The sequence below is a fragment of the Limanda limanda genome, chromosome 10 (assembly GCF_963576545.1).
Source record: "Limanda limanda chromosome 10, fLimLim1.1, whole genome shotgun sequence".
NCBI lineage: Eukaryota > Metazoa > Chordata > Actinopteri > Pleuronectiformes > Pleuronectidae > Limanda > Limanda limanda.
Window position 1 is genome coordinate 18,079,238 of NC_083645.1, and position 282,358 is coordinate 18,361,595.

General features: G+C 42.5%; 14 protein-coding genes and 2 long non-coding RNA genes across 33 annotated transcripts in view; 6 read left to right on the forward strand and 10 right to left on the reverse strand.

Annotated features, from left to right (window-relative positions):
• The window catches only part of lnx2b (ligand of numb-protein X 2b), a 15,673-nt gene extending 13,789 nt beyond the window's left edge, over nt 1–1,884 (forward strand). For all 6 annotated transcript variants that reach the window (XM_061079305.1, XM_061079306.1, XM_061079309.1 and 3 more), the window contains exons 9-10: nt 37–195; nt 277–1,884. In XM_061079305.1, coding sequence (XP_060935288.1) covers nt 37–195; nt 277–412 — 295 coding nt within the window. In that variant the 3' untranslated portion in view covers nt 413–1,884. The remainder of the gene's footprint in view (nt 1–36; nt 196–276) is intronic.
• Nucleotides 1,885–3,530: 1,646 nt separating this feature from the next.
• On the reverse strand, nt 3,531–10,265 carry chic1 (cysteine-rich hydrophobic domain 1). The gene is made up of 6 exons (XM_061079333.1): nt 10,102–10,265; nt 7,620–7,674; nt 6,489–6,644; nt 6,056–6,112; nt 5,544–5,603; nt 3,531–4,969 (listed from the first exon to the last, which is right to left on the reverse strand). The coding sequence occupies exons 1-6, from the start codon at nt 10,224–10,226 to the stop codon at nt 4,919–4,921; spliced, it is 504 nt and encodes a 167-aa protein (XP_060935316.1). The 5' UTR covers nt 10,227–10,265; the 3' UTR covers nt 3,531–4,918.
• Nucleotides 10,266–11,796: 1,531 nt separating this feature from the next.
• cdx4 (caudal type homeobox 4) lies at nt 11,797–15,017 on the reverse strand. The gene is made up of 3 exons (XM_061079185.1): nt 14,585–15,017; nt 12,947–13,092; nt 11,797–12,027 (listed from the first exon to the last, which is right to left on the reverse strand). Exons 1-3 carry the CDS (start codon nt 15,015–15,017, stop codon nt 11,797–11,799), a joined length of 810 nt encoding a protein of 269 aa, XP_060935168.1.
• A 9,801-nt stretch (nt 15,018–24,818) lies between these two features.
• kdrl (kinase insert domain receptor like) lies at nt 24,819–67,550 on the reverse strand. Its single transcript, XM_061079303.1, has 30 exons — nt 67,054–67,550; nt 60,422–60,512; nt 59,242–59,459; nt 57,433–57,557; nt 55,764–55,923; nt 55,526–55,662; nt 55,263–55,434; nt 55,045–55,171; nt 54,090–54,259; nt 52,732–52,888; nt 50,779–50,893; nt 48,265–48,373; nt 46,897–47,181; nt 46,550–46,696; nt 46,247–46,375; nt 45,156–45,262; nt 44,621–44,750; nt 43,953–44,057; nt 41,957–42,070; nt 41,657–41,745; nt 41,360–41,513; nt 40,504–40,601; nt 39,728–39,850; nt 39,336–39,447; nt 36,272–36,371; nt 33,868–33,973; nt 32,165–32,289; nt 30,684–30,762; nt 29,824–29,927; nt 24,819–27,572 (listed from the first exon to the last, which is right to left on the reverse strand). The coding sequence occupies exons 1-30, from the start codon at nt 67,112–67,114 to the stop codon at nt 27,374–27,376; spliced, it is 3,948 nt and encodes a 1,315-aa protein (XP_060935286.1). The 5' UTR covers nt 67,115–67,550; the 3' UTR covers nt 24,819–27,373.
• Nucleotides 67,551–71,927: 4,377 nt separating this feature from the next.
• On the forward strand, nt 71,928–82,477 carry tex11 (testis expressed 11). Its single transcript, XM_061079401.1, has 29 exons — nt 71,928–71,955; nt 73,271–73,383; nt 73,668–73,752; nt 73,907–73,986; nt 74,070–74,150; nt 74,244–74,363; nt 74,586–74,666; nt 74,776–74,861; nt 74,943–75,000; nt 75,092–75,187; nt 75,303–75,384; nt 76,088–76,166; nt 76,308–76,459; nt 76,548–76,633; nt 77,040–77,177; nt 77,340–77,442; nt 77,534–77,658; nt 78,121–78,206; nt 79,005–79,058; nt 79,160–79,200; nt 79,308–79,385; nt 79,560–79,630; nt 80,132–80,245; nt 80,464–80,536; nt 80,732–80,881; nt 80,968–81,076; nt 81,191–81,311; nt 81,882–82,049; nt 82,167–82,477. Exons 1-29 carry the CDS (start codon nt 71,928–71,930, stop codon nt 82,233–82,235), a joined length of 2,727 nt encoding a protein of 908 aa, XP_060935384.1. The 3' UTR covers nt 82,236–82,477.
• Nucleotides 82,478–82,555: 78 nt separating this feature from the next.
• On the reverse strand, nt 82,556–158,202 carry dlg3 (discs, large homolog 3 (Drosophila)). Of its 10 annotated transcripts, XM_061079405.1 has the most exons (24): nt 158,163–158,202; nt 156,614–156,745; nt 149,141–149,226; nt 144,678–144,800; nt 113,643–113,696; nt 113,085–113,135; nt 111,703–111,827; nt 111,123–111,292; nt 110,659–110,795; nt 109,199–109,343; nt 107,897–108,059; nt 100,755–100,911; nt 100,060–100,162; nt 92,594–92,708; nt 90,077–90,253; nt 89,904–89,979; nt 89,200–89,302; nt 87,634–87,675; nt 87,096–87,146; nt 86,894–86,995; nt 86,634–86,806; nt 86,364–86,473; nt 86,188–86,279; nt 82,556–85,758 (listed from the first exon to the last, which is right to left on the reverse strand). In XM_061079405.1, exons 1-24 carry the CDS (start codon nt 158,200–158,202, stop codon nt 85,652–85,654), a joined length of 2,634 nt encoding a protein of 877 aa, XP_060935388.1. In that variant the 3' UTR covers nt 82,556–85,651. The 10 variants fall into 10 exon arrangements, with proteins under 10 accessions (XP_060935388.1, XP_060935386.1, XP_060935385.1 ...); XM_061079403.1 differs by lacking the exons at nt 144,678–144,800; nt 149,141–149,226; nt 156,614–156,745; nt 158,163–158,202 and adding exons at nt 107,011–107,136; nt 137,560–137,928 and having other exon boundaries at nt 89,200–89,299; XM_061079402.1 differs by lacking the exons at nt 144,678–144,800; nt 149,141–149,226; nt 156,614–156,745; nt 158,163–158,202 and adding exons at nt 107,011–107,136; nt 137,560–137,928.
• Nucleotides 158,203–160,100: 1,898 nt separating this feature from the next.
• On the reverse strand, nt 160,101–167,604 carry gdpd2 (glycerophosphodiester phosphodiesterase domain containing 2). Its single transcript, XM_061079186.1, is given in 15 exon segments — nt 160,101–160,174; nt 161,060–161,088; nt 161,181–161,263; nt 161,359–161,506; nt 162,117–162,265; nt 162,510–162,716; nt 162,813–162,972; nt 163,857–164,005; nt 164,321–164,463; nt 165,364–165,454; nt 165,551–165,649; nt 165,754–165,813; nt 166,000–166,093; nt 166,283–166,386; nt 167,518–167,604. Coding segments are annotated over 15 exon segments (1,677 nt in total).
• Nucleotides 167,605–173,647: 6,043 nt separating this feature from the next.
• pdzd11 (PDZ domain containing 11) lies at nt 173,648–178,616 on the forward strand. Its single transcript, XM_061079415.1, has 6 exons — nt 173,648–173,699; nt 174,177–174,284; nt 175,509–175,649; nt 175,780–175,878; nt 176,181–176,241; nt 177,438–178,616. The coding sequence occupies exons 2-6, from the start codon at nt 174,192–174,194 to the stop codon at nt 177,470–177,472; spliced, it is 429 nt and encodes a 142-aa protein (XP_060935398.1). The 5' UTR covers nt 173,648–173,699; nt 174,177–174,191; the 3' UTR covers nt 177,473–178,616.
• A 653-nt stretch (nt 178,617–179,269) lies between these two features.
• Nucleotides 179,270–183,733, reverse strand: stard14 (START domain containing 14). Of its 2 annotated transcripts, XM_061079412.1 has the most exons (7): nt 183,659–183,733; nt 183,337–183,539; nt 183,099–183,246; nt 182,239–182,342; nt 181,915–182,032; nt 181,768–181,820; nt 179,270–180,636 (listed from the first exon to the last, which is right to left on the reverse strand). In XM_061079412.1, coding segments are annotated over exons 1-7 (834 nt in total). In that variant the 5' UTR covers nt 183,660–183,733; the 3' UTR covers nt 179,270–180,429. The 2 variants fall into 2 exon arrangements, with proteins under 2 accessions (XP_060935395.1, XP_060935397.1); XM_061079414.1 differs by having other exon boundaries at nt 183,337–183,733.
• Nucleotides 183,734–185,582: 1,849 nt separating this feature from the next.
• On the reverse strand, nt 185,583–194,083 carry rab41 (RAB41, member RAS oncogene family). 2 transcript variants are annotated; one of them, XM_061080273.1, is made up of 8 exons: nt 193,902–194,083; nt 192,709–192,767; nt 191,144–191,197; nt 190,149–190,254; nt 189,725–189,836; nt 189,201–189,294; nt 187,824–187,890; nt 185,583–187,593 (listed from the first exon to the last, which is right to left on the reverse strand). In XM_061080273.1, the coding sequence occupies exons 1-8, from the start codon at nt 193,978–193,980 to the stop codon at nt 187,529–187,531; spliced, it is 636 nt and encodes a 211-aa protein (XP_060936256.1). In that variant the 5' UTR covers nt 193,981–194,083; the 3' UTR covers nt 185,583–187,528. The 2 variants fall into 2 exon arrangements, with proteins under 2 accessions (XP_060936256.1, XP_060936255.1); XM_061080272.1 differs by lacking the exon at nt 190,149–190,254 and adding an exon at nt 190,733–190,838 and having other exon boundaries at nt 193,902–194,080.
• Nucleotides 194,084–194,953: 870 nt separating this feature from the next.
• Nucleotides 194,954–195,832, reverse strand: LOC133012297 (uncharacterized). Its single transcript, XR_009680802.1, has 2 exons — nt 195,802–195,832; nt 194,954–195,370 (listed from the first exon to the last, which is right to left on the reverse strand). It is a non-coding gene; the product is annotated as an uncharacterized LOC133012297 (long non-coding RNA).
• Nucleotides 195,833–195,909: 77 nt separating this feature from the next.
• arr3b (arrestin 3b, retinal (X-arrestin)) lies at nt 195,910–200,617 on the reverse strand. Its single transcript, XM_061080270.1, has 15 exons — nt 200,276–200,617; nt 199,815–199,847; nt 198,641–198,671; nt 198,425–198,485; nt 198,285–198,329; nt 198,000–198,193; nt 197,792–197,851; nt 197,613–197,689; nt 197,351–197,486; nt 197,174–197,258; nt 196,936–197,008; nt 196,570–196,707; nt 196,333–196,410; nt 196,211–196,234; nt 195,910–196,128 (listed from the first exon to the last, which is right to left on the reverse strand). The coding sequence occupies exons 2-15, from the start codon at nt 199,820–199,822 to the stop codon at nt 196,017–196,019; spliced, it is 1,122 nt and encodes a 373-aa protein (XP_060936253.1). The 5' UTR covers nt 199,823–199,847; nt 200,276–200,617; the 3' UTR covers nt 195,910–196,016.
• Nucleotides 200,618–206,499: 5,882 nt separating this feature from the next.
• Nucleotides 206,500–223,195, forward strand: inppl1b (inositol polyphosphate phosphatase-like 1b). The gene is made up of 27 exons (XM_061080274.1): nt 206,500–206,775; nt 208,040–208,103; nt 210,457–210,595; nt 210,692–210,812; nt 211,318–211,458; nt 211,627–211,714; nt 211,831–211,908; nt 212,169–212,306; nt 212,473–212,587; nt 212,680–212,780; nt 212,866–212,968; nt 213,068–213,264; nt 214,143–214,260; nt 214,422–214,518; nt 214,634–214,772; nt 214,903–215,002; nt 215,181–215,269; nt 216,299–216,380; nt 216,792–216,881; nt 216,982–217,095; nt 217,170–217,258; nt 217,356–217,443; nt 218,305–218,457; nt 218,867–218,948; nt 219,441–220,236; nt 220,323–220,438; nt 221,633–223,195. Exons 1-27 carry the CDS (start codon nt 206,639–206,641, stop codon nt 221,724–221,726), a joined length of 3,669 nt encoding a protein of 1,222 aa, XP_060936257.1. The 5' UTR covers nt 206,500–206,638; the 3' UTR covers nt 221,727–223,195.
• LOC133012296 (uncharacterized) lies at nt 213,898–226,310 on the reverse strand. 2 transcript variants are annotated; one of them, XR_009680800.1, is made up of 4 exons: nt 225,976–226,310; nt 221,843–221,931; nt 216,828–217,044; nt 213,898–215,242 (listed from the first exon to the last, which is right to left on the reverse strand). It is a non-coding gene; the product is annotated as an uncharacterized LOC133012296 (long non-coding RNA). The 2 variants fall into 2 exon arrangements; XR_009680801.1 differs by having other exon boundaries at nt 221,656–221,931.
• On the forward strand, nt 226,118–229,815 carry p2ry4 (pyrimidinergic receptor P2Y4). Its single transcript, XM_061080271.1, has 2 exons — nt 226,118–226,316; nt 227,221–229,815. The coding sequence occupies exon 2, from the start codon at nt 227,257–227,259 to the stop codon at nt 228,325–228,327; it is 1,071 nt and encodes a 356-aa protein (XP_060936254.1). The 5' UTR covers nt 226,118–226,316; nt 227,221–227,256; the 3' UTR covers nt 228,328–229,815.
• Nucleotides 229,816–249,874: 20,059 nt separating this feature from the next.
• On the forward strand, nt 249,875–250,768 carry sox3 (SRY-box transcription factor 3). The gene has a single exon (XM_061079725.1). It carries the CDS (start codon nt 249,875–249,877, stop codon nt 250,766–250,768), a length of 894 nt encoding a protein of 297 aa, XP_060935708.1.
• The last annotated feature ends 31,590 nt before the right edge of the window (nt 250,769–282,358 follow it).

Consider the following 282,358-nt stretch of genomic DNA (forward strand, 5'->3'; position numbering starts at 1 on the left):
AAAAAGTTCATTCTGACCGTGTCCTCATTGTCTCAGTCACATGCACTGGTGCCGGGACATCGTCCTGCAGAAGACCAACAACGAGAGCTGGGGCTTCAGTATCGTCGGGGGGTACGAGGAGAGCCACGGCCAGCAGCCTTTCTTCATCAAAACCATTGTGCCTGGTACACCTGCTCAGTTTGACGGGCGCCTCAAGTAAGTTCACCCCAGTTTGACTCCAGTATGATCTGCTCCCGTGTCCTTTCATCGCTCTGACTGGCCTGTGGTTCTCCCCAGGTGCGGTGATGAGATTGTGGCGGTGAACGGATCCACGACGGTGGGAATGAACAACTCGTCTCTCATCCCCATGCTCAAGCTGCAGAAGAACAAAGTCACGCTGACTGTGGTGTCGTGGCCCGGGAGTCTAGTGTAGAACACACACACACAAGCACGTTCACTCTCTAATCCTTTCTCTCTCTCTCTCACACACACACACACACACACACACTCTGCCCTGTTCAGCTGCATTCTTGACTGGGCCACTCATTGACTCTTCCATATGTAACTCACTGTTTGGTTACGTTCTTGTTCGGGCTTTTGATTAGTCGTGTAACACGTGTGTACATACGAGCCGTCCTGTGTGCAGGTGCCTGTTTGTGTCAGTGTCTGGAGAACTCGCAGGGCAGTTGAATCAGGGTGCAAAGATGATGACAATCAGTGAAGTACTAAAAAAGGCTACGGACGAACTGGAAGGATTGTTGCTCTTTTTTCCAGACGCCGGTTTTACCCTCTTTAGAAGCTTTATCTATATTTTAGCTGAAATACGTTGGATGATGTTATCGTTTAGTGGTGACTTGATTCAAGTGATTCACATAAACAGAATCCAAAGATGAAATGTAGATCTGACAGAACATGTAGAAAGTTATGTATAGATGAATAGTAGGTGACTATATATAAAAGAAAATGGCTGCTGAGTGTAAAGTCAGATGCCAAAGACAGGAAAAATTCCTCCTCTCTTTTAACTGGTGCATCACTAGTGTGATTTTTATCAACTTTATTTTTATTTGCACTTTCAAAACGTGCAGCAGAACAATTCAGCCATGTTGAAAACGTAAGAATGCATTATAAAAACAAACATGTAGATTATTTTAGAGGTAAATAAAAGAACTACACTCACATTTGGTGTGAGACTGACACTGGCTTGATTCCAATGGGAACATTCTGTTGAAATATCGGAGGTTCGGTCTTATTCAAGCTATAAAAGTGATCAGTTTAAACGTACTCTCCTGTAAAAGTCACTTGAAACCTGCGTGGACCATTTTACCAGAGCTGCATGGGTGGGAAACAGCTTGGGTCCAAGTTTATTTCCTGTTAGTTCTTATTTTAGCAACAGGAAATAAACCAGGACACATTATAATAGTTGTTTTAAACTGTGAGTGGGTCTAAAGAAGCGAATAAACCTGTGATGAATTTTTGGTATTGATGCATAAACAAGAGAACTTTTTGTCATTTGTTCCATGTCCCTGTATGAGTGCTCTGTATTTGAAATGCCTCCAACTGATGACAAGTGGGTGCCTTGTCGACACTGAAGGACAAACCAGAACGTATACCTGCCTTAAATTGCCGCCCTACCAAAATGTGTTTGCTCATTCTTTTCCTGTCATGATAAAGTGTATTTACCTTGAAGATGAATTTGAAGATGAATGGCCTGGTCCAGATGAATTTAATCTTTGTGTCAACACATTCCCAGTGGCCTTTTCTTGTATCTTAACTGGTGCGAGATTTATAGAATAATCCAGAATATCACAACAGAATTAGTTTTTGAATCAGAGTGACTCTGAAATATTAAGTGTCTGCGTTGGCCTGTCCAATGTTACATTATGTTCAATAAAATCATAATAATAACCGTGCGATTCTTCTGTTTATACAATCAATCAATCAATTCAACTTTAATTATATAGCACATAAATAACTAAATGTATTTACGGCTGTTTGAATATTAGAAAATTAGAATAGAGTATCAACATACTTTTTAATAGGAAAATAAATTATATTCAAAGAAATTATAAAACCTTAAAATGATTAACACTACATAACAGCCAAACTAAATAGTTGGATTGTCAATTTACGTATATATTTTATTGTCGCTGTGCCACATTCCACTGAAATATAAAACATCCATAGTAAACTGCAGGATGAGTGCAAACGGTGCTTTACCTCAGTCAGAAATGTACAATAAACTGTACAGTGACCCCTGGTGGACACAAACTGCAAAATAAAGAAGTGACCCAGGCTCCAACTGACCAATTTGAGACTCATACTGAAAAAAACTAATTTTAGACTGAGAAAAGTTTTTAAAAAAGGCGCAAACACGAGTTTTAAAAATGTCTGAACTTCATCTTTGGACAAAGAAAGTGTTCAACATAAAACTTAAGTGGTTCTGAGCAATGATTGAGTACGAATCGAGTGTGTGAATGTAGATTGAGCCATTCACATATGTGAATATCTTCATGTTTAAACACACAGACCAGTACAACTATCTACACATTGCAGAACGTACATAGGAAAGTCAAACAGAGACAGACAATCAACATAGTGACGAGTAGCCAGAGGTGGAAGTGTTCAAGCCATACAATGATGAACAAATACTCTGGTGCAGGTTTAAGTCTTGCTTAACTCTTCAGGATCTCACTGGATGTAAATGAGAAGGTCCAACGAGACAAATACCTGAGTGTCCTTTACTCTGTAATTATACATCAAATTTTATAAGCTGATCATGTTCCTTGTATGTAAAATCAAAATGACTACTAACCACAGTAGTGAGATACCTGTAAAAATGTCTTATATTGAATAGAGAGGAAGTACCATAAACTGGAAATGCTCAAATAAATTACAAGTACTTATATCTTTTTACATTATCACTTGAATACATTCAAATTCACTATAAAATATTTTGGGGCTGTAATCCTTAATTACATTAAGGAATAAACTGCTGGTTTAATCACATTTTTGGTTGAACAGCCCTTCAATTAAAGAGGCTATCCTACATCAAGTGAAACTGGGGCAGTAACTGGAGTTTAAAACGTTAGAACATTGGTGGAGTAAATGACTGCAGTAAAATCCTCTGAACAGGGACAGACTGTGAATGAGAGAACAAAAAACACAAAGGACCATAAAACGGGCCCCAGTTAAACCCACCACCTCCGTATTCGGGGGTTGTGGTGAGATACAGTAGACACACAGTTCAGTATTTTCTAGACTGTGACCACTGATGCGCAACATTAGAAATCAGCAGCAGATTACGCTAACTGCACTCCTGACTTTTACAAATGTGTCGGGTAATTGCACGCTGTCTAGTTAAATTTAACGATGCAACACCTTGTTAAACATGACAAATAGCTACATTTCTGGTGGTGGGGCCGCGAGCTGCAGGAGCGGAGCGGCAGCAGAGGTCAATAATGATCCGGGTTTACTAAGGCGACACATTTACTTAGCGTGACAGCAAATAACAAACTTTTCAAGTGGAAAAAGGATGCAACAGCAAGGACAAATCAAAATTGACAATTTATTTTTCTCTCTCCATATGGGTCAAGTCATCATGATAAACATTTACATGGATTTGTAACAGGGACAACACTGGGTTAAGGGATTTGAAATGTCCTTGGTATAAGAGAACAGATTTCCACCTGCACGTCTCTGTGTTTCACCAACGAATCCAGAGGCACTCTAATACGACGCAATACAGCAATGTCTCCACTAACAGTCAGGAAAATAATACTAACACTGGACAGAGTGACTGGAACAAAGGAACCATCTGCTCAAAACACCATGTACTGTTGATGCATGTGCTTCTCACACATTAGGAGGACCAAACACGGCACAGGGAGAAGTACAAAACTATAAAAACTCAATGCAATGTCGGGTTAAAACTGAAAAAATAAACGAGTTAAAATATTTTTCTTTCTTCTGCACGTCAGGGAGCTGCTGATGCTTCTCAAGCTTTAAGAGATGATGAGTCATCGAATGACATCTTCATTGGCAAAAAACCACACAGGAACAAGCGCAGCTCTTGTTATTGGATTATTCAGGATTAGTTATAATCTCATATCCTGACTTTCTGCTGCGTTCAAGTGCAATAATCAGTCCTAACTCTGGCATCACTGTAACTATATGGCTTACAAGGTAAACAGGTCCATAAAAACTAGAAAGGTACATAGACATCTTTCATTCATCAAAACTATGGTACAACAATATATTGGCAAAAAAACTAAGTAGCTAAGTATCTTTATGTAAACAATGGAATACCACTGAATGTACAGCTTCTCCTAACGTTGTATATACAGATCAAGTTATTCTACGAGCTAGTTCCCATATACAGAGAATTACATGTCAAGAAAACACTGGGTGATGACGTACACCGCACGTCAGGCAATCTCAACCCATCCCATCTACTTGCAAAGAACTGGATTCAAAGAGAGGAAACCCAACGAACAGCGTTTGAATCTACAGACTTGAATTATCCGATACCTTCCTCCTCCTGTTACACGTTCAAAGAATTCTACATAAGGCAAGGATAGTCAAGGAAGGTGGAGGCATCACATTCTTTGCAAGGGATTACTGATATAACAGATGGGATACAGGCTGATGGTTATTTGGGGTAAATGCACTTTTTTGAAAAGTTTCGCATGTTTTGTCACGTGTAACAAAAAAATAAACTGACATCTGAGTGCAACAGAAGGGGACAAATCTAGTTCTGTCGGGAAAATGTGCAAAATCTGCTCTAAAGCAAAGTGACAGTGTTGCAAACGCACAAGGTACTGGGAGATGTACGGGTCGCCACTTGGAACACCAGTGCAGACCCTGACCTCCGACATACTGTATATACAAGGCACTAAGGATGAGATTCAAGGGCCACACGTCCAGTCGGATAACAGCCGCCTCAGTCCGGTCGGAATATAGGATATTTGGGTAAGAATTCTATAAGAATCACCTACAGAGGGAGAAAAGGAAAGATGTCAAAATACAACTGTGTTAACTACAGAAGACTATTATTCAATTTAGAGAACATTGGCTGATAATCTGGTATTAATCGCTCAGACTAAAGCTGCTTGCTTTCAGACAAGCACAACACATGCACATTTTCCTGAAATCTTCTGAAAGGCTGTATGTGAGAATGTAAATGTCAGTCTGTTGCGCCGGAATTTTTATAGAACTTTTCCTTTCAGTCCCCAAGTAAAATGTCCAACTGAACACATGTCATGTGAGAAGCAGCAGGAAAATGTGCAGAAAATGTACTATGAGCCCAGAGATGTTTTGATGACATTTCTGCAAAGACACGGACACACACACCAAAAACACAACGAAGATGTCAACAGGATTCAAAACACACACTTTGCTCAGTAGTAAAATAAATGTGGATTTCTCATTATTTTAATTTCATGTAAAATAAATAACTATAATCCACAAATTAATCAGTAATGAAATAATCACCAGGTGAAGCCCTAAACTGTCAAGTTATGTAATTTGCAGTAATGTATGTCCGATTTTTGTGACAGTGTACTTACATATTCCATCATGTTACTGCTTTCACATTTTCTTTTACTGAGTTTCCAGTGCAGACCCAGCTGATGAGATAAGACACAGGCACATGAATGAACATCTCACACACAAACACACAATCACACACAAACACACAATCACACACACAAACAGTCAAAGGAAAATCTGTCTGAAATCTCCCCTTCAGTGTCAGGGGAATTTAGGAGCAGGGGCTGTCTGGTCTCACCGAGGTCAAACGGTGGCCAGACACCCTGAAGAGTTTCCTTTATGCCTGTGCACAGCTACTAGCTGTAATTTGTTGCTGCGAGACAAAACAAAATTAACACCGCATTTTAGAGTTGACCTCAGCGTCCCTCTCAGACCTCGAGCACCAAATCTAAGGCAAACAGCTTTGAGGCTCTCGAGAGTTTTCAAAGACAGACTAATGGTGATGATCCATCATGAAGATACTCCGCCGCACGCTGACAGACAATCACTTTCTCACAGGTGCTTATGTGTAATTTGTTCACTCTCTTACCTTGTGGTATAATCTGTTATTTTCCCACTCTAACAGCTTCTGAATCGACCGTCGTGTCTGTTGGACGAGAGAAACACAAGCAGGATTCTTTACGCGGTCACTTTTTGCACTTAAACATGTTCGAGTAAACAGCCACGGTGTAAGGATTTATGGACTGAAGTCACATTTTACCAGCTTGTAATTTCCACTTTGTAGCCAGTAATTCGGTGTGGTGGGTAAGGCCACCTTTAAAGGACACACCCTTGAGCTGGGCTGGAGCTGTGTGGCGCAATGCATCATTTCTACACAGAGCCACTAATTGAACACGAGTTGTTATTACCCTCTACACTTAGACCAATGCGGCTGAATTGCTACAACAGCCCCTGAGTAATCACTGCTGATGTAAGGGAGAGTTAAAATGTCCGCGTGTCGTCACGGGCGGTGTGGGACTCACTCTCTTGTTGAGGCAGATGACCGGCCATAGACTGCAGCCCACTGTACAGCAGCAGCACAGGCAGCCGCACAGGAGCCACTTCACATTCACGGGCAAGTTCTTCTTCAGACAAGCGTTCACCCTGCTGATGCTGGTTTTAAATTCCTCTGGTGCTACCTAGGAAAAGAAAAAGAGAAACTATGTAATAAACAGTTCCTTTTTTAATCAGAGAATTGAGGCATGAAGCAAACATCTTAGAAGGACAATGGGTAAGATAAGTGTTGTTGTGGTTGTTAGAGATGACATGAAAGATTCCTACTTTCTCAAGAGAAAACCTGAGCGCAGAGATCAAAGGGCTGGAGAAGAGCAACAGGTAGATATTTGCAGATGTTGTCCAGAGATGAGATGAGATCTCTGAATGCAATGGCTCTGACTCGCTAACCGAGCTCTAGTCTGTTCAAGGCAAGGAGGGATTCAAAGGAGAGATAAGCTCAGTGCCTGTGGCAGCGACGGTCAAACAACTTGAATGGATGCTCATTCCACGCTGAGTCTGTACGCCATAAAACAGGGGTCGTAATCTTTTATGACAGGATGCAAAGGTCTCTTTGCAAACAGCCCAAGACCTCGGAATAAAGCCCAGCAGGGCCTGATCTGCACCCTTCAATCATCATAATTGTGGCCTCATCCATCACGTCACCCTGGGTCACAATACCGAAGGTACTTTTTATGGGCCCACACTTCCCTCAGCCAGCTCTTACCCCTGCAGCCTTTTTGTGTTTCTGTGTCTGACCCAGGAAGCTTTCCGGCGGAGTCTTCATTTCATTATTTTATCACCTGGAGTTGGACCCTTCAAAACACTGGGGTCGCCGTCAACGGAGACCCAAAGACGGCTTACTCATTTACAGAGCTGGACAGCAGCACATTCAGGCTCTTTTCTATGCAGCTGTGGTGCGTTGCTTGAAATGCTTCTCGGTGAGATCAGACCCACTTGGAGAGGTTTGAATGGGGAGGTTTGGGGAAGTTGGGGCTGTTAAAGGCCCAAAAGAACAAAAGAATCACTGTGGGTTGAATTGCTTAATTCTTCCCACTTGGAATTGAACAGCAAAGCAGCCTGCGAGACCGACTAGCAAGGAAACCAAAAAGCAACAGTACCTTTCCCGTGAGAACAGAGGGAAACTCTGTATCAAATCTGTTGCTCAGTCCAAACCTGAGAAGAAGAAGAAATAAACAAATTCAATGAATAAATCAAATACAATCAAATTTAGAAAATGTGTTTTTACTATAACTGTAATGAGAACTAAAGTAATCCACAGCAAGTGCAGAAATATATTGTTTGATGCATGATGAGACTTAACATGCTGTTGAGTGCATTAAATCACATATAACGCATTATTATTTATACTGTAGCTCTTCATGTGAACAGATTAAATCAGTCAAGGGAAGTAAATGTTATCATAATACCAACAAACCATTAAAATAATTAATAATCATCAATATCATCATCTCTTAACATAAAATCCCTTCAAACATCCAATACATTATTTATATCCTAACTATAAATAGGACGATCATCACAGAGCCCTGATCTCCACATTGGGGAGTCAGTCTGGGATCATATGAAGAAACAGAAACTTCTCCAAGATGCTTTAACAAACTACCTAGATAAAAACAATCGGCTTTTACTTTAGAAAACTGGCGCCATTCTAAAGGCAAATGGTGGACGAATCAAATAATGGCTGGATTTACTTTTTATTTTGACCTTTAACTTAATGGTTTGCTAAATATTGTCCATATGCAGATGTGTTCACAGCCTTGTGTGAACCAGAGGAAACATTTCTTTGGGTTAAAAAGATGTAGAAGTTGAAGAATTGGAAACAAGACAGAAGTAAGCTGAGGTGCAGTTTGACCTCTTTCTAGAGTTCTCATTGGACATATTGTTTAAGCTGAATCACCTTCAGCTTCTTTTCCCTTCATAATTATATTTCCTCTTGTATTTAACTTCCCTGAGAACGGTTCATCTTAACGTGACTTGATTAGACAAAGCTCATCAACAACAGAACTCATGTGAGCGGTCACAGATATAAGATCTGCATGCAAGGCTGGCAAACACAGATGACACCTACAGTGTGTAATCGGGTTAATGTTATGATGAAGGTGAGGGGAGATCTGACCATGTTCACATTAACATTTACCGAGAGATTTCAAATGGGAAATCAGCCATCAATTGAGGTCCTAACTATTCACATGTCTAACTTCTAACTTCTGAGACCAACAGTTGCATCTGAAAACTATATAATTAACCAAATAATCCATCTGTTGGTTTCTCTATTGCTATTATTTAGACAATAACACCAAAATCTGGCAAAAATGCCCATCACAACTTTGCAGGATCAAACATGGTGTTTTCAGATCTCTTACTTTGTTTGACTTAAAGTCCAAAACTATAATATCAGTGACAAACAAACGTCCACATCCGCAAAACTATTTAATTTATATTTACTCATGGAAAATAAAAGCATTTGAGAAAACTGGAATCAGACCAAATCTGACCCAGATTCACATTGTCTGCTTCAAAATTGTCTGAAACTTTTGATCGATTATCAAAACAGCTTCAGATTATTTTCCTGACCAATCAGCTGTTCAAGTAATGAGGTGAGGTGAGTGGAGCAGGAAGTTGGAACTATGAGAGTAATTTAATACAAATGTGAAGTAGCGTCAAATAGCAGTAAAAACAAATCTAGAGAATAGTTAAAGGAAGACAGTCAGACTTGTGAGTCATAGACAAGTCTGACTGTCACGTTGCTAGACGACCACTATGTTTGGACTGAAACAATCGATCGATTATCAAAACAGCTTCAGGTTATTTGTCTGGGAATCCACTCACTGACCAATCAGCTGATGAGTAGAGCAGGAAGTTCAAACTATGATATATATGTAATACAAATGTGAAATAGCGTCAAATAGCAGTAAAAACAAATCTAAAGAACAGTTAAAGGAAGTGAATACAGATGTTAACGTAGCGATGATGGTGTAAGAAACACAAACACTCTGCTCTGTGACAACGTGACAGTCAGACTTGTGAGTCATAGACAAGTCTGACTGTCACGTTGCTAGACGACCACTATGTTTGCTCCAAAATGGACTGAAACAATTGATCGATTATCAAAACAGCTTCAGGTTATTTGTCTGGGCATCCACTCACTGACCAATCAGCTGATGAGTGGCGCAGGAAGTTTGAACTATGAGATTTATGTAATACAAACGTTAAATAGCGTCAAATAGCAGTAAAAACAAATCTAAGGAATAGTTAAAGGAAGTGAATACAGATGTTGAGGTAGCGATGATGGTGTTATTAACACTCTGCTCTGTGACAACATGACAGTCAGACGTGTGGCTGTCGGGGCAACACATGTAAAAAACTTGCCTACTAATGACTATCGGTTGCTAGACTGCCATGGTGTCGTGGTTGCCATGGGGACACGGCGTTGTTGGCGTTAGTTTAGCTCGTTGTGATTTTAGCTGTTGTGATTTGCGTTAGCTCGCATGCTAGCATCGGGCTAACGACAACCAAGTGTCTGTCTGCCCCCCCCCCCCCCCACCGGGGACAGACAGACACTCGCCCCCCCCCGCTTACACTGTGATGTGTCCGGCCCCTCGCATCACCACGGGCTCCGGACAGTGTCCGGACAGCGGCTCCTCGCTCGCTACGCGCTCGTCCTCCTCGTCTTCCAGCTCGTAAATGGTATCAAAGTCCGCCATGTTGGGCAGTGACGTCTGCGTGACGTCTGCGATCCGGGGACGCGCACGGTGGCCGGAGCGGGAGCGCGCAGGAGCGGGCGGAGCAGAGCGAGCGTTCACGAGAAGCCGAGTAGAGAATAAAATTAAAACTTCATCAATGTGAGGAATCAGGAGGGATAAGGGACACATTTACCTTTTACATGATATTTATACATTTAAATGCTGCACTTGGAATTTGTTTTAAATGATAAAGTTATGGACTAAACTAGTAGAAGTCCTTAGAAAGCTGCTGACGACAGGTCACCTGATGACGTTAACCTTAAAAGGAGCTTATATTTAATTTGTTCACTTGAATTCTTCATCTGCTTTAATGAAATTATGGGTCAAACTAAAACAAACATTAGATCACTACTTGTGCTGTTAGTTTTCAGGTGGTCTCTTTAAAACTATTGAATATAATGACTATATTAAACTAACTACTTCATGGACTTCTTTACAGTTTGCTGGTTTTAAATTGTGCAAAGTCTGGCAACAAACCACTGAGTGTGATGCGAAGTACTTTCCTCATTTTGCAGCTATAGCCACAGTATGATTCTTCTTTGAACTTTGGATAAAGAGACATATATCTTAAGAGTTCACTTTGAGTAATTCCAATCAGAAAAGTAGACACATTGGATTAATAAGAGAGCCTCTTCTAACTTTGTTGGAGAATAATTTAGCTGCAGATCTAGATTTATTCCCACACACAAAGGTGCCTTTGGTGTTTTTTTAAATTCCATTTCCCCAGGTGTATATCAATATGAAAATGGAATTAACCAATCAGAAAAAGTACCTAAAAATAATAAGGCTGCATCTAAAAGAAATCAGGCTGATGCCTTATTATTTTGAGATGCTTTACTCGTCTTGCACAGTTGCATGTGTATTGGTTTCAGTATCAACCAATGAAAAACATTGATTTTAAGCCCTGAGTGGTAGGTATTAAATCCCCTATCGACTTAACATACAAATCAACCTTTACGTAAATGTGACCCAGACTTTGAAGAACTCAAAAATTCTCCAAATGTAAAAATAAATGACAGGTGTAGACCCACTGCAAAAAAAGAAAAGCATTTTATTTACATTTTGAAAGTTGCCATGAAAAGTTCACCTGCTGTTCTCTGCACATGTGGATACAACTGTGCTGATAAACATGTGAATGATTTGTCAGGTCAGAGCAGTTTGTCCAGTGACATGAGCTCCACACAATCCACCTTAAATCTTCCTTTGAAAGGCCCCTCCACTCTCTACTATTTTATTCACAAACACTTCGTCACATACAAAAGAAAAAGCATATTTTATATTTTAATAACTCACAAAACAATTTAAAGCTTTTAAGTTTGAAACAAGTTGGTTTTTTTACGTTTTTTTTCTCAAATCCCCACATTATTAGAACTATTCTATAAAAAGCCATATTTGAAGAACCTCCAGCATTTCGTTGCTATAAATCACGTGTGTTTTCATCCACAGCTTTGTGCGTCAGGAGTTCGGATCAAGTGTCCTGTCAGCGTGTCGGAGTGCTCACTTTGGTATCATGGTCCAGAGGGTGAACTCTTCACAGAGTCACACTCACTTGCTGTATATTCCTGATAGATGGCAAGGTGTTCATCTGAGGGGGGTACAGGGAGCCGTGGATGTCCGTGGGGCTGAGGGACCCCGGCACCGGCAGGGGGCTCACCGAGCCCGGGTCACTGTGCACGGACCCGCCGCTGCCGTCAGACTGACCCAACTTCTTCTTGATCATCTTCCTCTCCTTGGCTCTGCGGTTCTGGAACCAGATTTTCACCTGGAAACACACGAAGACAAAATTCAGTTATTTAAATTAAATTAAATTAAACCCCTTATAATGCTCTTTAGGGAAAAAGATGAACAACAACAGTGCACATTACAGCCTATAAGCTTGGACTATATTTTAAGTCCCGAACTATTATAAACTAAACCCCAAGTCAAAATTGCACAAATAAGATTGAAATTTTAATGGAAACTATTATGCCTTGCTGAATTATTGAGCAGATAAAAACTCATAATCGTATTGATAGAGAAAAGATATATATATAGGCTAACTGCACAGTGAACATTAAATATACATTTTAGCTTAGCATTCTTGTTTAGCCTCCAAGGAACAGAAAATACAACATGATTTATTAAATTAGAATAAAATAACTATCAACAGGTTAACAGGACAAACTACCAAATAACAATAATGACAAAACATCTTGAATAATGAATACAGTTCCCCATTTTCTATCTGCTATTTAATGATGTGTTCCAAAATAATTGATAATATCAAGCCACATTTAGTAAGTGCACTGAAATTATATTTAAACCTGTAATTGTACATTTGTTTGTGGAGATTAAATCATTAAACATAACATTTATTTAAAAAAATAATAACTTTAGACAATTTACCAGGGGCTTAGATAAAGGTAAAAATGTATTTAAGTCCACGAATGTCAACATATAAACGAAATATCTCTGTTATAATGTTGATGTGTGGTTTTTTAGGCCTCACTTTTATAAAGTCACACATGTGAAAGAAGCCTTCGTTGCAATACGGTGTCTCCAATTAAACGCACATATCCTGGGCTGTACAATAATTTGACATATATTTGAAGTATTTATTGCCTCCCTCTGGAATGAAAACGAAGTACTTAGACAGTTGGACATAAGTATGTAGACAGTTGGACAGAAGTATTTAGACATACCTGTCTTTCCGACAGGCCGAGGTTGACAGCCAGCTCAGATTTCCTCCTGATGGTGATGTATCTGTTGAAATGAAACTCCTTCTCCAGCTCCAGCCGCTGATGGTCTGTGTACACTACCCTGTACTTCTCCTTCGTTCTTGTTTTACCTGAAAGAAACAAAATTGAAGCATTAAAAACACAACATGGGGAAAAAAAATTCTCAAGGAAGGCAGCCGAGTGTTTGAACTGGATTTACACACAGGAGGCTGCATGCCAGGACCGGCCTATCTGCGCACTGCATCTTTATTAGCTGCGTCTCTTGCTCCACATCTCTGCTTTATCTGCAGATACGCAAATGGAGCTTTTTGATGTTTCTTTGATGACAGCTGTAGCAGAGTGAATTTCAAACAGCCACGAGTCGGGCCAACTGACAAGTTAGAAAGAAACAAGAGATGCAGCCGATAAGAGAAGAGGCTTTTATTCTGCGTAAAACACCTCCAGACAGCACCGTGGTTATATTGCAACAGTTCGACCTGTTTTACACTTTTATAGGCGTGTGTGAAAGTGTCTGACTAGTTTTTATGTTTGCATGTCAAAAAAACAAATGACTGACAGTGATTCATGTTATCATAAACATGGATAAAACGCGTATTACTACCATAAACTGCAGCCATAATTATTATCAAATGAATTAATGTGGGGGTAAATTAAAGCTGTTTTATTGTGGGGATTGCAATTTCATTTTATTCGTTTTTGAAACTCTAATTTATTATTTTGGCCCACTGTCTGTGATGTTGTACTGAGCAGACCTCCAGTAATTTATTACTCCGCGTTTGAGGCCGTGTAGCTGTGAAAAGCGTCACTCTTTCCGGCAGTATAACTCCTCACAGAGGAAGAGAGGTTGGTGCATATCAAAGTGAAGAGGTGTTGAAAGCAAAGGCCGCCGCCTGGATATGACGGATACCACTCCACACACCAAACAACGTGACAGGGAAGTCGAGCTCACATCTCCAAGAATAATGACATTAACATCACAACTGGGCCTGGCGCCGATTCCTCGCACCTTCTCTCCACCACACGGAGAATATACAGTAGAACTCAGTAGAATGCAGTAGAACTACAGCTGGTCTGCAGGCCATATCAACCATCATGAGAAACCATGAATGGACACATTTGACTGATTCTACTGCTCTGTCTACTGTCTGATCCAATTCGCTTTTATTATTATTTGTCATTAAAAATTTTTAGGCTATTTATTTCGATTATTTCAACTATGTAGCTTAATAAATAGTACCATGTTACTACATTAACATGTTGACACTATAAACCTGAATGGAAACAGCCCGATCAGGCTTTAAGTGTTGTTCTTTCAGACTGCAACGAATTCCTTACCTCTTTCCACTTTTGACATTTTTCCAACTTAATTTTATCCCATTGACGCTCACCTCTACTCTTTAATTTAATTAATTCGATTGTACAATTTATTTAAAGTGACAAGGAAGTGTCTAAATAAAGGGAGCAATAATTATCAACAAGAACTGTGCGTAAAACCCTTTTTACGCACACAAACCAAAAGCTCATCATGCGAGTCTGCGCCGAGTGCATCAGCCCCATTAAATAACATTATTTTGACACAATTGCTTATGGTGTGGAACTCACCTGTAGAAGACGATTGCGCAGTTTTACTCATCCACTGGTACGAATTGCGTCTTTCTCTGTCAGGAGAAAGTTGTGCAACATTAACGTCCGGCGGCGGCGGTAACACCGCAGAACCCGGAGGATGCATGTGACCGTACTCAGAGGAGCAGTAAGGGGACGGTCCGGGAGACGAGTTGTTCATGGGTGTAGGTATTGTGTTAGGGGGTCCCAGACTATACGCGCCCCAGTCTTCTCTCGGGGCCCCATAAGTAGGTCCCCAACTCCCCGCGGACTGTGCGTGCGTTTCCATGTTTGGCACATGATGGTATCCCGTAAAGTCGGGATATTGTGGAGTGGAAACGAAGTTCTGTGGAGGCAGATTGATGCTGGATCTTCTCACTGGGCCTTGGTGATACATGCCGGTTTCTTTATCCAGTAGGTATCCCACATACATGTTTTGAACAGAAAACAATGGAACGAGTGAAAGCAGCAGAGGGGGTGATGAGGCCTGTTTTAAGGCGACATTGTTGCCCTAAAACTCTAAAAAGAAAAATCAATCCTGTGTTTTTTTATAGTCCAGATGGGTTCCTCAAGAGAAATGCAGCGAATAGGTCCAGTCTGTCCTCAGTCTAACATGATGTGTCTCTGTTGACAAGATGGTAAAGGTATACTGAGACCAGCCTGACGTCAGCTCACTCCTCAACTCCTGGAGATATGCATCCAAATGAGAGTGACCGGTGCGGCCGGCCCAGCTGTCCCCTTGCGCCTGTCCTGCAGCGCGTCATCAGCTGACAGTGGGCCTATCCTGAACCTGAGCTCGGTTTCTGCGTGAATAAATTAACACCACAGCCAATCAGCTGCTCAAGCTTCACGGGCCTGCAAAGAGCCCGAGGACACGCGTGCACTAATGCATCCAGCAAAAAGGCCAGTGCGTAATTACGCACAGATACTTTTATTATCTTGGGCTTCATTCACTTTCTTTGGACAATAAATTTAGTTTGAGCATAATGACAGATTATAGTTGGACAGTTTTATCCAGTGACATTAATCCAGTGAGCCACAGACCTGTCACTGTGGGAACCTCCAACCACACTTCACACTGAATCCCAGTTTGATTTAAGATATTCACTTGCAAACGAGGTGCAAAGTATGAGCGACTTTCTTTCTGGGAGCGAGCCGCAGCTTTAGTATTCCGTGTTCACACCTCAAGGTCGCACTTCACAGCTAATTCCGGTTACAAGGAAACTCCGACGACCCCCTCTGTGACAAACAGCGGCCTGCGACACATCACTCACTGCTGTCTCCTGCAATTACACTCGACTTATTTTTCTTTTTCCTCTCTGGTGGGTTTTTTTCATGTCCAACATGTGTCACAGGTCTCAGGGAACGAACCACTCAATTAATCCAAAAACTGAGTTTTAAAAACGCAACTCCACTCAGTATTTTGGTCCATTTGGGCATTTATTCAGCCTTTTCTCACATTTAATCCAAGAAGTTAATTCAGTTGAAGAAATAACAAACTCAAACATAATTTCAATGCTTTTGTTTTTTAAATCTAAACTTAATATGAGGTCCACATGTGTTTCTCAGAATCATCATAAAAGTTCGATGGCATGGTCCACCACCCCCAGGAGCACACACTTATTATTCTTATATATTTTTTTTGTCTGCCTGTATTCTCATATTGTTTCATGTAATTTCCTGATATTCTCCTGGAGAACTCTGCAGGTGTCTGTGTGCTCGTTTAGCAGAGCTGTCTAAATGACTTGACTAAAAGTCCAATGAAAAAAAGTCATAAATGTTCATGGGCGTCTCTGAAGCATCTGTTTATTGACCACAAAATATTTATGAGACAATCTGTGACAGTCCACGGTCAGCCTATGATCTGTTGGGTCCAGAATGACAGCTTGTTTACTTATTTATATATTTATTTATTTATCTATTAATCAATCAATCAATCAATCAATCAATCATTCAATCAAATTTGTTTGTATAGCCCATATTTGCAAATCACAATTTGTCTCACAGGGTTTAACAAGGTGCAACATGCTCTGACCTTTAAATTCTGCCATTTCTCTATTTGTTCTTGCAGGCCTAAGCAGAGACTTTACACTAGAATAGTGTTAAGCCTTCATAATAAATGTGTAAACCTTCTTGTTAACGTACTAGGTTTGTAGGCCTGTGTCAAGGTGTTTATTTATTATTGATGAATTCTGTTCATGTAACGTCTTCATGCAGCACATGACAGTGAGGACACAGGTCAGATCAGGCCTCTTGAGAACTGACTCACCGAATCAACTCTGTAGGAACTTCATGGCCATGTCAATACAGTTGACAACATTTCCTATTGGACTATTTTCTCATCAATGTTCACAGTCAGGTACCACCCCAGTTTATCTCTTTGTTTTTATACATGTGTATTTTATCCTTTTAATTTCTCTTGACCTCTTTATTCTACTCTTTACAATCTATTTTTATTCAGCTTGAGAATTGTTTCAAACTGTTTCAATTGTGTCTCTGTGTTGTTTTATTGTCCCTTGAATCTTACTCTGTGTAATGAAATGGGTTTTATGAATGAAACTGTCTTGTTTTCATACATGTTCACAGACATGACTTTTTCTCCTGTGAAATCTTCTCGACTGAGGATTCCCACTCGCTGCTGCCCCCTTGCGGACGTCTACAAACCTACAGCTGTTGTGATTAAAGTGGTGACTGGTTAAATCTCTGTGTCCACGCGTCAGAGGATTCACCACAAGGGGGCAGCCTCCACCCACACACAACATGTGTACCACGTTACACAGCAGCATTTCAAAATGCCTCATACAGATGGTTGTGTTTCCGATGACAGGAAGTTACTGAAACAATCCCACAAACCACAAAGACTGTAAACTTTTTGATATTTAATGAGACAACAATGAGTCGAACAAACTGTAACATCCTGTCATTAGTAAACGTTGTTATTCACATCATGTTTTATCCTCAACTGCACTTAAAGGTTCAGTGTGTGAGATTTAGGTGAAATGGATCTATTGACTGAACTGGAATAATCCTAGTCATGTTTTAACGAGTGTGTTTCATCTAAATTGTACGAATTGTTGTTTTCTTGAGAATGAAACCTTTATATTTAAATACCATATATTAACATGGGGGGCGGTTCCTCTCTATGGAGGCTGCCATGTTTTTTACAGTAGCCCAAACTGGACAAACTAAACATTTTTGAGTTTTTATGACAATCAAAAGCTCCCACTGGTTCTCTTTCATGTTTGGAAGGGGAGGGTGAGGTGAGAGGTGTTCAGCTGCAACATGAAACTTCTTCACTCTGATTTTGAGCTCTGTGTTTAAGATGATTCTTGTGACACCCTCATGAGCCACATGTCAACAAGAAGCTCGAGGAGAAAATATTTTTGTGTTGGTCTGTATGTCTAATCGCATTCATCTGTTTTGAATCAATGTAAAGTCTTGATTCAGAAGCAGTGATCATGTGTCATCACGGCTTTGGTCATACAATATCTCGCTTATTATGATTCAGTCTATATGACATAATCACTTAAGTCTGTTATTCAACAAAAAGACACTTGGTCCGAAGTTACAGATTAAATAGACAAGACTGTCACAGGAATAAAATCTCAACTGTGGCCTATTTAAAAGTCACATCTTTCATGAGGTTAAGCAACTCAGTGTGTTCATCCATCCATCCATCCATCCGTCCATCCATCCATCCATCCATCCATCCATCCATCCATCCATCCATCCATCCATCCATCCATCCATCCATCCATCCATCCATCCATCCATCCATCCACCCACTCCAGTAGTGAGATCAAACTATATTTTTTATAAAGTCTCTACTATAATACTCAATTCCTCGATTGTGTTCTGAGTATCGAAGTCCATTTTTCACTTCTCAGTCGCCAGCTGATTACATCTGGGTGCTTGTACACAGGGATGGGGTCATGGTTTAATGTTTTAAATTCAGGTGTCTCTCACTGAAGGGATGTGACCTTCCATTAACAAACTGGTCGTGGATTCACTAGATGGCGCAATTGAGTTAGTTATGAGCTGCATTCCCGTCTTCTAACAGATGTGCAGAAATAAATTCCTTAGCTGTTGATCATTAAAACACTGGATTCAACCTAAATATTATATATATTATAATGAAGTGACTGAGATAAAATATACTAAGCACATAGGTAGTTTATTGAAGAAAAGAATGACAGAGTGGCTGTGATACTTTCCAGGCCAATTTGCTGCGTCACACTGAGTGATTCTGGGCTCAGGCTCAACTGAAGTGTAACACCAGTCTGACTGCAAAGCTGTGGACAAATTGCAGCAGCTCTCATAAAGCACCGACCTGGAGCAGCCTCACACATCAGTCAGAAATCACATGTTGGTTATTACTCTGGTTCTCTGGTCTCTGCCGGATCCAGGTCCTGAGGTCATTGACAACTTTATTCTTTACCATCTTTACACAGATGGGACGGACACGTATTCGGTCCCTCTATAAGTTTGGTCCGACATATTACAGCTTCTGTGATCGGTTTGGGAGAGTCACACTTACAATGAGAGGGATCAGAGTTAAGATTCAGCATATTTAAAATCCAACCTTTAGTTTCATCTGCATACTATATTATATAAAATGTACTTCCAGTTTCTGGCTATATACAAATGTGTATAAAAGAAAATGACAGCAATACTCAAATATCCAAAAGTAACATTGGTATTTCCCTGAGCTCAGCACAGGGTCCATGTAGTAAATAAGTGACAGTTGGGGGTGAAGCAGCTCAAGAATTCAGTTTGTTGCGTAACTGCATTGATGTTATTGAAGTGGCTGCAGCGCTCGGCAGGACCAGGACCATCTGCTACTATTTTTAGAGAAGGGGTCTGCATGGCTGGGACACAGGCCACCGATCCTCTGTTTGTCGTCTGTAATGTAAAACACATGGACAGTGATGCAGCAGCCATGTTTCAGGGTTTTGGTCAGAAAATAGATTTTGGCGAGATTGTGAGAAATGTTTACGTTCACAAGCTGTTATTGTTTTGCAGAAGAGTGAAGATGTTTTACATCAAGGGGGTTTCAAGGAATTCAGGCAATTTACGAGGGTGGGGGTGGGGGGGCATCAAAGAAACATAATGAACAAATTCAGCATTTCCAGAGGACGCTCGACTTTTTTAATTTGACCTAAAAAATTTTATGCTCAAAAGATTTTAAACGAAAATTTGATTGACACAGTGATGAAAAGATAATATAAAACAATAAGAAATAAGGCTGTTGACATTTACACTGTCAATCGAGCATCAATCTTTAATTATAATAATTATAAATATTATAGTGCTTGAACTCACAATAATTCAGGGTTATCATCAATAAACACATAGTAATGTAGGACACCTTCCCCTGATGATCATGTTCCCTGTCCTGACCCAGACAGGCAGATGGACGGCCTATTGATGTTGCATGTTTCAGTTAATGTGGAATTTCTTTTTCTGTCTCATAGATCTCTCCTATTGAAAAATATAAAAACATAATTTCTATAACAAAGCAAAAACTATGAAGCTTCAGTGTTGAACTCTTACAGGTACATTTCACCCCAAAAAATATGTTCAGACAAAACAGGTAGATACTGTGTGTATTCAGCACTTCCTTCTTCTGATATTTAAATGTTGCATTGCTGTTCCTGTTGATTGATTGATTATAACATCAATGTTTGGTTACTTCTGTTTGGTCAAGTCAAGTCAGCTGCCCCCTGTGGCAAGTCACTGGTTTGGCTGCATCACAAACATTTCTAAATGATTCCTTTATCAGCTGGAACCCGAATTCCTTTGCAGCTATCGCCTGAGGTGCGGCGCTCAGGCAACCCCCCTCCCCTTCGGTCTGAGCTATTTTATAAATGTCCCATAATGTGGTTGTAGTGCAGCAGAGATCAGACGAGTTCACAGCCACCGGACATCAGCGAAGGTTCGGATGTTCTGATGTCTCACGTTCGGACTCAGAGAAACTCGGCAGCACTGAAGCCAGATGGACATTTCACCGGACGACACACAAATATGCCTGTGAACCCCGACATAACCCCAGCATGTCCACGTTAATTACACCGCTGTGGTCGCTGCATTTTTCCCAGGCCCTCCTGGTGCATGAGCCTTCAATACACCCCTTACCCCCCAGCAGAGAGGTAAACAATGGGGGCAAGTGGGTGAGCTGGTTTCACTGCACTTTTGCCTTTGAATGGGCATTGATGAATCTGAAGGCTCCCGAGGGTTCACGGCTGTCGGAGGTTTGTTGACATTCTCTGGAAAGTATTTAAAGTCGGTAAATTCACACGTACACAGACTCTGAGCTGCTCGTCGACCCTGAACCTCACAGAAGACGATCAGAAGCACCGAGCTTATCTGATACAAGTCTGATCTCTGTTTGTGATTCCTCAACAAACTGGGAGTGAGGGGACGGGTCGGGGACATGCTACGAATAAAGTGAATGCATTTCTACTTTCCTCAAGTGTTACAAGTCACTCTCAGATCAGACTGATACAAACTTTTGGATTGTTTCACAGAAAGTGTTTTAAAAGACTCTTTAAACTTTCTTTGATTGTTGTTGATACACAACACTTTTCGTCGACCAGAATAAAATGAAACATGATTGACGATCTGTGATGTTTCGAGAGCTTTTGATAAACTTTCTCCATAAGTGACACAGGTGCAGTCACAGGATGTTCCACAAGTTGCTCATGAGCTGTTTTTCTCTTCACCAGCAGCACGGTCACAGCAGCTCCACAGCTTTTGTTCAAAATCAATAATTTTGCAAAGTTTTCACACATGAGTAAAATATTTTGGTTGAGATGGATAAACACAGGGAGTAAATAAATAAAGAGTAGTACTGTGCAAGTACTGACAAACGGAACAACTACTACAGTTCACACATTCAGGCCCTTCTCAGGATGATTCAAATCCACTGTTTATTTATGACTAAATATATGCAAAACTAGAATGTCATTTGGTAGATCCCATAAATCCCACAAGGCTGAACAGTCTTCTTGGATCAAATCCAACCAACCAACCAACCAACCAACTAACCAACCAACCAACCAACCAACCAACCAAACAACCAACCAACCAATTAACCATCCAACCAACCATCCAACCATTCAACCAACCGACCAACCAACCAACCAACCAACCAACCAACCAACCAACCAATTTACCATCCAACCAACCAACCAACCAACCCACCAACCAACCAACCAACCAACCAACCAACCAACCAACCAACTAACCATCCAACAACCATCCAACCATTCATCCAACCATCCAACCATTCAACCAACCAACCAACCAACCAACCAACCAACCATCCAACCAACCAACCAACCAACCAACCAACCAACCAACCAACCAACCAATTAACCATCCAACCAACCAACTAACCATCCAACCAACCATCCAAGCAATCATCCAACCAACCAACCAACCAACCAACCAACCAACCATCCATCAGTCAGAACTGACCCGTGAACATTACAGTTACTCAAGTCAGACTTTCAAAGTCTGTTGTTTTTGAACCACAGTGCAGCTGAAGCCCTTCATAGACGTCTTTATTAATGTGTATGTTGTTGACTTGACCCTTCACTCTGCTTGTTAACGGTGGCCTGACGTGAGGAATTCATCAGGGACAGTATCCGGCTCATTGTTCTGTAATGAGAGGCTTGGCTGTGGCTCACCAGTCACCTTCTTGGGCAGGGGTCTGGGAACAGCAGGGATTTGTCCTGCTTTGTCCTCCAATCAGTACATGATAGGACTTCAAGCTACTCATATTCAGTTGAATTCTGGATGACAGACATTCGCTGAATTCACACCTCTTTTTGAATGATTCATGGAGTAATGTGCAGCTCTGGGTAAAAAGGCTGTGGAAACTTTCAAGAGAGGAGGTGTGTGGGGGGGGGGGGTCATAAATGCAACTGTTACTGTAAATGGGTGAAACAAGCAGGCGGCACAGAGGGTGTGGTACTGACCACAAACTGGATGGTAATGAATCACATAGTTTCTCCCACTGTGAGAAGAACTAAGTCCTGACTAACAGCTAGTTAACAATCAGCTATAAACTAACCTCTGAGACTAATATTTAAAGCATTTTTGTTATAACAATAACAATAATAATAAAGATACTTTTAGATGTAACGATATTACTAATTATAATGGTCAGCAATGATAACAGCACTAATAATAATAATAACAATTATTATCATATGAATACACTGTACTTATGTTTAATATGCATGACCCTTTTTTATGTTAAAAAATATAGTTCAGAATTGATTCCTTGTCTGACTGTTTGAGCTATAAAGACTAAAGTGTTATCTTTGATGTCAAGGATATTTGTAATTCATACAGATCTTGAACTCGCTTTTAATTCAGATTTGAATTTATGAATGAATCTTTATACAGAGTTTCTTCAGAGGTGACGTATCAAGGTCAAACCTCCGCCTGAATGGAAAAACACTGTGTGTAGGTGCAGATACACAGGACTGTTTGTTACAGAGCAGAAAAAAAACATGACAGTGAAGAATACCCTTCCCCTCCGACATCCTTCCCTTGTTTGTTTGTGTCTCACATTCTGGAAATAGTCCACATCGGGGGTTGTTGATATGTGTGTGGGTGTAATGTCGGGGACCCAGCTCCCGGTAAACACAGTAAATCTTGTGAGGACACATGGAGACGGTCAAGGGCCCGACCTGTCTCATGGCGTGCGGACCACACCCACTACCAGTAAGCAGAGGCCGTACGCTCCCATAGGAAGCCCGGTGTGTGGCGTCCCCCGGTCGTGACCAGGATGATTAAAAGTTCCTTCCTTCCCCACTTGTTGGACGGGCTTTGTCCCGGTGAACAGACATGCTGCCGACACCGTGTCCTGGCGAGGAAGTGAGTCTCTCAGCGTCCAAGGAGCAGCAGAGGTGCCAAACACCGATGGCACAGTCCAATCTAAACAGACCTGTTCATTTAGGAATGAGAACGATAATCAAGTAAAATTTGAGTGTGTTCCCAACATGCGGGTCGGGACCCTCACAGGGGCTGCAAGATAAAACTGAATGGTCACGAGATGATTTGAAGGAATGAGAGGGATAAAAAACACATTTTCTAAATTATTACAAATTATTAAAATGTTCCAGATTTTATTTAGGTTATATTTACATTTGCTAGTTAGTCAGCAGGATTCTGCAAAAGCTGCTGGAGGGATTGCCATGAAACAAATTAGAAAGAACTCGGATCTAGGGGGTGGATCAAGGATTTTTTTCACTTTCTTTAATGTTGTGAGATTTTCAGCATTTCAGTTGATTTGTCAGAGAGTAATTCATAGCTCTTGATGAAAAAATCTGGTATATGTATGTGACGGATTGACATTTATGGGTGTCTGTAATTTGGTGCAGATACAATAAAAATCTGGATCTACTGAATTTAAATGTGGTTTCATGACTGTTGGGTTATGGCCGAGGTGCCGCTCTAGTCTTTATTGTTAACAACTGGAATTTTTCACCACTTCAAACCTGTGATAAGGGATTGTAAATTGACACTGGTTTAACTTTAACAGTTTTTACTTATATATATATATATTGACAGTATTTATAGTTTTTTTTACTCAAAGACCACATTCGCAAAGCACATGTTCTATCATAGACTGTCAGCACAGCCATCATACATTTGGGAATGTGAACTGGTGGAGCCCAGGGATCAAACCACCGACCTTTTGGTTAGTGGATGACCCTCCGTCTACACTGAGCCACGGCGGCTCCACAGAGAACAAAGAATCACTAACCAGGAACATTGGGGGATCAGTGGTGTGCATCGCAGTTCATTGATTTCAAGTTTGTCATCAGTCACACTCTGAATTTTATTTTATTTGCAACACTTTTTTTTATTGAAGCTGCTTTTGAGTTATGTGTGAACTCACTTGAAATTGCTGGCTGAAGAATATCGGTATACTGTGGTCATTGCCAAGTTAAACAGATAAAACAAAGTAATGGATAGGTTTAATGTTTGGCCTAAATCGAGGTTAAAAATACAATGAATATCTGCCTGAAAATGCAACTTAATCCATCTGATGGCTTTCAAGTCTTTTCACTTCTAATGTGATCCTCAGGGTGGCGCTAGCGAAAAAGTAAGGGGATCCTCAAGGATATTTGGTCACTGGTAGAGCCAAAGTGCAGCGCAGTGCTTTATAACAATATGTATGTTGGTATTTCACACAATTATGCGCCGAGACGTCTGGTAATGTATAAATATATAAATCTTTATTCATTTATTTACTTCATATGCTCAGTTAACAGTGTCAAGGAACATCACTTTCATTCAAACTAACTTGTTAACGCTACATGAACAAAACAGAAGAAGCTACGTTGATGTTTGAGCTGCTGCAGGAATCATTACTCATTGTGATATATATATAAAAAGCAACAAAATCCAAATACTAATAATTTATCTTTGCATTAAGGTTGTTATTGTGAGAGGAGTAACTAAAATAAAAAAGACTGGGTTATAATAAGTGAACATGAAGATGTTAGGCGGGAAATAATACAACAAGTACAGTGAACATTAATTTCCTACTAGGCACTAGAGTTAAGAGTTAAATAAAAATGCACAATAAAAATCAGAAATCTTCATAAAATGTGACCCTCAACACTGTTTCATAATAATATAGCTTTAGAATACAAAAAAAACCATTATACTTGATATAAAGTATCAGTGCATCATCACTTCCTGTCCACAATCTTAAACAAATTGGTTCCACAAATAAAACATCACTCTGGATTCAAAATATCAACTTTACACTGCAGTTCACTAACAAATACTGTTTTTCCTTCAGTCGTCGAAGGCCCTGTGCACACCCGGTATTAACATTAGTCCTGAGAGATATGATCAAAAATAGACAGAATTGACTTTTCCTGTTAACGCCTGGTATAACCAAAAAAAACGTCCTGCTTGTGATCGAAACTTACTCAGCCGCTCCATATTCAAATACTGATGTGTGTCATTTCTTTGAGTCTACAAAGTTTAAAAGTTTAACGATGTGTCAGATGACAATATCTGTGTGTGGACCTGAGTAACAGAGAGAGAGAGTCACGGAGTCACGGAGGGACGGATCAACACCGTGGGAAGATATTCTATGAAGAAATATTTGTCGATTGTGTTAACATTGCGGTGACAAACACATCAGTGCATGGACAGTAAGAGGCGTAAAACCAAGTTTGATTCATTATGAAACTGTTAGAGGAACTCAGCTGAGTAAGCCGTCCTACACATGTGACCCATGAAGCATCTGCCGTCACACAGAGAGAAGAATGTGGCCAAATGTTTCCCAGACCTCCTCCGATTGTGGTTCGTGTGATCGGATCTCAGGATGCATTCAGGACTTATCCGGGTGTGTTCACACCTGAACTCAGTGCTGACCACTTGTGACTGGATCACTCAGGCCGGATGCTAATACCAGGTCATTGAGTACGAGCTAGCCGCTTCTCTACAGGGTGTGTGTGCAGCTACACATGAGCTCGAATGAAGGTTTGGTCCACAGTTTACACACAATACATCGTGTATCACAAATAATCTGCCTGAAATGTTGTTTAAACATGGAGATGAACAGATAATAAAACTGTGGAGAGGAACAGAACTTCACACACATGCAGAGTCTTTGTAGCCTGCCCTGCAAGCTTTAACTAACACTCAGCACAAGAGGAAGGACGGAGAAAACTCACACGTGTGTTTCCTACAGAAGCAGATTCCCTCAGCTTTAATATCAGTTTATACAGCAGCACAAACAGCATGTACGTGTGGAGTTAAAGTTACATGTTGATATCGGGAAGACTGGTCTTATATCTGAATCTAAATGAACACTAAGTGACAGTGTTTACTAAATAAATACACAGTTTATTTCACTAATGCTTTCTAAAGAAACCGTTTCTATTAAGTTTTGTTCTGTTTTTCCAACTGAGTTTATACAAAAGAAATATAAACACATCTGGTTTCCTTCGCTCTTTTTAGTTCAACCAAACAAAAATACTTGAGTTTCTTCAACACCAGATCTGGGGCAAGAGGAATCTGAATATATTGTTAAATCTCAGCTTTACCCTGTTTCTTCCATTAACCTGTGATTTCCTATAACTTAGGAAATCTTCAACCACTACATGACAGAGCAGTCCTCTCCTCTGTCACTGTGTGCCAACCTGAGTTCATTGAGCTGATATATTTATATTTGTACTTTTCACAATTTATCATTATTTAATTTTTCATATTGCTTTTTATTGACTTAGCTAAGATCCTATGAAAAAGTAGCTGCACCTCAAAAAGAGCCTCTTTATTTAACAGATTATTTTCCAGTACGAATTATAAAAAAATATCTAAAAGTCTCAGCTATCATTTCTCCTTTCTTTTCTGGGAGTTATTGTTTAATGTAGTTTGTATAGATCTGTGGTGAAGCTGGAATCATCGCGTTTTGTTTTCACAGTAGATAAAAGAAATACCTGAGCCTGCTTTCAGCTGTTTGACAAATCACAGTGAGCGTGGAACGGACCAGCAGCTTTAGGGTCGGGCTAATGTCTGAATCAACTTCTACAGGTTTTTCTTTTGTTGCACAGCGGAAGCTCCAGAATTTAGAAGATGCAGAAGTAACAGTCGAGTAGATTCATGAGCGGGTTCAGAGCGTCCGTTCTCAGAGGGAAACCTTGTGGGGTTTTCCTCTCAGATTCTGCCGCAAGACAGTCCGGAGATAAGAGTCCAAACAAAGGAGAACAAAGCGATGGCCTTCAGGCTGCAGAGGGGAAGAGCTGGAGGTTAGACAGGTGGGGTGGAGTAGCGCACCACATAGTTGTAGTCGGGCGGTGGGCTGTGACACTCCAGGCCGACGTCCAGGGCTGAGTCGTCCAGCACCGAGTCGTTCATGCCGAAGTCCAGAGAGGGAACAGTGGGGGGGTACTTCTCCTTCTCTGGGTCACACAGGACAGATTCTTTACTCTTACTCACTGCCTTCATCCTGAAAACACAGAGGGGGAAAATAAATATAACTCATTCATGTATATAAAAATATAACCAGTCCATCATTGTGCAACAAGAATGCAACTATTCTTAAGCAAAAAGCCAAATAACAGCTTCTTAAAACAAAATATCATGGACAGGAAAACAATTTGACTCTCTATAATTTATCTTAAATGAAAATAAAAGCTAGAGTACAAATAACCACCTATAAAAAACAAACTTCTATAAGTGGATAATGGACAAATCATCAGACTTGGACAAGCTGTTAGGAGCTGTTTGCAAAAACCCTGAAAATCAAATATGATACAACAGAAACAAAAACTAGGAGTAATGGTTGAAATCCTGAGAAATTATGCTGGATTCAAATCTGCCTCAGAGCATTTTCAAAATTTCTAGTGCGTAGTGTTTTATACATTTTTGCAGCATATTTGAAGTGAGTGACTGGTTAACTACCAGCTGTGACATACTGGGAACAACATCAAGATTCTCTTTCGTGAACGGTTTGTTTTCTTCACGATAACTTGACTTGACTCCTCTCACAATAGAGGCCTGCTTGATATTTGTGATTTAAGAAGTGGCCCCTTGTGAAGCTGTACAATCGCCCAAACCTTTCCTCATTCATGTATGATGTAATCAATCATCCCCAGTTCTTCTGCTTCATTTGATGCTCAGAATATGAGTAATTGCCTCTTATTGTCTATGGAGGTTGCCAAGGGCTTCCCGGGCTTCTCTCTGGAGGCCAAAGGGTCACAGCCCAGCAGGCGGAAGTGATGCCACTGAACTGGAATGCCGTTCTGATGACTGAACTACCTGGTATACTAGGCATCGAAAACACCAAACAATAGTCTAGTGTTGTTTTGCCAATACCAAGCTTGACACAGGGGACGATTGGGAAATGAGCATTGGGAAACAAAATGAGTCAGAGCAAAAAATCCCTTCTACTCAGAAAAAGTCAAATGTGACTTTTAGCTGTTCTTATTTCCTGTGAATGTAAAAATAAATATTGTTGGGGTTTTTCTATGAATTTCTTGATATTTTGCTTTTTTGGAAAACGAAAAATCTACATCCTTGTTTGGGCAACTTCCTCAGCAATAATGTCAGATCCCTGCTGAATTGAAGTTGTATGTGCTATACTAAAATAAGGAGGGCAGGTTAGAGAAGTGGTGAAGCCAGAGGGAGCAACAGGTGGACTTGAGCTGCACAAAAGATCCATAGCTAACAGGGGAGGCCCTCGTCAACCATCCTAAGTTCAAAGGTGGCAGTGATTGAGTGGTTGCCCAGCGAGGAAGTCTTGGCTTCAATCATTCTCTGGATGCCTGGCTTGATTCTTTCTGCACCACTGACGTCCTGATGCCATAAACTGACCTATGATGCGTCCTGGACACCTCAACTTCACGTATTGATCAAACAGACAGTGAGGGTGGGTGTTTTTACATGTGAGGTGAACACATTAATAGTCCTAGTAGTGTCTGCTACTGTGCAGGGTACAGTTAGGACTAGAAGGTTTGAAGTGTAATTGCTGTGTACATGTGTTTGACCGCGTAAATTAACCCTGCCACTGAGCTGCTGTAAACTCAATATGTGGTAAGACTATAATGAGAAAAAGATTTACAGAAATGTGACTCAGATTTGACTTTATCCTTGAATAACACCTTAAGTGAGAACATATTGTCTCAGTTTTAAAAAAAAACTTTTACAGTTCTATATTCTCACCCCGATAGCATCCACATCTTAAAGCCATCAAATGCTCTGCAGGGTTTTGGAGAAACACACCGCCTGCATCGCTCTTTTTGAGATTATGTGTCTTTGTAACTTAGTCTTGGACTGAAGAGGACGGCCATGCGTCATAAGTTAAGTCAGTCTGGGAGGTATCGTATTCAGGGCTCTTCTGGTGGAAACAAAGAGGTTTTAGTGTGCACTTTTAAAACAGCCCAGCCCTCAAGTGACGCAGCCGCTCTGCTTTTGTGCTCAGTCCTTCAGTTTGTCACCTTCAAGCCTTTCCCCTCCCACTTCCCCTTTGTGCGTCTGTCCCTCACGCATGGTTTCTTCAGACAAAGGGGAAAACTGGCTGCTGACTTCTTTTTAAGACAGAAGAAACTTGAGTGTGTGTTGTATGACAGTTATAGCGTCTACATTCCAGCTCAGCAGGGAGGTTTCCATGCAGGTATTTTGCAGTCTCTTCCAGGGTTTTGTTTGTGGTGACCTGCAGGGAATGTGGAGTGTAGTGCTGCGCCGTGTGGTCTACGTACGCAAGAGCCATAATGCTCAGTGGTCGACCAGCCAGCGACTCGAGGCGCTTCAGTGTCTTCATGTTGTCAGATGAGAGGCCCATCCCGCTGTCTGATGAGCCGCCCTGATGATGATGGAAAGACAGAGAAGGGATAATTAAAACAAAATCTTGTATTCTTTATTATCTGAAGTGAACTAAAACAAATATGTGAATGTCAGTAAGTCAGTTATCTTCATTTTCAACAACCAGAGTTACTACATTCTACACTGGTGCACATAAAATAAAATAATTGGTCAAGCATTGTTGTTATTATATTGAGCAAAACATAAAGAACAACATAAAACCAATTCAAGAAACAAGTTAATATAATTGTCAATACAGGTGGTGTGAAGCTTAAACAAGAATCCAGACCGATGAGGGTTGATTCTGTTCGAAATTTGATGAAGACCCATCAGAGGAATCAGATGCAGAAAACATCTGATCAACTATAAATAAGTTATTTATAGTTGCTGGGGAGCAGTGCAGGGAATAATGATTTTAGGACTGAAAAAAACGGCTGAGTGTTTTTGGTGTAACACTGGTAGTAACAATGTCCAGGTAACAAATCACACGGCCAAAAGAAAGCAGATAAAACTGAATCAAATGGAGCCAAGTATTAAGCCTTGTGGGACTCCATGTGACATGACAGCTGTGAAATTACTTAACCAATAAACCACGTATATGAAAACTTTAACTCTGATATCATCTCATACAATTGAGCCAAATATATGATTTATGATCTGACATGGAGTTTTAAATCAAATGTCTGTTACCTAACTCCCTTGTTTTGGGAACAGTGGAGGTGAATATTGTGTGTGTGTCTCTGGTGTAATAACTCACCTCATGGTTCTCATTTGTCCCGTCCTCCATGGTAACCTGGTCAAACGTTTTCACACTAGCGGGACGGATCTTGATGTTCCTGGAAAAAAATATTTCCAGTGTTAAGTGTCTAAAATATCTTGAAATGATCTGTTTCTGTTCAGAGAATCATTCGATTATGCTGGAGCAAAACGGCAAAGTTCTGCAAAAACAAAGAAACCACAGGAACTTAATCACTTAGATCAACAATGTGAAGAGTCCGTGACATTGTACATTGAAAACACATATTGTTTACTTTGCATTTCAACACTCGGAGGCTAAAACTACTGCTTAATTTAGTTTAAGAGGTAACTGTCATTACTGCTTTTCAACACTTCCTCAATAAACACTTGGAGGACTTGTGAAAACCCACAGCTTTGAAAAATATTGTTTTAAGTGCACATAAATCTTAGAGCTGACTCTATGGTTTTTGGGGAAATTCCTCAAAGGAGCCACAATATTGAAAGCGCTGTGACCATTGAGTTACCCGGAGTATATTTCTTATCATGTGCCAATCAGGCCGCCCATTGTGCTCAGGTCAGGCCAACATGTTCTCCTTGTAGAGCTCAGCCTGAGCCCTGCAGGAACAATAATTGTTTTGGATATTATTCAGTGAAAGGCAGAGAAGATAATTTAGGGCATTTCCTTCGCAAAACAGACTGAGAGCTGTATCGGATAAGTTTACATGTCTTTCAGATTAGGTGATTTATTTGGAAATGTATTATCTTGAACTCAGCTGCACAATTGCAACCAACAAGACTGAGGGTCCACAGCCATGCTAGCTGCTCGCTGGTGCTGTACTTAGACACAGAGGTGCTTTGAGCTAAATGCTAACATGCTCTTACTGACACATTTTGAGGTGACAGTGAGCATAGTTGAAAAGTTATAGGTTGGCCAAAGTGATAAGACACGTGATAAGAACTAACTAAAATTACATCTTAGAAAAAATGTGTTATGTGTTTTCCTTAACTTTTTAGTTTCTTTTCCAATCTAACATGGAGGAGGCCTTGTCTAAAACTTATACTGTAATCAGCCGCTAGGGGTGATTCAGACGATTTGGCTTCCCTTTTGGAGAGCTGTCTTGTCATCCATCATTTTATACAGTCTATTATCTGCATGAAATCCAACTAGTGGATGTTGATCTTTAATCTTTTTAGTGAAAACTTGTAACAGGAGAAGCCTGCGAATCACCAAGTCATTAGGATTCATTATCTGGGAACCTCTGGTATCTGGAGCAAATGTCAAGACAATACATCAGCTAGTTGTGAGATTATTTCAGTCTGGAGCAGAATGATGGACGAAGACACACAACTGACGTTTCCATCCATTGAGCCCCGTTGCTAGTGTGGCTAAAAACATGACTCAGCCCGGGAAGAGGAGACAAAATAATATCCTCTCTTCGTGTTCACAGGAATTTCAGGCGTCTGTTATGTAAACTTCAGAAAAATAATCCATGTTCTCACCAGCTGCTCCCTGAGTCACAGTGGGAGCTGGGTCGCGTGGGTGTCTCCTCTGATGCCGCCGTGGTGGAGGGGTCTCCCATCTTACCCAGCAGGGCTGTGTTGATGGGTATATAGTGCTTCCCCTCCTAAATCAACCAAACACAGACAGAACATCTCAGACCACAGCCTCATACTTACATGATGCAAATTAAAGAGAGACAAGGGGTTTAACTGAAGCAGAGTGATGCTGCGTGCATGATATATAAACACACGTCCCCAGGCTGTGGCGAGCAGCCAAAGAAACTAAGGTCACACAGAGTAAACCTATGGTGATGGTGTGAGAGTCTGTCACACTGTAACTTTAGCCTTAGTAATGAGAGTCAAAGCCCTCAACTGTTCCAGTCTGGACTTTTTCTTATGCAGGGAACTGTTACAGACTCATTTGTAAAAGAGCATGTGTTCCACTTTCTTTAATTTCCTGCATCGACCTCAGTAACACCCTATTTTTCTTTCATCAAAAATCAGTCCTGCTGCTTTAATAGTCAGTCCCTGGTTAGGTTACACTGTATCAGGCCATTAATCATTTTCAGATCACATTTGAAGGTTCGACTTGATCCAAAACAGACAATCAAAACCCTTTGACATTCATTAGAAAAAAGATATTAAGATATCAATTATTAATTGTTCAAAATGTGAGGCCTAGTTTGATAATGCCCTAAAGCAGCTTCGGATCAGCTGTAAATCATGTTCCCGGAGGAGGTGATATATTAATGTTTTATTCATTCATTATTATTCAAGATGCAAACAGTATATAATAATCGTGATCCATTACAACTGACCAATACAATATGGATAAATCCACAAAACATAAAATAGGTCCAATGGTTTTCAGTCATTTTAATCTTATCTTATTTATCTGAAAGGGACTCAGGGACAGTAAAGTTTAAATCTGACCCAGTACAAAACGTGGTCAACAAACAGAGAGAACTCACTGGCAGCAGTAAGATTCAACACCATTTGACAAGCAGCTGGAGTTAAAAAGAGTAGCAACACGTGAACCATGTGTTCAGAGTGAATCTGCTTGGATCCACTCCTGTCACACACACACGACCCAAGAAATGAAAGTGATTTAATGTTGAAATGTTTATGTGCATATGTACATGTAAATATTTCCTTGCAGTGTAATGTTTGCATTAAACAAAAATGCTGTGATTTTCCTCATATGGATATTTGTAGTTATAAGTGACGAATACCTCTTAAGCCGTCTGACAGCCTCGTAAAATCAGCAAACTCACAACAACATAATTCATCCCAGACAATGTTATCTCGCGTCACATGAATTATTACATGGTGTTTCCATGTGTTTTGAAGTTTGGTCCCTATTGTGAAGTTTTGCCATAGGAGAAGCAGCCAAGAGTATTTCTTCCCCTTTGGATCTTCTCCAGGCTGCAGGACTTGTGGTCACTCTGCAGAACTAGAAACTAATATTACGAACACTGTAGTAGAATGTGAGGGTTTAAAGTTAAAATTATGTTTCAATACTTTAAGTAAGAGAGAATGTTTCCACTATAAACCTTTTGTTTGATTTCACACCAGAGCTCAACAGCTGATGATAATAAACTCTACATTCCAGCCATTTTTGACACAGACCTATGATACTGATGGACCGTTGACCATGAAAGTTAAGCAATGCATAATATTTGAGTAATAACATTTAATCCTACCTGCTGCACACTGGCCTGAAGCAGGTCTCCCAGGCTTTCCACCAGCTCAATGAAGGTGGGTCGCCCCTGTGGCTCCCCGTGCCAGCAGTCCAGCATGGTCTGATATCTGCAGGTAGAGAAGACACCACTGAGCAATCGCTGTGATACGTCCCCAGCAAACTGTAAGTTCACTCACCTAATGCCAAGAGCAGCAGATTGTACATTTGGGTTTTGGCGTATTGCAAAATGTAACAAAACTGAGAAGTAGAAACACAGCCAGCTCAGAATTTGTCTTTCCACCTTCAGTAAACAAACCCCTATGAATTGAGCAACCAATGAATCTGTGTGACCTCTAACTCCAGTGTCATCTAGAGTGTTTGCTCATATTCTGGTCTCTATTTTTAGGTGGTCCTGAGACTCTGGGGTTGTATCTGATCCTCACCTGGTCTCGGGCGTGAGGACCAGTGAGAGCAAGCAGCCTCGCTCAGGTCTCTGACAGGCTGTCAGCGTCTCTGCCCATGTGGGAAGACTCAGAGACTTTATGGGAGTTTCCATCCCAGTGGTCTGTCTCATTTTGTGGAGGAATTTGGGAATTTAGCAACAGAGCACCGCGGCAGCTGTTTGAGTTGCGTTCACAGCATCTCACAGATTGGCATCGGGTGGTGATGGAGCCCCATCCTGTTCCTGTTGCCGCACCCACCTCTCTCCCCACAGAAATCTTAAGTTTTATGCAAGTATAGTTTGAGGACTTGAAAAAGCAGATGGTCTGTTGCTTCTGTACCGACCACCACCCTCCTCTCCATCTGCGTGCATTGTCTTCTCAGTGTTGTTAGGCCCCGGCTGAAAGAAGCTGAGCGGCTGCGATTCTCATGTTAATGAGTGTAGAGTACAGTCGCCCAGGTGGTAGCTCTCCTTACTGTGACAGGATGTGGAGAGTATGATCACAGCCTTTATGCATATCAGTCAGGGGGGAAGTAGACACATTGTATGACTGTACAATTTAAACCACATTTCCTGCCGGTCCCGTAATGAGAATGAATAGCCTGCCTTTGCATGTTTGGGTCTTAAGGGAGTGTGGTGTTTTTGAGGGGGGGGGATTCTGTACAACTGAGCTACTTTTTTCCGGTTGGGCAAGTGTGGTAGGATGGGAAGTGAGCATCCTTTTTTATTGTCCTCCCACTCACTGAGCAGCATCCGCTACATTCCTGACGAATCTGTGCTGCGGAGCCAGAAATTAATTGCTCAACACTGCCTGCAGCCTCACATGCTTTTCATAATTCATATATTATAACTTTGTGGTCGGGGTCAAGGTGTCAAAACTTGAGCTTAAAGACGTTCGTGATCGACTGCAGACCTCTCGAGGGGCGCAGCAGATCTCATCCCACCGACTCCGAGTGCATTAGTGTGCATCCCCTTTAAACTGATATCAGCGGGTTTTATCTGAGCTTTAAATTAGAGGCAGCCCTCACAGTCCTCGGCAAAATATCCTTTCTGGCGTTCTGTGTTTTCATCAATGGACAGCCTGAACCAAGACGGAAAGTACGAAAGATTCTTGGCACCATCGAGTCTGCATCTACAGATCTTATGCACCGACTGAAACCTAAAGTCTGGATTGGATTTTGTGCATCATTTCCAATCATCATCTCCTTCGCGGAGCTGATAAATTCATTCAGTTAGCTTAACTTGGCACACGTTGCCATAAAACCCTCGACCTTTTTGTTGCCACATCATTATTAAGCAGAAGTGCAGAATTATGCTTTCAAAACAAATAAGATTTGTGAAGTTTGACTATATGATTCATTTTAAATTGAAACCAGACACAACTTATGCACATATGTTAGTGTGAGACTCAGAGAGCGCAGACTGTGATTGCTGGATCTGGATCGGCTGCACACATTACAGAAGAGCCAAAGTATGCCTATTACAAAGTGTAGCTGCATCACATGTCTCCAGTCTGTGACTCTTCTCATTGTGGAAACCTATGGCTCAGTTACAGCAGCAGCGTTGTCCATCAGCAAATGCTCCAGAGCTTAAAGTTTGCCTCTGCTGAGCTAATCAGTAGCAACTGTTTCTTCTTGGACCATTTCAGAGTAGGGTTACCCCCGTGATTCTTATCAGCCACCTCTGACCTTCGGATTCTACCAAAGAGAAACAATGCCCTCTCTCAGGTGTATATCGATAGGGGCGGTTTTGACTCGTTGGTTTTACTTTCTTGGCCTTCATAAGGAGAACATGCTGCTGTAGCTGCATCTGGCAGAGAGAAACAAAACCTCTCTTTCTCACTATAGGACAATCCCATAAAAGTATGATCAGTGGAATATGATGAAACTACATCTAACATTTTTGTTTACATATATTTGCTATCCTAAATTGGACAGGTTAGGATCAAATTAAAAGATATTGCTCTGAAATACACTTCACTCACATTTCAGTGGAAGAGTATTCTGGCGCTCTCATCCTTGTCCCGTCTTTCAGTCTGCAGCAAAACTCTTCGTCAATTTGCACGCCAGGGTACGGGGACGCACCTGGTGGAGGAAAAAAGGGGAGAAGTTCATTACAAAGTTGTCTCGTTACTGGTGAGTGTGTGTCTTACATGAAAAAGGAGACAGTTCATGAGTAAACAGGAAGTAGAAATTAAAGTTAAAGAATGAAGAAGACTGGATAATCTGATGATGGTGATAATACGTTGGAATACAAAGTCAGGATGAGAAATAAGAGAAGTCAAGTTTGTTGAACGAAACATCGACACAATGTTATAGTTTCCTTGAGTGAATCGACAACCTACAGGAAACACTACAGTGACTTGGAAAGAAAAAAAGAACAACCTCACTATGTTCACCGTTACACACAATTTACATCTGGAATGTGAATACTGACACACTCAACCCCAACGTGCCCCAAAGATCAATAGCATGAGTGATTTTTGGTTAACTCATGATATAGAGTGAATGTGTAATATTGTTATAGTTGGACTGCTGCATTGATAATCTGTCAAATGTGTCACTCGTCGACCCAAAGGGAAACACCGCTAATTTTATTTACCTTTGAACTAATGTTGGTTGTGAAATTTGAATTTTGAGCCAAAACCCGCTTCATGCTCGGCTCCCTGTGAAAACAAACATTCTCACAGTGAACCAACTCAGATCAAATATCCACTTTTGTTAGTTTTAAGAAAATAAATCCAACTTCTAAGTAATCAACACATTTTTGGAAACTTTTTAAATAATATTTTTGTGTTCTTGGTTGAGTTCCCTCACACAATATCAAATATCGTCTCTGTGGTCCCACTAATACGTCAGGAAACCACATGTTTAGCTTAGTAGTGACCATGAAGAACTCTTAAGAGATAAAGAGAACAAAATAACTATATCTGTGGTATGTGATCTATTAACTAAAGCTTTGATGTGTGTTTTGCAACCTTTTCACTCTAATGAGAAAATACTGCTTATCAGGACCATTTTATTACTTATATAATATAATAATACAATTCCCACACGAATTTGGTTTGCAGTCGATGCAGACACTACCACAATCCCAGCTGGCGCACACACAAGCAGTACTCCAACTGTGGACTGATGATTCTTGACACCATAGATTTTGAACTGTCTTAAAATGTAATAAACGCCTTACAGCTAGCATCATGGAGCATTGAATCCTACTAAGCAATATTTTATATGAAAATGTAACTTTTACAAGTGACACAAAGGTTCTAAATAAAGACTTTACAACCAGCTCTGCTCCAAGTCAAACATGCACCACTACTATGGACTGTCACTTTAATATTTTCAACTGTGCAATCCATTCACTGTACATATTCTGACACATAATATATTTCTTAACACTGTATATACCAGTGTATATGTTCAGTATGTTTTGATATCTAAGTTCATTTTTCACACATGTGTTGTGGAATGTAAAGTGTTCTTGTGTAACTAAAGTGGATATAAACTTTCTCCATCTGTATCTCATGTGCTCAGGGTCCTTATACACATATCTATATACGTACCTCATTATAGTGTGAGTCTAAAGTTATCATACGTGTTTTATGATGAGATAAAAATATTCTGTCATTTGCTTTTCTATATCATGATAAGACAAATCATTTCTGACATATGTATTGATAATAGTGTGTATGTATTGTGAGAGACACTACTGGGACCTGTTTCACTTCTGGCATCAACACTTCACTAACAAGATTTGGATATTGAAACCCACAGACTGGAACTGACACACCTTTGGTTCACGGAGAGCGATCTGAAAAACACACTTCGGTTTCACTTAAAACATCTGACCTCCGACTGGTATCAGATTCCAAAGCTCATTTCTTTGCCATTTTTCTTGGTCATTCTGTATCTTTGTCTCCTGATTTATTCGCCTGAGTCTCGGCCAACACTACCAGATGTGTAAGTGTTTCTTAAATCGAAAAATGTGGTGAGAATATGTCGGGAGTGAAGAGGAGGGTGTAGAGTAGACAGAGCATGAAAAATAAGGATAGAAAAAAAGTTTCATAATGACGTCAGTGTGCTTTACATTTAAAAGCGCATGCGATTCGACACAGTTTTCCCTCGAGCGCAGAGGGGGACAACACTGTATGGCGGCGGTTCAAAAGCAGCACCGTCAAAAAGTACAGCATAGCGATACATCCAGCTTTGCTCCTCTTATGTCTCCCCTGCTTCCCATGGTGACATTTCAACATACAATATTTCATGTTGAGTCTCGCTTTAGAAACGTGTGGTGAGCGCTGTGGCACGGTGCACAGGCAATCACGGACCAACACACAATGCTGACTTAAAGGCTGCAGTGGTTTCACAGCGGGGGGCCCACTTTAACAATGACCTGGCTGCTTGGTTACACTGAGTTTGTGTTGCCAGCTGCAAAGAAACGGATTGCTTAAAAAGGAGGTGTTTTCTCATTTTAATGGCCCATGCCTGTACTTAAAAAAAAACACACAGTCAAACTTCACTAATGCATTGTACACGAGTGGCATGAAAATCATTTTCTCAGGCGGACAATGTACGGCCCGGCCCTTTGTCCCTAAGGCACAATTACACAGTGGTGGAAGACAGTTAGAACACAGTGCATCTGGTGAGGCTGTCGAGCTGGGGGCACGGAGAGTCCACCGAGAAACAGCTCCCTTTACACTCAGCCTCTCAGAGACCAGCGTCTGACTGAGCTGCATGAACAAACTCAATGTGAAGTATATATCAATTATTTTAATTTAAGTAAAATATTTTGTCCAATACAGTGGTTTTTTTTAGATTATATAATCGTTTATTAAATACATTAGTGTATGCTATTTTCAACTTGTGCCTAACACTTGTGTTTGCTGTACAGTTTGTGTTTTGAATATTATAATAAAATAGATTTTTGACTGATGACTTTGATGCAGATCATTTGGGATCTTCTCAGTCGACCTAGAGTGAGCCACCTTTCACATTATCACGGTTCCTTTGCCCCCTTGTATTATGAAACTGAGCCACGACACTTACCCAGAGAGAAGATCTCCCACATGAGAACACCGAAAGACCAAACATCACTCTGGGTTGTGTAGATCTTGTCAAAAATGGCCTCAGGTGCCATCCACTTGAGCGGCAGTCTGGCCTATGAACACAAAAGTAGATAAGAGATCATTTACTGCTTTATCTCACCAATGTACAGTATCTCACTTATTAATCACCTCTAATTATAATGTCAAATTGGTTTAAACTATGTGAGCTGGTCCTGCTTTTGATTCAGCTAAACCTACTTTGGTCTCCACTCTCCAAGGATAGCTGAATTTTCTTTTCTGCTTAGTGAGTCATAGCTTTGTTTCAATTAGAGTATTTTCTCTGCTCTGCTGGAAACATATTCTGTAAGATGCAGTCGATTTGGATAAACTTACATCTCCTTTGCGCACGTAATCAGGGTCTTTGTAGATGTCTCTGGCAAGTCCAAAGTCACAAATCTTCACAACATTGTTCTCTGAAAGCAGAATGTTTCGTGCAGCCAGATCCCGATGGATGCACTAATGGAAAAAAGGAAGAAACAAAATCTCGTTCAGTGAGAAGTTTGCATAAACGAGTTCAAGTTTTCTGCATGCAAGTGACTTCACAAAGGTACGCGGTGTGCTGAGGCATGGCTGCTCGCAGGAGCAACACATGGTCAAGTCATCAGGGTTATTACAATAGAAAATGATGTGTTCCATATCCAGGCTAACAAATGGTCTATAAAAGGTTATTTACAACAATGGCTGCATTCTCTAATCAGTCCCATCCGGTCTCCCCGAAAATTATGAATGGCTTTATATGAATTCGATCTGGACTTCAAAAACACGGGAAGTCAGAGACCAAATGAGTTAGAACAACAAGCAAATCAGTCGTTGTTTTTTTTTAGATTATTTGTTTTGTAGTCATTTGTTCACAATTTAGAAACTTTCAACATGACCTACATGCATGATAACTGTAAAAAATTTCACCACTAATATATTAATGTCAGTGTGCACAAGCTGTCAGAGATCAGTTGTTTAAAAGCAGCACTTAAACATGAATTAGCATTGTAATCATTCACTATGTCAGGTCAAATTTAAATCAAAAAACTATTATCTTAAACATGATCTAAAAATAATTTATAGACTGTTTTTCATTGTAGAGAAGATGATTTGTGGTATGAAGAGAATACCTTGCGTGAGGCCAAGAACTCCATCCCCTTAGCGACTTGGAAACTGTAGCAGATTAAATCTTCCAATGTCAAGACTCTCTTATATAAATCCTCCGATTCTGTGAGAAAAAAAGAAAAGATCGTAAAGCTTTACCAGTGAGAAGCATTTTTCATCGTGGACATATATATATATATATGGCCTTTAAATTTAGGAACATAATCCTACTCATGATTTTAAATGCAATCACAGCACCTGTCCCATCAATCAGATAAGATGAAACAGGGAGAACTCTCATGAGGAAACTGCAGATGTGAAGTACCGGACTACAACACATCAACTTGGAAATTCATCCTGTCACGTATGTGTCTCCACCTACGCACTGTTTTTAAAACATTCTTTGCAGATGTAAGATAAAAAATCTAATTATAATTCCCCCTGTTTTTCAGATGTCAGGTGAAACGTGTGGTTATGGATCCAGTGCGCTGGTCGGGGGTCTGAGAGAGGAACTCACAAGGAGTGCTTCCACTGGCCCACCTGAGTAAACAGCTAATCAAACCAGAAATAACACATGAGAAACGAAATGGTCAACGCGCCAGTCCTGAGCTGGTGTGTTAGAACAGAGAATCTCTCAGGTCAGGACAGGAAATAAACAGACGCCTCCCCCAGGCTCAGTGGGGTGACAGTGGCTCCTGCTGTAGTGATTGTACTGCGGAACAGGAGGAGGAAACGTCCCATCAGAGGGTGGAAAACAATCTGAGGAGGGCTTTCATTCCTTGGCTGGAGGGGTGGAGCAGAGGTGAGGGGAGGGGTGCAGCAACAGGGACAAACAGAGGGGGGCAGGGGGTCGAGGGGAAGTAAGACGTGCTTGGCCTTTACCTTCTTCCTCTTCCTCTGAGTCGCAGTAGCTCTTATCTTCGATGAACCCGGAGCTGGCGGAGCTTCCGGTGCTGGCCACGCTCTCCAGGCGGCGCTTCATCAGCTCGCTCAGCTGGCAGGACGACCCTGATGACACCACCTTACCGTCCTGGCTCTGACCAGCACACATAAATCATGGTAAATGAGAGGAGTCGAAAGGGCGGCTGTAAACCAGTCCCTCCATGCTGACACTATACTGAGCCTGCATCTAAAATGAAGAGAAAGCGAGCGTTCTAAATCACGCAGCTCGTGACTCACCTTGTAGACCAGGAAGTCTTCTCTCTTGCTTCTCAAATAGTTTGACAAGTTGCCGTACCTGCAGAACTCCACGATCATCATCAGTGGTCCTGTTAAGATGAGACATTTCTTATGATTATTCCTTCAGTACGCAATGGTTCACATTAAAGAAAGACAAAAAGGATCGATGAAAATCTAACCCTAAACTGACAGCTTAATAGGAAACAAGCCGGGCAATGTAATGTCCTTTTCTTATGTCTTCTCTTTCTTTTCTATCATTGCATCACTGACTTTTATGACATCCTTGGTAATAAAGCTCACCTCCAGGCTTCGTGCAGGCTCCCAGCAGGTTGACCACGTTCAGGTGATGGCCGATGTGGATCAGGATCTTTAACTCTGACATCAGAGCTTTTCGCTCATTGGACGTCGCTCCTCCTGTAATAATATAAACACAATAGTTGATCAGTGTATCATTGAATATCCTGACAAATAGGATATACATTTTTACAATGAATAAAACGTTATTTTAAGCTCTCACATTTTGTTTAAAAATTAATCCCTCATTTTGACATTTCATTAAAATTATAATAAATAACAATCCATCCATCAGCTGTTCTGTTTATCCTGAAGACTTTTCCAGCTTTATCCAGATTTGTTTTACAATAATACAAACTTTCCAAAGAAAAACTATTTTTAAAAATACCATTTGCTGTGAATCACCCCGTAGTAACTATTTATAGTTCTTTCTCTGTATTCTGTTTCTGTTGCCAGAGGCAATGTTGTTTACAGCAAACTTTTGTAAACAGTTTCTTTTCGCTGCTGGAAACAGATGGGGACTTATGAAACTACTAATGCAGAAGTCCTTAAAAACAGAAAAGTAGAGTCTCAAACCTGGAATTGAATGTGTCCCTTCAGTTTAACAAAAACACAAGTACATGACAAAATCTACAGTGAACCTCCAGATAAGGATCTTTTTCCATCTTGTCTTATAAGTCATCAGAAGAAATTCTTCACAGTGCTAAAGGTTTAAGAGAAAGCAAGTAAAAGAGCCTGAACTATTGTAGCTGGATTACTGGGGAATTTAATTTTGAGAGTTCATTAAATATGATGGAAGAATGATAATATTGCTTTAGGCCGAGTGATACGAAGCATAGTTTGATGGAGGAAATCCTAAAGATAAACGCCAACAAAATTAGAGAAATATAACGCGAAGTGCTCACATTACATAATGAACTATATTATAATGACTTCAACCTGAACTAAGAAAGTCAAGATTTTTTTAGATTGTTTTATGTTGTTCCGACCAATCCGATATTTATGAGCTAGAAGCTAAAGCAGCCAGGGAGTCTCCAGCTAAACCACGGTCAATTTGAGGAGACCTGCTGCTTTCCATTAAGTTTGACCTACGACTAACAACAGCCAAAGTCTGTTACTCTGAGATCTTGTGATTTATGCTGAGACATGATTGATGCCATGACAGTGACCAATACATCTAACCAACAGCCCAATATTTCACCAACTCTGGAACATCATCCTCATACAACCAATCACTGAAAGGTATTCAGTTTGTCTCTCTACGTAGTAGTAAACACACAAAAAATGGAGAAACATTCGCATCGCCACCTGGCAGATGTTTGCTTCCACAAACCAGTCGAGTTCCAGTTTACATCCCTGTCTGTCCAGACTCATAATATAGTGTAGGGAGGACTGTGAAGAAATTCAATAAAAGGCATCAAGTGTAAGTTGTCATTATTAGCGTATGAATTGATGAGTTATGGGCTGTTTCCTGTTTTCACAACTTTTATGGTTTGTTGTGAATATTTGGAAAAACGCCAAGAGCATTGTAAATACTTCTGAAGAGAGGCAATTGTTTCGAAATGTTCGATCCTCTGAAATATGGCAAATACAAAAATAGTCTCTATTTACTCATTGGGTTTCATATCTTACACTTCTGAACTCGTCCTCACCTGCAGATCTTGGACACTGGTCCTAACTGCGAGCTCTGCACACACTCAATCTCTTCATCAAGAACAGGGTTAGAGGTCTTAGCCTTTACCTCTAACTGCACTTTGCAAAGAACACACATTGCACAATTCGCTTTGACCCAATAAACCATACAAACATTAATTGCAGGCACATGTGGTGCAGCAGCGCATGAGTCTGTAACTCGCAGGAGAAATAAACCCCAGTGAATGATGTGACGTTAATGCAGGCCTGTCTGTCGTGTGATGAACCAAAGAGGAGAAGGGGCTGGACAAACTTACGTTTCATCGAAGTATAATAATATAAAATACTATTAAAATATTTGACATCCTACCTTTCAGCATTTTGACAGCCACAGTCTTGCAGGTCGAGAGCTTATCGATGCCGAAGGCAGAAGCCTCCACCACTTTTCCAAAAGCTCCGTGGCCGAGAGTCTTGCCTGGCGAAGGAAGAAAAGTAGGTTGACATTAGAGCTTCCTGTCCCTGGGTCGAAAAATCAAACTGGACTCTGTCAGTCGGGTTATGGGTCTGTAATTAAAACAACATGCTGGGACTGTGATCACCAGGCAGTTTTTTCTGGAGAATTTATGGTTCACTTACGACTGGATGACAGCGCAGGTCACTGATAAGTAATGACCCTACACAGCAGCTGCGGAGACGGGTGACACCTATTCCATGTTCCTTCATTTGGCTATTTATGCCCTCACCTTCAAACACTTTAAAGATGAACTTTTAACCTTATCTTTTTTTCACTGTCTTTCTACTGCTCATTGCTCAGTTCTTTTCTCCATTTTAACATGTTCCTGGTAGTTTGTGCTATTTAAATATGTTTAAACCAGAACTTTTCAAGTTTTTGCACACACACAATATCGTGAGATCATTCCACAGCATGATTCTGGATGCTCCGGTTTTGTTTGAATATTACTTCAACGCCTAACTTTTTCAGCAATAAAACAAATGCATGAGGATGGCAAGCAAATAATAACTACAAAAATAGCTCACCTAGGCGAAGACGGTCACGGGGAAACTCCCATTTGTTGCTGTCGTACTGGAGAAGATCGTTCTGCTCCTCGAGGGGACACTCATCAGGGTCAATAATGATAGATGGACCCATCTTGTAGTGAGCTGGTTGCTGAAGGCGTGCGAGGAAAAACAGAAATATTGTGTTAAAGTTTTTGACAATTAAAAAAACTCTACACACACTTGGAGTCAAGTAACAACCTCACGCAGGCTGCACAGGCATTCGTGTTCATACTTGAAATCAATGAGGGCACAAAAAAATGTTTCCTCACTTTTTTGTGGCACAAGCACATCATGTTCTCCTTTGAGGTTACACGCTACATACAAACACTTCCCAGTTGTCAGGAAATCATAAACACTTGCTAAATTTGTCCTTTCATTAAACTGTATTTCACAAGAAACACTGAGTCAGTCGCTTGCATGAAGTCACTGGAGACGACTTATTTGGCATCAACAACAAGACAAAAAGCTCATCTCTTGTGGATCTGTGGAAAAGACAGATGATCTAAGGCCTCACCTTTCTCAGCTTGCGGATGAAGAGGATAAGCATGAGCCAGAGGAAGGTGGCTGCGGCTCCCGTACACACCAGGATTATTACCTCAACGTTTGCCTTCCCTTCGTCCCCTGGAAAGAGAAGAACTATCGTCAACTATCTGATCTTTTTGGAAAGAAAACAAACTGTGTACTTTTATATCAACAGTGGTTTTTGTGATCAAAAGAAAACAGACGGTTACAACTTAACAAATTGAGAGCCTGGTTCTTCACTAAAGATGCCAAGAATTTGAATCCGCATCATTCTTTGGCTTATTTGACATTGTATACAAGATGGAAGTGGAAACACACTCCGCTGTTTATTTCTGGTTTGTTTGGGACATGACTGCCCCACTTTTTTCCTATAGGGTTTTCTTCCCAACACTATTTTTCCAGCCATCCATGTCAACGATCTGAAAGCTCATATCCCTTGAATATCCCAAAACGTTTTTTCCAGCTCTTATTTCATGCAATCCATAACAAATCAGCCGAAGCAGAACATGCGTACAGCTTGTTGTTGGAATAGACTTGTGGTGAGGATGGATTGATTTCAATAAGCATCTAGACAAAAGTTCAGCTTAATACGCATCTGCACAAAAGTGCATAGACCTGCACATAACTGGTTGCATGACATCTCAGCTACATTCAGCCTCACATGTCGACGTGTAGTTCACTTTACATGTTGAAGATACACACTTTGAGAGACTGGCCTTCTGCACCGTTTATCTCCTGTGTGTTTCCAGTCCCTTGGCTGTTGTAGCAGTCAATCTCTTTGCACTCATTAGTGGACCTCTTAACACTTCACAGAGGTCATGTCCTCGAGGCAAGGACCCTCAGCCAGAGCCTTGATCATAAAACCCAGGAAGGAATTCACTTGGCATTCCTGGCAGCTACAGATTTTCTGTCAGGGTCCGTTATTCATACTGAAGTCAAACTCTGAGCTATTTGTCTCTGTGAGAAGATGTTTTGATTGGACATGAGCACACACCGCTTCACACTGAGAAGCCAGTAACTGCAGCAGGTGGGAGTGTTAATCTTTTCTGATGGTGAGGTAGTTAATATCAGTGGGTGACTTACCGAGCACGGTGACGACTGCACTTGTTTTCGCGACACCCTCGTCATTACTGGCTACACACTCGTACAGACCCTCATCGTCTTTCTTCACCCTTTCGATGGTCAGGACCCCGTCTTCTCCCAGTGATATACCTGCAACATTCAGACTCTCAGTCAAACTGGTGCCACCTACTGTCACTGTGGTGATCAATCAGGTGGAACGTTAATTCAGAGACTTGAGCTTGTTGAAGTTGAAAATTAACAACCTTTGTGTTGTGTTTATATCGAATAAAATCAGCACAATGAACAGAACTAATCTCACGTTACCTGGGCCGTCTTCCACTGGAACACCATTTTTGTACCACATGACGAAGGGTCGGGGAACTCCCAGAGCGAAGCAAGCCAGCATCAGGGTGCTGCTGCTGTTCACATCCTGATTGGTCAGATTTTGACTCAGCCAGGGGCGTTTTCTCGCTGCACAGAAAGAAAACAATACATTTTGATTGGAGATGCTGTTGATCTTTTACTTAGCTTTGACAATGACTCATCAAGTAGTCAGTAGCATGCCCAGTTTTCACACAATGATTACTTGTATATATTTAGCATATGCTTATTACTGATGATAGATAGATAGATACAATGCAATCAGCTTCACACATCCTTCTCTGCCTTACCATCCACAATGAGTGCAGCGTTCTTCAGCTCAATCCTCTCGTGCAGCTTGTATGCCTGGCACTGGTACCCTGCAGTGCTGTTTTTGGACACATTATACAGATGGAGAGCAAGGGAAATGGAGTAGCGGCTGAGCCGGAGACTGGATACATTGGCAGTGACTGTTTGATTCTTGGAGTCCAACCACCGCAGATCTGTGTAAAGGTAGCGAGCTGCCCGACAGGTCAGAGTGACGTCATCGCCTTCGATGGCTTTCCGAGGATCAGTGGTAACCTCCTCCGAGTTATCTAGTAAGACCCGTAGAAAATTAGGATTACAACGTTGTTTACTCTTGTACAATGGGGTCAATGAGAGTTACTAATTATGAATAAATAGCAATTTTTCTGGAACGTTCGGCTGGCTGGACATCCTATTTTTTGAGAAACAAAGCTGCTCGTCACAAGGGCAGGAATGTCAAATTTGCAGTTATTTCCTGTTTCATCACTGTTAATTGGAAGCACGTTGCCGGTCGACAGTGTCACTGATGGTGCTCCTGCACTCATCCAATTGGAGAGAGGCTGAGTCTGGGCCCCAGGGGAACCAGACTTTGCTTGTTTATTCAGATTGCTGGAAAGCATTCTGTGTTCAGTAAGAGAAGACAGCTGTTATTACAATTCTGTCCTCTCTTTTTTTTTGCAACGTTCTATCATTCTCTGTTTCACTCACTTCTGGAAGAGAAAACGACTCCTCTTGGGAATTCTATCTCACTTGGCGATGAAACTTTTGTACCTGGCAACTCCTCAGATAAACTTTCATCTACATTCACCCGCGTCCAAAATCAATAATATACTCTTCACTCCACTTTTAAGTAAATATGATTAAATCAGTTGCAAAGTGAACACCTAATCCCCAGTCTTTTTACATAACTGTCTCAATGGATATTGATTTTTGGGAACATTTGGCAAAGCACAGACGCACATACAAAGTAGAATTTCCTAGTAGAAGTCCCAGAGAGAAAGAGGAATGACCCTGCAGCAGGAATGCAGTTATTCATAGCTGTTTTCAAACGCGTGCCGTTATAGCACTCCATATGGCTCAGGACATGTTTGCCTCTCTTCCGCCCTGAAGCTATTCAGCTACAGTGGAAGATGGTTTCAATTAATGCCCCCCTCTGGTCTCTTTATTGCACAATACAATCTGCACATTCCTTCCCTGCACTTGCAATTCATTACAGCGTGCACCGCTTGTGTAGATCATCTGAAAGAATCCAGTGCACTGTATATTGCGGTATGCAATTACAATAAACTCAGTTAAGTATCTCTGCATGCACTTTGGACTGCAAAGATTTAAATGTTGATGGTTGTGCTGTTGTGCTATGGTGACCCACTTACCATACACATAAAAGGGGATCGTCAGGGTGCTGAAGCCATCCTCATTGGAGGCCTTACAGGAGTACTTTCCTGACACGCTCGCCTCTCCAATCACCAGCACCCCCAAAGTCTAATTGGATCAATACGGCAATTATCATTAATTATCAAAAGAAATTAACATATTATGACAAATAAGTGCTTCATATCACAGTTTTCTCAAATGTGACTTTGCTGTGATTTATCCTCGGGTTGTCAGTTCCTATCAGACTAGCGAGTTGCTGTTAATGAAGGCGAGTGAGAGTCTGATCTGAGCCTCGTCTGTTCTTTACCCTCCAGTGCGTCACATTAATGAAAGGGTACATCTGGAGTTTTAAAACCCACTGAGTCTCCCTCAGACCTGCACTATAGATCTAGCGCCGCGGCTGTATGTCCATTTCCTGGAAAGCACTTCTAATGCCACACTCAATTTTCTCATCATGCCAGTACAACATTTTAATGGCTTAAATAGACTAAATAATAAGTGGAACTTGGGTGAGGGCCAGACTGCATGGGGCTCTGTTTAGTGTTCGTACTGACATCTGTTTTTTGGGGGGGTGAGCTACATCAAAGAGAATGAATGATGTGGGTGTATTGTCTGGGTGTATGCAGGCCAAAACTTCCTGGATTTGTATGTAGGGACCATTGTGTTGACCCTGACACACACAGACGTAGCCATGAGAGGCTTCAGCTTCCATGTATTTATGGTGTTTAGAACACAAACAAGCAGTAAAAACACGAGTTTTAAAAGTATATCATATTGTCCAAATCATGCTGTTATGACATTTGTCAAAACACTGACGGAGTGGCCTTATGGTATTATGTTTCTGCTATTACTCACCGCAATGTAACCCTAGCTCATAAACAGCCACTTAAATGGTTGCACACAGTCCCTGAGAGGTGACCTGACCAGAAGCACTGTGACCTCTGTGCCCAGGTCTTCCCCATGTGTTTTCCTTATATTATGACCCGGGCCGGTCTCCCTCTCTACCGGGTCTTCTGGGGAGCCACTCAGAGGCCCAGCCCCGGCTACGTTCTAATTCACAGGCCAACACGATTTATGTGATGTGACAGAGAGGAATTCACCTCCAACAAATCCCTATTCTTTTAAACTTCTGCTTGTTATCATTGACCCTTAGTCCTAACCCACATAAAGCAACAGCGTTTGGCCACGGGTACTTGAAAACAAGTGCTGCCTCCCTGCTAACTTCAGAGACATATTAGAACTGATGCATAAAAGCCCAATTTACACTTAATTGTTAAGCAAATAGTTGTCATAGAAGATTGATAAATTGTCTAGTTGTTCACCTGAAATACTGTTTAGGTTTAGAGCATCACTGATTCCTCCCCAGTTGTATGCCAAGCCCTAATTTGAGCCAGTCTGCTATAATGGGGTTTATTTAACCTAATCCACTGACTTCTGCAAGATAGTGCAGGTCTGCTCTTCATTATCTTTGGGGTTTTAGTAAACGCCTGCCCATACGCTTGAACATATGCATGCATGGCATGTTTTACGCTTGCAAGGCATAATGTGTTTGCTGTCCTTTCAGAAAAACTGACTGATAGGTTTAACTATGATCCCTCAATACTGAGCACCAATGGAAATTTATTTAATGAATCTTGTTGAATTTATAGTGTAAAATGAATTATTTCGCTGGCATAAACTGTTTTCGTCATCATGTCTTATTTATATAATCCCAATAAGTACATGCTATATTTGCTGAGATGACTCATCTTCACTTGCAATGGCACAACATGGATTCTAGACAGGTTTATTCTCATCCTTTGGCACATGCATGCTTTAAGCTACATAGCCTCTGAACTGTTTATAAAGCTCAACTCTAGAGTCAACAGAAAAGATTAACTGATGTCACAACAAAACAATGTGTCGGCGGCCAAGAACGAAGCTGCAGCTGTTTAATCTACAGGTCTTCTTTGTGTGTTTCACTTCAGTAGGAGGACTCTACTGAAGTGTGTCTGTTAGTTATGAGAGAGCAGAGGTGGCAAGAATGCTCCGTAAGAGATCTTCCTTTTAAGATGTACTGCATCATTTACACGATTTCCTGGATTTTCTTGGATTTTATTCCCAGAACTAATCACGTCCTATTTATTGTGCAGCAATGAAAAACAAAACTGATTTCTTCAAAGCCTTCTCTTGGGTTTTGGTCACAGTTACATAAGTCAAAACCTAATGCAGACAATACAAATCATTTTCAGTGAAGGGAAGAACAGCATCACTGCCAGTAGGAGGAAAATTGTGAGGATTTATGGATTTCAGATGTTGAATCAGACTTCAAGCTCTGGTCTATGGAGATTTCTGCTTGAATCTGATATTGCTCTTGGATGTTTTGTGGATCTCTACACAGCGTCATCACATCTTGATTGTTCACAAGTGAATACTGTTGATTTTGTCACAGCTATTTGTCAACCGCATTTCACAGTGAGAAAAGTATCCTATTAGTGTATCCGCCATTTAAATAGTGAGTGGAAACAACATACCTTGTTTTTTCCTTTAACCAATTCAGGCTTGGCGCTTATGCTCTTAATCCAGTTGTGCGAGTAATTTCCCCTGTTATCAGTGCTGACCGGGATTGGTTCAGTGTAAGAAATGCAACTGCAGGACAGAAAACACACAATACATGTACAAGTGTTAGACTTTGAACAATGCATCTCAAGTGAAAAAAAAGAGACTTTCATGTTGTTTTAAGTGGGAGCCGGGGTGTAACACTAGGAGAGAAAGAGATTGATTTGGGTATAGTCCAGGTCTAGACCAGTTTGTCTGGGTTATAAAACCTAGAGAAAGGATTTGACCCCCCACCCCCAAACCCTTCACCGCCCGCGGTGGGGAACAATCAGCCTGATGAGAGGAGAGGCAGAGGAGGAAACAGCAACAGCGACAGGAAGGGTTGTGCTATGCGTCACATCGTACAGGAACACCCCCCAACATTCTGGCTAGAGTAGATAAGGTTGACCGTAAGACCTTGGTGATCAACAAGGGAGAGAGCTGATAACTTCTTAACCTGGTGATAAAGACAACCCCATACTTCTGCTTCCTAAACGATCAGCCCTATGCCACATCCAACACTGTGAGCTTCCCTCACCTCATCAAACTCCCAAAGATTTAGATAAGATATGATCTTGAAGGGCGACATGTTGGATTTACAGCGACAGGTACTTTGGCGGGTCAGGGCTGTATAAAACAAACATTTTGCACAATTGGCCTCCCACCAGGCTGCAGCGGTTCCTCTGTCTCATTAACTGGCTGCCACTGCCCAGCCACTGTTCCGAGTGCCAGTCCTGATTATCTTAAGGCCGACAGGAAGAGTCGCTTGGACCCAACTAACACTCTGCTTTTATTTATCACAAATCTGCCAAGTACAAGAGGGTTTTTGAGATTATTTATTTAATCAAATAATGGAGGCACTGGTGGTTTAACACTGTGTAAACATAATTTAGACTCTTTCAGCCGACAGTGTTGTTTTTGTTAATGGCTTTGAAGCCTGATAACCCAAGGGTAATGGCCCATTGTTTCCCTCATCTTACAACTTGCAGGTCTCTCTCCTTCAATGACGAGCCAGGGTCTCAGGGAACGTTCATCATGTTTGTGGGTTCACCACCAGTCCGGTATTCATACATGGTCAATCATACACTCAGTCATGTACGGCTTTGTGGCAGCAAGGGGAATCTGAGATTAATATATTTCCCCTATGTTTCCACTTCAGCCCACAGAACCGCTGTCCACAGACGAAAGGGCAGCTCTCAGGGGCCGTGTTTCTTTGATTAATTTGTCATATTCTGGGCTCAAGTCAATTTGGTCAATCTTGATCTGCTTTATAGTGGGATCCCTGGGCTGGAACGGTGGCTCTGGATGCTGCAGCCACTACATCTGCTGTTAAGTCTGTAATGCTTGATTGTCTGTATGTTTGTAATATAAATACAGCTCCAGAACTGTGGTTGTAAGTTTTTTCCCTCCAACATGGACTTGGGATTTGTGCACATTACATTTGCATTAAAACACAGAAGTTCATATTAACAACGGTAGAGACGTTTGCATTTTTTACTGTTTTTCTTTAGCCTCACATGTGAACGAACAAGCATATATTCAATAAGCAGTGGACTTTAGGAGTAAAGTGCAACCTAAATCAAATCTTTAAGTCTTTTAGTGGCATGTTATTGATTTGAATGTATTTTAAGTTTGGTATTCATGACTGATACGGTCCTGCTTCATGTTAACCTTTTTCGAGCATGACAAGAATTTTGGACACAGTTTCCATAAAACAAAGTTCTCCGCCTATGAAACATTTTTACAATGACATTGTGTTTAAAATTAGGAACGTTTTGTCTCTGATACGTTAAAAATGCTTCCTGATTGAAGAAAGTTAACAGATCACGAATGCATGCAATCCAGAGTAAGCATTTCTCTGTTTGGAACATAGCGAGATGGTGACTCACTTTGTAAGTGTAGGATCCGAGCGACATGGCTGCCAGAGCCACGTGACGGTTGGCAGGGGCAACCCATAGGCAGTGCAGGTTAGCTGATGCTTTTTACCAAGCATGTAAGGCTGCACGTCCACAGTGGGAATCTCCGCCTCTGAAATTGTTGGCTTCACTGTGAGAGAGAAGTGCATTGAAAGACAAGCATGTACACACACAAACACACACGCAAACATGGAGAGAGGGAGAGAGGACGACAGAGATAGAGAGCAGGTTAGATCCTCCATCTGCCATCCCAACCCAACCCAGCCCACTGGGGAATCTTATAATGTCTTTATAATGAGGGAGGGCAGTCATGATGGATAACCATGAAACAGTGCCACTGACACCGGTTGTGCTCTAGACACTGTGTACGAGAAGAATGACAGGATGATTGGCTAGCACGGGGCTGTAGGTCAAAGCACGACCGCACCGTGGCCCGTGCCCAGGTCAGGGTATCAACCATGTGCGTCGTAATAAGTAACAGACAAAGGTCCTCGTCCCACCTCTGGAGGTAGCACACATCACACGGCCATTGTCACTGTTCCGAACAGGCAGAACCGTCAATCTACATGCAGTGACATCGCTTGGCAGACCACAAAAATCTGCATCCGATCACACACATACTCATCACATTGAACACAGTCCCAATCTGTAGCATTGTGACAGCTCCAAACAGCTGATGAACATAGTTTAAAATAGCTCCCTAATTGATACCAGCAAAGCCTCTTCACTTTTTTTAATTCCAACAAATCAAGCCAGCAGGAGGCAGATTTTCCAAAAAAAATTGGGACGCTATCGGGATAGCTTGACAATGTTTAAAGAATGCAATGAAAATAATTCTGCGCCCCTGGGTAAGCTTCAAGTAACTGATATACACTAAATCATATATAACCTTGTGTTAGCAATTATAAGCACTCTTTGCAAAGTCATCATTGAATTACATGCTCAGTCCTTGTTTCGTTATATATACACGGTCCAGAACATTATATGAGCTGAACTGTATATACACATAGTGAGGATGCAAATAAATGTTGGGGACTGGGGAGGTCTGAACGGCTGGAGTCTGTAAGCAGAATCGAGCACAGGCCATTTACACACAGCGCAAAGCCCCTTCAAAAGAGCCCCAATAATCAACAACAGCTGCCCCGGCTACGTCAATCCAGCCCTGGAATCAACAAGCCCTCGAATTCCTTTCATACTGGAGCTGCTACCTGCCGTCCAGTGAACTGGACCGAAAGCAGCCAAAGCGCCGGGGACGCCACAGTCCAAAGCCGAGGCACTGCTTCATTTCCTCAGGATGCAGAGTCATTATCAGGTTAATGGCGACAGCTTACCCTCGACTACCAGAGTGTAGCTCAGATTCTTGTACAAGCCCTTTGATTGGCTGCCAAGGCTTATGGTGAAGACCCCAGCATGCTTCTGCTCCACATCCGTGATGAATAAGTTGAAGCCAGACATCTTGTAACAGGTGGAATTCTTCTTGATAAGGACCCCATCCTTATACCTGAAAATTAGAACCACAGAAAGTTATTTTCATTGTGCATGAACAATAATATTCTTTTTATTTATTAGGCACTGCATAATGCTTATTAATCATAAGAAAAGGCTGTAAACGAGCCGTAGTTTTTCTCAAAAACTAGAATAAAATAATGTATCATAGTTTAAGTGTACAGATAAAAACAATACACATTAAATATATTGGCAAGCAAGGCAAGCGCAAGTTACATAAACACTGTGAGAGACCTTAATGGCAGAGATGAGGTGGAATGATTAGACATTATTGCAGGTTTGGTTTGCTTGAAGCCATATCTCTAGTTAATACTGTACCTACAAGTTAGGTCATTATTACTCTAGAGTGTTCCAGTAGTGGGAGGCTCTGACTGAGAAGACCCTGGCACTTTTAGAATTCAGTGTTATAAACTGACTCAGTGTGGGAGGTGTAGGCTCATATAAAACCTTAAAGATGAGGCAAGCATCAACAAAATGTTTATCAAAATTAAATACATTTTAATTTCTTACTGTATTACGATGATAGGTGTTGGCCCGAGAGTCAAATGTTTGTAGGGTCTTAAATTGTTTTTACAATGTTATATACATCACGTATAAACAGGTTTGAATTCATCAAGTATTGTCTCATGACTTTAGTTAATCAGTTTCAATTTGATGGGACTGGCCACTTTCTCATGTTTTTCGAATGACAGATTCACATCTAGAATAATTCCAATATCTCTAAAACCAGACTTTCATAGTGGAGGTGCTGCCACACATTTTTTGTGAACTATAACTCACCATGCTATCAGGTCTGGTGGGGGCAGGGCATTGACCTTGGGTTCAAACACATGCTTCCTTCTACCTTCTTTGACGGTCACTGTACTTGGCCGCTTGAGCTTGTAGGAGACGTTGAGGAACGGATGCTCTGTAACAAAGAAAACCACAGTGAGATTTATATATATACACCCACTTTTCAATACATGATCACATTGTTAATCCATGCAAAGTATGATCACCAAAGATGAGGAGTCTTGCTGTGGTATTCTTGTGTATGATGCGGTCAAGCTCAGCTTTGCAGCGGTACAGCCCTTTATCCTCCATGGTGATGTTTGGCAACACTAAAGCATTGCTCATCGCAAGGACTGAAGCAGGGACGACTTTGGATTTAATCGTATAATGTCGATTATCCTGAAGACAAAGCAAGCACCATAAACGCCATAGCTACAATCTGTGATGATTCTTTTTTTAACACACTATTAATAGTAAATCCTCAACTTACTCTCTTCTTTGGGAAATTCCACGTAAAGTTGATTCTTCCATTAAAGGTGGTCTCACCCGAGCAGTTGAGGAAGAGGGTGTCTCCAACCAAGAGTCTGACATGATCTGGGGTAATTTTTACATTATTAAGAACCTGAGCTGAAAAAAGACAAGAGAAGAGTGTTAAACAGAGAAGTGTCTTCATCAGCAATGGTCTTAAATGTTCACTGAGCAGGTATAAACAGAAAGATAAAACTCACTCAGTCTTTTGGTATAGTACAGTACTTGGAACTCACTACCGTTAACCACGGTTCGACAGGTGAGTGAGCTGTGCGAAGTGTAGGGACCGTAGGGAATCTTGAATCCCACCTTTGGATCCCAAACCATTTCCTTAACAATTGTCTCTGATAATGGTGGGTCCTGCAATCAAGACAAGAAAGCAGAGACGTTTTGTCAGAGCCCACAGATATTTGGTGACCCTCATGATATTCACTGAGGCAGACAGAGCAAAATGTTATGCACTCAACTTGATTTAACATGTAACTCATGCTCTGCTGGGCTCAGCTGGGCACAGACATCTGCGAGAGTGAAGGTCTAATTAGTCTCATTGTTTTGTGGAGTGTAACCTCTGCAATCATGGATGCAATGGAGCACAAAACATTGCAGACTCGGAAGAGGATGTGCGTGCCTTATGCTGTTTGTTCTTATGCCAGAAGTCGGACTGCAAGAGGTAAGGGAAGGAAGGATAGGGAGCAGGAAGTAGGAGTGCCATTGAGTCTCGAATGGCAGGAAGGTCACTTGACCACTATCTGTTCCATCTGAGTGAGATGTGTTTGTCCACAGTAGGCACTGGGACACATATGACAAACTTTACACACATTTGTGGTTGTTATGGCAACTTTTTTAATATGCCACTTGCTTTCATTGACCACAATCAGGTTCTTACGTCCTACAGAGGTGTGTCATCCAGTCGCTAAGAGAGCTCTCTTCTGCTGTCATCTCCCAATAATCCTCATAATTTACCTGTTGTTTCCTGTGACTTGACACGGTGTGTACTGTTTTGCTTCTGCATTTCCTGATGTTTGTCAGAGAAGAGCACCTAAATTTAGTCTAGAGTCTATTCTGAGAAAAACACTCTTGGAACACCTTCCTGCTCTTACAGGAAGTAGACAGGATGACTCCCGTCGTCGCCCCTGAGCTTCGCTCAGACGAGCCACTGTCCCTGTGTCTGTGCTAATGTGATTTAATACACAAGGAGTGTGTGAACCAGTGAGTGGAAACACTTTTTCCAGAAGACAACAAGAAAGGATAACCTATTAATAACAATCTTATGGAGCAAGCCCATGACGCACAGTGTCATTTATCTTAAGGTCCATGTTTAATCATGTCTAAGAAACAAATGCAGAGTTTTACTTTATTAGAAAAAAAAAACATTAGCAGTAGAAATGCAGTGTAAAAAACATTTAGCTGCTTTATCAAAAGCAACTCTCTCTGCAGTTTCATCAATTCCCACAGAGTGAGAAATCTTAAGATGTTTTTAGACATCCACCGAATGTCATTTTCCAGATGTTCTTCGGAGGGGCTGCATGTGAGAATGCAAATGTTCGAGCGTGTTGCTTGTTTCCTGCCAGTCCCCAAGTAAAATTACCACAAAAAGTCGGAGTTAGCGCATGTGACACCCAACACCCAACGAACTGGAAGAAATTAATCTGAGGATGAAAAAGAGCAGCGAACCTCGTAAAGGATGTTGACGAAAATCTCCTCTTAGAAAGGCTACTGGACTTGTATGAAATTTTGTAACTATGACTCTGGGTATTTGGAACAAGAAACCAACAGCAAATCAAATAATACAGTACTGGGCTCAACCCTAATACATACAGTAAAATACAACATTTGCACAGAAGCTGGGTAATGATTGGGAGGTCTTACCCCTATAAGTTTTACAACAGCATCAGGAGAGGACGTCCTGCATGGCACAGTGAGGCTCGTCTCATGCCTGTAGATTGCCAGCATGTAAGGTGACGGATGATTTAGGAAAAAAGGTTTCTCAGAATCTGTGGAACAACCCCCCCCAAAAAATCAGTAAGATTTAAAATACAGGTCAAACAGAAATTGCATTTCTAAGCAGATGTATATTTTATCCCTTAGGATAACTAGTTGTTATATAAGTGTTGTTATGGGAGAGCGAAAAAACACCCAATGCCAGAGAAGTGCAACTAAATCAGGGCAATGTCATCTAACACAGAGATCATATAAATAAATCACTTCATTCAGTTGGAGAAGGGAGCAGGGCACAGATAGGGCAACCAAACTATAGCAATGAGTTCCTACTGGGCAGCCAGCCATCGCAAAACCGCTGTGGGAACTTCTCGGCTACACAAATAGTCTGCGATTGGTGTGAGGTCAAGCAGTAATGGTGTGATAAAGGAACTATTATTTGAATAGAAAGCATGGAAAATGATCTAATAAACAGCTGAGGGGCTTTGAAAAGAAAGTGTTAGACTAAACACCGGCACAGCAGGCTGCCTGGTAGTCAGGCGAAGTGGGAACCACGTTCACAGAGCAGCCAGATTCACTTTGGTCCTCATTGTCTACAACTGTTTTACACCCTTTGGATATTTGGTGCTTGTATTCTTATCTCAACTGAGGCTGACCTGGTCTCCCTATGTTGCTTCGAACCATCTCCATTTGTACGTGAATGGTTCTCACTAGAGCTCATACCCTTATGACCCCAAAATATACATATTCATGATTTCACAAATTATTTCTTGAAAAAGTTAAATAAAAGTTAAGTTATTAATGTGGATATTGCCCCTTTAAGGTGATTTTATTCCCACCACCAAATAAACAAAAAGCTAACAAACAGGGTTGAAAACACAACTTTCTTTTCTATTATAATAGTGCAACTGTGAACGGACGTTTTAGGGGAGACCTATAGGAAAACAGTAGCAGGAGCAGGAAATCGCAGTCAATGACCAGGGCTTCCTGTGCAATCATGCTTCACCCTTCCACCTCCAGAAGAAACCAATCATACCAAAGAAACCACTTCCTCTCTCTGAGAAGAGCAAGTGTGACACTTCAGCCTGAGTTAGTCAGCATCCTGAATTCACTGTAGTCATACACAGTGTGTTCAGTTTCATAATTCAAATAAAAACTTATTCTAACTTTCCTTCCCTTTTTCTCTCTGTTAAACTTTATTCCCTTTCTTTTGTTAAACGTCTTTAACTTTCTCTTCTGTTCTTGCTTCCTTTTTTTCTTGCAGAAGTGGAGGTTTCCCAGCTTTGGTATCTTTCAGAAAATCTCAGGCTGCTCATTGACCATTATATTCTATCAATTAAGTGCTGCTGTTTGAAAGCTCATTTCAACACTATAGCACTGGCACTATTCCCACTGGCGTCAGCAGATGTGTATCACCCTGTGAAAACACCCTTTTTTTCAAATCAGGACTAACATGAATTTCAGGGAAAACAAACACAGTTAAATCATGGATCAAAGAAAAACAATTCAGTTCAAAAAGAAGAATGCTAATTGGTGCACCAGTTTATAGACCAGTTCTTTGTATTTCTAAACAACAGTTTTTCTCTGGAAAATCATTTACATTCACAGGTCTGGGTGGGATAAATAAGGTGCCATAAATGTAACAAAGAGAGCCCGGGTTTCTCTCTTTTTTGGTCTTACTGATGCACTGAAACTGCTTGATAAAGGCTGAGCTGGTTACTTGCACTTTGCAGGTCTCACCTTTGACATAGACGTAGGTCGAGATGACGTGGTCTGAACCATCTTTGGAGTATTTACAGCTGTACTTCCCTGTGTCATCGGCGATCAAACGTGTGACTGTCAGATTGCTGCAGTGCGAATGAGAGTGATGTCCAGGATCACACGCCTCCGTCCGCACCCCCTCTAATGAAATGGATCGCGAGGGATCAGCAAGTGTCCAGTGCAGCGAGCCATGACCTCTAACAAAGGAAACAGAGGGACAACATTTCAGCATTAGGTTTGATGAAAGATGGGGAAAAATGTACAGTTAAATATGTTGAACTTGACACATCAGCTTTATATTACTGTTAATCTGCTCTATGTAAACAAACACTGTGTAAACTGGATCTATTCTGAGGGAAAGCCAGTAATGACCTTTCAAGATCTTAAGTTCAGGGTGGCAGCAGCTGCTTCTCCCCTGGGGACCTTTTGGCTTTATGTTCATTTGCAGTTTATTTTCAGTAATCTCGAGTCATCCGATAACTTGCGCTTTCACATGGGAACGTGTTTTTCCTGAATGACGTGCTCGGCTGACACATTCTTTCCCCGCAGCATCTATTTTAAATCTCTCATTAAAGAGATCCCAGAGGAACATCAAACATGTTTTGCATACCACTGCCTTTGCCTGCAGAATTTTGGGTTAAGCAACCTCCTGCTCTTATCTGGTGAAAAATCCTCTGGCATGGACCAGGCATCTTAGCGCATAGCCTTGTATGGAATCATTGCATTAGATAGACAGCTCCTAAGCATTCTCTGCGGTCCTACAAAATGATGCAAGACTCTCTAAATTCAAATAAAATAAACACTTGGGTCCCACCGCCTCTAAAGGACTGTTAAATGTGGACCACTGCCAAGCATTGTCCCATTTTCTTCGTAGCCACTAACTGCCCTGAGACCCATGCATATACCGTTTATTCCCCCCCCACTAGCCATTCTTACATGTAATGAGACCAGGGTTTCAACTTAATGGCTGGAATGACAGTTCAGGAAAAGAGACCAACTCATCCTATGTGACCAGGGAAGGGCAACATGGAGCCATTTGTCGCTAATTTCTTCATGACAAGATACTTACCTTTGTCACATAAATCATTGAGGTTCATTATTCACTGCCGGCTTTATTGATTGTATTAATATGTTGTATTTGGTTATGCGTGTTACATACCTGCATATGAGGTTCAATGAATCATCTTTACGAAGGATGAGGGGATTCTCAGAGGGAAGAATCTTAGGGGAATGCTCTTTGTCCAAATGCCCTGTTGAATATACACACACACACACACACACACACACACACACACACACACACACACACACACACACACACACACACACACACAAACACACACACACACACACACGCACACACACACACAGAAACATACACACAAACAGACACACGCAGCACTTTGGTTAAACAAATCATCACATTTACAGCATCTCTCCCTTTACACCGTTGTTTGTCACCACAATTGCAATTAACAACAGAATGGAAAACAATGTTGGAAATTCCGATGAATCACTTTAGCACGGAAATGTGGATTCACTTTGTGCTGATCTGCTTCTGCCTCTTATGCAAGTGGCTGTCTGCTGTGAGAGCAATGGGGGTGTTTCCGGTGCTGAGTGAGCAAGTTGCTGAACGGACAGTGAGTGTCCTTGGATGAGCAGAAAGTAAGAAAGAAAGAAAGAAAGAAAGAAAGAAAGAAAGAAAGAAAGAAGAATGGAGGGAGGAAGGGGGAAAAATGGGGAGCCACTTTACCAGAAAGGTCAAAACAGTCGGATTCACCGAAACCATGATTACCATTGCACGCGTTTCCTATAGATCAACTGTTCAACCTCCTTTAGTGGCTGCTCCCTTCCTCTCCTTTGTGTTTTAGTTTTTTTCATTTACCATTGACCTTGCACTCTGAATGCTATTATAAAAGTATCAGGGGGAAATTAAGAGGGGATGTTTGATTTAAAGGTGGCCTCAATTTGGTGTGCAGCCAGCTCTATGTGTTGAGAGGTCCCTCTAACAGCATTCAACATAGGAAGCACTGGGATTCTCCCTCTTCTCCAGGGGGGTGTCACGTCCCATATGTGATTTCCTTCTTTTCACTGGCTTCCCTGAACAACTTGTCACTGTGGTCACAAAACAAATGCATTGAGTCAACGCGGCAAATACTACAGCCTACGGGGAAACCTTTACTTGTTAGCACAGAATCAAGAAAGACAATGAGGTTACACAACAGCGTGGTGCCCAGGCTCTCATGGCGTGCATGCACACGCACATGGAAACCCACGCACATACATGAGTACACCTGCATATAAAAGGCTCAAAAGACACGCACAAAGAAAGAGAGAGTGAGGAAAACACACACAAAGAGTATTTGTCTATTATTCAGAACAGCTGTTGTGCTAAGAATGAGCTGACATTGCCAGTGTTGGCAGTGGCACTCAATATTGACTTCCTCACAAAGTATTATAACATCATTGTTTTATCGTCCAAGGTTGTGCAGCAGGGAAGGGCTGTGGCTCACACACTTTCATGTTGTGATTCCACGTGCCTTATATTACATATAAACGTTGCTGTATATTAAATCAAGAACAACTGAGGCTCCTGATCCAAATAAAACATCACAGTTCACAGATTAAAAACTATCCAAAATCTGTTGTTGCCTTTCTGAAGTCTAAATAGTTATCGTTTTTTTTTTTAATCTCAGAACTGACAGTTACTTCATGTAAGTGCATTGCTGAAATGACTCAAATACAATTTGACCCCTGGGACTATAGTTAAATATAAATGGCAAAAATGCATGTTTATCGTTTTGTTTCTTTGACTTATGTGCTACTACAAATGCTGGTGTCTGCTCGAACAAGTAAACATCCCAAAACATCATCCTGACCTTGAATTGACAGGGAGCTCATCTCTTAAAACGGGCCAATTTTTCTTCTATTCTTCTCAGTAATTCACTACAGATGGATAAGTCCACAGGGTCCCCAGCTAAAAGAGGAAGAAAAAAACCCATCCCACGGCTGTCTCTTTACACCCAAACGTCTCAAAACTTCAACTTGCTCCAGTGTCTGCCCAACGCTGACCTCAGCAAGCATCCCTCCCGACACCCCTAACCCCCTGCAACAGCTGTGTGCCGCATTCCTCCAGCAGATCGCCTGAAAAATGCCAGAAATTGTGCTTATTGTGTTGGTTCAAAGGGGCCTGAAGCTGGTTCTCATTAAGAGCCATTAAAAAGAGGACAGGCATGGAACAAACACAGTGAGGGGGAGAGAGAAGGCCGAGAGACTCTGGTTCAGTTTCTCATTCGACTGATGAGGGGAGCCAGTGAGACAACATTAATCTGATCATTGACACACGGCCAAGGTAACTTAGATTAGACCAGCATCACATTAGCATGTCCTTATTCTCAGTTGCCACTGATGAAGGGAAGGGGCACAGGACGACAGGTCGTATTTTTTGGAAATACTTTTGTGGCGCTGAAGGTTCACAAGCAGCCAGGAAATAAAGACTAAAAACTCCTGCAGCATTGAATCCCAGGACTTATGCTTCACTTTTTACTGAAATGTTTGTGGCTCAGAAAATGCTATTTAAATATTTAGTCTAAAAGAACAGCCAAACGACAAAAACTGTTTTGCAATTAATCAAAGATGAATTTCAGCAATGCAACTGAAATTGTTGACCCTGCTTATCTTTCATCAACCCTCATTACGTTGTTGGAATTTGGTTTATTGTGATGTAACATGGGGGCAGATATTCAAAGCACAGCTATTGTGAGATAAATAACTGATGATGATATGGTAAGAAAAAAAGATTAAGAGTGAGGTGCAATGATACCAAAATTATTGCTATTATATTTCTTATTGTGATCGATTTTTGGGATTATTCTGGAATGATTTGCAGCCCTTTGTTTTGCACTACTGCCAAGTTCACAACAACATTACTGAGCTGAAGGACAAACTGAGGCAAAAGAAAGGACAATTGTGAGTTGGTGTAACTGTTGGCAAGATGTAACCAGCCTGTTGCAACATGCTGCCACATGGCTCATGTTTGATATTGCATAATAAAGACCAAATGCTCGGAATAATGTGCGGAATTCCCTTCTATTTTGCAGAGAATACACCTCATGTCCTCGTTTTTCCCATCCTGTCATTATACAACACAGCTGTCTTGAGTGATTGGGAGTCTGAGTTTCTTGTTTTGGTGCTTCCAAGGTAAAAGAAACAATACAGCATTATGATTCACGTGTTTAACCTTGCCATTTCAGTAAATACATAAAGTGTGGAGAGGAAAGTGATTGTTTGATAAAAGAGTGCAGGGCCACTGGTGGTGAGTCATCTTCGCTGCACTGAAACCATGGCAACAGGAGTTAAACATTTGCGAGATAAGATTTCTGCCCTCATGCGAAAGTATAACAAATGATCTGCTGAGGCTGCAGATAGTCTTATGATGACAAATTACAAATATTTGGCAAAACGATTTACTATGAATGTTAACAGTGTTGTGGTCAAGTCACTTAGCCTTGAGACTCAGTGTTAAGTCCAGGCAACATGGGCACTAATTTCAACATAACTGTCAATTTCTAGAAGCCACACAGACAAAGCAAGCATGTCTTATCTGCAGGAGATTAAAAAGGCATAATGACGGAGGGCAAAGATTAGACTGTTGGGAATATCAACGTTTTCCTAAGACTTGAGTGGCACTCAAAGAGCGCATACCTCCGGCAAGGCTGGTGGGCTACTTTATCACCAGATGTATTGAGATCAGACACATATATCATCTGCATAAAAACTGCTTAAATCTGCACCAAATTTCCCCTGTTAAAAGGTGTTTGAACTTTGCCTGATTTTCATAAAATATCTCTGCATTATTGCTAGAGAAATTCCTAAAATTGTCAAAAATATGCCCTATCTTAAGATGTTAAAGAAAGTAAAAAGAAATCCTGTCGCTTTTTGCATTATCCTTCTGAGAGATAATTACTTTATATTAAAGTTTACTTCAATGACCTCCACAGAATCAGCATCACAAGAGAGGGTCATTCAGGAGTCTTCTTCTTAACACGACTATATTCAAAGGCTGCAATGGTTTCATGGTGTGATAACTCTTAATGCCAGTGACAGGTCATGGTATGTTGCCTTTAGGGTGAAAATTACAAGACAAACAAAGAGACAAATCCACAAGAAACAACAAGGCATGAAAGCACCTGCCTAAGAAAGGCGTAACTGCCGCTGCTCGAGCTGTGCTTCATGTGCTGGCGTATCCTGCCACACAGAGCCCTGCTGAAACCCCTCCACTTTGCCAAGCACAAGGTTAAGACAACAGTTAGGGCGAGTGCCTTTTTTATTAGCCATATATTAGCCTTTGGAGATTTAGAGGCAAAATGCTCCAGACTCCTCTTAAAAAAAAAAGAGCAAAAATACAGGAACATCTGGCCAAGATGGGTGGCCACTGCAGGTTACATAAAGTTGAGTGGGAGCCTACAAACAGGAATCTTCAGCATGAGAGTCCTCAATGTTAAACCCAGAGGATTCACCTTCCATCATGTGTGATTAGGAGTAGTCGGCAGACAGAAGCTCCTTAAAATTGAAATCTCATGCAGGATTCAAAGAAAATATATTGCTAGCTCAGGCTGGATATGCCAAGTATTGACCAGCTGCTGCAATCATCCCATAAGAACAGCTACACAAAGCAATTTGTACAGTTCAATATCCCATTGTGAGGGAGCAACCTTTTTTTAGCTCTGCCGGGGAGACTTCCAATTGAGGTGTGTGCATGTGTATTCTTGAGTGCGTGCATGTGTGTTTTTCTTGTGCTGCATGGACCTAGACGTACTGCCAGTGAGCAATGAGTCCCAACTGCACTTGGCTGACCTCTCATCATTCCCATTTTCCACTTCATCTCAAGTAACAGAGCAGGAAAGATAGTCTGACTCCAAAACAAATTAGACACTGCACAAACTCCCCCTGCTAGAACGACGGCTTCTAAAGGAACACTGTCCTCCATAGAGGAAGAAATCGCTGATTGATACAACGTTGTAGGATGAGACAGAGGAACTCAAACCCTGAGGAGACTTATCCCCATAATAGTTATTATTTCCAGGGTTTGGTCAGTTGCCCTTAAACACCACGAACAAAAGCTACTGTGTGTGACTCTATACTTGGAACACATTCCTTCAATTCTGCTTCATAAATTCACTTGTACAACAGATTCAATTATTTTAACTAAACTATAGCATTATTTATAGTTCACTGAATCATTATGAGAGTATCATATTCCTGGTGATATGTGGAAGGCGTAGTCATTAACCATTACACAAACTATTGAAATAAACCTGCAATGCAAGAATCTAATGCAGAGTCCCTCAGTCTGAGCTGTTACACATCCTTTAATTAAATGTCATAAAGCAAGACAATAGGTCTCTATTCAATTTTGAATCAGGAGGAGCTGCAAGTTAAATATTGACAATTATCAGAGGTCTGATATTTTTGGAGACAAGGCAAGACAAAGACTGAGAATGTCAGTGAAGATATGTCCCTGTAATTCTGATATCAACTTTATTATTACTATGGGACTGTTGTGCCATCGACAGGATGCAACATGAATCTCAGTTCCAGTGCTTATAATGCAGCTTTGAGTCATATTAACAAGATTATACCTGTTGCACCCCTCAGCATAAACAGAGACAGCCTTTTGCCCCATCAATCCATAATGGCTCTACCAGTCTGTAGCTGCTCTGCAGAAACAATACACTCCTTTCCTCTCTGCCATTGTCTTGGGGATGGAGCTTGACATTGCTCAATATGAGCACAAGGAGCTCAGGGAAGAAGTCTTTGCTCAGGTAGCGTGTCGCATTTCCGTGACCTTTACTTGCCAGAACAATTCCAGGCTGCCTCTTGCCCCTGCGTCCGCTTCCTCCTTGTGTCTTTCCCACGCTTTGTGTGTGGACAGTGAAGGAAATCTACTTAAAAACATCGTAGACAAAGCTTCACGGGCTGAACGCGCGTATGAGTGTGTGTGTGAACAGTATTTCCTTTGTTTGGATGGGCTGTTTATCTGGAGATGATGAGGAAGACTTCACTGTGCATGTCAGTGGCACATCAGACCTGGCACAGGGTGGAGGAACATCCACCTTTTAAACACCATCTTGTTTTTGGAGAGACACTGAGACAATGGGGCTGTTTGTGCTGCTAGAACAAAAACATGCATTCTCCTCCCAAAATGTTTAATCCTGCTCACCCACAGATAACAATTGCTGGAATAAACCTGTTTTCAGATTATTAGAGTAAAGGGCTTGTTTGCAATATCTTCAGAATGTCTAAGAAAACAAATAAAAAAATTTCAGCAATAAACAATTAGTCATATATTTGAATAAAAAGTGTGTTTCAATTACCTGCCAGAGGCACATTTTATTAACTTGTTAATGATGACACAATTACAATGGGACCAGACTACCTCTAGTGGCTTAAGTGAGAGCTGCAGGTCCAAAATGTTCACATACAATTTTCCTTAAAGAAGCAAATTTAACTTTATTCTGTCATATTCTGTCATACAAAATATAAAAATTAGGATCAAGAAACGGCGGATTACAATTTCCATTATTAATTGTGTTATTACTAATGATTAAAATAATTTATTCTCTGTAGCCTCAGTATTATTGACTATATCAAATGCAAACAAAAAGAGGTGTGCATTCAGACATTCAGTGAATCCAATGAGTCTTTATGATGTTCAAATTCTGCTCTTTCATGCACAAAACTCTGCCAAGCGGAAGTAACTCATCTGTATAAGCATGAATGACTTCTTACCATTTGAGAGTGATGAGCAGATGATGAAAACGACCAGTTTGAAGCAGTCGGATGAGACCATCGTTCCAACTTTAACCAAAATCCCCCAAACTGTGCGTCTGAATAAAGTAAAGGAGTCGCTAGAGGAGGCACACAGCTCCGACTGACTGATGATAGTTTCTGCTTAAAAAACGAGTAAATCTTAGTGTCTTATTTCCCTCCCTGAAAATGTATTTAAATCCACAGGGTCCTCAGGTGTACGCGATCCTCCCGTGTCCCATCACGCGTTCCGCGGGGGAGCTCTCCGGCGCAGCTGGCTCGTCCGACTCCCGGAGCCGCTGTGAGGAGCCGGCTGTGCCGCCTGAGCTCCGGGCAGGTGCTCCACAATAACACACGATGTTAGCAGAGGGAAAATGAAGCGAGCTTGAAGAACACAAGTTGGATGAGAGGAGTTGTCAGTTCCCAAATGAAGCTAGGATGAATGAGACGTGCGCGCCTGGGACAGTTCTGCTGCGGTTCGCCTGCGTGCAGCAGCGCTTACAGTCCACGGCGCCAGGCACGTTTTATGGAGACACAGAGGAAGGATGCAACGTCACTTTTTGGGGAGGACAAAGTCCCTTCTTCAGGCGAGGAGCAGATCAGCACATGACAAATAACGATTCTGCAGCACTTTGTGCCAGATGAGAGCTGAACACTAAAAACAGTACAGTGATGTTTCCATTAAATATGGAAATATCGAATAAGAGATCACTTCATTGAGAAGGCATAGAACATAATTGTATAAATGGCTGATACACAGCTGCTCTAGTGAATATCAGCTTCACCTGATCTATGGTTGATGAATGTGTCAAATCAAGTTAGATTGTCCCATTTCTAAACCTGCCTGTTTGGAAAGGAATGTGCTGGTGGCAGCTTTCTTTCTGAGACTGTAACAGTGACCATTGATCCACAGTGAGTGGCTGGTGGGCTCAGTCTGTAGAACCCTGAAGCCTTGTCACCGCTGCTGCACAAAGAGCAGTTCACCTGTTCATTCAAAGTTCAGTGAAGCTCGACTCGGTACACAGAACCAAGAACTGGAGAATGAGTTGCTGTTGACGTGATCGACAACATCCCCTATGTTGATGAGTCCTACGGTCGCAACTATTAGATTAGATTAGATTCAACTTTGTTGTCATTGCACAGTACAAGTACTTATACAACGAAATGCAGTTTAGCATCTAACCAGAAGTGCAAAAAAAGGCAGTAAAAGTGCAGAGTATTGTGCATATTAAAGTGAAAATGTAAATAAATAAGATCTGTACAGTAAGAAATATATATATGGAATCTTACAGAGCGTTGGTCACCTGTTTATTGAAAGTGTATTAATATTGAACCTACTAAGTGTCCAAATCACACTGCACTTACTTAACAATACACATGCCAAGTGTGAAGCCAATAAAATGAACGTTTCTTGTGACAGACAGATTTTTGAAACAAGTAGACAGATGGCACAAAGAACGGGAATTGAGCCAAAGTACTTTACAAACAAGACAAAGGAATGAAAATACAACTATGGATAGAATGAAAGAGAAGAGCTAAAAAACTGTGAAAGAGAAAGATGCAATAAAAGACACAATAAAAGTAAATAAGGTAAAAAGACACAATCAGGCTGAAATAAAAGCAAATTTAAAAAGGTGATTGATTTGATTTGAAATTATTAATTTGTAGAACACAAACTAATGTGAGAAGGGAGACTGATCCAGAGCTTAGCAACACGGGACTGAAAGGAGTTAAGACCGAAGTGACCTGAGGGAGAGTATGGTATAATGTGTCTGAATGACAAACTGAAGCTAAATTATAAAGTAGATTATTAACCTACATTTTGTCACACGTGTTGGTTTGCTCTGATCAAATCATTCTAACACGTAACTGAGGTTAAAGGTCACAGCAGTTATCTCGTCACAAAAGGAAAAAAAAGACTAAAGTAAATAATCATCATGATATCCGACTGAATCAATCAGCCCAAGTGTTTAGAATAAATATTTGCTGGATTTATTTTTAACTTCAGAAACAGGATACACTGCTTTTTATATCAATGTAAATAATCCTCCTTTGTGCAGCGGAACCCTGCCGTGTGTGGATGTGCTGCAGACTGTTTTCTTTTATCAGCACAACAATCACTTTGCTGCTCTGGGTCATAGTGGCAAGGGATCGTAAATAAGGACATCCTGTCCTCACCTTTTTCCGCCCACGTCAGGACTGGAAGGCCACCATTTTTTGGGGGACTGGATCTGGAGCGCTGGTGGAAAGGGCCCAACAGCAGTGAAACGCGATGACCCCCACTCATCCATCACTGTGGCAGGAAAAGCACAGAGAATATGGGAAACCATTCATAACATCCCGGTTGTGGGAGTCGTTTTGCTTTCTGGGTTCTCAGAGCAGAGTCACAGCTCAAGAATTCAAAGACTTGCTCTACACACCATCGGTATTTTAGGTCACTGTTTAGAGCCAAGTTTACATGACACAGCTTCTGTGTTTTTACACAAAACCACTCAAGGAGATCTCTGAGTGATGTCCATCTGTGGTGGTTTGAACTAGTGTACGCAAAGAGTTGCACGGTTTATTCCAAAAAAGGGGACATGATCGACTTATGTGTTTTGTCTCAAAGCATGAATTAGACTTTGAACACAGTAAATCCTCCCCTTTCGTTCTCTAAAGATTTCTAAATCCTCTGCCTTGTCTATACAACAACAACGTTCAAATGGGAGTCTTCAGTATAGGAGACGTCCCTCTAGGCCAAGAGGGCAGTAGATAAGTCTCCTGATGAACAATTGGTGGAAGTTACACGCTGAGAGTAAAGGATGGGGGGGTTTAAAGTGTTTTATTTTAGACTCTGGTGTTCAAAACGCACTGCGGGGAACTAACTGGTTGTGCACTATCAGCATGCAGGCTTCCTTCTGCCTCTACAGCAGCCTCTCCTCGGATAAATGAACCAGCATAAATAAAGTCTGTCTTCAGTGGAGGGGGTCTGACCGACAGTAGTCAGAACTAAGTGGAAACAAAGACCCCCATTCATTAATGCAGATCTGGAAGAAAAAAATATAAATTTATGGGGTAAATGTTTGAGGGCGAAGTCTGAATTATAGTCCATAATATTAACAAAACCTTTTGCAGGATAATAGATTTATACATGGTCTGTTTTCAAGCCAAATACGTGACCGGAAGTCTGCACTAGTTCAAAAAACTGAGATACTTCTGGAAACCAATCAATGCATCAAACATACAAGCTGCGGTCACACAACTCAAGATTTGATTTACTCAAGATTGATCACACAAAATTATCTGAAATATTCTTATATAATGCGTTGAATCCAAGAACTAAAGCACAGTAGAAAACTAATAACAAAAAAACTAGCTGTCAGATTTACAAGATCCTGTGTTAGAACAAAAAAATTGGCATATTGTTATTGTTTGATATCTTGGGTTTAGTCATGATGACCAAAGTACTGTACTTTTTGAAAATCGGCTTGTTAGGGTTGAATAAAAAGAGTTATTGGTTTCCAAAAGAAATTGAATGCATGTGGCACATACGTTGAGTGCCACATTTAGGTTCTATTCAACGTTATTCCTCTGCTGTAAGAATTTAACACTAAGGCCTTTACTTGTGTTTGGCTCTGAATTAATGTCAAAAGTGATATTAGCTCCTCTTAAAGAGAAGACACTTAAGTATCATAAAGAGAGTAAAATATCTCATGTTGATGACTTATTTGAACAGAATTGAGAAAAGGTGTAAATACGTTTAGCAATGGCTCTGCTTCTTTCACAGTCTGCTAGTGTGTAACTCTGCCTGCATGTATTGATGTTAAATGGTCAAATGATTGTAGTGAATGGACTTGAAATTAATGTTTCTGCTTTTTTTCTTTTTTGTTTAATTATATTTTCTGTGTGAAACAGGCGTACATACAAGGAACACATAAAAACAGGACTTCAACATGCCATAACCACAATAGTGGCTAGTTAACTTTCAAAACAAATTTAATTCTCAACTTGTATATATATTTTGAATGATTCTATATACATTTTATCTAGTTTTATAAGTTCATTTGTCTTTGTCACATGAGGCTAGCTTAAACAACAAAGAGCTACTAAAAACTTTACTTATGATTATTGTCCCTTCATGCAAACATGACTTATCAAATTGACAATATAAGGTAATACTATTGTAAAAAATAGGATGTGAACAAATATTAAGTTTGAACTTTTCTGTTGTTACCTTCAGAGTTTTCCCTTCGTGGACAGATATCCATCAAACTATGACAAGCTAGCCGGAGAGGCCAGATGAGCTAGCTTAATTTGAAAAAGAAAATGGTTGCGCTTCTACATTGTGTTGTACGGTAAGGTGTTTGGGCGCGAACAAGGATTTGTGGTGAGTTCACTAGCGCATCGTAGACTGTGGAATCTTAAAAAAACAAACATTTTATCTTACATTTAAAACAATACTGCAGTAAGATACAAATTTGATGTTATTATTGAATGGAATTGTTAAAAGTGAAAAACAATGGCATGATGCTTTGAATTCTGTGTTCGATTATTAAAAATGAAGTAGCACTTGTTCATAAATGCAGGTGTGTTTTAAAATTATGTCTGTTCAGAAATGGTCTCTATTCTCCTTGCAGGGTTACACCATTAGCCTCATATATGTTAAATAATAATAATAGTATCTCCTGGCATAAACGGAGATGCAGGTTTTTCAACCGCTGAAAATAATACAACTTTAAACAAGCAACATAACCTTGAGAGTATACATTTTTCAGGTGCACCTGAATGCATCGCTAGGTACGGTACAGAGCAATGATGAGCGCAACTGATCTTTAGGTGGAGACATCGCGACGGCACCTACTTGTAGTAAATATAACATGGAGCCGTTTGTTTCAACCGTGAAATGTAAGTAGCTGCCCAGTCTTTTATCTTTAATAACAAGTATTGACTTTCAGCCATTTTAGGCGAGATACTGACGCCCTGCTAACTAGCTAAGTTAGCTAAAACCAGCTAGTCCTGCTAAAGTTAGCTAACATCAGCTAGCTAGGTCGTCAACAGCTAGCCTGGTTTTCATGGCTACCAGAGATGGCTGTTGTTTGCCCCTCGCAAATCCAAAGATAAAAGTTAATAAAAAGGGGAATTGTTTTACTTTGGAATCCAGCAGTTTTCAGAGTTTGTGGTGGCAGAAGCAATTTATTTAATTTGTGATTGCAAAAAGGCTAAACTGAAAAAAAAATACTGAAACAAAACACTAGGAACAAGAAGAAGACACAGGAAACAGCATAAACCTGTAAAGAGGCAATGACGTCTGACAAAGGGAAGCACAGAGGTGTCTGTGTGTGTGTGTGTGTGTGTGTGTGTGTGTGTGTGTGTCTGTGTGTGTGTGTGTGTGTGTGTGTGTGTGTGTGTGTGTGTGTGTGTGTGTTATACAGTATGGAGGCAGGTTGATTGAACACAGGTGAAAAACATTAGGGAACAGGTGCAGGCAATCACAGGGGGGTGGGGGGGAGACACGACAAAGAGAGGAAGTTAAGACCGGAGACACAGGAGGAGCAAAAACGTCAAAATAAAACAGGACGAATACTTAGAATTAACACAAATCAACACAAGGAAAACACAGGTTAGGGTCAAACTATAGTCCAACAGAATCAGAAACTCTCCATCTCGAGTCATGAAGGCCGTATACAGAATGATAGAACTACACTATAATAATGAGCTGACAAGCCATTTGACACTTCTACCAGTCTGAAATTTCAGGTTGTAATAAAGGTTGTATATCATAATAACCAATAGAATGTTCAAATGATCTGATGAGATAATATTTTTCTAAATTATGAGAATAAACAATTGCTGAATGGGTTAAGTAAGTAAAATATTTCCAATTTTTACCGATACTTATATTCTAATATTTTGGCATTTGGGAGCAAGTTATTTAGAAGAAAATGTGTTTTCCTACTTTTTTAAAATGTATTATCGCTCATCCACTCTTTAGGACAATGCCTCTCGCTGCTGGACAGCATTTAATAGTTAAAAGGAATGTTTACTGTTGATTTCTGAGCTCAAACAGAAGGTAGTGAAGAACTACTTCTATAAATATATATTGTGATGTATGTTCTACAGTGTCAGACATAGCAGAGCTCTTGTGTAGATGGTGTGTTTGGCTGTTGCCTTGTTCATACCCTGTCAACATGTCTTCATGTTTTCTTTTGTTCATACACAGGTCTCGTAGAGAAACTGTTGCACAAACAGCAGACAAGTTACGAAGACGTGATAGAGCAACTTTTCTCTCAAGTGTCTGGCCTAGAGGATTCTACCAAAATACCAGATCCACAGGTGAATACAAGTGTGTAGCCCACAGTCCTGGTCAACAAGCTATGCTATTTCTCCTGTAGAGCAGGATCTACTGCACAGTATGTAATGCTAACAGTATATTACTACTTCTGAGATATTTTTTTCTCTCTTGAAAAGGGACTTAGTGTCATTCATAATTCTAGTTCTACCATCATTAACAGGACCAAGCTTTGCATCAGTCAATCGTTTTAATATATTATACCATTATATGACCTATATGTGGCCAATAAATTGAATAAAAACTGTTCATCTTTCTTATGACACAGTTTGAGGAGTGTGCCATCCACCTGTGGAACTGGGCCGTCACTAAGAATGTGGGAACCACTATAAGTAAAAATCAGAAGGCCAAAGGTAAACCCCTTTCTGTAGAAATACATTTTAATGATGAACAGAACATTTGGAAAATACTCAGATATATTATATGAAATGTTGACACACTGTCAGGATTATAAGCAGGGGTTGCGGTGACTATCTCACAGCACAAATGTTCTCACCATCTTCACAGTGCGCCATGTTGCATGCAGTCTGCTGTACTGCTGTGAGCCTGAGAATCCAACAGAGGGCATCATCCGCAAGCAGATTCTGGTAAGCTGCACTGTGGACGCCCTCTATGAGTGCTCAGGTTTTCAGCAGGACAGGTTTAGTTTGTCAGCGTCCCAACTTTACAGATGGCCAGCAAGACAGGGAGAACGTGGCTGGACTGCAAAAATCCCCAGATGGCAGATCACTTCTTAAGACTTGCTGTCAAGGTGAAGAAGAAAAAACAAACACTCAAACTGAGAGAGCTGAGATGTGTGTCAGTGTGACGTCTTTAGAAGTAACTCAACACACAATATCCTTAGAGCCTGGAGACCCTCTATAGCCAGCTGACAGCCAGAGGTGATGGAGCAGCTGACATCACTTCATCCAAAGGCGATGTGGAAAAGGATCTGCTTGGAATCCTCTCATGCCAGGCAGAGTCGGTGAGCTTTGCCGCATGTGATGTTCAACACCTTCAATGTGAATATTTGTTCGTGTGATATTTGGCATCTGAGAAAGTGCTATTCTGACAGACTTGCAGTGTGAAGTGTGAGACAGCTAAAATGTGAACTGAGAAACAATGAGAGGGCAGAATCTTCTTCTCTGCTAATGGTGTATTGTTTGCTGACAACTAATGAGGAGTTCACATCTCTTCTCCTTCACAGGCCATAAGTCAAGGGAATAACCATGAGGCTGTGGTCTATGTGCAACGCTGCAAAGACATGTTGCTGAGGCTGCCAAAAGATGTAATATCACTGGAACAATGCTACTATACTTTATATATTGTTTTCTAATTCCTTTTATACATATTGTTATTGAAAGTGTGTTAATTATGAATGTATTTTCTAAATCTAGACTACGTACCTCTCCCTCATGTGCTACAACTTTGGAATAGACACATACAATCTGAGAAAGTTTGAGGACAGTGTGTTTTGGTTGAGGTAAATATGATCATTTGTGATAATTAAACTCAGAAAAAAAAGAAAAAAGGCTTTGGATTAATTTTCTGTTTTTCTTTTCAGCCAAAGCTATGAAATTGGGAAAATGAACGTGAAATACGCCCCTGGATCTAAATTTCAGGTAAGATGATGTGGTAAAAAGCTTATTTCAGGCCACGGGTACATTTCAAAATAAAAAATGTTTAAGTGTCTTAAATCTTTCCTCTCAATAGGCCAAAGTGTTACGGCTCCTTGCCACTGTCTACTTTGAGTGGGACTGTCAGCAATTTCAGGAGAAGGCTCTCGATGCTGTCAGCTTAGCCAACAAGGTGGGATATGAGAAATTATTTTCACATTTGAAATTACACATGCGTGATGAAGCATGCAGCTACAATAGAAGAGGCTCAGCTGCTGTGTATCTAATTGCTCTGTGAAATTTGACAGGAACACGTGAGCGCCTGTGGGCTGTACTTAAAGATCAGAATACTCCTGAGATGTAGGTCTTCAGACGATCATATCAGAGGAGGTTAGTTGTAACCACACCTCAGTGGATTATTTACACAGAACTATACTGCTTATTTATACTATAGGTAGGTTCATTTGCTCCAGAATTGCTGCTGTCTGTGGGGATGGAACTACTCCCCCTGCTTTTACAAGTCAGATGAGGTGCTACAGCTCCTCCAACAGAATATGAAGAATGTTTCCTCTTTTATTCACAGTGAATGCCTGTGTTTTTTCAATGTAACTTTGGTGAGTGGGAACGATCTCCCCTAAGTGTGTCTGTTACTGAATGATAGTCGCAGCTTCAATTGCCCAAATCAGGCCCTGCAAGTTCAAAAGTATGTTTAAGAGTAATGCTGAATTATAGATCTGTTAAAAAGACTTGAAAGTCATGAAACACCAGCCTTTTTCTTCAGTATTCGGCGAGAAAACATTTAAAATATGAAGAATTCTAAACTCATTTGTTGCAACAGCAGCGCTTCTAGTTCAGGGAGCTGGGGATCATGAGGAATTCCTACCGTTTAGTTGTGTTTCTGACCAGCGAGTGGGGCTATGCAGTCAGAGTCATAAGATCAGTAGACCTTGTGTTTCTTTGAGTCCAACAGAATTAATCATCACGTGTGCCTGCAGAGGGCACTGTTGCTTAGTAGAAGTTACACAGGATGGCTTAAAGCAAAGTTAAAAGTGCACATTTCAACGCAGATCATATAAAGTAAATATGTTTCCAGGACTGAATGAGACGCTGGAATCTGATGTTTCTCTTGAGGTGTGTCTGAGCACAGTGAATCTGCTCATGTCTGAAGAGAGGTAAAACCCTCTGCATCTCTGCTTGGGCACTCACTTTGTTTTTGTAGAAATGCATGACGATCACTACACCTGCACATTTCATTTTCATTGCATATATCATATATTAGAGAATTCTGAATGATATCTTCTTTGTTCTTGTAGAGAAGTGCTGGCATTTGAGTATTTGAAACAAGTGTGTCAGCGCTTTGAGTCGTCCCCTGACCTGGGAACTGCTCTCGTCTTGAGCATTAAGTTACTGTTGCAGATAGGCAAGGAACTGTTGGGTAAACAGAAGATAGAGGATAGCATCACTGGTAAATTCATTTCACATGATGGATTTTATAGTAATGTACTGTAGCTGTGGATATGACTTTGTGTTAACCATTCTTTACACCCAAACAGGCCACTATACAGGGAAACAGCTGACTCCACAGGCCCTCACAACTCTGCATGTCATCCTGTGGGATAAAGCATCGGAACACTTTGAGGTATAATGACAGACACAGCCTTGTTTATAATTGTTAAGATACATTATAGTGTCTACACATATGTGGAGTTATCACCATTGTGGTTCAGTGATTAGCAATGTTGCCTCATAGCAATAGCCCTGGTGGGCTGCAGTGTGCCCACCTATCTCTGTGGACGTAGCATGCTATTTTCTGTGTGTGGGTTTGCTGTGGGTGATATGGTTTCCTAAAAACACAGAGACATGCATGTCAGGAAAATACTCCTACGCTGATTTTGAACAAGGTATTGACCTCAGAACTAGTGTTAGTCCCTGATTCCTGCACTGAAGCTGCCCACTGTGAATATCATATGATGTGTTTAATACAGAGATTTCATTTCTACACATTGACATATAAAGTATAACTCAATAATTATGTTTATGCTCAGGCCAGGAACTATTCTGAGGCTCTGCAGTGGTATAACTACTCCCTGAGTTTCTTTAAGGCCGGTACAATGGAGCCTAACTTATCCAAACTACAGAGGAACAGAGCTTCTTGCTACCTGCAGCTAAAGCAACTGGAAAAGGTGAGGACATATGAGCCACAACAAAGTCAGGGACACAAGTGATGTTCAGTGGCTGTGACAAGTGACGTGTTCCACAATTCAACAAGTAGCAATTTGTCTGTGTCACCAGCCGCGAGGGCAAGTGCTCCTAGCACGAGATGTGTTCATGTTTGTCTTCCTCAGGCCAAAGACGCAATCAAAGAGGCAGAGAGGTGTGATCCTGACAGCATTTTCACTCAGCTCAGTGTTTACAAGATTGCAGTGCTGGAGAACAATGTGAAGAAAGGTCTCTGCATAACATTACCTCTATGATGCATGTAAAGTAAAAGCATATATGGTCCCAATGTCCAGTTGTTGAGTCTTTTTATGTGCACCAGCTGCAGAGGCACTGAATGCAATGGGACGACTGTCCAGGTGTCCTGTGGCCGACGAGGACAGACTGCTGGTTTCTGAAAATGCAACGTCCAACTTCCTCAGTCTGGCTGCTCAGATTGCTTTAGAGGTACCACTCATTACTCCATTCTGTACACCAGTTGCAAAATGTGTGGCATTGTGAAAAAGGTTGTTGGACCAATATTTCCAGTCTTAATGTATTGTCATGATTTTATTGGACCTCAGAAATCAGTATTTAGTCCTAGTGGCCACTGGTAATTGCAGCTTGGACAGATGCTCACCACAATTGTCTGTGTTTGTGGATGGGACGCCAATGAGGGATCATGTCCTTGTTACTGCACTGACTCTGGTTGTACATGTAAAATAAACACCCAACTGTTTGAAGTTAAGCACCATCAGCAAACATGTTGGGCTGCAACCACAGTTGGTATCATTTGTGAGTTTAACGTTTAGAAATAGATTTTCTATAAATAGAAAATGTGTGGGATGTGTGGTAATTTTATTTTTAGTGTATTGTATACTGTATGATTGGGATGAATATGACATCTGCGCCTTTGTTCCCATGAGACAGAATGAACAGCAGGAAACTGCCATGAAGGCACTGGAGAGTTTGTGTGAAATCTCCAACGATGAAGCTCGGGTTCTGACTGCGCTCAGGTCTGTGAGAACTGAAATATTATCTTAAAAATTTAAATGTAGAGTTTAGTAACAAAACAAACTAGACTGCCTACAGTAGAGAAACCTTCTCCACTAAGGCCCATAGATATAACTCATAAATATGCCGGATTATCAAGATCCATTCTCTGAGATATTGGTGCAAATATCAAAATTGCATCTGTATGTTGTAATATTAAAGATAGTTGTTTTTGAATAATTCTGCTGACAAAGTAACTAACTGACCAACAAACAAACCAACAGACAGGAAGGAAACGGGATGAAGCATAACATCTTTTTATTAAAGTTATCTAAAAGCAATGGAATAAGGAGTAGGAAGCTAGAAGTGAAGGATGTTAAGGGCATGGACCCACATTGACTCAAATCAGTGTGTTTTATGTTTTTTTAATCATAGGGAATGTATTTTGTTCACCTTTCATTGTTATTTTGAACTTGATTCAAATAACATTTGGATTCTTTCTAAGGTAGAAGTAACATGAAGTTTAGTTTTTTAGAACAGAGATATCGACTCATGAATTTCAGATTTCAAAAATAATGTTTCAATGCATTCAGTGTTGCTGTGTTCAGAGTAAACAACACACGATGGTGGAGTTTCACACATGAAGTGACAACATTTAGTAGAGAGCTTATGTGCTGAGAGATGAGTGTGTTAGATTTCCATACACCCTGTGATCCACTGACCTATATTCGCTTGCTTCTCTGGAAGTGTGTCTCTGTGTAAAACAGTTAGTAGGTTAAAAAAGGAGGTCAACACCAGTTTCTCCATTCATCTTTTTATAGGTGTCTGGTTCGACTTGTGCTCTCCACAATAGAACAATCGAGTGATGGGATGAGGTGAGTGGAGGGGTAATGTAGCTAATAATGTACGGTTCTAGCATTACTGATATAACAATTAGTAAAATAAACACTAAACTATCTCCCTTCAGTTCCGGTAGCAATGTGGGTCTGGATGCTCTGCTGCCGTATTTAAAAATGGGTGAGTATACACAAAATGGGTAAATTGCGTTCTTTTTAACAAATGTCTTAATTACAGGATCTTCTTTGCATCACAACCCACAAATGTATTGTTTGTCATCACTGCAGCTCTGCAGAAAGTTTCACACCAGACTCTGTTGACTGTTGAGCAACGCACAGATGAGGCAAACTGGTTCAGGAGGATAGGTGAGGAAGCTTTTCCTGGTCCTTGTCACTTAAGTCTGACATGGTAGGCTATCCCTTAAAATCATGGAGCACCTTCATCGTGTGTGTGTGTGTGTGTGTGTGTGTGTGTGTGTGTGTGTGTGTGTGTGTGTGTGTGTGTGTGTGTGTGTGTGTGTGTGTGTGTCCCTGTCACAGCTTGGAACTTGGCTCTGCAGTGTACGGGCAGCCCTGACAGAATGAGGGATTTCTTTGTGCTCTCTTACCAGGCAAGTACCCTCGCTGCTTTGTCAGGTGAATTAATCAATATCTACAGTACGTGGATTTAGATCAATATCACCTGAACACAGATTTAATGTTGCATTAGAAAGTCAAACATGTCGGTTTAAGATAAAGAATCCCGGTGACTCACAATGATCCCATCCCTACGGTTCCCTCTGTCCTCTGACTTTCTGACCCTAACTTCACAAGAGTACCTCTAATTGCTCATGGATTGTTATGTGTCCATGTGTGGTGGCCCAGGTGGATGTAATTGATTTAAATACATGTATTCATGATTATCAATAATGCTATCCAATTAGAAGCTTCTGCTGATGGTTTGTGAATCGATGTGTCAGAGAAATTGGGATGGAATCTTTTTTTTAAGGGCAAGTCAACAAAAATTGCCATTAAATTAGGAATAAATACAGAAAGACAGTATTTAAAATTATGCCTTTCTATCATGCTCTGGTTCCTTTGTCAAACGTGTGTACATTTACATGAACCTGCAGCTGTCCCAGTTGTGCCCTCCTGATCGAACACTGCTCCTGGGCCAGAAGACGTGTCTGCTAATGGCGGCCGCTGCCTCTCTGGAGCTCTGCAGGAAGTCTCCTCACTCTGACCAGGTGTGCCACCCACTCCCTCTGCTCCCATCTCCCACATTATAGCACCCTCCCCATCCACATGGATGGAAATGTACCAAGCCTAGTGGAGAGGAGAGGTGACTAACCACATTTCTGGTGCTGGCGTAGGTGTTTCATTATAATCCTTTGGAGAGGAACTGAACACTAGATGGCAGTATGGAACCCTGAATGCTTTATCTGTGTGTCTGTTTGGTTGACAGAGTGAGGAGCTCACTCAGGCGCTGGAGCACATTCAGATCTGTTGGGAGATCTGGAAAACCCTGAAAGCAACAGGTACATCATTGAGTAGCTGCATTATCTAAAATTACCATGTTTCGGTTCATTTATTCGTGAACATATACTACTTTTATTCAAATAAAAAGGAAATGATTACAGCTCATTCAGGTTATGAGGAAGCGCATTTTATTCCTTCATTTTTCATAAATGAAGATGGATCTTTTGAAATGTCTTTTCAACATGAACTTGCAGGAAGCTTCTCAGCAGACCCAACAGACACACTGCTGCTGCAGTTTGAATTTGAAGCTCGCGCTAAGCTGAACGACCCCAAGGTTGATACAGTGCTGGAGTCTGTCCTGGAGCTGGAAAATGTTGAAACTAAGCTTCTCGAGAACATTGCAGGTAAAACAAAACAACGCTTTCTGTCGTGCCTAAAGAAACAGAAATATTCTTGAAGATTTATTATGCTGCCATCTTTTTATATGTAGCTTTAGCCATGGAGCCTCCAGCCCACTTCCCTCTGCTGTGTAAGAAGGCCTTGAGGGTTGCTCTCTCTCTGCACAAGAAACAACCACAAGCTGACCTGGCCCGCTGCAGGCATACCCAGCACCACTCTGCACGAAAACACCCAAGACGCTTGGTTAACAATCCATACGGGATTAGAAGGAAAGAATTTCTGATTGTGTAACCGTTTTTGTCTCACCGTCTTAGCAAGTGCGTTCACAGCCTGATCAAGCTGTCCCTCCCGAGCGGTGTGTCAGAGGTGGAGGCCCATGTGCTGGAGGAGGTGTGGGACTATTACGAGGAGGCCCTGTCCATCATTGCAGCCACAGTAAGCCAGTGCCAATCACACACCGCCATCCCTTGGCTCCCACCTCCTGTTCCCTCCAACAGAGCTGCTGCCTGGTGTATAATTAACCCCCTCTCTTCCACTCCATGCCTGCCTGCTGTTCTAGAAGTCTCTTTTTATCAATGGGCTTTCAGCCGCACTTCAATTAGCAGATGCTTCCATTCACCACCCCCTTCCTGCCAATTTGAATGTTAATGTGCTGTACAAATCATCACACTGCCGGTGAGCTGCAGCTCTGAAAGAAGCATCAAATTATTGAGCCATTACACTGCTTCTGAGGCAGCGCAGATTTCCCCTTTCATAGTTATTACGCAAATGGAATTCTTTGGATCAAAGTGAAAGCCCAAGATTAAAGTGTTGTGAAAAACATTAACATTATGCATTAGCAAAGGTTAACATACAGTAGGACATGATTGGATGAAATTTAATAATGTTACCCGCAGGCTTTCACCCACTGAAAACACAGATTTCCTTCCACACTTGGCTCAGGGAAGTCACCCAGGTGGCCTCTGTTAAAAGGCCTTTTGAGCATCTTCCTGCTCTCCTCTGTAGCCCAGCGACTTCCCAGAGATGGAGACTCTGTGGCTGCTGACTCGAGCTTGGAACACGGGGATACTACTGTACAGCCTGGCTCAGTATCCAGAGGCAGAGAAGTGGTGCAGCCTGGCCATGAGCTTCGTCTCCCACCTGGGATCCCTGCAGGAGAGCTACGAGATGCAGGTAGACGCCTGGTGGAGAGGACCAGTGTGGCCGGAACAGTGAAGCATAGCAAGAGCTGGAATTCAGCATCACTGCAGCAAAGACCTTTTTAAGTTACAATTTCTTGTGTGTCCACAGATGTCTGGTCTCTACAGTGAAATCCTGGACAGGTTGGACAAAGCCAAGAAACTCCTCTTAGAGGAATAACCGAGCCGGGACCGGTCAGCCTGGTGTTAACGCCCTGAACTGAGGGAGACGTTTCATTCATTTATTCATTTGTTGGAACTATACATTATTTATGTTGTGGTAAAATGTTCATCATATATTCTACAGTTCTTGCTCTAAACCGGTGTAGTTTGAGGCCATTCCAGTTGCCTAATGGTTGAGACACATTTCTGGTTTGATCACCTTGTTCCTTTGCTCTTCAGTCAATAAAGTTCAGAATTTATAAAAAATCTTTTCTTAAGTCTGTTCTGTTCAGAAGATTAGTCCGTTCAAGCGGAATAACAAGCACATCGGAAATCATAACTGAGTCACATATTTTATTTTCAAACAAATAAACTCTTGTCAAGTCCCAAAATAAAACCCAAACAAAAGTTGCAGGACTGTTCCCTCATGACTAGGACAGGGAAGACCATGAGGCCAAGTGTCCTGATAGGCTGTACCACCTGCAGTGACAGGAAGGAAACTACTGTACAATCAAAGGGTTCATGTTTGCAAGCACTTACTGCACAGATGTGCTAGAACATAAACATCACCCAAAAGTACAAACAAGAACCCTGACCCACCCGCCCAAAAAATAAAAAGCATATATGTCATCATTTCTCTCACCAGAACAAAGACCCTCATCAATTATACACACACAGAGGCATTCAGGTTCCATCTTGTTATATAGCACAACCTCAGTGGAAAGAGTAAAATGAAATCAAGTTCTTTGGGCTTTGACATGGCTGACTGAGGTATGAATACCACACACATTGTTAACAGTCAGCTGTATTTCAACTAAACACCAGAGAGGACCAATTCTAAATTCTAATGATGGATTGATCAATGCTCCTGGTTTCTGTGGTATTGTGTAGGTTTCTGCCTGCGTCGCTTTTTCTTTATTTTACAATATATTTTTTTATCTATACACCCAGACACGTTCCACAAGAAATCACATGTAGACAGGCCCTATCTGAGGGAATCAAATTCCCAACTGACTAGTTAAGTGTTCCAATAGGCATTTGAAGAGAAATACCAACAATACAGCACATTTGTATGGAAATTAAATCTCGAGAGTAGTTCAAACTTTACTTACCTGACATTTGTGGTCTATAAAACATGTTTGTCCCAGTTTTGATTCACACATGCATGAAGCACAGGTGAGGGAGATCTGCTGGGGGCTTATTTACATTGTACAGCTACCACACCCTTTGAAACAGTCTGCAAGCAGTTTATAAATGGCTCTGTTCCCTTCGGTTATTCCCTGAACTCTGGTTTTGACACAGGTAATGACAGCTGGTTTAGCAGTGGTGCCTGGCAGGTGGGCACACCTGTTCAGAAAATGCCTGCAGGTACAGGTGCTCTGTGGGTGGGAGAGAGCAGGGGACCCCAGAGGTCTGAGTAACCACTTTTGTTGGGTCTGGCTCTCTAAAGAGAAAAAAAAAACAAAAAGGAAAAAGAAACTCCGCGTGCACTCTTCAAAAAGCTGCGGAGGAAAGTGAGAACGTTCACAAGATCAGGGGGCCACGGTATTCCTTCTTCGTTCGTGCCCTCTCACATGCACACATTATCATACAGTGCCAAACTCTGCAGGGCGGGGGGAGTGGAGCAGGTCATTTTGATCCTGGTGATGACGTGATACAGCCAACTCAAAAAGTGACCACGCCGACGGCCTTGAACGAGCTCCGCGCCGCGCTGAAAAGACTCTTAACACAACCCAATGACACAGTTCAGTCGAAAACGCCTTTAATTAAGTGACAGTACCTCGAGTACTATGAACTTTCTGTGTCATCGCCCCAAACGAAGCCTTCAGTCGCAGGGGACATGGTATTTGTACGTGGAGATTCCTGAGCCGCTGTAGCTCAGCCCGACGCACTAAGAGCTCAACACAGTGGTTCAGCACCTGCCAACAACAGATCCATGAAGAATTCGTATGTTTATAGATACACAAAGCATGTCGATTTAATCCAACCCAATTTAAGTGTTGTTGATGACAGGGGGACAATCCAAAACAGGTTATATCGACTCTTTAATTGTTAGGACATCCAATACAATTATTGTCTTGTTCTACCCGTTTTAAGGCCACCGTCACGGCGGCAGATAGGACAGTACCATGTGACCATTCAATCAGAAGAGAATCATCTTGGAAGGCAGAGAGTGTAATAGGGTGGTCTGCTGCTCAACGTGAGCTAGGAGGCTCTGGCTGTCCAAACTGTAATCAAATGGCCAAATTTCGTATTTAATTACACAGCAAAAAGGTGGAAATACAGGGGAGGAAAAGGCGCCCAAAGAGGTGAGACTTTGTTTTATCTATTGCACTCAAGTCAGGCCTCCTGGCAGTTGGAGGACACAAAATAAGTCAGGAAAGACGAGAGTAGTCTCCTCTCTCTTCCTTGTCAATTATGTGCAGCCTCCCTCACAGACAACAGGTAGTCACAAAACAGAATTTGTATTTGATGTAAGGCAGTTTGGTGTTTTGCAGAGAGCCCAGTTACACTTCTCTACCCCCATCCTTTACACAGAGCAGCTAAAAACCACAAGCAAAAAATCCCACAAAGAAAGAGAGAAAAAAAAAAAAAAAATCTAACAGCCCTCCAAATTGACATTTCTAGTGAAGTGTAAAATGTGTACGTTTCTTTAATATGTAGTAAAATCTCAGTAAGATTTTGTCATTTATCTTGTGATTTCAGAATATAAATGTAGAGATCCACAACACATGTCTTCCTCTTGATCTGCCTCCCGAGATGTCTTTATCAGCTGCAGCACAGACAAATGGCAGACGACCAAACAGCAAGCTGCTTTGTGATAAATAGATCACCAGTTTGTAGGCTCTTCCACTGTAATTTCCTCAGTCATTATAAACGAGAGATGCCTCCTTGAACAGTACCATCAGCAGGGCTAAATTTGATCCAGTTTAGAAAAACAAAAACAAAATAAACTTAATTGGTCTTCAACTTCTCATCTTTCGCGTCTTTTTAAATGTGATTTTGATGAACATTTACAAAGTGTTCCAACTTGGTATGATTTGTCTCTTTTCCCCTGCAACTTCTTCGAATCCCAACTCCTCGCTCCAGATTTCTGTAAAACATTCTGATCTTCAGTCAGTCCCAGTCCACAAAAGGATTTATTCCTTTTCCCTTTTGTTTTTCGCTAGACAAAATTCCTTTGGAATGGCATTTCCAGTCTTGAATGGATTTGTTGAGAAACTCATGCAGGGGTGTGCACAGTCACAGTAATGGTGATAAGACTTCTTTTTCATTTAGAGAGTAACATAATGATGACACTAAAACTTGATATGAAACATATCTGCAAAAAGGAGGTGAGGACAGGGAAGGGGGGCCTATTTGGGCTCGGGTGGGGTCTCTGGGAGGCAAGGGGGGGAGGCTCTGCACCGACGCAGAGGAGGGACGGCAGGGAGCTCAGAGCTTCTCTGAGGAGGGGATCCAGATGTAGGGACCGGACTGCTCCTCGATGATGAGCTTGATTTTGTTGTAGATCTCCTCTAGTGAGTCACCCTGTACAATAGCTGGACACACAGACACAAAGGGAAACGTAGCATCAGACAGAAAATTGAGCCGCAACAATATTGATAATCAATTTGAAATTATTAATGATGGGGGGGAAAAACTAATGTTGGTGAGTCTGTGTCTTCATTATTGCAAATGTAGTATCTTTATGTTTTGTGTATCACTGATGGTATGAAAGACGTTTAAATGCATTAGCTTGTGATGGAGATTTTTCACCTTTAAATGTTGGTAAATAATGACTACATGGGATCAAACTAATTATAAAGATGATGCCTCTTTTCCAACTAATAGAAGTTATATTATAACTGCCCCAGTACAGAAATTAAGAAGTTGTAAAGATTTGTAAATTAAACTTGTCCAGAGAAAAGTCATCTGCAGCTCTTTCACCATTGATTCATTGTTTTGAGTCAAAGTGCTGTGACACTAACCTGTGAAAAACTCTCCAAAGTCCTGCTCCAGCTTGACTGCCTTGTCAAAGACTTTATTGGCCTGCTCATATGTCTGCCGCTTATTCATTTCCCTGAAAAACACAAATGTTTCGGTTAAATATTAAAGACACACTCACAATAACCGACATCTGGATCACAGAGTGTATCAAACTTACATTAGGGCTTCAATGGATTTTGGTTTGATAAAGATGGCGATCGGATAAAGTTGTGCTTGCTGCAGTCGTTTTATGGCGTTCCCGGACACATCCAAAATGCAGTGCTTCCCCTGCTGGTAGGTTAAATAGGTTTGTTAGAAACAAATGAGACTTTTTTGACAGAACATCATTTACTTTTAATTTAGCAGACACCTTGACAAGCCTCTGGTTACACCACATATACACAAAACCCAATCTGGTAACTCAACACAACAGACAAACTGTGCTTACCCGCTCAGCCACGGTTCTGACGGACAAGATGCTCGTCCCGTAGAGGTTCTCGTTGAACTGGCCGGCCTCGATGAATTTATTATCCTGAATGTCTTTCTCCATTTGCTCCCGCGAGGCCACAAAGTGGTAGTCCTGGCCGTCCATCTCGTTCTCTCGCCTTGGACGAGTCGTATCTGCGGAGGGGAAAGGATCACGTTTACTTCTGGGCAACAGCCGGCTGGAGCTTCACTCTGCAGAGCCGCTGTGTGTTGTCTACTTACGAGGAACACAGGAGCCAAACTTGTGGGGAAACTCGGAGATGAGGTCATCATTTACTCTGTCCTTCATTGGGCCCAAAATGATCACAGGCCTTGTGTAGTGGACTGCGTTGGAGACGGAGAGAGCAAGGGAAAATCATTGTGAAACTAACAATACAGAGTCCTTCTGCTTTTTAAATAAAATGTGTAGTAGGGAGTTACTCACTCTCCTGTCGGATGACTGGCTCATAGGAGAGAATGGTGTCCTCTTGTCCCTCTGTAATACACAGTTAAGAAAATTATTTTTAAATGATCATGGATGATAACTGCTGGCTGGAGGCAAATCCTCCATTTTCTTTTAGATCACAGCGCAGCACTTGATGCAGTGGATCACCAATACTTGAATTGACCGACTGGAAATGTTGTCAGGAATCACCAGTGTGGCTCGAGACTGATTCACGTCCGGATCAATCAATGGCCCAATTCTATCCTCTATATACATATTCCCTCTCTGTGATAGAATCTGTTTGGTCCACTGATACAACCGGTGATACACAGCTCTACACTCCCTTCAGTCCTGACCACTTTCAAAACCTCTGGTAGGGCGCTGCTCTTACCTGTACCTTTATTTATTTTAACCTAAATTACATTTCTTTATTAGAAGGATTTGATAACATCTTAGGAATAACTGCAATCTAATCCATCTACAGTGTAAATGTAAAACAAACTTAAGAGACTAAGAGAGAGAAATGACGGCGACTCACTAGAACTGCTTTCACTGTCACTTGTGTTGGATGTCAGGCATTCTGCAAAAGCACAGGAGAGAAAGTTGCACATTATCTCAATAAAAACCAAACCACAGTTAAATACAAATAAATCATCTTCTTACAGGGTGAAAGTCATTTCCACCAGCCTCAACAGCCAACAGGAAAAAAAGCAGTTTGTTTTTGAACATCCAGGCCATTAAAGAAAAGGGGAATAAAGAAAGCAGAAGTCCTGTCTGGTACAGTAGCCATGCTCTCGCAATATTGGGGAAGTGATTTAAGGTGCAAGCAATAGGAAATTAAGTGTTTCCTGTGACCGTATCCCAAATGACCCACAACTCCCTTACCAGTGTTTCCTATTGCTAGATCCGTGCCTGTGGCAACAGATCTCGTATCAGGGAAAAGACAAAGAAAATATACAGGCGTTACACTGTCCACTGGTGGGGGGGAGGCGGGAGCTGGAGGACTCTGGGGAAGTGGAGGGAAAAGTGTTTCCAACCGGGCAGAGCAACACACTGCTCTGGTGAAAAGTACATCCCAGCTCCTTGTGACCTTATCTGACAAAACTGTGCTAAACAATTATTCTAAAGACCCCAAGGGACGCTGAGGAGAAGTGTAACGTTCACTCACCCTCCCCTGGGAATGCATATTTTATATGTCCTGTGAATCCGAGTAGACGTGTGTGCGTTGTGTGTGTGCACGCACCTAGGTCTGTGTGTGTGTGTTTGTGTGTGTGTCATTGTAGATGTGTGTGGTTTAGCATTCCCAGCTGGGTCTGCAGTGACAAAGCTTTTTTTTGCTCGAAGCTTGGAGGACAGCTGCTTGACACAGTACAACCACACACTTACTCAAACTCTTTGATCCATAAAAGTCATCGCTTAACCCTGGGAAGTCCTAGATGTCCCGACAGGTGAGAGCAGAAAAAAAGAGAAGAGAGCAGACAGGAAGAAGAAGAGGTTAGTGAGAGCTGGGGCAGAGAGGAAGAGGAGTGCTGTGTGCTGCTCGCCAGGCCCACTGACACATGGTGCGATGCTCTACTCATTAAGCCTGAGCCCCACTTTGTTCATAGTAAGCCACGGCCTTTCAATTACACAAGCCCAATCCCATTAAAATGGGATTTTGACCTGTTAAATGTTAAAGCTTTAGTCCAGTTAATGAGATTCTCCTTGTTGAGGGTCAGTGACTGACTGGAGGATTGATCACGACTCATACAAGGAGTAGCATCGCGGTGTTAGAAGGCCTGTATGTTAATACGGCCAAGAACACACATGCGCAGCTGGCGGCGCACACAGCGAAACACTCCTCTGGAGCCCATAGACAGATGCACAGACACACCAGAGAGAAGCCCACACCCCCCTGCCCCCCCCGCTGGATGCCGGCTCTGCATGTGGAGCGTCTCTCTGGGACAGTGAGAAAGGGATGAGAGTGGTGCCATCTCACACACACCATCCCTGGAGGTGAGCGGAAAGATGGAAGTTGAGAGACAGAACTGAAGCATGAAGGGGGGGGAAAGGACGGGAAGAAAACAACACCACCACCCCCCTCGGTCACACAGCTGGTACTCACGTTCAGACTCCACCAACTCCTGCACAATATTCTCCTTGCTCTTGTAAAACGGGAACTTGCGCGAGAGGTTGAAGCTTTTTTTGCGCTTTACTTTGACTGGCTGCTTGTGTGGGTGAGAAGGGGAGGGGAGGGGGGGGCAATGAGAGGGTGAAAACAAAAACAGAATGGGTTTCAATGGAGGTACTCGACGCCCATGCAAAACAAAAAAAAACACAAATGAAATGCCGACAAAACGATACACGTCAAATAATGAAAAATGAGAAGCAGGCAATGTGTGGAAATGGATGGCGTATCACTGTGAAGCCAACAGGCCTCCGTTTACCAGCTTGAAGATTTTACCTTTTTTATATCAAATGAAATCTCCTTGCATAATACAGATAGATAATTAGAGCTAGATTTACACTGCCGCAAATTAAATCTGCCAGATCAGCGTCTGATAAACGTGCTGACATTTTGTAAGTGCACATTTCTTAATATCATTGAGTGCACAAGCTGTGGAGGTTACAGAGACCTCTCATCTCCACGGAGCTCCTGTGTAATCTATACAGTAATACGAGTGCTTTTTGTGCTCGCTCCAGTGAGCAGGTGCTGGTCCCTTTCCCACACTCAGGGGGAAGTAGGCCATCTCCCTGGGAGCCCAGCAGCAGTTCTGAAGACAGCCTCTCTGGCACCAGGGCAGGGAGCAGCTGGCCCGCTACACTTACCCTGTTCGACTCAATCATGCCAGTCCTGGCGTGGAACTTGACTGTTTTTAACCTGGCCCGCTCTTTCTTCTCCACTCTGGGGGTGACAAGAAAGGAAACAGGAAACAGATTTATGCCGGGCATGAATGTGTGCAGTCCTATTAGTTTTGTCTGCAAATGGAGAGCGACTCTACCTTTTCTTGCTTGGAATGACCCCGATCTGCTCACTCTCTCCATGTGGCGTGACCAGTCTCGCCTGCCACCACTCGTCATCAGAAGCATTTATGACATGGAGGATATCCCCATAAGAGAAGCTCAGGCCTTGGCTGGGCAGGCAGCTGTCCCTCGTCCGGTCGTAGTCAAACAAAGCTCTACACAAACAAAAGCTTTGGTTACACACTGTGTCCACACTTCATTTTGTTACATTATTACTCATTAAATTACCACATTCCTCCTTGTTACCATTTCCTATTAGAGTCAGATATATAAATTGGTCAATTTGAGCGTGTAACACAAAAATCAATGTCGGTGTTCATGTTTGCTGATATGAAAACATGTTTTACAGAATGGACCACGCAGAACGATGTGCATTAATTTGAACATTACAACTATAATTAATGTTCTACATATGAGGTTGTATTAGTGTTTTCTTTGTATTTATTAGTGATCTGTTTGTCATTAGGGTTTGATAACATCGTAGGAATCATTCAGCCAAAATAACAATGTTGGGCCGACCTCTAAAGATTCAGATTGGTCATGTCAGGTTGCATGTGGGATGTGATTGCTTTTTACAAATTGTGTAAGAGGACATTGGAGGAAACATGTGACTCATCCAGGCAAGCCACTTATTGTTTTATTCTGGCTTGACAATTCTATTCTTATTTTTAAATTATAAGTGTATATTTAACCACAAAAAGATATGGTGGAGAATCGTGTCCAAATTTGGAGCACCAGCATATCAAAGAACGTCATTCACATCCTGTTTCCACTTGACATTTCTACCTGCTAATGCCACATACTTTCCACTACAAACAGTCAGTGTTTATTGTTTGTCTGGGTGCGTCACTCTTGTCAGACAGGAAAACCCACAGCCACCGCTGCAGATATTCATACCTGCTTTACTGGCTTAAGTCTTCCTTGACCTACAATCCTATATCTTCAGGCCATATACACATTTTTTCCAAGCTTTTCCTGCCAACCGAAACTGCAAGTGGGATTAAGTAAGCAAAACTGCTGAAACTGTCATGATGCAGCCAGGTGGAGGATAACTTATTAGTTTCTTTACAAGGACAAGAGAACCCTTTCAACATAGGCTGACGAGTTATAATCAAATCTGTAGCAATAACTGTGTTATTGCACCTTGACATGCTTGGGTGTTTCAGAGAGTGTGAGCACATGTGACAGGTTTTTTTGTGCACCTTAGAGGTTTAACGCCTCCACATTCCTGAGGCTGGGCTGGGAGGACATGGCGGCTCCTGCATCAGTCGGCTAACTACACAGCTTTCCCAACATAACTACGGGCTTAGTCGCCCACACAGGAGCAAGTCGGGCTTTACATGCCTCATAGGGGCCAGTCTATAAGAGAGGCATGAGTCAGACTGGTAACTCTCCTCTGACTACAGTATGTTCCTAATGAGATAACACCTTTATTCTCTTGATTTATCAGAGTATGGTCCATTGTTATTGAACTCCGGCTAAATCAATCCACTTATGTTGCTATTAGGCCTAGGTTATATGAAGCTCATTCTTGTTTGAGTAGAACCAAGGGGAGGTACTTGTGGACTATGGAGTTACATCACACGGTCCTTTTACCTTGACCCCACCTGAGTCCTTTGTTACTTGCTGCATTTATGCGAGCAGAAGGATGCCACCTGTTTTAATTCCTAAATGAGCCCACATCCAGTTTGGCATCTGGCCCAAAGTGTCATAACACAGGTCACTTCGACAAGCTCCCCTGTCAATCTACATTACAGACAGAGTCAATGTCAAGCGTGGCATTAAAACAACAACAGGGAATGACTGTCCATCAGCTTTTTGATGGGGATGTATGAGCTCCAACATCCTGAATTAAACATGATCCCACAAATAGAATCAGCTCTTATTGTATAATCTTCACAGGGAGAAGTTTCATCTGCTTTCAGGCTTTATTTACTCTGACTGGCAGGTCGAGGTTTGTTTCTTTTAACTATAGATCTTACAACTTGATGCAGTGAGCGCAAGTATGGTTGCGTCTAGAGATTTTCCGATACAAGCAAATGGAGATGCATCCGATACTGCTGAATGTCAGTCGGGCAACAACAAGTACACAAATCTATGCATCGATCCGAACCCACGTCTTTTGAGTAGGATTGCTAAAATGTCAGATATTTGGTCATATTTCACACTGGAAAGTCCCACAAGGGAAATGTTGACGTGTACCATATGCAAGTCTTTAGTTTTGAGGGGGGCCAATAGTCTTGATTTGTATTTAACCTGAACTAGGCCATAAAACAGTGATAGCAATCATCCCTTTCATAAATGCATAGTAAGATGCAACTGTTCAAATATAATAAATGTAGAAGATTAATAATACATTCTATACACAGGTGTGGGATCAGTGCTTGGTATTGGTCAATATGTTAAGTCCAGGTATCGGAACAGATATTGGGAAAGGAAAAATGATATCTGAACTTCCAATTGTGTGTGATTGTGTGTAAGTGCTCCAGCTTTACCTGACATAGAGAGAGCGTTTCTCACTGGTGCGCAGGGAGCCTGATCCTGAGCTCATGCTGCTGTTCATCATCTGCTCCCTCAGGTCGTGGATCTTGGACTCAAAGCGACTATATTCTGCAAATTAGGAAAGAAAGAAAAAACAATCTTAATCAACGGCACCGCCAAAAATAGGACCTTGAGAATAAAGACTACACAATCACTTCAGGCTTTCGGGTTGATTCACCAGAAGGTGTATCAGGTGGTAAAACATCAAATAAACCCCAAAACGGCATAGCTTTTCTCGTATTTCACTCGAAAACTGTTGGCAATCTGTGCCTTAGATTGTGCTGCAGTAAGCGAACAGAGGAAAGGTTCAGTGAATCTCCGGGCTGATTAATGACCCCAGGAACAGATGGTTTATCACAGATCTGCCTTACACATCAAGTAATGTCTCGTGTCAGGTAATTAATTACACAGATTAATTAAGTTCAACGTGGGCTCTTCGGTGTGGTTAAAAAAAAGAAAAGGGAAGAGCTCCAACAATTCTAAATACATGACCATTTGTCACAAGTGTGTAAATCCAGTTTGCCACCCAGCAGCACGGGGATGATGTATGAATCTACCTGGACCTCCTCATTAAGAATGCTCTCATTAGCCTGCTGTGCCCCTGTGTGCTTTGTGCCCGGGCCGAGGGAACGAGCTAGGCCACCGCACCACACAGCACAAGGCTAGATAAACAGAAGGGCAGATGCAGCTAGAAAAACAAGTAGGTTGGTCGCTCATGTGACCACACAAAGGAGGCGCAAAAAAAGGCAGCACTGTGAGGGACTGATTTTGTCATATATCTAAACGTTTTGACAATTTAACACTATCAAGGGCTGATGTAAGAAAGGAATGTGAATGGAGAATTAATAAGGGTTGAAATCTCAGAGCTGCAGCACTTTTAGTTATATACAACACACTTGCGTCGCATCATTAACAGCATACAATAATGTACAGTATTGCTTGAATAACAAAACGTTTCTACGCTCCGTTCAAAAGAAAATAAACCAGAGATTATCACGCACATTTTTCCACTTATCTCCCTCCCTGCCGTGCCTGTAGGGGTTGACTCCTACCTCACGGTGTAATCATCCATTGCTGGTTACACTTCCTGTAATGTGAACAAGCGATCAAAGTCCAGATTCTGTCAAACTGGTCCACAAGTAGCCTCGGAAAACAAACACCCATGACTACAAAGAGGTCTCGTCCAAGTTAGTCCAAGCTCCTGGAAAATACCGGGCAGGTGCAAAAACAAGCTTCAAGTTGCTGAACTCTTAACCCCCCACCGCTCCGCTGCCGGCCGAAACCTAAAGGGGATTCAAAGCAAACACGGATCCTGCCGCAGGCCCTGGTGGCGGCTCTGCACCCTGTGCTCGGCTCAAAGGGTTAACAACACAGAGTGACGCTGCAAGGTGAGGTAACCAGACACCGCCTGACTCCCTGCTACCAAGAGCAACGCACTGGAAGCCCTAGACCGGTGACAGCGGTTGCGGAAACAGCCATTCAGACTAGACCACTTGGCTCTCAGTCACAGGAGAGACAAGAGAATGGAGCAAAAAGAAGAGGCCGCTTCAGAGGGGAGGGGCCGGGGGACAAGACAATGAGAAGCTAAACAGAGAGAGTAATCCTAATGCCTTGCTTCAAAATACCACCAACCTGAAGGACTGGCTGTGAGCCGTGTTGGTGAGATAGTGGTCTAGGTAGCACAGGTAGAGCTGAAGACGTTGCTTGTGCACATTCCTAACATCCAAACGAGTCATCTCCATAATGTAGAGATTCAAGAGGAGCAGCTTTTACACTGTCATGAATGGAGTGGGAATCAAAAGCCAAAACCCAAATCTGCCGCACCTTGTTGATAATGATGGCATCCGAATACAATAAAGTCTGCAACGTAATAATCTATGTGTACAAGCAGTGGCCGATCTTCCCCCCCAAAAATAATAAATAAATATATCACGATTTAAATCCACAATCCGTCACTATAGTTAAAGCAGTCTATGGATTTTCTTTTGTCTACTTCCACTGTTTAAAACACAATGAGCTCTATTTTACACCCAAGCCCAACACAATTATCTTTGCTAGTTTAAGATTGACACAGTTGGCGTTTGCAACAAGTTAGTTATACAACACATGCACTTGCTTCCATCTGAGGACCTATGGGTGTGTTGGTCTTACAGGTAAGGTCAGGTGCATTGTTGGCACAGTTCTATCTTAAGAAACTCAGTGCACTTTGACCAACAAAAACCTGGTCTGAAATCAGCGGAGCTCTAATTCACTGTTAATCTAAGAGTGCAGCATTAAGATAGTAATCTGCACCTACACCGGTGTTGAATCATTTTGAAAATGTCATGCTTCAAAGAGATCCCATAATAGTCTTGTTTATATAACTCCTCTTATCAGCGTAGACATCAGTAGGTTCACCATTCCATTGGTTTGAGAATGGAGGGGGGATCCGTGTCATACACCAAGTGTAAATGTCATAATCTCTATGATTTAATTGAAATGTAGATCATGGATGTCTCAGATTGCTCACACCTTATGTGTATTACATCACAAATGCTGTAACTGAATGGGAAACTACTCATAATCACCGACCAATCTGCAGTACATGTGCACTCAGCATTCTTTAACAAACTTCCAAACAAAACTGAAAGAGTAAATATAATTCTGCAGATCTTGCCATTTATATTGGATACGATATATCTTGCAGGTGACTCAAATCTTTACCCTTTACTTTGTATCAAGGACATAAAGCTGTAGCCTACAGCAGTTATTCTATAAAGTCAGAACAGGCTTGGCTACCTCTATCATCTGACGAAAAGTGTTGCTGGTTTTATTAAAGGCTTTAACCATATCTACCTGGTTGAGAATGAGAAGTGTGAAATATTGATTCAAACATCAATTATTCTTAAATATGCCTAATTGAGAGCCACACCAGTGGGTGCCCACAAGTATCAACGTCCAATAAAGCAACATTACAATTCTATATTAATTTAAAAAAGCAGCTTCAAACGAAATTTGATGGTACACAGACTTGTAATAGGATGAATGGAGGCCTTTTCATTCCCACTCTCAACCTATGATCTCTGGTAAAGTGCAAAGATGAACATGTTAGTGGCTTAAACCTCAGTGATCAACAGATTCAAGAGTATTGTCAAACTGCAGATCAGTTAAAAAGACGTAGAAGTTGATGAAACTAGTGTTACTCTCCACTAGAAAAATTCTAAATAGAGTTTGTAACATCAACAGCTCTTCTGGTTCAGGAAGCCTTGAATCGTGAGGAATATCTACTGTTCAGCTGTCTTCCAGTCTGGCGAATGGGACTATGTCGATGCAAAACTTTTATTTTCAGTACACGCACACTTAATCACTAGCACAATGAGCCCAACAAAAATATTTCCACCGGTGGTAAGTGTTGCTTTAATACACAAGAGTGAGCCTATATTTTTAGGAGTGACCCACAGGAAGCACAGACAGCTAATAGAAACTGGGACTATTCTGTATCTCACTCCCACTGCGTGTCCTCATTAGTCATACAGCTTCTTTATTTTGGGGGACGGTGGCTTCTCTTTTGATCCAGTTATGCAACACAGCAGGCATGTACTTGTAATGTGAGAGTGTGTTATGTTGTCAGGAATAGTCGAGCCCATGAAAACATAGACCCCAATAATACACTGCAGGAGGAAAATGAAGACCCAGGGTTAACTACATCCACAAACCTCTTTAGCACACGCTGATGCGAGTTTGATGAGGGTGCATGTTTAACATTTCCTCCACAGCCCTCCTCCCATTTCCTACACGCAAAGGCTTTAGTGTCATTACACTGCTTGATAGGGGGGGACAGGCCAGCATGTGGACGCCCCTCCCCTCCTACTGAACTTCCATTCCTTCTATCTGAATGAGAGACTTGGCGTAAAAGACTTGGTGATGCTCCAGAAGGCCTCCTGCTGCAGCCTGTGTGTCTTTTTGTAGTCTTCAGTGCTGGCCTTGCAACAGAGGTCCCCAGACCCCCAGGCCCCAGCCCCTGAGTCCACCCTCCAGGCAGTTTGCCCAGCGTAAACTAGCACTCACCCTCCACTTCCTCCACCTGACCTGTCCTTGTACAGCTCACTGGTGGCAGCTCCTGCAGATCTCCTGATGGCAGATCTCAGGTCACCGGTGGGGATGCAGGAATTCAATCATTTGCCAGAGCTTAACTTGGGTGTTTCAGAGCGGTTACGCATTGTACACAAACAGATAAGTGTCCCCTTGCTGGGTAACAAAGAGGGAGCAGAGCTGAAAGCAGGATTTGGTATGGAAAACAAAGGTTCCCTTCAACTAAATTCATCATTATTCAACATGCTGCCCGAGTGGCCGGGCCCGTCAGACAACATGAACTCACATAGACAAGAATGAAGCATTGTAAACAGCATCTTGTAGCAAGGGGAACACTGCACTGCAATATTGTGAGTCTTGATCCCAGCCTGTGTGCTCCTTTAGCCGAGCGGCGTGCCAGCTGACCCTCGCCGACCCCGGCCCGCCTCACTCTCAATGACCTTGAATCGTTATTGGACATTTAAGTCTTGTGTCTTATTGAATGTGAAAACAATACAGAGTGCGAGCATGCTGCAACTTATGCCCCGGCACATTCCTGACATAGTCCGACCTGACAACTGAGCCTGGATCTAAAGCTTACAATATCCTCCCTGTTGTTGTTGCAGCATTACCACAGCACGCTCAAGTACAAATGAACAGCGCTGAGAAAAAACCAGAGAAAGTAGGCTGCCGCCAAAGTGGCTGTGATGCCCGACACGGTTACACTTCACTGTTACAGAGGGACAGAGGTGCCATTATGGGGAATGAACTGTTAAATTGAGTTAAGACCTACAAGGGCCAAGCATCACATACAATCTGCTCGAGTCAGCAGCAGCAGACACACACACATGTGGTCACAGAGTTGTGTGTTTAAAGTGTGGTGCGACAGTGACATCCAGGTGTAAATGTACATGTTTAAGAGCTGACGTTCCCTGTTCACTAACCACCAGGCAGCAGGCTGACACACACCTGTTTGACCACACCTCTGTGTCCCCACCTAAAGCTTTAGGTTACATAAGAGCAGCCGGTGATTGTTCAACATGTCTGAATGAGTCCTGCTATGGATACCAAGCAACAGGAGCCCCCCCTTCATTCAGATCAGTGTAGAAATAAGGAATCAGGGGGTGGGGATATGAAACTAAACCCCTGAGGATCCAGGTAATGTCTGGAGAACACCACAGTGTTCAGTACAGCCGGGGTGAGGCTATCACATGTCGGCCACGGTCGTTCTCACGTCAAGGCTGCTTTTATAAAACACACTTTTAAACTTCTTGTGTTGTCATATACGAGAGGAACGTGGTTTCTACTCGTACTGTAGCTTCTCCACTGTAGTTAAAAAACTAGCTCCACGGAGAACCTGCCCCGCTAGAGTCACAACAAACACACTTTCTACACAATGTGTCCCTCGGTCGTTTCTCCACACACTTCCCCCCCCTCGTCGCCTCACCTCACCGGGACGAAGCTGCGGTCGTTACTTCGCTGTGGTCGTTACTTCGCTGTGGTCGTTACTTCGCTGTGGCAGCCGGAGGTTTCTTCACCCGGCCATTAGGAAGTTCATGCGGCTTCTGCTGCTGCGGTTCTGCCCGAGCCCATCCCCCATCACATCCAAACACACACACACACACACTCAGACACACACTGATACACACACACACAAGTTTGTCGGTTTCGCTCTCAACGTCTTTCAGGAAAAAACTCCCGCCCTCCGCAGTGGTAGTGGAAGTCTGACGCGCACCTTCCGGCTTCAGGCTCCTCTTCCCATTAGCAGCTCCGAGGCGAACCCTGGGGGGGCTGGGGGAGACCGGGGAGTTCGAACGGGCTGGAGGGAGACGACAGCGGCCGGTTTGCCCGCCTTCTTCCACTCTACCTCCTCTATCTCTCTCTCTATCTCCCCCCTCTCTCTCTCTCGCTCTCGGCCTGCTGCTGCCCACAACAAGGGCCGCCCCTCGAACTCAACACTTCCGCATCGCAGCGGCCAATCAGAGGCGGAGACACGGATCGTTTCCCTCGGAGCCTGTCACGAACCCGCAGGTAGATCAGGTCAGTTCAGTGCAACTTCACACAGAACGTGGAAAAGTTTGAGAATCCCACAATGAACTGATGACACTCACTTTCTTTTTTAAATACACTGACGTCTGCTGTAGCATCATTTAAAAGCCAAGTTAGTCTAATGCACAACTTTGTGTAGTTTCAGGCATTTATCTTTAAATCTGTATTTACATTTGGCCTAGTTACTTGTGTGTTTCAATCACCTTATACTTGCAGTATTTGTAGCTACTCAATATCTCCATGAGCACATACTTCTTTAAAGTGACAGCTTTGTAGTAATTCTGGTGGCTCTAGACTTTCATCTCATGGCAGTGTCCTTTTATCTGTGTGTGTGTGTGTGTGTGTGTGTGTGTGTGTGTGTGTGTGTGTTTCTGTCTTTCTGTCTGTCTGTCTTTCTCTCTATCTATCTATCTATTGTAATAGAAATTCTATACCAAGGACACAGCAAACAATTATCAATCTGGAAGTTTAATTCAACAACTGCTATCTATCTATCTATCTATCTATCTATCTATCTATCTATCTATCTATCTATCTATCTATCTATCTATCTATCTATCTATCTATCTATCTATCTATCTATCTATCTATCTATCTATCTATCTATCTATCTATCTATCTAAGTATTGTATTTTCATTCACAGCCTGGCAGCCTATAAATTATTGATGTGCCCCATACAACCCAGCAGTTGTCCAACAACAAATCAAAGTCCCCCTCCGGTGAAAATCAAGTTTTTGCCATGTCCAACTTTATCATATAAAATACACATTTTGAGTGAAATAACCAGTCAATGCCATTGGTTGAGTATTTCCACCTTATGCGTGCAAAGCAAATAGTGCTGGTCAAAATTCACAAAAGTGGAACTCCACAGTGAAGCCACGTAGTGACAGAAAGCAAATGTCGTATTCCCCTCCTCACACTCACACAGCTCGGAAGTGAACGCAAGGCGAAGGTTCTCCACTGATACATTTGTGTTTGTGTCACCGAGCCGTAACTCTGCAGTAAAAAAAATGCCAGTCTGTCAACAAAAGCATTGAGTCAGCCAGGGTTTGTGATGTCACAACCCTGAGAAAACAAGCCTGTCAACTTGTGGTTGAGGAAAGGTAAATGTTTTCTGATTATATCAAACTTTTAATTCAAACAGGATGCTCTAGTTTATGATTCAGTTATAAATTTGTCTTAAAAAGCTTCACACAAAGCCTCAAATTAAAAAATAAATAAACCTATCAAGCTAATGTGGGATAATATGAGATAATATGTTGTACGATCCATTTTGACTTGGGTGTACTCCTGTGTGATATGAGACTGTGGGGTCATTACCTTCAGGCCTGTACTGAGCAATGATGGTGACAGTCTGTCCAGCTCTCTTCAGTGCTGCAGCCGCCTGCTCATGTGTTGCGTTCCTTAGGTTCACTCCATTCACCTGCAACAAAACAGAAAGAGAAACTTAGCAACAAAAGTTTCAGAGATGAAAAGGTACGTCACTTCTTGAGAAGTTTGGAGGAGGACAAATCCAGCTCAAAGGAGCAAAGTCCATGCTCAGACAGGATTGTTTCACTTCAGCCTGCGTAGATAAGATCTGCCCTCAGAATGAGAGGACATAACATTAACTATGAGATAAGACTATTCAATTTTGATAACCACTCACCCATCGGTGAAATATTATTGTTATATAATGTGTGAAAATATATAAAAAGGGATATTTAGAGCAACATTTGAGTCTGGAAGAATTGGGGTTAGAAAATACAATTCAAGGGATCTAAATGTTTAATTCATTGAATATTGATTTACAAAATTCCCATATCTGTCAGAGCTCTACTAAGCTTCCTATGAGTTGTTGTGAATGTAATGTCTTGGTCAAGGACATTCACCAGGGCAGATGTTTGCTGGCTCTAAACACCCAACCATCTTGATGCTGTCGTTACTCTGACAGCAGGAGTTGACTGAACATCTTCCAAAAATGTTGTTGATGTGCATAAACAAAAAAAAAAGACACCTGAGGTTGAAATACTGACCGACAGAATCCGGTCGCCCCTCCGAAGCTCTCCGCTCAGGTCAGCCGGCCCTCCCGCTAAGATGAAGGAGACGAAGATGCCTTCTCCATCCTCCCCGCCGACGATGTTGAAACCAAGGCCTGTGGAGCCTTTGTGCAGCAACACCTTCCTCGGCTCCCTACCAAACAGAGCCACACGGTGAAGGTCAGGGCAGAGAACCAAGAGGAGATGAGCAGCAAGAGATAACAGATAGAAATGAAATAGAAAGAGTGCAAACCAAGAGGAACACACAGGCTGTATCACACCACAGCCATCTTCTTTTGGTTTACACTGTGTGATCCCAAAACATTGAGCGCACTGGCTATAGGCAGCTACCAGCAGGCCTACAGAGGACAGAACCATGAGACTGCATCACCCACAGGTGTAGCCCGCCGCTTTCATGGCTTTACCAAAGTATCAAACTCATTTTCTTTCCACAATCTAAACTACAACACACACAAATCACCAAATTATTCTATTTAAAGGAGACATGTTATGCTCTGTCTGAAACGCTTGCTTATAGCTCCTGTGTCTTTAAGGCCCGCCTTCAGATAAAGCCCAGTCTGCTCTGATTGGTTGGCTCGTCCACTCTGTTGTGATTTATCAAGCGCATGTAGGAAATGATGGCCTCCACTCTAGCTTTACTTGGCTGTGTTTGGGGACGTTTCAAAATAGATGTCTAATGACATCACAATGTGACATCACAATGTGACATCACTATGTCCTATGACATCACATTGTGGAAGTATCAGCCAGACTGACATTGCTTTTCCGGAGCTTAGTGTTTTCTGTGGGAGAGAGACGCTCCCTTCACTGATGACTTTGGGCCTTTTTACTTGCAGACATTTAACATACATAAGAAAAGCTATTACACACTAAAGGGAAGAAACAGAATTGGCATCACGTGTCTCCTTTAAAGTTAGGACAATTGGTAAATATTAAACATTGCATCAGTTTTATTGTCTTCTATGACTTATCTCGGTCCAATCATGATAGAATTAGATAAAGTTATGCTATTTTTATTAGCTCAAGATGGACAGTAATAAAACAAGGTCTGAAGTGATATCATTACCTGCTCAATCAACAATACAAAATCCAGCAATAGAAACAATGATTAACCACAAAACAATCATGCTCTAATCATTTAGCTAATAAAGGTAATTTGGATCACTTTTGATACCACTGTGCACTCATTAATACGTGAGCTATGGCACAAGCCGCCACACGTCTGGATCCAAATGCAGGTCAGTCACTGGCTGTAGCACCTCTCTGCTCATGCATGGCAGTCTCATTGCAATGTACACACTTAAAACACCCACTCGTAATAATGTGCGTAGAAACAATGAGCTGCCTTCTGCTTGACAGACTCGCTGAAGCTCTGCTTTAGCTTTAGCCACCATGACTCATCCTCCAGCAGGGTAATCAGACGGCCTCAGCTTTAAGATGCTAGAGAGGCTAAACCGCTGCTATGGTCCAGCAAAAACCCACTGGGAACACACTTCACTGGACTGCAGATACACACTCCATAGAAAGCTCAACCCCCCACCTCACACACACACATACTTAATATACAAACACACACATAAGCTTAAAACACACGCATGTGCACACACATTAAACACATGGTTTCTTTTCTAAACAGAAAACCCTGCATGGTTCCCATTAGTGGTCTACTCTTGCAGTACTCAGCCTGCGGTCTCCAGGAATAATTCCTATTCAATCCCTAATGGCTGAGCTCGAACTTGCTGTTAAGACAATTTTCCCAACAATGGCAGCTGGGGCAGCATTCCGAACATTGAGAATCATACCCAGAACTGACTGGAAAAAGTCCTGATGACTCCATTAAAAGAGATGAGGAGCAAACGGAAAAATCCTAAATGGTAAAACAGTGCTTTCAGAAAGTTAAAACCAGACTGTTAAAGTGCACTCATTTGTAATTAACTGTACTTAGATGCAGAGTTTTTGCAAGACCACAAAATAAGATGCATGAGTAGCGACTCTGGGTCTGCAGGAGTCCTCACACGAAGCCTTGTGTTTGTGCAAAGCAGAATCAAGGACATTTGACGAGGCTTAAAAGCATTTGATCCATTATGTTGCTGCTTTTTTTCTACAACCTTCAAGATATTTTAGCACCAGACATCAAGAAATGACAAGCGGGCAACTGTCTTTATGCAACAACAACTGACTTGCTTTCAAACAAGTCGAGCTTAAAATAACTTTGCTTTCCATCTGGAGCTTTTCATCCCAGCTCGACAAGGCACACAGATCTCCATGGTTACCTTAGAATCCGGATCCGGTGCTTGCTTCTGAAAGAGCATTTCCTAACTGTGCGTTCAGGCAGGCTCCTCACCAGCGACATGGAAGATGAGATGTTGACCGTGAACATGGCGGCTATGGCCCATCGCTCACCTCACCTCTTACTCCTGAACCCCTCTGCCTATCTGCCCCCCCCCCCCCCCCTGAGAGAGGAGCGACAATTTTAGCAGCGCCCGATGCTCCCTATCTCATCCTTGTGTGCTGTGATGGGAAACAGCTCCTCTTCGGGCTGTCACAAACGCTCTCTCCCAATATTCGCCTGCAAGCCGAGACTTTACACTTAACCCTAGCGCTTCCAAGCAAATCAATCTTTGCTCCGTCCTGCAGGAGGAAACCAACAAGTCCCCTTACTCACATCTGGAATAGCCAGGGCTGCTTTACATCAAGAGCGTCGGGACTCAGGTGCGCATCCAACTTTGGTCGCCTTTCACAATCTGCTGTCCCCTAGACTTTGCTCGGATGCTGCTCTGGGTCCAGCCCCCCCGCCCCCCTTGAGTACAGCACAACAGCATTCCTGTCTGTTAGCCTGGCCCTCTGGAGACCAGGCAGACAAACTCTTGCTAATGTGTGTGAGTGTAATTTGTACGAGCTGACTTTCACAAGTCTCAGGCCTGTGATTTGACGACCCCAGAAAGTGATGTGGTTGCACAGGGGACGATGAGCGACTTACGTGGAACATCTGACTCTTAAGTTCTGAGTCTTTTTGTTATCTTGCATTCCTTCTCCCTATAGGCAGCGTGCAAGTGTTTTCCTGTATGCAGTGCTGGTCTGTGTGATGTGTACCGCCAGGACATTTTCATGGAAAGTGGGAGTGAATTCAAACTCTTTCAAAATGCAAGTCCTCCCTCCCTGTCACAAGACCTCCCTCCCCTCCCCTCCCTTCCCTCCCTTTGCCTTTTCATCCATGCCAGGAATGTAAACAGTTATAGGGCGGTAAAAACCCTTTCTCCCGGCACAGCCGTTTCTCCTGCGACTCTTTTCTCTAATTCAAATCCCACCGCTGTACCCTGTGTGTCTCACAGTGTTTTGAACTGAAGCGGTCGCGGCTCAATCCTAAAGCGGTGAATGGATATCTGGGCTGCAGGGTTCAGTGGGTCACGCTGCCCTGGAGTCTGCCCAGTAATTGGCTCCGCTTGGCTGATTAATGGTGGACACTGCAGATGGACGCCATTTTCCACAGACAGACACTACCTCTCACTGCACTCTACCACTCCCTCTCCCCGAGTGGATCACATCAGCTTATGGAAAGATATACATACAGATAGAATTGAAATGCTGCTTTGTCTTTTCATTGCTTCATTTACAGCCATAGATATCAATTGTCATTCTCTCTCCTGTTAATGCAACGCAATTCTCCACTAATTTCACAAAGGGCAAAATGTATTCACTGCTAAGGTGATAGACAGTTAAAGCTGTTTCATGCCTCTCGCTTTGACTAAGAATAAAACTGGGGGGATGAATGATTAACACCTATGACGAGTTCTCTGCTGAATCTGCTGTGATTACCTTTATTTCAAATTCCCCTTTGAGCCTCTGCAGCTTTCGGAAACGCCGACCAAAGGTCAGAGCGCCACTCGCTATTGATGACGGAATTCTTGTGCTTCCAAGTCAAAGGTTCTGTGTTTGTGCGTGAGACACACAAAGTAACTGATTAGCTCACTCGCTGCCGCTGTCCTCCAGCTTCTGTATTTACACAAGCTGTGCCTGACCAAAGTACCCTAACTACCAGCATTGCTGTTTATATAACAACCCTAACCCATGACGAGCTGAGGAGAGACGCTTGTTGAGTGTTTGCGCATATGTTTACACTAAACATGCATATTTTAACCCAGAGGTTTGATCTGTTGTCGAGTCCAATGTGGACAGAAACACGGAGGGGGCTGTGTACAGTACTGACATACCTCCAGGAAGGGGGTAATATCAGATGGAGAAAGGGAGGGTGTCTGTGATGACACCACTGAGGGGGATGTGCAGATGGGCAGAGGGCGATACAAGCTCTGACTCATTCCTCACAACCAGCCTGCTCCACTTTTGCGGAAGCCTGTGCTTACTATAGAATCCATCTAAAATAACCCCTCCTGTTAACAGCCAATGGGGAAGCTGCTAGGGCTGAAGGGAGGTGTCTTCTATCCGCTTGTCAGACTGATGGAGTCGGATGCTCATCGGCCGTGACTGGGATCAAGTCGGTTGTCGAACATGATGTCCAAAACCATGCCACTGTTTTTCTGATTCCATAGCAGACATGACACACAGACCCACCACAGGCCAACAGGTGCGTGCACGGTCACGCACCTGTGATGTATGAGTGTGTCCATGTCACAATTGCACATTGCACTTGAAGCTGAAGTATCTGCGTGCGGGCTCGTGCGTGCCAGCACATTGTGAGCAAACGTCTGAGTGTACAGTACGTGTGTGTGATTGGTGCTGGCAACGTGGGGGTGTGAGAGGGGTACGACCTAAGAGCATGGCCTGGTTTTCCCAGCATGCAGATGAATCATGACAGCTGCAGGACTGTCTGCTGCTACTGGTCTGCTGGCCCGCACCGGATAAGACTCTTACTCCCCATCATATTTATGGAAACAGCAACGCTCAGTGTTTATATTTACATGCACAGAGCAGAAGGCGAAATATTCCAACGCTGCAAAGCAGAATATTTCTGCTGGGTGGCTCCTATGATCCTTCCCGTCCTCCTGTACGGTATTTTCTTTTAAACACCACAACCTGCTTTAAGTTACAGCCAAATGTGAAGACCAGAATCTCTGCTCTTTCCTCCTCTTTCATACACAAATCTAAACACACCTACACACACACACACACACACACACATAGAAAACAGAACATATGGGAATCTGTGTGACAGTTATGCTACACAAAAAAGACAACATTTACCACAAACACATTACATAAAAGCAATGGTTCACAGAAAAATTGTGATATTTAGCCATGACGTAATGCACGAGGGACAAGATTGTGGGTTTTAGGCTGATAAATATAAAAAAACAGGAGCCCTTTTGCACACTTGGCAATGCCAAACAGAGAAACCAAAAACCAAAAGCACTGCCATAAATATCAGGTATATTATTGTATTCAGCTCTAACCATCAGTGAAAGTAACTTGGCGAAGTAGAGGCTTAGTTTTATCTGAGCATCCTGACAGATGGAATTGAGCAGCTTGTGGGAGCGTGAAGCCCTTTCGGCTGCACTCCTGTGGAGATGTGTTTGTGAAGAGCAGGTACGACTCCATTTTAAACTGTGACGAACAGGCCACTATTGTTTGAGCTTAATAGATGTGAGCAGAGTAGTAGAAAATGAAAGAACAATTAATGACTGCTGTAGGGTCATTTTGAATATGAAAAGCAGCAGTAGTAGTGTATGTGTAATAAAACACACCCACAAAGGGCAAGAAACAATCCGCTGTTGTTGTTGTTGTTTTTTCATTTCAGCTGCACACCTAATTTAATGTTGTTGTTACAATTTTTTGCTGTGAAGTCGTGAAAGAAGCGGGAGCTGCATATGCGTTGGATACTGGGTATGTCATACAAACAATAAAGCAGCCTCACACTTAAAGCACAAGCAAATAAAAGCAGTAAAGTAGACATGAGGTGGGGGGAACATTTACATGCAAACATACAGACAGAAAGAGACAGAAATTTTAAATGAGTTAAAAGGACGCCCTGCTGGGAAATGAACAAATATATCAACCCACCACCCGTCTCTGTTCCTTTCCTTGTATCTTAAATGTCCATTGCTCATTTCTGTCTATTTCTTTTTGTGTGATTTATGTGTAAATGTGGCACAACAAACTTCTGGTGAGGGAGGTGGACTCCATCCCCGTCTGGTCCTACTGCTCTCTGCTGCCAGATCAAAATGCTGGGCTAGAGTGGAGGGTTAGCTAAGCAAGGCGTGATGGACTAGGTTAGTACCTGCCAGAGAAGGGGAGTGGAGCTTGGCACAAGGGAGCAGGGGAAGGACAGAAGCCTCTGTAGAGGGCCAGGGGCCCCTGGCTGTCCCCAGGTTTGTGGATGACACTGTAAATAGGCTCAGCCCTGCTGTGGGGTACAGGAATCACAGTGAACGGGACAAGTGTAGGACACATATAAAGCACACATACCAACAAAGATGCAACAAATGCACATACAAGTCATGTAGACAGCTTGGACATGGACATTACAGAACCACACAGCTAATACTCATCCAGTAACACATTCACTCCACACAGACATGTATAAGCGCCTGCATGCGGTTACACACAGAGAGATCCAGCCCCCGTCCAGAGATGTGGGCTAAGATGACCTGAGGCCACTTGGGACACTCCAATCAAGCTCCTATGAATGCTGCTTGTTATCCAGTACTTGGATACAAGGTCAAAGGTTAAATCTCAGTCATAACAAGTACAAGAAGCGACAAGAGGCCTCTCTCAGCACACAGCCACCACACACTACTCAGCTAGTAGGCAGCACCATGACCCCGATGAGATGAAATGTGTAAACCAAGCATTTGTTCTGCTTCATCAAATGCAAATATGTGCACGGATCGTCAAAGGAACCATGACAACACCAAAATAACAAAATGGAGGCGGCGGAAACAAAAGGAAACTTATGAAAACTTAAAATACATTTAAAAAAACAATGTAGCCCCAAACAACTGTGCGCTACATGTTTCCTTTTCAACAACTTCACCAGCAAATACCAAAACGGCTTTTCGCTGATCGCCAGAGAGGAACCATGTGCTGTGAGTTAGTGAAATCTGCATTCATAGAGGCTGTATGACTAATGGAAAGAGAATCATTCATGGAGGAACTCTGTTTACCTTGTGAAATCTTCCTCCCCGAGCATGTGGCGGGGAACTGGCGAGTACCTGGACGGGGTAACCTGGGGCGGCGGGTACGCAGGTTTAGGCTCCATTGCCCCCATGTAGTTGTGGCCGACGTGGTTGTCCACCATGGTTGGGAAGGCTGGAGGGAGGGCCATGCCAGTAGGGGGAAAGAGAGAATGATTACCACACAGGTGCATCAGGAACACAGCATAAGACTGACAACTTCAGCAGCCCAGTAAGGAATCAGTCAGTTAACCACTTTAACAACTAGAGGGTCTAGAAGGCCTCCAACACTGATGACATTACTTCAAGCTTTTTGTATTGAGTTGATAATTAGCAAATGTTAACAGAATAACACCTACACGTAAACTGTACGTACAGAACAGTATTATACATAATAAGTCCAAGCAGAACTCAAAAAGTTTGCCCGACCATTGAGTTTTTACTTTTTCTTTAAATATTGTCTGATCATCTGACTACTTTTTAATGTTGTAATGTCTCTTGGTTCCAAGATCTTAGCAATTAACTTGGTGATAATGATATTATCAGCAATAGTCATGGTGGCAAAAGCCACACAAATCTGAATTAAGGAGAAAATAAGACATTTTTTCCCATAAAGTTGGTGCACTTTGTGTGCATGCATGAAAAAGCAGGATTTCAGATGTCATTTCCATTCTTGATGGCGGCAGCTGAGCACGATAAAACAAGTGTCTCCCGTCCCGGTCATCGGACCACGGTCTGCACTGTCAGAGCTAAGGGAGTTAAGTCTGCATTAAGGGCTGTTTTAGGCTCAGACAACTGCAAACAGTTAGAACGTACAGAGAGCCCTCAGTAGCCCCCTCTGATACTAAATCACTGTTGTGTGGAAATTGGAGATGCTGCAGCTCAGGCTCGTGGGCTCTCATGAGCAGGTGGGATGTGAGAAAGCGTCCACACTCAGTGGGAGGCAGAGAACTGCGCTTCTTGTTGTTGTGGGAAGGATCATGCGTGTGTGAGTGTGCACAAAAAGTCACTATATTCACTATGTGGGTGTCTGAGCATTGCAGTTTTGGGGAGAGAACAGAGATCCAACAAAAAAATGTATGCAGGCCAGCTGGAAAATCTCTGATAAAGACAAAAATCTGATGGAGCTTGACTTAAAAATCACTCTTTACTTTACGTCAAGCACTTTATATAAGTAAACCTGTTGTAGTTAACTGGCTACTTCCTATGTATATGTGAATGTAAAGTCTAATCTCTGACTCAGACAGTGTGTGCACAGAATTATCTCTGCAACAGGATGAGATAGATACGTACTGCTGGAGTAGTCTGGTGGGGCGTACATGTCGTTGAGATGCACCGGGCCCGGCTTGGCCACCTTGAGGTAAACCATGTCAGAGGTGTTCTTCAGTGCGGCCACGGCTTCCTCGTGACGCACGTCCTGCAGCACGATGTTGTTCACCTGGATGCGACGATTGTCGAGAAACGAGAAGGAGTGTAAAGGAAAGAATCCTGAACAACACCTGAACACCTCATGGCTCGGCTGCACTGTGACAACATCCAGCATCGCACCTTCCATCACACCAGCCAACACAATAATGAATCATAGCTCAGAGGTATTGGAAGAATTTTGGGCATTTCAACGACAGAGTGAAAGGTTGGTGTGCTGTGCGGCGTGAACAGAGGTCAATAGCTGTAGGTAGAGGTTTTAAAGATGCTCTACCGATTTCTAACAGTTTGTCTTTGAAGACACGATTTCCTGAAAATGGGCTGTTAGTCAAAACTTTTTTAACACGCCATATTTTTGCAGTTTTTCTTTAACCTGAGGCAGCTCACTGCATTGTCAATAAACATGTTGGAGTACAAAGGAACAGGTACAGTACATTATGTGTGAAATTAAGTGTTGAAAATTCAAAATGGCGTGGATCTGCTGCAGTGGATAACAAACTATACTGAATATTTGTGCCGCAAATGGAGCCAGATATCTTTCTATTATGTGAGGTAGAGGGCTAAAATGTTTACTTAGGCAAATATGTTTAACACAACTTTAGCAACAGTAACAGTTTTTTCTCTGTGAACTAACTCCTACAGTGACAGCTGATATTTGTGTATATCAGCTGTCAATGAGAAATTATGACTTAATATGTTCTTTACTAAAATCAACCGGACTGGAGATGACAATCAACTTCAATATGCTGAGTTGATACAAATTCTCCAACGTTTTGTCCAATCTCCTAAACCACGAGCTGTTTTCAGACATGCACTGGAGTCCGGACATTCTCCTGTTGTTGTGAATGTGATCTCCTGCTGCGTTCTTCATATATGAAAGGCAAAGTGCGTAAATGCCCATTATCTGTTAGTGCACAGTGCGTTAATGGGAGCGATGACGTAATGACCGCAGTGATGAGTGATTTCTTCTGGGATGTACAGCAGCCTTAAACAAGTGCAGTGTTTCTCACTCTCATATTGAGCGGATGGGCCTTTTTATTGGCCCGTGCCATGGGACAATAAATCATCGATCATGCACAGAGTCATAAATGCTGATGTGTGCTGCATGTCTCACTTAGCTTAAAATGACGGAGCAACCAACCAGATAATGCGGCGTAGTTAACATGTCCCATAAACAGTCAGTCATCTACAGAGAGCAAATACTGTCCCCGCCCGGTAACAGCAACACATGTCTGGAACCAGTACTGACATTTTTTGTTTTTTAACTTGCCAGTGAACTAATTAAACCTAAAATGAGTGAACACTGGATATGTGAGGGAGTCTCATACAGCTAGCAGGCGGTCTCCGGTCTGCAGCCGTCCATCTTTTTGCGCAGCTCCTCCCTCTATGATCTTGGTAATATAGATGCTGTTGTCTCCTGGGATATGTTGGTTCCCAATGCCTCCAGCGATACTGAATCCCAGCCCTGGTTGAGAAATACACACAGTCAGAAAGTCAATACATGTGTGAACACAGTGACCTCTGGCTTTGATACATTTTTAGATATACCCTATACGTCTGCGTCTGCATCCTCTCAGACAAATAATGGCTTCTTAGTCAATATTAAGTTAAAAGTCTTTTTTTAAAGTCCATTTTGATCCAAATTGAATGCCTATCAACCTCGTACTTATATCTGCAAACACTTCTTAATCTAAAAAATATAGTTGTCATTCAGTATTCCACTCATCTCCTAGAAGGATGCATGCAAATGAACTTTCATGTTTCTCTCTCTCTCGTGTGCGTTGTCTCTGACCTTTGGGCCCTTTCAGCAGGTTGACTTCCAAAATCGTCTCAGGTGGCGCCTGCCTCCGTCGAACCAGCAGCCGCACCACAGGCCCCGCCTCCTTCAGGGCCTCCACCGCCCGACTGTGAACCACCTCAGACACGTCCACTTCATTCACACGCAGCACGCAGTCATTTACCCTGTGGAGGGAAACCTTTTAATACATACCGTCTATTGCACACACACCAGGTTGTCAGTCAACAGCAAAGGAGTTTCTTTGCTGCACAAAGGCAGGGAGGGACCCTAGCATGGCCAATGTAATCAAAAAACCCCAAAGCATATGAAAAAAACTCGATATCATTATTTCTGCATGTTTCAGGCTTTGGTTTTCCTCTGAATCATAAATCTGAGGTACCACACAGAGCCAGGGGGCAGAGGGCTGTAGAAACTCTGCCTCCCACACAGCACTGCCTGGCGGGACACGGTGGTAGTGAGCATTAAAGACGAGAGAGGGGAAGTTAGGGAAGAGAGAGAAGAGCTTGGGTAGATTAGATGAAGAGAATGAGGTGAGGAGGAGGAGGAGGGTAACACGGAGAGAAGGGGAACTTACCCCAGCCGTCCATCCATAGCAGCAGCTCCTCCGGGGATAATCTTAGTGATGAAGATTCCTGGATCATCAGGAATGTGGGGATTGTCTATTCCTCCAGCAATGCTAAAGCCCAGGCCAGAGTTCCCCTGCACACACATTATGATTGACACTTTCAATAAGAAATAAGACAAAACCAACAACAACACACACATGCACACATTTACATGCGCCCAATGTGGACTCAAGGTCAGAACAATATGGTTCTTAAGTGTATTGGTATCTCAGAGGAACGTGTGATCGATGCAGACCACTGCAGGGATTTCTACAGGCGTTTCTGATGTTCATCTTTGTGGACACGCACGTGTGTGTGTGTCCTTGCATGTGACAAAAGATAATGCCATGCACTCCATTAGAGGAGGGCACTTCATTCAAAATGTCATGCTCAGTCCATCATCCGACAGAGAGGCATCAGTGTTAGAGACGTCAAAAGAGAAGTGGATTTATGATCTAAGGTAAAGATGACCCAAGAAGCATCATTTCTATTGCATGATACAGAGCCTCTCTCTCTCTCTCTCTCTCTGCAGGAGACGGACACCACCTCCCCATGTTCCTGTTCCTGGAACAACAGAGGACCCATTTGGATCCGGCGGGCCCAGGCACACTGCTGCATGTGACAGCCGTGGCCAGAGACTGGCAGCAAACAAGACAGCTGAGAAAAGACTTCACTTTATTATTTTCTATAATTAATGAGAAACAGTCGAAACAAATTAGGACAGAGGGAGGCTGAGGCCTCCCAGTGAGCTGCTCTGCAGCTGAGTGGAGTACACTGGGCCTTACCACCAAATGTTCCACACCCACAGACCTTTTAAAGTGTGACTTTGCATAGTTTATTCAAGCCCTCTGCATGCAGAGATGCCACTTAGAGTGTGAGGGGCAGAAAGATACTGTGCATTTATCATGGGGTCGGAGGTGCATTTATACGTGGGTGGAATAATGAGAGTAGAGACATATAGCTCTGCCACTACAAGCTGAAACACAGCTGACAAGTGTAGTGGTGCCGGCTGAACAATTGAACAGGAGAGCTCTTTATATTTCTGGCGTCTGCTGATGACATGTGCATCAGGATTATGTAAAAAGAGATTCCTCTTGGTCTCATGCTGTTCTTATACTCACATGACATCACACTTAATACTTGTGTCTTGCTGCAGTGATTTAACAGTTATAACTTCAATAACAAACCTCATATCATATAATATTTTTATATATTATTATAGAGATTTATAGTTCTTCATGTTCTTTAGGCTCAATGACTGAAGACTGCTTACTACCACCTAGTGGAGAGAAATCTACCCATCATGCAGAAAATACATTATAAAATGAAAAGAAGATAACAAGCAACTCACCCTCTCTAAAATGATCTCTTCATATTTATACATCCCATCACTGCCATTTACCTAAAGAAAGAAAGACAGAATGGTTGGTTACATCACTGAGCCTGAATCATGCCATTTTCTAAAAATACAGTGTGAAAAAAAAGAGAAGCATGCAAATTTTTTTGAGCTAAATCCATCATCATATAGGACACAATGGACACATGAACAGACTGAATACAGAGAACTATGAAGAATGGTATCATTGACAAAATACACACAAAACACATTTACATGATTGTTTTATCAACTAAAAAATGATTGTAATCCAAAGCATCATCCTCTCGTAAAATGCACATGCACTGTGACACTGAATGTGCTGCTGCAGAAGGCACATTCCCGACAAACAGGGCAGGGTCACTGGGATAATGGATGTTGGTCCACATGGCAAACCAAATGTTACTAACAGGAGGAGGCCTTTTCATCCGAGCACGTAAACACGCTCATGCTCCGACACAGAGGGAGTGTGAATGAGAGACATGTATAATGTACAGAGAGAGAGAGAGAGAGAGAGACAGAACAGATACTTACATAAGGGCCTGCATCTAGTGAGTCTGCGTTGACGATGATGGGGGGAGGGTTGGCCTGTGAATATGAACAGATACACATTATCTCACTGTGTGTGTGTGTGTGTGTGTGTGTGTGTGTGTGTGTGTGTGTGTGTGTGTGTGTGTGTGTGTGTGTGTGTGTGTGTGTGTGTGTGTGAGGCTGGCAGCATGCAGACATAATGCGGTACGCACACTGCCACTTGGGAGCAAAGTGAACGGATGCCACGGGAACAGTCAGTGAGTCCCCTTGGGGCTGAGGCTTTGCGTTTGCGTGTGTGTGTGTGTGTGTGCGTGTGTGTGTGTGTGCATGTGTGTGTGCGTGTGTGTGTGTGTGGTAAAGGTGTGAGGACTGACAATGAGGACTGGGGCAGAGAGACCGCTGCTTATTAACCGCCTCAGCCAGACGTTCCAGAGTCACCTCATAAAAACACACCGGCTCGTGTTCTGGCTGTTGGGACAATACGTCTCATCCCACATCAGCTCCTCTTCTTCTCTTTCACTTCACACGCACAGATATAACATCGTGTAGTGTCACATACGGCGTGCAAGAGATTATTGTTCAGTCACCATTCAGTTGATACTGTAACACGACATTCGCTTTATTTATCTGTATATCTCATTCTAGGTTTGTGTTATTGGAAGTGTAACATTAAAATAAATTGTGGATTGTTTCATTAGACAAACAGATAGAATTATTCAGCATCAGTTTGAATAATAAAGAGCAAAATACTTGTTTCTCAAATACAAGGCATTTTTTTATCAACTGAATAATGTTTCTTTATACATGTTTTTAAGATTTTCCTTTGGATTTTAGGAAATTTGAATGGGACCGACTGTGAAAAATGTACAATATACATATATCTGCAACCCCAGATATGTGCTAAATATCTTCTTAATTTGGAAGTACCTTTGTATTCTGGTATCAGTGATGTTAATCAGTTTCCTTTTCATTTAACAAGGAAAAAAATAAATATCAGGTGAGGTGAGTATTGACAGCTTTTATTATGTTATTTAAATAATAGCCCATAATCCATTCATTTTGCATTTATTGTAAAAACACGATTCTAATTGATAATGTTTATTAAATGTTTTCTGTGAATTCTGAATTATTTGATAAACACATGACTTTAATAGTTAAAGTCAACTAAAAATTTGGTTTCTGTTGAGAGATTTCTTGATCCTGGATCATTATTAAAGACGTCCCTCTGAGACATAAACACTTGTATCAGGGAAACACTGACACTGCTCTCTGGTGTTTGTTTTCTGTGGGTGAATCAAACGGGTGAAATGTTAAACGCAGACTAACTACTGGCAGCCTTGAGGAGTAGTTTCAGTATCAGTTGAACCCAACCCAAGTTTCACAGTTCAACTCTTCAGCTCGACTCTATTATGCCACCTGGTGTTTCCTCTCACTTCAGAGCGGCTGTGAGCTGAGGCCAGAGGAGAGTGGTCCGAGTGGAACGTGCGGAGGGGGAGAAGCTGGTCGGTTTTGGGGCAGCTCGACTAGCTGTCTATTTTTTATTGATTTAACTATGTTTTTACATATAACATTTCCTGAGTTTTCTATACACCCCTGTGATCCCTTTTAATCAATTATCTTACTTACAGACATATACTTCTCCATACAGAGCTATATATAGATAAAATCCTCTTTCAAAGTAAATATAATTTTATATATAAAATTATGTTTATACTGAAATATAAATATTGTGTTAAATGTATCAACTAAAATATTGAAAAATAAAAAAATATCTGAAAGTTACTTCATCACACTGATCATATAAAAATCGGGAGTTGGCATAAGAAGCTTGTTGCAAAATTACTCAAACATAAAGAAATATATTCAAGGGATATATATACCATATCACATGACTTTATACATCATCATATCTCATATAATAAGACAATTATAGTCAACTACCCTCCTGATCTATGCAGCCTATGCTATAAATTTAATTTCTCTTTTTTCTATTACACTGCTTGTCAACTGTTTTCAGTGACGCTGCACAAGGCTGCGATACTGCTGCGTCTAAGAGAGAGAGCGGATCTGGAAACGCACCCTTCAGAAGATCTCGTGCTTGGATCAAACCCGTTCATCACCTCACAAGCTGTTCAGGTGTCATTTCATTTCTCCTCGCTGGCCACTGAGCGAGTTCCTCGGCCATGAAGGCTGCTCTCCAGATAAACCGGAGCCGTAGATCTGACCCGCTCCGCTCGGCGGTGATGTGCTATGACTCTGGACAGCTGTGGCTGGGAACACCCCCCTCCCTCCCTCACAACCCTCCCTTACAGTCAGCACAATCAGGCCTTGGTTGTAATCTGCATATGGTCGAACAGATGCTCACGTCTGTGCCTGTGTTTGCACAATTCTCATTTTTCCTTTGCACTTTTTTCATCTTGGACCCCAGCTCCCAGCACACACCCAAAATCCAGAAGAGGGTTTAGTGATAAAACAAACTGTAGAGGCAGATCCACAGCAGCCATGTCAGCGCCAGTCGCTCCGGAAACCAAAGCCCAAACAGCAAGAAGTGATGAAACGCAGCCTGAGGGCAACACATCGGCTACTGTTGTCCCTCGGTGACGGACCAAACCACTGAATCAACTACTGAGAGCACATGTGACAAAACACACCTGTTACAGTATAACGCCCCCAGTGCTCATCAGTGTGAGTGTCACAGAGTAGCGACGCGGCACGATTTGATCTCTGACGCTACAAGGCCGGCTGAAACACAATGAAGCCAGCAGTCGTAAAGAACAGCGGTTATTATCCCGGCCTGGGATCGCTCACCGTTAATCCCTCCATCTGAATCTCACAGAACAAGCAAACAAAAAGGGAATAATGGAAGATAATCTCAACGTGAATAATCTCAACATGAGTTTGTTTAACCTTTTTACTCAGGTAACTTGGATTAGATTGGATTACCCCCCCTCTCCTTGTTGGTGATACTCTCACTTAGCAGACAGCTCATTAAAGACCAGCAGATCTGACCGGCGCTGAAGTTTTATGACACACGGAGGAGGTCTGTGCGGTTATGGGCCCACAGAGGACGAGCGGAGGACAAACACTAATTCATAGTATCTGGGAGGCAGGTTGAGGATCACAGTCAAGCTGTGAGGGGAAGACAAAAGCAGTCTCTTATTGATTGATGTCAGTCCGGGACGGGATGGAAACGTCTGTCAGTGACACGCAGGTGAATGTGGGTCAGAGAACTTGATGTAATTCAATGGGTAAAACAGTGAAAGGTCGCAGATTTGGACTTAATCCCGAATTGAATTTCAATAATGCAGACTTTAAACTTGATTTGAACTCGACTACTCTAAATTTGAGCAACCAAAGGCCAAACAGGGCGCAACATGGCACGACATTTTAAATGTTAGGCCTCCTCATGGAAAGGACAAGGTGTTTGCTATAAATAAAAACCCAATTTACACCATAAAGGCCTTTAAGAGTTTCGAAACCTACGCCTAACCCAACCTTATTTACACCTGTTATTGCAAATGATTGTTTTCTCCACTCAGCCCGCAGGTGACTACATCCCAGAATGTATTTAAGAGAGTTGGTTAGGACTGATGGATTACTCCACATACCAGGTCACAGTCATTTCCCAGCTCCTGCTAATACTGATAGCGTTTGCCAGGTCTGTCTAAGCTGGTGGAGGTGGTGGTGGTGAGGACAAGTAAGGTGACCTTTCAGCCTGCTGGGTGGATTTTTAATAACATGGTCACGCTTTATGGATGCTATTTAGATGCAGCCCGCCTGATCCAGTCCTACTCGGAGCTATTCAAGCTATACTCTGGTATTTGTACCTTGATTTAACACATGTTAATACAGATTTAATATTAATGTCAGGTTTAAATGTAGCTCTATGTTCTACACGTGTGGGAGAGACAAATATGGCAGGAATAAAACAAATCTAGATGTGATCACCGTAATTTTAAATCCCTTTATTTTCTCTTGATTCATACATTAGTCATTAAAGGCTCATGTCACAGTTTTTCTTCTGCCCACCTGCAATGCAGACGTACAGCAGCTTTGGTATAACACGGACCATCAGCTGATAAATGGCCGCGTGTGAGTATAGTGGACACAAAGAGCTCCTGTACAAACAATGACAATGAGTCCAGACTGCCTCCCCAGCATGAGATCATTACAACAAGTCCCCGCTGACCACCAGGAGCGATGAAAACTCACTCGCCACAGTCCGTTCTTTCTCTCACTCCCTCGTTTTATTCACCCATCTGTTCATAATGGCGTCCTCTTCATCAATCTATCATCTTGCTCTTCTGTCAGCTGAGATTGTGTATCTGTCTCTTGTCTCCATCACCGTACATGTGTATCGTGTCCCTTTGGCATTACACCACACAACACTCACTTGGCTGCAGACCCCCAGGACAGTAAGGCAACAAAGACTCCCACTGAACCTTGGCAAGTGCGAGGCACAGGCTTCATCCAAATTGTTAAATAATCAATGTGTCCCCATGGTAACCGGTACTCGCACGCTATTGGTCGGCTGTCCCGCTTGGCTACCTCCCCCCGCTTCACCTCTCAGGGCTATCACTGCAGCTAATGCAGCTCTGTGCTCGCACATGCCTGGCCATGGGCTGGATGTGGCTGACTGCCTTCAGCCCTGCCTGTCCACATCACACACACAGACACACACACACCGGCATACACACAGACACACTCACACACACACACACACACACACACCGGCATTCACACAGACACACTCACACACACACACACACACACACACACACACACACACACACACACACACACACACACACACACACACACACACACACACACACAAGCCGACATACACACACACATTTCCCCAATTCATACAGTTAAATCAAAAGGAGACATGTTAAAATATTATGGCATCACTTCAGTGTTGTGTTTATCATCACATGGTTTGTCAAGCAGCTCTGATGGACATGAATAAAAGGTTTGATATTTTGGGAGATATACTTATTTGCTTCATTGCAAATTAGAGATAAAGATAAAGATAGCAGCCGTCTGACTTAGCTTAGCATAACAGCTGGAAGCAGGGGCGTGTCCGGCTCTGTCCAAATGTAACAAGCCTACAGACCCGCACCTCAACTCACAGATTAACACTTCATGTTGCTGTTTCCCACTGCTCCCAGTCTTTATCACCTGAATGTCACGTTTCCATCACTGCCGATAGGAACAGGGGCCGATAAAAACCTGTGTCTACTGCAGAATGATTTTACCCTGGAATTAATTGTATCCATTCACACTGCAGACAAAAGCCAGATATTAGCAGATGTTGGTTTGACCAGTGTTAAAGGGGCTTCGGTTCGCTGGCTTCTTGGGTTAGCTTCATATTTACCATTGATAATCTCATCTGAATCTTGGCAAGAAAGCATATTTCCCGAAATATTAAACCGTATTTTTTTTTTTTTTACTTCTGCAGTTTTTTTGGGGCTAAATACCATTATTTTTCATTGTCCAAAAACTGCTTCTATATAAGAATGTCTTGTAATTTGTTGTCAGCATGCCAAATAGTACAAATATGGACAAATATGAAAACTAATAATGTGGCTCTAATTTGGTATTTTCTTCATGACGTGTTCACCTCTACATCCCTGCTGATGACAATAACGTCACAGCTGTAGGAAAGAAGAAAAATACAATGAGGAAAGTTAAGCCCTCTTCTTCACCAGTCACCTATGCTTGTTTTGTGTTTTCAGGACCTCGTCTTCCCGGCAGGTCGAGCGCCGGGGGAAGAACAACAGGGTTCAGCACGGTGACGGCATGCTGACAAGGCAATATCCCCTTCCTCCTTAGCAAACATTTCCACATCAGCTCCTCTCCCGACAAGGCACACCGACATGACAGCTCATTCTCCAGAGGTGACATCGCAGTGAAATATGACAGTCAGCCCCGCTCAGATGAGGCACCCAGTCAGTCAAATCACATAGCTAAAGCTAAAGGAGGCTCTCCCTGGTCCTAAAGTCAGAGCTTACAGCAGCTAGGAGAACAAGGCGTGCTACGACGTCCTCGGGCTATCTAAATATCAAACGCTGCTTCATTTTTCCGATGTCGCTTGTGGTACTGCGTTGGTGTTTTCCTGCAGAATGTGGGATGAGAGACGCAGTCAGCGGTGCTGCTCTGATGCTCCGGCTCCAATTGGCCTCTCGTAGGCCACGCTGCAGTCCAATCAATACCTACTCAATTACCATGCACCCAACATCTTATTCACGCTGTGGCCCCGGTGCTGGGGGAAAGCGGGAAGGAGAAAAGCAAGGTGAGAGAAGAAGTGACAGATGGGAGCTAAACAGGATGAACACATGACGGCCGGGGATGATTTACTCGCAGGCGCCATCCAAGCTCAATGTTGCATTCTTTGGAACAAAGGCGGATAACGAGATGGAATAAAGGAAACCCCCGTAACGGTAAAGGTCAACTGCTCCTTCTCCCCTGCTACAGCTCCAGCTAAATTCAGGCATTCGTTTCAACGAGGCGGCCACAAGGAAATTAATTAAGTTCAGCCATAAAACGGCCCCATTAAAGCGCAAAGTTTTCTGATTTGACGGCTATGATTGAGCATTGTGACCATGTCTCCGTCCTCCCGACACACGCACGCCGCAGACGAACCCTCATGAAACCATAATTAATAGCTCGTCACAGCTGTCGGCAGCGCGCCCTGCTCATCTTTATGTAATATTGCGAAAGGAGGCTCTGGCTCTGGCTTACCTCTCTGTCATGCCGAGCAGCTCCAAATGAGAGAGCTGGCCAGTTTGACCTTCACAAACTCGGCTACAGAGGGAGACGTACTCAGCCTAACAAATATTCAGCGCTGCTACAGAGAACTTTCCGCAGGTCTGTGGACACCTGATCGGGTCGGAACACTACTGATGCATGTGGACACATCGAGTGTCTGTGAATAAAACAGAACCATTACTGAGATGTTTAGTAAACACACCTGAGCTGTTCATGCTCCGACAGTATGATGATATTTTATCATGTGATTTCATCATAACGTTCAGATCAATGATTCCAGGCATTTTGTATCTTTTAGTTATTTATGCTTTTGTTTTACATGCATCAAGAGTTCGGTCTCTTAACATTATACAATGGATCACAGTTAAACCATCAATTAAAGTACTTTCTGTCACTTAGTGTGCATTAGCTGTTTATTGATATACAGTATATTGACTTATAAATACCCTTGTGATAATTCTCTCCATTTCCATGACAACACTGTGGTCATGGTGAACTGTACTAAAAGTATGATTACCCTGTTACAAAACCTGCTTAGGAATTTCCACAATGCTAAGGTTAAGAAAACAAGATTTATACAGAAAGAGAGAAAATAGACTCCTGCTCTTAGTCAGGGTTGCACCTTAATTCCATTTCATTTTGATAAATTTATGATTTTATCCATAAAATATCAAAACATTGTGTAAGAGGTTTTAAGAGCCAGAAGTAATTTTTTAATGTCTTATGACTTACAGCCAGTTTATGATGATGCGAATAACAAAAGTGTTGAAACCAGAGAATGAATGATGTGTAACTTGATAGATTACTTCATATTACTACTATTACTACTACTACTAATAATAAGCTTTAAAAAAAAAAATACTTCGACAAAGGTGCATAAAAGCCAACAAAAGCAAATAAGAAGTATAACAAACACATAATTAACTAATTAGATGAATTGACTCAATCAAAAATATAAATAGAAACATAAAAAACAACCAGTTTTATCACTATCCTTCTCTTTGCACTCCACATGTATTTAAAGGCACATCAGAAGTCTCAGTGTTTTTTCTTACAGGTGTCCCCTCATGGCCACAGTCAACTACCAGTAATCATGTTGTTGATATATTGATACGCGTCAATTACTGTATTTATTGTTTACATCAGTAATTACAGTGTCACGATCACAGCATTGACACCAGGAGGCTCAACCACAGAGTCCCGGCTATATGATGAAAGTTAGCGCACGTGCTCTGGCGAGTCTGCGTACTGAAGGAAGCCTGTCGAGTGGGAGTGTCATCAGTATGCTTCCCATGATCCCGCCCCCACTACTTCCTCTACATCAGAGGTCACTGCAGCATGTTACCTCACAGCTCTTGACTAGTTGCTACCCCTTGTTGCTAAGCTGAGAGAGCCGCGGAGCTTGTTCCTCTCTCTGGTGTTTTGGATCCTATGCACTGACTATACCGGTAACAGTGCGTGTCTACACACACACACACAGACACACACTTACACACACAGAACTGAGAGCTGCCATTTTGATGCTTCTTCCACCACTGTCACGTTGCCTCCTCAGACAACTATTATTCAGCTGCTGCAGCGTCATTATAAAGAAAGTGATTCCTTTAGATTTACTCTTTTGAATTCATCCTGTTTTTTTAAGTTGGCTGTTTTCTCCCTGTGACGCTGTGAAGATGCCGATGGTGTTGCCAGGGTAACGGTCTCATTTTGACAGGACAGGCTGAGACATTTCACTTTACTAACCAACACAGGTAACAACACTATAAACCCAGGGGCCTAGAGGGTAACATAATTGTTCAGTTTTAAAAAAGCCCAATATGAAGGTTTTGGAGCCAATTAAAATTAAAATGACTTAATGCATCATCACTGTTTGAAAACACTGCTTTAAAACCATTTAAAAAAACTAATGCAAATGCATCCTATCTTAACATCTTAGTCTCTTGAAATCTTAAAAATTAACACATTTCCAACCTATAGACAGACACCAAACACTAAATGTATCAAATCACTCACAGTTAGCTTAGCATACTGACTGGAAACAGGGGGAAAGAGCTAGCATGCCTCTGACTCGTATATAAATATTGTGTGTTTAGTTTGAACAGAAACCCACATTTATTTCCCATGTTATGAGGTTATGTGTGGTTCTTGGCAGACAGCAGCTGCCAGGCATATGTAGAGTTTAACAGACAGAGATGAGAGTGGAATCAGTTTTTTTCATCCGAGGGCCCGGTCACACGGGCATGAATGTCTCAGTGGCAAACCTCCAGTTCGTTCATTTCCACTCTGTGTGACTGAAAAAATATTTGATTCTGACAGCCAATTGGAGAGTGGCTTCACGTGGAGGTGAACTTTGACCCATGATATTAGTTTTGCATTCACGTATGTGCCCCGGACAGAAAGCAAATCGCTACATCCAAAACTTATTTTCATAAAACTGTCTCACTGCTGTCAAAAGAAATCCACAAAAAAATGAACAAACGCAAGACCAAAAAAAGGATCGTCCTCAGGTCTCTGTTCCTTTTCAATGATAGCACTCTGCTCTCATTCCCCTCTTTTTTTCACTGAGCGCCCCACAACACAATTTTCGGAGCTTTCCAATCCTGGACTTTTTCTTTTCTGTTAATAGGGAACATTAGACTGTAATTCTGCTCCATGGACCCAGGGATGTTTCAAACACTCTCCCCCAGGTCAAAGATGTTCTTCAAACAAATCTGACAAGAGGAAACAATGTAGAGAAAAAAATGTTGCATCCCCTGGTCCGGCCTCTTACGCCACAATCTTCCACTAGCACACCGATTTTTGTCAAATATGTCTTGAATGTTTCAGCTCTTTGTCTCCTTCACAAATCAAAATCATGAGACAGTGCTACAACTACAAGGACCAAACACAGAAGCTCCCGTCATGGTTGAGCTTTCACGCTGTTCTATAAGCTCCACTCGGCTTGCCCACATATTCACATATCTGCATTCACTACCCACTTGAGTTTTGGCTCACAATAAGTGTAAGTGTTGAAAGTGATGAAGAATTACAGTAAGCAGCACAAAGGATGACGCAACAAAACGTGAATATTTATCCATATGCTGATGCATTTGGTGCCAAACAGACGAGCAGCGGGAAAAGGGCATCGTTTAAATCGTTTTTAGCACTTTGGTTTCGCCAAATCAATCTGCCTCCCGCTGAGGTCCCTGAGTTGCTCTTTCTTCTCTGCCCAGCTCAGGTCACGTTCAGGGACACTGTCCCTAAAGGACACGTCTCGGCTTTGATCAGAGTGGCCATTGTATCTGACTGAAGAGATGAACCAAACGCTGATCTGAGGACACACAAACCTTTAAGGCTGAAACACAAGGGTTCCTGTGAGGAAGCCACTGTTCACCAGCCACTCACGACACTGTTGATCAGAGTCTAGGGAGAGTAGATATGCAGCAAGATAAACAAAAGCTTTCTATTTCCGTACGTATCGATGCAAACAATAATAATACTCAATATTAAAAATCTCCCTAAAGCTGAAATGCAACAGAAAAGAATAATTTGACTTTTTTTGCTTATTTGCTTTCATGCCAAAGGTTAATTAATAAGAGGGTTGATGCCGCTCTCATGATTTTCAGCTGCTTCCACTTTTTATAATAATAACTGTCCTGTGGTCGCAGCTTTCCCAACTTCTCTATCAGAGGATTTGCTGCTTTATCTTTTGAAATAAACAACTTTTGCTTCTGGACTGTTGAAAATCCAGTCTATGAAAATTATATTCTTTTGCAATATTTCTGACATTTGACAAAAATACATATTTAAAAATATCTCTTGGGAGCAGTACAGTAGTTCTGTATCAAAATGTCAAATGTCCATGAGGAAATAATTTTTGATGCATCAGACTCAACTGAATGGAATTTAAAGCAGCTGTTTCACCATTTATTCAACAAATTGAGGTAGTGATTCAGATTCACTGAGGTTTTATCTGCACTTCCACATATAGATGAAGTGTTTCATCACATTATCACCGTCAGATTGAATCACGGCAATAAGACAGGTAAAGCGCTACGAGTTTGCATTAACTAAACAACACATTTCACTTCTAATCAGAAGCTTCAAAATTACCAAAAATCCGCATTTGGATTCTTTCAGACTTGGTTACACTCAACAATACTGTGGTGCTAATAAAAGCACATTTATTCAGCACACGGATCTTTGCCCAAATAAAAAACGCTCATCTTCTTGAATTCTCGTCTGCCATTGAATCGTTCCTCTCGTTCAGACCCCTCCCTCACTCCTGCCTGCTGAGAGATTCTAGTGAGCATATGCAGGGCTTGGATTTGGCTGATTACATAATTGGAAATTTTAATGGTGAATATTAATCCACAATGGCCCATATTGGGTTTTATAAGCAGGCTGATCAGGATCTGCAGGCTCTGGGTAAGCGGCAGCGGTCTGCGGACAATGCAGCCCTGCGCTGGAAGAGCTCTTTCTATTACACAAGTGGCACGGCTGACACAGCAGAGCCCCACTAGTGTTCAATAATGCTGCTGCTCACCGCTGCATGTTTCTGCATTGCATCCTCGTGGGAGCTCCTCCTCATCGCAGACACGCAGTAAATGTTTCTCTGATTCGTGCTCGACTGTGTCGGTGCAGCTCCTGGAAACCCAGAAGGCTTCGGCCGCCTGCGTATCAACACTGCAGTCTGAGGGTAATTAGCTAGCTGAGCAGCAAAAGCTACTGTGCAGCTCTGACTGAGCCTGCACCATGGCAACACACAGGGCTGTGTCTGAGCACAGGCTCCCCTCCGCTTTCCTCCCCCCCCCCGCCCCTTACCATCGCTCTTCCTCGCCGCCTTCGACCCCCTTTCATCCCTTTCTCCGTGCCACACCTCTCTTTTCTTCACCTCTTTCTCTCCCTCCATTCCCTACGCATCTCTCTATCTCTGGCTCCTCTCCTCGCTTAATCTCCTTCCCTTGAATCCCCTCCTCTCTTGCATCATCACAGCACCAACTGACACAACTGAAAAGACACTCGCTGGTTCACGTCGGGGGAGGGGTCGGTGGCGCTGCCGTCCTCGACGATCCGAACACAGGATTGAGATGGGTTTTTTCTTCTTCTCCACATCACATATTGCGATCGGTATTATACAAGTCAGAGGGCAGGAAGACATAATGCTACAGAGCACAGTGCTAACTGGATTATTATTTTTCATTCGTCAAAATAACAACAAAACATGTGGATTTAATGCATCTGCAATCTGTACACTGCAAAATGTTCAGAATATTCTTCCTCATTATACCTCTGCCCAGATGTTTCTGCCTCTCCCGATATTTATGGTCATATTTAGCACGCAGATATGAATGGTGTCTTTTCAATTAATGGAGGCCAAGAAAGGATATACATGTCGTGCTGCTAGAGCACATAGGAAAAACATTTTGAGTGAGATAATCAAATATTTGCATTTTGCACAAATGCAACCCAATCATAAAACGCCAGTGAACATGATCGAACTGGATTGAGCAAAACAAAGTTGTCATATTTCCATTTAAAGCAGCATTGAGTGGGAATCGCTACCAAAGTCTGCCACAAGCAGAGGCAGATGCTTTGGCTTCATGTGCTACGTATGACCCAGGCATGTTTTATTGCGTTTATTGTCCAAATTTCATTTAGACTCTTTATTGAATAATTCAAACTTCCCTTTAAGAACTGCCAGTTATTGCCAATGCTAGAATGGGGACCTTTGGTCTAGGGTTTTAAGCCATTGATTGAGGGAAGGCCTTTCACTGGAGGGACGTGCATGCACAGCTGCTATAGAACAACCCACAGCGCCCTAACTGCCCTGTGACTGGTCAGAGACTCCCATCATGGGCCAGATATCCCAGTGGCTGGAAACAGAGCCAAGAGGAAGTACATGACTCTAGTTTTCTGATCACTTGATTTACATTATTCTGAAAGGTGACTACAGAATCATTGCTCAATAATGCCAGAAGTATCTTACCTATACCAAAGCTTTAAGGTAAATCAACTGATTCACATTGTCAACTCATGCACTGAGAAAGATGGTTCCACCTTTAAAGTTGTCAGTAGCTCCTGGTCGTTTTGAAGCTTTTCTGTCATCGAACGTTTTTCTTAATATGATGTATGACTGTATGTTAAACTAGGACGGCCTGTGCTGGAGCATAACCTTCCTATGCTTCAGCTTCCCCAAAATGCATATGTATTTGCTCATATCGTTAAACTTTAAAGTATAGGTGCATCTGTGTGATCAAGGAGGAAGACAATGCTCTAATGTTTCTTTTTAATGTGTGTTGCATGTAGTTGTGTACATCCAGCCCTGCTACACCCGGAATAGAACAGTGTGGGAAAGAAAGGCATCTCCAGCTTTAATCAGAGAACAACTCCTCCTCCTCCTCCTCCTCGTGTTTGGGGCCGAGGCAGACGTGACACTGGCATTTCATAATAATGTGTTCGATTAATTTCCAGCTGGCAGGTGAAGCACACTTAAACACAATTGTCTCCTTTGTTGTTTCCCCACACGTCTCAGCGTGTTGGTCTTCAGCTCACAGGCAGCTCTACACCTGTCTGTGCTGAATGACAAAAAGCTGCACTTCTCAACCAAACAGAAAATGGTGCTATTAGTTTGATTCATCTTGCAAATAAATGTTTCACAGCAGTGACATGGAAGGGAGAGCAGTGTTTCTACAAAGTAGTATAAACCAATATATATTTGTGTGTATGATAATGTGTATAATCTGGAGTATATACATCAGGTTGTGGGAATGAAAAAGGGCGGAAATGCAAACAACCTCTTAAGAGTATTTATGTCAAATATTGTCTAAATGCGTCTACAGCTTTAAGGACCCTTCTACCCACAGCTATTGGGAGGACACAGTGGTGAAGTGGTTAGCTAGTCCATTACAGCAAGAAGTTTTTTTTTTAAATTTAATTTTTTTTTCTAAATGACTCATATAACAGTTTGTGTAATACTGTAGTTTATGGGTGTGATGTGTGAAGCAACCTTTCAAAAACCTTTCCATAAAACCCATCAGGCCTTGCTGTGACACCTGACTCATGGTCGGTTCAAAATGTTTTGATCAGCCGGAGATTTATTTGTTCCCACATAACTGACGTTGCACATATTTAGTTATTCACTCGATACATGAACTGAATCTCATAAAAGAGATTGCAATTTCAAATCATATTTGTTACATTAACATACTGCTCTCTGATTCTGTATGAATATCATAGTTCTAATGATGAGTCGAGGAATATTTAATCAGCTTTCCAGTGCGGCAGGAACGTACAGTGTTAATGTCAAGGCAATCAGGGAAAAGGTCTTTGACTGCAAACCTACACGATCACAACAGCTAATACATAATATCCAAATATAAAGATAACAACCTGAGCAACAAGGGAAGTTACATGCTGCAGGAAACAGTGAACTCAAACTGCAGCTTTATAAAAACATCACACACACAATGGCCTTAATGCTCTTTTGTCTATGCTACATAAGAGCTTTTAAAAACTTAATTTGGATCTGACTTGTACTGGGGAAGGTTGCGTCACATTTTGATGAAACCTTAACACACGAGCACAGATGCACACAGGGAAACAAACCGCAATAAATCCATAAAAGCTATTTCAGGGCAGAGATACGATGAACAGTGTAATAAGATGTATGATATTAAGCTGGGATTGCTCGTGTTGTTTATATCCACGACACAGTGAGGGCACGCTCTCTCTCTCTCTTCCTCATCGCTCTCAGATTGAGGTGCGTGCTCCTGCTTTGGTAAAACCCGGCGGGTAGATGGGGTCGAGTCTCGCTGATAGAAAAATAATGACGGATAATTAACAGAGGGATGTGTTTAAAGATCGTCGGTGCTTCTGCGAACATTCAGGAGACATATGTCTGGATAACGTTAGCAGGCCTCTCCTCTCGTCAGCTCGGTGGGGGGTGGGGACAGGAAGTCCATGTGAGCCAAACATATGCTGTCACAATATACTGTATGTCTGCACCGGCTAGGACTGGGGGCGATAAGGCCCAAAAAACATATAGAGATTAAAATTCCATATCCATAATTATCACGATGATTGTCAAATTATTATTTCCATTAAGTTCACTGTCTGATATTTGCTCCTGAGTGAAGGCTGGGGTTTCAAACATTTTACAAATCTGAGGTTGATCAATGATGTGTTGAACATTGCTAAATAGCTATTGATGAAAATTACATTGGGATAATTATTGATATTGTTTTATCACCCAGCCCAAATACTGGCCATCATTCCTATTGGTTAACATATTACCAACAAGCATAAGGAGACAGGGACGAATATATAAGAGATTTTAAGTATATACATTTTTGTTTTTGCTCAATATTTACCTGTAACAATAAAATATTTTTACCTTTAACTCCAGGTTAAAGAGACCGTATGTCAAGTAAAGTCCCCACAACCACAAATCTGAACAATTTAATGCCACTGTAACAAGATGATGAGAAAAACTTAAAATATAAGATGTAGATTGCAAAAAACAGATGGTAACGGTTGTTGGTAAGGAACAGCTTCTGATTATAGCACAAAAACATCCATAATATATGAATTAAATTATGTTTTAGTCAAACTATTAGAAGGAAATTGTTATTCAACAAAGATGCTGCTCTAAAACACAGTCAGCTTTAAACAATGATTTATTCCTGTGTAGAACTGCATGTGCATATGATATTAAATTAAACTAATCACACTGAAGCGCAGGCCTGGAGTTGTTTGCTGCTGCTGCTGCTGCTGCTGCATCCCCTCTGAACACTGCTCTACACCTGGAAATTAAGCCTTTGATTCGTACTATGCATGAAACCAGAAAGAGCGGAGGAGGAGAAGAGCAGCGGAAGACGACAGGAGGGGGGGACGACAGAAATGAAGAACACTGACAAACAACACACACACACGCAGGCACACACAAACACACGAGAGGCCAGACCAAATGGCTGAAGGGCTGCTTGGATAATGCATTAGGCAGAGATGGCACTCAGAGCAGCTACACATGGTAAGAAACGCACCGATTCGCCAAATGTCTCCCACACACACACACACTCACACACACTCACACACACACGCACACACATATATTCTTTTAGCTTATCTGGATGATGAATAACCTGAACAACGAGGTAACCAGTCCCTAATCAGAGCTCATGTGATGTCCTGCAATGAATAGAATTGAATAGAACTTGGATTGTGTGTGTGTGTGTAAAGGCCAAAATAGTTTCAACACGACTATCACAAATTATCTTGTGCAGTTGCCAATGAATGAATGATGACAAACAAATGCATAATTTCTAATAAATCAATAGTTAAAGCTTCAGTGTGTAGGCTTTAGTGGCATCTAGAGGTAAAGTTGCATGTTGGAGAAACTACGGTGGCCTTCAGGTTACACAAACATGTTCAATTCTCTCTCTAGAGCCGGTGTGTCGGTTTGCCACTATATAGAAACATGCCTGACTCCGGAGAAGGCATTGGAAGATTCCACCACTGGTATAATGTGCAACAACTAAAGCCACCTTGAACAGGCTACGTAAAAAGGTGTAAATTATAGTTTTTTTTCTCATTAATTTGCTTAAGAAATGTTTCCACTGATGTGCACAGGGCTCTTTCTCATGAACGACCAACTATTGTGAAGCTGCTGCCTGATAATTCAATCTGAGAGAGTGAAAATGAACATGTGTGAGTGATCAACCTTGAAGCTCACACATAACCAACCTCAATCATTTTGCTGTTCTGACAAAAAGTGAAATGTACTTGTCCTGGTAAGTTACACAGTGTGACAGTGAGTCAGCAGCAACAATAACCAAGAGTCTAATTATTGAGATTCAGCCATCATTCATTTCATGAATTACACCTGTGCTTTTCCTATTGTGACATGTCACAATGTCTTCAGTGAAATCATTTCCGCTTGCAGCATCCAGTCTGAAGACAGTAGCCAAACGATATGGTGTCATTGCTCTGAGTTTACTGTCAAACAAATATTCAAATAAAGGTCAAGTCTCTAATTAGAGTTACTCAGCACAGATTATCAAGGTTTGGTAAATACACAGAAGATTAAATAACCTGTTCTCCTATAGCTTGTGTAAAGAACCTGTAATAATGTAACGTTTCCCTTTCATTCACTACTTCGACTCATTTTTACACTTAAGCTATAACACTTCCTCTGCAGTTGTTTCAAATTAAAAGCTTGTTTGAATGTCCATGTTTACGCCCTTCGAACCACAGAACAGGATCCTAATGTGAAACCACAGAGCAGGAAGTGATGGATTTCATTGACAGTAGCTTAAAAGCAAATTAAAAAATTGCACAAAGGAAATGTCTGTTGATGAGACACTTTGTACTATGGGAATTGCTTATCAGAAATGTTACACAATACTAAATGCATTGGTCCACATTTCAGCAACAAACAGTGAAGAAAATGTGATGCTTATAAAAAGGGAATATTTCTCAAATCTTATTATAAAGATTATGTAATAATAAATCGACTCTACCCGTCTATTCTAAGGCAACCTGTATTTATCAAAAACAAAATCATTTATTTAAAATGATTTATGAGCCGTCACCTCCTGTTTCTGTGGTGCTGACTCCTTCTTGAGTATTGTGTGTACCTTGTTGTAAAGTATCACCCAAAATAACAGCTGATGTGGTGGTTGAATAAAAGCAATAAAAGCCGAAGCGCTGCTGAAAGCGCCCACACTCCCCCACAAAAATGAAGAGGAGTCAGAAGACTTAGGGACTAGCTCTTCACTGCTATTGATTGGACACACACATTTTCCACGGTAGCATGTGGGTGATGGAGCCGGTGCACCGTGCAGAGGAAGCCAGAGCGATCCTGCTGAAACGAGTCTCGCACAACACAGGAAAAAGCTCTCGTATGTGCAGATACAAACCAGCGCACACTAATGTCGGATTCTTCTAATCAACAGCAGCAGTGGTAGAGCGTTTAATCAAAGCCTTCGCCCGTCCCTCGCTTCTCTCTCTCTCTCTCCAACAGAAAATCTGACGGTTCCATCGCTGATTCAGTGGTCCGCTCTGCCCTGCGCAGCACCGTCACTTTTCTAGGCCAGTCGCTACTGTGATCAGCAAAAACCCCCTAAATAAAACAAAGCAGACAAGCAAACAAACAAACAGCAATCCCCTCCCTTCTCCTCCCTTCTCTCCTCTCCTCCCCCTGGCTGGCAGCGAGAGCCTGAGAGAGAGGGGGTGGGGGGGACAGGCGAGCTGATATGGGTCTGATCTCTGGCAGGGCCTCTGACAATGACCATATGGATCACAGGGGCACGGCAGCAGCCTCGGCTTCCAGGAGGACACACGGCTCCACACACACAGGATCTGCAGCTTCAGGCGACTGCACCTGTAACACTGTACAAAAGGCCTCTGCATATATATATTTATACATCACGTAGCTGTAGCCAAGCTGCAGTAATGAATAAACAGCTTGATGAGCATTAAATCTGCTTTGGCAGAGGCGGCAACACATTCCAGCGAATCCGGCATTTCACTGGGGACCTCCAGGTTGAAACAATAGGAGCAGATTCAGTCTGTGAACGCGATTTAAAGGTAAAGAGCGGCGCAGCTGTGGAGCGGAGGCTTTCAGAGGAAGTGTAGGAGGTGGGAATCAGCCGGGCTCGGGTCCGGGGTCTTCATCACAGATCAAACTTCTCAGCCCCCATGATGGCGGCTCGCTTGTCAAAGTCTCTTCAGGAACATCTGACTTTTCTCAGGCGCTCCGTCCCTTCCCGCTCGGATGTGTAAAAAAAGGCAAACTTTTGTCAAAGTGCACATAAATATTGCAGCGCACCTTGTCTCCCTTGTTTCGTAGTGCATCTACCCTTGATTCACTATCCTCTCTTTACCCTACATTCTCATAGGGTAGGAGCACTTTGTTTTTGAGCAAAAGGTCTGTGTGCGGCACAAGTGTGTTTGCTTATATTGTACATATGTGTGTGTGTTTGTGTGTGTGTGAAATAGAGGGAGACAGGAGGGCGCACAAGGGAAGATATGATGTAGGGGGTTTACTAAAAGACAACTGAACAGAAAATTAAATTACAGCATGTGCTCTGAATTCGTATGAGATCAGTGAAAAGCGAGTGTTGGCATCTGAATCATAATTTCTGCAGTGGTTTGAAAAGCTGAATTACAGTTTTTACAAAAGTGTGTTTCAGCAAACACCAAAACCGCTTCATAGTTAGATTGTGAAGAGATGAATTATCATCTGCGCTGCAACAATTGTCATTTTTCTTACAAACAGTTATCGAGACAAGTGGATTTACTCATTGACACCTGACTAAGGAAGGGCGGCCCATTAAACAGCAGAAACAGAACCTGCTGCTCCTCTCCTTGTACTGAGGCTGAAGTTTGGTGCAACAAATCAAATGTGCACATTTATATCACATATTGCAGCCATTTTGAAACTATTTTAAAAAACATCGGCTGATCTTATTGCTTCCTTATTGCCTGCAGCTCTTCAACATGCCTCAAACTTGTTGAGGCTCATTACCATTATGGAGAAACTACACTGAATCTCTTTCTGCAGTTAGCCAATGCAGGTCATATGAGAGCTAAGTTCGTGAAGCAAATTTTCTATAAAAAATCCCTTATTGCTCTTCTACATTGCGAGTGAAACGACCTGAGTTCATGAAACCACTGCAGAGCTGCTCACATCGTCATCACCGCTCACTGTGGCTAAATGTTCTGAGCCTGCGATGCACAGTTTGAAAGAACACTCAGTAATGGCTAACGTCCATCATTATGTCTGTGGTTACGTGAACAACTCTGCAGCCCACCCCCAACATCTTAGGACCAAACTAAGAATTACCCTGTTTGCCCGTGATTGAATTATGATGTTGATTCACAGTAACAGTTTTCTGCCAAAGTGACATGAGAGCTAAATACAAACGGTTTCCTAAACAACAGCGAGAAACCTGAGAACCTTTTATTATCTCCTTCTGAAGGAGCCGTGTGTTCGGCTGGATCCAAAATCCAAGAAGCATGTACAGCTCAATAAAGGTTAAAAAGGGAATTGTGTATATTCACAATTATACACACGTTGTTAAAGCTACAGTATAGAATAACATGTTGTTTCGTCAGCCTTTATTTTGCCTCTCGTTGTGTTTTGAAAGCGATTGTTGGGACGAGTGAGAGACAAGCAGCGACCGCACGGACGAGCCGGGTCCTCAGATCAAATGTCAAAGAATGATGTCAGACATACTCTCTCCTCGCTGACGAAAGGAGAGTAGACAATAACAGAAGTGTCTTTTCACAATTTTTTGGGGATGTCTATATTTTCATATTATTTGCAAAGAACGTAACTAATGACACAGAGGACTAAGAAATTACTTTGAGAATGATTTCTAGTTTACTATTTGTCAGAAAGTCACATTCTCACACCGCTTAACCACTTAACCACTTAAATACCATATCATGATCAAACAGTGATGGAAACTTGACGTGTTTACGGAGTACGGTGGCCCTGAGAGCTCAATTTGCACCAAGTTAAATGCAAATGGCCACAACACAAGCCAGTTAGGAAAAATATCAATATACGATTTTTGGAGCAAACATTTAACACAACCGAATAGATAAACGTGCTAATAATACTCGCAAAACACAACTTAACACAATGCACAGACATTATCAGTCACCTACTCATCAGTGGTGTAGGAAAACGATAGTAACCGAGAAAGCTTCGTCGGTATTCATGTTTTCTATCAACTCTCAACTCTTATGTTTTTTATCTAAGCCAACGTCGACGGCCATTAAGAGCTCTGATGCGTGATGTTACGCACAACATATGCAAATCTTTTCGTCTTACTCCACACTCAAAAACAACCTTGCAGTAATTATGCACCACGCTGGATTGAATGCCTCTGACAGGAACTGCCTCTGTGGGTGTAATGAATACAACATCCATTTTGCTGTTATCGTTCAGGTCAACTTTTTAAAAGGAAATGTATGGATTGGCTGAGTTCACTTTCCTTCTGATCACATACGTCTGGAAAACCCTTGATCTGATTAGAATATACCAGGTATTAGACAGAGCCTTTTCAAGATCACAGGAGGGGATCCAGCTCAAGACATTTGGACCCGGACTCACATCTGAATCCCATTCGGTAACTCTCTCTCTGAGTTTCAGATACGGGAACGGCAACTCAAATCCCAGTAAAGGAAATCTCATCAGAAAGATGTACAGTACAATCCAACGACACACATAAATCAATGTGACTGTAAATGTTCTCACACACACACACACACTCACACTCACACTTCTGATCAAGGCCTGAAGGCTGTCAAGTTGTAATCACCTATGGGAGCGTTCGACATTAACGCCCACCGTGCCTGCGCATTAATTTGAAACACCACTACAAAGACCTGTTCTACACAACAGGTCTGGCACGGCGTTTTGGACCGAATCTTGACGGTAATAAATAAAGTAAAAAATCCAATTAATATTTGAAGCTAATCATAGCGACAGAGCTGGAGAACACACAGAGACAGATTGGAGCCCGGGGGGGGGGAAGAGGGAGCTTTCTGACTGCAGCTCCCCGTAGACTGAGGTCGCTACTTTTCCTCAGATTGAAACTCAAAACGCTCTTGTTTTAAAGAATGTTCCCAAAATCCCAAATGGAGTCATTCATAATTAAGCTAGCGAGCCCTTGACAATAGCCGCACGATCGTTTAGTAAATACATGACAAGAGGGAAGAAATACGACGAATATGGCATTGTTGTGTCCCCGGGTGTCTGATGATGTCCTCGCACATACGTGAAGCTCTCATGGGCTGCAGGAGCCATTTGAAAATGTCAATGATCCAGCCGAGAGAAAAAAAAAGCCTCAGCTCGGAGAATTCTGAATGACTGCACAAGGTTATTGCCTCTTCATTATAGTGCCTGTGTCCAAAAAATACAGTGTTTACAGGAGCTGGAAGATAATAGACGTGTGTGTGTGTGTGTGTGTGTGTGTGTGTGTGTGTGTGTGTGTGTGTGTGTGTGTGTGTGTGTTTGGGGCGTGTGTGATCGCTGCTCCCCGGCTGTGTAGAGGTGGCGGCGGGGGGGGAGGGGCAGCATTCACGTTTCCCACCCGAGGATGAGCAACGGTGACTGCGAGGAAGGAAAAGGAGGCGGGAGGCTGGAGAGGTGGGGGGTGGGGTGAGGTGGATGGAGGGGGGTGCGTCTCTCCGTCCATGCCGTGCCATGGTCTCGAGCGTATAGTGGCCGTTAAGACACGGTTGGGGGGGAGGGAGGGGGGGCAGATGCTTGTCCACGGTGTCAGGGCCTCTCCTGCTTCCTCTCTCTCTCTCTCTGACAGCACCACCAACCCGCCTCCTCTTACGTAACCCCCCCTCCCCCTCCACAGGCCCAACGCCGCCTGCCTTTATTGGCTTATTTCTCTCTTTTTCAACCTTAGCGTTTCCACCCCACTGACAGCTGCCCCCCCCCCCTTCCTCCCCATCACCAATCATCCACTGCTCATCACATCACCACTGGATCTTTAATTTATTCGATATTCTACTGTAAAGGGTTTTTTTTTTATGAGGCACACGTTCGCATGATACAGCAAAGGAGCGAGTGTGTAGTACACAGGATACTAGAGTGGGGGGTTGAACCAATCGTGGTGATGTGTCAACAACATGAGATCCTTACATGCATCCCGGTGCAATCGGAGAGAACATATTTCATGCAGCAGAGGCTAAATATATAATATGGATATCAGAACAACGAGGTTTCAATAGCAATGAGGAATAAAAATATCCACGTAAGCAATAACTGCTTACATAACCACATCTGCTGTTAGCCTTTCAAACTTGTGAATCATGAAATAAGCTGCACTGGCTCTGAATCCAGCTGACTAGAAAATGGCTTGCCACGGATTTCAAGACGGCGTCTCTCTCTCTCTCTCTCTCTTTGCCTCTCCGAAGGTAAAGCCTCTCCTTGTCTGTGGTGATCTCTGCTGATAGCAGCCGGGTTGCGGCTCGTATGTGGGCTCAGCTCAGGGGGGATCTCTTCCTCTCAGCCTCCATTTTACCCCCGTGCCTCTCCCCACCTTCCCTCCTTCCTGCTGCCTCCTAATTCTTACTCAAAAACGCCATCAGACATTAAACGTGTGTGTTTGTGTGGGGGTGGGGATGGGGGGGGGGGACGCACAAACAATGCAGTGGCTCTCCACTTGCTGCAAACGCGAGAGACCACATAGACACATACTCATGCACTGGTAAATCGGTTCCTTGAATCTCTCGCTCACACCGAACGCCACCCTTCCCCCACCCCCCGGCTCCGGCTCTCATACGTGCACCTTGCTTAATTAAAGACTGCGCTTCCGAAAGCGGTTCCTCTGACCTCACATCAACTGTCATTTATAAATACATGTCAATAGATGGGGGATATCAGGCACAAAATGGAGCGCGTGTGAAGAGGCAGTTTCATTCACACTGTGTGATGCACGTATGACAGCGTTCAGACACGCTGCTGCTGATTCTCTCTTTTTCCCCCCGACCACACATTCCTGATGCTGTGACGCTTTGGAGAAAAAAAAACCCGGCTTCGCAGAACAACAATGGCAATAAATAAGAATGGAGCTGGTTTTTGATTTTATCATCTTTTCCTCCACTGTGAGAATACGAGACACAAACCTACCATTGCAGGATGTCTGTGGAAATCTGTTTCTCTCATCTAATTCCTCACAGAGTCCGTCTGCAGTGTTGAAGAAACAGCTTTGACAGATAAGTCAGAAGAAAAGCAAAGCTGCCATTCAATGCTGCAGCTTCAGCGGCTGGAAATGCACCATTTTGGCCTATGGCAGCTGCATCAGCGTAAGTCTTTGACGACATACACTAGGTGTGTTTAAATCTATAAGCATTAGTCATCTGCATCAAATCCAAACATGAGGATCATCTCCGTGTGTGTGTGTGCAGTGGAACTAGATCAGTCCTGTTCTCCTCTCCAGTAGAAGAACCACAGTCACCAACATGAGAAAGGAAGGCTTGGGGTGAATACTAAATATGAATCCTCCTCCATAAAGCAGCAGCCTCAGCTGAAACATGATGGTCTCTGCTTTACTACAGCAGCAGCCCATCTGATCCCAGGCTCCCATGCCAGGCCCCAGGATCTAACAGAGTGAGGAAGATGAGGAAGATGAGTTACCTGGTCGTACCACTCCCGGTTGGTACAGGTGCATTCAGGCCACCATCCTGCTTGTCCACCACTGGAGTTGCTGCCGTTTACTTTGGGGCCACACTTGGAGTGGCCCTTTGGGTTGGGGCCTCCCGGGCCCCCACTAGACATGATCTTGCCCTTACTTCTCCCCAAAGTTCCCCCTCCTCCTCCCATGCTTCCGCCTCCCCCTGAAGCTGGGGGAGGTAAGGTCTGGCCTCCCCCGTACCCCGGCGGGTATCCATAGGGCTCGGCTTGCCAGTCTCCTCCATATGCCGGGGCGTCCATCCTACGCAGGGCAGCCATACGGGTCACCTCATAACATTCTGGGCACTTACAGCAGTGGTGGTGTTTGTGCATGCTGGCTGGGCTGACGCTGGGCTGAGCGGCGTGGCACTGTCGCTGCTGCCTCCTCAGATCTCACGAGCAGCTGTGATCGGCTCACAGAGCGCTAATGCCAACGGAAATAACACTAATCACAGGAATTTCTACCGATTTCCCCTTTTTGTCAAATCCAGTCACTCTCCGCTTTATTCCTCTCGCACGTAGAAAAAAGAAAGATCAGGAGGAATGGAAAGCAGCAACGGGAAAACAAAATACAAAATGGGCACGTAGTCTTTGTCCTCTTGACGTAGAAGATCAAACGAAATATTCAAAATATTGTATACGACCACACAATCAGAGACCAGCCCCAATGATAGAAATTTCCTCTTGCTTCTCTTGGTTCACAGTGATACGCATATAAATTCATGTATATATATATATAGATAGATATACACACACATATATATGTATATATATGTATATATTCTTTTGCTTATATATCATATATATTTACACACACAAATACATATAAAAATATTAATATAAACAGACGAGCACAACTACAGATATGTACAGAGATAAAGGTATATATATAAATATCTATATGTGTGTGTACAAATATATATATATAGATATATAAACAATATATATATAAATAAATGATATCCGCTGATGAAAATCTTCCTCTCTTGCTTCTTGGTATCTTCCCGTCAAAATATCACGTTTTTTCCTCCTGCGTTGAAAAAAATCGTTGTCGTTCTCCCTCTGTCTCTTTTCTCAGCCTGCAGAGAGGAGCTGAGCTCTGGATCGCCCCTCAGCCAGCTTGCCCTAGATGTGGATTATTCAGAGGGATGCGAGCGAGCAAGAGGAGGATGGAGAGCGAGCGAGTGCGGGGGAGAGAGAAGAGAGGGGAGAGAGAGAGAGAGAGAGAGAGAGAGGAGAGAGAGAGAGAGATGCAGGGAGGGAGGGAGGGAGGGGCAGGGGATATGTAGCAGCATCCCTCCAGCACCTCGGTCCTGACAGCCTCAGCCAATCAACTGGCAGCGCCGCCATCAGCGGCGGCAGCACCAACAGGACAGAGCGCTTCACTGGCTTCTCTTAAAGGGGCCGCGGCACCGGAGCCTCACCGCTGCTGCCGCTGCCTCGGGTGGAAACACTGCCTCACTCATGCAGCCGCAATAAAAAAACATTGCATTTGGCAGTTTTTTTCATTCAAATAAAAAAAAAAGGAAAAAAAAAAAGAAGGTAGGTCATTGTCCACAGGCAAAGCTTGACCCCGGCTCCGATGGGTGTGAGTCTCATCCGTGTTTTCCACCAACCAAGTCGGCAGCCAAAATCCAACTTACAGTGAGCTGCCCCCCCACCCTGCCCCGTGCCTCTGACTGGTCACTAGTCACCTCCACAGTCGTCTCTAGTTCAGCTGCAGACCCAACAGCTCTCCTGTGCTAGTGACTTCCAACCCCCCCCCACCCCCCCGGGCTCTGTGTCACAAGCACACATCTGCAAATAATCTCACCATGGAGGCAGGTGCAGCACAGGAACATCCGTCTCTCCTGGTCATCAACACAAGGGTGCGTTTGAATCACACGCTGCGTTACTTTACCTCCCCTCCACCCCCCCCACTCGTCTTCCTCTTCTCCACTTGCAAAGTCTAGCACTATACGCTGCTGAATTACGTTGTCGTCAAGTTTGGGTCAGAAGAAGCTCAGTGGGAGAACAGTGAAGCGCCAAAGCCTTGTTTAAGAACCACAAGGGGGAAATATTCTTATGTTCACACAACGATGACATCAACACGTGTACGAAACCAACAAGATTACACGCTTGGGCTTTGGAGTGGGTGGAGGGAGAGATTGAGAGTGAGAATGTGTGAGGGGGGGGTGGGGTGGGGGGGGGAGGAGACGGCAGCAGAGACTATATGGCTTTCATGTTTCTGTTTGTGTTTGCAGTCATGCGACGGGACTGCCTGCGTGAACCCTCTAGCATGTTCGTGAATCTCTAGATTGAGATTTAAAGCCTCCTGACACTGACTGCGAAGGTTGAGCTTTTTAAAAAAAAGGAATCTTATGGAGTCACCATTAAGGACCTGCATATATGCATTATTAATGAAATGTGACGGGGAGCGGAGCTGGGTGTGTCTGCATGGGGGGAGAGGTTTGCACATTGTCTGCACGTGACAGTGCTCATACGTGAATAACAGGGCTTGTGATGTGATTTACATATAAGACATAGTACCTTTAATTAAAAACATCAAGGAGCAGGATTTTTGGGGTGAGGGCACACACTGCTCTGTGTTGCCGGGCCTACCAGGAGGCACACACAGCCGGCTCAGCCACACTTAATTACATGCAACAGTAACTCACTCCATTACAACAATATTCTTTCACCCTAACCTACAGAGAATTGCCAAAGCTGCGAGCACAGTATCCGAAAAAAAGGGCAGAAACTTGATCATTTTGAAACAGAGACGATAGAAAACCACTGAATGCCTCAAGTTACATTTGTCGGATGCAGCCACAAACCCCGCCGCAGCCAATCACAGCGACGGGGCGGGGCTTGGAGGCAGCGGGCTTGAAAGGACGATGTAAGCATATTGATCACGGCACACATGACTGAGCACATGTTGCAACCATCCTTCCCCGAGCCGCGCTCTGTCTCTCTTACAAACTGTCCACATCGCATTTATAGCACAGCGCAGTCAGGAGGCTGGAGAAAAAAAGAAAAATCACATACTGGCAGCGGCATAGAAAAGAGAGGGATGACGAACACACGGTGGAGGCAGCAGGGACGGACAAAGAGGTTTCACCTGAATGAATGAACACACATGTCATCTGTGTGTGCGGCTGAGCATGCGCGTGCAAACACATCTGCAGATGAACTGTGTATGTGGACATGTTTAGTAGCTCGAGGGGAAAAGAAACCTCTCCCTTTGAATGTTACATAACCTAATATATATCAAAAAATTTGAATATTATTTTTAGAGCCAATAGTTTGCTGGTTTTATGTATTGGGGGGTAAGGGTAAGGAAGTGGAATACAGGAAGTTAATATGAAATGATGGAATTACAGCAGAGATATTACATTAGTGCTGCTAAGATGTAATAGTTAACGTCATTTTGGTAATATGGACATTAAGGTTTCTTTTTGCTTTTAAACACTAAAGAAATGCAATGCTTCTTATCCAAGTGTTTACATTTTAGTTAGAGCAAGCTAATTCTGGGGGGGAGAGTATAAAACCCACATTAGTGCAATATAATGTAATCAAATTCAAAATCTCTGCAATATACACAATTTCTGTGAAGATTACGTAAAAACTGTTATTGAGGCGGTGTACTTTTGGTGGGACTCAATTAGACAATCACTTCCGAGGGTGTCACTCGCAATGCCCCTGTATTGGATCACGTGTTGTTGTCGATTTAATCTGCAGTTTATTACACAATAAAACTGTCACTCACATAAGATTATTTTACCATGGGTGATGCAGTGCCAAGCTCAGGAAGCAATATTCGGTTACTGGCATTTGTTTAGTGGCTACACATTAAAACCAGTGACGGAAAATGATCTCACCTCCACGACTGAACTCAAAACGATGCTCTGACCTCGGTGAAAAGTGAAAAACCTTTTTCGTCTCAGTAGTGAAACAACTTATTATCACAAAGAGCGAAACAACACTGCACAGCAGGGTGTGTTGAAGTGTTAGCTCGTCATTACACTCTGACCCGGACCAAATTGAATAGCTGCTCTTTTCCTGCAGGAAGTACAATGACAACAAATTGGTTTTCAAAGATTCATTCATTCGTCTAACGCACGTCCATGCACAAATATATATGTATACACACACACACACACACATATATATATTGTGTATGCATGAGTGAGAGTATTATTTGTGTGTGCAATCATTGATAAATACTGTGCCCAATTAAACAGCTTGGACTGGAGAGATCAACAGCATGAGGTGATTTGTCTTCTGAAATGAAAGCAGCGACCTCTGACCCTCGGTCGACAAATGAAAAAGAAGGGCCTGTGATTTATAGGCATAAGCGAGAAAATTATCCTGTGCTTTTGTACAGAGATGCTTCTGCCGCGTCCCCTCACCCCCAACCACCAACCCCCCCCCCAAAAAAACAATATCAGCTCGGCATCGGCCTGCACAACCCTTATTACATAAACCCACCTGGACACCCTGCACAGAGCGTGTATTGAGCTTTTCAGTCATTTCGAGGCATTTCTCAGAGAAGCGGTGTGACTCTGCTCCTTCGTCACCTGACCGGATGCGGCGCCATAAAAGGACAGTCGGCAGTGAGGCAGCCTTAAAGAGGCAGCTCCGTTTATCAACACGTACTAAGCTGTTCTTACTGTAGCCTTAACTAACTGTAAGAGGGGGTGAGGAAGCAAGTCTTATAAGTCTCCCTGTCTCTCAGGCATCATTACATCGTGATAATCCTTCCCTCTGCAAATATCAGATATTGAAATGAATAAATTGCAGAGAATCTTTTACACATAATAGTGCTCAATGAATCAGAGCTTGGTGAAGTGTGGAGGAGAGATTCAATGTGCATTAGGGACACTCATCAGTTTTGTACTGAAAGACAGGGTTACCTGCCGGGGAGGAACAACTACAGGTCTCCCAGAGGAGCAAACACAGAAACACAAAGGTGCAAACACAGAAACACAAAGGCTACATGGCCATGACTCCCAATAAGAGGCCTCGGAGCTGCTCCATCACACACACACACACACACCACACACAGCACCTCCGACTGATGGAAAAACAAGAGGAGCAAACATAGGGAGGAAAATGAAAGAGGGAATAGAGGGAAATGAGGGAGATGGGGAGAAGAGGAGAGTGGGAGATGGTATCAGAGCTGCACGGGTACGGAACCCACATTTCACATGGATTTTGTGCGCACACGAGAAGAAAGGAGCGGAGAGAAAGAGAGCTGTGAAAAAGGGGATGCAAGTAGGAGGTTAAGAGATGAGCCGCGAACCGAACATGAAGGTGAAAGCAATTGATGAAATAAGATGAAGGTGTCCGCGATGAGACGCCATAGCTGCGGAGAAACGAAGCTGAGGTGCCCTGTGTGTGGGCAGAAATGTGATGACTAGAGGGGGCATTATTGAAGCATGGTGCTGAACAGAAGGGGGAGTAAAAATAGAGAGAAGAAAATACAGAGATGCGGAGTAAACAACAAAGTGCTTATGTGTCCATGAATGCATGGGAATGAAAAAAAAGAACTGTGTGTGTGTGTGTGTGTGTGTGTGTGTGTGTGTGTGTGTGTGTGTGTGTGTGTGTGTGTGTAATTATCCATTCACCTTGCCACACAGAGCCATGCATGTGGAATCACTGTGTGCTTGCTGAGTGTGCATCATCACAAATGTGCTCAATGTGTGTGCGGAGTAAAAAAAAAAAAAAACGGAGCAGAAAGAGAGAGAGAGAGCGAGCGAGCGAGCGAGAGAGAACGAGAGCGAGGGAGAAGGAATAAAAAAAAAATACAAAGATGCGAATTAGAAGAGGAATGAAAAAGACAGGATGAAAAACAGAAAAGCGAAGAGAGAGAGAGAGAGAGAGAGAGAGAGAGAGAGAGAGAGATAGAGAAATAGAGAGAGAGAGAGAGAGAGAGTCGGAGCAGTCTGTAGGGATGCAGGCGGGGGAGGAATGTGGTTTCCATGGCAACCTGAGGAAGGCTGAGCTCTGGGTGTCCGTTCCAGCTCTGCACTGCACCGGCCCTTGCCTCTCTTTCTCTCTCTCTCTCTCTCTCAGCCTCCCCCACTATATCTCTCCTTCCTCCCTCCCTCCCGATCCTTGCACCTCCTCAGCTCCCTCACCTCCCTCCTTCATGTGATAGAGGGAGTCTCTCTCACACACAGCACACACACACACACACACACACACACACACACACACACACGTGCACAGCTCCATATTATCCACACCAGAGGCAACCTGTGTTTTCCCCATGTTCTTATGAGACATTATCATACAAGCACATTGAGTCCATGAGCTCCGAGCCTGCATCTCCATCTCCTCTACCCCGGCCTAGCCCCCAGATCCTCATGCCTCCCCCCACTGCACTAGTTCTGGGCTCAGCTGAAAAGCCAACGCCTGAGGCCCCTCTGCTGCCATGTGCCACTGGCCGTGTTGTAATGGGGAAGGCATGTGAACACAAGGGCCCTTAGCAATACTGAAGAACATGGCAAGCCTATAAAACATGTCTCCGTCATGAAGAAGGAGGACTGAGCTTGTTACTCACGAAAGCCTCACATCTAAATATCCCTAACGGCTTGGTTGACAAGAGATAGGTAGGACAAGAAAATCGGGTTAACAAGTGATTCTGCTCCTCTGCTCCTTTCCAATCACTCACATGCAGAACCGATCTCCACATTAACCCACTGAACTCAGATCCATGTTCCTGGAGAATCCGGGTCGTCACTTCTTCAGCAACTACGAAGTTAAAACGCTGCGATGCGTCACAATCTACGGGAAGAACCTCTCTCCCATCCACAGGGGCGTATGTGTGTGTGTGTTTGTGCTCCTCTCTGTCGCTCTGTTTGAATACGTATCTCATAAACTCCAGAGCGAACCAAACAAACACAAAGCAAACACCAATCACTGGTCACAGGTCCAAGGAACCTGTGACCAGTGACGGAGAACATGTGGGTTTTTGTGAACAGTGAGAGATGTTTCACGATGCTGGAGCTGCTCAGTGGAGGATGTGTAATCACCACGTCACCAGGATCATTCGTGGTCGGATCAGTGCTTGGTCCTGTTTGCTTGGTGCTACTCACCTTCGGCAGGTCGACGTGGGAGCGGGTCACCAGGCCAGAAACTCGCTCCACTTTGTGAGGGCTCCTCCTGCTGGTCACTCGCACCCGAGACACACCCTCCTCCTCCTCGTCCTCCTCCTGAATCTGAAGGACACAGCAATGTTCAGAGAGGAATGGTGAAAATCAGATAAAAAAAAAAGCACTACTCCAACAATGATCAAGACATAACATGGATGACAACCACTGCAAACATCTGTAAAGAAGTGGTTTAACATCTTAGGAAAATATGGTTATGCATTTTCTTCTCAGGAACAGCAAGAACAACTTAAAAATACATAAATATCTAATTGTTGACAAAAAAGTTAATAAAAACATTTTGCTGAATGTCAAATGATTGCTAAGCAACAACAGGCGCTAGCTGATGAAAACATGTATCAACAGTCAGCTGTGACAACAAAGCAGCACAAAACTGGACTCAATATTTTAGTCTAATGTGACAGCAAATGTGCAACTGAAATCAAAATGATTTTAGTCCAATAAATATTGGAGCAGGAGCTACGGGTTGTTCGCTAAACAAAGAATCGGTGGTTCGATCCCCAGCTTCCTGAGGCGAGATATTGAATCCCACACCAGCAGTGACAGAAAATAAATGGGGTTTAGTGGTCAATGACTAGAAGGATAACTGGTAATACAGTCCATTTACAATTTACATGTTGATATACAAACAAGAACAGCGACTGGGACCTTCTGATTGCGAACATGAACACACAGAGACACACTACTTATCAGCCAGCAGAGGGCAGCCTTTAGAGCGAGCCATCAAATGTACAAAGTTACCAAAAGTGTAAAACAGGCCCAGTGATCTTCTTAACCAGGGGTAACGTCCTTTTTAAGTAGAAGCTACTCTGGTGCTCAAGTTGACAATATAAGTGTCTAAGTTCCCCCCCGAGCAAGCAGGCCACATCAACTCGCTCACAACAACTGTTTATTCTGCACTGACATGAACTGCAGATAAAATCCAAGGAATTTGCCACGGAGTTTCCCGGCAATTTGCCTTTCACTCATGCACAACACAGCATGAGATTCTCTGCACAGACGCGTTCACAACAGCAACAAATCTTCTTCATTATTCAGGGGAGAGGTGCAGCAGGCGGAGGCAGGAAGTGACGTATAAGCGGAGATCACAAGATTTTCTTGACAAAACACAGGTGCCGCTGTCAGCTCTTATCACCACAAACTCTCTAAACATGTGTGTCATTCCTGTTTGCGTCAACCCCCCCAACCCACTTCCGGTGAATCCAGCGGGGTTCCCCCTTGCTGTGTTCACACATCGACGCCTCCTGGATTTCTACGGACATTAGACCAGGAGGCCAGGCACAGGAAGTCTGCAGAAACTGCGGAGCATCTCACTCACGTTCAGACCTGCACCTCCTCCGGAGAAAATACGGAGGAGGTGCGGACTTCAGTGCATGGCTGAAAGCAGCTGAATAGTTTTTATGGCCTTTGCATTACACACACAAACACATTCTGCCGACATATTCAAAATCAGCATTTCAATAAAAAATGATATAATATTCAGATCAGAATGTATTCAGTCTTCTCGTTTTTTTGATTAAGCCATTACTCCATGACTACTACACAATACAATTAAATAAACCAACACCTGAATGTTCTTGCCATCAAAACACAAGTTCCTCTGTCATCATAGATTCAATAAATCTACTACAAACAGCTTCTTGTCTGCTTTCATTTGTTCTCTGAAGGAGCCGCTCTTCACTCTCACCTGCTTCTCTGCACCAAATCAGGGAATTTGCAGACTCATTTAGTTTCCCTCCCATCCTCAACTCAGGTGACAGCATGGCCAGAATACTGATGAGCACCTCACTGGGTGTCCATTAAGCAGCGCTCGCTCGCTCTTCCTCTCTCAAACTTCCCACTATGACTGCTGCATCCTTCCATCACCTCTTCTCTCTCTAGGACTGTGCCTGGGCCCCCCAGGCAGCTGTGATCCAGAGAGGAGTGGATGGGGGGGGAAGGATCAGGAGCCATGCTGCACCGAATTAGAGGCTAGACAGGGTGGATCACAGAATACACTGAGAGGAGCTTAGGACGCAGAATAAAGTTCAAGCAGCAGTTACAGTTTGTGGTTTAGTTCCTCTTCTATGGGACTGATGGAGGAGGAACACATCAACTACTTCATTGGGCAACTTCAGTGGTGGTGGGGAGATATGTTGAATGATTGTGAAGTAGATCAGTTGATAATAATTTGATAATTCAGATCTGCATGAAACTGCACGCACTCATTAATATCACATAAATATGCCTGATTTGTTTCATTAAGATCCATGCATGATTCCCTGGGGAAATCTGGAACAAATGTCAAAAAACACCATATTTGAAAATGCATAAAGTTGCTGACCAACAAACAAGCAAATGGACAGGGGTGAAAACACAACTTATTTGGCAGAGGTCAAAATAGCGGTTTGTTGATATTTTGTATTGGATTATTGAAATAGCTAAATGTAAAAATGCATCAGCTAATTGGAATGGATAGATGACAAAAAAAGAGTCAACACACTAATAGATTTGGGATTAAGTATGTGATGAATAAAGGGTACAAACTGACAAAATATCCGGTTAATATAAAGTAGACTAGAAATAAATGGTAAATAAAACAATCTAACACCTTTTATACATTTAATAGTGATTAACCACTAAAGAATTTAACTTTAGAACAGAGTGGTTTGCTGCCAATGATCCGATAAATCTGTGATTCTTCAGACCTGAAAGGACTCATCCAAAATGTTAGAGATCATTTGTGCAGATAATTTCCATGATATGATGAACAGAAAACAAGATTGTTTATATGTTCCCTAATATTGTCCTTTAAACAAGGTCCCAAAACACCTGAGAATCTCTCGGTCACTGAAGTTTTACGTGCCGACGAGCGGCCACAACCTGGACAACACACCTTCCTGCACTAAAGCATCCATTTAATAACAGTCCAACGAGTGACAAGTTTATTGCAGTTCCCCTGTTCAGCTGACCGAACACAATCCAGTTCAGACTTAGCACACGAATTTCCAAAAACATATTGCCATTAAGGGATTGACAGGAGGGTGGGGGCTGTGAAGCATGAAAGAATAATGTTGGATTAAACTTTTTATCTTGTGTGAGGATTAAATTGCGTAATTTAGCAGCACCCTTTTTATTATAAGCCTAGAAAATCACTGGCACACGTATTGTACTATGCATGTTTTTCAAAAAACTTTGCTTATACTTGAAATAGGCATAAGGACATTTATGCAAGAGTCAGTTTATCAGGCTACATACGAAATCCAGTGTAGATCCAAACATTCAGAGTGGCTCAGTCAGATCTACAGTCGCCTGGTCCATAATTAACCCAGTTCACTGATGAGTCTGCCAGAGATCTAACACCCTGCTGACAGTAACCCGGTGGTTAGAATCATCTTCACTGTGTCAATTCATCAGCAATCAGAAGGTTCCGAGTGACCACAGAGAAAATGGATGACCCCTGGAGCACAGCTTTAAGGATCTCTGAACAGGCTGAAGAGTTTCAACAGCTAATAATTACAAACAACTAATGACTTTTAACCATGTAGGCAGTAAGGTAAGTGGTTTGTGAAACACTTTATCTTATTTCTTGAAATCCTCTTCAGGTCGGAAGAAGAAAAAAACGTGTCTGTGGCCTTTAGTGGATGAAATAATGACAACCAATAATTTAATTCAGAAAGAATGAACTGATTGGATTCATCCAATTTTAAGCAGCCACTGGTTTGAGAGGGTTTCCATAAACGAAGGCTCACCTGACGACAGTGAGTTGCTCTGCACGTTTCATGGTCGCCACCAGTTGTCAATCACTTCCATTGGGATTATGTTTCTGTTGTGTGGCTCTTGTGGTTGTGTTGTTGCTTTCGCATTCATGTTTTCTATGAATCCACTTGTGTGAGACATCTTGTGGAATAATGTTCAAACCTACAAATCGGATTTTCTACTCTTCACTTCAGTTGTTGTGTCTTATACACTAGATTTATTCTAAATATCCATGTGAGTGCAAACACTTGTTATAATGAAAACACCGGCTGACTTCACGAGAGCAGCCCACTGATGAGCAAATGGTAATCAGTGCTCTTTTGACTCGGTCTAATTTCCCTCTTCTCCTTCTACCCATGTGTCCCTCGCTCCAACTTCTCCTCCGCCTCACACTCACTCCCTCACTCATCAGGTTGAAGTCATCGCCGCCGTGACTCACGATAACATCTTACCCATGTAGGAGTGTGAGGGACACAGGTAGTGACACCGTGTGTTGGCCGCTGTGCCTGTTGTGCAGCCAGGAGGCAAAGTGCGGCACACACCAGTACGTGCTACACCGGATACACTGTGAACATGTATTTTAACAGTGAGCGTAGTAAATATTTATGTTTATTTTCTCCATAATCTATAATGTGAAGCTAGAAAATTACCTCCCACGCATCCTGCCTTCTGTCTTCTTTCACAACACTTTCTTCTGAGTTCTGCTGCAAGGTCACCTCGTAACACTCTTGAATATCTGTGAGAAAAACACAATAATGAGCTTTTTTTTCTTTACTCGGATCGTTACAAATACAACATGAAAGTTTTTTTTATTTTGACTGAGTCATATTTTCTTGTTCATAACTTCTCGGTCTTTGAAAGTGAACTGTTTTAAAAACCACTGATCAGTCATGGGCACATTGGGAGATGTCTGTTTGCCTCAGAGGGGCAGCAGGTGAAAACGTGGGGGTGGGAGTCGTCTGTTTACATGGAAGTTATGTCTCCACATTTGCAAGTGCTCTTCTTATCTTGTTGCTGAACTACAGTGATTGAGTCAGACACCGACTGAGTCAATCATCAGCACTGAGTCCTAGAGGGACACATTTTAATGTCTCATACCTGAACAACGTGCATCGCAAACAACACTGATTCTCCTCCGCTTCACTTTACACCTCAGGTCATTTTCAGTCTCTGAACACTGAAGCTCCATTTTAGGGTGAGGGTACACATGCTCCCACACATGTGGAATAAATGCAGACACTGCCCCCTAGTTGAGCAGTGGGAATGTTGAGCCTCTAGCTTTTCATTTGAGAGATGCAGACATGAATATGGATTTTACAGAAGTTATTTACTGAACTCTCACGTCAGAGTCGTGTCAACGCCAACGTGATTGTAAAATCAGTGGAAATAAATGTAACTTACATACACATGCATTTTTAATGAGAGCAAATAAGAATCTAAAGGTGTAAAAGCAAAAGCAAAATATCAAAAGGAAAACAAGACTAAATAATAACCAGGATCAGCTTTATTTGCCAAGTACTGTATGTATATGACTCCATTTTAGCATTGCTCTCAATGTACATCATAAACAAACATACAACACTATTCTATAACATTATTACATCACTCGTTTATATTAAGTTAAGAGTCGTGCAAGAAATAACTATAGTGTGCAAATCAGCTGCTCTGTAAGTCTACACTGTATTGAAATAAAAAATAGGTATAAAGAAGGTATAAAGAAACAATAAATATAAGTAAACTCAGACTAACTTAGATTCAGACAAATCTGGACACAATCCAAAGGATTATTTTTCAAATTAAACTCTTAAACTGACCATAGTGCTGAATGAAAGGTTAAGGGATCACTACAGTTTAAAATAATGCATGTTGAGTGAAACACCAATGTCTAAATTAATTTTAATGACAATCCAGTCTTGACATAATTCGCGCTTCTAACAGTAGCAAATTAATGGCGCTCAGTAGAGCACACACCTCCTCCACGGCCCAACAGTCTCCTGAAATTCAATCAAGCTGCACCACATTTCACACACTCATAAATATCAGTTCCCTAAATTCCCAGTTTCATTGAGATAGATGAATCAATCTCTGGGACAAAGGTGAACGTGTAAAAAACACAAAACAAAACAAAGAAACTCTCACAATGTTAAAGAAAGCTAAAAAAAATCCTGGATGCCTCTGCTTGCTGCTGTCTTCTGCCCAGTTTCATAGAAATCGTTTCTGTTGTTTCTGTATAAAACTTGCTTACAGAACAAACCAACCAACCAACAATAAGAGGTGAAAACAGAATTACTTCATGAACAATATCTAATCTTCACCAGTCTGAGACAACCAGGTTCTCCCTACAGTCTTCACATGTTGACACATACTGAAAAAGCAGGAACATTAATACATGTTACTCTTCCTCAAGTATCACAAAAACACCAGACTTGTGACATCAGTACTGACATTGCTGCATGTTCTTTAACTCCTCCTCCTTTTGCTTTTTAAAGTTCCCTCCTCTGACTGAACTCCTCCACTCTGGTTCCCCCCACCCCCCTCCGCTCGTCTCCACTCATCACCTCTTGGCTCATTACACGCCCATGACCTGTGGTCAACTATTGAGTGGCAGCCGTTTGATGAGAATGCACTGGGACAACTTTGCTGATGTCATACATGGGCCTGGTTACTGCACTGTTTGCAAAAAGGAGGTTGCTAGGGACTTCATCAACTTCCCAAAGTTCAATGTCGGGATAAGACGGGCAACATGACTGGACATCCAGGGAGCCTGTTACATTTTAGTTTTTATTAACTCAATGAACATCTTTGTTTGAAACAGAGACTCAAAGAAAGGAATGCACTCAAAGTGTGTGTGTGTGTGTGTGTGTGTGTGTGTGTGTGTGTGTGTTTGTGTGTGTGTGTGTGTGTGTGTGTGTGCATGTGTGTAACACAGAGAGATAAGAGTCAAGACGTCCCAACCAGGCACCCTGAGAACAAAAGTGTAAGAATGGAGCATGTGACTCATCGCTGTGTCTGAATATGGAGGAGTGAAGCCATGTGTGGGCTGAGGAGTTTGTTGCCCAGCTCAGCAACCTCACTGCACAAACTTGTTATATATAAGCACACACACACACACACACACACACACACACACACACACACACACACACACACACACACACACACACACACACACACACACACACACACACACACACACACACACACACACACACACACACACACACACACACTGCAGGTAGGCCTACATAAACACATTTACATAAAGACAAATACCCACGGCATTCCAGCCTCCTTATTGCTAATATATATAACTATTCATATACACGATAAAGTGTTCCACCTATAAAATCACTAGAGTGTAACTTATCACGTTGTCCTTTCACATATGAAGAATGCAGCACGAGATTGTCTGTGGTCGGACAAGATGACAACCACAGGAGAATCTCCAGAACATTCAGGTGAGGGATGGTCCCTGGGTAGAGCATCAGAAGGCCGGACACATTCATTCTAACGTGCATGTTTTTGTTTAAAACACTCACTTGGACCATTTTACTTGGGCACTGGCAGGAAAACCTCCAGAAAATGTCTGGAGTAACTGACTCTGACGTTTGAGTTCTCACAGACAGCCTCTGGAAAATGTCAGGAAAATGTGCGGCCTTCAGTGCATGTCACAAAGCAGCTCACGTGTGACATATTTCTTAAAATGCTGAAATAAATCTCTGATTCTCTGCATCATGCAGTATGTGCTCGGACACCTGGCTTGCTTTCACACAACCAACGCTTTTAATTATATCGCTCATCTATTCCTGGCAGAAGAAACGAGACAGAGAAAAGTGCTCAATCGGGTCTTGAAGTGTTTTTAAGATCGGGGATTCACAGTCACACAAAGTACAGAGTTGTTTCTTTTTCCACATCTGTGACTTTCTAAAAAAAATCTCTGAACTGTTCCAACCCTCGCAGACCACATGCATTCCAAACCACGGAACAGAAAACATAATCAAAGCCAGAAGTCTCTTTCACAGGACTTACTCCCAGATCTGTTTTAGGGTCGGCCTGGTCGGAGCCCTGAGCCTGTTTGTCACAGGCATGGGTGGGGTGGGGGGGTGGGGGGATCAGTGTGTTTGTGTGCGTTACGGGCCCGCCTCTATTCGTCATGTACCTTTTCAGCTGTACTGAAGTCATCTCTTTATTGACTGGGCGGGTGAATCATGCAGGAAACCAAGTGGTGACCCTGGTTCCTCACGTGGTGACTAGCAATCCACCGCTCACATTCACGGGAAAATAGGCCACGATTTCCCGGCAGGCCAAACAATTCACCCCCTTGCCGCGGCCTCGATAAAGTGTCTCCCAGGAATTTAGGGTCCCCTGTAATTTAACATGTGTCTGTCCGTGTGGGTCCCAACTCCCCATGGGCAGCCCCCCCCCATGCCTCCCACGGCATGTTTGTACACTGGAACAAAAGGGTGGATGCACAGTTAAGGCAACCTTTGTTCGTGACTGTGCAACCGTGCAGACATCCAATCAAGTGGCCGGTACTGAACCTTCCCACACGGCATCAAACACCTCTCTACTTCCCACAGTGCATCGACGTTGGAGAGTTCTCTCAAAGATGAATACTGTGCTGTCATGTTGGCGTATCACCCTCTTCAAAATCGTGACGACTGCATCTTTTCAATCGCAAAACTGTCTCATCTGATCACAACGTATTCAAAACACTGCTTTAACGTTTCAGCCAACCCCGCGGTGAGAGAGAAATAGAACCGGTTCACATGGCACCGAGCATGCAGAGCAAACATAACAGGAGAGGATAAGAGGATGAGTAATGTTAGTATAGTGCTGTATTCCTGTGAGCGCTGTGAACCGGCTGCTCCTCCACTCCTGCCTTTTCTGATGAGAACCACATGTTGAAAGAAGCAAGAGAGGCTTCATCGGGCCTGCACCTGACAAGCACGGACCGAGACCTCTTCTTCTTCATCCGCTAACCTTCACAGTGCGCAGATGAGCCAGAGAGCCAGGGGTTTTAAAGAATAGAGTCGGAATTGAAGCCAGGAGCAGTTTACTGTCCTGTCGGCCGTTGGCTCGTCCCTGATTGAACATTCTTTGTGAGGAATGTTTGGAATCCTGATTTGGAAGGTTAATCCTCTCTGAGTCTCCCTCACTTCATCATATAACAAGATACATCAGGTATAGCATTGAGCTTTCACAGAGATACGCTTCTCAGACCGTTCCTGTCCTCTGCATAGATACATGACTGTACAATAAAAATGTTGTCTCGGCATATTATACTAAACAGTGCCAACACAAAGGAGTGTTATTCTATAGTTTTAGAATTGTTTCAGATTCCTCAGAGCTCGATGGAAACCCTGTCAGCATGACTAATTTTAAACCAGGGTCATGTTGTTATAATAAAAATAGTAAGTATAAATATGTTATATAAAGGTACTTCTTTGTTGAACGGTTGCTTTTCGCTGACTAATACAGTGAATCAACAGTTTGGTATATAACAGTCATGCTCTGCTCTCCTACTCAACATCACCATATTAGCATTGTCATTGTTAGCATGTTAGCACCTAACTCAAAGCACAGAGCAGTGCAGTGCTTTGAGTTATAGCCCAGAGCAGTGCTTTGAGTTAGATGCTAACATGCTAATAATGACAATGCTAATATGGTGATGTTGAGTAGGCCCATGGGAATGTAGTTAGTTCTTCAGATATATGGCCATAAATTAGAGTATTGAACAAAATACAAGTTTAACCTGACGATGGCGCAGCATTAAAAGTGGGAATATCAACACATTATTCGCATTCAGCCTCTCCACATCTCCGCAAACTGCAGAATGTCTGGACCCATATCTCCGGACTTTTTCCGCAGGTCATGTCTGAAAGCGAGAAGCTTTTAGAATATGGACATAGGCTACACATCGGATGAGTCCGAGACTAGACTATGTCTTGTGCTTTTTCTCAAAAAGGTTGATTTCTCACAAGAGGAAAATTCCCTCAGTGTAAAAACAGCCATACAGTATATTTCTGAACAGCTGCCCAAGCGGCCCTTCCCCCTCAGATCCCCAGCAGTGAAGCAGCAGTAGGTCAGCAGTGGCTTCAGCAGACCCACGGGCTGGCATCATTATAACATGGCTGTGGTAATTAGAAGGACCACTCAACCATTGATTAAAGGGAAGTAATGTGCTTTATCTGCTTTAAAAAGGAGCCGAGGTCAAGGTTCACACCGGCTTCTCCGAAACCCTTCACCAAAACGCCAAACTTAGCATGAAGATGAAGCTGGTGACAATGAAGAACACTGACTCCAAATCAGTATAACTCTACGCTGACAACAGGATTAGTAGAATCAGTCACTACGTTTACATGATGGCAGAAACCCGATTTCGGCCGAAATCGGGTTTCTCTATCTATGGGGGGTTAACTGCTCTATCTCAGGGTACATGGCACTGAGAAATCCGACTCTTGTCCGAAAGCATTTCATACCCCGCTACGATAGGTGGCGCTGTTTTCATTGCAGCTAGTGGTGATCCTGCCATTTCCGCTTGACCTCGTCACCACTAGCAACACAAAAACAACAACAGCCTTCAACTCAGCATGCGAGAAAGATGACGAACGGAGAGCAAGGTGAAGCTACGTCCCTCTACATGATGTTGTGCATGTTTACTCTAGGAGTACTGCGAATGCGAACGGCGCATCTGATTAGAATGGTAATGGCGACCGGGCAGCGACATTTTATCTATGTGTCGACATCCGGGTCACGACCAGGGAGGGAGGGGGGGCGCAGGATCTCAAGCATGCGCAAAGACGTCTTCTCCAGTTGTTGTCTAGCTTCCAGAGTTACATGCGCGCGTTGTCCGATATACAGCCAGATCCGATCTACTTATCTGGGGGTGGTTATCCGACTTCAGTCGAACACAAGAAATCTAGATTTGTGGAGTTACATGACATGGATCTTCGATTGAAACCGGACAACGCCAGAAATCGGGTTTCAATCGGACACATGTAACCGCAGTGAGTGTCATCATCTGCAGCTTCAGGCTACATCCATATGATTTCAACTCCGCCACAGATGCGCCTGGCGTCCACAGTACTCCAGAGTAGAGACATTTGGAAATGCTGCTGGCCCCGTTTTAGTTTAAAAACTCTGCCGTAGTGTTTTAGTGGACAAGCAGAAAAAGAGACATTTGGAAACAATGACACTCAATGCTTGCTGATTGGATCTTTTCGGCCATGACGTAGAACTTGCTGATTCGTCAGGCTCCTGTCACATGACCCACTTACTGAAGACTCGGAAGAACGCGACACGGATAATCAGCTATAAGCTTTGCTGACCCTGTTGTCTTTGCTATCAGCTGTTGTGCAGTTTAATTCGCATTTTACACCGATACAGATGCTTTCATGCGTAGGAGACGAGCTATTGTTCGAGCAATCTGCGTACACCATCACGGCATGCTCAGTGTATGCGAGTGGTCAGGTGACAAGCGTTTTCAGGCGACAGGTATTAAAATGGATACAGAGGCAAACACTTCAAACTGAAAGGTAGGAGTATGGATGTAAACTCAGTAGATTACTGCTCCTGTTAATGGTGAATGAACCGCTTCAGTGATTTGTATCATGTTGACATGAGGCCATAAAGTTAAAGCTAACGAGGGAGGAATTGCATTTTCAGCGCTTGACAGGTCTGAGCTTATGAAAACTCTGTTTATAGATGAACTGTGTTTTTTGCGTGCGGCTTTATTGGGATTTCATTACAATCTGAGTATGTTGCAGATGGGGGGGGGGGGGGGGGGGCATACAGCAAACCTTTGTAAGGCAAACTGAAAGGCCTCTTTCATAAGATTTAATTGGGAAACATTTAGACTCAGTTAACTTCTCACACAAATCAATACAACCTGACCCTGTCTGTGTCTCGTGTCAGCCTGCAGCCAACCACTTCATTACAGAGTACAGTACCACATAAGCTGCTCTGTGCAAAACCACAGTAAAGTGACGGCAACTGGAGCAAAAACAAACAAAAACATGTCACTCATAAAAGGAAGACGAACGAACAGGCACAGGAAAAGCTGCAGAGTTTCGAAAGACGAACTTCCTCCAGAATGAGCAGCTTTACAGTGTTTATCTTACCGAGAAGGGCCTGGAACAGCTGGCTTCCCAAGATGGCCGACACTTTACCCACGCTGGTCCTCAACGTGTGCTCCTCTGGACTGGTGAGGTTGGCCTGGTACTTCCTGAGCAGCCCCACTGCCCGCTCGGTGTCTGCCTCACAGAATACACACATGTCTCAGGACAACAGTATCAAATACATATCTAAATATATTTCAACATATAAAGGGACCCAATATTAAAATATGTCAAAGTAAACTTCAGTGTCAATTCGGCCCTATGTACAGGACATAGACAGGATTGAAATGCTGTTTCTCTCTGATCATCGATGTATTAGTAGACACATAATTACTCAAAATATAAGTACACAACATAAGTACACAGTAAATTAAGTACTCAAGTGACGTTTATGTACACAGCAGAAGTAGACAAACAAGAAGGCAAAGGGTATAAAGGATACGAACTGCAGTGTATGATTGCATTGCAAACAGGAACGGTGCAGAACACTGTTTGAGCAGTAGAAGTAGTTTATGGCTATTGTGCAGGTAATATGCAGTAGTGATACAATAAAATTACTTATTTGACTCTACTACCAATATAAATATGAAATAAACATGTATTATGAAATAAATCATTCTGTCAATAAAATAACAAACAGGGGGAAATGACAATTAAGTTGGTTCCAAGAGCATTTAAAATATCAAAAAATTGTAAAACCTAACGATATATTTAGTGAACTACAATAAAATACTAATATAGAGAAGAAAGAATCACAAGCTTGAAGCAGAAAATAACAGCTTTTTTTCCCCTTCATAAATTAAATTAGTAATCAGTCACACAATGGAGAAGTATTTTTCTGTCAAGCGACTAATCAAGTCATTATATATCTGTAAATTCTGAAGAAAATAGTTTAAGATACTCTTATGCAGACACATAATAACTAAACAGGCAAGAAAGCAAGGACATTTTACAAACATACACACACTATTAACTATATTTTACATTTATATTTATTGTAATCATCTCGGCCTGCGTATATTTCTATTCAGGGCTGGAGGGACAAAACCCAACTTCCCCCCAGGGATCAATAGTATTAATAAGTATTTCTGATTCTGAAGACATGGACATACTGTTTGGTACAAATACAACATATATAATAATAAGACTACCAGTGTGTATTTGTGTTGTATCTACATAAAGCGCAGTTGTCTGTTGTATTCTGCTACACAGCACATAAAAGGTATTTTTCTCTTGGAACACAGCTGCTGGTTGAACCTGGTGGGTGGCGAGGAGCACAGCACAGAGATGATGCACATCACTGAGGTAAAACTGCTACTTCACACTTTTACTTTTTCTGCCTGATCCTCAACATTAACATGAAAAAAACTCCAAAACAGTCCCGGAAGTTACACAAATACAAAGTTTAAAAAGAGAAGACTGTTTCCCAGGGGGTTGTACCTGAGGTTGGTGGGCCAGTCTATATTGTTGAGCTGTCATCATCCTAAAAACTTTCACTCTGACAGAAGTTCACTCTCTAACTTTAACGGTAGTCACATGTAACGGTACTCACCATATTTGTGCACCATGCTGTGGCCCACTCGAAAAGTCATGGGAACTACAGAGCTGGTTTTTCCTTCTTTAGAATAAAAGTGAAAGCAGCAATAATCCGCAAGAGCTGTGGCTCCAGCTTCTTCACAAACAAGTGAGATGATTTAAAATCCAGTCGCTGGACACTCCCCGCCTGTCTGTCTGTCTGTCTGTCTGTCTGCGAGTGTGTGTGCGTGTGTGTGTCTGCGAGTGTGTGTGCGAGTGTGTGTCTGCGAGTGTGTGTGTGTGTGTGGCTGTCTGTCTGTCACACACTCCTGGGCCTGAAGTTGTGACAGGAGCAGATTGTTTACTTCATCACAACTTTCCAGAAGTTTTTGGGCAAAACTGGTCCTTGAGCGTGACACGTTCCTCCTCCTCCTCCTCCTCCTCCTCCTCCTCCTCCTCCTCTTCCTCCTCCTTCTCCTCCTCCTCCCCTCACACACACACGTGCCTCGCCTTCATGGGAATCGACCACTTTGACGCAGAACTCATTGGGCCACCAATGCTAACACATGTACACCACCTGAAGTTAAATCATATCATGTGAAGTGACCAGTCGGTTGTTAAATTTGAGAATCCTCCATGTTTAAATATTTTTCTCTCATCGTCATAATTTTTCGGGTTTTCTTTGCTTAGCGCGCCATCTACTGGTGCGTAAAGGTGGTGCGAGGAGATCCCGGATAATAAAAAGGTGAGTGTGCAGCTCCCGAGAACACAACTGTTTTTAAAGGTTTAAACGTGAGGGGGGGGGGTCTGATGAAGTGACTCAGCTGAGTCAGTGTCAAATGAGGATGAATCCACATGTCTGGAATTTATGAAACATGTTTGAAGGTGTGGAGTTGGAAAGAAGAAGTGATCTTACCACCTGTGCTTCAGGCAACAACCCACTTGAGTCTCCAATTCACCTGTTGCGTTGCATTGTGGGTAATGTAGGCTCCAGGTTTTGACAAAGTAGAATGACTGATGTATGGCTGGCTCTTGATGTGATGTTTCCTGATCAGTCAATTTACAGAATATGAACTGGCCACAACTTTGATAAATTATATAATAAAATAAAAGCTGTTCTTTTTAAGAAGAGGAGCTGCTAAAACTTTTTCCAGCAACTCAAAAGCGAATATTTCCTATTTCACAAGTTTTCAACTATGGTAAAATGTCAGATCTTCGTATTTTTCACAGCATCGTAAACAACTCAAAGAATGAGAAGACATTAGCATGGATTTCAAGGAACAATGGCAGAATTTGTTTTGCCACAATACTCATCAAATCAATCGATTACTAAAGAAAAAAACTGTCAGAGCAATTGATTTAAAAAAATTATATTTCTTTAATGGCACAATATTTTTACAAACATACATCACGCTCCAAACAAATAACGTAAGCACTTTAATAAAACATGGGAGACATTTCACTGACACATAAGCAACAACAATTTGTCGTTTAAAAACATTATCATCACATTAGTCTTGGAGGTTTACCATATGTCAAACAAACAAACCAACAATCAGTAGTTCACACAGCCAAAGGTCAAACACACAAAACTCTAGTTATGGCACATTTCCTTGCAGTGCTGACACAATGGAAAATATTGAAACAAGTCAAAAGAACATTAGAAAAACACGAGAACATAAGGTGTCAAGATCAAAAATCAGTGCAGATCGACTCTGCACATCAGAGGAAAAACATTCCAGTAGCAACAGAATAATATTCAGCCTGTGAACCATTAACCCAGTTCAGCAGCCAGATTTATACAGAAAACAAACAAAACAAAAAATTGCCATCTAGTGGTGTAGTGCTTAAATTTAACTGTCATGGCTTCAGAAAACAGTGTCTGATGATTCACAGTAACTTGTTTTGTCCCTGATTCATTGTCACATATCTCCAGCAGTTCCAGGAGCTGGGGTCAGCTCGTCCCTGCGTCCGTCTACTTGGTGGGTAAGAAGGGAGAAAGTTCTCTATCGCTCCAGGCAGGCGTATTGTTTCTTTGCGTCTCGGTTCCTGTTTGGAGTCACATAGAAACCAAATGAAGCAACACTCCTCAGGTAAAAAGCCATTCCCACTTTATTACAAGTCAACTTGGTTTATGGGCAATTATAATGAATGAAGTGTAATTAAGTGTTTGTAGATAGTTAGTAGATGATTTTTTTTGAACCATTTATTATTGATTAGAAACATTTTGGGGTTGTCAGGTTGTGAAAAACATCTTTCGCTGGTAGTTTTGATTTCTGCTTCTATCTAATGCATCTATATATTCTCATTTGTTTCTCACCTTTTAGAATCCAATTGAAGCTAAAGTTTACAATGTTAACTATTAAATGCTCAAATGTGTGTTTTAACAGCCTGGCAAACCCAAATATGTTTTTATTGATGATGTAATAGATCAATTTAGTTATCCCTTGATTAAGCCGTGAGTTGTTAAATTAGAACTAAACCACAAACAATTACCTCAATTAATCACCATCTTAAAAATATGTGAGTGACATTCAGATTCATGGAGAGTAATGGACTTTGAATAGAACAGATAGGAACTCATTTAAATCTTGATTGATAAAATCCCAATGTAAAGTCCAGTCTCGAGTCATTGTTGTCAATACGTCCATTAGTCTGTTAATATGTTAGTGGATCAACAGAAAGTTAGTCTGCAGCTATTTTCATAATCATGAAATCACTTCAGTCATTTCCCTAGAAAAAGGGAAAAACATTCCTTTGTTCCAGATTAGAATTTCTGTCTTTTATTTGAAATGACAGTGAACTGAAAATAATTTGGACATCCGAAAATACCGATAAACATTATTTTCGACTTGATGATTAGCTGATTGATCATGAAAATAATCTGCAGATTCGTGAAAACAGTCATTAGTTGCATTATCTAAACTACTGTACCTCTCCTTGGACACAACACGTGTGTTTTCCTGACAGAAACAGTGGAGTGGGTGAGTCAGTGTGTTCACTTTCATGGGACATTTTACACAAATGTGTCACAGCTAACATCAGCTCGTCTTACCTCCGACAGATGAAGAGTCCCGTCATTATCAGAAAGGATAAAACATCCACTACGATCCAGGCGATTGTGTATGTGCGATATTCCTGAGACACAGAAACAAGACCTGTAAGCTCCAAAGGAAATGCTTGATTGGTATTTTTTGCGTATTAATTGATAGTGAAATGAACGTATTGCTCACCATGACCCAGTCAGGTCCGTCCATTTCTTTTAGGAGGTGGCAGGAGTTGGTGGTGACGGAGCTTGCCCCTGCACACCACAGCAGAGAGAAGAGCCATCGCTCATTCACCACCCACAGGTTCACGGTGACGTTCTCCGCCCGCAGTTCACTGACAGATACAGACACAGAGTTTGAACAAGAAAACAAACCTTTATATAGATTATACTTTAGGTTAAAGAAGAGAGAAATGGTATAAACAAATCGGCTATACATAATTAATATAATATATGTACACAAGTATATATCTGAATAGTTATGTATTTGCATATGTGTATGTAATGTATGTTTTAGTAATGTCTTCTCTTATTAATCTGTATTAAATCATTCTTGCATTTGTTGAATAAAATGCAAATCATTCAACAACTATATTTTTTCTTACTGCAAAGATTGATAGACGATTATAAAAAACTTTTTGAAAACATGTTACAACATGTGTCATTCCATTCTATTTCTTTGTTATGCCTCCTCTGCTCGTCAGTTTAACATCACTCCACGGTGGAGATATTCCTTAAATCACATTCCATTTCCCTGGAGGCTGTAAGCGGTGCATCTTTATTCAGTGAAAGTACAGTGTCTCAGCATGCTTCACACACACACACGCGCGCGCACACACACACTTACACACGTTTAATTAAACACTGGTGCGTACGTGCCCCTGGCACCAGTACATTGTAACATTGGTGTATATTGTTTAATTATATATACAAAAAATGTTTTACCTGATTCTTTTTGTACTCAAATTGCTGTATTTCATATTCAGGTGGTTTCCTCCTTTTTCTTCCATGTCAGTTTCATTGTTATAGACCTGGATGAAACCTGGAGCTTTCGAGATCACATCCTCTCTTTTAGCAGGAGGAAGCCAGAGGATCTATAAAAAACTAGAATTACCGCTCTGTGGTTGTATTGCTCCACCAACCAGTGAAGTTTTAGAATACAAGCATTTATTTCCACACTTATATAAGGTCACTCTGACCTTTGACCCAGAAATCCAATCAGTTCATCTTTAAGTCAAAGTGATCACTTCTCACATTTAAAGTCTAAAGCTATAGACTTTAAATGCGGCACAGAGGCATATAAAGGAAAATACGACACTGACAAAACCCAACACATACCAGGCGTGGGTCGATGCCAGAATCCAGGATGGTGCTGACTGTGTGGTTGGTGTCATTTTCCTGGTTGGGACTGTAAAGGTCAAACATCACTGAGATGTTGTGCTGCTGGGCGAGATCGAGCAGCTCACGTAAAGAGGGTACAGTCTGATTCCCAGCAGATTTCCTCTCGTCCTCTTTGAGCTGGGACACCGAAAGGAAAGGATCTGTCTGGAGAGTCAAGTGATACGCACTGTAACTACAGCATTCTGAATGATGATAATGTGCCAGTGTGAGGACGAGCAGGTACCAAAGCAGAGCCCTCACCTTCAGGAACCATTCGCCTGCGTTCAGGGTCTGCAGCTCCTCCCACGTTATGTTGTAACTGGAGCTGGAGAGTTTGTCCGGTAACTTCTCCTTCACGTTCGTCGTCCTCACCAGAAACTGGGAGAGGTTGTCGTGCATCAAGAAGGGAATATTGTCTTTACTAGAATAGAGAAACAGTGAAGTCGTATTAAATATTTTATGACCCTATTGACCTACTTCAGGTGGTAGCCGGTTTAGTCTGCTACCGTGAGCACTGTGTAGAAGTCACGAGTTCTTAAAGGAGACATATCATGCTCATATTCAGCTTCATAATGTTTCTCTAATGTTCGTGAAACACATCACTTTGTTCTTACTGTCCATTGCTGCAGCTCCCATCTCTTTAAGGCCTCTCTCCAAGTTAAAGTACAGTCTGCTCTGATTGGTCAATTGGCTACATCCATATTACTAAACTAAAACACTATCTGTTCATCCAAGCGTTAGCTCTGGATCAGTTTAAAGCCCTGTTCATATTAATACAACTTAAAAAATATCACATGACCACATCGGCGCTTGTGTTTGAGTATCCACGTTGCGTTCTACACTTGTAGCCGAGGCTAATGCTGGTTGTTTCCTTTCAGAAGAGAGTCATGTGATAGATGCCCGACGAATCAGCGAAGGCCACGTTGTGTCCGAAAAGACCCAATCAGCAAGCGGTTGTGATTTTGTACGTCATAGTTTCCAAACATCCCCGTCCAGACTAAAGCGTTGCCGCAGAGTTTTCAAACTAAAACGTGGTCAGCTAACTTTTAGCGGCTCACAAACTCCGGAGTAGTATCGATGCCAGGTGTATCTGTAGCACAGTTGATGTGTTTTCAAACAAAAAAACGTAGTAATGTCGATTTAGCGTCAGGGGGAGAGGAGCTCCCTTTGCTGCAGACTTGGTTTTTGGTTGGTTGGTTTTTCTTACTTATTCACATTAAAGGAAAGAAATTCAGAGAAAGCACAATATGTCTCCTTTAAAAAATCAAACCACTAAATAGCCTTTCAAATATGAGTCCAGCATACCTGATCTGCACGTCGGTCTCAAAGGCCGTCACGCCGCATGCGATGCTGCTGTTGAAGGACATCATGGTGTTCTCCGGAGCCAGCTGAGCACAGGGAGGACAGATGGGTGAGAAACGCTCATGTGCTTAAACTCCCGAACTGCCCTGAAGCTGTGTTAAATTGGGCTTAATGGTGACCCAGGAGCAGAGCACACTAACAAGGACAGAGCAGCACATGGGGCCCTCACACGAGAGGGCATTTGTTCACACCTGAGCCAGAAGTCCAGTGTTTTCTGTCGTGTCAAAGTCATTGAACACGTTATATCAGTGAACAGACGCGATATATACTGTAAATGATGCAAGACAGTGTCGAACTACAACCCTTTGACCAAATAAACGGCACGATCACAAGACCTCAACCTTGACAGCTCAACATTTGCAGAGATGCACTGTGTGGATCTTCAGGGCAGGAAACAGGATGCTCACCATCGGGGCGCCTCGGTGGCCGATGAGCTCAGGTTTGTCAGGCAGTCCACTCCGCAGACAGGGAGACTGGATGAGCAGGGGACACAGGAAGATGGCAGCTGACACCACAGCAAAGGCCGATGCGATGACGGCTCTAGATCCCGCTGAGACAAGAAGACAAATAATAAGAGGATCCACTGTAGCTGTTTATTCTGCTGTGAGTTTGAACAGAGTCCTGTTTAGTAATCCCCTGAGGAAACACCAGCATGTACACCGTGGGAGTCTCCTAAATATAAAAACCTTCCACACACTTGTTTCTTTTCGTGCACCTTTTCCATCTGTATTCAGTCACATATTATAATGAGCATATTTTTATACATTAATTTAATGAACATGCCAATTACATGGGCCTATTAAGGTTCTTTCTTTCAACTATTCTGTGATTTATTAGCTGACGTTCATGAGAAACCTAAGTGTGATGAAGATGATTGAGGGTGTTACTCATTCTCCATAAATTAAGGCGTTTGACGAAAGCTTCTCTGATACCAATCTCTGCCGGTTTTCTCTTCAAGTTCTTACTTGCATTTATCCCACCTCCAATAGTCGTAAAATCACTCCCTTATGAAATTGTGAGGGAAAAGTCTTTAGGCCATGGCCATGTTAGTGATCAACATATCATTGCAATAAATTTTGCATAATACAAGGCAAAGAATTATAGAATGTCCAGTTTAGGTTGGCCCAAGCCCCCACATGACCCTCTGGAGGATAAGCCATGTAGATAATCGTTGGATGAATTGATGAATCCTTTATTTTCTATTTATTGTATCTTTATTCACTCATCCGTCCACTTAGTGTTATTGTGATTTCCAGTCTGGGATTAAGACAGATCATGTTAATCCTGTTGCAGCTGTTTCCCGCAGTCAAAGCCCAATGAACCTCATTTTCACAGTTGACCAATTCAGGTCTTTTGCAAAGCAGTGATATCGATGTTTGGAAAACTGCTGTTGTCTAATTTGCGTGTGAGTCACGTGATTGTCTACTCTTACATGATTTCTGCCACATACCGGTTTCGGCATCGTAGAAGCACCGGAAGACAAGAGGACTCAGCAGCGTCAACGCTCCGACAGCACCAAACTGCAAGAAAGGACCTGCGGCCTGTCAAAACACACAGAGGACACAAACAAGTCAAAATACACTCATTACCATTAACACACACGGCCCTCAGTGCTCGACAAGACATCCTGACTCTACCTGGAGTGAGAGAGGAACAGTTGGCCATTCTTGTTTCCACTCAAGGCTAATTCCTACGACCCCGAAAACGATGAATATCACACCAAAGAATATGAAGATCTGTGCAGAGAAGAAGCAAAAAGGAGATAATGCAAAAGTCTGATCAATAAAAGTAAAGCATATGGACTATAGGAAACGAGATAGAAGGGTACACGTTTAAATACCTTGTGCAGCCAGTGTAAGTCGAGTTGTTCTCTTATGGCGACTTGGAACAATGCAAAGAGCTGAAATGAATAGTGTCATTTAGGGAACATGAAACTACTGCAACAATGCCTGTTTGTAATGTGGCTTAAATATTATGTCATCATGGTATGAAGCTAAGCTAAACAATGCTTAACACATTTTTTACCCCTCAAGCTACTATTGTTAACATAAAAACTAATCACCCTGGAATCCTCCTATATTCTCACCAGCAGCAGGACGCAGTAGCTGGTTATCACTGCAGATACGATGATCAGCACCATGAACCAGTTCACCCACCGCTTCAGTTTGTCGAAGCCCTGCCTGGTGGAACAATAGAGGGCAACACAAGGTTAGCAGAATAGAGGTCACCAATAAAGAAAAGAAAAGAGAGGATTCTGGGCTTTTGTGTCGGATTCAATGTGGATATTGTGTGTGTGCGTGTGTGTGCGTGTGTGTGTGTGTGTGTGTGTGTGTGTGTGTGTGTGTGTGTTCATGTTTGCGCTCACTCACCAGTTAACATCGTCTCGGTCATTAAAAGCAACCAGACAAATGTACATCCAGCAGAGAGAGAGCAGGGAGGCCAACGTGACGACCGAGAACCAGCAGCATGCGTGCTAAAATAAAACAGGTGGAGTGATAGTCCACAATAATGAATTTATTATTGAGAAAAATGTTGCAGTGTATGTGTGTGTGTGTGCGTGTGTAGGGAGGGAATTTTATCAGAGAGGACAATGGGACGATTCCGACATTTCATCTGTGGTTTTCCACCTCTGTGCCCTGATGGCCAAACACAAACAGGTCCTTCGTGCTCTTTCACAATCACCAGCTCACCTCCAGTTTCCAGCAGGTTTTTTTGTGCAGAAATGACAGACTGCATCGCAATCCTCCGCCCTCTTATAATCTTTTTCCCCACAACGAGCCTGTTAGGACCTGCGGGTTTACTTCATTGTCTTGGCACAAACATGCATATTCAAGGCATCAATCATGACTCTGTTTACCGTGTTTTTCATTTCCTGAAAGCACGTGAATAGCCTTCTCCAAAGAAAGGATTCAACTTTCATTTTAGAGGCATTTGAAGTAAGGCCTTGGTAAGTCGGTAGAACGGTTCATGGGCGATATTTTATATTTCTAAATTCCGTCCAGAGGAATGTTGATCCCTGATTACAGGGATTTCTGAAGGTTCAAGGCTCAGTGGAAGTACTGAAAACTGAAACGGATGCAGATTGTTCAATAAACATCACACATTCAGTACAGCACAAACCAGTTCTCCAGAAAATTAGGACGTCAAAGACTTGTCTGAACTCTTTAAAGCTCATAACCTCTGCCTATTTGCATTTCCACACCTGTACCTTTGTTTGGTGTTTGGTGGGTTCGTTTTTCTGTCGGCAGGATTGCGCAAAAACTGCTCAACTGATTCCCATGAAACTCGTTGAGAAGATGGGATATGAGCCAAGAAAGAGGAGTTGGCATGAACCTAGACAAAGAGGTGAACAGAGGATTTTGTATCCACTTTCTTTAAAGTTGCGAGATTTTTGGACATTTTAACCAGGAAATATAAAAAAAATGATCTTGATTAAAAAAGCTATTTAGTGCAGAACCAAATTAAAATCCGGATCAAGCGAACTTAAATGTGCCTTTCATGAGGAGACTGCTGGGCCTTGGTGGAGATATGCGCTCCACTGTCATTTTTGTTTTAGAATATATTTCTATACTTTATACATAATACTGTGGCTAGAAATACTCACTTTTCTCTTGTTTTCACTCGGTTCCCTCCAGTGGCAGCTATACAAGCCCCTGCTGCAAACTCTGCAACAGCTATTCTCTTGAGACATCACCTCTCCTCCTCATTCACAGTGTAGAAACTGCAGATCCTCGTCTGTGCAGCGTGGAAACCTGATACACGCAGCCTGAAGATGGATGGAGGGGGCGCCTCCTCTGTATACCCAGCACTGGCCGGATTTCATTCACCTCTCTCAACCTAAGGAACATAGGAGGGAGGAAAAAAGGCGACCGTGACTGAAAGCAAATGAGGGAGGAGGGTGGTAGAGGAGCTTCTTTGGGTATTGAGGCGGACCCTGCTCAATGGCCTCCTCAGTATAGAGCCTGTGTGCAAAGGGGGTATAGCCACTGGAAGCACTTACAATGGCTAGCAGCATGGGGTATTGAGAGAAGTGCACAGAGCGGCCTGAGAATGAAGTCACACTGTTCAAGCCCCTGCAGCACAAACAGCCACAGTGACAGGCACATCCATGTACAGGGAGGGGGGGGGGGGAGTAAACTGAGTGTAAGTAACAAACAGTTGATACATCAGCAGAGTGAGCAACAAGCTCTGGACGCAGCTGACGACCAGAGCTTCCGAGGATTTAGGTTTAAACTTCCATCCCGAGGTGTAGCATCTTTAGCAGGATTTTAGTAAACATGTTGGGGCAGATTTTACAGGCAAACCTGCATCGGTAACCGGTTACATACAGAAAGGATTGGGGTCTTCGTTATATCCCCGACACCCTGGTTTCATATTCTGGCCCCCAGGTCAATGAGGTCATCCTGGTCATCTCCACCACTACCCCCCCGGTCCTTCTTTCTCATCTTTAAACAAAAAGAGGCCGAGCTCTCTCTCTGTCGGTTGCTTCCCCCGAGCTCGGGAACAATCTCCAGTTCCACACAAGGTTTTTCCCCACGATCAATAATATAAAATCTCATTTAATTTAACTTCACTAACTTTTTAATATTGACCTGAATTATGATTTGCATTATGATTCTGCTGTCTGTCATAATTTTATCTTATTCAATACCTCAATCAAGGAGGTTATGTTTTCACCCCATGTCCTTTTGTTTGTTGGTTGGTTTAGGAATTATTACTATTTGGGAATAATTCATAGATCTTGATGTAATTAAATCAGGCATATTTAGGAAACTGATATCTATGAGTGTGTAAAATTTGGTGCAGCTTGAGTGAATTCAAGGAGACTGTTGACGAAGGTATGTGCTCCACTCAGTGCTTTTGAATTTCGTACACAGGTTTTGATTCTGTCAATGCACTTCTTGTCGGTTATTTTAATCCATTCTTTCCGTCATTTCACAATTGACGATAGATTTTATCTCCTGTGGTTTTTGTACGTGCTATGTAATTAACCTGACTCAGTTTGAGAGATGTGCCAGGTTTCGGTCCCCTCATACAGAAAGGCCATGGGAAAATAACACGTTTGTCCCCCGCACATTGAGCAATAGCAGGTTTCTGCTGGGAAAATGCTGTAAACAAGTAAGTGAATCTTGTTTTACCTGATTTGACTTGGGGTTTTGCCAGTTTTCACCTTGCCTGAGTGGTTTCTTTTTGCAGAGGAGGAATCGGAGGGATAAGCCGGTTGAGGTTAAGGTCAAAGTTTTGAATAGATGGTTGAGTTAAGCTATAACAATGATCCCCGCACATTAAGTAACTTGTTTCTCAAACAGCATTGGAAAACCATCATGTTTGAAGAGATCAGTACGACACTTGGCTTTGTGCTGCATGACGAATGACGATCTTAATAACGGTCGAAAGATGACAAAAGAAGGTGAAGTAGGAAGATCTCCATTACAAGAACAGTTGATACACTACTTTATGGTTGGACGCCAACAACAGTGCTCTATACATAACTCATCATCTAATGATACACTTAACGGATCCATCAATATATGATTTCACTGGCTAACCGCAAATGAAGACACCTTGTTAATTTATGTCACTTAATGATGTTTAGCACAGTGTGAACTCTTACTTGTCTATTACTCTTATTAAAACAGATGAGGGATAAATGATCCAATCACTTTTAAAAGGTTGATGTTCACGCAGAAAGAAACTGAAGGAGTAAAAAACAGAAAAGGTTTCAGTATTGTTTCTGCTTTTCACATCTAGAATTGAAAACTTCTTTTGAGGAGAGCACGTTTAAACACCACAGCAACACCAAGAGCACTTTATAACCAAACTCAGCCTGTTCTCAGTCTGTGCAATTAGCACATATGTTTAATAAGATAATACATTATAATGAATTCCACACAACACATTTAGATTTAACATGTAAGTCAAAATGTTTAAGCAATAAATGTCCACAACTATAGGAAACAATTATCTGTTCTTTCTAAACTTCTATCAGACTAATTAACACAATTGACTGACCAGAAACGAGCGGCTTGTTAAGTTTTTCACTCACACAGTTTGTTGGTAGGAGCCTCAGTAGTTCCTCCTGCACTCACACTCTGTCAGTCAGTGTGTGCTGCTGCCTGTGCTCCTGCATCCTCTGCTCTCTGGCTCCGTGCACGGACTGTGAATGCCTCCATATGAATGGCCTCAGGGGCTGAGGGGGTGTAGCCCAATCCCATGCCGTGGATCCAGCAGGTTCAGCTCAGGTAGACTGAAGTTCGTAGCCTGGTTTATAAACCTAAACCTAGCAGCACTAGCAAGAAGACTCTTGCTCAAATATCAGAAAGAGTCTTCTCTCATATGATTTAAAACTGTCTTTAAATGATCAAAGTGAGGACGTGAGTAGATTTAAACGAGGTAAACACATATTTTTGTTTTAAAATGTGTCCAAATAAAGCCATGAGATTTGTCTTCATGTGTAATAAGATTGTTTATAAGACAAGGAAATACATTTCAAAAAATGCCATCCTTTTCTTTTCTTTTAAACTTCCTCCTGACTGTAAAATGTTAGTTTCGTTTTAAGTTTTTTCATTGCACCCGCCTGTTTATCTAGTTTTGTTCTCCGATGGTATCAACAGTGATCTTAAATAAGGGATCACTGTAAATATTTTTTTTTTCCTTCTCTCTTGTCGAGGGTTAAGAGCAGACAATGTCACCCTTTGTAAAATCCTATGAGGCAAACTGTGATGTGAGTTTAGGATACAAAAATAAATGTGACTGGTTGATAATATCACAGGGATCTTCACGTCTGATTCACTTTTATCAACCTACTTAGAAAATGAGCACTTGGACAAAGATCGGTGTGATAAGAACTAACTACAATTACAGAAACAGAAAAAAATATTGGATGTGTACTTTGAGTATTTTTGGTTTGGTCCGTGTCCCATTACCTAACATGGAGGAGACAGGATTTATGACCTATACTGCAGCCAGCCACCAGAGGCAATAGAGACACTTTGGCTTTACTTTTGGGAAGCAATCATGTCATCCAATCTTTATATACAGTCTATGATCTGCACCTTTAAGATCATAGACTGCCAGGGACAACAGACAATAATAAATGTGGACAATATGTAGCATTAAGGAATCAGGCTCATATCAAGTCCCTGTGAATAAAGTTTTTTTTGTAGAGGAATTCATGGATATATTTAGCTGCACAAATGAACTTAAAGTTGACATGACTCCAGTCGTCAGATGAAATTGGAAATAAATGTTTAAATGAGCGAATGTTGCGAACCAGGTTAATTCAGTACCAAAATTAGGAACAAATATGTATCATAGATTGGTTATGAGGAGATAGTAATGAAATGTGTCACAGGTGAACATTCAGTATTTAATGTTATATCAAGCAGATTAATCATTTATTATATGACCACAATCAACGAGTCAGCTGCAGAAACTAATCCAAAGACGTCTGGGGTTCAAATGTAGTGTGAGATTCCTGCTATGCACAGGAACTTTGTAGAATCTTCTCATTAGCTCTGACGTGGGTTTGTAACCGGTTAAAGCTTGTGTGCACTGGTCCTGCTTTACCTGAGATGGGTGTGGACCTGGAGGCAGCGTAATTATTGCTTCATGCAGTGTCCATGTTAGAGGGAATATAGCCTGAAGAAAATCAGTCTGCTTAAGTTAACAAAATAATTTGAGCACTAAGTGATGGAAAGAAAACGATTAGAGATGAAAAGAAGAAAGGTGCACATGTTTGGCCTCCAGTGTTTAGATAAAAGAACTATTGAAACTGAAAAACACCGAATTGTAAAAGAATAACAAGGGGAGCTGATAAAAAGACTATATTAACTATATCTATATCATGTTATGATGTTTACACGTACTGAGTCTGAATCAGGGATCAAATGTGTAACCAGAGCTGAATGCAACATGTGTTCAGTCTCTGAGATGGTTTTTTGAGGGGAACTTGAGAACTTAGCTGGTGTGAGCACTTCAAGTTGAGGCAGGAGAAATTCCACTATGCCATCATTACATTTTTGTTTCCAACTATTGGATAAATACGAAGGAGCATGGAGACAGCGAACAAAACGGGCCTGTCAGACATGCTGGGAAATGGAAAGATTATGAAAAACAAGTTTCAGTTGGACAGGGGATCCGACAGGAGATATGGGAGTGCATGATGAAAAAAGACAAAGCATAGGATCGCTTCCTACCTGTCTGGGTGAGGAGCGGCACGGTAACAAAAACAATTAAAACCAAAGTTGTAAATTGTAAATCTACGAACACTTTTCACTGGAGGATCCCAGTTACCCGCTATAAATTTAGATCATTTGATGGTATTTGACTTATTGCAAAGCTAATGAAGATATGATTGGTTGAACAGATGAGATCAAGCAAAAAGAGAGTACTGACATATTGTGTCTATGTCAACACAAGTGGTGTCACGGTTAGGATGGAGAGATGGACCCAGATGCAGAGATAGTTAAATAAAAGGGTAATTTAATAAAAGAAGTTCTTTAACTAACAAACAAAACCTAAACACTAACACTAAACAGGTAACAAACAAAACAAAAGGAGTAGCAAACTGGAAAGACAACAGGAGGAACAAAACACAAGTAAGCTCACACTAAGTTCAGGAGACCAGGACAGCAACCAGAAACACCGCAGGAAAAACAGGACAGACAACACCGCAGGAAAAACAGACAATCCGACAGAGGACAAAGGGAAGACAGAGGCTTAAATACACAGGGAAGGCAGGGGCAATTGAACACAGGTGAAACACATGAGGGCAGAGCTGACAATCACAGACAGGAAGTGAAGACGGAAACAACACACAAGGAACACAGACTACAAAATAAAACAGGAAACAGAAACAGGGTGTGCAAACATGAAAACAACTAGAACACACACACAACAGAGACTTACTAAACAAACTATGAAACAGTCTTGACCTGACAAATACAACCCAACTAGCCAGACTGTTTGCCAGACTGTTACAAGTGGTAAGACCGGTAGAACCAGCTCCCAACAGGATGTAAACAGTCACACACACACACACAGTAGAATACACAACATGACGATTACAAGGGTTAATGTTTGGTACCCAGTAATATCCTCAAACAGGTATTAACGGATGCTGTGGTTCAATGTAGTTGATTTTGTATGAGTTAGTATTTAATCAAATAAAGATAAGATACATTTTAAAGTATTGCAGCAGCCAAGGCACTGAATACATACAGGTACAAAGAGAACAGAATAAAACAATATTCAGAAAATTAGAGCAGAATCAAAAAATTAGACCAGAATTTTTTTTCTCAAGCAAGGCAATACACTTCTGTACAAATATTTTTTATTATATATATATATATGTATTATATTCTACAAGATCCTTTCTGTGCAGATGAAAACAGTAAAATTATGTCCATAGCTATAGTTTGAGTTGTAACACAATATAACAGTAATAAAAGCTATATAACAGTTATATATACAAGTAATAACAGCTAAATAACAGATATGTATAATAGTGATATCAGCTAAATAACAGTAATAAAAGCTATATACCAGTAATAACAGTTATATATAATAGTAATAACAGTAATAACAGGTATGTATAATAGTAATAACAGCTATTCTATACCTCTTATTTATTTACATCTTTATACACCTTATTATATACCCATGGTCTGTACACGGCAGGTGTAAATCCCCCTCCGGGACAGCAGAGGGCAACGATGCCAGGTGTTGATCAGTGTTAGTTACAGAGGAAGTGATCGTTGCTAACCGTGTCAGAGAAACACTGCGGTGAGTTTATTTGTTATTTAATGGGGGCCACTCTGTATTTTCCATCCACAAAACTCGTAGTATCTTCTTCATCAGAGCTCGGTTCCCTCGAGTAGTGAAAACGAGTTTAAATGAGCTGTAAATGAAGCGAAGTTAGCTCGTTTCCAAGTTAGCTAGCATGCTAACCAGCGTTAGCTTGCAGCGTCTTGTTTGTGTGTTATTGCAGCGAAATTATCCACCTTCCACTTTCTGTTTAATTTCTATCTCATTATCTAAATGTTCGTAGTTATATTCACAGTGACGTCACTGTGTGCAAGTGGAGAATGTGATACAGTGTTATAACAACCGGTGTGTGTTGTCCTCTTCAGGCTAAAACCTAACTTTATATACATTAATTCACAATAAGAGTCATTAAGATAACTGCTACCTGTGTTTTGTAAATATCAAGCAGTGCATTAAATGTGAGGGAGCACGTTGTCATAACTTCTCTCTCTTTAGGTGTTCCCAGAAACAATGGATCAGAAAATCCCTTATGACGACTACCAGCTCCCAGTGGTCTTCCTGCCTTCTTATGAGAACCCACCAGCTTGGATTCCTCCACAGGACGTACGTCACAGGCTTTACACTGCAACCACTTTTATTGTCAGTGTTTTAATGTTCTCGGAGAGCTGATGTTGTCTAGATCTCATGTGTCAATGCAATCAACATTGGAAACACACGTCATGGAGTTTCAGATCAAAACTGGTCACAGCATCGACCTTAAAAGGATGAGTCGTTCACCAGGAGTCAGTGGACATTGGGGGTGGGGGATCTCTAGGCACCTCACGATTTGTTTCACTTCAGAGGGCTACAATTCGGTTATCGCTGCATCTGTGACTAGAGGTGTGCATCTTCACTAGCCTCTGCTTTGTGCGTTAAAAGTATTTTAGACTGTTATTGTTATTACAACTGTGCTATGATTTACAAAATAAGGTTTTCAATTCAAAAATCAGTCAACAACAGTGGCCATTGCCTTCCAGATGGATTTGACATTCAGTCAGTTTAAACTTATGTGCAGTATCATAAACCATAACTGGATCAGGGTGGCCCTGTCATTCACACAAACTGATCCTTCTGGGGACTTTAACCCTGATCTCCTGGATGTGTTCACTTCTTGTGTTGTTTTTTTGATAAAAGTTCCTTATAAACTCTGAAGCAAATCAACAAACACAAAGTAATCATCAGTACTGTTCAGGTGCTAATAACTTCTGATTAGTGTTTGTGTTTATTGTTAAAGTGTGAAGTGAATATGAATGGATTATTTCTGTTTCGGAATCGATGCAGAATCGTCCACGTCCCCACCTTTAGTGTAGACAGCCAAAGACAGATCATAGAACAATTGTATCAGATAGCAAATTTGTAAATGTAACGGTAATTTTTCAACATTCCCTTTGTCCTTTTCCTTCATCCTCCCTTCACCTGTGCCTGCCATTTCCTGTCACCTGTGCCCCTACTTATACCGCCCTGTGCATCTAATGACTGCCACCAAGTGTCCAAACTAATGCTGCACATTATTGAATTAATATAATATGACATGCTATCAATAAACATAAATGTCTCCTTCAGTGAAGACGACACAGTGTAGTTGAATTTGTTTTTGTTCTTATTAAACAATTTACTTTTTAAAATATTCTCCCAGGAAACTTCTCTGCTGCTCAATTTCAGTTACAAATGTTACCCTGAGAATGTCCCCAGTCGTTTGGCTTGTGATGTCTTGCAGAACCATTTTCTGCAGGTTGTGGTCTCTTGTCAGATCCCTCTCAGTAATTCAAAGTTTTTCTCCGTTTGCAGCGTATTCATCATCCTGACTACAACAACGAGCTCACGCAGTTCTTACCTCGCACCATCGTCCTGAAGAAACCTCCGGGAGCACAGCTGGGCTTTAACATCCGGGGGGGCAAAGCATCACAGTTAGGAATCTTCATATCCAAGGTGTGTGTGTGTCGTCTTATGTTTTGTATATACTTTTACTGATTTTTATGTTGTACCTTTGACAAATTATTTGCTTTTTGAAAAATGTTTTTATGACATTTCTTTGTGTGTGTGTGTGATGGGTCGGCAGGTGGTTCCAGACTCAGATGCCCACAGAGCAGGGCTACAAGAGGGAGACCAGGTTCTCTCTGTGAACGAGGTTGATTTCCAAGACATTGAGCACTCAAGAGTAAGTCAGAAACTTATAGATTTTAATCATCACTTTGTCATAAAGTATATCACCAATCACATTTCCTGGTTGTCTCAGAGCCGTCTGAAACTGGCTGCGTTGTCAACCAAAAAATCCATTCCCCTTAAAACCGGAGAAAGCAGCATTATTCCGAATTTCATTTAGCTAATCACAATTAGAATCCTTGAATGTGCATATGATCAAAATGTAACGGGTAAAGCATTTAATCTCTCATTAAGTTTACATTGACCCCAGCAGTTGTTTATTGCATTGCATTAAGTGAATGTCTTCTTCCTCTTCAGGCCGTTGAGATTCTAAAGACTGCACGAGAAATATTGATGCGGGTTCGCTTCTTTCCTTACAGTAAGTCTCACTATAAAATCACATTAACAACATGAGGAGAATTTGCACGTAAAGCAGTGATAAATGCAATTCTGACTCTGTCACATCCCAGAAAAACATGTGTTATCAACCATCTGGGCATATTTGAATGATCAGAAATATCGCCATGGTTTTAAAATAATAGAGAGAAAAAAGGAGTATTCTCTAAACTGCAGTTGGTCTTGGTTTGTCAAGCTACCTGGTGGATTTGGTCAAAGAAGAAACTGCTGCTGTTGTTGAACCACAGCTTAGAATCAACGTGGCTCTTCACAAAATCAATCCATTTGTCTGTATCTCATCATTCTTATGAAATTTGGATAAGGGGAACTTCTCCTTCAATTTCTAATGTACAGGCAAATTACGGACAAAGGCGTAACTGTAGTGGGTGTGGCAGCTTGTAATTGTGTCAGAGAATCATTATTACTAATGTGCTTTAGTTCTTACAGAGTCACCGTGTTAAGGGAGGGGTTCTGCTTAGTACAGTGATGACGCACAGTAACAGTAGAGCAGTGATTTCCCACCCGCCCAAAAAGTCCCCGACACAAGAAGACGAGAGACAGTTAAACGGTCTAATTCCTCAACTCAGTATTTCATAGGTCACAGTCTTCTCACACTTTTGTAGTTATTATTTTAACACATACAATATGTTTAGAAATGTAAATAAATGTGTGCCAATAATGAAGATTGGACAAATAATGCAGTCAGAATTCAAAAATATTACTATGCAATTTTTATCTTAATTTACTGAGAATAAGAATGATCTTCTGGTTTATATCAATCAACAATTACATTATTTCATCATAAATACATGTAAGTTATTGAGATATTTGATTTAGATGTGAATGTTTCTCAAGCCAACATAATTAGATTTAGATTTTTTTAATAGTATCAGAAAACATCAATAGTTAAGTTTTTGTCTAGAGTAAAAATACTGAGATGAGTTAAAAGAGAATTATATTTATCCCAAAGCAAATTTATATTTTTGGATTTGATGGGAGATTTCAATCTGTTTTGAATTTCTAACTACGATTTAAGACTATAAGAATATGTGGATAACTGTGGTGTCTTCAGCAGCAATACACTGTCTGTGAGGTCGCTTAGTTGTATCATACTGGTCATGGTTTTTGTATAATGACGTGTTCAGTTTTGTAATCTTCTCGTTTGTGTTCTTTTAATAGACTACCAAAGGCAGAAGGAGAGGACTGTCCACTAGGTGGCAGCAGAGCAAGAGAAAGCGGTGGACAGACCTTCTCCTCCTCCCACGGACTCTGGCCTCCATTCTGTCTCAGCTTCACGATGACAGATGTATGACTAACCAACTCATTCAAAGTCCGTGTACGATCAACAAGGACTCAGTCTTCTCCATCAGACAGTCCAACCCTCTGATCTACTGTGACACACACACAATGATTTCTACAGCATTAGGGGGTATTTACAGGAAGTCGTATTTTTAGCTTATAGAAAAGCAGAAGACTTGTAGATATTTTCAATCATGAATTATATAATTAATACTTTTAATCGCAACTTTTAAAGACTGTAATTTAATTAATCCAAATTGCCTTTTTTAACCTTTCCCCTAAGATCATTAGAGGTTTTAGAAATATAAAACTTAAATCAAGTTCAAATTTGCACTGTAAACATTTTCATGGTTTACTCTAACATAAAGTAATCATATAACTGTACCTAATAAATAAGTAACTGAGGATTTCAGCAATATTTTGAGTACAGACAGCACAGTGTCACATGACTTTATTAGATGTAGTAGATTTTAAAATATAACAGAAAACACTGTACAACCATTTTTTATTTAACAAATATTTATAATTGTGTAGGAAATATTAAGTCGTGTAAATATATTTCAATCACTGCTATTGTGAACCCAGCATTACTTTAATACTGACAAGTATTAATATCTAATGCTTCATACATTTTAAGTTTTATACACACTGCTCCTGGGCTGAATGACGTGGTTTTTATTTGATGTATTCATTGTTTACTTGAGTTTCCAAGCTCTTGGCAATTATAACTTCTCACATGCTGTTATTGTGCTCTGTATCTTAGCATACTGCTTATTAAGCCTATCATATTGTTTCTGTGTGTGAAGATCGGGCGGACTGTAGGTTTCCAATCTGACTGAAGATTATTCCATGCAGTGATTGTTGTCACCTCTTTGGTTTAGTATGTGCTAAGTCAGTTAAATCAACAGAGACACTGTTTGGTCTACACACAGTGACAGAGAACAGTTGAAACCCTGGGGATCTTGCTGCTCTATGCTAGGATACAGTAGCTTTGAAACATTTGCAAACACTGTCTTATTCTTTTGTACATTGATTTTAATAAAGGGACTTTTAAACTAACTATTCCACTTTTATTGAGTAACAGCGCCCTCTGCAGCAGTTTCCTTACTGAGTATCAAAGAGAAACTCAGGTCTTTATGAACCCATCTACAGTTTCTAAATTACATCTTTCTGGAAATTTAAGCTGCAACCATTGGTCAGTTCCACTTTCCATAGGAGGTTGTAACAGCTCAGCAAAGTTACACTGGGCAAGAAGTGGGAATTAAAGCATCATCATTCTCTATTTTCCAAGTCATCGTTGCATCACACACAATTTGAAAATGTAGGTTGAAGGTCAAAAGTGGCAGAATGTTGCTTGAAATTTCCCACAGAATCAAAGTATCCATTTGAATCTGTTGCTTGACATCTGATTACATTTTCTTACTGAGTGCACCATGAAACAAACAAGTTTTTTTAAATCCTTTTTTATGAAAGAAGTTAACATTGACAAGTAAAAGAAATATTTGAACTCTAGTAGCCCTTTGTCTTTGTACTTGAAGAGCTTGAGAAAGGGGCTGGAAACCAACTGGTTTGCTCTGAAACATGTAGCTCTACTTGTTCCACGCTGGAAGCTGGTTTCTCTTGAAACTGACTTCGACAGGAATGCAGCCAATGACAGTGACGACTCAAGCATGGCAACCTTGTGAGTTGAAAAAAATTTTCAAAAGATCAAGACCATGACATTTTGTTTATAACATATATATCTTAAGAAGCAAGAACTAAACAATCTCAGCTTGCGGGACGACACTCCAGCGTCGTTTCTCCAACATGGCTTCATCTACGGTTAGAGTAACTTCAATTAAATATATAAAACAAAAAATCACAGGCCTTCAGGCAAAGTGGTATTTAACTGTCACAAATGCAAACTTCTTAACATTTTACATGTTAGTACAACCCAGCTACATTTTCATCTTTACAGACCAACTGCTGATCTAATCCTTGAGTGTCGATGCAAGTCTACAGTCTGTATAACTTATATAGAGATTTCAATAAATACACTATAATTGCACGTCACAATGAACCTTCACCCAGCCCTCCTGTATAACATAAGGAGGATGGAGCAGAACTACTCTTAATTACTTATCATGACTAAATAAAATTAAGTGAGTGTTTCAGAATAAAATTCACATTTAAAAAAGAAAATCAGTGGCGTAACGACGAGAAAATTGTTGTCTGGATTCACGGTCGATGCTCTGAGCTGCTGCACAAACAGCACGTTTCATGTAATGTCATTATCATGAAGCCGGTTTAAAAACAATAATAATGTGATTTCCCAAAATAAAAGTGACACATATTGTCAAATAAAAAGGTTGGGTAAATAGTCTATGTTTTGACAATCAATTGTTGCGTTAGAAATTTAGGTATTTAACTTCACTTTCACCGATGACAATACTTCATCTTACTTCTTTTTTGTCCCTCATTAAAAGGTAACTCAATTTCCCAACATTTTAAAATGGGTTTGTGCACATGTTACTTAAGACGCGACTGCACAAGGCCAGACAGAGTCGCCACTGTATAAGGAAAGCTTCCACCAGGCCAACATTCAAAGCCCAACACCTGTAACACCTGCTGTAAGAACAACACAACACTGGACACGTGTTTAGCTTAGTTCAACTTAGACCGAGGTGAATGGCAACTTGATCGGTCCTCACTTCCTACTGTTAAGACAGCTGTAAACACTTTGTACTTCATGCTCATCCCAAAAGGCACTCTGATGTGGAAAACTGGAGGATTAGGGCGAAGTCACACAGTAGGAGGTCTCAAGTCTTTTTGTTTTCACGAGGATAATCAGTCCATCCTCCGCTCCCTCCTTCCTTTCTTCCGTCACTTCAATTTAAGTACTGTCCTCGCTGTCCTGGGCGTCCACCTTGGAGCTCTCGTCCACGTTCTCCAGCGAGTCGGCTCGCTGTATCGACAGCTCGGCGGGGTCCATCATGGGCAGCGTGTTCTGCTCCGGGTACAGCCAGGCCTTCTGGTCGGGGGAGTTCTGCTGCTTCCACTCGGGGTAGTTCTTCCCCGCCTTGTGCAAACACTTCATCACCTGGGAGAAGGAGGGCGAGGAGAGGGTATGATTATCATCGGGTCTGACAATGAGGGTCACGCCGCACCTTCAATCTCAGTCAACAGCGCTGGAGATAAAGCTGCTCAAAGCCTGTAACTGATTAAATGGTTGAGTAGCTGCAGGAGACCCTGTGATTGTGAGAAACCATTTACAGCTGTGACGCGATAACAAAGTCAAACGCTGAAACATGTTTGCAAAACACAATATGATATATAAACTGAAAGAGTCAAAAATATGCCATCGAAATTTGAACAAAGGCTTTTACATTCTATAGCGTAAAAGAGGATCACCTTAACGATCTCTTATCACAACTAACATTTGATGTAGTGAGATTAAATATTTAAGTATTATTCAATTATTAGATTGATTTTCCCCTGCTTATTATCAGCATAATCAATCCTGTGGGGCCTTAATCATAATATTGAACAAATTGTACATTGAACATATATAGGACCAAGATATCCCTTAATTTTGCATTTTTTTTCCGGTCTGTTATTTAAGCTGTTTAGCCAATGAAATATGGATTGTTGTTAGTGTGAAGTTGTGTCTGTTAACAGTTTTGATAAGCCTTTGTTACTTATCAAAAAAAATAACTAACAGACTAAATTAGATAACAAGTTTAAGTTTTAAACCAACAAGTTCACCCCTCAGCCAAAGTTTGTTCTTGCCTTTTGTTTCATTTATATAAAATCAGTTTCTAGTCGGTAAAACGTCAATGCTTCCGTCTTGTTACAGATCTCAAGTTCCTCAGAGGCAGTTTCACACGACCGCACACTTTGGTCTAAATAGTTTCCATCCGCGCAGTGCGTATGAAACCTGGGGAACGAGTTCTTCCAGGAGCGAGCGAGCCACGGCGAAGGATCTGAGGTGATCCTTTGTCAGCAACCTTACTGGGACGGGCCCTTAAATCTGGTTTCTATGGTTACCATTGTCCCTTAAAGACACACAAAACCCTCACTCCCTTACATGCACACACCTCTTGCACATGTTCACCTTGTGGATATGTAAATCCACAGCGGGAGACGCACGTTCTGTGTTATTATAGTCATATCTTTAAGCACACTTTTGCCTGCCGGGCGTTTGGCTCAGCGGTTGTGTAACGTTACGTACCCGCGGAGCCAGGACTTGAGATGCTTTGTTCACCACCCACTTCGGAAGAGAACCTGGAAGCACAGAGATGAGACGGCAAACTTTAGAAAAACAGCTCTGACAATAACAAGCCAGCAATTGTTGTGGTTTGGATGTGGTCTTTCTTACCTTTGGGATCGGCTTGTGAAAGGTATATGAAGGCACAGCTGCTGGGTCCTATGGGCTTGATGTAATAGCCAGTGAGGATGGAAATTGCCCTGACCAGGTCGCTTTTCGGGGGGTATTTCTGTGATGGAATCAAAAGAGGTTTTCAAAATACTGAGGAAAAAATCTGGTTTGAAAATAGCTCTCCAACATGCACGAAAGAATGAAATGAATCCGTGTAAACACAACGTCTTATAAATGGAACGTGCAGAGACAGTGGTTGCTATGCGGCTGGAGGTGTGTGTGTGTGTGTGTGTGTGTGTGTGTGTGTGTGTGTAGGAGGCGTACCGGGTGTTTGACTGAGAAGTTAACGATCATGTACTCTTCATCCTTCACCTGCCAGGAACGCAGCGTCACCACATCTCGGTTCTTTATCGGCTTCGGACAGAGCCCTGAAGAGAGGAAAAGCAAAAACAAATCTGTGTTACACTCTCCTTGCTTTAGCTTTTCACGAGCACAACCTCAGAGTCAGCAGGTGCAAACGTGTTGTGGCAATAAACAGGACAGTGTTCATCCCTGAGGAAGTTGTTAAACGCGATCACACAAATGGATGGACTGTGAATACATGGTTTTAAAAAATGGAAATACAGCAGGGAGTGTTTGCTGATAGGGAAATTGTGGTTTCCCTCAGAGTTAAAGTCCATTTTACTCGTTATCTGCAATTTTTTATGTGATTTCTATAAAGAACTTGATGCTTAACAGAAAAGAGGAGCTGTGGTCACTTTAGTTATTGTGTCGAGAATGAGGTCAAATGGATGAATAGCACTACTTCAGCTGTAATAAATAACATGTGGAAATACAGCTTGAATTCCACATTATTATAGTTTTAAACAGTGGAACTATATTTGTATTCCTATAGCCCATATTCACAAAAACATGTTTTTTAATAGGGATAAACAAGGTGAAATATCATCTGCCTATAACCTTTGACAAGATTTAGGAAAACTATCCAAGTAAACTTGATTAAAGATAAAGATAAAGTGGCTACTTTACGTGAATTCAGAGATTAAGATCCAATCATTTGAATAAATATGACCACAGTCTCCCTGTGTAAAGTTCGAATGGATTTCGTGTCAGGTGAGGCCTTCACTGTCCCTGGGTCATTTCACCACAGCGGAGGAATGTGTCACACAGATAAGAGTCCTCACATGCGAAGTAGCCCACATCAGCGTTGGCGGAGAGCCGGGCGATGTCGCGGCTCTCCAGCACGGTGGGGTCCCACTTCTTCCGGTACTGTCCGTCATGGAGGACATCGTACATGGTGGTGGCGGACACGTCCCGGATGGTCATCTTGCACTGAAACACACGGAGGAGGGGGGGCACAGGGTGAAGAAGATGACCACGAGGGCCCAGAGAGAGCCACAGAAGTTTGGACCCTGAACTCACCTTGATCCGGTGGTTCTTGGGGACGTTGTTCCCTTTCTTGGACGAAGGGTTTTCCACCCACACCTGCATGTCGCTGTTGTTGTCGTACTTCTTCAGCCAGCAGCTGTCGGTGGACAGGCACTGGAGCCTGAAGTCAGCGAACATCGCCTCGTCGGGCAGAATGTTCTCCGCGGACATCTTCCACTTCAAAGTTAACTTTCCCACTGAAAGAGAGAGAGGAGCCACGGGAAGTACGAGGGACTCACAACAAGCACCTGCTCGGCCCGGAGTGTGAGTCTGTGTGTGTCTGTGTGTGATGGGAGCCGGCGGAGTGACGCCTCACTGGATCAATGTGAGATGATCGTCGATCAGGTCGAGCAGGATCTTCTTGTGGTGAATTCCTGAGCCATGCCTTCAACGTGGCTGACGTCAGAGCACTTCCGGGTTGCAGGTGTGCGCACGGGGCAGGTGCGCCCCGCCCCCAGCGGAGAGATGGGGGAAGTTTTTTGTTGTTGATTTAAACATTCATTTAAACATACGTACAAAACTAGTTGATGACACACACACAAACACACACACACCCCCCCCCCACACACACACACACAGCAAGGAAAACATTCCTTGGGGCAGGTGAGCCAGGTGTTGATTTAAACATTAATTTAAAAATACGTACAAAACTATTTGATAACACACACACACACACACACACACACACACACAAACCAACACACACACACCGAAGGCAAATTAATATCATTGTATTTATCTATGTGTATATCTGTGTTTATCTATCCATTCATCTATCCGTGTGTATAGCTATCAATCTATCAATATATCTGTCAGTCTATCAATCAATTATCACAATAGAGCAATAGGCCCCATGGTTATAGTGTAGTATATGATTGTCTAGAACCTTTATCATCATATTTTGTTAAAAGAAATAAGTTAACATTTGAAATCTTGAAACATCCCCCCAAAAAAATGCTGAACTGTATTGATGCCTTTGCCTACATTATTTTTGAAACTGCCATAAATTGTTGTAAAATGTAAACTTCAATAAAAAAAGTGTCTCAACAATATTTACACAATAATGACGGGCAAAGAAAAGGTATAAGATTTGAAAAGCAGATCAATAATTGAATACACAGGAACGTAAATCATAAAAACATCTGTGTTGGCTGAAAAGTTTGGTGTCAGGCACTTACTGAAAATAGTCTGAATGACGTTTGACCAGTTCACATGAGAAGCTGCTATACAAGGCTGGCTGTGAAATGATGTGTCATTTCCAAATTACTTTTCTGACTTGAGGGCGGTTGTGTGAATCTCGCCAGTCGTGATCTCATTTTTCTGATTACCCTGACAGCACATGAACGCACTGACGGTATCACACAGCTGCTTTGGGTCTTAGCTGAGAGAGAAACAAACAGAGACATGTGTGGGCTGACCACTGTGGGCTGCTGCAGGGAGTGGGTTGGTGTTAACCGCTCAGTATAACAACTATAAATGTTAAACATAAACAACACAACAGACTAAACCACTGGTTAAATATTACCGTCACGTTGACCTGAGCGCTTCCTCTTAGACTGGGCCAAGATTCAGTTTTAACAACTCATGAAAGGTTCAAATTAAAACTGAATTAGTTCTGATTGATTATAATAACTTATTTAAACTTGTTTTTTTTATGTTGGTAAAGATTCACGTGGGATTTTGATGATATTGCTTTTTATTTGAATGACTAAAGTCCAAGTTAAGATGATAAAAAACAACCATAAATACAAAAGAATAGATATTTTGCTTGTACATCAGCTGTGGATTTTTCAAACAAAGTCCCTGTATATCTGTATGTATATGTTTAGCCTGTTGAACTGAATACCCACCACACAGCAACTACACAAACTCACTCACCTGACAAAACTGAAATTGTTTGAATAAGAATGAAGAATTTCTGCTGACTAGTTTCAGTGTTACGTCACAGGCACAACATAGTTTTGTTTAACGATGTGGCCCCTTCAATGTGATGTAAACTCATGTTCGTACTTGGCCACACCTTTCTGTTGGAACACCAGTTATGCGATGCCAAATGATTAGTGAGTCCTGTTTGCGGTGACACAGAATTTCCCTGGCTTCAATTCAGGTGCATGTAAAAGTTTATTGAGATGACGCATCCAAAATAAGATAAATCATCAATGTGCTATACAACTGATACCATATAAAAGTGCAATACCTTGTCCTACAACAGGGCTTCACAAAGCAAGACATGACAGATGTTGATGTTTTGGTGAAATGTCTTTATTTAATTCCACGTGATAGGTCTACACTTGTGTTTCATTATCTCTCCTTTTTATACATCAGATAGTAATAGTACATTATTCACACAAACGTTGCTAAACACGAGTAGACAGCATATTTCAAATGGACAGACACAATTCAGAAGAGCACAAAGCTGAGTATTTAATCAGTGACAAGTAATAGAAGAGCTGCTCATGTTAAAATGTTTGTTTAATGTAATTAAATACTGAATTTTTAAATCCATTTTTAAAACGCCGACATCTCAAGACAAGCTACAGCAAACGACCAGTGTCTTTTGTTGTGCTATGACCAGTTAGTTGGTTTGTGTTGTGTGTGCAGTGTGTGTTCGAGTGAGTGTGTGTGCCTGGAGACCCTGCAGCCTCCCCCTGTGACTGTAAACCAAACTACCGACTACACAAACAAGTGATTCTTTGCAGCGTGACGGAAAACAAAACATTACCAGGCCTCAATGTCGCCTTTAGTTGGGGTCGCAGCAGACACGCAAAAAATAAATAAAATAAACTTTTAACACGCGTGTCAGCGTCTGCACTTTTGGTCGAGCGTACAATGTCATCTTTATGTCCAAGTTACAAAATAAATAAACACAAAAACCCAACAGTCCTGCACAGGCAATAGCAATACAGCAAAAAGGTTACTGCAACTAACTTTCTCTGCACTTTTTAGAGCAAGGTTGTTAGTAAGCGTCGGCTGAATCTGAGGACAAACTCTTTATCTACCAGCTCTACAAAACCACGAGTGAAGCCATGAACCAGTCAGCCGGCTTCTTTTATATTTTACAATATTGTGGCTTGATTCAGTGCACAACGTTGGTGAACAAACAAGCAAGGCATCTGTGTTCTTATCCATAGAAATCCTGCATTGTGAGCATGCTGCATGTTCTTGCAATAGTGTAATCGACACAACACAAATGATCAATGAGATGGGGGGTGCGTCAGAACCTCCAAAGTGACAACTTTCCATCAGCGTTGACCAAACCTGAACACTGGCTCTTTTTATTTCAAACCTTGGGGGAATCTAATGACTGAAAACTCCTCTTCAGGCGTGTTAGTATGCGTGCAGTCTATTTAACATAGGAAAGACCGTCGCTGTAGTTCTAATAAAGAGATAGCTGAAAGTTAGTAGCCATACTAATGAGCTTGGGATGGCTTGCCTTTAAAATAAAAATGTATATAACTTGGTTACACATCCCTTTTGCAGCCACCTTTTAATAAAACATCATAAATTTTGTCTGCTAACATGCCGTTGTATTAGTCAGTTCAAGCTGGCAGATGTATTAGATATAAACTATAGCTAATAAATGGACCATTAACCCTCCTCAATAAAAAGGATTCCTTTATGCCAAGTGTGGTAACATGATGATTAACAATGATGTAAATTTCACCGGTAAGATCCTGTCTGTTCTCCCTCAAAATAAGACAAAGTATAAAAAAGAAAAAGATATGAGAGATGTACAATATCTCAGATAATTAAATCAAAACACGTTAAATACAACGGGCTGATAACTCAACCTTGCAGAGTCATTAAAAATAAATCCCAAGCCGTTTTACTTTACAACAATGACGAGAGTAACAGCACTAAGATTCTGAACTGTGCAATAACTCAAGAGCGGTTAGCTATGACGGTCGGCAGTCCTATATAATGCCATGCAACTGGATGAAAATCTCAACATATCATTGAACTTAATCCTTGTTTTAACCGTTTACTTTTTAAAACATTTTTTTCCCCCAGATAATCTGCTTCAACACAATAATGCACATCCACACGGATACTCTGAAAAGTCACTGAGTTGAAAAGGGAAAAAAAGACAGGTCCTCCATCCCAATGGCAGTGCGCCAAGGGTGGGGAGAGTGGCCACTGAGAGACAAGCTGTTGGTGGGGAGGACACAGGTGGGGGTGAGGTGTACTAGCATGAGCAGCTGCTCTCGGTGACGGTCATCTCTGGCTGTTTCTCCAGTTTGATGTCGATCACTGAGAAGACTTGGTTAAGCAACATATTAGATGACTGTGCACATTTCACTTCAGTATTTTCTGCAGTGCTATCAAGTTGCAATCTCAACTGTGAATAATTGTGCTGCTCTGCACAGGAAACTAAGAGTCACTTCTTACCAGGTTGCAAATTTGCCTACAATAAAAGTAATAAAGTCTCAATAATAACAATAGCTGACTATATTGGTTGAAAGCAGCTTTAAAAAGGATACTGTCCTCTTTGCTTTTCTCCGGTGTGCTATCCATCCCTGGCAATGCGGCAGCGACACGACGGAACAGCTGCAAAACAAAGAGAGAATTAAATACAGTTGAGATGAGATATAAAGTAAAATGCTCTCAAATAGGGATGGATGATATGCGTAAATCTATTATGGTACATGTAAATTCATTATTTTCACACTACGATATTCTTGATATAGCAAGTTTCCTGTAATTTGAACACGGAAACTGATTAAACGTAAGATAACCTGCCAGCAATGTTTGTTTTTATTTACTTCAGTGTCTAAACTGAACTGAAGCAAAAATCGTATAATTGTCCAATACTGATGTAATGTAGTCCTAATTAATTTGTAATAATGCCCAAAATATCCAAATAAATAAGAATTAATACAAATTTGACTCTTTTTGATTTACAATATATATCATATCAACCAGCCCTACTGTCAATATCAATCTACATGGTACAGAGAGTGATCCCTCCTAAACCATGTTTTATTTAAATCACAGGCAAACACGAGAAGCAGCTGAAGCAGAGACACAAATTGTAACTGTCATTACTGAGTTGAGATAAGAGCACGGAAGTGAAGGTTGCCGTGCCAACATCCTCCACAGTGCAAGTCCATTATATTCACAGAAACATTCGTAAAGCTGCAGAATTTGCAGTGAATCAGACATAAATATAGATTGATCAACACTGAACAAGGTAACAGTAAACTTGTGCAGAGCGAGTGAACCGAAACGCCTGTGGAGGGAAAACACATCTGATACGGACACTGCTAAGATGATGTTGTGATGAGCCATTGGAGGGGAAAGTAGACGGAAGGAGTTAAATGTAGACTTTGAGGGCAGAATCGGCTCAATTACCCCGAGAGAGCAGAATCTCTACCTGTTTGACATTGTAGCCAGTCTTTGCGCTGGTTTCAATGAACATGACATTCAGTTCCTTAGCTCTCTGCTCGCCCTCCTCCGTGGTGATCTGTCTGCTCAGGTAAAAGCAAAAGGGGGGAAGATGACGAATAGACAGATGTGGAAAGAAGCACCGCAAAGAGGACCGGCAAAGAGGGGAGGGACGAGATGGGAGAGAGAGAGAGAGAGAGAAACAAAGAGAGCGCAGCACAGGATCTTGTTTGGGGTTAAAAAGGAGAGAGGTTAGTTTAGTTCTGACACACACAGATAGAGAGGAAGACGAAGGAAGATGAGGCAGCAGGAAATCGACCCCTGAGGTCGCTCATTCACTCGTTCACCAGCCACACTCTGATCCATATAATGAATACGGTGAGGAGATGTCACAGCTCCCTGACCTACGAGACGGTATGACCTGTGCTGGGAACGTGTCAGTATTACACCTGCAGCTGAAGCTAGACACCAACCTGTTTGACGTTATAGCCAGCCTTGGCACTGGTCTCTATGTACATCACATTGAGCTCGCGAGCTTTCCTCTCTGCCGCCTCAACAGAAACTTGCCTGCCATGGTCCCGGGAAAGGAGGGGGAGGGAGTGGTGTTCAGTGTGGTGTTGAGGGGAAACACACACAAAAAAAAAAAATCAAGATGACATGGAGAGAACAGACCAGGAAAGAGAACAAAAAACGTAAAGAAAAAGGGAAAAAAAGCCGAAATAAGGTCAAAATTGTGTGAAATAAAAACGTGAAAAAAAACTACTTATAATCACTGAAGTATGCAAAAATACAGAGGGATGATAAGTCAAAACTGGATGAGATGCACTGAGGGGGAAAAAGTGGGATTCCAGGCATTGGCAGAGTTTTTATTCTAAAATACTTAATGCTACCCATTTTCTTATCCTCAAAGAATTATAAATTACAATCTATATATATCAATCGCTGTAAACGTAATAAGAAAATAAGAATCATTCACACATCGCACACAACCTTGTACCTTTTATCCGCCAAGTCTGTTTTGTTCCCAACAAGCATGATAATGACATCACTTCCTCTCTCTGTTCTAACATCGTCGATCCACTTTGAGGTTTGCTGGAATGAATTTAGATCTGTGGATGCAAATACACAAAAAATTACTGTACATCATAAATCTGTGCAGGCCCACAAATATTATAAAACATTTTGTATATTAGTTGTAGTTAAAAGTGTGCACAAGCTATTAGAAGTTTCAATTAAACATTAAAGCATCTTATGTAAGAAAATTCCAAAGACATGCGTATGTTAATAAGCAAGAGGATAAGGAGAGAAGCTTGAAAAAGAAAAATACTTAGAAATGTTGAGGGTTATTGGCAGAAACACATAACATTTAAACTATGCCAATATTGCATCAACTAGAGTGAAAGAGTACAGCCCTGACTCACTGGTGATGTCATAAACAACCACAGCAATGGTAGAGTCACGGATGTAGCTTGGAATTAGGCTACGAAAACGCTCCTGTCCAGCAGTGTCCCAAAGCTGGAGCCGGACCTGAGGATTGGAATGGAGGAGACAAGGAGAAGGACAAGGAGGTGGAGATAAAGACAGGAAAGGCAGGACAAGGAGACAGAAAACGGGACAGACATGAAAGAACAGCGAGCCAAGCGGTGGAGATGAAAATGGTGTTTTATGGAGGAATGGCGAGAGTCACTCAAAATGCGGCTTGGTCAGAGATGACCAGTGTTATGCGATAAGACATGTGAAAAGAGGCCATGCTGAGTCATTGTTGAGGATGATTCAGAGGATATTTTCCATTTTTAATTTCTTTCCAACAACCTCGTATGTGAAATCATTTAGAAAGCACAGACCCCCCTGGACACTGCTGGAGAAAACAGCATCACCGTGACTGATACAGTCAGGAGTATATCGTCACTTTACTGTCCAGTGGGGTTTGCCAGACTAGTAGATGCTCTTCTATGCCCTCTCATACATTAAGTGAAGGACAATGAGGTGAGGCTATGATACCTACTGGCTATATCATAAACCACCACAGCAGCAGCCGAGTCGCGGATGTAACTGGGGATGAGGCTGCGGAAGCGTTCCTGTCCGGCTGTGTCCCAGAGCTGCAGCCGAATCTGTGGCCAGTCGCAAAATGAATGTGGAAATTGGGAGTGGGCGCGAGGGGGATTTCATGACCCAGCCAGGGGATGGAAGGAAAACAAAAACTTGAATGAAAATGAAAACAATGGGAACTAAAAACATGATCACATGTGTAACAAAATGAATGGTAAAATCTAGGATAATGTCAAAAACACAATGTGAAATGGTGAAATTGAAATAAATGGTGGCTACTGCATAAAGAGCAGATGAGAAGTGTTCAGGCTGTTTCAAAACTACGGTTATGGGAATGATGAAAATAACAATGAAACACAAGGCTTACCGTGCGATCTTCTAGGTACATGGTTTTTGACAAAAAGTCAATGCCAATTGTTGCCTGTAATAGAATAATTCCATTAAATCATCATATTACAGTTAATACACTTGGATAATACAATTGTGTAATACAAACATTATCTACAGACAAATAAGGTGGGACTAAAGGATCGTGGAAAAATTATCATCTAGTACATCTATGCTAAATATCATGTGTATATAGTCGTTACTTGTGGTTCAGGTCCAGCTGCATGATGTGCAAAATATCTATTTTATGGAAATCAAGTTATTCCAAGATGCACAAAAATTGATTAAAAAAAAAATGTAAAAACTGCCTTGAAACTCTGGTCAACATGTTGTGAATGTAGATAACGCATTTGTGAAAGCTGCTACTTATCTAAAGCCTGATTTAGCTGTAGAAATATTATTATTGTATATTATTATCACTGGTTATTAGTCGACTGAGACAATGGGGTTTGAATTCTTCTTTAATCTGCCCATCTCTGTCAGGTAGCTAAAACTCTAGCTAACCAGCTGTGTGCAGATGGGAGGCTGATGTCTTCTCAACAAAAATGAAATAATGAGTAGACTCAGGTTTCTGCACTGAAATTGAACATTAAATGAATAAGTGAATGTCTGGACATGTTGAAGCATCTGCTCATTAGAGTCCATGCATAGCTATAATGGTTGCATTTTCTTTTCTTGTTTTAACTTGCCCAGATATTTGATAGCACCATTAAAAGTTTTGCACATAGAGATTTATTTGTCCTATTTTGATGGTTTGGCTTTTGCCAAGGAAAATAAGTCTTTGGTGCAAATGGAATTGTTTGAATGATGAACCTGTAATGTTCACCATTTACAACGGTTATATATATATCTGATATGACTAAATCACCAATAGTCATTAATTAATCTTAATTAATCAATGCTGCACACTGACATTGAATTGGGAAAGCAGTGCTGATATAGATAGATAGATAGAGATAGATAGAGTACTTTATTCATCCCCGAAGGGAAATTAAGTTGTCATAGCAGCCGGTATATTTGAATACAATAAAATACAATACAATACAATAAAATTAAAAATATTGAGGTAGAAAGAATAAAAAACAGAAGCACAAGATAAAATACAATAAAATAGGTAGATAAGGTGCAGTGTCAAGATGATGGTAATACTGATGATATGATGGTAATGGTATTGTTAGAATACAATAAAATAGATAGATAAGGTGCATTGGCAAGATGATGGTAAAAGTACTGATGATATGATGGTAATGGTATTGTTAGACAGTATATAAGAATAGTACAGTATATATAGTATATAATATAACATAATATATATTTATATATGATAGTAATTATACCAATATAAAAGCAGTATATGGTAATAATGGCAGCAACAGTATATATAATAGTAATGGCGGTATAATAATAGTAATTATAACATGTACACATGTATAAATATGTGTATATATCCACCTGAATTTAACAAGTCAAAACCTCTCTTATGATAGAGCTTTTTAATCCATATACATTAATAATCACATCATGTAGTAGAACATATATCTTTACCTGATAAGTGTTGTCGAAGCTGTCATACATAAACCTGGTGATGAGCGAGGTCTTCCCAACTGTGCAAACACAATGACAATCAACTTAATCAAAATATATAAAAATATCAAATCATCGCAGATCAATTCAATCGGCTGTTGAATCAGATTAAACACCCACATGTATCCGAACTGATTTCGTAAGACAGGCCGAGGGAAGGGAGTTCAACATGACTCAGTGACGTGGTGAGTTCATTCACTGGTCCACTGTGGACGCTGAGCTGGCACTATGGGTGGAGCCACACAAACATGGAAAATGAAAAGAGGCTCACTTCTCTTATGTGTTTTCGCGATTTAACAACGCCATGTAAGACACAACTAACCCTCCTACACAATCACGATCAGCCGATGTGGGTGTAGGTCCCAGTGAGCTGGTGACAAATGTCAATGGGGACAGGCCGAACTGGTCTGGACCCACCAGCCGACGTGGCTATGCAAGGTGCCTCCGTCCGATGCTAGCGGCTGGTGAGCTACGCTACACTGGCAGAGAGGATGAGCTCGATTTCCTTCACCTTCAACAGGATGTATTGTGTTGAAAATCAACACATTAATGACACAACTTCTGCAATTCCTATTACGCAGTCAATATAAGTCGTCGCTGGGCGTCTTTAAGCTTGGCACAGCTAGCTGCTAGCTAGCTAAAAGTAGGTAGCCGGCTACATTTGCGTAAGTGGGATGAAGTCGGTGCATCTCAGGCTAGTGGCCCGACTGGGAACCGTGTGCTTTATTCAAAGTGACAACGAAATACTGTTAAGATAAAGTGTAAACTATATAAAACGTCAACATTACTCGTGGTGGCCATTCATCGAAAAGACGAAAAGCAAAGTATTTGACTAGCGTACCATCTTATATGCTAGCTAGCTAGCTTTGCAATGACATCATCCCCAGTGAGAGGAAACGTAATGTCCACAGTGATTATGTCACCGTCCACTATCTTAAACCCCGTATTCAGACTGATATGTTATCATCTACTTCTGTATCGTCACTGGCCGCCAATGTCCGGCTTCAGCCTCAGGGAGAGCCAGCCGCTAGCTAGCCGGGGAAGCTAGCCGGAGAAGCTAGCCGGAGAAGCTAGCTAGCCCATCTTAGCCACTTCTCCAAACATCCTCCCCGCATCCCAGCGACCCGTCGGCCGCAACGTCCCCCCCGACTCACCGCTCTGCTCGCCCAGGAAGACGAGCTTGAACTTTCGTAAAGGGTTGCCGAACTCCCCGCCGCCGGTCGTGGTAGACATGTTGGCAAAAAAAACAAACAGCTACTCGGCTAGCCCGGCTAACGATGCGTCCGGAGCGGAGAGGAGCGAGTAGTGTATCTTCCTCCTGCTCGGGGCAGCGCTATTGTTTTCTTCCACACGCAGGAGGGGGAAACAGCGCCACCACGCGGCCACAGTCGAGGGATTTAAACAGCTAACAAGGTACAGTGTCATTTCATGTCCAAATACGAAGCATGATTTATTCATTTCCACAGTTTTTAGCCAGAATATGTGTAAATATTGACTCCTATTGTGGTGCTGGGGGTTTTACTTTGGCACAGTGAATCAGAGCCTTTAGTGAAATGTGTGCAAGACGGTGTCTGTTTAGTGTCTGTTTATAAAAGATATAAAGGCAAAGAGAAAGGCTATAGAAATGCAGAACGGATGAAGCTTTGGGTGGAATATATTGGTGCATTCAGGATCCGGCTCAAGTGTCCAACGTGGACAAGAAGCCACATGTTTGTACCCAGCAATGTCTCCTTCTTTCATTCTGTGTTTGTGTAAATGTTTTTGTTGATTAACTGACTCAAAATGTGACTACACACTAACTTGTCTATGTGTATTTATTGTTTAGTGTGGTGACTATATTTCTATCACTATCCCTATTTAGTCATTTATCCATTTTTAAGTTATATACTAATGTAGATCTGTGAGTTTGAAACTAAACTAACCTGAAAGGCAAGAAACAGATGGAGAGGAAGTCTCTCCAAACCAGTGGTGGAGGAAAAACATGGCATATTTAACTTGGTCCAACTTTTCAGAGATTAGCTTGTGTTTCCATGTGCCTCACCCTAACAAAGCAATTGCTAACATATAAATAAAAGTATATAAATTGGGTCGGTGCACAGAAAAAGCTTTTTATATTGTTTTACGCTTTCACTTTTGTTCATGAAATTATGAAACAGTGTCACCAAATATAAGACTTGACATAAAATGAAGAAAGGAAAACGACTACTTGGGGGAAACAATGTGTTTATTTCCTTCTCTCGTCTATAAAGAGTGAGTATTTGTGAGTATTTGTGGGATATACTGCACATTCAGTCAAAAATACTGCATGGCTCTAGTGACACAGCAATAACACATCAACAATAAATAGCATTCTGCATCGTCCGTTTGCATGACACATTGAGGGAAAAGTCTAATATCTACGCAATGGGACATTCCCTCTCGCAAAAGAAAAAAAAAAAGTACAACACATGTTTTTTTCTATGCTACAATGGCATCCATCTGATGTCAGTCACATGTTCACGTGCCAGGCGAATTAGCAACTCTCTTCACTGGTGTTGAGTTCCCTTGTGTTCTGTGTTGTCTGACAGAGAAGGGATTTTCCTTGCTGGACATCTCATCTCTTCACTCCATTATGATGTCTGTCCTGCTGGCAAGAAACAACCGATTGTGTAAGTCCGACATTACACCATCTACTTTTATATGTAATAATAATAATAAGGGACAAGCAGGTCACATGATTCAAATTAAGCTTTTGCATATTGATGTGTATATATATATATATATATATCACATGCAAATATAGTACTAGCAATCAAGTAGTATACATGCTGCTATTAGTAGCTACTGGAGATGCTTAGCAAAAATGATCTTAATCCGCCAAATTGAATATTTGTGTAATGGTGTCATCAGGTGGAACAGTGCACTCATTCAAGGGTCATCACGTCTAACAATCTGTTGCCTGTATAGATTAATCTGTATATTTAAATCAGGTAAGTGTTTCATAGAGATGACGCACTTTGTGGCCCCTTGAAAAAGTGAACACTGTTAAACGTTCTGAATCTGAGGTGACCTCACCTGAACTAAAGAGGCCCTTTAATCCAATTTGCTGTTGTTCATAAAGCACAAAAAAACACAGAGGAAAGCAGTATCAGCAGCATGTCCCGAACACCAAAGCCACAGGGGAAAGCAAATTTGTTTTCATAGGGACTTGTTTACTTACACTTCTGCTCATTAGACACCGGTGACGTGTAATGAATGGATAAAAAGGGAGGACATAATATAAAAACACATTAATCAGGTTTGTTATAGTTGAGTTTGAGTGAAATATCTTTGGTTAAAACACTGCACTCACCTGCTGGTTTTGGGGACATCAGACACAGAGGAAGCTCCACACAGACATCACTGAAAGTTAAACAATAAAAAGTACAATTATTAACATACTTTAATAACACACGATCACAAATTAAGTCAAATCGGTATTTACCTTGCTGTAAGGCCACCCAGCAGGCTTTAGTGAGAGAAAAAAAAATTAAATTAATCATCAGTGTACACCATTTTACATAATATGTATGTGAATGAACATGTGTTTAATCAGTTAAAACTTACCCTCCTCCGGACACGACCAGATTGACCTTGACTTTGTAGGACACAACGATTCCCTGCATCTCCTTGTCTCCTTCACTCCTGCAAGGTGACAGAAATAGTTAACTTTTCACAGCTTGAGGATTAGTCATAAGACACGATAAGTGGATGACACAGTGTGGAGATGTATCCCCTCCACTCAATAAGAGGATGAAAACCTGTCGCGGGCTCACTGTAAGCCCTTTCACGACAGTGGCTTACAGGGTAGTGGAGGCCAGGTTGGTGTCCCCGTCTTTTAGCCGCCCGTCCACCGAGATGCCGCGCTTCTCCGTGTTGCTGGCCAGCAGGGGGGTGATAACGAAGGTCTTCTCCAGTTTGGAGTTGGCGTTTACTTGCTCACTGTGTAAAGCAGTGAATAAGTGTTTAACTTAAGTCATTATTTGCATTGGTTTAATTTTTCTTTAAACCATATTTTTAAATTTAATGTAAAATGACAAATGACAAGTAATAGCAGTACACACAATTTAGGGATATATTGATGTGAGAATAATTGTAAAGAAATACATTAATTTATATTTATCAAAGTGAACCTGAAACTTTGCTAATCTGATACAAAGGAAGCCTCACCTGGACTCCTCAGTGCAAACTGCCTTGGTGTAAGTGTCAGATGAGTAGAGGACCACACTTGTAAGCTGCTCAACTAAAAAGAATGAAAAACAGTTCTGCATTACTACAAACAGTGTGACTTGAACATATATACTTTATATATACACTCATATTCTCTCTCTTTCTTCTGAGATACACTAACACAAATTATTTAAAATTCAACTAGGGTCTAGTTTAAATTTCTTTCCTTGCTACTCACCTGAGACTTTGATACTCTTCACAACCTTAGAGGTTTCGTTGTTGACTTTTACTTTGACGGTGATAGGATCTCCATGGTAATATAGCTAAAAAAAACATGGATTTCATTTGGATAAATTAAGCAATCATAATATAATCGTTGTAATGCCAAAAATACAGTTTCTAAACTTAAAAGTACCTCTTTTTCAAGGGAGGCCTCCAAGTGAACTGGTTTGTCAGTCATCATGAACTGTTTGGAAATTTCCGCCTTGGGTCCGGCCTTGTTGTTAGCTGGTGCAAACTGTATTTTACGAATCATCAGGCGGCAAGTGTCTCTAATAAAAGATAAAAACGAAAAAACATAGTCAGGGTCGTTCTCCTTATGTCCTTTTATTCTGATACAGTTTAAGAATGCAATAGAAGAGTGCCAGGATTCGGTTTAGGACTGTGGACATACTTACTTCTTTTCAATTACTTCATCTACGTTGCTGGGTGCGTTGGCCAGGTATGCTTTAACCTCAAAGTCCACGCCACAGGCCTAGAACATAACAAGGGCCTAATAAATTACCTGGCAAACATTTAACATCCTGCATAAACGAATATGAAAAGACATTTAAAAAAAAAAGAACTGTAATAGTACCTTGCCAGAATCGTTTGGAGCTGGCTGCAGGGCAACTGAGCACGGGAGATTTGTTGGCATCTGAAACAGAAAAAGACAAGGGACACTGATTAATGGAAATGACTTCAAAGTAAAGGTGACATAAGGATGTCAATCAATGAAACACTATAGAGGGAGGGACGGGAGGGATTTGATATGTTGTGTAAAGATTGAGTTAATTCCTCCTCACCTGGAAGGAAAAGGGACATCCTTGCTCTCCAACTTTCTTCATGAGCGATTCCTGCATTGGTGTGTTGGCGGCGCTTTCCCCTGTAGGTGGATACACCTGAATGCGCTTTATCCAGATGTCCCTCCTGAAGGACAGCCCAATGACATCCAGTTCTTCGCTTCCATAGCGGAAGGCACAAGCAAGGTAGACATATACTACAATGGAAAGTGTTTCCCATTAGTCTGGGTTGTATAATGATACTGGATTTATAACCTTCACCATTTACAGCAAATAAGATGAAAGTACCTTTTCTGCCTTCAAGACCAGCAGGGTCCACTTTAACTACCCCATCTGCAAATGAGAGATGAATCAACAGTGTCAGATTTCCTAGAGATGCACTTATATGTACGTATGTAAGGATGCAAAGCAGACACTGTGTCACACACCGACTATTTCCACTGAATCCACATGGTCGGTAAAGTCTCTCTTCCCCAAGTACAGGGAAATCTGCGAAGAAGAGAAAAGCAGAAAACAGTCACTCCCACGCCAAGGTTACAAGAGTTTGAAAGTTATTTCTGGGAGTTGGAAGAGCTACACACAAACTGCACTCCTCCCTAGACCTATGGGTGCCCTGTAATGACTATATTATAGAGGCCACTTACATGTCCATTGCCGCTGGTCTTCTTAAATACCCTTGAAAGAGGGAAAAAGGAAAATTTTGTGAATCAGAATATATTTTCAATTTTTTTTTCACATTTTCACTCACTAAACCTATACTCGCTAAACACAAAAGAAGTTATTTCTCCCTTATTTTATAACAATTCATAACAATCTCTTTGTTTTTCAATTTCTAAAGTTGTCTTATGCCATTCTTTTTATTGGATTCACCCACAACCTACCAGGGTTATCATTAGTTAACACTTTGATCTACAATTACCAAAGTAGCTGCTAAAAATGTTTCAAATATCTGAGTATAGTTATTACTATCTGTTACAATTTATTGTCTATATACTCTAATATACTGCATGCTTGTATTTCAAACTATAGGATAAACCCCATCTCCCAATCATAGCCCTCCCCATTCATATAAGGATGGATTAGTGCTAAGGATCGAAAATCAGCCGCACATAAGACTCAACTGTGATTTCCTTAATCTGTACATCTCAAGTCATCCTACTTTCTTAATCAGTATCTCAGAGTGTTGATTTAGTTTCTTAATAATCTTAGTCTTGCATAACCATGCAAGTACAAGCGCCTCTATGTGACCATAAACAAACACGTAATCCTCGTGGTGTTTGCCCCTCGGTGTGTGCCAAGTAATCCAATTAAAACTTTTCTTTTGACCTGTAAACCGCTCCTCCGAGAGCAAATCCAAACAATCCTTTTTTAATCAGGATTGATCCATTTCCTGGTCGACTCAAGTGGTTGAAGAATCACACAGACACCACATGTCTGTGCCGAGATGTGGAATTACCACAGCAAAGCTACTCTGCATGTTTTCTTGTGAGGGAATTTCGAGCATCTCTTGTTCAATTAAAATACTTGAGTATCAAAACACAGTTTAATCAAAAAATAATCAAAGCCATATTTGAAATGCAAATACATCATTTAAGAATATACACTTAGTTTTAATACAAATAATTATAAACAGCCTTAAATATCACTATGACAGTGGTATTCAAAAGCATTCATCTATAGATATATACATTTTTGCTTTTGTGGCATTTAACACCTTTTAATAACTTGAATTATTGATTTGTAACCTCTGAACTAAAGTTGTTCCTCTGCAGGATAGTTGCTAAATATAAAGAATAAATCCATATCCTTTATACTCACTTTGACATGTTGTTGGAAAGTTATAGATCCACTCTGAAAACAATGAAGTAAAATACAAAGTTATCAAAACATGTCATACTGATAAAAGTAAGACAATTAGATGCAATGGTTATATTTTCTCTTTCAATATCAGTGAGTTTATTGTAGCATTTTAAAGAGGCATTTTCAAAAGGTTATATAATAATGAATTATTAATTAATAACTTTCCATAAGTGAAGGACGGTCCTAATCTGAATCACATCCTGCAATAAAGAGTACCTTTCTGATTTTGAAAGAAAAAAGGTCTCAAACTTGGCATGTCAGATAAACTGTGTGGTTAAAGCACATGTTCCTGTGAAGCAATTTCCAATAAATTCCGATGCTCCTCTGTGCAATTAAGAAAAATACCATTATCTTGAGTTATTAACCTCTCCATCTATTCCTAATGTGCCGTTGGTCAGCAAGAGAAATCGCTCACTTACCGGCCCTCGGTTCTGTCAATGAATCTGCTCTGCTGCCTCCTGTAATCCGTCACTGTTGACAGTGTGTAGGGTGAGTGGCAATCACTAGCGCCTCCTGGCTTTTATACCATGACCTTCCAACCCAGGAGCCCTCCCTTCAGCTTACACGGCGTCGCAAAGACGGCTGTTTTAGAGAAAATCTGATTAATTCGTTACAGCACTACTGCTTTGGGTCCGGGGGCGTGTGTAAAAATAATGTGCGTACAGGACTTCAGAGGAATAAGCGGCAGTGGGCAGTGTGACCGTCAGGCGAGCCAAAACACATATGGAGTGAAATAAACAGGCCAAGACCTGGACATAAACTCTGACAGTCAACTGACCTTTTGGCTTGATCAGTAATTTTCTAGTACATGTGCCACACACACCATCCTCCATGTTTTCCTATCATTTGTGTCAGATTGAGGATTTAATTATCACATTAATAAATTCCCCTACAGGCACATTCAATTTTAATTAACCTGGGTTTATTCTGAACATCATGACAAAACAACAAGAAAATATTTACTCATTTTCTAAAGTTTTCTTCTGGAAGCCTGATTTATACACAACTAATATAACTGTCTGCTAACATAAGGAGACCTGGAGGGGATATACTTATCCAAGATGTAAACATGTAGTGGCTGTTTTAGTGACTCTATGGTAGAAATACCCTAATGAAGTACTTGTTAAACGGATATCCTCCAAGCTGTGAAATTTTAAAATACCTCAGAGAGGCATAAACATTGTCTCATGAAATAGACTGTGTGAATGTGCAAGGAAATCCTTTCTTGAGGCTTAGAGAAGAGAGGAGGGGTATTAGTTGGATCTTGGGAGCCAGGGCGACAGATGGCTGCTCGGCCAAGCCTTCCACAATCTGTGCTGATGGCTGGTTCACAGAAATCTAAGTGAGCGGCCGACTTACTGCTGTGCATCAAGTCTCAAAACCATCCTGCTTGTCGCTTCTTTTCCGTTTATGGTATTGACTGAGATTAATTCAGCAAATTAGTAGCATCAAGGACACTCTGGCTGATCCATGTTTAGGTTTGCAGTATAATAAACTGGATTACAATAGTTGCTTCAACATAAACTCTAAATTAAATACTAGGCTTCTATTGTGTGTTATCTACATCCATTGTCGGTGATCTTTGGAGGATCCAGCCTCTGACCTGACGCACAGCTAAAGAGGTAAATCTGTGTCTGGCGGATCAATGGAGGATCTTCACAGCAACTCAGCCAAGTGTAATTGATTGATTAATGGGGGAGCTGGATGATGGATTTTATGGCTTGTCACACCTTGGCGGTAAAAGATAATTAATTAGATTGGCAAGTGTTCGTGTTTGGCCTGTGTTCAACTGTCATAGGGGGACAAGGTACGAGATCTGTTTAAAGCTGCCCAGAGTCAGACAGGAGGCCGCTGCCGCACATCACTCCGCCGGATCAACAGCCCGGACTTAACAGGCAGATACAAAGTTAAGCAGTCTAAATCATTAAAGCTGCTTTCCCAAGCATTCTGCATTACTCACATGCACAACTCTAATATTCAAATCAGATCAGGAAAAGTTCTTCATCCTGCTGTATTATGCACCATTGTGAGAAATTCAAACAAAACTGTTTAGAAAGGGTGATGAGAAGTGGGGGCGGTGGCTCCTTTATGACAAACATGAGGCTTTTTAATGTAACATCAGAAACACCTCTGCAGTTTGGGCAGAAATTGGTCAAACAAAGGGTTTGACTGACTCGACTGAAAACTGATAGTGTTCAGGCTTTTTCAATAAGTTCCACTCTTCCGTTAATACGGCAGTTTAAAATGCTGTGTTTCTTTTAAACAACACATATCTTTAACTGTAAGTTGGTTGTGTGACTTTTTTTGAATTTTTTACCGTGAAGGTTTGAATAGACAGTCTTTTAAAGGTTTACATATGGATTTACTTCACTTTTAGTGGAAATCCCAGCTGTCTCTCCCGGTTGGGCTTTCTGTTGAGGTGCCATGACTTAGAAACATCAGGAAGACGCTCAGGGAGTGGATACCTTTGCCAAAGCAAACACACCATCCTGCCACGTTTAAGAAAATTAAATAAAAAAACTCCAGAATATAACGGGTTGTTCCTTCGCTCCTGCCACACCCCACCACTTAGTGTCACAGAAATTGGTTGAAAACCTTTTCTTCGTAATCCTGCAAGTAACAAACAAACACTTTTTAAGACACTTAATAAATATAGCCTCCTTGGCGTAGGATAATAATAAATATATAATATATAAATATGAAGCCTCTACATGCCACATCTACCCAAAGTCAGTCGAAACTGCTCTTCAGGCCCCTTTGTTGTCAAGATTCTAAAAAAAGAACCTTGCCCAGTTTTGCATAAAATGAGTGCTTCTGTTTTTCTGTATCCTGTGTATACTGTTATAAGCATTTACAGTCATTCTGATACAGCCTTTACTCGCTTCACTGGGCCAAAACCCCATCTGGGTTGAAGGGGAAACAGCACTGTCTCTCTAGTCATAGTTGGTTCCTTGGTTGGTTTGTCATTTAGTTTGCATGAAATCTACTGACTGCCAGGAATACCCACTGTGTATTGATTAATTTATTAACTGGTGACTTGGGTCAACACAGGTTAGATGTTAGTGTTAGTCATGTACGCACAGTCTGTAGTGGAGGAATAAAATGTAACTTAACCTTCCTAACCCTCATTCAATCCTCTAATGAGATTAACAAGTCAAAGGGGCAATGGGTCGTGAATCAATGCAATGGATCTGTTAGAATAAATTTCACAGTCTCATGTTCATTGTATTTATTTGATTTGAATCCATTCAAATTTTTTTTTTTATCTCCAACATTTCAGATCCATCACTGTAATGCACTGTAAGACATGTCGTGCTTCACACAGGTCTATATCTTTGTGTATCTGGACTGTTTACATAGACATAGAATTGTATTTTTGTATGTCCATGTTTCAGCCACTTAAAAAGAACGACTGTAATCTCGCTTCACGATGAACTGTCTCTCAAGAGTTTTTCTTCTCCAGTTTTAGCCGCTCGAGGTTCCATACAATCTTATAAGCACCTTACAGCTAATCTGCTGCCATTTTAGGCGAGCACTATATGTGGACAGTCAACATAGTGGGGACCGCTGACTTGTCCCAGTGCATTACAGAACCACAGTATTACCACTTCTTAACAACACACTGTTTGCTGTGTTGCTAAATTAAGGCGGTGAAGCTGTGTTTGTTAGTCACAGAAACAAACTCTATTAGGTGCTGATCCAGTCAGAGTTTCCTTATTTGTGAGGCTGAGGTTTTTCTTTCAGTACAAACCGATTCGCAGCAATATTATTGTAGGTGAACTGAATTATGAATGCAGGAGTTTAAACAGGGGTGTTACCTGTTAGCTCGCTGTCAGGTTTAATCTGCAACTCACATGTGACCTTTAGCCGAAAGTATTTTTAGCAACACTAACTCAACTCAAGTGATGCTGTAACTTTGGTGGCCTGCTGCCAGAGCTGTTATGAACACATGGTCATCACAAACCCTTTCCTTTTCACGACCTGGATCACATGGGGATTGTGTTGCTCTTGTTGAAAACACAATTCTACAGCTTAAACTAGCTGCCGGACATTTTGTTAATTTTTAAATTCAGTTTGTAAAATTCCTAAGATTTCAATCCATACATTATTTTATTTTTTTAAATGCCACCTGTCCTCTGGTGATCATTGACCTTACCTTATATTAAAAATCATCTCCATGTTTATCTAATCACTATCTTTATTTTCTTATATATATATATATATATGGAATCATGGCCTTGGTGCTGTGTGGCCTTTATTATATAATGTTACATCTATTCCTGAATGTGTTGTTTAATATCAGTTATACAACAATAATCAGTTTACAGAACTTAAATATACAGTTAATATCTTTATATCCATTTAAAAAAAATTGTATTCTCACCCAAACATGTAAAGTGAAAGTGAGTAGGTGGTTCTTAGAAATTGAGCATATCTTGTGGTCTCATTGTTTATCTCAGTATCCTGTTTAATTCTCTGTTTGAATAAACAGAACATTCAATAATAGAGTAGCCTAACAGACGAGAGAGGAACCAAATCAGCGTGAGACAACTTCGGACAAATGTGATTGGGATGAACAATGATGGAGACGTTTTTCACCCATCAGCCCCACATTGAAGTTGTTCACCTTCACCACAGGTCGGGTCCTGAAAAAAATCAAACAAAGTTAAATGTTTCCTTTTAGCCAAATAAGTCATGAATGGACTCTCAGTTACGCAGATATTCATCCAGTTTAGAAGGTGTGCTTTAGTTTGTTCTGTTGTGCAGCAGTATGAGGAATGTTATAATCTCAAGGATAAACAATGCAATGCAAATTATTGCATTATGTTGGCCTATGAATTTGTATCAGAAATATTTTGCTCCCTATTTTTGGCATCTGCATCTGCCCCTAAAACTCCACATCTGTCGAACTGTACTTGTTGTCACTTCTAGGATCACTTAAGGTAACACACTCAAGGGAGCTGGTGACCTAACATCACCTGCTAAACATCAGCATGTTCTCGTTTTCACCAAGAGCATGTTGACGTTAGCATTAAGTTCAAACCACAGCTGCAAAGCCTCAATGGTAAATATTGCATATTTTCCAATCATATGTTGCAGAGAGCACATAGCAAAAAGAAGTGATTAGAGCTTGAGATCGAGTCAAGAAGATGCATCGTCAGTTGGGGGACGGCTGCGTCTGTTTGTTTTATGGGGGCTGCGGTTGGTGGTCGGCACATTTCTGCGGAGCAGTGAGAGGCAGAACAGCAAATATGGGACCAAACGGCTTCCCACAGACTTACATGCTCCAACTAATGGAGAAGGAGGGAAGTAGGAGGGCTGGATAATGGGCGAAGTTTCTACGAGGACAAAAATAAGAAAGTTGGGGATGATCATAACCATATGGAGACTGCATTTTGCTGCTGAGTGAGCCAGAGAGGGTGGGAAGTTTAGGGAGGGTGACAAAAGGAAATAGGTTGGGACAGAAGAAAGAGAGGCTGGAAGAACGTAAACATTACTGCCAGGGGTTGAAACATCTGGAAGTAAAGATATTTTAAAACAGAAACTAGAAAGAAGCTGAGGATTAGCCCCTCACCTGAGAGTGGAAAGTTGTGTGTTCTGTTTGGAATTTGAGGAGAGAGACAGGGCAGGGGCTGAGGGAGGAAGAGGGAAATAGACGAGAGAGGGAGAGGGAGAGAAAAAGGAAGCAGTCTGCTGTTTCACACACTGGTGGTGAAGTTGAGCCCCTCGCAAGAATTCTCCTGGCTGTGTCCGCCATCTGGAATGTCGAGTCACTTCCTCTGTCTGTGCTGGGCTCTTACGGGGTTGTCCTCTTGCCTCTCTGCTCCCTCCCTCTGCTCTGACAGCACCGTGAAGAACCGCTGGAGACCACGCCAGTGAGGACGGGACTCTTCTGACAAGACCCACGCGCCAGCACACAAACATCCAGCATGAGAGTGAGACCCCTGGATTAGCCCACATCCGACCAGGCAGCATCTGAGTGGAATTGGGGCCTGGAAGAGGCTAAGACAACTGCAGTCATCAGCTGAACTTTCTTTTGGAGGGTGTTCCTTTTCCCTTATATGGCTACAGAGCTGAGAAATCATTTGAATTAGTCTGGTTTCTGGTGCATGCCTGTCTGGTTTTTAGTGCTGACGGAGTTCCATCTGCTGTGTTTCTGTCTCTGCTTGCTGTGTGTGTGTGTGTGTGTGTGGCTCCATTTGTTTATTTTGCCGTTTCAGTTCTTCTTTTCCTGTTGTTTGCATGTGGGGCTTTTGTTTGGGGACAAGAGGAGCGCTTGTGTTTGTGGTAAAGCTAGAGGCAGCGTCACAGCCTCAGGGCTGACTGCTTCATTCAGACTCTTGCTGTTTTTCCTCTACCTCCTGTCCACCCCCCCCCCTGCGGACCGCTGTGATGGTCTGTGTTTGTTGGAGCAACACACCCACCTGGGTGCAGAAAACTGCAACCGAAGACTGAAGCAGGGGCTCAGCACTGGAGGGTGTTATCAGGAAGGTGGACTGGAGCTTCAGCCGAGAAGCAGGGTGTTGTAGCAGTGGACTAATCTCACCATCAGCTGGATGCTTCTCTCCTCGTACGATGCAACAGGATGTGTGACCCAAAAGGAGCCAATAGGTGCACAGGAAATGCCAGCTGATACAGACGGGGGGTTGGGTTGTCAGTTTGACACTTTGATCATGAAGAAAAAGACCATGGCAACCAGGACCACTTGAATGGACTGCTCGTCAGGTTTCGTCAACTCATGTGGATGACTTTTATGACCGTATCGCTCAACATTGATTGCCATGGCGACGGCGGCGTGGTATCATCGTGACATCAGCCGAGTGCACGCAGAGGACTTGCTGGCACGGGCAGGGAGGGATGGCAGCTACCTAGTGAGAGACAGCGAGTCTGTGCCAGGAGCCTACGCATTGTGCCTGCTGTGAGTACACACACGCACACACGCACACACACACACACACACACACACACACACACACACACACACACACACACACACACACACACACACACACACCTACAGCCAGGTTATGGTACCTATCACAACCAAACCTCATTGCCTATAGGAAGCACTTTAAACTATTATGATGTGTTTGATGGCACATTCTGTGAGAACCTCTGAGCGGGTTATTTATGTGATGCAGCTTTAATTGGTGATGCTGTGTGAATCTAAACCTTAAAAATTAACTCCCTACTCTCCAGATTTCATTTGTACAGAAATCTTTGGATGTTTCTTTATTTGTCTTATTTGATGAGTTCCACCTCCTTTAAATTATTGAATGATTCACTCATAATGGCTCGGATTAATACCTGTGGCCCTCGGTGAGAAGAAACAGGAAGCAGCTTTACTTTATGTGAAGCCATGCTTAATTACCTGATCTTGTGAAATTTTATATTTTGGCATAAAGGATTGGAAACTATTCATAAACTCCAACATTGCAGCAGAATGTCACCATCTGTAAATTGACTCAGCAGCTTCACTCACCCTGTCATATCCATCACTTTCATCACCATGTGCCAGCAGGCAGCAAAGGAGCTGCTCTACGGCCTCGCACACACACCCTCTCCAGACTGTCCCGTCTGAACACAGTCCATCTCAGCCAGTCAAACCCTGGCTCAGGTCTCCCTGTTTCCCCTCTTTACCCCACTTTCTTCCCTGGGGCCCCTGGAAGAGGGCGGGAGCTCCAGTGACCGCACTACGCCGACTGCTCATCAGCCCCAGCCAGATACATTCCTGAAAGCTGAGCCCGGTCGCTCGCAGTACTCCCTCTTTCCCTTCGTTCTTCTCTCAATATCTGATTCCCTCTTCTATTGACTTAAATTTCTCCATACTTTGGTTTTCAGTTCTTCCGTTGTCACCGGTTCCCTTTGGTTCATGTAACACACTAGCTGATCAAAAGCTGCCATTCATCTTTATGTGCTGCCTGAAAGAAATCCCCTTTATATTGAATGGTGGAGATGATCCAAGTGCCTCTAGTAATGTACAAGGAAAACAAGCCGCATCATTAGAGATCTGTTAAACAACTGGCGCCTTGTTAAAGAAGGTTATAGTGCTTTTAACTACTGTCAGACATCTGATCCTGATATAAACAATCGGTTTAAATATATTTTTCCTTTGAATTTTTGGTTTAGAAGTGTTTTGTAGTAATTTGCTATAATAACCAAACTTGTTCTGGTTTCCAAAGGTTCCAACGTCATGTTCACACCTATCGAATTCTCCCTGACGCCGACGGCCTCCTCGCAGTCCAGGTGAGTGATCATGTCCACATCCTGAATCCGCTGCCTGACAAGGGAGACCGGAGGAAAACCAAATCAAAAAGTTTCTGAAACCTTGGCTCAAACTGTAAGCGCACAGAGAGAAGCAGCGGCTCAGACGGAGCTGCAGGGATCAAACAATGGTTTGTTATTGCTGATGTAAGGAGAACAGGAACGTGTTTGTGTTTCTTCTCTGTGCAGGGTCTGTTACAACTGCAGTAGCCTTGTTGTTTGAATGGCATCTCTGCCATGTGGCTGCATGCTTGCAGCATGAGCTCAGCAGCACAGAGGAGAAATTGTTTTTATGTCTCAGAGATTCCTACTCAACCCACATACTAGGTCATTGAGCAATGGGTGCGCTTATTTGTTATATGTGCATGTATTAGGGTGTTTGTATTAGAAATAATGAGTCTGTTGGATGTTGCTGAGTCGAAGCCGGTGATGGTATGTGTCTGTTTTTTATACTATGAGAAGGAGGCCGTTTAGTCAACAAATTACCTAATTATTACACTATAGAAGCACACACACAGGCACAAAGTTCACAACCACAGACACACACACTCACAGCGGGTGAGAGAAAATAAGACTAAGAATAGAAAAAATTTCTGGCCCTGAATCACGTATCATATGTGGCCTTTTTTTAGCCATCTGCAAAAAACGTCCAATAATGAGTTTAATAACGATTGTCTGGCAGTTGTTTTTCAAGGCCTTGACTCGGAAAATCCTCTGCTTTCGAATGAAGACCTGAGACTGTTGCTATTTCAGTTGTTTTTTCCACTGCCATCAGTATAAACCTGCAGTTCGTATTTTCCCTCACTGGATCTGCTCCACGAACTCACAATGCATGCTTGCCTCCTTGTTTTTCCAGGCAGGCCACAGAGATATTTTGGGGGCCGTTTGGTTTCTCACCATCCTTCTTTTTAATTGCTTTTCAAGAGATGCCTGCGTTTGAAAGAATAATATCTATAGGTCCTGGTGAAACATCAGAAGCTTGACTTTTTGAGGTAAAACTTAAAAACTCTGAAAAAGGAGGACACAGGAAAAGAGTTTGCTCTGCATTGTGGTTTAATGTGCATGTGACTTCTCATGCTATACATGCCCAGCACCTGTGCACGATGTGTCTACTTAATTTTAACTTTTTGCTTGTACTGCTTTGAGTGCCACTGAAGTGTAGCGGTGCAGGTTTTGGTGGAAAGTTTGAGAGCCGTCTTGCTTCTGCTTGTGCCCTGAATTTGCGAGCGTATGCATGTGAAAACGTCCATGCCATGTTTTTATGGGGGGCTTTTGAGCCTGACTGGGAATGTTGGACCACAGTGAAACATGACGGCCAACTGCTGCTGTATTCAGGAAATTATGCCACGAATCCTGCCGGGTGCAGGGCGCTGATTTGAAAATCCTCCTGGGATTCCTTTTTATCACAGCAAGTCATCTGCATGGGACTTTTTCTGTCATGCAAAAAACAAAATACTTCTGCTTTATTCTACAAAGAAAGTGTCGGGGGAGGGAGGCCGTTATTTGATCAAAGCCCTTCCGTCAGAGTTTTCATCATCTCTATTTCATACAAAGGTTTTTTTGAAAGAATGTGATTTTGAAGGCAGTAGATTTGGAGTCAAGTTTTATTTGCCTTGGCACTGTCTGTTACATCTTGTTTGAACATGTGTAAACCTACAACTTTGCATTAGATGATACTTTTGCCTGTTTTTTTTATGAACTTGAATTTTTTTTAAAAGTAAAGTACCTTGTATTACTCGCAGTAAGTTTGCCAATACAAATTAACTTAAATCACTGAATTAGAAAATATATATCCATTTGTTTTGTGTATATGCAATTCATTTATAGCCGGACTGATATATCGGTTGGCCGACTGAAATCAGCCGATATGAGCCTTTCACAGACATATCGGTAAAGTTTGCTGAGGTGTGTCAATATGAAACTTTTATTTTTAAGAAAAGCTGCGCAATTATATTTACATTAAAATTAGGCTTGTGTTGTGGATTTCTATTTATTTGGTTGTATTTGTGCTTTCTTTTAATTCTTATTTATTAAAATAAAGTTTATGGTAAAACTATAAAATATCATGGCTCAGTTACATTTCTTTGTCATAAGGGTTTGATAATGACATCTTAAGAATCATTGCCAGTTTCTTTAAGCATACATTTGCCCATAATATCGTCTCATATCCAAAAAATCTATATCACTTAGGCTCCAATTTTTTATCCACAGAACATTTGTTTTCAGTTTCCATGATATTCTCTGTCGGTCTGTTAGCACACATACAGTATGATCATGTGAGTTTTACAGTATTTAATGTTTATTCACTGACTTGTGTTGCATGTCTCTCTCACAGACAACACAGGGGGTGCAGGTGAACTGTTTCCGGACCCTGGAGGACTTGGTGTTGGGATACCAGTATCCACACAAAGGCCTGGTCACGCCGCTGCTCTACCCTGTTCCCCGAGACATCGACACGGGGGATGAGAGTTCAGGTAGAACCACTAACTGTGATATCAGAAAAGTGCACAACATTTTAAATGCAAATACAAGTTAATGGTCTGTATTTTATTTGTTTCATGTATACACAGATGATGAAAAGCCGCCTTCGGTTTCTTCCTCAGTCAGCTCATCGCTTTCATCAGGGCCACCAACTAAACCAGGCCCCCCTACCCCATTCCTTGATAAATTACAGGAGCTGAACACATCCAGGTGTGATTCTATGTTTCTACAGCTTAAATCTAAAGCTCTTATCAATCACTAAATCCTTCTCTCAGTATAGTTTTTAGTGTAAAGCATCTGCTGCATGTGCAGTCTGTGTTCTGATTGATGCCTGCTTATTCTGAGTTACAATGTCAGTGTTACTGGTTTAGTGGCCACTTGTGGTGTCACAGGAATGTCAGTCATAAGCTAAGTTCACTTCTCTTCTTCAAATATGCACATTATGACAACTAAGCAAAGATAAACCAGAGGAGGCCTCTTGTAAAAGGCTGTTTGCTCTTATAGTGGCTTGTTTTGGCCTATTATAAAATGTTGATATAATAGAGTGACTGCTTTGGACTGATCCATTGTTCCCGGTCTTGGTCACAATTGTTTCGAAGAGCATTTTTCTTGCGGATCAAACTTAAACAGATGAAATGCCAAGAGAACAGAACTGGCTTGCACAGTTTATGAAATATTACAGCTATAAATCTGTCTGTGTTGTTTGTTTCTACAGTACTGCAGGTGACCTGATGGGTCTGCTCAATGACTACCTCTTCAGTGAGCTCCCTCTCGACATCGACAATGTGCAGAAAGGGGCAACAACTCTATGCCACCTCAAGCGTACTCTGGGTAACGCCTGCCAGGGCCTCAATAGGTCAGCATCATTGTATTTGTAATACTGGGGGTAAACCGAATGTGTGGATTGTAATATATAGATAGTACTGACAGGTGGTGGGGAGAAAGTGGTATTAGAGTCAGATTTATTTCAATATACATATATTGATATGTGATGACTAAACAGAAGTTGTGTTCTGCTCCACAGTGAGATTGACCTGACTCTCTCAAGTCTAGAAACCCTGGCGAAGGTGTTCGACCATCCGAGCTGCTCTCTGACACAAAACAAGGCACAGGTACATCACAGGCGTCACAGGAATTTCTTAAGTGGTGGCCCAGAACTGTGAAAGGTTATCAGTCATTATCCGTGTACATCACCTAGTCTGACCTGTCTTTGTCTCTTTGGAACAAGGGCCCAGAGATGGACATAGACACCTTGTTGTGTAAGATCTCAGCGTTGGTCAGCCTCCTTTCTTCACTGGAGAAAAAGGTTTGTTTAGTCTTGAAGTTAATCTTAGTCTTTGTGGTTTTTCCACATGGAAACAACAGATTTTCATCACCATTTGTTTTCAATCCTTCCATCATTTATGAATCCCCATTATTTTCAGCACAATGTTAAAATTTGCTATCTGGGATGACTGTTGAAGGATGAAGGTGTTTCCAATAACTCTGAATTTAAACACAGAAGGACAAACTTGTGATGAACAAATATAGTGAAATTCTAACGTTTACAATCCTCTGCCTGTGAAGGTGTTAAAAGCGCTACAAGACGCTGTGACCAATCACAATCTGGCAGTGCAGCCCGCTCCCCCCCCACCTGAGCCAGCTCCCACCAACAGAGCACCTGTAAAGAACCATGCCCGACAGATGCCAGTTCATTCCTTTCAGGTAAACCAGCGTGAAATAGCCTTTTTTTCTTAAAACCAACACAATTCTGTAAATTACCTGTTATTACGTTATTTAAAATATATATGTATTTTAAACTATATCAAAAAGTGAGGAAACTAATACATCTGACCTCTGACTATGTCCAACTATTTGTTTGTGTGACCAGGTGAAGATGGTGAGGTACGGCAGACAGACAGTCTCTGTTGATGTGGACACAGGAATGCTGCTTTTTGACAGAAAAGCCGGTTCATTCACTGTCGAAAAGGTCTCACATGACAGAAGTAAGAAAACATTTTCCTGTCCGTCTCCTATGACATTGACCTTTGCAAATATACAGTATCATTTTTTATTGGCATGTTTTTTTAATCATCAGTCCTCCAGATTGTCAAGTTCCAGAGCAGCCCAGCCAAGGTGTGCATGGTGGTGGACAGTCACCACAACACACCGAGGGAGATGACGTTTGAGAGCGCACGGGTACGGCGAGCAACAGGTTTTAATATTTACTGCCATTAACAGTTTCCTCTCCCATAATTTACTTAGTGACTGTCGCCTCTTTCAGAAACGCGACTCCTTCTGCCAGCTCCTCCAGATGATGAAAACCAGACACTCTCAGCTGAGTGAGCCTGACCTGGTCTCTGTGTTTGTTGGCACCTGGAACATGGGTAAATCACACATGCGGTGACAGTCACTTTTACACAGGACTTGTTTATGGGCTGAAGTTGAGGCTCAGGATTTTTATCGTGTTGTTTTTGTGTACACAGGTGGATCCCCTCCTCCTCGCAGCCTGCAGACGTGGGTGACCTGCTGTGGTCTGGGACACACCCCCGACGAGTCCACCGCCCTGCTCCCTCACGACATCTACGCCCTGGGGACCCAGGAAAACCCTCAGGGCGAGAGAGAGTGGCTTGAACATATCAAAGCAACCCTTCGCAGCTACACTCACATTGACTTCAAACAGGTCATTTTAAACTTCATTTTCTTTAAAGCTTTATCTGTGAATTCGTTTGTCTTAAACGGGGGTGCTATGTCAGTGAAGCTATAACAGGTCAGCAGAGAAAAGCAACATCAGCACCGACTTTCTTTTTGCTTCTATTTCTATCAGTTTATTGCTTCTAATGAAGTTAGCAGCCAACCGGCGAGTCTGGTCACTGAGGAAGTGGTGCAGAAAATGTGAAAAGGTTTTTTTTCCGACACATCATGCTGCACTTCGAAGGAAAATATTGCAACAGCTTCTCATTATATAGCTGGTGATTGCGTGTGATTGTGAATCTATCTGAAAATATAATCTCAGTGATGTATGAGTAATCAGATTTTTTAGGGGCTGGGCCAACATTGTAGAGCAAGGCAAGGCAATTTTATTTATGAAGCACCTTTCATACACAGAGTTAGATTCCAGGTGCTGTACAGGAATATTAAAATATGAAAGAAAAACAAGACAGAGACTAAATTTAAAGACAATATTTAAAATCTAAAAAAACACAGTTAAACAATTTTCAAGTAAAATCAACAATTAAAATGAGTAGAATAAAGAGTGATAAAATAGATAAATCTGTAAAATATCTACAAAAAAATAATACAAATAGATGCAACTGTTTAAAATAATAAAATGAAAATAGAATACTCTACCTACAATAATGGAATGACATTATAAAATAGTTAAGTTAAAGGCACTTGTGAAAAAATAAAATGTCCACCTGGTTTTAAAAAAAACACGTTAAGATCAATCTGAGCGCCTGATTCCATAAAATGAGTGAATCCAGGTGAGCAATGTGTAATTGTTTACACATTCGTTGGAAACTGTCCTTGTCCATTGTAATACGAGACAATGTCCTGCAGGTGGCAGTACAGTCCCTCTGGAATATGCGGCTGGCTGTGTTTGTGAAGCCGGAGCATGAAAGTCGCATCATCCATGTGAACACAGCCAGTGTGAAGACCGGCCTGGGGAACGCATTAGGTAGACCAGCCCCCGCAGATACACACAACACCAAACACAGCAAATACCAGTTACATGGCTGACAGCAAGAAAAAGGAAATACCAATGTTTGATCAACAAGAACAAAATAAAATGTTTTTACTATCATGGAGGTTTCAGGATGTGCATTTCCTTAATTTCAGGAAACAAGGGAGCTGTTGGGGTCTCGTTCCTCTTCAATGGAACATCTTTTGGCTTTGTTAACTGTCACCTGACTTCTGGAAGTGAGAAGGTCCTGAGGTACATTATCTGTTTATCTGTATGGATACTGTACGTCGTGTGTGTGTCTGTGTGTGTGTGCTCCTGTGTCATATCTCTGCTGCATGAAAATACATGTCTGTCTCACAACGTTCAGGAGGAACCAGAACTTCGTGGACGTCCTCCGGCTCCTTTCTCTAGGAGACAAGCAGCTTGGTGCTTTTGACATCAGCCTGCGCTTCTCTCATCTCTTCTGGTGCGGAGACCTCAACTACAGACTCGACTTAGACGTACAGGTCAGACCAACAACTATCTGATCTTTGTCATTCATTGCTCTTTTGTTAAATATAAATAATCAGAAATCCTGAAGTCAAACACCCCAGACTTTGTTGATTAAAGTATCTCTCTTGTCGGCACTGACTGCAGGACATCCTGAAACATGTGTCTAAGAGAGAGTTCGAGGAGCTGATGTGTGCGGACCAGCTCACCCGAGAGAGACACAAGAGGAAGGCCTTCCTCAATTTCAGTGAGTTTCAAGTTGAGCACTGACCTTTATATTATATTGAGAGCTACAAATACTACATGTATTGGAAAAAACGCTATTTCACAATTACAAAGAATCAGTATCCTGCATTCAATTTTCATCCGGTTTCACCTTTGCTCACCTCTCTTTGCTCTTCTGTTCTGTGTTCATCATGGTGAAGAGGAGGAAAAGATTGCGTTTCCACCGACCTATCGGTATGAGCGGGGCTCCAGAGACTGCTACCTGTGGCAAAAGTACAAGACTTCAGGGGTGAGTCACTTCATGTTACACCAACACACCTCAGAGAGGTCATCAGGGGGCAGGACAGAGGACAATGGCCACACGTCTCTGAAGAAATGCCACAATGTTTGGGCTGATACAGTAAAAGCAGAACTTCATCAAAGTTTGTATTCATACTAGAGACCTGACTCTTACAGTTAGTAGAGTCGATCTGTTGGTTGGATGATTCCTGTTGTATTCGGTTATGGTCTGACTCCTATTTTCTCGATGGATTCATGATAATAATAGTAATAATAAAACTTTATTTATATAGCTCTTTTAAAAAAAGAAGTTTACACAGTGCTTTGCAAACATAAAAAAAAAAATCACATTCTAAAAATGAGTCTTTAAACGAGATTTAAAAGAGGACAAGGAGGTAGCTTGTCTGATTCCCAGTGGAAGTTTATTACATAGTTGTGGAGACCTTACTGAAAACACTCTTCCGGCCTCAGTTTCACGTCTTACCCTTGGAACCACAAGCAACATGGGTTGCCTTGAAAATTTGCAAAGACGTTTAAGGGTCTGAGATAATTTATCTGAAACATCTCCAAGAACAGCTTCACAAAGCTGCTGACATGGCTGCTTGGTCTTGTTTGTATCAGATTCTTTATTAAGATGTAGTGACCCTACTCTTGTTCATACGTATTCCTATGATTCCATTTTTAGTTAAATGTAATTTCCTGGTCAGGGGCTGTTGTATTTTTAGCCTGTAGGTTTATTGTAGTGCACAAAGTGCCACTAAGAAGTAAATAACCCAGAAGCATTCCAAGCATCCAGTGGACTCACTTCTTAAGTTATTTTTAACCTCATCCCGTTTAAGTCGTGTGTCGGGATAGGTGACTTTGACAGCTGCAGCTGAGATCACTAAGAATAGGCGGCTAAGAATTATCCCAGTCTTTAAAAAAGGAATGTCTGGCATAACAGGAATTAAGGAGCCCTTCGCTACATAAACTACACATGTCTGGAATTTTAATTTGTAAACAGACGTACAAAGTATTTAACCTAAATGTGTTTCTGTAGGTGCGGGTCAACGTGCCGTCCTGGTGCGACAGGATTCTGGTGAAGTCCTATCCAGAGACACACATCATCTGCACGGCATATGGTAAGACCTGGTGATTGCTAAGAAGCTGTGAGTTGAATAGTAAACAATCAAATGAGGAATAAGAAAATGCTGAAGATCAGCCGACTAAGTGTTATACTACAGAGACAAGAGATGATGCAGCATTAAATAACTGTGGTATGTTTCCTCTCTTGAACTCTACAACGAGAGAAACCCACAATATGAGTCGGCTAACGGCCAGAAACGACTTCCTGGTCTGTGGTCCGTCAAGAAACTTCCTCTCATTCTGCTTGTTGTTGTCTGTTTTTGACTGACGACAGCAAACTTTGTCTGCCCTTGTGAAATATCACACACTTAGAGTATTGTTGCATAACTTCAGCCACAGTAAATATAAGGTATGTTGTGTTATTGTGATTATTATTGATCTAATAGTGTGTATTTGTCTGTCCCCAGGTTGCACAGATGACATCTTCTCAAGCGATCACTCACCTGTTTTCGCCACGTTCCAAGTGGGAGTGACGTCACGGTTCAGCTTCAAAACAGGTGCTGTCACTGTTGTGGTCGTTTCAGACACCAACAGGTGGAACGTGACCTGTCGCCTTCATGGAGTGAACTGTGTTGTTGACGACTTTGTGTTGCACAGATCCCAACCCTGGCACGGAGAGGGCCTGGATAGAGCTGGAGGGCGTGGAGGCCATCGTGAAGACTGCAAGCAAAGCAAAGTTCTTCATTGAGTTTCATTCAACTTGCCTTGAAGGTATGATGTCACATCAAAAACACACTGTTATGAAGCATTATGCAACAGATGCTCAATCACACTTTTCTCTGCAGAGACGAGACGCTCCAGTGAGAACGACTCCCAGAGCTGCGATGTTCCTGGGTTTCTGAAACTCGGCTGGTCCTTCAAACAACTGCCGAAGGTCAGAGGCTTGGCCCGTTTTTTTGGAAATACCTGAAAATACTTTTTGTTTTTAAAGTCAGAACATCTAACTTGTGATTTGTACATGTCTGTCATAGCTTCTCCCAGTCCTGTCTGACATGGAGTATCTTCAGGACCAGCACCTGCTGCTGTCTGTCAAGTCATGTGACGGGTTTGAGTCATACGGTTGGTCACAGAGCAAATTCATTACCTCTGCCAGGGAGAATATGTTTGTGTCTGTATGTGATTGTTTGTTCGTTAGTTGGCAGGATAACACAAAAACTACTAAACTGATTTCCATGACATTAACTGGAGGGGTGGGGCATGACCCAAGGGATTTGAACCCATAACATTTTGTTTTTGATCTGGAACAGGGGCGGTACCAGGGACTTTTTATTTTTATATAATACTAGACATTGCAAAATATGGTGTTTTTCCACATTTTCATTGATTTATGAGAAAAATTATTCACAGATCTTCATGCAACAAAAAAAACCCGCATGTTCAAAGCACTGTTTTTATGAGTGTGTGAAATTTGCTGCAGATCCAAATAAACACCTTGTGAGTTTAAATGTGGTTTCATGAGGAACCTGTTTGGCCTTGAGGAAGGTATGCGCTCCACTGAGTGACAATCTAGTTCCCTTTATTTTTTTCAAACCCTTATCTCATGGGCCATCTACTAATCAGGGTAGTTTGATTATATTTTCATAAGATTTGCAGATTTCAGCTGGAGTTTCAGCCCAAACATTTTAGAATTATCTCTTTGGAAAGGATACATCTTTAGATACACACATACGGTATTTTCACGTTCACAGTTAAGTGTATAGACTGCTGTATTTTGATAGTATGTTCTTTTAAGAACACCAAATCAAACTCAGTTGACCTCCAGCTGCAGTCAGTGTGTCTAAACCTCAACAAAATCACGTCTGAGTCCAATGAAATCCTCCTGAAACTGAAAGAAGGGATTGCACTCAACATTCTGTTGTATCTCAAGGTGAAATGTCTTATTGATCGAATCAATAACCGTTTAAAAATCTCTTTCTGCAGGTGAATGCTGTGTAGCTCTGCGCTCACTCACACGCGCATCAGAGCAGTTTGAGACGTTCCTGAGCCACCGAGGTGAAGAGATCGGCTCCATAAGAGGACGCGTCCGGGTCCATGTGCCCAAGGACAGACGGGCAACGCGGGAGAGGATCTATGGTGGGTCAGCCGGAACTGGTACTACTCCTAATCTCTGCCTTGCTTGCACTATCACTTCCCGCTAAACTTTCATCTCCACTGTCACTGCATCCTTTGACTCTCCTGCGAGTCTCACACGGCTTCCTCTATTTGGTTCCTCAATGATCCCTGGCTTGGCTTTACACTTGCTGGTATCTATCGACCGCTTCCTCTTTTGGCTCCTGATTGACTGACCCTGACCAGATGCATCCTGAGACACTGAAACATGACAGATGAACATTGTGTCACCAGGTCAGGCGCCACGAAAACACACACAAACATACGTTGCGCTGTTTGACTGCAAACTGACATCCTACCCGCACACCACAGACTTTGAAGAAGTGTTTCACCAAATGTATTTTCTAATGTGCTGTGGTTTGACTTTTTCCAGAGTGGTTCTGTTTTGAGAAAGATGATAAACGGCCTCTGAGGACACACATGTCTCCGGCATCGACACAGGTCCAGATAAATAGGTGAGGCCCTCTTAATGATTCCGAGCATCATTGTGAAGCAGCACAAATCCTTAACTTCTAGAGAAAAGAGTCTCTAGAGGTTTCTCCCAACTCACAGCAACATCTCTCCAAACCACAAGAGCTTGTTCCTTTGGAGATTTAAAGTAGTTTTTAGGGTTTGACCCCATTTGACCTGCTTCTAGATTCACTTTCACTGCATACTTACATTTCAAGAGGAATAAAATACTCAGATAATCAGAAATAATTCATACTATCTGCTATTAGTTCTTGACATGAAACAATAAGAGCCGATATAACAAAAATCAAAACCGAGACACTTTTAAACTAATGTGTGTTATCTTCTCATGAGAGTACCTGCACCCACATGCTCATATTATTGCAAACCTTAGTTTTTTTAATGCCACTTTTCCCAGTGAGATTGAGAAAACACATTTTAAAGAGACAGTTTTATGCAGTTGATAAAATTCAAGACTTTCTCTATATCCATCCCAGGTCCTCTCCAGTTCCTCCTAAACTCACTCCGAGCAGCTACACCAACCCGGCCTACTTCATCTTTGAAGGCGTGTCGGTGGCACGCCGTGTGGAGGAGGCCCTCCCCCAGCAGAGAGACCCTCAGGTCATCTGGTCTGGTAACGAGGCCTTGCAGCTCCCTAAGATCTCAGGACGCCAGGGCTTTGAGAGACGACCCTGCCGCAGGTCCGACTTTACAGAGATCGAAATCCCCGCCACCCTGCCCCAGTGCTCGCCAACCAACGACCTTCAAACGCCCCAAACCAACTCCTCCTATCAGCTGTTCCCCGCCAAAGACCCGTCTCCCATTTCTCCACCCTCCAGCAACGCCATCCCACAGTTCCAGGAACAGACTTCACAACCCAGAGACAAATATCAATGTAAAAGTATCGTCCAGGACTCCATACTGCCCGTGAAGAACCTGAGGAACTTGTATATGAATCACTCAGCGATCATTAGGGAAAATAACAGAAGGGATCAACATCAGCTGCTCCCAGAGAGGACCAACCCAATCCGGGCGGCCAAGCTGCCGTCCGCTTTCCCTTTCACCCCCCCTCCCTTAGGACCCTGTCAGGCCTCTGCTCCCTGGACAGTGGATCCTCAGCCACCCGGGCCTACAGGGGATCACTCCCTCACTGCTTTGCAAATTGCCAAGTCCCTCAGTGAAGTCGACTTCTTCCCCTCAGAGCAGAGAGGCCCGACCATGACCAACCAGAGGCAATGTTACAGAAACGGCCCCTCGATGCAGGGAGACCGGGCCCACAGCTGGGAGAAAGAGGTACACCACCATTCACAAAAACAGTTTTTAAAAAAACTTTACTCCTGGTTCTCTGTAATAATCGTTTCTGATTCATCTCCAAGCAGGTGTCTGTGCTCCAAGGGGCACCAGAGACCGTGCGGGAGCTTCTCAGCACTCTGGGTCTTCAGAAATACACCCTGGGACTCAGTCTCAATGGCTGGGATGATCTGGATTACTTCAGGTGAAATGATTTTGGATTACATGTTCCACAAGCTCTACATAGTGTGATACTAATGCCAACACCAGCGAAGCCAGTATCCTTAAACGAGCTCATCTTTTAGCGTTAAATACATTTTCTAACTGAGAACCAAGATGAAAACTGATTTAAAAAAGCAAACACAAGATGAACCTTTGGGAAAAACAACATAATTGTATTAAAACAGTTTCAAGTTTCAGTCACTTCAGTACAACCAGGGAAGGAACTGAAACTTACTGCCCTCAAACGTAGTAGTTGCTTCTAGGTAATTTACGGAGAATTTACTTGGATGTAAGCTTTGCTATTTTCTGTGTTAAATGAAACCCCTGACTCATTTCTTGTTTTATTCTTCAGTTTGTGTACATATTTAAAACCAGAATAAAAACTATAGGACACATGACAAGAGTAAAATGCACCCGAGACAGATTCAAACATCAGTGGAAGGCCTGATCCAATTAGTTGTGTTCATGTGACAGTCATGCTCATGTGGGTGTGATGACTTCAATTAAAGACAGTCAGGTTTGCAGTTACAACTTCAGTGAGATGTAAATTGATTAAATAAAAGAAATAGATAAATAAATCAAATCCATCCTGATCCCTCCAACACTACCTCCTGTTCCTTTACTGTATAAATAATAAGGGGCAAAATCCATCGTCCTTTTAAATTTGCAGCCGCCCGACTTGGACGGATCAAGTCAGTAACTTCCCCCTTTTCTTCCCCCTGACAGTGTTTCTGTGTTGAGCTGCCGAGGGGAAGCAACACAAAGAGGCAATTTCATACGAACCGACCGTAGCCTTTTGAGATACCCTCTTGATCTGATTAACTCAGGCTGTTGAAGCCTCATATTCACTCCAGATAGGCTGAGTAATTCGTTCTGTAGTGTGGAGTGAGGGCTGGATTTGTAACCCCCATCGTTCAGATAGGACAAGCGAAGAGAGGGAATCCGTACAGCCAACAAAAACTGTTCCTTTTAAACACTTCTCTTGTGCCTATTGATTTTAAAATGAGAACACACTGCACATTAACTAATCCAGTATTTCCCCTTGTGTTATATATTGTGTGTATTGTACATCTACAGGATAACAAGACGCTGACATTATCGACATTGACAACATTTCATCAAGCTAATGTTGCAAATGTTTTAAAATAAAAATGTTTTCTCTGCCATTTCAACACAGCGGCATCACTGAGGAGGACCTACGAGCCGCAGGAGTGACGAACCCTTCACACCGACGCAGGATCCTGGAGAACCTTCCCAAGAACTGGAACTGATGCGATGGTGCGAAGCCTCCATGTCTGCTCACTTACTCCAACTGGAAGAACTGATGGAGCTGAGATATGAAGAAAGGACAGACTGATGGGACACAGTCACAACAGCTGGACTTTACCTCAGTCCATCTTCCTGTTCTCTTCACTGGGGAACGTAACGCAGGATGTTCTGCGTTCTCAATCCTATCGTCTTAGTTGAACTCCTGCACTGAAATGAAAATTTGAAAAGGAAAAATGGGACTTTAAAAGAAAAATATTGTTTTGTCACTCAATTTGTTAAGATTTAAACAAATTCTGCAAATTTCACTTTTACTGAAAACAAAGACTCCATCTATTTACCCTCCGTCAACGTTACACTTTTACATGGACCACATCAGCAGTTCAGTTGCACGAAAGCTGTGTCCGGTCTATTGTGGAGTTTTGAGTGATGCTGTGTGCCGGGAAGCGACCTGGCCGAGATAAGAGTGAGTGATCGAAGGCGAGTGACGCTCTCTGCAGTGAGTGAGCGTCTGAGAGGCAGAGCTCAGTCGCTGCAGGACAGAAGGTCAGTCGAGCTGCACGTGGGTAAAGTTTTCTGCCAAAAAACCTGAAACACTTAAACTAAATGTAACAAAACTGAAGCCAGGTTTTAAGAGGTTTCTGCCAGAAAAGCAATTTCCTCCTATCAGCAGTCTGCAACAACACATATTCAACTCACTCTCTATTTTAGTAAAGTCGATGTATGACAAACATAATTTAAAATAGCCCCAATGTTGAGTTTTTCAATGATGGAAACTGTATTTTTTTCGTGTTTGACTAATTATATGAAAATCCGTAATAAGAAAACACAAAATACTATTTTTGGGGGACAAAATTAAATGGGACCCTGTGACAATAATCTAAAAAAAGCCATGTTTTTTATTTCCAAATCTTCATTTCAGAGGAGGAAAAGGATGAGACGAAGGAACACGGGTTGTAACTCCTTGCACATTCTGCTTTATTCAACTGTCCATCCTGACTGAAAGTCAGAGGTGGGTGGATGTGATTGGAAAGCCTTGATATGTTTCTCTAGTTACTGACTTATACACAAAATGTTTATCATGGCAGCAAGGACTCATCAATTTTGTTTTTAATGATTTTTAACTGACTAAACAAATGTAATGCCTCAGTTTCCAGTGTTCACACGAGTCTAGTGTTTCCTGTTTACCTTCATCCCTTCGACTGTGTGCTTTCTAAATATTCTGCTATTATTGAGCCTGGACCCGAGCTTGTAAAAAGCCTTCTATCAAACCTGCGGAGCATCAAATCTGTAGCTGTACCTACTGGAACATTGTCTGTAAAGATCGTGTAGGACCAGTTGTATTTCATATTGTTTACTGTCTCATATTGTTGCTATCATGTCACTTAATCAGCACCTACGCCCACTCTGCATGTTTTATGCAGCCTTTTTTAAGTAAAGTGCATAAAGCAACTCTCGACCGTTTCCAAGAAAACTCAAGTCCTCTTCATGTCTTCTTCACTTCACATCTTTGCACCAACGCATGTTGTTAAACATTGGCTCTCACCGACCTGGAAACCTGACTGATTATCAGCAAACTCTCCCCTTAGAGAAGAGTTTCTAAATCCAGACAAACAGCAAAGGTTTCACAATGACATTTTATAAGAAAAAGATCTGTCATTCATTAACTGCTGATCTTTGCTTCAGATGGTGTTTATAACCGTACTCAGACACATTTGCTGAGTTAGTATAAAACCATAAATCTGTTCATGGCAAATGTCAGATGATATTTCTCGTTAAAGTGGAAGTCAAGCAAAAAGGAAACTAAGTGTCACAAGTGTTTATTTTAAGGTTAAGTCAGTGTCTGATTTCTCTTTTACACTTTTTACACGATTCATATCTGACATTTTATTTTTGTTACTGTGGAGTTCTGAGGTTTTCTTGAGGCCAGTGGCTGGAGGCGTTATGTTTTGGGGTTGTCTGTGTGTACATTGGTACGTCCACTGCTCCGTCTCTCCTATTCTTGAAGACATCAAATTTTAACTGAGTGGAAGATGTTGGTCAAAGGTCAAAGGTCACTGTGGCCTCACAAAACCTTTTTTTAAATAGAGAATATCTCTGTAGTGTGGATGACTGACCAAATCCCAAAGCTTTTCCACCGTTCAAGGATGGGTGTGTCTATAGAATTACAGGAGTGTGCGATGCCTGTAATAACCGGCAAGTCCGTCAACAAAGGTGTATTTATCAGATCACTGAAATAACAGATCAGGGCAGAAAGAGACGAGACAGCTTTTGAATATGTTCCTAAAATAACACCACTCGCTGTGTCTGTGTTTTTTCGCCTGTTGCTCTGAGTTAAGGTAGTTACTTATTAGGACGTGACCAAACACATCCCTCTCTGCTGAGAGCAGGTATGTGTCACTGACCTCGAAATGCTATCACAGCCGCAGTGATGTCAGCACCATGAGAGCATTCTGGGAAAGTTTGGCCACATCCAGATCGAAGGGATACATAGGTTTAAATATGTATTTTTGTATAAAAAAACACTTTAAATTGATTGACATACAGCAGAGGGTCACTGATTATGCAACAACTTTGTTGAGCAGATGAGTGTAAAGTTATTTCCTTGAAAAATGAGCAGACAAAGTTCGCAGGTATAGGTCAAAGCTCAGGACAAAATAAGCAAAGGTTTGATATTTGAGAAATATACTTGTGTTCACTTTCTAGACAAGAGTTTGATAGCCTGATTCCTAAACCCTATAATACAGCAACATTTCGTTTTTACATATCTATTTGTGCTAAGCTTAACTAACTGGGCACAGGCAGCAGCTTCATATGTATTGTACAGAAGAGGGAATTCATCTCATCTTAGCTTGGAAGCGTTTACGCATATTTGTGACCAGCTTTTCCTGTAACAACTAGAATGGCACTCAGCAACATTCCCTTTAAATACAAATGAGCTGCATTAAATTCCACACACTCTTAGATATCAGTTTCCTAAATATGCCTGATCCTTTTCCACTTATTGTTCCCTCGGAAAAAGTTAAAAAACACCCTATCTCGTAATGTTAACCAGAGTAAGGGGGGAAATCGCCAATTCCAGATCCACGCCAGAATTAGTGTTTTTTTGGATAATCCTGCTGACAACAAACAAACAAGTACAGAGGGCTGAGACATAACATCCTTGGCAGAGGTATCAGACTGTTTGTGTGTGTGTGGTTACGTGTACGGTGGCCATGAAGGTTAATGCATATTCCATCTGTGGTGCCGTAAAATCCCTCCGCCTCGAGCCGCCCTCTGAGTGGGTTTCTGATGGGGAACATGCTTTACCAGTAGCCCACTCACATTCCAGACATGTTAACCACAGTATGGATGAATAGTTTCTATACTCTGTTATTTGCCAGACTTCTTTGGAAAGGATTTTCATAACATGGCCTCAACTCGTGACTCTTGACGAAACTATTTTAAACTGAGAAACAACTTCTGAGGAAATGACACACACCCACTCGCACACACACACACACACACACTCAAATGTGTGTTTAATGTCGTTGGTTTATTGGAGTGGATATAACCCCTGTTTGCATCTAAGGGTCAATCCCACTGTGGTTCTCTTGGTAACCTATTAAGTGAAAGTCCTCATGACGCCTATACTTTTATTGTGCGTCTGCAGACAACAGCACTATAACCCTGTCATGTGAATCTTGAAGTAAAGCCTGACACACACATAACACATCCTGAGGGAAAGAGAGTCAGTCTCAGCTCAGGTGAGCAGCTGCTGTGTTTTATACAGGGCCGAACGTCCAGCTGGGCAAACATTAACTTATACAGTAGAAGTATTGATTTACATTAGACCTATGTGTTGTCATGGGAATGTTTTTTTTATATCTGAGATGCAGGAATAATATCTCCAATGGTGGAGGAAGAATATCAAGATGTTTTAACGTAAAATTCAGATTGAAATATATCAAATCTAAAGCCCGGCATTCAAAAATCAATATTTACTTTCAGCAGCAAGTTCAAATAGTCACATTTAGCTTGTGTTTAAGTGCGTGTGCCTTAACACAACATAAGCAGGCAGATAATGTTGTGGTTGCAGAGCTGGGTGTGATAACTGTTGCCTCATTAATCCTGGTATTGCAGCAATATAAGGAGCAGCATATACAAGTCAATAAGCAGATATCAGGGAGGAGGATTTCTGTGAAAGGAAAACAGTGACTCAAATATGATAATCTCCAACACTCCCTCATAGAGCTGCAGAAGAATTGAAAGTACCTCACTGTGGGGACTTTCTCAGGGCGGCTCTTCTGTCCACTCGGCTCTGTCACTTCCCATTTCATCCACGGACTGGTGCGTAAACTCCTCTCCATGTCTCCAGGTCTCCTGCGCACGGTGGCCACTGTGTGCAGCGCAGCCATGGACTCCACTTCCACACACACACCGCGTTCCTGATGGTTTAACGTGTCCCGGCTGGACGAGCAGAGCCAGGGGGAAAGACGAAGGAGCGAGAGGAACCACTACTCGGATCTGCGCTGGAAAGAGAACCCGCCGGAATAAGACGATTTCCTTCTGTGGCACCGGAATTAAAACCTTTCTTTTTGAAGTATCCTGTCGGGGTGAGTAGCAGAAGTTGGTAACTTGGTTCTTAAAGTAACAGGCAGAGAAATACTGAGGGATAATAATCGCCTGTGTGGTTCGTGGGGGTGTGGACGCAGATGTGGAGAAGTTTGGAAAAGCGAACAGATGTGGATTAACAGTGAATCCTCTTCTAAACACGTTAAACCTTTAAGACCAACTGTGGTGGAAACTAACAGGTGCAAATACTGAAGAACTATTTTGGTTTACTACCATAGACTATTTATAATTGTATGTCTCTTTATAACTGTTAAAGAACTGCGTGAAATTCGTTTTAGAGCTATATTTAAATAGACGTATAGAGCAGTGGCGTATCTATGGTTTTTCTTGATCAGGGGCCGTAAAGGGGGCCATAATAGTAAAGTAAAGAGTAAATGTCCAAACATCGGTGCACAATTCGTGATTCAGTAACATGCACATTTATCTGATCCCTTGTTTACCGTTACTCTAAAGTCTAAATTCCTAACAAACATATTTATTGTAGTTTATGTTAGCACAGCCACTTTTACACCAGTCAAAACCCCCACTATCACCTGGCGTCTGTCTGCAATGGAAATGGATGCAATTGGCATTTACATCCAGTTTAAAATAACTCTGCATTAGACACAGGACTGAATTGGCTGCGGCTCCGACTTAAACTTGACACCTGGCAGGACGAGCTTATTCTGCAGGACAGCGAGTTGAGAGAGCCTCAGTCTTCTCAACGCTTGTGATGTTGAACATGAAGCACAGAAGCGTAAAATAACACAAAGATTAATTTAGCAGGTTTAGCAGGTTTAGCGGCGTGTGTCCATAAATCTGAGAGCTCTGTGGCTGCAGATAATTTGTTGTACTGTTCATCAACTTGATCAACTGAAGTCTATTTTCTGTCTTCTATCTCTACAGGTTGGGAGTCTCCTGGCTCCACTGAGAGGTCACGACATGGACGCACTCAACCAGTCGACCACGTTCACCTCAGTCTTCAACTCCAGCTGCCGCTTCGACGAGGAGTTTAAGTACATCCTGCTGCCTGTGTCCTACAGCCTGGTGTTCGTGGTCGGCTTTGTGCTCAACGCTGCCGCCTTGTGGATGTTCCTGCAGATGCGTCCGTGGAACCCCAGCACGGTGTTCATGTTCCACCTCGCCCTGTCCGACTTCCTGTACGTCCTCTCCCTGCCCACCCTCATCTACTACTACGCCAACCGCAGCCACTGGCCCTTCGGCTTGGCCGCCTGCAAAATAGTGCGCTTCCTCTTCTACGTCAACCTCTACAGCAGCATCCTCTTCCTCACGTGCATCAGCGTGCACCGCTACCTGGGCATCTGCCACCCCATCAAGGCCATGACGCTGGTGAAGTCCCGTCACGTCCACCTGGTGTGCGGGATGGTGTGGTGCGTGGTGAGTGTGTGCCTGGTGCCCAACCTCATTTTCGTCACCACGTCCAGGAGGGACAACGACACCCTGTGCCATGACACCACCAGCCAGCAGGCTTTCAACGAGTATGTGGACTACAGCTCTGTGGTCATGGTGCTCCTGTTTTGCGTCCCGTTCATGGTCATCGTGGTGTGTTACTTCCTGATGGGGCGGACCCTGTGCCGGCCCAGGCGTGGAGTGTCTGGCGGCCAGAAAGGCAACGCCTCGCATCAGAAATCCATCAAGCTCATCATCGTGGTGCTGGTGGTGTTCGCTGTGAGCTTCGTCCCGTTTCACATCACGCGGACCCTCTACTACACCGCCCGCGTGTTGAATCTGGACTGCAGATTCCTCAACATCGTCAACTTCACTTACAAGATCACCCGGCCGCTGGCCAGTGTCAACAGCTGCATTGACCCCATCCTGTATTTCCTGGCTGGGGATCACTACCGCTCCAAAATGATGTCCGTACTGACAGGAAAAAGACGGACGATGAGCAGCCAGACACCCGAACAGGCACAGACGCAGCTAAACCGCGGCCTTGCTCTGGCCTATTGTAACTCAGCCCATAAAGCTACAGGAGAGGGGCAGAGATGTTGATACATCTTCATTCATGAGCACCTGAGAGGTCTGGGACTAGTTTGCAGGAAAATGTACTTACAGTTTCTCTCCTGTATATTTCAGTATTTGTGGTTAACGTGCATCAAGATCACATTTCCCCTCCATTCACTTTCTGTTATGCTTTTAAAATTAAGTTTAAAAGGAAGAGTAAACTAAACTCAGTTTGCAACAGACAGTATTCTCACTGTCCAGTGTCCCTCTCTATGGGAAATGGTGCCGATGCTGAAAAGAACTGGAGGAATAGTAAATGAACAGTTTTCAGACATTCTTTGGGAGAATGTGCACAGAATCGGGTCCGGACTTTCTCTGGAGTTTGACTTTTAAACATGAACCTCGCAACAGGAGACTCTCCGCTCAGATGTGTTTACAACATATCATCTCTGCAGCTTTCAGGTGAGGGCTGGTGCAGCAGGCAGAATTATGTCTAGGTGTAAGGCACCATTTTTTCTTACAGAGATATTTGTATTGTTTTCTCAACATGCTCACTCCCTAGCTGTGAACCTAAGGAGGATCACCTGCTGTGTTCTGACATTGGAACATTCTCTGGAGAAAATACAGCCCATCTGGACAATGTCCTGAGATTCAGTGCTTCTCTGAAAGCAGCGTGAGACATGTGCTTTTCATTAAATCAGATGTTTCGACAAGACGCCAGGACAAAGTTTTGATTGGACACACACTGATCACTTGATATCTTAATATTAAAGTCAAGGTTAAGTGTGATAAAAACTTTACAGAGGCTGGTTCTCGTCTCAGAAATTGAGAAAGTTATGATGAGACGATCCTTCCTGTTTTTATCAGCCGTGTCTGTGTGTTACTCAGAAACTGCAGCTCGAGCCATGTGGCTCCTCTTCCAGCTGTTTTTGTCCTTCAGCGTTCACAGCTGCTGCCTCTGCTCAACCATGAAGAAAATAAGCAGTGGGACTGACCTGGATAAGACATAGCTTTTTTATTTTTTTCTATTTTGAAACCACCCACGCCTCATTAGAGGGATAAGGGATTTTCCTTTCTCCCCCTTTCACCTTTGGGATTGATTCGTGGAATTTAAAGGCCTTTTTCTGATATCCGAACTCTAAACTGCTACTTGATAGTTTTGCAGCATTGACAGTGATTCACACAAGTTACTGTGGTTGTTGTCACATATCATGAACTGATAATAGAGTGAAACTGTCTGTGAGATCATGGAAGTCTCATTATCATCCTCAATAAAAGAGAAATGGATTTGTATGAATTACTGTGAAACAAAATGCATCATTTCTCTAAACTGTTCATCTGTCGAGTGTCCACCTGCTGACACATAATCCTCAGGACAAACCAGCCTTCAGAGTCCTGGCACAGACCTATCTTGTTCTGGATCAGGGTGTTGCCTAGATAAATACTGCAACCATGAGGAAACTGTTTAACCTGAACCAGTTAAGGAGGAGGAACTTGTTCGGACTTTCATTTTCCCGGACTTTACTGTAAAGTTAAAATATCGATAGTATTTTCACATTGTGTGAACCCCTCTCTAATCTGTGCTCTGTATCGGCTTGTTCATTGCAGTGCTTCACCTCTGAATAGTTCCCTGTCTATTTATTTCCAGGAGAACTTCCTCCTCCACTGTCAATCATCCTCTTTCTCTTCATATTCCACCAACTCACATCGTGGGAAACAAACAGAAGTGACCTGACACCAATCAGCTCATTCAAAGATGATTAAGATGAATGTTTCAAACAGCTCTGTTCTTCTTCAGCTCTTCTCCTCAATCTGGATACTCGCTCCCTCACTCCTCCATCCACAGTATATGGATATAAGCTCACTAGCGCCTCCCTGTGGTGTCTTGTAGAGCAGAAACCTGCAGGTTGTTGTACTCGTCGAGTGCTCACTGATTTGGACGAAATAAAGAAATAGATCAGAAAACTTTACGCATGAAAGGTGGGAAGAAAATAAAACTCTGTTTATTTAGTTTGAGTCAATTGTCTGGTCACATGTGTTTGGAGTATTTCATCCCTCCGCGGTGACTGACAGGTAAAAGAGGAAGGGTCACCTGCACACGACCCGGAAACACGGTGTAATGTCCCGGATTAACAAAGCGGACATTTAACGAGAACGTGCCAAGTGTTTACTTATGATTAACAGCTTTATTTTATTAAACAAACATGCAGAACAAAGACCCGGATGCATTTCACAACCAGGTGCAGTGGAAGAAAACACGTGTTAAAACCAAAAGTATGTATATAGAGAAGAAGAGATTACAGGTGAGTCCAGTGTCTGATTTCTTAGTGAAACCAGTAGTTGAGTTTTTGTAAATTATAGATAATTAAAAAAGATTAAAATCAGTGGGATCTTATTATTAAGAATCACTTTTTGTGTTGTTATGGGTCCGTGGTTTATCAGTGATCATTCTGCTCCTCTGCACAAACAGAAAGGTTTCAAATTTTGTCCATTTTTCTTGTCATTTTATTTTTTGATGAGGAAACAACCGAACTGAGCAGAAATGACATATTCTGGTGATTTTCACGATTCAAAGATGAGCTTCGTATTCCTCTGGGCTCTGAAAAATCTGTGACACAGTTTAATAACTGCTTTGATAAAATGTAAAATTCACAACCAACAAGATTGAAATCGTATCTTCAGTGAATATTTATTTTTTTCAGCTACATTATGTTAGATAATTACATCTATGACCTGTATAAGAGAATAAGACGTGTTAGTCTCACTTCATGTGTCTGTTGCTCTTTAGGAGGCAGGTCGACTCAAATATTCAGCCATGATTTAAATGATGCTGACAGGATATATGTTAACATGTGTTAGTGTGTGTGTTAATATAAGAAAGGATAATTGTTGTCTTGTTTTATTATTAAAATAGTAAGTAGGCCTATAAATAATACATTAACAATGTATAATAACATACTTCCAGGAAAATCTTCACCCAATTATGGATTAATTACTCAATTTTGTTAAATAATTGATATAAAACAGAATTAGAGATGTGTGTTTGTTGTTAAAAAAATCAAGATAATATTCATGTCAAATGAAGTTCCCTTTTAGGGTTAAATAGGAATAATACTAAAGTTCTGGAGTTCTTTATTAGCAGGGTTTTTTATGTAAATACGTTGACTGTGACAAAACAGGAAGAAATTCCAAATTGTGAAGAAAAACACATTTTAGAAAAACACTTCAAAATTCCACACTAATGAAACATTCTTGAATAAATCACATCAAATAATTTTAGCCAATCAAAATACCAAAGCAATGCAGTGCTGATGCTTATTTCAACGAGCTGGATTTCAGTAAAAATAATTACTGAACAAAAAATGTTTATAGTAAGAAGGCGTGTACATTTTGTAAAATAATGTTATAAATAAAGTTTTGTTGTTCTATCAGAAATATAGAATAAATAACCCAGCAGTGAAGCACGTTGCAGAGCTCTCTGCCACGGCTGTTCGGCTTCATGCATCCATTGTTATTGAACCTGACAGCTCGTCCTTATCTATTGCTTGTTGCCTCTTAACTTTGAAAGAGTTTTGACAAGCTGTCCGTCAGCTTCAAGTCTTCCCACAGCAGCTAATGCGACTTCACGTTGATTGACACAAAGGCCCGAGATTTGCACATTTTGGAGTGCAGGACAAAGGCTTCTATTTTATTTCTTTTCAATTTAACATAGGACAAAATGCAAAAAAGTTGAACTGCAATTGCAACTGAATATTATGCACTTGAAAATAACGATTTTAATCTGTTTTATAAATATGTATTAGAGTTTTCTTTTTTTTTTACTAGGATCAATACAGGTTTTCTGAGAGAAAAATGTAACGATCATCTCAAAAACATGACACGTTTCTGCCGAACCGCAGTCAAGGAAAACATCATCCTAAATCCTATCATCCTCATTGGAAGTACAGTTTTACAGCCATTTCAATAAACTTCTAATAAGGAGGAGATATTAGTAAATTAAAGAGAAAAATACAGTATTGATTGTGACATCCTCCTCCGCCTCGGCCTCAAGCGATGCATTTGTCGAGCCTTGAACATTTCTCTCTGTTTTTCTCTTGTTTAGCAAATCACACGGCAGAGGCGAGGGATTTCAAGGACGCGTGGACTTCAATTTAATCGAAGAGGCTGAGAGTGGAGTGGAAGAGTGACACACGGAGGAGAGAAGTTCATTATTCCGCTGAAAAGGAAACCAATGGCTTTCACAGTCGCCATGGTAACTGGCCTTTCTCTTGCCGTCAGACCAATGATAAGGTACTTCACAGCATTAAGCACATTATTGCAAGGTAAAAGGGGAAATATTGCTTTCCAAATGTTAATAGATGTTAGATATTGATTGGCACGGCGATTCGTATAGAAGTCTGCCCCGACTGTTTCACCTGCCTGACTCTCTGCAGCCGTTAATGAAATTTGATGGAGGTTATGCTTGATGGGCCTTTGTGGCACCGTGGGCTTCAGCTGCACTTGCATCTTTACTTCACTTGAACAGAAGAAGAAGAAGAAAAACTACACTTAACTAGAAACAGCAAGAAGATTGAAAAGAACGTACGAAACGGTGATGAAGTCAGAAAAACTGTGAACGACAGGAGGTGGTTTACTTTTATTTATCTTTCATCAAAGAAGAGGAATTCTGAGCGGCTGCAAATCTTTCCCTCCTGCCCCCGGCGTCGCAAAATGTCTCATAACATAACTCCTCAACACCCGCTGCTTCCCATCATTAGCATGTCATTCTGTTGTCAAGTGACCCTGCTCGCGCTCGCACACAAAGGCGGGTCGGCCTTGGCAGCGGCGAGGTCAGCACCAAGCACAAGTGCAGGCCATGGGGGGGGGGTGAGGCGTTTGGTTGGTGGCAGCCTTCTTAGCTGGTGAGAGGATGGAGGATTAGCACGGTGGAAATCATGGAAGCTGCTTGTGTGTGTGTGTGTGTGTGTGTGTGTGTGTGTGTGTGTGTGTGTGTGTGTGTGTGTGTGTGTGTGTGTGTGTGTGTGTGTGTGTGTGTGTGTGTGTGTGTGTGTGTGTGTGTGTGTGTGTGTGTGTGTGTGTGTGTGGAAGGATAGGGTGGGGGGGTGTTGGTGGTGGGGAGGGGGCAAATTGTTTTAACCCCTATTACAGCGACTGCGTGGCGCTCCTCTTATCTAGGCTGCTGCAGCCTCTCATTAATATTCCGTACATATGGCAGTGCTTTCTGTATCATTGTCTATTAATGGGAGGGATAATCGCTCATTCAATTATCAGGCAGTCAGCAAAAGACCAACCGTGCCTGCACCCCCCACACCCCCCCCCCGGTTCACACAGTGGCACGGCCCAAAACAGAGGTGTGCCAGCGAGAAGGTGAGAGCGATAGCAGGGGGATTACACCATATTAGCTACTTTAATAAGTCAGGGCCCCGGGAATAATGCAGAGCAAATAGGGCGAACAAGAAACACGCGTGACGAGGGCAAACATCTGAAAGCTTCCTGTTCCACTTGGAAGTCACGCCACGCGCTCCTGCACATGGCGTCCTGGTCCTGATCCACGCTGTGGCTTCAGGAGGAGTTCCGTGGTTATTAAACACAGACGCTGCTCCACTGAGGCGGCGACCTGTGGTCAGGAAAAGGCCGCCGATGGCTCTGCGATGGACTGAGGCTCCGGTGAATGGAGCTTGACCCTGATGTCTGCAGGCCACAGATCTGTGAAGGGATCCAATGTAGCGTTCTGTGTCTCTCTGCTGATCTGTGCTCTGTGGCCCCGGGGGGTCCTGCACCGCCTGTCTCCCTGCTGCCGGGGGGCCGCGGCCTGGATATGACAGGGGCTACTGATAATAGTGTGACCTCTGGCTGTTGTGACCCGAGGAGACCTTGTTGAGTCAACACGAGCTCGAGCACTGACAGAGGGAGAGGAGGGAAGAGGGAGAGGAGGGAAGAGGGAGAGGAGGGAAGAGGGAGAGGAGGGAAGAGGGAGAGGAGGGAAGAGGGAGAGTTGCAGCGAGGTTGTTTAGTTACCCAGAGTTTCTCCGGGGAGGAGGTGTGCCGGGAGATTGGAGTGCCGAGCTGTTGCAAGCAGGGTTGTTTTGGGGGAGTGTGAAAAAGATAGGAGGTGAAATGTTAACAAAATCTTATGAAAAATCCGTAGTTTGATAAATTTTCGCATCCTGAATGAACCTGGAGGCGGCTGTGGAGTGCCTTTGTTGGAGGTCCCATTTTCTCTGGGAGAGCAGCGCGCTCACAGGGTCAGCGAAGTTACGAAAGTAATTAAAGCCCCGGTGATTCACCGCCTGCTGCAGAGAAAAGAAAGCAAGCTGTCATTCTGATTTAGAAAAATAAATTACAATTTTAATAATGGGGGAGGATGGGGGGCGCGAGAATGTCTCGAGCCTCGGCGGGCTGGGGGGCGTAGGGGGAGGCAGGGGTGGGCACGTCGGGAGGGAGGAGGGGTCGGAGGGGTTGCTGGCTGCCTACTTATCAATAGTTGCAATTTTTTTTTTTGAAACCGCATCGGTTCGTACATTGCGAGAGCACAAGTGCCCTTAAAAAAAGAAAACCCTGGAACATTAACATACTGATTTCATGCGCATGGCAAAGGGCCTGAGCCAATATCAGAGAGGACTCAGCAGTCCTATTGTCTGCCGGGACTCTGGTCCCCTCTGATATGAAAATTCAATTATTTTATAACTAGATCTGGCGCTTGGTTTTGACAGTCGACGGCAGCGCCTTGCCAGCTGCATCAGTGTGGGCGACCCGAGGCTCCTGATAGCGAGAGGGAGGCCTTTCAGACGCTGACATGTTTTTGGGGGACAAGATTGCCTAAATGTGTTGCATTTAAGGACTGAAAGTTAATCTAATGCAACACCATTATCTCACTCAGGTAATTCCAATAGCATCCTCCATCTATGTTGACGCTCATGCACGCACCCGAGCCATTCATTCCTCGGGGGGGGGGGGCACTTTGAATCTGATTCCCCCGGCTTTCTGCATCCAAACAGGTAAATGTGTTTATTTATTTCCCGGCGGTGCACATTCGGCCGGAGCTGGAAAAACTATATGAAGGAGAAGTTTGTTTTCTAAGAGACATCAGCAGTTTCGAAGTCATAATTCTGCAGGAAGACAAATGGATGTGAGTCTGGATTATTCTAGTTTAAGAAGAATAATCCAGACTCATATTCATAAAGAATTTTGCAGATGGTGCAAACTGCAAACACTTTTATTTTCACATCTTTTAATCTTTTGTTTAAAAACAAAAAGAACAGTTTTCCGTGGACTTTTCAAACTTGACCGTTGCCCCCCCCCCCCTCACAATAAGACAAACCACATATATTGTCTTACATATAAACAAAAAATTATTATATATTAGTTTGCAGCTTGTTTGCTTGCCTTATATATTGATATATTCAGAATTACCTCATTTTACATTTGTACACACTCCAAAAAACTTTGGCCGGCGGTTCCCCCCGAGGACACACACTTGTCTATTTCCTGAGGTTATGAAACAAATCCTTTCATTACCTCCGTGGCTCATTGTGTGGGTTCTGGCGGGGGGGTGGGTGGGTGGATGGGGGGGCTCTGTCAAGATTAGGGAACAGGAAGCAGCCCCCTGGTATGGCCCTCTCTAGTCAGACCCCACCGCGTTGTGGGCTTATTAACCCAGCCCGGGACAAGATGTACCTGCCTCCCCTCATTAGGCCGCGCTGGAGTACACGCTCAGCCGGCAGAAGAATGGAAAATTAATTAGTATTCTCCGCAGGGGGAACTGCCATTAGCACTTAATTAGCAGTAAGAGTGCCATTCATTCAGGCGGCCAGTATGACACACAGTATACTCACCCAGCATGTTCTGTGTCTTTCCTCCATGTGTGGTAGTTAAAGCGCTGGGGAAAGACTTCGCTGAAGGGATGCTTCCCTATACATCAATCAATCAATCATATTATATTTGTAGAGCCCATATTCACAAATTACAATTAATATGGTGTGACATCCTCTGTCCTTAACTCTCAGCAAGAGTAAGGGAAAAACTACTAAAAACCTAGCCTGGGTGCCAGACGAACTTAGCCCCGCCCACAGCATTTTTTGGTCGGGAAGTTCGGTCTGGAGTCGCTCCGTTGGCGAGAAATTATCTCTGAACAGAAGCTGTTGGGACCAATCAAATTGTCAGGGCGGGCTTTATACGATGATGGACAGATGATCAACAGTTACGTCCTCAACTACGTCATCAAAGTTGACGCTTGGGTTGACTTTGTTTTCCACAAACATGCCTGCCGCTGGAGAGCTGAGATGTGTAGATGCTGCCATTGAGTCTGTAAGTTCTACGTGTATCCTTAAATTATTTTTACAACACCGGCAAAAATCGTTCTTCATCTTCTTCTTCTACTTCTTCCAGCGTGCGTGCAGTTGAGTTCTGTTGACAACAACTATGCGTCGCTCAACATACGTCACATACTACGTTGCTCTGGTTGGTTGTAGGTCTATCCGATTGAGCGAAGAGGTATTTTTTTCCCTGGTTCGGTTGAAACACGCCCCATAATCACAGCCCAATGGATCGGTCTCAGACTCATATTCTGAGTAGAATCATGAGTATGACAACGTCAGGCTACTAAAAACCCTTTTAACACGTAAAAATACGTAGAAACCTCAGAGAGACACATGTGAGGATCCATCTCCCAGAACAGAAGTGCAGTAGATGTCAAGTGTAGGAAAACATCATCGGGATCAAAGTTTTTAGCAGCATTGATGAGGGAAAACATTTTGAAGGATAACTTCAATACTATATGTCAAGTAGTCTCTGGTCATCAGCCAGCAAGATCACCATCCAGCATCAGGATGGGATCCACTATAGTCCACAGTCATTGTCCACTGCCGCCAGTTAGGATCCATACATGAGTCATATATTTATTTTAAAGTTTCCTTCTATGAGATCTTTCTTGCTTGCTGGAAGGTTTGCTCCTGCAGGATGTGTTTGGCTGCGCTTCACATAGGGTTGCAAAATTTCGGGAATATTCAAAGTTGGAAACTTTCCATGGGAATTAACGGGAATATACGGGAATATACAGGAATTAACGGGAATTAACAGGAATAAACTGGAAATGTTGTGGGTAATTTATACTAACTGTATTTACCTTGTCATATACAGACATAAATATAAACATTTTGTTTTGTCATAGGCTGATTTGAGCCCTGAGGAAACTTTGGGCACTTGACTATATGCTTCTGCATCGTTGTGTCATTCTTAACATAGGTCTTTGCACAGTATTTGCAAATGTACACAGCCTTTCCTTCTACATTGGATGGGGTGAAATGTCTCCACACATGAGAGAGTGCACGTGGCATTGTTCTGTAGAATAAGATGAGAAAAAAGTTTGTAAAAAAACACTAATGCAATGCCAGAGATATAAATAGTTAGCCAAACAATTGGATTAGTCTGTAAACATATTTTACAATTGATGGATAAATGAATGGAAATAGGCTAGATGAACAGATGAACAATCCTCAATCAGCATGCTAATATATTTTCCCGAGTAATATCATCGAAACTTACCTGACTAGTCCTGCACACTACAGCAGGCCTCAATAGGGCTGTAGAGTGAAGGATGCTGGGAGTTATCTGTGCATGTGATGGAAGAATCCACAGTGGAGGGTTGAAATTCAACGTGCAGTGTGTGCTGCTTTCCATCCATCTTTAAAATAGAGTTCTGAATGATGTTTTTATTGCTCAGCGTCTAATTTGCGTAGTTTTTTTTTTTTTTCAAAATTCCCCAAATTCCCGAGCTTAACTTCCCATGGAAAGTTTCAGGAAATTTACCGGTAACTTTCCGCCCCTTTGCAACCCTAGCTTCACACTTTGGTTTCACTGCAGAGCGACGGCCTCTCCCCTCTCGCTGCTGATGACCTCCAGGAGGCCAAACGCAGTGTTCTCATGTGCCCGCGCCGCTCGGCCCCGGGCTGGTAAAGTGGGTGATTAGCGGATCGAGGTCAACTTTCCTCCTTTGGACCGAGGGGAAGTTTCTTTGAAGTGCTGAGTAGGCATTCTTCTCTCCTTTCTCTGTGTGTTCTCTGTCCAGCGCCGTCACCGCCGAGGAGGACAAGGGAGGCTGTTAACCCAGCTCGGTCCACTTCGCGGCCTCGCTGGCCCTCGAGCTTCCCCCCCCCCTGTACTCCCCCCTCCTCCTCCCCCACCAGCAGCATCTCTTCGGGCGGATGGTGGCGGTGGCACCTTTTCATTTCCCGAAATCTGAGAGGCGGAGAGCTGTCATTTGCCAATTTGGCCTGAATGGGGCGGCCGGCGGATTGAATGTCGTTTTCCCACCAGGCTGCACCATCCAGAGCAGCGGGGGGGGGAGGGGCACACAGGGAGCGGGCGGGTAATGCTAGAGTAAAATTAGAACTTTGATGGCAGTTAATAGTGTGTGATGGGTGGCACTAACGTGGATTTTCAGTAAAGACGCCACAGGTTCCCTCTCTCGCCCTCTCCCCCCGTCTCCCTGCCTCCCTCTCCTCTGTGACACACCTAGAAGATTATGCGAGTCCTGCCTTCTTTCCCAGAGCTGTAATTTCTCCCAATGTAATTATACATCTCAGACTCCAGTTCTTACTATGTGAAAGTGCATCAGTGAACGCCTTCTCACACACTCACATATACAGTATATATATATATGTACACAAATATATCCTGTACATATATATAAGCTTTGGAGCCAGTAGTGATTAACTAGGTCCCCTCTCGTGTTCCAGTCTCAGGTTTAATGCAAACAGCCAAGATTTATGTCCAGATGTCTTCTCCTTTCCTTTCCTTTAGATCTGCCGCAGGAATATTTCATTCACACCAATGTTCCCGATGTTCTGCTTGAGCTCCTCGAGACACAGAGTTCTCTTCAGCAGCTCAAAAGATGAACTGAATGTAGTTTTTTTTATATTTCACATGTTTTGCTGCAGAAAATAACATTTTCTTGTTGTAAAATTTGGTTTAATACAAATTATCTACATTTGATTGGCCTCAAATCCAAAATAACCCAATTAGGTTCCAATTTCAGTCTGTACACACCACTATGGGGATTGTGTCCTTAATTGTACGATAAAGGATTCAATCCACATCCTGATGGTTGCACCTCGTTTCCCTCCTTCAGGGAACATCTGTCCTCCAGATTTGTGTTATTTCATTTTTATAATAACTTTGTCACGGAGTTTTCTGAAGTCTAAAGAACCCAAAACATCAACACTGTCACAATGTAGGAAAACATCCTGAACCTTGTCTGTCAATGACTTTTTGGCAATTGAATCCTTAATTGAAAAAGTATTCTGCTTAATGGTTAAAAATCCATGTGTAAACTCAGTTTGTGGCAGAGGGAGAGTTACACATTAGTTCTTTTCACATTTGGGGTTTTAATGAGCTTTTAATAAGTTTCGAAGAAATTAACTAAGGGGTAAAGATTTATAGATTTTTGCAACTGGTATCATTGTTTTGCATAAACAATACAAGAGTATAGAGAAAGGTTAAATAAGTAAAGTGAAGGTCAAACAACAGGTTTAATCATTAAGTTAACTGATCATTATTATGTTAACATTCATCAATTTAAGTATTTCATATATGTCTCCTTCAGGTGAAAATTTGCAGCTCATTTCCTGTTTATCATTATAAACTTTATTCCTTTGGGTGTTTTAACTCTTGATCAGCTGAATAAGTGACTTGAAGACAACACTGGGGACTCTAGGAACATTTAAGGCCATTTGATTTGCCTCTGTTGCATTAGTCGCTGTGGTAGTTGTTGTATTGTAACAGTATATTAACCAGTGGAGTAAGCCCTTGTGCCGGCGCTGAGAGATTTTAATGTTCAGCTCCAGAGCATCGAGGCTGCTGAGTGCACTTGAGAGTTACTTTGTGACGACAGCATTGAGATGCGACGAGTGGATGGATTGGTGCTGGATGATAAGGTCCTCAGGTAATGCAGCTGTTTCCTTCGAGCGTTTTTCAAATCCACATTAATCACTCGGGGCCCTGACACCCACCCACCCCCCCCCAGCCCCAGCACCACCCGACCTCGAGACATGAGGATGCACGAAACACAACACTGGGATCCGCCTCAAGGCCACCGGGAGCTCATTCAGAAACACACACACTTACACACACACACACACATTTTGATGGCTTCTGAGGCACGAGCGGCAACTGTGATGCTCTGACATATGGAAGGTTAAAGGCTTCTTAAATATCCATATCAATCTGCGCGCTTGTCAGCTTGACAATGACGGAAACAGAACACCATTAGCGGTGTCAGGCAGTGGGATCCTGGTGTGTGCAACATTAGAGAAATAGATGGCTCCCTGGGAGACATTCCTCTGCTCGTTAGCTGAGCCCCGGCTGAGTTATCGTCCTTTTTATTCCTTGTAATGGCAAAAATATTTCACTGTTACATGTAGGGTTCTGACTCACGTGTTCGCTCGGATTTATTTTTGACCAACTCTACCAGCTGGTGGGTGGGCCGTGTCCGTGTTGGCTTCAGATGTCAGAAATCGAATATCCTGTTTTAAAATGGATCTGATTGTACTGATTTCATTCTTCTGCTCGTTTCTCGGTAATGTATATATGCTTGTGACCGTGCAAGGGGATTGTCCTCTTGCTGCTGCACAGGAAGCATTGTTCCCTGCTCTCCCGGGACGGGAGACGTTTTGTTTTTCGAGCTCTTTCACACCAGCTCTGCCTCTTTTTATCACAATGGCCCTCTCTCCTCTCACCCAGTGTGGCAACCCTTTTCAAACGGGAAGCTCCAGGTCAGTTTCCCTTGCCAAGTTTTGCAGCCTGCCATGTTGTCTATTCTGCTCAGCTATTTAAAAAATGTTGAATATCAACAATGGCTTTCACTGGTGCATTGTCAACTTTTGTATGAAGCAATCTTGGCTGAATGAGATGGGTCCCAGAGCAGGGAGAGCTCAGCTGCAGTGTGCACTACCACACCAGCGACTGCCTCGGTCCCTCGCTCTTTAGATTTCTCTGCTGCACTGGGAGCCGGCTGCCATGGTGGTGGTAGCTCCTGTCCGAATGGCCGTGGTTGTTGGAGCCATGGCCGAGGCTCTGGGCTCTTGGATGTCACTGCTATCTTCCAGTCCACGATGCTGCACACAGGCCGGCTGACAGCCAGCTGTTGAAGGCGTGTCTCACAGAGGGATGGGAAGCAGCAGCAGCAGCAGCAGCCTTGGAGCCAGTCAGAGCTTGGTGAGTGTCCTCAATTTAGTGGACAGAGTGGGAGGAGGTTAGTGGTAAAGAGAGGAGAGAAGAGGGAGGGGGGCTTCAGGAAGATGCTGCAGAGAGCTTTGTGTTCTATCTGTTTACGTATACAGTTTAGTTTGATACACTTACTGTTATTTACTTGGTTATTTTATTTTTAAGATACGTAATGTCAACCCTTTTTTAGGTTTAATTCTAATAAAATACATTAAAATCCAAATATCAAATAGAAGTATAAGTTTCTGCGAATAAACATCACAGTTCCTCTGTCCACCAATAAAATATTTTTGTGCCAACTGCGCACAATCTACGACCATTTTGACCCTTGAGCAATATTTAAACTCCCTGTAGTACTAAAGGATTGTGCTTTCCCAATATGCACTGGATGCATTAGTGACTTTACGCTGAGCGCCCTGTGTTGGCACGAGCACATACATCTACGTTTGTGCAAGTGAAGAGAAAGATGGACGCAAGAATGAGAGCTTGCTCCCAGATAATAGCAGCCGAGGCTCTTTGTCCTGCTGTCAGCCGGGAGAGGAGCGAGGCTGGAAATCGCCCGATGCAGCCGCAACATCTTGTATGTTTCATTGACATATCAGTCCACAGGGCAATGGGCTGTTGCCTGTGCACACATCTGGTTTATGTGTGTGTGTGTGTGTGTGTGTGTGTGTGTGTGTGTGTGTGTGTGTGTGTGTGTGTGTGTGTGTGTGTGTGTGTGTGTGTGTGTGTGTGTGTGTGTGTGTGTGTGTGTGTGTGTGTGTGTGTGTGTGTGTGTGTGTGTGTGTGTGTGTGTACTACAAAGTAGTGCTATAGTTTTAGTGAAATGCACATGTTAATATAAGCATTTTTAGTGAGAACAGAGGCAGTGATATTTATTTTAGTAGTTATTTAAAGACAATTTTAGTTTTTACCTTTAATTTGTTACACATTTTATTCTAATAGGGTATTTTAATAAAAGTATTATTTAAAACAAACCTTAACTTAACTCAAGCAATTTGGACCAAATTAAAACTTTATTTACTCAAACCTACAGCAGAACTTGAATTTGTGATATTTGAAGCAAAATATTGAATTTGTTTCTCATCCAGAAAATGTCAAACACCAAACATTTTACATGGATTTTTGCTTGCAAGGTGAAATTTAAAATTGTCATAATTCAGCTATAATTTTATCACGTTCCTCTTTTGTTAATTTCTTTATGCTGCAAAAAAAAGCTTAAATCTTACATAATATTTTGGGGATATTCACCTCGAAGCTGGAGGTATCAGAGTAAACACCGGCGGGATGTCCTTCCTCCTCCAGGACCTGTGCTGTCCTCTGTCTCACCTCCCTCAGCTCAACCCAAAGGCAAGGTGACCAAATTCATCTCAGGCCAGCCCATCCATTATGTTGTCAACACAGCAGCTTCCCACCTTAGTTTGCTCTTCTCCCAGAAGACTCGCTCTAATGAAACACGCAATAATCACCGCACTCATCTCCTCCTGCTCAAGGTAATTAATATATTTAGAGGGCGATGGCTAACTCTTAATTGAATTATGACTCTTTTAATGAGACCTTGACTGGGACTTAATTTATGACCAGTATCTGCTTTATCGAGAGCCTGGCACGCAACAATGATTTGTCATTTTCTCCAAATCACAGCCAGATTGCCCATAATTGAAGCCATGATTTATATGTTGGTTTAGTCTTGTTTGTTTCTTTATTTAAGATTTTAATAAATTACCTCGTTTAATTACCTCACCCAGTTTTGGGCTCCCAAAAAGCCCCAGTTCCCCTCAATTAATGCTCGGCACTGTATCGCTGTTACATATTCATTTTGCAGGAGACTGCAGATAACAACTCGGTGGCATTAATCATGTTACAAAATTGGGTTTATTTAATTAATTAAAGTTACACTGCAAATCAATTGTGCATCCTCACAATATTATCTTAAGCTAATGAAGGCTCGACAAAGGGAGCGTTTCATTTTTTAAAAAGAGGCTAGATTAGTGGGATCTCAATTATGGCTAAAACAAAAGGGGCCTGCTTGCTTGGGCATGGCGCAAAGCAAAAAGTGACGATTCAGCACTTTCTTCCAAACAAAAACCGGAGAAAGTTTCCATTGTTTTTGCAAAAAAACTGAACATGGCAATGATTCAAAAGATACATGGAAAATAATGAGGGCTGCAATTAGCCAGTCAGGCAAATAACAGTATTTAAAATGATCATCGTATAGAGGTGGCGTGATAATGCCATTCACAGGCGGCGGCAGGCTCACACGCCATCGCAACTTTAACACTTAACCAACAAAAAGCAAAGCATCTGGAGTCCTTATTAAGCCGTGCTCTCTTTTGTTAGAGGTTTACAGCATTTAATTCAGAGAGCATCTCTTAAAGCTCTGAAAACTGCCGTGTAGCAAAACCCCTGAAACAAATGAGCTGTAATGTGACTTCTCTGTAGGATAAATAAAGACGCACAGATTACAGCTGAGGAAGTTTAAGCAACACACTTTGTTCCCGTTGCAAACACACAAGTGATGCATGTATCTGGATGGCTCAATCCAGCCTCACCCGGTGGCTCATGAAGCAAAAACCATATTTATGGACATTTTCTGCTTAATTTAAACTGAATTGAAATTAGCCCTCGGTGGACGGGGAGGGGGGGGCTTATAACTCACTGTAATTTAGTATTTTATTTTCCATTTAACGCGTCATATACCAAATGTTTTAATATGAATGTTTCCCCCTAATCTGCCAAGTAAACGTACAGAGCCTTTGTGCTGGAAATGACTTCAAGAAGCTAATAATCATTGTATATTCATTTAATTCCGTTTGCTTTTAGCTTCATTAGTCAATAACTGCTGCGAAAAACTGCTCGTGTCAATTATGGCAACTCCAAGGGTCAGTGAGTATATGAATTTTTAACTGCACACTGCTGCATGTGATTATATTAAGTGGTCTTGTAACAATGATTAACCCTGGGTGTGTGTGTGTGTCTGTGTGAGACTGTGTGTGCGTGCATGTAATTTTGCCCGCACTTATGTGTTGAGCACACTTGATCAAATGTGTTTGAGCTGTGCATCCCTTTAAAAAACGATAAGCAGCAACAAGCCCAGAGGGATGAGGCGGTGGAGTGAGGAACTGTTCCCCGGGCTAAGTGAGACGGAGCACAGTGTTGGGTGGTCACGCCTTGTCTGCTCATGACAGTGGCGGGTTAAAGAGATTACACTGGGTCTGTGTCAGCAGCCTTGGCCTTGCTCACACAGGAGCATAATGAGGAGGGACATGCTTGGCCTGGCCAGGAGAAAAAAGAGGCTAAAGTTTGAGGCATTTCTTCTCCGGCAGCTACAGGAGGCAAACAGCTCATCGCGTGTTGTCTCACAAACAGAGGTCAATAACTAGAGAGAGAGACAGAGAGAGAGAGAGAGAGAGAGAGAGAGATGGGTGAACTCCACAGAACTGACCCAGGCTGATGTTTGACTGCAGACACACATCACTCGTGCGGCTTCACTCCCCCGTCACCACAAATTACTCTGCTACAGCGGAGGCAAGAATGCAGCGTTCTCCTCTTGCAGCACTCCACTCACAGCTACTCCTGAAAATCAAACTCTGTCCTCTGAGTGTGTGTGTGTGTGTGTGTGTGTCTGTGCATGTGTGTGCGTGTGCTTTGGTTCTTTCTAAGTTGTGAGTGACAGTCGCTTTCTCCTAATGACTGAACTTAAGACGCGTTCACTGACTCACGTTGGGCCACATTAAGACATGATGCTCGGGGGGGTTTGCATCCCGACCTGTGGTGAGTTCACTGATCGGCCTGCTTCGTCCCAGTCGCTGTGAGATGGAACCATCGAGGAAAAGTGATGATGCAGAGTGAGAATTTGAGAAAATCCCAGTTCTCTTAAAAGATCCATCTTTTTTTTATTTTCTGTCCTTATACAGTAAACACAGTGATGGTAACTCTCCTTTCTGACAGGAGGCAGTGAACACCAGTCTAAATAACAGCAAATCTCAATATTAATGCTTGTAACCATCCTTTATTTGGACCAAATTGTTTTTTAATTCAAATCTTCAACTAATAAAATATAAACATAAAAGGTAAAGTTATAATAATTACTTTTTTTGCTTCTCAAAGAGAAACTTTCCTGTGAATTTTTCACTTAAACAGAACTCAATCTCTCAGCAGAGGGCAGAAATATTATGTTTATCATTATTTACAAAATATTATGTAAAGTCTGTCAATTTGACAATATTTTTAAATAAACCAAAAAATCCACAACAGGTGAAGTTGCTTTAACAGATCTGTTATGTGGAGCATATTGGATGATATCAGCAAGTTATTCAAGTTTAACTTTTATGATACCTGTTGCACAAAATCAATGTGTGAATCTTACAAAGGAGAAAATAAATTGCTTTTTGATACTTAATATTTTTTAGCAGCTTCTCTAATCTTAAATAGTAATTGCATGTTTTTATTTATATATTTTTTGACCCAAAATTAAAGACCCAGAGATGTGATAAAGACCAAAAACTCACCCATCGAGTCTCAATGTTTCCTCAGCCATGGCTGCATTAGACACGAGCATTAAACAACCGAATCTGTATTAGTTAAGTATTTCTGTCGACTATAACTTTTATGGATCAAATAAGTCAAATCACCATCAGGGACACTTGGCCCTTTGTGGAATAAAGAGGTGATAATGGCGGCACTTTTATTCCCTTAAATGACCCGTGAATATTATTTTACCTGTGTTGAACTGGGAGGACGCAACCATTCACGCCGGCACAATGGGAACAGCAGACCGTGCGTAAATTGCATCTTCATTTGCATTCCTGGTCCCCCCCAAAAAAAAAAAAAAAATCATGCAAATCTTAATGAGACTGTCTCCATTGTGGCAGTAATTGAAAAAGCCATTCTTTGTTAATTACTATTTCTCAAAGGCCTTGTCCGCAGTCACCGAGCTGAACCAAAAAAATTAAAGTTATTGATTCTGAAGGTCGTGCGGGTCTGAACGTGGGCGAGTCCAAATAATGTTTATCGTGGGTGAGAGATGCGATTTATGATTATTTAAAAATATCTTCTTTTATGGCAAATTAGAGAACACAACTTGGCTATCTATGACGATAAAAAAAGGGCAATAAATAATAAATTACAAGCTATTATCAGTGCGTTACTTGCCGCTGAATGGCAGACATGCAGCGCCTGGGTCTCGTCCTTATAATAATCAGGTTGAGCGCGTTGTGTGCGTCGTGAATGGAACGTGTGCGAGCCACAAAGCGGAGTGCGGACACGAGCACTGTGTTCAAAAGGTGGATTAATGTCGTTTTGTGTCGATTAGTCGAACTCAATAGATTTGAATTCTCTTAATCTCTCTGTAAATAAAGGCGAGTGAACGGGGTTTTAGTTGTTTTCTTTCCAAGGCCCAAAGGCCACAATTAGACCTTTTTTTTTATTATTTCTCTGATTCCAAATCCAGGCCTTGGACGTTTTTGCCAAATTCAAAGGAAATTCGCTTTTAACAATCTGACTAATCTTTAATGCAACGAAAGAAATGCCCAAACCCACTCGGAGCCTCCTGAGGAATCGACGCTTTGGAGAGGATCGTGTTCCTTTTACGCATCTGGCACATGCGCACCTCAGGCGTCTTTTCTTTTTTTCATGTGTTTTATTTTAAAACATTAAATTATCCGGGACTGGGATCACACGCAGGTTCCGTCCTCCCATCAGGACCCACGACATTACTTCCCAACATTCACCAGTGGCAGCGTGCAGCCGGGTCTTGCTTGTTGAGTGTGAATCCCAGCAGACTGTGCTGGTGGTCCTCCGCTCCCTTAATTAGGAAATTAGCTGCACAGAGGCCCTCATTACCAAACTGCAGGCTACTCCTGCTACCCCCCACCCCCCCCTCCTCTCCCCGTCCCCTCTCTTTATCTATACCCCTCTCTCTCTCTCTCCCTCTCTTTCTGCTACCGGTCAATTTCCATAAGAAGATTACAAGCGGATCAGCATTGAGATCTGCCCAGATAAACAAATAACCGGCTCCCGGAGAATTAGATGACTTACCGGGCTCCTAATTGGACGTTGGTTTTTATTGCTCCGGCGCAGTTTGTGACGCTCAATTGAACCGAAAATTAAATTCATGGAGTGACGTGAGTCCCTTCAGCTGATTTACTGCGACTATATGTTGTGGTATGAGATAACACCCCGCGGTCTTTATTATCGCAGCTTAATTGCGCCTGTGGGTTGTAGTCTAATTTTAAAGTCATAAATATTATGAGTCACTTTTAAGTGTAACATAAACATGTGTCTGTAATGGCTGCTATACAAACCTTTTTATAGCGTTTAATTGTGCTTGTTATTATGAGCTTGGATTGTAGCGTTGACTTTTTATTTTTCACTTTAAAAATTGAAACTTTCATCTAGGGTTAAAACGAAAAACTGACGGATATGATCGGCTCATTAAATATGTATTTGAAGCGTGTTTCCACATAATAAAAACTCTCCAATCAGATTCTAGCCAGTGAAAAATAACGATGGTTATAAAATTAAGAGAGTGATCTTCTGCAGGCTCCTCAGGTGTGCGCACCCCCCATGCATGGAGCCGCATGTTAAGTGTGGAGCGCTCCGGGAGGCGAAACGCGCAGAGATGCACACATACCACAGCGATTCCCCGCGGAGCTCATGTAAATCCCGGGGCGTTAATGGCCGTTCTCGATGGGCGATTCGCTCCCGGTCATTAGAAGGTGTGAGATCTGCTGTCGTCTCGGCTCCTTCTGTGCAGGACACCATGTGCAAATAGCTTGAATCATCCTAACAACCATTAGCACCGCGCGGGGGAAACCAGGTCTGTAAACACACGCTCACACTCACGGTGGGTTGTTGTTTTCTCTTTAAGGATGAACAGTGGCTCACATGACCGAGCTGAGACCCAACTTTCCCCGCAGGGACAGAGGAGATGGCCCGGCGCCTCCACAAGAGGTCGTTGATGTATTAAAGTTTCGCAGCGCCGAGGGAGCGACCGCACGAAATCAACCAGCCAGTGATTTAATGTGCGATTCTCCGTTTTATCAGAGAAAGTCACAATATTGTTATTTGACTATTTGTCTGAGTCATTATTTCATTTCAAGAATAATATAAATGTATTTGAGAGTTTAGTTAGAAACCATTCTTTCTTATTTAAAAATATATTTCCTTACTGGTAATTCTAATCATAACTTACTTCATTTTTTATAAACAAAATACTAAAAAGTATTTATTTCAACCTATTTAAAAGTCTTCCAGGTAAAAATAATTCATGCAGTGGACTTGACATTATTTTCACAGCATCGAAAGAGATTGAAAAACTCTTGGGAAACAACTTTTCCCAAAATATAAAGAGTATATAATGCCATTTTTAAAAAATATATACACGCTATTTATGTATGCTGAATGTTTTGTAAGCAAAAATCCCAAACATACCGTTTCATGTTAAAGTTGGCACAAACTGTTTAGAGAAATTTTCATTAATGAAAATGAATAAACGCCTGTTTGACAGCAGGATGAGATTAAATGATTTTTTTTTCTGCCAAAGGCTCATTTTTATACCAATATTTCCAGTATTTTCGCTCCTGTTAGTTCGGCTGTGGCCTGTTGGGATCCGCCTCTGTAATGAGACTAATTTACTGACACTGATCCCTCAGAACGTGTGTTTCCCTGCAGCACACATGTACCTGCACATGTAGCCACAGGTTTTATATAAACCATACATCGTTCTTCTTCTCCCTTCTGCATCCTTGACATTTCATTTTTCATTCCACCGAGTCCCTCATGGGGAAGAATCTTCACACAAAGAACCTGAGCTCTGCTTTTCTTTTGTCGCAGAACTCATAATAACGATGCCATCAGGCCACAATAACAAAACAAAAAAAGCTGCTTGTATTTTTCATGAACTGCTCGTCTTCATTATCAGGGGGAACCCGGGTTGTAAATCTGTGATATTTTGCTCTCAGGTTTGTTTAAAGAACTTTAGCTGCTCTCCCTCCTCCTGGAACCAAAACACCGCTGCGTGCTCCGGTTGGCCGAGCGGTGCTGCGCGCTGATTGGTCGCCGGCGGCTCTTTGTCACGCTGTCAGTCCACATCACATGGCCACTCGGCCTATTAACAGATGAGCTTGGAGGAGAAGTTTACAGACTCCTGTTTCACAGCCGTGGGGGACAGAGCAGCTTGGAGCCGAGAGAGAAACCAGAAGCACCTGCACACTCAGTCGCCTCATTGGGGCCAGAACTTTTTCCCCATCGTCTTACCCACAGACTGGTCAGTACCTCTACCTCTTTGACTCTAGGCGCTGTTTTTGTCGACTTTTTTTTTTTTTTTTTTTTTGAATTGCCTGTGAGTGAGAGACCTGTGAGAGCCGCCACTATGTACAACATGATGGAAACCGAGATCAAGAGCCCTCTCCCGCAGTCCGGCTCGGCACAGGGCGCAAAGAACAACAGTGCCAGCGACCAGGAGCGGGTGAAGCGGCCCATGAACGCCTTCATGGTGTGGTCCCGGGGCCAGCGCAGGAAGATGGCCCAGGAGAACCCCAAGATGCACAACTCCGAAATCAGCAAGCGACTCGGCGCCGACTGGAAACTTCTGACCGACGCTGAGAAGAGGCCGTTCATCGACGAGGCCAAGCGGCTCCGCGCCATGCACATGAAGGAGCATCCGGATTACAAATACCGTCCCCGCAGGAAGACCAAGACCCTGCTGAAGAAAGACAAGTACTCTTTGCCCGGGGGTCTGCTGCCACCGGGGGCCAACGTGGTCAACAACGCGGTGGTGGGCCAGAGGATGGACGGCTACGCGCACATGAACGGCTGGACGAACAGCGCGTACTCCCTGATGCAGGACCAGCTGTCCTACCCGCAGCACCACAGCATGAACAGCCCGCAGATCCAGCAGATGCACCGGTACGAGATGGCCGGGCTCCAGTACCCGATGATGTCCTCGGCGCAGTCCTACATGAACGCGGCCTCCACGTACGGCATGTCCCCGGCGTACACGCAGCAATCCGGCAACATGGGCCTGAGCTCCATGGCGTCCGTGTGCAAGACCGAGCCCAGCTCCCCTCCGCCGGCCATCACGTCCCACTCCCAGCGGGCCTGCTTGGGGGACCTGAGGGACATGATCAGCATGTACCTGCCGCCGGGCGGGGACAGCTCTGCGGAGCACTCCTCCCTCCAGAGCAGCCGGTTACACAGCGTGCACCCGCACTACCAGAGCGCGGGCACCGGCGTCAACGGGACGCTACCTCTCACCCACATCTGAGAGAGAGAGAGAGATAAAGACTATTAAAAAAAAACTTCATCAAAAAGTACTTCGGATACTTGAACTTTTTTTTGTTTTGGTTGCTAAAGAAACGACGTTCAACTTTTATCTCAACAGCCCGTTTTTTCTCCTCGAGTTCATCCACATGAATTTGTTGAAACGGATCGAAACTGAGCGTTGAGCCCATCAGAGTAAATTGCATTGCAAACAGAGGCTTTTTATCACGAGTATAAGCAATCAACTTAAGTAGAAGAATTGGACTTCTATATTTTAAATAATGCCATATTTTCTCTCTGTGAAAAGGCATGTGGCCTCGTCAGGAGGCCGGTGTATTTCAGAAAAGCTGGATGGAAACTTGGTACATAAATGTTTACACTTAATTTGTAGAATGTCAGTTGTCTCGACTGTGTCCAGATTTTGTAATCTCTTGTCTCTCTCTCTTTTTTTCTTCCCTCCCCCCTCCCTTCCTCTTGACCTAGGTTAAAATGAAATGTTAAGACTGTGCGGGTCGCAAACGCAAGTTTTATTTATAGTACGATTTTTGTTTTTCTTTTCTTTTTAGCTTGTGAACCCCGATGTCTTTTTTGTCATGTGAAAAATGTTCAAACTTTGTTTTTTGTAAAAATGTTCTGTGATGGTTCTGACAAGTGTCATGTTTACTCATTATCCTGAACGAAAAGGTTTATTTAAACTGACGTTTCTACATATTTTAAGACCATCCTCTATTCTTAAATGCTGAATAAATTTGTACGAAACATGATTTCAGACTCTGTCCTTTGTGTGCAATTTAGAAACACTGTTTGGTTTTTATCAATATCTCTGGGGGACAGGTTTTGTCTCAAGGGAATATGAAAGTGACACATTTAAAGGTTCTGTGTGAGGATCTTCAAACACTGAGTGACAGTGAGTTGTTTGTACAATGATTTAGAATTTACGTGACGTTAAAAGGCACACTCAGTTATTTGCAAGACAAACAGATGCAGTGATATTTTCACTTTCTTTTCATGGTGAAGCTGCTGTGGGAAATAGACTGATCTTAATTTCTTCACAAGCTTTAAAGGTGCAGGGAAATAAATTCTGTTGCTTTTCTCGACTTGAAAAAAACAACTGCTGCATCTTTTTAAACTTCCATTTAAATTGAGGACACAATTCAACACAAGCCTACGGGCCTTTTGAGTTTTTATCTGATATATCTGGCAAACATTTACACAAGCTCAACCGTTTTCGATAGAATTAAAGCGTCCTATCGCACTCCTTTTTTAATTATCTTATAAAGATGTGTTTGTTTTGGCCTTAAATAAGTTCTAATATTTTCATCCTTTACCTCAGTTGAACTTGGTGCAGACAAACTTTGAGTATTTTACTCCAGGGCTGGTGTCAGTTGGTTGGAAAGTGTTATTTCATAAATATTAATCTTAGATCTTTTCTGCATTTAAAAAAAAAAAAGAAATTAAAGAATCAAAACATAACAGTAGGAAGGTGATGAATTTTATATAACTTCATATAAAAAAGTGGACTGAACTTAACCATTTATTATATTTATTAATACATATCCCATAAAACACAATAAATGCTGACTGAGACTCTTTTGAGAAGTTTTTTTAATTCACCTTGCGTGTCAGACAGAATTTGTAGAATCTGTTTGGCTAATTTAAAATGTGATAAATAACTTTAGAGAATAAAACTAAATATTTTCAATATAAGACTTTGTGTTTACTGAGAGGGGGGGGGGGTTCCCAGAGTTCTCATGTTATATTTCACATCCTCAGAGAAACTTGTCTCATTCACATTCAGAACATTTAAAAAAACTCTCTGTTCACTGCGGTGATCCGTCCTCCCCTGAGTGGGTTCTGTTTAAATTTTAATGAATATGGCGGATTAAATATTTTTTAACAAATTACTGGTCACGTTCATTAAACTAAACTTGTGTCTCAAACAGTCTCACTGTTGCTGACACCCTGATAATGCAAAGGTGTGTGGAAGAATGGCCTGGCCTGCTGTTGCAGTGTACCTTGGGATAAATAAGCTCTGGCCACCAAGAGGGTGAAGCAGTGGCGGTCCCGCTGGCCTTCCCACACTCCCTGTAGGACTTGATCCACAGCTCAGCACAGCGGCCGGGATTAGCCCCACGCACCTTTGTGGAGGAAAGATTATCTAGACCTCCCTGCATTCACTGACAGGGTCTTAAGTCACTCTAGCGTGCCAGCAGCCACCCGTCACCTAATCACACTCTCCAACTCATTTTTTTGTAATTAAGCAGCTTTTCTCTTCCTGTTCCTCTGTGCCGGGGTGTTTGCCGTGGGCCGGACGGATTCCTGTTTTTGTCTTTTTATCAGAATCATAAAGTGATGTAACCCGCGGACGGCTTTCACCTGCACAACTCCTTTGATAAACACACACACACGCACGTTGCTGCTTCACTTTCAGGCAGAAACGCTGAGATTTCTGCTCGACAACCCGATGCAAAAGTTAGAGCGTGTCAGCGCAGCAGTGAAATCTTTCCCCCCCGGTCCCCCTGCAGTAAAGCTCAGCTCTCGATGTGATCGGTGGGAATCTGGCACAGACATTTAATACCTACTGATGATTTAGGGGATGAAAATGTGTGGGAAGGTGTGTGACTGGAACGTACACAGCGATTGATTTGTGTTTGAATGATCTGGCAGTGAGGCCATCCGAGTTGGCTCCCCACCATCCTCGCCCCCCCGTCCCCCCTCGCGCTCCCCCTGCTGAGCGCCCGGAGGGCCTCTCTCTCTCTCTCTCTCCTGTCATGTGGAGCTCTGTGCCCACTCAGCAAGTGCAGGCATATCCCACTTCCATCTGCCTATGACCTCACAGCCCCTGTTTGTTTAACCCCCTCTCCAAAAACTAACCTAATTATAGCCTTGTAGGAACATGGATTCAGCGGATTCCCAGTGGATTCTGCCACTGTGTGTGTCTGTGTGTCTGTGTGTCTGTGTGCACCTATGGATGTGCGCAGTGTCTGCAAAGCTCCAGCTTAGCAGCAGCAGGGCCATGGGCCATGTTTCAGTCGATCCTGTTTCTCCCTCCCCTCACATTATGTCAGAACATGCCCCACCAGATGCACCTCTCCTGGGAGTATATGTGAACAAGGTGGTTAAAGACAGCAGGAGCATGTTTTGAGTGTCTCCTTTGACGTCAGTGTGATGAGTGGAAAACTCATTACACAAATCTGGCTGACAGACTGACGTTAGTGACATCACTAACTCGCCTGCTCGACTGGCTCGGCGACTTGCCGCATGGAACACACCTTCCCAACATACTCTTAACTCTTCAGGTAATCTCAAACTCAAATCTGGACCTCCTCTGGTGAGACAGAGCAGACAGCTCCCACACAACATATTTGGTGTGTAGCTGATGTACGGGTGAGTGCAGTTAGGGACTCCACCTGTGACACAGTTGGACAGTATTGATTCGGTGTGTCTGGGATCTCCTGGAGGCCTTTATGACTCGGGGCCTGGAGGGCTCTGGAGTGGCCTGTCCGGCTCGGGCAGGCCTGTCCGCAGCGGAGGGACTCGCGTGAGGTTTCTCAGATTGACAGCCGAGCGGTGTGTGGAGGTGCGGGGGTTGGGGGCCGGCGGGGGTTAATCTCTCTGAACTGGGGCAGATGTTGTTAACGAGCTCTCTCAGGTCGACTCCCTGCGTGGGAAAATGGCATCAAATCCTCCTGGGGTCGGGGCTTTCGGGCTGACCCACTGAGAGCCATCCCTCTCTCCACCGCACCGTCCCCTCATCCCCTCTCTCAGCTCACCGATGGCACTCACCACCGCACACACGAGAAAAAAATCACGTTTGACCATTTCCCCCTTAGCTCTCCTCTTTTTAAGTACGTCCCTACTTTTCTGCTCCATGCCCGAACGCATGTGAGCACAGACGGACTTGTTTCGTGATGCAAACGTCTCATTAATGATAGCTGTGGTTGGATCGCCGTGCCTTACACAACCACAAGGAATGCTGAGTGGGACATGCTTCAAACGCAAGCATGCCGCCACTCCAGAAACTGCATCCGCCCCAGCACAGCTCCCTTGTGCACATGACAGTTGAAAGTAAATTAGACTCAATTAAGGCCTCATAGACTTCCAGGCGCCCGAGCCGCTATAGGCTAGGGTTTGTAAAAATAACCGAGGGTCCAAAACGTCTCTTCGAACGATTATGCAATTCTGTTTCATAATCTATGAATGTTACGACATTTTGAACTCCCAACCTGCATTAGTCACATCTTCAGCTCTGATCTGATACTGTAGATCTCTGTTGAAGGATGTGGGAGAAACACGTGACGCCTCGTGACACCGAGCGTGATGAAGCTTGAGCGTGAGTCAAATTTTCTCATGTCAGGGAATCAGCCAACAATCTGTTTCAAATGATTACAGTCCGGGAGAAGAGAAAGTGCAGCTCTCCGTCACCGTGATGTCTTTTTGACCCATTTATAGATTGTTCATGTTTTAATGTGACTTTCTCTCTTCAGTCGTATCCACAGTGGGAACGTCTCTTTACCTTATCATGTCAACAAGCCTGCGTCAGGGTTTATCCGGACTTAGGTCTTAATGTGAGGGTCATCCATTAAGGTGTCTGACTCTGAAGGTGTGTTTACTTTGTCCCAGCAGGTGTGTGTGAATATGAGACTTGTCAAATATGAGACAGGATTACCGCCTCTTTTGTCCCAAACAAAACAAATACGAATCACACGAACAGCTGAAATGGGAGGATTCTGTTTTTTTTTCTCTCTCTTCCTGGCTTGTGTGCTCAGAGAAGTTTTCATTCGAGGATCCTTTGACGTTTTTGTTCGGCTAAACGCTTCTGATGTTTACCTAAACTTGTTTTCGCTTGTAATTGTGGTTTGAGGAAGATGTGTAAAACCACACACACACACACACACGCACACGCACAAACACACACACACATGCACACACACACACACACACACATACACCTACACACAAACACACATTTACAAGCGCACGTCTGAGACTAAAAACTGGATTTGGGAGTCCGTTTGAGGAAGATGTGTAAAACCACACACACACACACGCACACACACACACACAGACACAGACACACACACACACACACACACACACACACACACACACACACACACACACACACACACACACACAGACACAGACACACGCACAAACACACATTTACAAGCACACGTTTGACACTAAAAAACTGGATTTGGGAGTCCTCTTCCCTGGATTTGGGAGTCCGTTTGAGGAAGATGTGTAAAACCACACACACACACACAGACACACACACACACACACACGCACACACACGCACACACACGCACACACACGCACACACACACACACACACACACACACACACACACACACACACACACACACACACACACACACACACACACACACACACACACACACACACACACACACACACACACACACACACACACACACACAGACAAACACACATTTACAAGCACACGTCTGAGACTAAAAAACTGGATTTGGGAGTCCTCTTCCTGAATAACCTGTAAAGGCAATTCCACACAAAGGCCTGGTTCTCATGTGCGCCAGGGGTCGGCTCAGACATCAAGACTTCCTAGTGTGTAAAAAGTGTGTGTCTGCTGCAGATGGTCCCCCCGTCTGCGGCTCCCATCACTTTGTCTATGAACACTGGAGCATGTAGCGTTGCTTTTAATTTGCCAAACTCAAGTTCTGACCCCACTTGTGACCTGTCTCGGAAGCCAAGAAAGAAACGGGGCCAAGTGCATGTGTGCAGACGTATGTGCGATGCCTTGGGACAGTGAGGAGAGTGCCGGACGGCTGCAAGACAATGCAGAGTCGGGGGGTAAGGAGTTAAGGGTTTGACAAGGGGGAAGATTAGGCCTCTCATCTAGGCCACAGATATTGATTAGTGTGTGCTGGGGGACAGTGAGAAGGAACACAGATTGACAGACACACAATGGCGTCGTGGTGACTCGGGCTCCATCAAAAGCCGTCCGATCATATCGCTATTGTCGGGAGCCGTGTTCATTCAGCAACCTGTGCCCACGTGTGTGCCCCCCGACCCACCGCCCCACCCCTAAACACACACACCCTCACTGGGGGAAAGTATGTTGTCAAATGCACCCCAAAGATTTATTTTCCTGGGGGCACTGGTCAGGTTGGGGGGTACTTTTGTCTTTTAGTGCAGCCCAATCTCTGTGTGTGTGTGTGTGTGTGTGTGTGTGTGTGTGTGTGTGTGTGTGTGTGTGTGTGTGTGTGTGTGTGTGTGTGTGTGTGTGTGTGTGTGTGTGTGTGTGTGTGTGTGTGTGTGTGTGTGTGTGTGTGTGTGTGTGTGTGTGTGTGTGTGTGTGTGTGTGTGGTTTATGGGAGTGTAACCCTGGGAACATGGGGGGAGGTGGAGCACACTCAGCTCCGGGTCAGTCCTGACTGACTCTGTCACTTATTGATTAGTTGCCATGGAGAGTTAGTCAGGCCATCTCTCTTGGAGGTGTGTCCCCGAGGGCCAGCACCACTGCCCATATGAGCCTGTGGAGGCTTTGTGTGTCTGCAGGGGGTGTGTGTGTGTGTGTGTGTGTGTGTGTGTGTGTGTGTGTGTGTGTGTGTGTGTGTGAGCGAGCGCGTGACCTCGCTAACTCTCACTCGCACTTCCTTCATCCTCATCCCTCCTCTTCTCGACCCCCTGTGGTACTTCTTCTTCTTGCCCTTCTGCACCACTCCCCTGGGCACAGCATACTCCCGGCTAATCTGCAGCATCTCTGAGAAAAACCTGCGTCAATGTTTATGCGTGCACCTTCTCCCAAGGGACCTGTAATAATCGGCTCGTTGCTTCTTCACTGCTGAACACTCATCAAAATCACGATTGTTTGCTGTCCTGGCTCCTAAATGGTGGAATGAGCTCCCCATCGACATCCGGACATCAGAGAGTTTACACATCTTCCGCCGCAAACTAAAAACACACCTCTTCAGACTATACCTTGAATAAAATTTTTTATTTTTTTTTAATTAATGACTAACAATTTTTGAAACTAACAATTTAGTAGCACTTAAATGGCACTTACTCATAGCGCTTTGTAGTTTTGCTTTATTTTTGAAGAACGTGTACTTTCTAGATTCTTGTTGTTCTTGGTTTGTACCCTCGGGGTTGAATGCACTTATTACTAAGTCGCTTTGGATAAAAGCGTCACCTAAATGAAATATAAAATGTATGAAAATAATGTAATGTAATAATCGGGGGGGATTGTAAACAAATTGTCCGAACTTATTGAGCTGTGAAATCTCCTTCTCAACCGCCCGGATTCGTCAACTCATACGTTCCCTTCTCATCTCTGTTCTTTTATCGTTGGAGTTCCCATCAAACATTAGGAGGAAGGGGTTGCAGTGGGGGGGGGTCGGAGGATGGAGGGTCAGGAGTCGGTGCTGCCGGAGGTCCACCTGCAGCTGCTGACGACTCCACTGACAGCCCAGCAGGGGGACAGCGGGGGTGTGGGTCTTCAGGCCTCTGTGGGATGATAAGTAGATTCATGACTTCAGGTGGAGAACGAGGGAACACGACGAGGAGTTCAGATCCTTAACAAGGTGGAGACTCAGAGACAAGAAGCCACAAACATAATGTAGTTCTCAGAGCTTTGTTATATCTAGCCTGTTTTTATAAACCCAAGACACATTTTTATCACGGCTATCCAGTTTTAAGGGATAATGATATAGCTTTGGCCCACTTCACTATAAGTAATAATGAAATTGTCTTCTGGGATCTAGGAACATGGAGGCGAAAACGTCAGACAATCAGTTTTAATATTAAACTTCAGGTTCTCATACTAACTTGAAAAGAAAACACAAGTTTGTTACAAGCCAAACCATCCTTTGTTGACATATCAAAGTTCAAAGACTTCCTGCCTTAACGTTTAACCTGAATCATTTTGCAGACATCTATCGGTTTTCCCCAATTGCTGCAGTAAAGGATTTTAGAAACTGTTTGTTTACAACTTGTCTGATCACCTGACTCCTCCTGTTTCAGGCATCTTAGAGCTCAGGAAGTAATTAAGATAGAAAAGGCCTGAGCTGTGAAATGAAGACCATGATATTAATAAACTTCACTTATCCCTTAATTCTTCTCCTATATTATAATATGAAATCATTGAGAAAAGGGGATTTCCCTAAACTTTCTTAAAGAATAGTCAAAAGTAACTCTTTGGACTCGATTTTCACTTAAAACTGTAAAGTAACTGTCACAATATTAAGCTGCTTCTTCTTTCAAGAATTCATGCGCACAAGTTCTTAACCGGAGCCTTGATGACAGGCTCCCACAATCCCTTCCTTAACTCTTCTCCTATATTATATACATCGGTTTCAAACAAAGTCCTAAAAGAGAAAAAAGTAACTTTTTTGGACTTGATTTTCACTTAAAATTGTAAATTTCTCACTGGAATAACAAACGAGCGGCTTCTTCTTTTAAAACTTTATGCGCACAAACTTCTTAACCCGCAACTTGATGACCGGCCCCCGCTATCCCTCCTTAATATCACACCTTGGATGCATAAACATGCCTGTGCTCCACACATCACCCCCCCCGGGGGGGCTGCATGGCTTTAGTGCCGCACTGTGACACCAATCAGGGGAGATGGCGGGCGCCTTTGTCATGCAAACACCAATCGCTTCTTGTCTTATTCAAATGTCTGCCCTCTCTCTTTCTCCACTCCCTCACTCTCGCTCAACCCCTACCCCGCTGCAACCCCTCCACCCCCGACTTCAGCCCTCTCTCTCTTTCTGTCTCTCTTTCTGTCTCGGCCTCCTTCTCAAGTCCAAGTAAATCCTCGCTGAGAGGAGGATGGAGGCTCCGGGCCCGGGGCTGCGGTGAGGCAGGCCTCTCTCTCCTGGGGGTCAGCCTGTGTCTCAGCGCATGGGGCTGTTTCCAGGCCCAACCAAGTCCATTTCATATTCAAATGTTACAATCAGGCCTCTGACCCACAGGGGGCTCTTTATGGTTGCGGCCCCAGGTCGCAGGGTCAAGATGGTGATTTAATAGCTGAGGCAGAGGGAAGGAGCGGGGGAGCCAAGTGATTTACGGGATGAATGAGTAATAAAAAAGCATTTTTCCTAAGTTGTCATGTTAATTTCAATCCTTATTCAATATGAGGCTCCCTCGACAGCGGAGGCGGTCCTCCTCGATGGCTTTCTAGTGGACTTTACTCTTTGGAAATTAAGAAAGTCCATTTTCTGCTTCTACTCTTGACTTGAGGTTGGTGTAAACAGGAGCTGATGGTAAAGTGTCTGGGGATTAGGGATGGAGATAAGGACACGTTAAAGAGTCATCGTGGCTGTGTGGTGCCACTGTGTCTCTCTGGAGTGGCCTGTTATTCCTGTCCCTGTGGGTGTGTTCACAGCAGCGGCAGCAGCAGCTCCAGTAACATGGGCGGGATAGTATGTTTATTTATGTATGTGTGACAAAGAGCAAGCTGGAGTGGATTTATGTCAGCATATTATGTGTGTAGTAGGGAACTCAGATGGCTTTTTGTCAAGGCACAGTCAACACTTGGAGCCGGCCCACTGAAGGATTCCACTTGCCAATGAGAAGTTTCCTCGTTTGGCATCGAGCCACACTCCTCTGTGTGTGTTGTCTCACGCGGTGTGTCCTGTTCATGGCCTTCCCTGAACCTGAGTCATTCAAAACCACAATCCAGCTCCTCCATCTCGTCTCTGATGCTGAGGATCCTTCTTTGAAATTTCCCACGTCGTCATAATATCTGGACTTCAGCCCAGTTCTGCTCATGTTTACGTTTTCATCTCAGGAATCACACGAGAAATATGATGCAGCGAGGAATGCTGAAGAATAAGATATAGATGTGACAAAAACCGAATGACACACCTAGTGGACTGAGGAACTATTTAAAACAGGTTAACTAATCCCCTTGCCTTACAAGTAGAACGAGATTGAATTCACTTTGGATTTCACCCAGACTATATCATGGCTTCATCAGGATTTAACTTCCTCAATACGACCTGTTTAGAGCTGAGATCAAAACAACGGATTCAGACGACAAGAATCGGGATTAATTGAATTGGGATTAACTAATTTCTACTAGTTAACTCTCTTGTTTGTTTTGAAACTTGTTTTAAACTGTATTTTATGGGTTCGGACAACTCCATTCATAAAGAAGATTTAAATTTTCAATAAACACATTTGAAACATTCAATGATTAAGATACACTGTACATTAATCAATAAAGATGATCATTAGTTGCAGCTCTAGTTTCTTTACATTAGTGTCACCTGTGCACATAATGATCTGTGTTTTGTTCACCTTCGCAAAGAAGTTGATGTTTTCAAGATGATAGTTTTTTTATTTGTTTGTTTGTCAACAGAATTACAAAAAATACTGATGTATTCGAACTTAATTAGCTGGAAAGATGCGACACGGACCAAAACAAATATCTTATAAAATGTTGGCACTGCTCCGAGGATTCTTAAACATTGTGAAACGAGTGGTTTTCTTTGACATTTTCACAGATTTCACAGGGAATCATTTTTTAACATAAACAAAAATAACAAAAATGTCATATTATTGGAACTGATATATTATTGGAAGCAATTTGGTGCCGCCTGATTGGATTTAAGGAGACTGTTTGGTCTTGAAAGGGGTCTGCGCTCTTCTAAGTCATATTTTTGATGTAAGGTTAAAATAAATAATTTATTTTCCCATTTAAAAAATATTGCTCATGAGGGTGACATGCTCAAAGCTTTGGTTTAGACTTCATATCTTCTGACCATGTTCTTCGATAAACAGTTAATATTTGATACTTTATTTTTAGTTGCATCACCGTCTTATTCATCTCTAACCCATGACTTTATAAGTTTGAGCCCTTTGGAGAATATCAGTGGAGGTAATCACGCTGGTATTCTTGGCCTCAGCTAACAGTAGCAGAGAGGGCGACATGGGGAGATGAGGCTGAGGGGCCACCGAGGGTAAGGTAGGCCAAGCCTCAGTGGGCACAGCTGTAGCTCAGAGTCATTACTGCTCCTCTACTGGTTCAGAAGAAAAGCTCCGGTCCCGCCACATGGCCACTCTGCCACGGCAGCCCCTCGCTCCCTGCCACGCACACCCAGGCAGGCCTGGTAGCGCCAGGCGGCACCACCCGGGCTCTGGACTCCTCTCACGTGTGGCAGAGCGGTGGAGCAACACAGGGAAGTGTCCAAGGGGCCGGGAAGGGAAGGAGGCAGGGGTGAGGGGTCGATGCTGAGGTTCAACCAGGGTAAGGGGGGGGTCTCTGTTCCTTCCTCTCTTATCTCCTGACTCATTCTCTTTCCCATTCCCTCCTCTACACCCCCCTCCGACCCCCTTCCACCCCTTCTTTCCCTTTTGTGGCCCGTGCACCTGCAGCCCTTGAATCCCGGGGCAATAAAGCTGAAGGATTTGTCTGCTGGAGGTTGGAGGAGAGGTGGGGGGGGGGATCATTAGACGGCATGGGGAAACACAAAAGCAACAGGTTCAAACTGTGGCTGGCTGTGGTCCCTGTGCCATATTCCACAGTGATGGGCTTGATGTAATGCAGTTTGACGCAGAGGGAGTGAGTTTAAGCAGATTTGTGTCCAGATTTACACCCTGTTTGGGTTAGTGTCGTTATGAATCAGTTTGATCTGACACATGATCAGCTTTCAACCCCCTGGTAGGCTTCACTTCCAATTACAAGCCTGGTGTAGGAAGTGTCTGCCGGTCTGTGAAGAGCATGCGTCCGCAGGAACTCCACCTTTCATGGGCTGAGGAAAGTTAAGATTTGTGACGATGTATTTTTATAAAAATAATCGCTTGGTTTATTGAGTGAAAGAAGTAAAATTGGGATCTTTTAAAGTCCAAAGAGAAATATGGTATGCTTTTATTTTTCTTTTATTTAGCGAATTAGTGACAGTCCAACAGTAAACACACGTGTCAACAATAACTATAGACATATGCAGTGGAATATTAAATAAATAATAAAAACATTTTTTAAATGTCACAAATCCAATAAAAAAACTAAGAGTCCCACAGAAGGTTAATGTTGGCTTTGATCTTTTTATGGAATAAGAGTCTATGACAGTTTTATCCTTTTAACCATGACTTTAAAACTTTAAAATATTTGAAACTTGAAAACACAATAAAACACATTACCCGTATCTGTCAATACAGTCGTTATGTTTTATTACTCCGTTTACTTGTGGGAAATGAACAGAGTGATGGGCATATACAGACTCGGCTGCTGAGGAAAGTTCCCCAGGGAAGCTGCTTTTATAATCATAACCCCACATCACCCCACTACAAGAATAAAAAATGTTCGACCAAACGGAAAGTGGTGCAGTTTAACAAGAATGTACACGTAGTAGGTGAAGTAAAAACTGTTCTCAGCCGTAGTTCTGCAGAGTCTCTGTTCAATTCCCCACCTGTTGTAATGTTATGTTCAGTCATGTAGAACTTTTTCTCTCGCCCGTTGCATGCCAGACCCCCCACATTGTAAATCGGCGCAAAAGGGAAAAAAAAAAAGATTCAGTTCTTTCAGAGTGCGACCATGAAGCCGGAGGAAATCACTCTAAACGGTCTTAATTCTGCCATTAGATGAGAGGCGGCGCCGTGGGGATCGGCCGGCCCTGTGCTCCATATTCACAGGAGCAGGATGAGGCTGGGGGAGCCTGCTGAGAAAATGGTGTCGTAATCAGGAGCCGGCGGTTCAGCCTGATCAGGTACACCAGCCCCTCTCCTCGTTTCCTCCTCTCCCCTCCTCCTCCTCCTCCTCCTCCTCTCCTCCTCTCCTCCTCTCCCCTCATTTCTCTCCACGTCCCCCTGCCCCGTGAGGAGACCCTAATAAGAGTTTGGACGTACTGAGCTCCTCTCATGTGAAGACCTGGCAGGAGGCAGCAGAGATGAGGCCTGAGGTGGTGGTGGTGGTGGTGGTGGTGGGGGGGTTGAAGCTGGAGGTATGGAGTTGTGGTGGTGGAATGGTATGGGAGAGGGAGGAGGGGGGATGCTGGGGTTTTTTTTGTTCCCACATTTGATTATTCGGGTTGGCTGAACTAAATTCTGAACCCATAAAATTCGTATCCCCTCTGGGGGACCATTTGCATATATTTCAGCGCACCCCCCCCCCCCTCACATCCCAATTCCCCTCTTTTTTTCTCAGAAAGTGAAAGAGAGAGAGGGCAAAGCAACCGGGCCTGTCTGGGCTTTAAGATGTCACCGTGGTGTGAAATATGGGCGAACAAGCAGGGTCTTTGAAACTCAAACGAACCCCCCCAGCAGCCTCCGAGCCGCTGCCACACACACACACGCACACACACACCACACACACCACACACACCACACACACACACACACACACACACACACACACACACACACACACACACACACACACACACCACCATCCTCATGCACTCCACTAGTTGCTATTCTTAAGTCGGAATTAAATTTCCTGCCGGTGAATAAGTTACATTCTCGGCAACTTTATTCTCCACTTATTTTCCACCGGAGATATTTCCAGCTGCAGTTGCTGCAAGTTCCATATTTTTATATATTTATATATATATATATATATATTTTAGTGTACTTTCCACTCCAGCAGCACAAGAACACTTCCCTACTGGACACTGATACAATCACATCATTGCATCCCATTCCTGTATCTGTATATATATTTTCCGTATGTGATTTTTGTGTGTATGTCAGTGAGGTGTTGAAGTGTTAACTGTATAAGCTACTGGATGATCTGAATTTCCCTTGGGATTAATAAAGTATCCATCTATCTATCTATCTATCTATCTATCTATCTATCTATCTATCTATCTATCTATCTATCTATCTATCTATCTATCTATCTATCTATCTATCTATCTATCTATCTATCTATCTATCTATCTATCTATCTATCTCAGAGAAAGTCCTCGGATGTGAACGGATCAGAAATGAAATTGGCCTCGAGTGTGTTTTTGGTGTTGACGTCACGGCAGAGCAGAGATGAAGGGAACACACACGTGTAGCTGCATGGGCACACACACACACACACACAGGGAACCGAGCTGGCTGAGGGCAGGCCTCCACATCAGCACTCAGCCATGAGAGACACCTGTTCATTTGTTCGGTCGGTGGACTGGAGGTTGTGTTATCGCCGTGCCAACCAACCCCCGGCCCACTGGCACTGGGTTTCACTGCCCATCTGTACGGAGGGGTGAAGTTAGAGGAGAGGGTCTTTTGGGAAGAAAAAAAAGAGGAAAAGAGGGTGGGAGACAGGGGGGGTGATACTTGATGGCATTTTGGTCACATGGGGTGAGTTGCTGTCATCCTTTAACCCTCCCTCCCTCCCCTTCCTCCCCCCCCCGGACCCCCTTTTTCCTCTCCCCTCCCTTCCCGTGCCCACTCCCTGGTGCACAGGCAGAATGCAGTGTCAGGAGGGTGAGCACTGAGCGCCCATTGTGTGTGCTAACCAAAGCGGAATGCCCGGGTGACAAAAGGGGGAGGAGTAGGGCTCAGGCCGCACAAAGCCAGGGGGAGGAGAGGGGTGGGGGGGGCGGCGGTGGAGGGGGAGGGACGGTGGGGTGAGGGGGGGGAGCAATCTGCTGGGGGCTAAATGGACCCAGTCAGCCCCAAAAACTCTAGGCACCCTAAAAAATCTTCCCACTGGCTTCTCCCCCCTCACCAGGCCCCCCCCGCCCCGGCTCTGGGGGGGGGGGAGTACAGTACAGAGCGTCCGTTGGTTGCCAGCAGCGTGAAAGCAGAGAAGCCACAGCGAGTGAACTTTCAGACTGTTAGGTGTTGGTTTTGGTGTTGTGAGTCATGCCCCCAAGGCCTCAAACGGGATGTATTTGCCAAACGTAGTCATGGTTTCCCATCTCTGTCATCGCCGAGGGATGTCCTCTAAGCCCCATTTATCACTGTCAGATATTTACAAAACAAACCGGGAATTCTCAGCCGGCAAAGGAACACGAAACTTTAGAAAACCTCTCGGAAAACAACATCATCAATATTGTGACAAAGAGGATTGTAACTTTTTTCTCCGCTGATGTGTTGATGCCGGGACGGTCCCGCGAAGGAGGCGGTGACCTGTGCCTTAGAATCCGTGTTTGTGCGTTGAGTGTGTGTGTGCGTGAGGACACATGTGCATGTACACACCTGCCTGTTCTTCCAGAAGCTGAGAGCAATCTCGTCTGTGGAGTATCGCACGTCAAAGGCAGCCTCTCAGCTCCAGCACAGGACCCGGGGCAACAGTGCGGCCACTTTAAAACGCAAACTCAAAACAAACCCTGGATTTAACTCTTTCTTGATCCCAGTTTATCTGCTGCACATGCGAGAAGGAGCAGTTTGAAACAGTTGCGGGTCCTCGGGCCTTTTAATAGCGGTAATATCAGTTAATTGTAGGGATGGGGGGAAAAATCTATTCAGTTACAAATCGCGATTCTTGTGAATGACGATTTTAAATCGCCATGCTGGCTCCCGAATCGATTTTTTTTTTTTTTAAACAGATTTGTTGGTTTATACGGGGGGGGGGATATATGGGGAGGAGCAGCATCACCCCAGAGCATGTTGACCAGCTCTTGTTTTTGCACAATAATCTAAACATACTCAAGCACTAGCTTTGCATCGCCTACATACAAACAACAATAGCCTACTTTTTGTTTATTTCAAAGTTATATTTTAAGTAGGGCTGGGCAAGTTAACTCGTTTAATCGAGTTGACTCAAGTGATGAGTTAACTCGATTAATTATTTTATCTCGCATTAACTCAGGTTTGATTATTTATTGTTCTATTGTGAAAGTCAGGCTTTTATTTTGTGAAAGTCTGTTGCTGACTGCTGCAGAACAGGAAAAAAGAAAATAATTGGCGGATAAACAATCGAGTTAACTCATCACTTGAGTTAACTCGATTAAAACGAGTTAACTTGCCCAGCCCTAATTTTAAGTAAACTTTTAATCATTCTATTTAATTATCCTTTTATTTATTGTTTAAAAGTAGCCTAAGTGGCATACATTTCTTAATCTGTCAGTTTGTGTCCAGTTGACAGGGGCTATACAATAATAGGGAACATTTTTATTTATTTTCTCTATTGGCTGCCCGGCAGTCATTAAGTTAATGTTAATATTTGAAATAAAACTTGTAAAGCTCTAAGTGAATTTGACTGTGTTGTATTTGAAGGTATGATTCAACTTTCTTCCATGGTCCAGTATTTAAAAAAAAAAAATAACCAAAAGAAATCCCAGGAAATCGTAATATCGAATCGCAATACTTACAGAATCGCAATACATATCGTATCGCCACCTAAGTATCGTGATAGTATCGTATCGGGAGGTCCCTGCCGATTCCCGTCCCTAGTCAATTGACCTTTTAAATCTCTGATTCCCAGAGTCTGGACGACAAAAGCTTCTCTTTCATGTCATTCAGGGACCAAACACTGAGCCATAAATCAAATTACAGGATATTATTCCATTTGCATCATTAGCACCTCCTGGTTATGTTTATGAAGTTAACGTGTTAAAGTTAGTGCTGGCAACACATTCAATTTGTATTTCCTTTGAAAAAAATGTGTTATATTTATTTTGACTGTCTTCATTTTAATTATTGTTTGGCCATTTTCTTAATTTCTTGCATTAGTGTTTATCCTTTGTACCCAGTCAGTAGAAACTAGTGGTAAGGCTTGAGGTAGTAGGACAACGTGCCTTTTTGCAGTTTTGTTTTGGTGTAACTATAATTTTGTCAAAATAAAAGCCTTTGGTGATATTATAAAAATCACTCACTGACGACCTGAGATCTGTTTGTTGTAGTTTGATGCGGAGCTGCCGCTGCCGGAGCCACAGGTTCACTTTGAAGAGAACTTTGGTCCCTAGTGGTCGAAATGACAGAGATCAAAGGGTCAGTCTTGATGATGACCTCCTCCTCCTCCTCCTCCCTGCCTCTCTCTCTTCCATATGCACACTTAACATCTGAACCCCCCCCCTCCTTCTTTCATGCAAACCTCAGCCTTTCCCGTTGTATTAACATACGCCACTGCAGGGCAGAGGCAGTTACCATCGTTTCATCTGGGCTGAGTTCTTAGGAAGCTGCTTGCTGAGTTGTTTTGGTTTTATGTGTTGTTAGTGAAATGCAGCAGAGGTCAAACGCCAGCAGCCTCAGGGGCAGGTTCAGGTCACGGAGTTAAAATCGCCAGAGTTGATCCCGCTACCTCAGTGACTAACACAAATTGTGTTGATGGCTGCTCTGTGTGTGTGTGTGTGTGTGTGCTGGTGTGTGCTGGTGTGCACGGCTGTCAGGTGAGTTTTCGCTGTCTTTGCTGGTGCAGTCACCACCTCTCTCCATCAGTGCTGACCCAGGCAGCCATCATTGTTCTGTGGCTGTAAATCACCCCCTCTGCAATCAAGGCCCCGGATCTGGGCTTCTCTGAGCCGCTCTCCACTCCAGATGATTCCACCCTCCTGATTGGCCTAACTGGACGCCTGTCTGTGGTGGCAGATTAGCATGGATTGTTTTTTCTCTGTGGCACACAGATTGAGGCATGTTAACATTCACACCTCCACACGGCACCGCGGGGCGCCGCAGAGCCTCCAGACTGCAGAACACCAGACTTTGCTGAAAGCTTTGATACTTTTAGAGGGAAAAGCAGGTGTGTTGACAAATGCAGAACAAAATATTCCATTCCTATGACAGAACTTAAAGAACAGGTTGACACTGAACCAGAGGGCTGTGAACATGAGGCCATAGGCTTGTTGTTGTTGTATCCAAATCCATTAGTGTTTTCTTTAATTTGTCCACATCATATGTTAACTAGGGACGGGAATCGGCAGGGACCTCCCGATACGATACTATCACGAAACTAAGGTGGCGATACGAAGTGTATTGCGATTCGATATTATGATTTCCTGGGATTTCTTTTGGTTATTTTTTTTTTTAAATACTGGACCATGGAAGAAAGTTGAATCAGACCTTCAAATACAACACAGTCAAAATCACTTTGAGCTTTACAAGTTTTATTTCAAATATTAACATTAACTTAATAACTGCCGGGCAGCCAATAGAGAAAAGAAATAAAAATATTCCCTATTATTGTATAGCCCCTGTCAACTGCACACAAACTGACAGATTAAGAAATGTATGCCACCTAGGCTACTTTTAAACAATAAATAAAAGGTAAATTAAATGGAATGAATAAAAGTTTACTTAAAATATAAACTTTGAAATAAACAAAAAGTAGGCTATTGTTGTTTGCATGTAGGCGATGCAAAGCTAGTGCTTGGGTATGTTTAGTCTTTGTGCAAAAACAAGAGCTGGTCAACATGCTCTGGGGTGATGTTGCCCCCCCCCCCATATATCCCCCCTCGTATAAACCAATAAATATGTTTTTGTTTTTTTTTATTATTTAAAAAAAAATCGATTTAGGAGGCAGCATGGCGATTTAAAATCGTCATTCACAAGAATCGCGATTTGTAACTGAATCCATTTCCCCCCCCCATCCCTAGTCAACAGTGGTTATGTTTCTGACGTTTCTAACACGCAACAGACGCAAAATGTAAAACAAACAATAAACATAACAATATCTTGGAATGCAAGAGCTGAGCCACAGTAAAATGACACAGACGAAGAAGTCAAGAGAGCTTTTGGCGATGAGGGTAAATAAACACGCACGATCTCCACAGCGGAATTAATACGTTACCTCCTGCCTCTGCCGGTCGCCCCCCCCACCCCCCCACCCCTCACTGGAACGCTCCAGAGATTTCTGTGTTGTTGTGAAAGCCCCTGAGCAGGAGAATCTCCGGCTGCGGTTTGCACGTGTGAAAGGAAAACTCCAGATAAAGTCTGGACCCAATTCTCTGGAGTTCATGTTCTGAAATTGGCGTTAGTGGCGAAGGCTTATGGATTCAGAATTGGAGGCACTGCAGCTCTTTGAGACAGTTTCTCTCATAGATATATATAAAGACTAGATGTCTCGTTCAACGGAGCCGGACGTCACCACATGGCGGCCATCTTGCCAGAGGTTGCTCGCTCACCCATAACATTGTGTTGGTAGTGGTAAAAAACCATAACTTGTTCAATTTTCAACCGATTTTGAAACGGTCTGGTTTGTTATAAACGTCAGAGATGTAGATATGACACTGCATACTTATGAATAATTATGTTATTTTTAGGGCTGGGCAAGTTAACTCGTTTTAATCGAGTTAACTCAAGTGATGAGTTAACTCGATTAATTATTTTATCTCGCATTAACTCAGGTTTGATTATTTATTGTTTTATTGTGAAAGTCAGGCTTTTATTTTGTGAAAGTCTGTTGCTGACTGCTGCAGAACAGGAAAAAAGAAAATAATTGGCGGATAAACAATCGAGTTAACTCATCACTTAAGTTAACTCGATTTAAACGAGTTAACTTGCCCAGCCCTAGTTATTTTCTAAATGATTCAATAATTTATGCAGTGTCATAACTACATCTCTGACGTTTATAACAAACCAGACCGTTTCAAAAATGTTATGGGTGAGCGAGCAACCTCTGGCAAGATGGCCGCCATGTGGTGACGTCCGGCTCCGTTGGCTGGCAACCGGACAAGACATCTAGTCTTTATATATATCTATGGTTTCTTTATTTAGGAGAATTATTCAACATTATTAACCTTCAGTGAACTGTCGGTAAACTCAAGTTATTCAGATTTCATGCTCATTCTCACTAAAGATCCTGTAGTGGCACACAAGACTCAAAACAAAACTAAAGACAAACAGAAACAATAAATATAATTCATTAAACTTTGGCTGGATATCCAAAACAAGAGTTGGAACCGTTGTTTGTGTTAATATTTCCTCTCTGTGCTTTTGGCATAATATTTCCAAATATCTAATATCACTTAAGTGCTCCGTTCCCTCTGGTGATAACGATGACTCATAGTCTCTGTTTTCTCCCTGATCGTTTTCCTGCTCGTCGGTTGGAATGAAACTCGTACGCTGACGAGCTGACGAGCTGATGAGGTGAGACTCCATGAACCTGTGAGATGTTCCCACCTCCTCCAGCAGAGAGAAACTCCCGGGGGTCTCTTGCTCTCCCAGCGGGGGGATCATTAGCCTAAGCACCTATTTTAACAAATACCAGGGAGTGACCAGTGGCAGGGGGGGGGGGGGGCAGGACCCGTCGCCTCCCACCGATAGAAACCTGCTTATCTGTGAGTATCTGTGCAGCCGTGCTGTGATGTGGTTTGTGATTCTGGTCACGATGTCGAGTTATGATTATGTTTAGATATGAACTCGTGAGATCAAAGGTGTTTTATGTTGATACAATGCGTCTGATTCTAGGTTTGTTTCTCTCTCTCTCTCTCTCGCTCTCTCCCCCTCTCTCTCCCTCTCTCTCTCTCTCTCCCCCTCTCTCTCTCTCTCTCACTCACTCACTCACTCACTCACTCACTCACTCACTCACTCACTCACTCACTCAATCAGTCACTCACTCACTCACTCAATCACTCTCTCTGTATCTCTCTCTCTCTCCCTCTCTCCCTCTCTCTCTCTCTCTCCCCCTCTCCCCCTCTCTCTCTCTCTCACTCACTCACTCACTCTCTCTGTATCTCTCTCTCTCTCTCTCTCTCTCTCTCTCTCTCTCTCTCCCCCTCTCCCCCCCTCTCTCTCACTCACTCGCTGACTCTCTCACTCTCTCTCTGTATCTCTCTCTCTCTCTGTTTATCTCTCTCTCTTTCCCTCTCTCTCTCTCTCTCTCTCTCTCTCTCTCTCTCTCTCTCTCTTCCCCTCTCTCAATCACTCACTCACTCTCTGTATCCCTCTCTCTTTCTCTGTCTCTCTCTTTCCCTCTGTCTCTCTCTCTCTCCCCTCTCTCTCTCCCCCTCTTTCACTCCCTCACTCACTCACTCAATCACTCACTCACTAACACACACACACACAAATTCCAACCCATAGCGGGCTGAGTTGTGTTGTCGTGGAGACGGTCATTGTGCAGGCCTCATGGAATCCTGATGACATCACAGTGATTCCAGCCTGTGTGTGTTCAGCGATCACGGGGATCACAGGCCTCACGTCTGAGAGCGAGAGCGACCGGAGAGAGACCGAGCGATAGAAACAGGGACCGGAGATTAGGAAGTTATAAATTCTCGTCCTGTAGAGATGTTTTTATATGTGTAGAGACGTTTGCATAAAAAAAACGAAGGATTTCGGCTTCTTCTGAGACTGAGAAGGTAAAATAGGGTTAATCAGCACTTGCATTATTAGTACATTAATTAAAAGAGTTCATCGTCACACAATAAAGCCGAGGGCACAATATTTGGGACGTGTGAAAAAGCAGACAAGATTGTGACGGAGTGCTGCTCGACAAGATATTACAACGACCCACCAACACCAGCGAACATCTGGTTCTCTCTGCTGTGGGAATGGATTCACTCGGCTCCCAGGTCAAATGAGTCTCTAGTAGTTTTTATTGGCACGGATAGAAACATCACACCAATAATTGTGCAAGACAGCGAAGGTGAGAGAGAGAGACTGAGAATTAATTGATGCGTGATGTCAAGTATGACGCACTGGAGGGAAAAAATAGCTACTGGCAATGGGAAATGAGTCAATCACAAGTTGGTTGTCGTCTTGATCTGAGTTGAAGAATGTAGCTGTAGTTAGTGTAAATCTTCCAAGAGACAGAATCTGTATAAACTCTGTTGCATGTGAAATGGGACATTCCTATATGTTGCAGGAAAGTAGCATCTCAACAGTTGACAGGGGATTCTCACACCTGACATGACATCTCACTCAAGGTATGAATTTAAAAGATCCTGGAGTGAGAATGTACAGTATGGGGTGGGGGGGGGGGGTGGGGAAGGGAAGAGAAAAATTGCCTCCAGTGTTTATATCCCCACGTCTTCTAATCCTGCTTCGTGTGTCTGAGCGAGAGACTCTCTTCACATGGGCGTAATGGTAATTGTGCTGATTTACGACTCGTTCCTCCAGTTACCATTATAATACATGGGCTGTATATGTGTTGTCTTTTTTTTCCCATGCAAGGCTCTGAGAAGGCTTGTCATCATTTCTGTGTTATAAGAGAGACCTCATTGTGACATGGGAGCGACACATTATGCATTATTATCATGACTTGTTGCTTGCACGACACGAGGCCACTTTCTCAGGCTGGAGCATGCACAGTCCAGTGTTTGCCCAATACACACACGTGTGCGCGCCGATGTATTATGTATGTGTTTGCTAATTGCGGTGCGTGTGTTTACCTTTGCAGGGCGGGGCGAGGGGAGGAGGGGGTGGGGGTCCGAGGAGGTTTGTTGGGTGAGAAGGTGGGTGGGTGGGTGGTTGGTTTGCTCGGACCTCAGCTCCCAGGAAGCTCTCTGTGCTCCAGGAAACCTGAGCTGGAGCCTGATAAGACAATGAGGGGAACACGTGAGACTCTGGCACATGGTGGCTTGGGTTACCTGTTCGCTCTGCCTCCCTCTGAACTTTTGGCCCTCGGAGCAAAGCCTCCCCACCCTTATGACTCCTGCACCGCTCCGCCGGGCCTCCCTCCGCTCCGTCTTCCCCTCCATTCGGTCTCTCTCTTTCTCGCCTGCGTGTGTTTCTCCACCAAACGTGCAGCTCCTTATTTCAATAACTTGTACCGCCGTGCTCTTTTTCTCAGACACACACAACCATTTCCGTCATCAACTGATTTTTTGTTTTGTTTGCGTGTGTTTGTGTGTGTGTGTGTGTGTGTGTTCGTGTGTTTGCCGTCTGTCTCTCCACACAAAGGGCTGACTGGGCCCCTGCCATCAGATCTCCATCCATCCACAGTCCACAGGTGAACTCCTTCCACCAGCCGGGCCAACCTGACTTTCAAGTGTCCCACCCACATTTATACGGTCTGCTGTCCTCTCACCTGTGCAAATATGAGAGCGAGAGGCAGATGAAGGGAGAGAGGGAGGGAGGGAGGGAGGGTGGAAAAGAGTGAAATGGAAAAGAGATCCAGGCCTTTGGTTACTGGGTGGGGCGCAGGAAAGAATACCGCACAGCTGAGCAAACCTCCATAGCCATAGGACTTCACCTGTACACTCTCCACTTTTCTCCTCTCTGTTTTCTCTCTTAATCCATTCTCCCTTTCTGTAACCGGCCCCACAGGGATGGTGCGCTAAGGCGTTCCTTTATGGCCACTGAATAGAGATTTCCTTTGAGGTTATGCAGTTGATACACTCCAATGTCATTTTTGTGCCGTGGTCACAATGTGGAGTGATTTACCGCCTTAGGGAACACATTCACTCTCTTTAGAAGTGTTCCCGTGTAGGTGTGGGTATTATCTGGATATTATTCAGGAAATCCTTTTATCTGACAATATCCGCGGCAGAGGTTCGACTTAATTTGGAAACGCACCCAGTAATCTAGATCTAAACTGTTCTTAAACCGACCCGACGACTGAGTGAGGACCCCCGGGTGGTGATGTGGGACGGCCAGCGCCTGAAACCCCCCGCAATCTCTAAATCGAAAGAAAAGTGTGTGGACAATTGAACTTAAATTTCAAAAAAGGGCACCACCGACACTTTTTTTGTTCACATTCCTACAACGCGTGACTGCTGAAACACAATGTGTTCATCAGCGGCGACATGCCTGGCTGAAATGCAAAAGCAAAACAAAGACACCCTTGCGCGCTGCGTGTGTTAAAAAAAAAAAATGATCGACGCTGGAAACATAAAGGTGTGAAAATCATAAAAAAGTTGTGGGTGCTGCTCTTCCACCACCCAGCTGGATGCAAATAGGGAACAGATGCGTGCGGAGATACCGTACCTGACGTAGGAACTCACATTTGGGTGTGTGCATGTGAAACCAACTGAAAGTGATGTCATTTCTTTTTTCTTTTTTTTTTCCACCGTCCTGCTTTTTCAGAGCACGGACCACATGTGAAGTCGACTCTGGGCCTGAATGTGGTTTGTCAGTGTCGGGAGCTTTTTTAGTGATGGCGAGGTAGAAGTGAAGCATATCACAGGAAGGCAGGCTGACTCTCACACCTATTTGCTTTCTGCCTCTCCTCCCTCCCTCTCTCTCCCTCTCTCTCTCTCTCTCTCTCTCTCTCTCTCGCTCCACTGCAGGTTTGGGCCTGAAAGACGTGCCAGACCTGCTGCCAAAGCATCAGCCTCCACCTCACCCTGCAGACATGGCTGAACACACGCATGCAAACACACACAAACACGCACACACACGCACTCTCTCACAGGGCACAGCTCTTATACATGTTTTTTTTCGAGCTTTTTTCTATTTCGTACATCCCACCACGCACATGTGTCACGACCCTTTAGCGTTTGCACGTCCACATTCTTGCCGTCTCTCCGCTCTGTCTGTCTCTCTCCGCTGATGGAGTCCTCACACACTCTCATGCCACATGTCAGACGGAGACAAGATCAAGCCACGTTCACACGGTCTTTCCTGACGCAAACGTAAACACATTCATGCGTTCAGTTAGTCAGTTGTCTCTCAGGCATGCCCTATTTTTAAACTGTAAGCACACCTACACACATTCTCCCATGCAGAGGCACACCCACCGCGGCCCCATGTCACGCTGGGAGACTATCCTCGGCTCGGAGAACACCCGGCGCAGTCGCAACGCAAGGGGGAAATTTGTCGGGGGGGCGAAGTAAATCTTGACAGCTGACACTAGTCGTCTGTTTTTAAAGTTGTTTGCATCACCAGCCCCATATTTAATGGTACAGCACCTACTGATTACTGCATGCTCTGAGCTAGTCTGGTAATTGCGCTGTACATACCTGTCCGGGGTGTAAGCCCGTCCGCCGAAACATGGGGCCCCTCGTTTTGATCGCTCGTGTTATTGTCGTAAATGAGAAGAGCCGGAGCCTCCTATCGGCTCATTCAGTATCAGTCATTGTCAATGTGCATTCGCCATTCTGTGTCCCCCCCCCAGTTGGAGGAGAGTCAGTTCGAAGACGGGTCTGAAAGGTGCACGTGTTGCCGATTTCCACTCGACTTGTGTTTATTAAGAGAGTTGAATCTGACAAAACCTGTAACTCTGAGCTGAGGAGATTAAGCTCTCGCATGGCACGAGAATCGACCTGTCAAAAAGTTAAGTCATGATGGTTTTTCCACAGTCATTTGGCATGTGAATCAGCACACGGCCTTTAAACCTGCGGGTTGTCATTGTGAAATGAATGAGTCATACATGTGATTAGTTGTGGTATACAGTATTTTGTCTGTGACCACATCTCAAATGCACCATCACACTCATCTGTTGGAGTTATTTCGGGTGGTTTGTCTTCACCGATATCAGCCGCTCTTTTAACTTTCAATCACAGACGCTGCTTATCTCTTCATCCTGTGATTTTATCAGTAACCCGTCGGGTCCTTGTGCTCATCATGCAGTTGCAAAACAGATCTTTCGACACCCACTCCTCCTGTGCATGTGCGTGTGCAGCTGCTAGATGTTTGGTCTGTGTGTGGCAACATGACGTATATGACGTTCGTGTGTGTGCGCTGTGAATAATTCCAAGGTCTTTGACGGCCTGGTAAGATGCTGAATGTTCCCACACGCAAACTGAGGCAAACAGGAATAGTTTATGTTTACTGTTAAAAGTAAGGGATTAGCGCTTTAGAGATATTAAATGAATCTCACAAAGAGATAAGTCTGATTTCTGAGTATTTGCCTGCTCGTTCCTGGGAGAAGCAAACTGGAATGAGGAGTGGCCACAGAAGGGTGTCACTCGAACTGAAAACACACTACGTGCAGACAGTGCACATTCTGCCATATTACATTTACAGGTAAACAACAGCAACATACCAATGCTGAAAATACTGGTTTGGATTTGCTTGTTTTTTATTATTCCCTTTTTTTCTACTGTTGCTATACACTACCATGCATTTTTTTATTCCCACACTTTGCGTGCCCGACCCACATCAGCCTAAAGGAGCATCGCACGCTAATGCATTACATAAATCGAACGCCCTTTTTTCATTCGCATTCAACAAACAAGTTTAAAGAATAGAATATGTATAGATACAGTATATATAGATATAATTATTGCTTGCTCTCTCAATCAATAAAACATTTTTTTATAGTAAAGAATCACCCTCCAGCATTGTCCCAATACAATAGTATCATTCAAGAGAAAACATGGGAGAGAACCTGCAGCAAGTAAATAAAATAACAGATGTTCGATTAAATCTCTTCAATCACCAATGTTATCGGCGTTTAAATTATAATATGGAAAAATAAAACAATTGGGTATTTAAAAAATACAGTAAAAGTTAGAAAATGTTAAAAGGGTTGTTTGTAAATTATTGGTAAAAGTTTGAAAATTAGAAATAGATATTTATTTATTAGAATAAAGAGTTTAATAAAAAAAAATGGAGAAACTTCCTCGAGCATTGTCTTCATTTTTAAAGATTTATAGATACACAGTAATGGATTGTTGATTTACCAGCAGTTCAGAAGGAGAAGTTATGTCTTTCATCTGAGCTTCATTAGATCAGTGTCCATGACAAACTAACGTACTGCTTCTTTTTTTAAACACGCGTGACATGTCCTCTTCTCCCTCTCGCAGTGAAGACAAGCAGATCTCCCAGCAGCAGTTGTTTTGCGAGGTGGTGTTTGTTGGTTCGGCGGCGGCGGCGGTGGTGTTGGTGGTTGTAGTTGTTATTGATAGCCACAGGCCTGTAGCTCTTCCAAGGTGACAGTAACAAGAGTTAAAACCTGTAAATCTTCAGGAGACCTCCTTCCTCCCCCCCCTAATTCCTCATTACCTCACGGTAGGTTGTCCCAGGAGAGATTTAGAAGGCCTGCAGGGCAACTTCGGCGGAGGAGAGTGTTTTACTCTGTGTGTGTGTGAGTGTGTGTGTGTCTGTGTGTGTTAACCTGTGGTGAGTGTGTCGGACCACAGAGCAGGACTGTGGGACATGGCTTAAGGCCGCGGTGTATGACCACGGACCACAGGCAGGTAACACCATATGGGGTTTCCATCCTTGGTTGTGTGTGTGTAAGTGTGTGTGTGGGTTGTAAGCTCCGGGGGAGAAGAAGCGGCTCTCTGACTAACTTTATGTTTTTGTAAATCCACAACCTAAAATAAGAAGAAGAGGGATGAAAACAAATCCAGACAACTCCGTCGCTGCTCGGTGTCTCAGGGGCAAGTGTCACATCTTCTCCACTCTGTTAATTCTCCTTAAATGTTTGCGCACTAATGAAAGCACTCCGGGTTTGCTCATCCTTTCAGCCGACATCAGTGAAACCCAACACCCGGCCCCTGCAAACTCATCTCTCTGTTTATCTACCTGGCTGTCTGTGTCTTAACCTGTGTTTTTAAACAAACCCATAAAAAAAATCACTGTTGGTTCCCAACACTGTTCAAACAAGAACTTTTTCATGGTTGGAGCCTGCAGGGGATCCTCACGACCCTGTTTACCAGCTCCCACTAGTGGTGAAGAGCGTTACTGTCAGAGCCGGCCTGCTGAGGGGATTTGATCTGATGCTCAGTTGGTCTGTGTGTTCAATAATTAATAAGCGAGGGATGTCTTGTTTTGTCGGTATTAGTTGGAGGTGGATGAGTTCTGAGTAGTTTAGATTCTACATGCAGTTGGTTTTATTGCAAAGGAATGACTCCAAACCAAAAGCACGTGCACCAGTGACAGTCAGTCACGTCTTATCTCATATCATGAAACCTGAAAGTACTGACAAGTGGCTGTAATGACTTTTTTCCTCTCCTCACGTGGCCGTCCTCTTTGTGAATGCATGTTGTTGTGGCGTTGAAGTGAATCATTCAGAGGCCCGTGTGATTCCCTCCTCTGCATTGTGTCTCCGGCGACAGTGTTTACTGATAATTGAGTAATTACCTGTAAAAGATAGCACTCCTGTGGTTCTGTTCAGCCGTAATCACCCCACTCTGCATCCCCGGCGGATCAGGTTTTAGCTCGCGGAACAAGCTAAATGCGACAGTTTAGCGCCGCGCTCCGTGTAAATTAAACGTATAAGTGTGAGAGCTACTGTATATGCACCTAACTGCTTCCTGTGCCATCACCAAACCGACTTCGAAACCTCAGGGAAAACGAGTGTTCAAAAAGTAATTTGCCAACTTCGAAGGGACGATGGTTGCACGTTTGGAAGCGGCGTCAAATCATCGGACGGTAAATTGACATTCCTTTGTGAGTTTCACAATCCCACGGTGAATGGAAAGTTGTAACAGGCACTTTGTGCATACACGAGTGGCCTCACCCACAGCGGCGTTTAAAAGGCAAACAGCAGTGCGTGCTGCTGGCCGGAGCTCGGCAGCAGAGAAAGTGGTCCTTCGTTCTGAATTACGGCAGCCGAGGTTCAGCATAATGGCCGTATCATTACAGTGCAAAGAAACCTTTGTGAGTCGGCCCCGTCCCCTTCCTGGTCTTCATACATTATTCCCTTTCTCCCTCAAGCTTTCTGAACTTGTTCTTGCTTGCTCTCTTGCTTCCTTAATTTCTTTCGTCAGTTCTTTCATTGCTTTCTTGCTTCCTTGCTTCCTTTCCTTCTTTTTTTTTTCTTTATTGGTTCCTTAATTTCTTTCGCCCTTTCTATCTTTCTTTTTAATTTCCTTGCTTCCTTCACCTATGTTTCTTCCTTTGTTCGTGGCTTTCTCGCATCCTTGCTTCCTTGCTTTCTTGCTTCCTTAATTTCTTTCGTCATTTCTTTCATTGATTTCTTGCTTCCTTGCTTCCTTGCTTCCTTGCTTCCTTGCTTCCTTTCCTTCTTTCTTTTTTCTTTATTGGTTCCTTAATTTATTTTGCCCTTTCTGTCTTTCATTTTAATTTCCTTGCTTCCTTCACCTATGTTTCCTTCTTGCTTCGTGGCTTTCTCGCATTCTTGCTTCCTTGCTTCCTTGCTTGCTTCCTGGCTTTCTTACTGTTTTGCTTCCCTTATTTGTTTTGTCCTTTCTTCCTTGCTTCCTTGTTTTTTTGCCTCCTTTCTTGCTTCCTTAATTTATTGTCTCCTCTCTTCCTTGGTTTCTTGCTTTTTGCTTCTTTTTCTTTCTTTCTCTCTCTCTTGCAGTCTTCCCTTTCTCTCTCACTCTCTCTCTCTCTCCGTCTCTTTGTCAGACTTCAAACAGAGGATCAGTCCAGTGTGTTCAACATTGTCTGAAAACAAAAGTCAGGTCATTACTCCTTTCAGATTTAATTTCCCTCTTTGTGTCTCCATGGACACTTGTGATGTGCTGAGGGATTTTACTTTTTACTGCCACTAGGAGGTTATGTTTGCATTTGTGTTTGTTTATATGCAAGTTAGGATTAGTAGTTAAAACTCCTGGACAAATTACAGCGAATTTAGTAAAATGATGAAGTTTGTCTCATGGAAGAATCCTTTGTTGTGGATCTATTATTTTTTGCAAGATAGGGCCTTTTTCAACATTTTATAATTGATTTCTTAGAGAAAACAAAAAAGAAAACAAATAGGCACATTTACGGGACTGATATTTATAAGAGGGTGCAATTTGGGGTGGATCCAAATAAGAATCTGGATCAAGTGAATTTAAACTTGGTTTCAAAAGGGGACTTCGGGCCTCGGCGGAGCTATTCGCTCTTTGAGTGACCTAGTTTAAAAAGGAGACTAACTTTGGAAGTGTCCTATAACCTTTTGATAAACTTATGTTTGCATGGCACTCAGATTATGGATTTTGCTGCACATCACTTACAGTGGAAGGGTACGAGTGACGGACTGAAGGAGGAAAGCACAAACCTGTGTCAGCTCTCTCACAGGCACCTGACTGCCGTGAAGACTCTGAACTTTTCCTTTAAACAAACAGCTGTTCTCCACACTTCATCCTCACCTCTGCATGTGAAGCCAACACAATAGGAATCTCATCCTTCAGTTTCCATACACACACATAACCTACTTTCTTTTCCTCTTTCGGCAGTTTTTCCTTTTTTCTTTTATTTATTTTTTTCAGAAATCGACCGGCTCCGATTTGGGCCTCAAACCAGAAATGAGCGGTACAGGTGGGAAGATTACGGATCTTCGGTTACGGATGCATTTCCATTCGATTGTCCTAAAAGGGGACGAGAAGAAGTAAACGATCTGACCTGAGGGGATCATATTAATGTAACGCGCGCACACACAATAATCCCACAGGACTTCCTTCCCATTCCCATTAGAAACCACACCCAGGAGGACAGGTAACAGGAGAACACCTTTCACAGGGTCAGATTGGAAGAGGTGGGAAAAAACAGGCCAGGCTGCTTTCTGATCAGTTTCACCTCTTCATCTCACTCTTTTCTGTTCCTTTAATTTATTTTTTATTTCTGTTTCTTTCCCTTTTTAACCACCTCTCTCTCTCCTGCCAAGTATCTGATCCGTTTTGAGAGTGGCTGATAATTTGAAGAGTCTCTTGTCTGCCATAACTGATCAGCGAGGGACCTTTTTTTTTTTTCTACTCATCCTCCACTTGCCTGAGAGCTGGCCCTCTCAAAGGGACAGTAATATGCACTGATGTAATGTGTGCGCGATAGGGATCTTTTGAGGGGTGCGTTATAAACTGTCACCGTAATGCGAGTGCAGGGCGCTGGGTTTGGGGGGGGGGGGCGGGGTGGGCGCTGAGACGAGGGGGTGGGTGGACCAAGCAGTGTCACTGGAATCCGCAGTGTTGTGAGAGCCCCATACCTTTCAGCTTCATTAAACCAATTTCACGCCGAGGTGAGCTAAGAGAGGAAGCTCCGAATCTCGGCAGCGGCAACAATGGCGCATTGAAGGGATGAGGCGAAAGTAAATTAGGTACCACTTCACAGACGGCAAATTAAAATCCGAAAGTTGGATAGGAAAAAGTTGAGGGTGGATGATTATGTCTTTATTGTGCCCTCCCTCCTCAATCTAGATAACCCTCCCTTCCTTTTAGCAACCACCTTTGCCCCCCCCAACACCCCCTCCTCCCTCACACAGACACACACAGACACACTCACACACACACACACACACACACACACACACACACACACACACACACACACACACACACACACACACACACACACACACACACACATATCCCCACAACCCAATCCTCCAAAAAAATAATAATGATCTATTTCTTGTCTGGTAATTGGTTTCTAAGATGCTCCCACTCAAAGACCCGATCTCAAATACCAACCTGCTTATACGGCCGTTCCTTTCAGCCACTTAATTTGCTTCGAGCTTATCAGTAAGATTTCATATCCAGGAAAATCACATAAATTAAACATTAATATGGGGCTTATTTCTGTGCAGTCATTGACCTCCCACGGCCATTGAGCTGCTTCATCAGACGTGGGTCTCGGTGTTTGTGCCTCCTTCCACTTGAAAAGTACTTTGTGAAATATCTTTGGATATTCAAGATATTTGTTGTGTTTGTTCTATTAAATCTTAACTGTGTAAAATAGATGTTGTAGCTCTACAGTGATAAGTTGAACCACAAGTACATGGTGATATGTTGTGACAACACACTAACCTGATTACAGATGGATGTTAAAAGTGGTGCAGAAATACTTAGATCTTTTACTCACTTTTTATAGAAATACCACAAAGTTTGGAGAAACACAAAATTCACAAAATTCAAAATGAGTTCAAAGTAATGTAAGTAAAATGAGTAAGTATCACTGGTAAAAGTATCCCAATTTAAAGGACTCTTCATTTAGTTACATGTATCTGTCATGTTATTG

What these genes read in the sequence shown, in the direction of transcription:
- sox3 (XM_061079725.1), top strand. Translation starts at nt 249,875, where the DNA reads ATGTACAACATGATGGAAACCGAGATCAAGAGCCCTCTCCCGCAGTCC.
- arr3b (XM_061080270.1), bottom strand. An exon ending in TGGTCTTGAAGGCAGAAAAG is followed by an intron (nt 198,194 to 198,284) that starts GTACTTTCATCT and finishes TTTCCATTGTAG; the next exon opens with TATATGTCTACCTTGCTTGT. An exon ending in CTGGGTGGCCTTACAGCAAG is followed by an intron (nt 196,129 to 196,210) that starts GTAAATACCGAT and finishes TTTAACTTTCAG; the next exon opens with TGATGTCTGTGTGGAGCTTC.
- p2ry4 (XM_061080271.1), top strand. Translation starts at nt 227,257, where the DNA reads ATGGACGCACTCAACCAGTCGACCACGTTCACCTCAGTCTTCAACTCC.
- dlg3 (XM_061079402.1), bottom strand. Translation starts at nt 137,928, where the DNA reads ATGCACAAACACCACCACTGCTGTAAGTGCCCAGAATGTTATGAGGTG. An exon ending in GGAGTTGGTGGAGTCTGAAC is followed by an intron (nt 87,676 to 89,199) that starts GTGAGTACCAGC and finishes GTGCTTTTGCAG; the next exon opens with AATGCCTGACATCCAACACA. An exon ending in CTTTGGAGAGTTTTTCACAG is followed by an intron (nt 85,759 to 86,187) that starts GTTAGTGTCACA and finishes CTGTGTGTCCAG; the next exon opens with CTATTGTACAGGGTGACTCA.
- pdzd11 (XM_061079415.1), top strand. Translation starts at nt 174,192, where the DNA reads ATGGATCAGAAAATCCCTTATGACGACTACCAGCTCCCAGTGGTCTTC. An exon ending in TAGGAATCTTCATATCCAAG is followed by an intron (nt 175,650 to 175,779) that starts GTGTGTGTGTGT and finishes ATGGGTCGGCAG; the next exon opens with GTGGTTCCAGACTCAGATGC. An exon ending in AAGACATTGAGCACTCAAGA is followed by an intron (nt 175,879 to 176,180) that starts GTAAGTCAGAAA and finishes CTTCCTCTTCAG; the next exon opens with GCCGTTGAGATTCTAAAGAC.
- kdrl (XM_061079303.1), bottom strand. Translation starts at nt 67,114, where the DNA reads ATGGTCTCATCCGACTGCTTCAAACTGGTCGTTTTCATCATCTGCTCA. An exon ending in GATCCCCTTTTATGTGTATG is followed by an intron (nt 47,182 to 48,264) that starts GTAAGTGGGTCA and finishes GGGTCTTACTAG; the next exon opens with ATAACTCGGAGGAGGTTACC. An exon ending in TCCAGTGGAAGACGGCCCAG is followed by an intron (nt 46,376 to 46,549) that starts GTAACGTGAGAT and finishes TGAATGTTGCAG; the next exon opens with GTATATCACTGGGAGAAGAC.
- inppl1b (XM_061080274.1), top strand. Translation starts at nt 206,639, where the DNA reads ATGGCGACGGCGGCGTGGTATCATCGTGACATCAGCCGAGTGCACGCA. An exon ending in TGTTGGCACCTGGAACATGG is followed by an intron (nt 212,969 to 213,067) that starts GTAAATCACACA and finishes TTGTGTACACAG; the next exon opens with GTGGATCCCCTCCTCCTCGC. An exon ending in CTCACATTGACTTCAAACAG is followed by an intron (nt 213,265 to 214,142) that starts GTCATTTTAAAC and finishes AATGTCCTGCAG; the next exon opens with GTGGCAGTACAGTCCCTCTG.
- tex11 (XM_061079401.1), top strand. Translation starts at nt 71,928, where the DNA reads ATGGAGCCGTTTGTTTCAACCGTGAAAT. An exon ending in AAACTGGTTCAGGAGGATAG is followed by an intron (nt 79,386 to 79,559) that starts GTGAGGAAGCTT and finishes TCCCTGTCACAG; the next exon opens with CTTGGAACTTGGCTCTGCAG. An exon ending in TGTCCATCATTGCAGCCACA is followed by an intron (nt 81,312 to 81,881) that starts GTAAGCCAGTGC and finishes TCTCCTCTGTAG; the next exon opens with CCCAGCGACTTCCCAGAGAT.
- chic1 (XM_061079333.1), bottom strand. Translation starts at nt 10,226, where the DNA reads ATGGCGGACTTTGATACCATTTACGAGCTGGAAGACGAGGAGGACGAG. An exon ending in GGGGCCGGACACATCACAGT is followed by an intron (nt 7,675 to 10,101) that starts GTAAGCGGGGGG and finishes TCTTCTTCTCAG; the next exon opens with GTTTGGACTGAGCAACAGAT. An exon ending in GCAGTAACATGATGGAATAT is followed by an intron (nt 4,970 to 5,543) that starts GTAAGTACACTG and finishes CTCCCTCTGTAG; the next exon opens with GTGATTCTTATAGAATTCTT.
- cdx4 (XM_061079185.1), bottom strand. Translation starts at nt 15,017, where the DNA reads ATGTATGTGGGATACCTACTGGATAAAGAAACCGGCATGTATCACCAA. An exon ending in TGCGCAATCGTCTTCTACAG is followed by an intron (nt 13,093 to 14,584) that starts GTGAGTTCCACA and finishes TGTTTCTTTCAG; the next exon opens with GTAAAACAAGAACGAAGGAG. An exon ending in TCGGCCTGTCGGAAAGACAG is followed by an intron (nt 12,028 to 12,946) that starts GTATGTCTAAAT and finishes GTGTGTTTCCAG; the next exon opens with GTGAAAATCTGGTTCCAGAA.
- rab41 (XM_061080273.1), bottom strand. Translation starts at nt 193,980, where the DNA reads ATGTCTACCACGACCGGCGGCGGGGAGTTCGGCAACCCTTTACGAAAG. An exon ending in GCTTCGACAACACTTATCAG is followed by an intron (nt 191,198 to 192,708) that starts GTAAAGATATAT and finishes ATTCTATTACAG; the next exon opens with GCAACAATTGGCATTGACTT. An exon ending in GGAGAAAAGCAAAGAGGACA is followed by an intron (nt 187,594 to 187,823) that starts GTATCCTTTTTA and finishes AAGTCTTCTCAG; the next exon opens with TGATCGACATCAAACTGGAG.
- stard14 (XM_061079412.1), bottom strand. An exon ending in TGATGTGGGCTACTTCGCAT is followed by an intron (nt 182,343 to 183,098) that starts GTGAGGACTCTT and finishes TCCTCTCTTCAG; the next exon opens with GGCTCTGTCCGAAGCCGATA. An exon ending in ACTTCTCAGTCAAACACCCG is followed by an intron (nt 182,033 to 182,238) that starts GTACGCCTCCTA and finishes ATTCCATCACAG; the next exon opens with AAATACCCCCCGAAAAGCGA.